Below are 243,793 nucleotides of genomic sequence, written 5' to 3' on the forward strand. Positions count from 1 at the left end.
CAACTTAATTAATAGCAGGTAATGGACTTCTTCTCCAAGAACTTATCCAAACCTTTTTTAAAGCCAGCTACACTAAGGGGCAGATTTTATAAAACTATGAGTGCGTGTACTTTTGTTTCACGCACCAGGCGCAAACAAAAGTACGCCGGATTTCAATAGATACGCGGATAGCCGCGCGAATCTGATAAAATCCGGAGTCAGTGTGCGCCAGGCTGCCCAAAATCGGCAGCCTGCGCGCGCCGAGCCGCACAGCCTGCCTCCATTCCCTCCGAGGCCACTCCGAAATCGGAACGGCCTCGGAGGGAACTTTCCTTCCAACCCCCCCCTCCCCGCACCTTCCCCTCCCTTCCCCTACCTAACCCCCCCCCCCCCCCGCCAGCCCTATCTAAACCCCCTCCCTACCTTTGTTGCACAAGTTACACCTCCCCGAGGCAGGCGTAACTTCCCTGCGCCGGGCCGGCCGCCAGCGCACCATGGTCTGGTCCGGAGGCCACGGCCATGCCCCTGGAACGCCCCCGATGACGCGCCGGCCGCGATACGTCCCCTGACACACACCCCGACATGCCCCCCCAACATGCCCACGACACGCCCCCCCCAGGAAAGTCCCGGGACTTTGTGCGCACCAGCAGCCTATGCAAGATAGGCTCGGCACGCGCAGGGGGGTTTGGGGTAGGTTTTCAGGGGTTACGCTCGTAACCTACGTGCGTAACCCTTTGAAAGTCTACCCCTAACTGCACTAACCACATCCCCTGGCAACAAATTCCAGAGTTTAATTGTGCGTTAAGTGAAAAAGATTAGTTTTAAATGTGCTACTTGCTAATTTCATGGAGTACCCCCTAGTCCTTCTATTATCCGAAAGAGTAAATAACTGATTCATTTTTACCCATTCTAGACCTCGCATGATTTTAAACACCTCTATCATATCCCCCTCAGCCGTCTCTTCTCCAAGCTGAAAAGTCCTAACCTCTCTAGTCTTTCCTCATAGGGAAGCTGTTCCATCCCCTTTATCATTTTGGTCGCCCTTCTCTGTACCTGCTCCATCACAACTATATTGTTTTTGAGATGCTGCGACCAGAATTGTACACAGTATTCAAGGTGTGGTCTCACCATGGAGCGATACAGAGGCATTATGACATTTTCTGTTTTATTCACCATTTCCTTTCTAATAATTCCCAACATTCTGTTTGCTTTTTTGACTGCCGCAGCACAGTAAACCGATGATTTCAATGTATTATCCACTATGATGCCTAGATCTCTTTCCTGGGTGGTAGCTCCTAATATGGAACCTAACATTGTGTAACTATAGCATGGGTTATTTTTCCCTATATGCATCACCTTGCACTTATCCACATTAAATTTCATCTGCCATTTGGATGCCCAATTTTCCAGTCTTACAAGGTCTTCCTGCAATTTATCACATTCCATTTGTGATTTAAACACTCTGAATAATTTTGTATCATCTGCAAATTTCATTACCTCACTTGTCTTATTCCTTTCCAGATCGTGTATAAATATATTGAAAAGCATGGGTCCCAGTACAGATCCCTGAGGCACTCCACTGCCCCAGTCCCCTCCTGTGAGTCCTAGGAACATTCTCACTTATCATTTTGTTTTCAAGCCTTGCACCCAGGTGATTACCTCAGTCTTCCAGGTCTGCAGATGGATCTTGCCCTTCCCCAGGGAGTAGCCAAGAAGCTAGACTTCTTGCCCTCCAAGCAAGCACTTCTTAGGGTTGGCCATCAGTCCTGTTTTCCTCAGACTGGTTAGCACGGCCTGGAGTTTGCTTAGATGTGTCTTCCAATCTGGGCTGTACACCATGATGTCATCCAAGTAGGTGGCTGTGTTCTCTTGATGTGGGCAGAGCAGGTGGTCAACCAAGCAATGAAATGTTGCAGGGGCACCATGGAATCCAAAAAGGAGGAAGGTGAACTAAAAAAGTCCCCCTGGCATTGAGAATGCAGTCTTATCCTTCGCCGCTGGCATGAGAAGCACCTGTCAATACCCTTTTGTAAGGTCCAGGGTAAAAATGAACTGGGCTGATCCCAGACACTCAGTTTATCCACTTGAGGCATCAGGTACACGTTGAGTTTTAAGACTTCGCTGACCTTTTTAAAGTCAATGCAGAACCTTATGCCCCTACCTGTCTTTGGCACCAGCACTATAGGCGAAGACCAATCACTGTTAGACTCCTCTATGACTCCAAGCCAGTTTACTTCAGTCTGAATGACATGACGCCTGGTCTGAGGACCCTGATAGGGTAGTTACCACATAACAACTCTGGGAGCAGTAATGATGTCATGCTGCACCTGGTGGATATGACCTGGTAGGTTTGAGAAATTGCTTTGCTCCACCAGCTGTTTTAAGTCAGCTCTCTGTGTGGTGGACAGCTATTCTCCAAAAGGAAACTGGGTTCAGACCATTTCAGGTCCGATTTCTGGACCAAATTCTTCTTCTTGCACCACTCCATACACCTGTGCAACCCACTTCTTCAGAAGGTTTATGTAGTAGATTTGAGTTTTCTTGCAATTATCAAGCTGGGCTATTTTGTAATCCACGGGCCCTGTTTGTTCCAAAACTTCATAGGGTCCTTGCCAACCGGCCTATATGCATCACCTTGCACTTATCCACATTAAATTTCATCTGCCATGTTGATGCCCAATTTTCCAGTCTCACAAGGTCTTCCTGCAATTTATCACACTCTGCTTGTGATTTAACTACTCTGAACAATTTTGTATCATCTGCAAATTTGATTATCTCATTTGTCGTATTTCTTTCCAGATCATTTATAAATATATTGAAAGTAAGGGTCCCAATAAAGATCCCTGAGGCACTCCACTGCCCATTCCTTTCCACTGAGAAAATTGTCCATTTAATCCTACTCTCTGTTTCCTGTGTTTTAGCCAGTTTGCAATCCACGAAAGGACATCACCACCTATCCCATGACTTTTTACTTTTCCTAGAAGCCTCTCATGAGGAACTTTGTCAAACACCTTCTGAAAATCCAAGTATACTACATCTAACGGTTCACCTTTATCCACATGTTTATTAACTCCTTCAAAAAAGTGAAGCAGATTTGTGAGGCAAGACTTGCCTTGGGTAAAGCCATGCTTACTTTGTTCCATTAAACCATGTCTTTCTATATGTTCTGTGATTTTGATGTTTAGAACACTTTCCACCAGTTTTCCCGGCACCGAAGTCAGGCTAACCAGTCTGTAGTTTCCCAGATCGCCCCTGGAGCCCTTTTTAAATATTGGGGTTACATTTGCTATCCTGCAGTCTTCAGGTACAATGGATGATTTTAATGATAGGTTACAAATTTTTACTAATAGGTCTGAAATTTCATTTTCTGGTTCCTTCAGAACTCTGGGGTGTATACCATCCGGTCCAGGTGATTTACTACTCTTCAGTTTGTCAATCAGGTCTACCACATCTTCTAGGTTCACCGTGATTTGATTCAGTCAATCTGAATCATTACCCATGAAAACCTTCTCCAGTATGGGTACCTCCCCAAAATCCTCTGCAGTAAACACCGAAGCAAAGAAATCATTTAAACTTTCCGTGATGGCCTTATCTTTTCTAAGAGCCCCTTTAACCCCTAGATCATCTAACGGTCCAACTGACTCCCTCACAGGCTTTCTGCTTTGGATATATTTTTAAAAGTTTTTACTGTGAGTTTTTGTCTCTTCAGCCAACTTCTTTTCAAATTCTCTCTTAGCCTGTCTTATCAATGTCTTACATTTAACTTGCCAACATTATGCAGTATCCTATTTTCTTCTGTTGGATCCTTCTTCCAATTTTTGAATGAAGATCTTTTGGCTAAAATAGCTTCTTTCACCTCCCCTTTTAACTATGCCGGTAATCGTTTTGCCTTCTTTCCACCTTTCTTAATGTGTGGAATACATCTGGACTGTGCTTCTAGAATGGTATTTTTTTAACAATGGCCATCATCTTGCACATTTTTTACTTTTGTAGCTGCTCCTTTCAGTTTTTTTCTAACAATTTTTCTCATTTTTTTTTAATTTAATATTTATTCAAATTTTTACATATCTTCAATACAAGAACAATCTTGTTTAGGAAAAAGCATATGGTAAAAATCCACAATGCTATTATTACAGTCCTCAATAATAAGGAGACAATTAACAAAACATTTAAGGAAAATAGTCTTATATCAGAATTGTACAATACAACGTACTAAATACACTTTATAGGGCTCACTAAGCAACTGGTCTCTACGGAGTTTCCACCTCCAGGTTTTCCACTTGTGTTTTATCACTTAGAAAGATTGATAATTGAGGAGGAGTGAAAAATACAAAGGACTTACCCTTGTATCCTACACAACATTTACACGGATACTTAAGTCTAAAGGTTGCCCCTATTTGGACAAACTTTGCCCTAAGTAAAAGAAATTGCCGCCTCCTCATTTGCGTTATTTTTGAAAAATCAGGGTAAACTCTTATATTTAAAGTCAAAAATACTTCTAGTCTATGTTTAAAAAATAAACGAAACTCAAATATAAAGTGTCCGTGAATGTTTTCTTTGCGCCGTGATATATTCAATACTTGGGAGCAATAACTCTCCTATGATACTATAAAAAACTTGTAATGATAGAATTTACTAACAACAAAATTTTAAAGGTAGAAGTGGAATGTTTCATAAATTTATTAAGGCATTACTGGATTGTAATGCCTTTAAGTTATTTTAATCATGAACTTTCCACCTCCAACCTTTTTTTTATATATATATATTTTTTTTTAATTTTGTTAAATTTATGAGTGCGCTGTGAAATCTCTTGGAGATTAATTGCTGTGGTTGCATGTCTAAGTTGAATTTATAATACCGACTTATATAAGAAACATTTCAAAAAAGTCCACCCAACAAGGCCTTGTTTCTGACCGAACCCCGTCTTTCTTCAGGGGATGTAAACAGACTTAGCAAATAGTCGGAATTACTTATCTGAAGAAAGACCGGGTTCGGTCAGAAACAAGGCCTTGTCGGGTGGACTTTTTTGAAATGTTTCTTATATAAGTCGGTATTATAAATTCAACTTAGACATGCAACCACAGCAATTAATCTCCAAGAGATTTCACAGCGCACTCATAAATTTAACAAAATTAAAAAAATATATATATATATAAAAAAAAGGTTGGAGGTGGAAAGTTCATGATTAAAATAACTTAAAGGCATTACAATCCAGTAATGCCTTAATAAATTTATGAAACATTCCACTTCTACCTTTAAAATTTTGTTGTTAGTAAATTCTATCATTACAAGTTTTTTTATAGTATCATAGGAGAGTTATTGCTCCCAAGTATTGAATATATCACGGCGCAAAGAAAACATTCACGGACACTTTATATTTGAGTTTAGTATATTATTGTCACTGCACAAGTGTCTTGTAAGCATACTTTGAGGTGCATAGATTTTTTGGTTTGTTAAAAAATAAACAAAGCACCCATAAGAACATAAGAACATAAGAAATTGCCATGCTGGGACAGACCAAGGGTCCATCAAGCCCAGCATCCTGTTTCCAACAGAGGCCAAAAACCAGGCCACAAGAACCTGGCAATTACCCAAACACTAAGAAGAACCCATGCTACTGATGCAATTAATAGCAGTGGCTATTCCCTAAGTATAATTGATTAATAGCCATTAATGGACTTCTCCTCCAAGAACTTATCCAAACCTTTTTTGAACCCAGCTACACTAACTGCACTAACCACATCCTCTGGCAACGAATTCCAGAGCTTTATTGTGCTTTGAGTGAAAAGGAATTTTCTCCGATTAGTCGTAAAGTTTACGGAGACTCAATATTACTGTTATTTGTATAGTTTACGGAGACTCACTGTTACTGTTCCATGTAATAAGCCCTGGTCGGGCCTGTAAGACCAGGGCAATTTGCAGTTCTATGTAAACCGGACTGATTTGTATCTTATACAGGAATTTCAGTATATAAAAATTATAAATAAATAAATAAATAAATAAATCCTTGCCCCTCCTGGCTTATTAAACAAACCAGAGTGCTCTAGAAATAATAAACCCATATACTGTCCTAGATTTAAATACTCAACAATGAAAAAACGACAGGAAGTCAACCATCTTAAGTTATTATACAGGCCTAACATGGACTGCTTCACCACATCCAGGGCATAACCAAGGCCTACCTTCCAACTAGGCTAAAGAGAACCATTGTGAAACCTACATTGAAGAAGCACAACCTGAACCTAAATGATCTGAATAACTACCTCTCAAACCTTCCCTTCCTTAGTAAAGTTATAGAAAAAGCTGTTCAATCTCTACTGTTTGATCACTTGTAGACGATAAATGCTCTTGAACCCTTTTAATTGGGTTTCAAGCCACATTACAGTGCAGGAACCAGTTAAATGAACTCCAACTTTCTTGATCAGGACAATTCAGCTGTACTCATTCTCCTGGACTTCTTAGCAGCATTTGACATGGTTGAATACAATCTCCTCCTCACCCAACTGCATGACATAGGACTGACAAGCCCAGCTATACCTGATTCTCATCTTTTCTTCAAGACTGCGCCCAAACTCTCTCCATGGGAGCAGTTTTCTCCAAACCTCAATTTCTTTCCGGCAACGTACCACAAGACTCCATCCTTTCTCCCATGATATTTAATATATACCTAGCAGCAATGTGTGAATGCATGAGAAACTGCCACATCATCCATTACTCCTACATGGATGATATTCACCTCTTGATCCCAGTTGGCAGAAATCAGGATCAAATTATCTCACACCTCAGCAGTTCTTTACAGGAAATAGCTAGCTGGGTTCATCATAACAAGCTAAATTTAACCCCCAAAAGACAAGAGATGTTATGTATCGGGAAAAAAGTTCCCAACCACCCTCTCCCAAAAGTGTCCCTTGGGGAACTATTTGCACCCTGAGCTCACAAGACAGGAGTCTATGCTTCAGTCTAGATTCCCAGCTTACCATCAAAGCCCAGGTTTATGCAGTAACTAAATCAACATTTTTTCACCTCGCTAATTCCAGTATCTCCATCCATTCCTGGACAACTTAGCTTTTATAACAGCTATTTGGGCCACTGTTATTTCTCACCTTGACTCCTGTAACTCACTATATACAGGAATCCCTAAGAATCTAGACTACCACCTGCCGCTCATAAAGAATGCTGCAACTTGTGTGATAAGATACATAAATTTGACCAAATAACCCCAGTGTTAAAAAGCTTACATTGGATACCAACACTCTATTGTACTGAATTCTAGATCATGACCCTAACCCGCAAATCTCTCAACGACCTGACTCCAAAGTACCTCAGCAGCTCTTTCACCACTCCGGTCCTTGACTCAGGTCTGCCTTGTGATCCCATCATTGAGAACTATGCGCCTCACAAACATTAAAAAGAGAACTTTCTCAGGCTCTGCCTCCAACCCCGTGGAACTCTTTTCCCTTTCATATTAGGCTTGTCTCTGACCTCCTGACTTTCAGAAAATTGGTAAAAACATGACTATTTGAAGCAGCTTCCATATCCAACCATTAATCTAAATCCCCAGTATATCCTATTACACCGATGTTCATTCTAATCTGGACCAGCTGAACACTTCTTGAATGATCATGTGCCCCAATGTCAATGTACCATACTGACACCAGTCATGATGCGACTCATTGCATCTGATTTTTTGCTTAATAAATAAAATGATGATGATAATGAGACAGTACCTGCTTTATGGAATTTATAATCTAATCATAACACACAGATAAAGCATGCAGACAAAACAGATAAGAAGCTTTGGATTAAAATCAGCACAAGTTTAACTGGGAAGAACCAAGACCAGGTGGGCTATTAGGTGGAATTAATTAAGAAAAAGGCTACTTTACTCCAGTAAAGATGCAGGAAATCAGGCCTCTGCCTTCTAAAAATCTATATACGAGAAAAGGAAATAGGATGGATGGATGTGGAGCAGGGAGGCTGGAAATATAAGTTACAATTCAACCTTTCAAAGCAGTACTATGCAAATGCACTTCAGAATCACCCAAACCAATTTTTTAAACCTAAAAAAAAATCTTAGAGGAAATGTAAAATCCACACAACAGCAAATAAATGTAAACAAACTCAAAATGAAAAGAGGACTAAATGTATGGATAGATAGCCAGTAACATTAACTTTTTTTCTAACTTGTGCTGAACAGGGAAAAAGCAGAAATTTTGGTGATTCAGCAAAATCATGTAACAACTGCCCCATCATCCATGACAAACAGGTTTGATTTGCCTATGATCGCACACAGGCGTGAAGTTTAGGAGTCCTTCCTTATCAACTCACATCTGACATGTACTCCTCACATACTTAATCCCTAATCGATGGAGGATTAAGTACAACATTTCACTAATCACGTCCGTAAATTGTTAGCAATGGGCTCTCTCCTGTGGGTTAATGCAATTTTGTGGATATACAATCCAACAAGAGCCTTGTGCTCTTCACAAAGGGCCCTGCTCGATATTCCCTCCATCTAACAGGAAGGCTCGTTGACACAAGGGAACATTCTTTCTCAATTGCCACACCATTATTCTGGAACTCAACTCGTTGCCACAAGAATTAACACTGACTAGATGCACTACGACATTTAAGATTGTTTAAAAAAAACATTCCTCTATAGGAATGTTTAGTTAAAGTGGTCTTGGATTCTTTGATGTAGCAACCCCTGCGCCTTATGTCGTGTTATGCTCTTCATCGGGTATATTTGGCTTGTTATGTTGTGTTTTAGTTTTAATATATTATTTTGTTTTAGAATGTAAACTGCCTAGGGCCATTGGTATGGGTGGTATACAAATGCAAATCATGTATTTATTTATTTGATTGTTAGAGAAACTTCCAATGGATTCAGCAAAAAAAAAAAAAAAAGCATGCAGAATGGATGATGAAGTCAGTGACACAGACTTTTGGTTATCATAGACTCAAGAACTTATCAGTCACATAAACACAAAATCCTAATTTCATCCATTAATGAAATATTGAGAACATTCACCTGGAAAGAATCTTAGACACACTGCTGGAGATAGGAATTTTTTTTTTTTTAAAAAAGCTCTCATCTAAGAATCAGCTGCTTCTGTAAAAGAAAAAAATGGTAAAGATAAGGCTTTTGAGTGTGCTTTAATTTATGGTTCAATGGTTTTTATTGCTGTTTTGCAATATAACAAATCAACAGGGCTAGAAATTTAACCAAACATCATACATGAAACAGAATTGAGGTACACTTCCACTCAGTAATCCCCAGAGTCAATCTCAGGAACAAGTACAGCATTATCACAGAAAAAATATACCCGCCCCCCCCAACTCCTTGGTCCAATCCGGCAATCGCTGTGTTGCAGATAGCGCATGGTCCCACTTATTTTGTAGCAAGATCGTTTAATATGTGACTGCGGATCCGGGGTGAAAGAGAATGAATATATGAGTCCCAAATAATCAAAAAGCGGCGTTGGCGCTGAAATGAATTATGAGCCCAGTGTTTATCCATCAGTAACAGTTGGTGTAAATGGTTTCTCCACTGCCAATATGGAGGGGATTCCGAAGATTGCCAGTGTATCAAAATAATTTTCTTCCCCACCGCAAACGCCTTACGTAAGAACAGCCGTGGTCCGTGACCGCGAAGCAAGGTTTGTGGAATCTGTCCAAACAATATCAAAATACTGGTAAAAGGGATCTTGACAGACAACAATCCCTTCAAATAACACACCAATCTAGTCCAAAACGATCGCACCTTAGTACAGGCCCAAAACATATGGTGTAAAGAGCCCTCAGCCACCCCACATCGCTTACATTTCCCAGTAGCGCCTAATTGATAATGGACAGCATGCAGTGGGGGGATAAAAGCTCTCCACAGAAATTTGAACAGCATTTCTCGGTAGTATGAATTGGAAGAAATGCTAGAAATTTGTCGAAAACAACACTGGAGACCCCGAGCTGTCACCACTTCCCCCTCCTCTCCATTCCACCGAGCAGCCAAGGTCCCCGTAATGCCCTCCACGTCATCTCGCAAAAGTTTTTTATAATATTGAGCCATGGTGGGAGCCGACCGCGCCGTCAAGGCGAGAAAGGTTTCCACTTTGGTAAAAGACTGAATCTGCCGAATCGCAGGCGGCAGCGAACGTACATAGTGCTGTACTTGTAGGTAAGGAAATATATGTCTATAAGTTAGCCCATAGCCTTCAATGATCTCCTTGTAAGACATAAGCTCTCCCTCTGCATTCAACACATGGCCAAGGTACACTATGCCCTGGGAAGCCCACTCCTGAAAGCCAAAAGTAGAAGACCCGGGGGAAAAATTGGGGTTACCACTGATGGGCATCAGATAAGCATTTTGGTGAGGAACACCCAAATGTTTAGCCATCACCCTCCACGTATGGCGAAGAGGGGATAGTAATAGCTCAACCAATGGAGGGTAAGCTACTTTAGAGGAATCCTCCTGCAGGACATAACTGAGCGCTATCGGCGCCACCAAGGCTCTATCTACCGCCAGATTAGTATATGTTGGTGTTTCCAGGAGCCAATCCCGAACAAGTCGGAGGTTGCCAGCTACATTATAAAGGCGTAAATTGGGCACCCCAATCCCACCCCGTCCCCAGCGAGTCCGTAAAGAGTGAAGGGGAATACGTGCCCTCCGGCCCCGCCACAAGAACTTACGTAAAGCGCTCTCCAACTTCCTCTGGTCGAAGGTCTTAAGAAAAATGGGTAAATTTTGAAAAATAAAAAGCCATTTAGGCAGGAGCAGCATTTTAAACAAATTCAGACGACCTAGCAGAGAAAGAGGAAGAGGGCGCCAGGTGTCCAGTTTGTCCATAGTCAATGTTAATAAATGAGAGATGTTTTTAGAGTACAATAAGGACAGCTGGGTTGGGATTATAACTCCCAAATACCGAATCTGGGAGGGTGCCCACAAAAGGGGAAAGGTTGGCCCCCAATCAGATTGAAGTGAAGCCGGAAACGACATTGCCTCAGATTTCCCCAGGTTCAATTTAAGGCCCGCAAAGGAGCCAAATTCTGAAATCAACACTAACAAGGATGCTAAGGAGCGGACAGGATCTGTCAGAAAGACCAAAATATCATCAGCGAATGCTGCATATTTAAATGTTTCTGACTGAAATCGGATTCCCTTAATAGTCGGGGCCACCCGGATAGCTGCCAACAAAGGCTCAAGCTGGAGTACAAAAAGCAAAGGAGAGAGGGGGCACCCCTGTCTAGTGCCCCTGTAGATGCAAAAAGAATCCGAAAGGGAACCATTAACTACAATGGAAGCCTTGGGATCCTGGTACAACAGATGTATCGCCTGCAGATAAAACCCAGTAATACCCACCATCTGGAGGACGTGAAAAAGATAAGACCACTCCACCCGGTCAAACGCTTTTTCCGCATCTAGACTGACCACCAGATGAGGAATGCCCTCATGCTGACCCAAAGCCATAGCTGTGAGGACCTTCCGAATATTGGTGAGGGCATAGCGTTGTCGAACAAACCCCACCTGACCCGGCCCCAACAACCCCGGAAGGAAAACAGCCAACCTGTCAGCCATAATTTTGGCCAGGAATTTTTGATCCACATTTAAGAGAGATATCGGCCGATACGACTCAGGCCGTAGGGGATCTTTTCCCGGCTTAGGTATCAAAGTGATAGTGGCACAGTTCGTATGAGGCGGGTAAGACCCTAACCTTATCAGTGCGTTAAAGGCGGAGGTCAGAGAGCTGAGTATGGAACCCTGCAGAGCTTGATAAAATTCAGTCGTGTAACCATCGGGCCCAGGGGCTTTATATCGTTTGGCCGTAGCGATGACCAAGCGAACCTCAGCTTCAGAAATGGGTTTATTCAACTCGTCTAGTTGTGCCACCGTTAATTGAGGGAGATTTACCTGACGACAAAATTTCTCAAGACAATCCCCATTAACGTCTCCATGAGAATATAAAGTAGCATAAAACTCACGAAAGGAATGTATGATCGAGGGATTATCCCGCACCAGCTGGCCAGAAGCATTATAAATGGCCGGAATATGACGGGATACTCTCTGGGATTTAACAAGATTGGCCATCATCCTACCCGGTTTATTCCCAAAACAGTACAGTTGATATTGGTAATAAGTCCACCCCTTCTTAGCTCTATCATGTAGTAACGTATTAACCTCAGCTTGGATAGCCAAGTACTCTGCTCTAGCCACTGGAGTCGGAGCAGTCTGCAAGCCCTGGCGAGCGTGCCTCAGTTGAGTAGACAAAAACACCAATTTTTTATCCAGTAGTTTCCGCCTCTGGGCCAAAAAGACTATCACCTCCCCCCTCAGTACTGCCTTGGCGGTATACCAAAACAGCACGGGGTCTCCGATATGGTCGTTATTAAAATGTACATAATCATCCCATTTGGCCCGTAAATAATCCTGAAAGACCCGGTCGCCCCCCAGGTGAGACGGGTAACGCCACCAACGCCTGCCGGACAGAGATATCGATCTACTGAGTTCCAACAGGATCGGTGCATGATCAGATACTATTATCTCATCTATATCTGCCTGCACTATAGTACTCAGCAAGTGAGAACTAGTTAAGAAGTAGTCTAAACGAGTCTGGGAGGGGTGCGCCCAACTCAGGTGTGTAAAGGTGCGTTCTCCCGGGTGTAAGAGGCGCCAGGGATCCAGTAAATGCAACGTTTTTTCAAGAAATTGGATACCTTTGCTCCGAGGCAACATCCGACCGGTCATACTGCTCCTATCCACCAGGGGATCCCGAACCGAATTAAAATCACCCCCCAGAATCAAGTTTTGGTCCACATAAGGCAATAATACTCGGTATAAACCTTGAAAGAATGATAAAGGAGGGCTATTCGGGGCATAAACATTGCAGAATATAAACTGTTTTTGATCAATTTCAGTTTCTAATATCAGGTATCTACCCTGTGGGTCTCTGATTTGTTTATGGACAAGAAGAGGCACGTTTTTACGAACTAGGACCGCCACCCCAGCAGAACGTGTTGTGGCTGACGCAAAATAAACACTACCCACCCAACTCTGTCGCAACTTCTGATGTTCATGGTCATTAAGGTGGGTCTCCTGAAGGAAGACCACATCTGCTGCCTTCTTATTTAAGACTGAGAGAACCTTTTTCCGTTTTAAGGGAGAGGTAACCCCACAAATATTCCAGGAGTAAAGTTTTAGCGTAGGGTGTGCCATAGTCAAGTTACCCCGGGGATCCTGACTATCAAAATACCAATCCTGGTCAGGTAACGATGGCCTGAGGACTCTCCCAGCCGGAGCCCCCACAACCAAAAGCCCGCTAAGCGGGGCAACATTGGAACCCGCGCTCCTGTCACAGCAGACACCGCCCACAGCAAGAGACCAAGGAGTAAACCCCACACACAACCCGCCCTCAAACTCCCACCCCACACCCCCCTACCCAACTGCTTTAATTTATAACCTGTACTCCTCTTTAAAACTTTGGACGAAAGCTGTATATACAGTATATATCTCCTGAAAATAGATAAATAAAACCAGGACATTTTTTTCAAATTTCCCCTAATATAATTCCAGGGTAGATTTAGAAATCCTCCTCTTTCTGTCACCAATTGATTTTCTTAAAAATCCCTAATCACTTCCCTCAAATTTTGGCATGTAGTCTTGCAATGTTTGGATGTATTGGAAATGTTAGCCATGTAAAAGAATTATAGTGAATGGCTAGAGCATGAATTTATCATTCTGAGAAACAATTATATTGACTGACCAGAATGAAAATGCCTACCATGACTTAGCATACTGATCAGATTGGTACATACAATGGTACTTACATTAATTGGATTAATTGCCAGTTTAACAGACTGCAATGAACAGTACTCTGTGACTTATTGCATTGCATTGAGTGCAATGAACTGGGCCGGATTTTAAGACATACGCGCGGGCATACGTTTGTGCGCGCAAGCCGGCGAGCACAAATGTATGCCCGATTTTATAACATGTGCACGCAGCCGCGCGCATGTTATAAAATCCGGGGTCGGCACACGCAAGGGGTGCACACTTGTGCACCTTGCGCGTGCCGAGCCCTAAGGGAGCCCAGATGGATTTCCCCGTTCCCTCCGAGGCCGCTCCGAAATCGGGTATGTAGCGATGTCCTTTCGTGGATTACAAACTGGCTAAAAGACAGGAAACAGAGAGTAGGATTAAATGGACAATTTTCTCAGTGGAAGGGAGTGGGCAGTGGAGTGCCTTGGGGATGGGACCTGTATTGGGACCCATACTTTTCAATATATTTATAAATGATCTGGAAAGAAATACGACAAGTGAGGTAATAAAATTTGCAGATGATACAAAATTGTTCAGAGTAGTTAAATCACAAGCAGATTGTGATAAATTGCAGGAAGACCTTCTGAGACTGGAAAATTGGGCGTCCAAATGGCAGATGAAATTTAATGTGGATAAGTGCAAGGTGATACATATAGGGAAAAATAACCCATGCTATAGATACACAATGTTAGGTTCCATATTAGGAGCTACCACCCAAGAAAGAGATCTAGGCGTCATAGTGGATAACACATTGAAATCATTGGTTCAGTGTGCTGCGGCAGTCAAAAAAGCAAACAGAATGTTGGGAATTATTAGAAAGGGAATGGTGAATAAAACAGAAAATGTCATAATGCCTCTTATCGCTCCATGGTGAGACCACACCTTGAATACTGTGTACAATTCTGGTCGCCGCATCTCAAAAAATATATAGTTGCGATGAAGAAGGTACAGAAAAGGGCAACCAAAATGATACAGGGAATGGAACAGCTCCCCTATGAGGAAAGACTAAAGAGGTTAGGACTTTTCAGCTTGGAGAAGAGACGGCTGAGGGGGGATATGATAGAGGTTTTTAAAATCATGAGAGGTCTAGAATGGGTAGATGTGAATCGGTTTTTTACTCTTTCGGATAATAGAAAGACTAGAGGGCACTCCATGAAGTTAACGTGTGGCACATTTAAAACTAATCGGAGAAAGTTCTTTTTCACTCAACGCACAATTAAACTCTGGAATTTGTTGCCAGAAGATGTGGTTAGTGCAGTTAGTATAGCTGTGTTTAAAAAAGGATTGGATAAGTTCTTGGAGGAGAAGTCCATTACCTGCTATTAAGTTGACTTAGATAATATCCACCGCTATTACTAGCAACGGTAACATGGAATAGACTTAGTTTTTGGGTACTTGCCAGGTTCTAATGGCCAGGATTGGCCACTGTTGGAAACAGGATGCTGGGCTTGATGGACCCTTGGTCTGACCCAGTATGGCATGTTCTTATGTTCTTATGTTCTTATGTTCTTAGAATTGAGCCAAAATATTTCCAACATAAATTTCATATTTTTCCTAAATAACTAAGTAAATCACATCCTAGAACAGGGACAAGCAAACTAAGCTGAAGTCCCCCTTCCATCTATTCAATTGGTTGGCTCCCTTCCCCCAAATTTGGTAAAAATTCTCATATATTATCCTGGATTCCTGGCATGGTCTTAAATTCTCTTGCCAACCAATCAGCACCAACCACACTGCCAGCAGGTATCAGATACACACACACACACTCTACTAAGGTGTTGCAGCTGCTCATGTGCTCACTCAATGAGTACCCCCTGCCCTAGCACTACCACATCATTATGTAAAATTCTTGCTTGCTGCCAGCTCTTCCCTAATGTGCAGCTGCACCCTCCCTTTCCCATTCCCACTCTCTAGCAGTCTCACTGGTTTCACAGGCAGCTGCCCCTCTCAGAGCTCAGCCCAGCCAGTTCAGACAGAAGCTTGACTAACAATGCACAGAGACTTCTTCCTGACTCATCCCTACCTTTCTGTGACTGCTGCTTATCTCCACCCCCCTCCCCCACCACTCTAGTGCATTCCCATTGACTGTGTGCTACTACAAAGTCTAATCCTTTTTATGGTTCCACAGGCTCTGCTCTGCCTATCTGCTGCAGGGGAGTGTGGTCCAGAAGCAATCCATGCTTTCGGCTTCCTCTGAAGCTTAATAAAAAAAGAGAAAAATTAAGCCCTGGCCGAGACTGCATATCTTGCTGCTATAGCTGAGACTGGAGAGAGCTACTTATCCAAAGCAGCATAGCTGCAGATGGGTGTCCTGCTCTTCCACATGGAGCCAGTGCTGCAAAGACAAATGCAAGAGTATAGGTGCTCTAGGCGAACCTTACAGCCCTGCACCCACCACTTTGATCCCACCCTCCCCACACATAATTAAAAATTATGCATTTATAACAGATTTTACATGTAAAGGGACAGAGTACAGTCTTCTGAGGTAAAAATATCACTTACAACAACTTGCATATTTGCATGTGCTGCTATTATGCCAACTAGAAAGCCCTGCAAAAAAGGCACTTGGAACTCATATAGTAGGATGGCCAATTCTGGTCCTCAAGAGACATAAACGGTCTGGTTTTCAGGATTTTCAGATTAAATATTCTTGAGGTATATTTGCATACAATGGAGGCAATGCATACAAATATATCTCATGCATATTCATTATGGATAATCTGAAAATCAGACTTGTTTGTGGCTCTTGAGAAGCAGAGTTGGTCACCCCTGCTATACATTTGTTGTGTTTGTGGCATTATGGACTCTTGGTCACTGCGGTGATGACTCCGCCCATGGGGAGGAGCCCCGTGGGGAACCACAGTGATAGGCTGAACGTCAAGGAACAGACAGGATGGATGGAGGCTTTATTGTACTGCTGTAATAGATGATGTAGACAGGTAGGCACTGAGATCCGCAAAGTGCCAATACGTTCAACAGGCCCCGGATGTAGAATCTCATCCAGATGATACGATAGGCAGTAGCCCACAGTCAGGGCAATGCCGCAGCTGGTGGGTGGAGTTGGAGCACCGGATCGTAGAGGTATTCACAGGAATGGAGGTGACTTCCTGGTGCTGGTATAGAGGGAGCGTCGGTCCGTGGTACAGGATACTAGAAGATAGGCCCTCGAGGAGCGAGTACCTGAAGTCCGATATCCTGGAAGGTAGAAGAGAGAGAAAGACCCCCGAGGAGTGGTTGTCTTAGTTAGTAGAATCCCCAAAGGGAAGTTGGAAGCGAGAGACCCCCGAGGAGCGGGTGTCTAGAGCTTCTGTGGAGCGAGGTCCTTGGAGTGAAGCAGCGTCTAAGCGTACAGCTTTGAGCGATCAGAGCAGCTTAACCGAAGTCTTTGCTAACTCGATTTGGTATCGGAAGCGGAGGCTAGATATACCCGGAGGTACTAACGTCATGCAGTGGGGACGCCCCCGAGGTTCCCGCTATGACATGTATTTGAGCGCAGGAGATGTGCACGCACGCGCCCTAGGAAGCCACGAGAGTGAGCATGGCGGACTGGGATGCCCATGCTCGTCTGGAGACGCCGAGGCCCTCAGCACTCAGCATCGGAGGCAGCCATCTTGCCCAAAGAGGAAGAGAGAGGAATAAAAGAGGTAAGGCAAAGCGGTTGCAGCTGTCTGCGACCAACGGGTGCAACAACAGTATTAAGCCTATTGTAATGTATGTTGTGAGTGGGTTTGGCTCTCAGAAAGCCATGAATAAATTGACCTACAATTACAATATGGTAAACCTCCCATTCCAAAACACCATGAACTGCCAGCGCACTCAAATAATAATAACCCTAACTATGAAAAGGCACACTGCAAATATTACACCAGGCCCTAGAACATCAATATATTTTCTACTGAGAAGAGAAAATAAACTGGACTGTGATAGATCTCTACAAATACATTACAGACTAGCAGAATACTGCACTTTGGTCACACATGCAGAACTCAACCAGGCTAAATACAGAATAAAGAGACCATAATGCATAAATAAAATATGCAGACAAAAATCTGTTACAGACACACACATGCTGACACACTCAGAGACCCACATTTGCTCATATGCATGTGCACACGTACAGACACATTCGCTCACACGCATCCTCACAGACACATATACATGTTCTCCTCACCCATGCACTCTCACACTCTGGCTCACACACACACACTGTAACATAGAGCTCAGTGACTCAGTGACATAATTAAAAATAAAAAAAGTTTTAGCTTACATTGGTGGCAGTGGTGGGGAAACCAAGCATGGCTCCCGGAGAATGGGTGGGCTGCCAGTTAATGTTTTGGGATGAGGTCTTCTTTGGCTTAGGATGGGGTGGGCTGCAAGACCTCATATTGTTTTATTTTCTGTTACTGCAGCCCAAGGATGAGGCAGTCGGCAGAGAGCAGTAGGGGCTTTTAAGGCAGCAACTGGAGGTGTGTTAGTTGCCTCCCACTTGGAGAGGCAGAACTGATGCAACTGGAGGCAGTTGAATGTTTCCTGCCACCACAGCTGAAGGAGAGCAGCAGGTACAGAACGAGAGAACCACAGAGAAAGTGAAATTAATGCAATCAAGCTGAGATTCTCGGGGGAGACTCCTGCTCTATAAGAAGAACTGCTGCGGAGACCCGGTGTTGATCGTAGCGACTCTGTAGCATGAGGCCGCCACAATCAACACCAAGTACTTGACTGGCCCACTGAGGCATGCCTGAAGCCCCAATAGGCCAATCCGCCCCTGGAAATGATAAATAGTAGTAATTTCATTTACTAGTAGTGCTACTGATCTAGCTGGAATCCGAAAGGAGAAACAAGAAACAGCTGGACCAAAAACAGCAATAATTGTAAATCACAAATGCCCTGTTTTAGTTCAGATTACCCATTCATTTCAAACAAATGCACATCCCTCATTAGCACTTTCCATTCCACTCTTCGAAATACATACAGTATATTGCTTTTGTTTGTCTCTGGCTACTTTCATATAGGGTTGCCAACCAGTGGCGGATTGCAGGAACATATTGGTCAGGGGGATTTTTTTCAAAATCTGCCCATGGGGTATCTGATGCGGCCTGCAGATCTCTCTTCTCGCAGCGGCAGGATGGGCTCTGTCGCGGTCCGCAAATCTCTCTTCAGACACAGTAGAATGAGCTCTGCCGCAGCCCACAGGTCTCACTTCCAGCGCGGCTTCATTGGCTCTGATGCAATCTTAGACCTTTCTTCGGGTTGCAACAGACCATCTCATATTCTTTGGTGAGAAGCTTTATTTAAAAAAAAACACATGATGGGAGCAAATGGCCCACTGGCTCCAGATTTTCAGGACAGGTTGATCCAGTCCTGGTTTTATCCCATTGCATGCTGGGATTTATTCAGATTTCCCTATTGCATTCGCTAAGAAAACAAGACTATAAGTACCTGCATGCAGGTGTGTAGAACCAGAACTGGATCAACCTGTCCTGAAAATCTGGAGCCAGTTGGCAACCTTATTTTCATAGCCAACAACATTTGCTCTTGCTTGAGGGTGAAACAGTCCAGGCTGGAGAACTGCTATAACTGATTGGCTTCCATTGCTTTATATATCTATGTGAAAACACAGGAAAGTTAACTAAAACAAACCTTTCTCTTTTAGTCTATCAAATTACACTGAAATAAAGTTATAACATCCTTTCCTTACTTTTAAACATTTGCAAACCCTCTGAAGGGTGACTTTCATTGCTGCTGTCAACCTTGTTGAATGAGCAAGGATGTGACTGCACAGTAACATGGTGAGCCTCCCTCCTCCTTTTGCTACTCCGGTCATTGCTGGTTGATGACATCACCTGAATTGACCAGAAACTCAGGTCACATGTCAGGAAAGAGGAGCAAATTCCTCCTTGACTCTTCCCTGCCCTCTGCAGCAGGAAAGGTAGGAGCGGGGAGAGAGAGAAAGGGGTATAAGCAAGGCATGGGTGCCCCAGTTACACAAGGTGCCCATGCACATGGTGTCAGTGCTGCTCAATAACTAGAACAGGTCTGAACCCTAATTTAAATACTATTAAATAAATGCAAATACATGAATCCAGAATTCAAGTGGAAATAAATCCGCTGCAGCTTTATTGCATAACATAAACCCTGACAATGGGTCTACACTATGTACCCGAGCTTTAGAGATATACCCATGCCAGAAATGATATTCAAATGTGATGATTCAGAAGAGCTGAAAAAAATCTCACTGAACCTGGAAGATGTACTAGGGCAAATTGACAAAGTAAAGAGTAGCAAATTACCTGGACCAGATGGTATACATCCCTGAGTGCTGAAAGAACTGAGAAATGAAATTGCGGACCTGCTATTGGAAATTTGTAAACTATCAGTATCATCATCTATGGGTCCTGAAGACTGGAGGGTTTCCAATGTTACGCCTGGCTATGCACATCCCTGCGCTTGTATCAATCTCAGTGTTATTTAAGATCAATTGATAAAAATCTTCTCCAGGTCCCAATGGTTAAAATTACCAGGCTCGAAATAACCAGAAAACGCACCTTCTCAGTGGCAGGTCCATATCTTTGGAACTCCATCCCAACCTCCATCAGAGTCATAAACAATCCTAAAGAATTCAAGAAGAAATTAAAAATCTATCTATATTCTACTGCCTTTGACACACATAACACAGAATAATACGTCCCCCTCACCTTTTTATTTAATGCGTACTCTGTTGTTTGCTATTTTTATTATTATGTTATTCTTATTTTATTTAGTCTTTTAATTTACATTTTATATATGTTTTAGCCTGTAAATCACCTAGATCTCTACCCTTTTGTATAAGCAGTATATAAAAAAAATGTTAAATAAATAAATAAATAAAGGCATGATCCAGGAAACTAGTGAGTCTGATGTCTAAGCCAGGCAAAATGATAGAAACTATCATAAAGAACAAAATTGTTGAACATATAGATAAGCATAGTTTAATGGGACGAAGCCAACATGGATTTAGCCAAGGAAGTCTTACCTCACAGATTTGCAATTTTTTTTTGAGGGCATAAACAAACATGTGGATAAAGGTGAGCCAGTTGATATAGTGTATCTGGATTTCCAGAAAGCATTTGACAAAGTCCCTCAGAAGAGACTTCTTAGGAAATTAAAAAGTCATGGGATAGGGGGCAGTGTCCTATTGTGAATTGCTAACTGGTTAAAAGATAGAAAACAGAGAGCAGGGTTAAATGGTAAATTTTCCCAATGGAAAAAGGTGAATAGTGGAGCTCCCCAGGGATCTGTTCTGGGACCACTGCTTTTTAATATATTTATAAATGACCTGGAAATGGGAACAACAAGTGAGGTGATCTAATTTGCTGATGAGACAAATTTATTCAAAGTTGTTAAATCACAAGAGAATTGTGAAAAAATGCAGGAGGACATTGTAAAACTGGGAGACTGGGCATGTGAATGGAATTTTAATGTAGACATCAGAATATAATTCTAAATCATTACTTCTGTCAGGAGGGGGAAGCCACATAGATTCACCATTAAACTCAGCCAGTAAGGCCTCCCATATGGTAAGGTCATCCTGCATCTGTACGGACACTGCTATCCGGTGGTGGTCCTTGCAAATCCCTACCATTGCCAGGATCAATAGGGGCTGAAAAGTGCGACCCATTGGTATGACCTGGCAAACAGTTGCAAGGGACCTGATAAGTCTTCAGCTGCTGTAGGTTGACCTTCTGGGCTGCTCACGTGAAACTGACCAAACCGGACAACTTGGCTTGTAGTTTTCTTGATGCCATACCTGTAGAGTCAAGCTCGATACCTGAGAAGGTAAGGCACCTGGTCGGGCCCTCAAGCTTGTATGCTGCTTCCTTGTTAGGGTGTGCAGCTATACAAAGATATACAATATCCACGGTTGATTATTCAAAGTGCAGAATTTTAGTCTAGAACTGTGTTTTCTGATTATTATGTGTGTTTAACCTTTTATTGCACAGCTTCTAATGCAGTCTTGGTTCCTGCAATAATAAAAGCACTGTTGTTTTATTTCAGTGTGTTTGTTGGCTCACCGGGACAGTTCCCCTCAGAAGTCTATTCATGGGGGGGGGGGGGGGGGGGGGGAGTTCCATCGCTAAACATGCCACACCCCTGGGTAGGGCTACATTTGGTAAGTGGAAGTTAACTTTACATCTCACTTTCTTACCCCACAATAGGGTAAAGACCATTTGCAATGCAGTTCTTACAGGAACATTTTGATTTTCAGAACACAACAGACCTCATATGCTCTCCTCTCTAGTGGACTACTATTTTTCCAACTCCAGATAGGTAAGCATGACCCAATCTCTGGCATAGGCAGCTTGCTGTGACTCTGGCATGGTGAAACATAGGAGTCAAGGCATCTGGGTCTTTTGTATGGCCCCCTGACAGCTGCTGGTCTGATATGCTCTAGGAACTCCCTGCCTCTGTGATTGCTTCTCCCATGCCCTGTTTTTCTTCTTCCAGCCCTGTAGTCTCTTTCTTTCTTCCTCCCTGTCTTATGGGGCTTCATTGCTGATTCTCCCTTTGCTGTCCTCTACCTCTGTCACCTGATTGTTCTCCTCCAATTCTCTCTTCTCTTCTCCCTCCTCTGAACTACTACTGAACTCCTCCTCACCTTTCCCCTCCTGCTTCTACCATGCCCTCTCATCCAGTTGCTTGCCCCTGCCACACATACTATGCAAACCCTAATACAAAAAAAATGACAAAAGTAGAGATAGACACTCAGCAACCAACAGACCCTCATAAGCTCACCCGAAGATAAAGACCAAACAATAGGAAGATAAACAGTCAAGGAAGCAAGAAACAGAAGACACTTCACTCAGGACTCATAACCAATCTTCTTCTCCCATCCCTAAATTCTATGCTGCACACTTAGGTCCAGTAGCACTTCTCATTTCCCTGAAAGCACAGATAAGACCATGTGCAAGCCTCTCTTTTATATATTTCTGAATGGGGAAAACAGAGCAGAAGGCAAAACTGAAAGGAGCATATGCAAAACACACTTAATCTGATTGCTTGCTCATTCTAATAGGGCACGATCATTTTTCTTCCTTAGCATAATTATCTGTATATATTCAACTTTTCATTTCACTTCAAACTGGATTACATTTAGGTAATATAGGTATTTCCCTTAAGGATTAGCACGTCCAAAATGCGCATCCAAACCCCCCCCCCCCCCCAAAAAAAAAACCAAAACTAATAGTGCTCATCGAATGCAAATGCATGTTGATGAGGCTATTAGCTATTCTCCCTCAATCCAAAAAAAATGTGCACCCAACCCGCACATTTTTACACTCAGAAATTAACACCTGCCCAGAGCAGGCGTTAATTTCTGAGCAGCCCAAAAACGTGTACAGAAAAGCAGAAAATACTGCTTTTATGTACTGCCTCTGACTTAATATCGTGGTGATATTAAGTTGGAGGAACCAAAAGAACAGAAAGTAAAAAAAAAAAAAAAAAAAGCGTGCTGGTAGGAAAAGGGATGCTCAATTAACGAGCGCCCATTTTCCTAAGCTGTGGCTGTGCACAGGTTAGGAAAACGGACACTTGTAAAGTTGAGCAGCCGTTTTCCTAACTCACTGGCAGCCGACCTCTCCTGACCGCCCGCTGCCGAGAAGGCACAAGAGGTGCACATGTGTGCCTAGCGCTTCCTTGGCAGTGCGACCCCTCATTTAAATATTTGATCAGATGCCCAGGAGAGGTGGTTGGGCATGCGTTAGGGAGCACCCGTTTTCCATGCCGCATTATTAGATCGGCCTGCATTTTTAGGAAGACTGAGTGGGCCATTTTGCTCTCTATCTGCAGTCATTTACTGTTACTATGAACATCCCTAGTCTGTAAACTCAGGGTGAGGGAAGGATAAACTAGCAGCATTTTTAACAGTTGTTATCCACTTTGTAAATTGAGAGATTAGATACGTAACTAGGCTTAGGACAATCTAGAATGACAGGGATGCTGAAGAAGGCGAGATCTCCAATTTGGTGGGGGTTAGGTGAGACTAAATTATAAAGAAAGGTAAAAGCAAAGAAAGAGTTCTAAGGACTTTCCAAAGGGAAAACATGAGATTAATGGTGCTCTAGATTCTCCAGAACAGTTCATAGTACCCCGTTTATTTATTCAAAAAATGTTGCATACCGCTTTCCTATAAAATTGTTCAAAATGGCGAACAGTCTGGCCAAAAACTGGTGTCAAACTAACAAAAAACATTAAAATAAAATATCAAAAATATCCTATAGTATGTGGAAGGATTAAAGAGAAGCACGAAATTGCTCTGCCCTACAGTGATGACAGAAGTAAATTATGAACTGAGATTGAATGAAAAAAACAGGTGAGGCCATTAGTCTGCTTGTAAATATTTGTTTTTGAATACCAGTTGAATATACTAGCTTTTTCAAATATTAATGTCAGAAACCCTTGTTGAAGTGCCACCGTAATATTGTAAATCTAGGCAGGAGTGCTTGTCCTTGCTATTCAGTGGCTGCTGTTGCTAAGCTGTTTAGCCCTTCCCCAGCTTCCTGTGGTTTCCCTTGCTGCAGACACAGAGCAGAACTGCTAACTCCTTTAGCTTCCTGTCTGTGTGTGCAGGCAAAGGACAGGAGACTTAGCCAACGGGAGGAGAGGAGGGTCTACTGGGAGGGTGTGGACATCAGGAAATTTTAGAGGGCGGGGTGACAGATGAATCTGAAAAGTTTTCAGTGTGATCAGAAAGCTGCTGAATTGTTATTTACTGAATGTGTAATGCCAGATTAGGGCTATTTTATTGTAAGTTAGAGGAAGGGGAGACTGAGGTGCTATAGGTGGGTAGCTGGGATCCTATGCACCTAGGTAGGGAAACCCGTGAAGAGGTCTGAGAAAGCCCGTCAGTAGAAAGACCAGGAGGGAGAGCTATACCCAGAAAGGGCTGGTGGTATACCCCTGAGCACCAGCACAAGTGATACAAAGTGGGGTAGCCCTCCTCTGTCTGAACCAAGCCTGCATGCCCCAGGGCTGCATCAGGGCAGTATAGAGAGCCTGAAATACCTCTCATTTTGGAGAACAGTGAGGCCTCAAACCATGATTAAGTAGACTCTCCCTATCGCACCACTGCTGTTTAAAAATGTGTACTAAATAAAAATTGTTGTAGCCTTCCTGTATGAATCTTTTGTTACATTCCTCCACCAAACCCATGGACTCAGGGGCAGGGAGGGTAGAGGAACCCAAACATGTAACAATACTACATATGTTGCCTGGACATTGGGTTTATTGTGAAGGAGAGACCTTTCGGTGAGACATGGTAAAACAAGCAACCCCGAGATTTATTGTTTACCTGAAACTTCTACCAAGGTGCTTCCGAAAATGGTTGGACAGATGAAAAATATTGGCACTTTCTGGAAAACTCCTGGTCTCCAAAGTGCAAATTTAAATAGGAGAATACAAAAAACCCAGGGGATGAGGAATACAACTCATTTTCCCTTCACCTGGTCAAATGTATGGTCCCTCAGAGGGAAAATACTGATTTAGGCCTGGATTCTCTAAGGTCACAGACCTTAGAGAATCCAGCGGTAACTCGGGGCAGGGGGGCGAAGCGGGGGACGGTCCTGCGACAGCCGGCAGCGATCACAACTCCGCGGTGCGATTGCTGCCGGCTTTTGCGCCGAATAACTACACCATGAAAGGCACGATGTGTCCGCAGCGACTGCCCCCGGTGCCGCCCCGACTCCTCCTCTTCCGGGGGCCGACTCCGCCCGGAGCTAGCTATCGCACACGAAAAGTCCCTTTTTGCGTGCGATAGCGTTAGAGAATGACCCCCCTTAGTGAACAAAGATGAGCTGACTACTTTTCATGACCCTCAACCTTGCATGCAGCAGCTATGGCACTGTATCTGTTCAAATATAGCATTTCTTTAGATATATTAGTACTGTCAAAATCCCTACCGAGTAGGAATGCTAAGTAGCATGTAACAATACATCTATTGATCTTTGTTTCCAAGAACATCAGGATGTATCACAAGATTTACTTCTCCTCAAGGGAAATGTCGATCTGCGTTTTCCCTCATGCTGCAGTGACTGCCTGTATCAACAAATCTTTACCTTCTTCTCAGCATAAGTAAACAACTGCTGGTCCTTCCCCAACTAATTTGGTAAATGTAAAGCAGTGCCCTGCAGAAAAGGGTCTTTCTATAATGATGAGATCTTCAAGAAGTCTACTTTTAACAATTATGATTTTTGAATGCCTCTGTTTAAGCTACTGATTATAAGTCATGTGACCTTTAACTTTCTGCCTCCTAATGCAACTTGCCTGTCTTGCATTTGTCATAATTTTATTATTTTATTTATATATTGCAGTTGGTTTAAACAGTTCTGTTCTGTACAGGACTGTAACTGTCTTTTTTTAATTGTAGTTCATTTTACATTTTTAATTGCAGTTCATTTTACATTTTTGTTTTGATTAATTTTAATGTTTATTTTGGTTCAGTTCATTTACCAAACCAAAATTAACATTAAAACAAACAAAATGATGCACCCCAGGGCCCCTACTGCTCGTCCCAGGGTCTCCCTGGGCCTCTCTGAAACTCCTTCATCCCCCTCAATAAGTCATGGCCAGGGCCCACTCAGCTGAGCTGAACCAAGTCGTGCCAGTGCCTCCTCAGGGCCCTGTGAGCCTCTATCCTGCACCCCCCCCCCCCCCTCACGCACACACACACACAAATGAGCTGAGGTCATGGACCTCCCTGGCTGCCATTTACCTCTTCTGTGGGGTTCTTCCAGGAACAGAGGGGTAGGAATAATTCTTAGTCATTCCTGTCCCTCTGGCTTCCCCTTAAAAATGGCACCAGCTAGCCCTCAGATCGACATCAAGTTGACATTAACAAAATGGCAGCAGCCTTGAGACTGGCACCATTTTGTTGACAGCAACTTGGTGCATGTTTCAAGGCCAGCAGGTGCCATTTTTAAAGGGATTCTGGTGGGGCTGGAGTGACAAGAGAATTGCCTCTGCCCCTTTTTTTCCTGGAAGATCCCCATGGAAAGGGTTAGGGGGTAGAGGGATATCGGAGGCTGCATTTCTTTCTTTTTTTTATTTCTCAACAAACATGCACACTATTTGCCAAAATAAATTTTGGGGGGTTTTGCACCCAGTAGGGATTTCACTCATTTGAAACAAACCGAGCAGAAAATGGCCATTTTTGGTTCACATTGCTTATTTGTTTCAAACAAATGTACATCATAAGAACATAAGAACATAAGAAATTGCCATGCTGGGTCAGACCAAGGGTCCATCAAGCCCAGCATTCTGTTTCCAACAGAGGCCAAACCAGGCCAAAAGAACCTGGCAATTACCCAAACACCAAGAAGATCCCATGCTACTGATGCAATTATTAGCAGTGGCTATTCCCTAAATAAACTTGATTAATAGCAGTTAATGGACTTCTCTTCCAAGAACTTATCCAAACCTTTTTTGAACCCAGCTACACTAACTGCACTAATCACATCCTCTGGCAACAAATTCTAGAGCTTAATTGTACGTTGAGTGAAAAATAATTTTCTCTGATTAGTTTTAAATGTGCTACTTGCTAACTTCATGGAATGCCCCCTAGTCCTTCTATTATCTGAAAGTGTAAATAACCGATTCACATCTACTCATTCAAGACCTCTCATGTTCTTAAAGACCTCTATCATATCCCCCTTCAGCTGTCTCTTCTCCAAGCTGAACAGCCCTAACCTCTTCAGCCTTTCCTCATAGGGGAGCTGTTCCATCCCCTTTATCATTTACAAACTGTACCTTCTCCATTGCAAGTATGTCTTTTTTGAGATGCGACGACTAGAATTGTGCACAGTATTCAAGATGCAGTCTCACCATGGAGCGATACAGAGGCATTATGACATTTTCCATTTTATTAACCATTCCCTTCCTAATAATTCCTAACATTCTGTTTGCTTTTTTGACTGCTGCTGCACACTGAACTGACAATTTTAAAGTATTATCCACTATGATGCCCAGATCTTTTTCCTGGGTGGTAGTTCCTAATATGGAACCTAACATCGTGTAACTACAGCAACACCTTGCAGTTGCCCATATTAAATTTCATCTGCCATTTGGATGCCCAATCTTCCAGTCTTGCAAGGGCCTCCTGTAATGTAGCACAATCCGCTTGTGATTTAACTACTCTGAATAATTTTGTATCGCCTGCAGATTTGATAACCTCACTCATCGTATTCCATTCCAGATCATTTATATATATATTGAAAAGCACAGGTCCAAGTACAGATCCCTGAGGCACTCCACTGGGATCTGTACTTTTCCACAGAGAAAATTGACCATTTAATCATACTCTGTTTCCTGTCTTTTAACCAGTTTGTAATCCACGAAAGGACATCGCCCCCTATCCCATGACTTTTTAGTTTTCTTAGAAGCCTCTCATGAGGGACTTTGTCAAACGCCTTCTGAAAATCCATATACACTACATCTACCAGTTCCCCTTTATCCACATGTTTATTAACCTCTTCAAAAAAATGGAGCAGATTTGTTAAGCAAGACTTCCCTTGGGTAAATCCATGTTGACCGTGTTCCATTAAACCATGTCTTTCTATATGCTCTACAATTTTGATCTTTAGAATAGTTTCCACTATTTTTCCCGGCACTGATGTCAGGCTCACTGGTCTATAGTTATCCGGATCACCCCTGGAGCCCTTTTTAAATATTGGGGTTACATTGGCCACCCTCCAGTCTTCAGGTACAATAGATAATTTTAATGATAGGTTACAAATTTTAACTAATATATCAGAAATTTCATTTTTGAGTTCCTTCAGTACCCTAGGGTGCATACCATCTGGTCCAGGTGATTTGCTACTCTTTAGTTTGTCAATCTGGCCTACTACATCTTCCAGGTTCACAGTGATTTGGTTTAGTTCGTCTGACTCATCACCCTTGAAAACCATCTCCAGAACTGGTATCTCCCCAACATCCTCATTAGTAAACACGGAAGCAAAGAATTCATTTAGTCTTTTTGCAATGGCCTTATCTTCCCTAAGAGCCCCTTTAATACCTCGGTCATCTAATGGTCCAACCGACTCCCTCACAGGTTTCTTGCTTCAGATATATTTTAAAAAGTTTTTATTATGAGTTTTGCCTGTATGGCCAACTTCATTTCAAATTCTCTCTTCGCCTGTCTTATCAATGTTTTACACTTAACTTGACAATGCTTATGTTTTATCCTATTTTCTTCAGATGGATCCTTCTTCTAATTTTTGAAGGAAGTTTTTTTGGCTAAAATAGCCTCTTTCACCTCACCTTTTAACCATGATGGTAATCGTTTTGCCTTCCTTCCACCTTTCTTTATGTGCGGAATACATCTGGACTGCGCCTCTATTATTGTATTTTTAAACAATGTCCATGCTTGTTGAACACTTTTACCTTTACAGCTGCACCTTTCAGTTTTTTCTAACTATTTTCCTCATTTTATCAAAATTTCCCTTTTGAAAGTTTAGTGTTAGAGCTGAAGATTTACTTATTGTCCCTCTTCCAGTTATTAGTTTAAATTTGATCATGTTATGATCACTATTGCCAAGTGGCCCCACCACCGTTACCTCTCTGATGAAATCCTGCATTTCACTAAGAATTAAATCTAAAATAGCTCCCTCTCTTGTTGGTTCCTGAACCAATTGCTCCATGAAGCAGTCATTTATTACACCCAGGAACTTTATGTCTCTAGCAAGTCCTGATGTTACATTTACCCATTCAATATTGGGGTAATTGAAATCTCCCATTATTATTGCACTGCCAATTTTGTTTGCTTCCCTGATTTCTCTTAGCATTTCATCATCTATCTGACCATTTTGTCCAGGTGGACGGTAGTATACTCCTATCACTATACTCTTACCCAACACACATGGGGTTTCTATCCATATAGATTCTACTGAGCATTTAGTCTCTTGTATGATCTTTATCCTGTTGGAATCTATACCCTCCCGGACATAAAGTGCTACACCCCCACCAAGTTGATCCTCCCTATCATTGCGATATAATTTGTACCCTGATATAGCACTGTCCTCCTTCCATCAGGCCTCTGTGATGCCAATTATGTCAATCTCATCATTTCCTGCTATACACTCTAACTCTCCCATCTTACTTCTTAGACATCTGGCACTTGCATACAGACATTTCAAAGTGTGTTTTTTGTTTATATTAATTACCTGCTTTTCAGTTGTTAGGGATAATTAGGAAATTATCTAATTTCCTAATTAACCTATCCTATCCTAATTTTCCTAAAAAAGCAGGCCTTTGCTGAATCATACGCCAGATGATCTTAAATCAACTCTATCACCAGTAACTCATTGACTCTTGCCTGCTTTCTCTCGATTCAGTCAAATGCTATATGTCCTACTTTAGCCCCAATTCCCAAGGCCCTTTGCCAATACCATGGTCTTAACCTAACCATTCTCTACCAGCCATGTATCATAGCTCGATATATATATATATATATACCCTGGTTTGTTTCAACAGTTTCATGATCCTAGTTCTGTATTCCTCTGTTTTATGTAATTGCACTATTTGAGGCACTGTTATTGTTATTATGTAAACCGTTTTGATTTGTAATCCTGTTAGAAGAAATTCGGTATATAAAACTGTTAAATAAATAAATAAATAAATAAATAAATAAATAAATCATTAGCTTCGGTGATTTTTTACATATAGGTATATGAACTATGTTTGCATTTAATGGAACCTCTCTGTTGGGATGCCCTAACTCTCCTGTTTCATTAGTATCCTTCAAGGATACATTGCTCCGAACCATGCACTGCTGAGTGACTGTCGGCTTTCCCCCTTGTTCTAGTTTAAAAGCTGCTCTATCTCCTTTTTGAAAGTTAGTGCCAGCAGCTGGGTTCCACTCTGGTTAAGGTAGAGCCCATCCTTTCGGAAAAGTCTCCCCCTTCCCCAAAGGTTTCCCCAGTTCCTTACAAAACTGAATCCCTCTTCCCTGCACCATCGTCTCATCCATGCATTGAAACTCTAGAGCTCTGCCTGCCTCTGGGGACCTGCACGTGGAACAGGAAGCGTTTCAGAGACTGCCACCCTGGAGGTTCTGGATTTCAGCTTTCTATCTAAAATCCTAAATTTGGCTTCCAGAACCTCTCTCCCACATTTTCCTATGTCATTGGTGCCCACGTGTACCATGACAGCCGGCTCCTCCCCAGCACTGTCTATAATCCTATCTAGGTGACGTGTGAGGTTTGCTACCTTCGCACCAGGCAGGCAAGTTACCAGGCGGTCCTCACATCCACCAGCCACCCTGCTATCTACATTTATAATAATTGAATCACCAACCTAACCCTTCCCTCCTGGGCAGTAGCCCTGGAAGATTCGTCCTCAGTGCGAGAGGACAATACATCACCTGGAGAGCAGGTCCTTGCTACAGGATCACTTTCTGCTATACCAGGGTGATATTCTCCAACTGGGAGACCTTTCTGATCCAAGGCAGCACTGGGGCTACCAGACTGGATTTGGGACTTGGCTGCTATGTCCCTGAATGTCTCATCAATATACCTCTCTGTCTGCCTCAGCACCTCCAAGTCTGCTATTCTAGCCTCCAGAGATCAGACTCGTTCCTTGAGCGCCAGGAGCTCTTTGCACCGAGTGTACATCATTAGTACCTAACAAACAGATGCTGCAGTATCAGAAGCGGGAGGGATAGACAGCAGAAGGAGAAGAACTGGCAGAGGAAGATACAGGCAGGAACAAAAGGTTATTAAAATCATTGAGCTTACAATAGTTATAAGAGAGACAGATTACAAGGTGATGTATTAGGTGAGGCAGTAAAAGAAATGTGTACTGCCCTCGGCTCTCAGTGTCCAGCATGAGCACCTAGACAGTCAGCTAAACCTTTTCCCCAGGTGCAGTTCTTGGTTACCAAAATATTTATTTTAATGAAAAACAATTCAACACTCACAGTAGATTTGAAGGTTCCAAGAGTAGCCACACAGATAGAATAGACTGATACAGCTGTAATAAGTTTTCTCTGCAAGCTGACAGTAGCTGTGTGTTAATAATAAATGAGGTGAAAAGATGATGCTTCTCAGAGCTCAAAAGAGGATGAAAACAAGCAGTTAGCCTACCAAGAATCTTCTTCACCTGAAAGTCTATGCAGGAAGTAAACTCAGGCATTTCTAGGGTCAAGAGATCAGTAGAAAGAGAAGAAAGGCATAGAGAGAGAGAGAGCAAACAGGAACAGACCCAATAGGAAATTAAGAGAAACAGCAACTAGCAATAACCAATCAGGGAAAATAATTCTACACCCTGCAAAGACTCTAAGCTAAGCAATATCACAAGATAACATTGGGTAGCAACATTATAAAGAAACATACATACACTGTGGAGACAGAACAAAATGTTTAGAATCAAAGTGACGTGAAATGCTTAATAGAAGAAGTATACTTGTATTCATTATATTCTTATTAAAGATGAAGTATTCGTGAGAGTCTTTGAGACAAATCTTGAAGTCTGATGGGCTATCATACTCAATAAGGCTTCAGACCCCTACAAGAACCAGTCCTTATGCATCCGTTTTCAATTCAGTAAAGAAACAGCAACCAGAATTTGCAAAATGTTTGCAATAAACCGTGCTTTGGAATTATCCTCTTCTTGGAGGAGGTCTGATTCCTGATTAGAAATTAAGATGAAGCATGATGGGGCCTGTCACAGAGGGAGGAAAATGGATGTTTAGAATTGTTATAGTATTTAAAACTGGATTTTCTTTGTAGCTACAGTATCCAAAAATATTTTTGCTTTTACACTGCCTGAGAGCCAAATCAGAAAAGAATAAAATGTGGTGCCCTTACTATGTTCCAAGCTATATTCTCCAGAGAAAGTTCTGCCCTTATCTGCCTCATTAATTATGAAAAAACATAGAGTTTATATTGTCCCGCAGTTCAAGGAAAATCTGTTCCAGACGATGCTATCAAAAATCAAATAGATGTTTTTCAAAGTCTGGGTTTTATAGCTGTATCTGGACAGACATGAGGTCTTTATTCTTCTGTCTGTTTGGCCTTGTTATTTCTGTTGGAGAAAAACCCAGTTGTGAAATCTAACACTAAGAGGCTTTCAAAACTAAGCTTGCACTATAAAAGTTTTAGCATGCCGGTTATTAAGTAATGTGCACACTAAACCTCTCTTAACATGAAATGCACTAAATTATTTTGTACACCTGCTAAAAAGCTGCCTTTTTAACAGGTATGCAAAAATAGCATGAAGGTTAATCCTAAAAGTACAGAATGTGCATGCTGCATTTTGAAATCCCCCATGCTAATCAGGCCCAGGTGTGCAAACTGTGCAATTCATCTCTGCCGCGCACACACACACACACACAACATGGACAGATCCTCACCAAATACAGAATAAGGGACCACAAATTAGAAATAGAAACGTGCAGAGGAAAATTGAATTGGAAACCTCAAGAAGCATACCTGAGAACTTTTGACTTCTGCTTATCCTGAGACTCCTATGGATTAGTGAGTGGAAAGATCCTAGTATTCTCCCCTTCTCAGTCCTTCCCCAGGAAGACCCCAGCATTCTCCCCCTTCCCCCTTCCCCTTGTCCCCTCACCCCAGGACAGACTCCAGCACGTTCCCCTCCCCAGGTTGTCCCCTAACACAGTCTTTCTTCCTCACTCAACTAGCAGACTCCAGCACTTTCCCCTCTCTAAAATGTACTCCAACACTCTCCTCCTTTCCCTCTTCCCCTAGACATAACCCAGTACTTTCACCCTTCCAACCCCACCTTCCTCTAAATGGAGCTCCCCCAGATTGACATGGATTATTGGGGGTGGCAGGACCAGATACATCCTTTCCCTTCTACTCGCAACTCCCTTTCTCTCTCTTTCTTACACACATGCTCACACTCTTTCTCCCCTCCTTTCCTAGGCCCAACCCCACCAGCATCAACCTTCCCTCCTGTTCCGTTGCAGCAGAGTGGTTCAATAAAATATTTCAAATGTTTATATTTCTTGATTTTCTGTTCTCCTTATTTTCTTCCTTTGTTTCTTTCTTGAACCCTCTTCAATTTCTTTCCTGTTTTCTTTATTCATTTCTAGCCTCTACTTCAACTTCTCCTTGGTGATAGGGGTTCAGGCGAACAGTCATGGGCTATTCTATCTCCCATACTCCTGGGACAAAAGGAAGGGGCTGGATTAGGGAGCAGACCAGTTTAAGAAATGCCATATTAGGTCAAATTAAGCATCCATGAAGCCCAGTATCCTGTTTCCAACAGTGGGTCAATCCAGGTCAGAAGTATCTGACAGGATCTCAAACAGTAGATAGATTCATGCTGCTTATACCCAGGGATAACATTCTGTCTCCAGTGTGTTATGTTATTATTCTGCCACCCTGTGTTATCTTATGATATTGCATAGCTTAGAGTCTGCAGAGTTTAGAGCTTTTTTTCTTGATTGGTTATTGTTTGAATGTTTCAGAACTTCCTATTGGATCTGTTCCTGTTTTGCTCTCTCGCTGTCTCTGAAAGTGTCTCTCTCCTCTTCCTATTGGTCACATGACCTAAGGCATGCTAGGACCTTTTACTGCCTCAGGGATTTTCAGTTGCAAAAATGCACTTGGCAAGTTAACAGCTCATCCTGAATCTTTCTCTACAAGCTCCAAAGAAGCATCGCTTTTCACTTATTCCTATTCTCCTCCTATTCCTATTCACTAGTATCTACAGCTTCAACTATAGCTGCAGTTCATCTTCCTCTGACTATTGGACCTACAGTTACTCATAACAGCTGAACCAGGCACTACTGTCTGTACGGCTATTCTTTGTCTTGCCATTCATAGTGAATGTTGAATTGTTTCATCATTCTAATACATGTTGTTTGGTATTCAAGAACTGAGTCTTCTGGTATCTGAAGCTAGGAAAAAGGTTTAACTGACTGTCTAAGCACTCAAGCTAGAGATCAAAAGCTGAGGGCAGTACAGATAATCATTGGCTTTTCCCAAGTCTACCTAGTTAATAACTTTTTATGGACTTTTCCTCCTGGAAGTTGTCCAAACCTGCTCTTCCAGCAATCAATTCCAGAGCTTAATTGTTCATTAAGTGAAAAAAGTATTTCCTCCAATTTCTTTTAAATGTGTAGCTAGTAACTTCGTGAAGGGTCCCCTAGTTGTTTTTTTTTTATTTAAACAACTGATTTGCATTTACTCATTTCATTCCTCTCATGAGTTTATAGATTCTATGATATCTCCCCTCAATAGTCTCTTCTATGCTTTTTAGCCTTTCCTCATAGGGGAGCCATTCCCTCCCCTTTATCATCTGGTTGCCTTTTTCTGTACATTTTCTAGTTCCATTATATCTTTTTTGAGATGTGGCAACCAGAATTGCACACAGTACTCTAGGATCGATCATACCATGGAGCAATATATATGTATTATGATATTCTTTGATTTATGCTCCATTCCCTTCCTAATAATTTCTGTTTGTTTTTTTGACCACCACCACCCACTGAGCCAAGGATTTCAACATATTGACTACGATGATGCTTAGATCCTTTTCCTGGGTAGTGACTCCTAAACATAGTCGCCCAGTATAATAGGCTTGGGGGAGACTAAGCCTCACTGGCAGTGCTGACCTGTGTTTCTATAGGTTGCCTGGAATAAACAACAGTAGGGTAGAGGCTGATTTAAGGAATAGAGTAGCTCTTAATTTGTCTGCTGCACTCTGGCTCTACAAATTCATCTTTCCCCTGCTGTTCCCTGCAAGATAAAAAAGGGGGGAGGGGTTGGATTAAGGACAAAAGTGGCCTTTCAGTGGTCTTGGGTGGAACCATGATGCTGGTGCTAACATTTAAAAAGATGATAGAGCAACTTTTAAATTAGACAATGAGGGAAAGCAAACAGTTGCTCAGGTGCGCATGATTCAAAGTGAGTTATCTTCAAAGGATACTGTAATAATGGGGAAGTTAAATTACCCAATAATTTAACCTTGTTTAAAAATACCATCTTGGAAGCCCAGACCAGATGTATTCCATGCATTACAAAAGGTGGAAAGAAGAATAAACAACTACCAGAATGGTTAAAAGGTGAGGTGAGAGAGGCTATTATAGTTTAAAAAAATAAATCTTTCAAAAAATAGAAAATGGTGTTGTGATGGACGAAATCCGGTAGTGGATCCTTGAGCCGACTGTGCCGAGGGAACAGTCGGGAGGCAGAACTCCCACTGGGCAGACGGAGCTTCACCTGGAAACCCGCGACTCCTCCAGAGGAGCTGTGGGAGCCCGGGTCGCGAGGACTTAGGAGTCTTCACCCTGGAAGTCCGAGGTCCCCCCAGGAGGCGCCCGTAGGGACCCGGACCGCTGGGACTTAGGAGAAGGATGACACCCAGGAGTAAAGCACGAACCGGAATCTGGACAGGCGGAGTCAAGGCCGGCAGAAAGCAAGAGAAGTCAAAGTCACAAACCGGAGTCAAGGCAGGCAGAAGACAAACTGGAGACGGAATCACGGACCGGAGTCTGGGCAGGCTGAAGACAAGCTGGAGACGGAGTCACGGACCGGAGTCTGGGCAGGCTGAAGGCAAGAGAAGTCGAAGTCACAAACCGGAGTCAAGGCAGGCAGAAGACGAGCTGGAGACGGAGTCACGGACCGGAGTCTGGGCAGGCTGAAGGCAAGAGAAGTCGAAGTCACAAACCGGAGACAGGGAGCCAGGCAGGAGTCGAGACAGGCAGGCCGAAGTCAGGGAACCAGGCAGGAATCGAGGCAGGCAAACTGGAAGCAGGAACCAGCAAGAACAAAGCAACTAGTACTGCAAGGCAGGAACCTCGTTGCAAGGCAAAGACTGAGTTCCCGGTCTCAGTTTAAATACCTTACCCGGCGTCTGACGTCATCTGGAGGCGGGTCTTGACATCCGGGGCTGCAGACAGAAAACCCCGGTCCTCGCGCGCGCGCATGGCCATCGGGGAGGGCGGAGTCTTCGGCGGCGTCTCCCTCGTGGGAACGCCGCCGCCATGCTGCCTGAGAGGCCCGAGAACCGGCGGGCCTGACCGCTGCCCCGCGACTCGGGGAGACCCCACCATAGCGGACCGCGGCGCCCTGAAGGAAGGTGAGAGTCCCGACACTGGGGCAGCGACCCGGGTCGCAACAAATGGATCCAAAAGAAAACAGGAAACAGCATAAGCACTGGCAAGTTAGAGCAAAGCATTGATAAGAAAGGCAAAGAGAGAATTTGAAAAGAAGCTTTCCATGAAAGCAAAAACTTATAATAGAAACTTTTTCAGGTATATTCAAAGCAGAAAGCCTGCAAGGGAGTCAGTTGGACCACTAAATAATAAAGGAGTAAAAAGGGCACTTAGGGAAGAGAAGGCAAACTGTTTGCTTCAGTCTTTAATAGGGATGTGAATCGTTTTAGGACGATTAAAATTATCGTCCGATAATTTTAATATCGTCTTAAACCGTTATGGAACACAATACAATAGAGATTCTAACGATTTATCGTTATAAATCGTTAGAATCGTGAGCCGGCACACTAAAACCCCCTAAAACCCACCCCCGACCCTTTAAATTAAATCCCCCACCCTCCCGAACCCCCCCCAAATGACTTAAATAACCTGCGGGTCCAGCGGCGGTCCGGAACGGGCTCCTGCTACTGAATCTTGTTGTCTTCAGCCGGCGCCATTTTCCAAAATGGCGCCGAAAAATGGCGGCGGCCATAGACGAACACGATTGGACGGCAGGAGGTCCTTCCGGACCCCCGCTGGACTTTTGGCAAGTCTTGTGGGGGTCAGGAGGCCCCCCCCAAGCTGGCCAAAAGTTCCTGGAGGTCCAGCGGGGGTCAGGGAGCGATTTCCCGCCGCGAATCGTTTTCGTACGGAAAATGGCGCCGGCAGGAGATCGACTGCAGGAGGTCGTTCAGCGAGGCGCCGGAACCCTCGCTGAATGACCTCCTGCAGTCGATCTCCTGCCGGCGCCATTTTCCGTATGAAAACGATTCGCGGCGGGAAATCGCTCCCTGACCCCCGCTGGACCTCCAGGAACTTTTGGCCAGCTTGGGGGGGGCCTCCTGACCCCCACAAGACTTGCCAAAAGTCCAGCGGGGGTCCGGAAGGACCTCCTGCCGTCCAATCGTGTTCGTCTATGGCCGCCGCCATTTTTCGGCGCCATTTTGGAAAATGGCGCCGGCTGAAGACAACAAGATTCAGTAGCAGGAGCCCATTCTGGACCACTGCCGTTCCGGACCGCCACTGGACCCGCAGGTTATTTAAGTCATTTGGGGGGGGGGTTCGGGAGGGTGGGGGATTTAATTTAAAGGGTCGGGGGTGGGTTTTAGGGGGTTTTAATGTGCCGGTTTTGCGATTTTACGTTTTTTCGATTTTTCATGATTTTTCATGATTTTTCACGATATTTTACCCCCCCAAACGGCAACAATACGATTCCCTCCCCCTCCCAGCCGAAATCGATCGTTAAGACGATCGAGGACACGATTCACATCTCTAGTCTTTAATAAGGAAGATATAAAAGAGATACTGATGCCAGAAATTATATTTAAAGGTGACGATTCAGTGGAAGTAAAACAAATCTCAGTGACCCTTGAAGATATAACAAGGCAAATTGACAAACTAAAGAATAGCAAATTACCTGGACCAGATGGTATACTTCCCAGAGTGTTGAAAGAACTGAAAAAATGAAATTACAAACATACTATTAGTAAATTGTAAATTATCTTTAAAATCATCTACAGTACATGAAGATTGGAGGGTTGCCAATGTAACACCAATTCTTTTAAAAAGGTTCCAAGGGCGAGCCAAGAAACTACAGGCCAATGAGCTTGAAGTCAGTGCTGGGCAAAATGGTAGAAACTATCAAAAAGAATAAAATTACTGAATGTATAGATAGTCATAATTTAATGAGACAAAGCCAACATGGATTTAACCAAGGGAAATCTTGCCTTATCAATCTGCTATATTTTCTTGAGTGTGTAAATAAACATTTGGATAAAAGTAAGCCAGTTGATCTAGTGTATCTGAATTTCCAGAAGTGTTTGACAAAGTCCCTCATGAGAAACTTCTGAGGAAATTAAAAAGTTCTGGGATAGGAGGCAATATCCTATTGTGGATTGGAAACTGGTTAAAAGATAGAGTAGAGCTAAATGGTCAATTTTCTCAATGGAGATAGGTAAATAGTTGAGTACTCCAAGGATCTATTATGGGACCACTGCTTTTTAACATAATTATAAATGACCTGGAAATGGGAACAAGTGAAGTGATCAAATTTGCAAATGACACAAAATTATTCAAAGTTGTTAACTCACAAAACGAAATGGGAGAAATTGCAAGAGGACCTTGCAAAATTGGGAGTCTGGGCATGCAAATGGTAGATGACATTCAATGTGGACAAGTGCAAAGTGATGCACATAGGGAAAAGCAATCTAAACTATACCTTTACAATGCAAGGTTCCACATTGGGAATCACCACACAGGAAAAGGATCTAGGCATCATCGTGGATAATATATTGAAATCCTCTGCTCAGTGTGCAGCAGCAGCCAAGAAAGCAAATAGAATGATATGAATTATTTGGAAAGAAATGGAGAATAAAACAGAGAATATCATATTGCCCTTGTATCGCTCCATGGTGAAACCTCATCTTGAGTACTGTTTGCATTTCTAGTCACTGTATATTAAAAAAGATATAGCAGAATTAGAAAAGGTACAGAGAAGGGTGCCCAAAATGATAAAAGGCATGGAATGTTTCCCTTGTAAGTAAAGTCTAAGGTGGTTAGGACTCTTCAGCTTGGAGGGTGGCTGAGGGGAGGTATGAGAGATGTCTATAAAATAATGAGTGGAAGGGAATAGGTGAATGCAAATTGGTTGTTTACTCTTTCAAAAAGTACAAAGACTAGGGGACATGCAATTAAGTTATTAAGTAGAACATTTAAAGCAAATAGAAGAAAATAATTTTTACTCAATGCTTAATTAAGCTCTGAAATTTGTTGCCAGAAGACATGGTAAAAGCTGTTAGTGTAGCTGGGTTTAAAAAGGTTTGGTCAGGTTCCTGGAAGAAACGTCCATAAACCATTATTAAGGTGGACCTAAAATCTATTTACCTTTGGGGATTCTGCAAGGTACTTTTGACTTGGATTGGCCACTGTTGGAAACAGGATATTGGACTTGATAGACTTTTGGTCTGACCCAGTATGGCAAATCTTATGTTCTTATATAGGCACCTCAGAGACCTGGTGGAATGAGGATAACCAATGGGACGCTATGATAACAGGGTACAAATTATATAAAAAGGATAGGCCAAGTCAAACTGCTGGAGGAGTAGCACTATATGTTAAGGATGGCATAGGGCAAGGAATCTCTATTGCTAGAAATTCCCTGTGTGATGGGGAAAAGTATAACTTTGGGGTTTTACTACCATCCACTTGGCCAGAATGAAGAGACAGACAATGAAATACAAACATGAATTAGGAAAGGTAACAAATTAGGTAACACAAACACAATAATGGGAGATTTCATTTATCCCAGTATTGGTTGAGTAAATGTCTCATCAGGACATGCTAGAGAGGTAAAGCTTCTAGATGCTATAAATGATTTCTTCATGGAATAGCTAGTCCTGGAAACTATTTTAAAGAACCAAGTTACTCAACATATAGATAGACAAGGTCTATGGGTTAGACTTCTTACAACTTCTTCAACCACTCCATTCCTCTTGGTACCTGGATAGCACTTCCCACCAAAATATCAGTGATGGTATTTTAAGCAGATGAGTACAACTTTTTTTCTTTTTTACTTCTTCCTTCCTCTTCAAGGACATTAATGGATGTCCCTGTCTCCTTAGAACCTCTGCAGATAAGGGGGGCCAAATTCCTCCATCAGGAAAAATTGACATATCAACAAAAAGAAGAGCAGGTCTTAAAAATTCAAAGAAAGGGAAGGAAGGGTGGATGAAAATTCCTTCAAAGAACTTCAAAAATCAAAACTGATTCTCGTTACCAGAAAAGGAAGGATGTCTTCTCCACTCTCTTTTAAACCCAGACTCTCAGAAATTGGGTTTTAGGGGGTCCTCTTTCCCAAATTAAAGAAAAATGAACAAAAGCCAGGAACTGAAACAAAACATTCCAGCCTCCTCAAAAGTTTAACTAAAAATCCACACTACTACAGGGGGCTCTGCCTTTTATAGAAGGCAGCAATCCATCCAGTTCACATGGGGAGCTGAAAACCTGACGATATACTTCCCTCCGCCTATCCTGATGGACTAATCCTCTTACTAGAGACCCAGTAGGGCTCTGCATGTGCTTTGTGGAAAATTATTTCTACTGAAGAAGTTGTTTGTCGAATAAAGCATTTTGTTAGAATACTGCCTGAGAATCAAGAATGATTTGTTTAAATCCAAGTGAAGAGAACACCCCCCTGCCTTGGTCTCTGAAGTATATCTCCCCCACCTGCGGCTGATGGAAGACCCTTCCAGCCTAGTCCCCTGATCCATGATGCCACGGGATTGGGGCTACATAAATGAAAGCAAACTACATGGTCTTGAAAGCTCATTGCAGAGATATTAAGTTAGTCCAACAAAAAGGCATCACTTACAACTTGCTGGTTGTACAAGTGGACAAACATAGCAATCACAATTCTTTGCTCATGTTTATGTCACAAATTCTGGTCTGTGTATTATTTCCTGAGCATTTCCAGTGACCAAGAGCTGGTGACGTCTCATCACAATATTTATCTATCTACATATATATATATATATATATATATATATGACATTTTCTTAATCAGCTTTTCTTCCAAATTTAAATGTCTCATGCACACAGCACATGAAATAGGCAGCTCTTTCTACTGCAATTTAAACCAACTGCTGTATCAAATGTCACCTAACACATAGCTCTCAAAGCACAATCTAGAAAGTACCCTGGGAGATCTTGCATTTATATTTAATTCTCATGAGTCCTTTGAATCTGAGGTCCTGAACTGAAGGGATCTGGCCCTGTCATGAAAAAATAGTTCTCCATATGAGGTTACTGCATTGCTAATGGAATATAAACCAAGCTCTCATTACTAAAAATGTTTTTTCTGTTACAAGATTTGCCCAGACAGATGGGGAAAAGTAGAATAGGTTTATCCATCATTGTCTTCACTGAAGATAAAAAGAGGAATTCAGTTTCCAGTTCTGCTATTCCAGCACCTTTTACTAGCATTAAAAAAATCATAACAAATGGTCTACTCCACAGCTTGCTTCTACCTCTTATTCCTTCAGTTTGCAAACCAAATTACTACCACTACTCAGCTGTTTTTCTGCTCCTGCTGTTTCATCCCTATGTTTGAGCGTGCAAGGTCAAATTTATGCAGGCAAAGCGTAATTCAACTGGGAGATGGTTGGCAGTATTCCTGTAGCACCAGGACAATATGCACGCCATAAATCAGGTGTGCACCAGTCTTATTTCAATGAGGATTACTGCTTGAAGGCTGCTGCAGAAGCTACACTAAATGAGTTAAAGCCTGTATGCTCCTTAGTGTTATGGTGGCTCAGTGAAAAGCCTTTGCAGTTGCCCAAGTTAGGCAAGAAAACATATGCACATGTCAAGAGCCATGCTGAACAGCATCAAGTTCTGAAGATGTAATCAGAATCAGTTTTGACTATGTTTGGTAAAAGCCATTAATTAAAGAGCGGATAATGAAAGTTTCTCCTTCTTATCTTTTTCTTTTATGTTGCTGTTGTTGTGGATGTGAGGTGGACTCTTGCGAAGATCACTGTTTGGTAACCCCCTTAAAAAAAAATCCCTTAACCTATAATTCATACATTTCAGCCTTTCAAGTGTAACCCTTTCTTGGCGGATGGCACATATCTTAAAGGCAAACAGAAGCAAGACAGAGCAGTCGCCTTAGCTTGAAGATATTTATTGGCACATATATTTAAACAGAGCCCAAATCTGGCCAAGTTTCGCACAGCGGCTGCATCAGGGGCTTTTTTTTTTTTTTTTTTTTTTAATCGGTATGAATCCATTTTGCTATATGCAATTTCTGATTTTTTTTATCACTAGATAGGTTTCCAGCAAGATTCAACTCCAAATATTGTGCTTTTTTCAACTCTGCTGTTCAAAAGATTTTGCACAGCAGAAAGTATCTCCACCATAGCTTATTTCTGTGGACTAAAAAGGGGGTGGGTCCTTTCTGTGGGGGTGAAGGCTAACCTTCTTGGCCTAGGCATTAGTGTTTTCCCATGTGTGTGTGTGTGTTATCATAGCTCTTTGGTGCAGGTACCTGAACAGACCAATCGTGACTCACAGGCTGGGTGTTCAATAATATTTTACTGAAACTATAATAATGCAATCAAGAAGTAGAAAAATTAAAGTCCATTTATTTCCAGGTTTGGTAGAAACTTTAGAGTACCAGAGGAGTTCTTCTCCTGTGTAAGTGTCCCTCGGCTTGGGGGTTTGGATTATTGGTTCCCTCCGTTTTGGAAAAGTGAGTATCCCAACGTGGCCAGGGTGTCCTAGCTGTGTGTAGGGTCCCTGGTTCCCACAGTACTGAGGTTCACGTCACCTGTCTTGAACTCCAGCATGTCTGTTGTCCTACATCCCAGGTAAGGGACTCCGATTAGGGGTCTCCAGATGTTCCTCTTTTCTTTGTCTCTCTAATTCAATTTTCATGGGACCTTTCAGGGGGAAAGGCCTACTCTGGAAGCAGATCTTAACTTCCAGCCCTGGCTAAAGAAGGGGGCAGAAAAATAATCCTTCCCACTAGATGGTGTAAGTTAACTTAAATCCAACACACAAATAGGAGGAATGCTGCTCTCCAATAATTATACACACACAAGGAAAGAGAGCAGAAAGGATCATACAGTCCAAGGATTGGTGGTTTTGCAAAAAGGAAATTATCTTCCTTGCTTTTAATGTGTTCAGACCCTCCGGACGCAGCTCCGAGCAAAACACGGTCCGTGTCGGGGGACCTGGTTGAAAACTATGATATATCGCATTGAACTTTTGGAATAGCCGCTTATGAAATAATAAAAGCAAGGAAGACAATTTCCTTTTTGCAAAACTACAAATCCTTGGACTGTATGATTCTTTCTGCTCTCTTTCCTTGTGTGTGGGTAAGTTAACTTAAACCAGAACTCTTGTAGTGGTCTCTGCAACTTCCTCTTGACTGGGCGAGAAAAGTATGCAGATCCCTTCTTCACTCCTAGAGAGGGGATTTCTGCCTCCTAGAAGAAGCAGACCTGGCCAGTCCCAAAAGTATCATAAAAGTAGGAAAAACAGACAAAAACTCTTCTCGGGTCTTTCTTCCCTCCAGTCTTTAGCACAAAGCACTGGCAGGGCTGTGTCTCTCATTTGCTGTGCTAGGATGGGGCCTGTGTCAGAGAGCACACAGGAATACTTCCGCCCTCTTTCAAATCAGAACACACTGCCCCTCTAACTAGGGCTAACCCTCACTCACAGGCTGCCTCTGGGGGGCAGACCTATGTAGGAATGCTGTCTCCACCTACACTGATATAAATCTTAAGGGCTAGGAGCTAGGGCCAATTAGTGGAGACCAAGGGGTCTCTACACAAGATTTCACAAACTTATTTCTGGAGATTCTAAACCTTCAAAGGTGCTGCCTTTTGATTTTCCATTCTGGTTTAAGCTCTTTTCCATGGTATATTCCCAGCCCTGCTTTTTTATTCTTTAATAATGACCAGGGTTTCATTAAAAACAACAACAACAACAACAACAACAAAACCAGCCTTCCAACACTTATAAGTTCATAGGAACATAAGATTTACCATACTGGGTCAGACCAAAGGTCCATCAGGCCCAGTATCCTGTTTCCAACAGTGGCCAAACCAGGTCACAGGTACTGGGCAGGATTTGAAAAGATCAATAGATTCCATGCTGCTTAACCCAGGGATAAGCAGTAAATTTTCTGTAGTCCACTTTAATAATGGTTTATGGGCTTTTCTTCCAGGAACTTGTCCAAACCTTTTTTTATACCCAGCTACACTAACAGCTTTTACGACATCCTCTGGAAATAAATTCCAGAATTTAATTATGTGTTGAGTAAAAAATATTTTCTATTTGTCATAAATGTATTATCTAGTAAGTTCATTGTGTGTCCCTTAGGTTTTGTGCATTTTGAAAGAGAAAACAACCAAGTCACATTTATCCATTCCACACCACTCATTATTTTATAGAACTCTGTCATATTTCCCCTCAGCCGTCTCTTCTCAAAGCTGAAGAGCCCTCATAGTCTTTAGCTATTCCTCATAAGGGAATCATTCCATCTCCTTTATGATTTTAGTCATCTTTCTCTGTACCTTTTTGAGATAAGGTGAACAGAACTGCACATAATACTCATGGTGTGAAACGAAACAGAGACATTATGATAGTCTCTGTTTTATTCTCCATTCCTTCCTAATAATTCCTTGCATTCTATTTGCTTTCTTGACCGCTGCTGCACACTGAGCAGAGGATTTCAACATATTATCCACAATGATGCCTAATGCTATGACCGTCGGCTGTGGGCAGCCGCAGCCGACCCAACCCAACTCACATCTTACTATACCTGGCCCTCTATTCCAGGGGAGCTCACGGCTCTGGCCAGCCATTGTTGCTGCACTGTTCCTGGTTCTTTTGGCTCCACAGGGCGGCTGGGGCGCCGCCGGCCCATGCTCCAACTCTGGGCGTTCCTAGGCGTGCACACGCGCTATCTTTGCTCTATTTAAAGGACCATTGGCAGGAATCCCTGGGCTGTCCCTTAATGATGACTTCATCACCTTGGAATATTTAAGCACCTCCCTTGGCCTATGCAAACTGACTTGGCAACGAGTTCCTTCACCTCATTGGTGCTTGTTTCCTGTCTCTCCGGACCCGTGGTTCCTGCCTTGGATCTCTACCAGCTGATCTGGACTCTGGCTCGGGTACTCGCTCCTCGGGGGCCTGCTTGCGCTTCCTTCGGGAAACCTAGTCTCTGGGCTTACCTGCTCCTCGGGTTAGCTCCTGTGCTCCTCACCAGAGATCCTGCCTACTCGCTTCTCCGCTCCTCGGGGTTGCCTCAGCACTGTCTCTAGAGATTCCACCTCTATGCTTCCCTGCTCCTCGGGGCAGCCTTCACCTTGATACAGCGGAGACTTTGAGTCTACACTACCCCACTCCTCAGGGCAGTCTCCACGTCATTACACCAGTGACCTTACTCTACGCTCCCGGTTCCTCGGGGCAGTTTACATCACTACACCGGAGACTTTACTCTGCGCTTCCCTGATCCTTGGGGCAGCCCCTACATCATCACCAGAGACTCTGTTGCTGTGCTGTCCTGATCCTCAGGACAGTCTCTGCCTTTCTCCTTTACAGATCCTGTCTCACGCTCCCCGCTCCTTGGGGTCTGCCCAGCGCACCTCTGCCTTGGAGCTTCCTTCTCCAGTACATCGTACCTTCAGCCCTGCCTATAGTACTGTGACTCCTTCAGACTTTGCCTCTCTGTCCTGCTCCTCAGGGCACCTCACAGTATCTCTCAGCGCAGGTACCTGCGATCACATGGAAGTGACGCAGGACGTCCTCACTCTACTGAACTACTAGTCGTGTCCCTGCTGCAGCTGACTTCGTCTCCCAATGGTGAGGACCTAAGAGTCAATCCCCTCAGGTAGTATCAACCTCCACCTCGGGCCAAGGGCAGTCCAGGGCCATTTTGGGGTGTGTAGGATGCTATTTTATAAGAAATTTACACATGCAGATTTGGCAGCTTCCTCGCATATATTTACATTTGCACTTTATCTGGTGTAAATGAGAGTAAACGTCTTTAATGTGAAATACTGATTGGGAGGTCAGTCTGGGTGAGCTGGGGGGAGCTCAGGCTGAAGATCATGAGGGTCTTGCTGACCTACAAATGGACTGGGTAGACTGGTAGACAAATTGGGAAAACTGGTAATTTCATTGACGTGCGCAAGTTGGAAAATCTGTGGAGTTGCATCCTAAATGATGATCTTCATGGACTAAAAGGCTTAAACATAACCCCCCAAAACCCACAAAGAAACCTACGCTCTAACAACGCAGGATTCTTAAACATCCCCACCTTAAGAGACGCTCATCTTTCAACTACACGAGAAAGAACATTTCCTATTGCCTCCCCCAAAATTTGGAACACCCTACCCAAAGAACTGAGGACCCAGCACATCCTGAAAACATTTAAAAAAGACCTAAAAACATTTTTATTCCGCAAACTCTATTCTAACTATCTGACACCTGATCATCCCAGCCCTCAACAGAACTCGCAAGCATAATCCTCCTCTTCATGCTCTCCTGATGTACCCTCCTTTTTCACCCCTCCCTGCTCTCTCACTTGATTCATTAAGTTCATTGAAAATGTTCTCCTCACTATTCTGTTATTCAACGACTAAGAAAAAATGTTTACTGTTCACAATACTCTACTGTTCCCAACTACCATGTTTTGTTTTGGTTTTTTTTAATAATTTTATTTTTCATTTTTTCAAAATACAGCAAGAGTTATCTTACTTCAGAAAAAGAATACAGTATAATAATATAAGAAAAAAGGGGAAATCTCCAATTTTCCAATACCAAAACCTATTATTTTAAACTTCTCAAATTATACATTGCATTCCTCCATTAAGAAATTTTTAAGTGGGGGACAGAAAACTTAGGGAAGTTCAGAGACTAAACAAAAAGAAACATGCATGTAACAAGCATTAACGTAATTAGGTTCCCATATATTACTTGGTTCCGAATTTAGGCTTATTTTAGGAGGGAACTATTACCCTCCTAGCGTTGAGAAAGGATTTTAACTGTTCAGGATATTGAAAGGCGTAGACATCTTTCGCTGATTTAACTAGACATTTGCATGGGTATTTTAAAACAAAGGAGAAACCCATTTCTATTACTTGTGGTCTCATTACCAGAAACTCACGTCTCCTATTCTGTGTAACTGGTGCATAATCTGGAAACACCCGTATTGGTGCCCCACGAAATTGAGTCTGGATATTTCTAAAATAACGTTTCATTATCTCATTGAGATCTTTTTCAACAACAAAAGAAACCATTAATGTAGCTGTTTCATAATACTCCATTGTTGAGTCCTCCAAAAATCTTGTTAAATTTCCTTCATTAACATCAACATTAACATTTTGCAAGAAATTTCTGTTTCTATTTGTAACAGGCAGGTAATATAATTTATTAACTAGCGGAATTTCTCCTTCTTGAAATTTTAAATTTTCAACAAAAAATTTTTTTAACGTAATAAATGGAAGTTCACCAACAATTTTTGGAAAGTTCAAGAACCTCAGGTTTAAATGTCTAGAGAAATTTTCCATAGATTCCAACCTCCTAGAAATAGTAGTAATATCCTTGATTATCTTCACGTTACATTCCTGGTTTTTCTTTAACTCAGTCTCCATAACTACGAGTAAGATAGCTGGATAAGTCTTAAAAGTGTTACTTCTCCATCTCAGTTATATTTATCCAGTTTTTCCATTGATCTAGGCTCAAGAATTGGAGATCAAAGGAAGCAGATAGGACACTATTTTTTGGTATCACATACAGTTGCAAACCGATTAAGAGCTTTCATTAGCAGGTGCAGTCTGCAGTTTCTAACAAGAACAAGAAAATGAATGAATGGAGTTGTTAACATAGCAAGGCAGTGAAGGTATGGAGCAAACTGTCACTGATAATTGGTCTGTGCGACGCTTCTCCCAATATGACTGTTCTCAAGAAAGTGTTACGTTTGGTGGTCCGCAGGGCAGGCTTTTGGACTGCCGCTCTTACCTCCAGCCCTGGTCCCATCGCAACTCCTTTCCCTGCTGGGGGATGCCCCCGGATAAACATGCAGTGAGCCGCCATGCTTTGACACTCTCTTCAGCCACTCCCGCTGATCTGAATGAGCAGAAGGCCCCCGCACTTGTTGCCATTGTCCCCCTGGGGTTCCCTAAGCCACGTGTGCACCTGACTGCACTCCTCTTAAAGCGTCCGTGGTAGGAAAACTTTGATGGCACTGGATGATAACATCACTGGTATGGGCCTATAAAAGGCTACTGCAGACTCCTCTCTTTGCCTCGGCAATAGATTGATTACCTCCAGTAGAGTGATATTGCCTCAGCGTGTTCGAGGTCTTCGTTCCTGATTTCCTGGTTTTTGTCATGGCAGATTCTGGTCTTCCTTCTCAAGTCCTTTGTCTTCGTCTTGTGGTTAGTCCTGGGTTCTCCATCTTCATCCTATGGTCAGTCTTCAGTTCCTCGTCTTCTAGCTACCAGTCTTCAGTGTCTTCTCCTGCCCGTTTGTGCTGTTCCTTGCCTCCCTACCAGCCTATCCATCCCGTCTTCCCTCAGACAAATCTCTGGCTTTGACTTCAGCTTGACTCTCGACTCTGATTGAACTCCGCCTGCCACTGTCCACTGCCTGACTCTGACCACCTAGAATGCCACCTGCCTTGATCGCTGCCTGGCTCTGAGTCTGTCTGTATTTAGCCTGCCCCAAACTTTGGCCTGTGACTCAACTACTTCCAAGAATCTTCACCTCATCAATAGAGGCCCATGCCTAAGTTCTGTCAGCCCTGGCATCCGAGGGCTCAACCTAAAGGGAACGAGGGCTGGCATAGGTGAAGCTCCAGTTTGGGCCTCTGCCACAACCAGCTTTGCCAGCCGACAGTGGGGACCTGCAAAGCTCCTCCCTGCAGGTTGCACCAACCCCACCATGGTCCAAGGGTCCATGCCTACAACAGAAAGCCTGGGAATTTCAGAAGAACTGTTTCAAGAATTTCAAATATACTGCAATCATGTAAAAGTTACATTTCTAATTTATTTTTAGAGTTTGCTATTACTCCCTCCTGAAGCTTTTAAAGCACTACCTAACCCAGTATACGTTAAATCAAGTTTTCTTTTAAATGGTTCATATTTAATATGTTTGCATTTAAGGCAGTAGCTTAACTGAGTCCTCATTTACTTCCACGCATAAATTCCCCTTTCATTTGTTAATGTCCTTTTTCACGATAGGAGCCATAATCAGTAAAGATTGATTTATTAGTTCATTGTCTGTGGGCTCTCATTGATTTTTGTTAGGTCCCTTTCATCTGGTTACAGGATGCTAGATTTCTGCATGCTTGGATAATTGAGTTTGAACTCCTAATGACATTGCTGAACATAACAAAAATGTAATTATACCTTGTGTAGCATGTAAGCTAAACAGGGGGAAACATGAGAGACATATAGACTCTTGACTATCCCAAGCACATTTTTTCTCTTTCTTACTTCCCTCTTTAATAAAAATCACAGGTTATTGGCAAGTTTTATAGTATCTTCTTACTTAATAGTACAAAAGGATTATCAGCTTGGTACAGGGACCATACTTTTTCCAGCTATCTGAATTGTGGATACCTGAGGATGCTGCAACCCACCAGAGCTTCAGCTACTGCCATCCCATGCTCCTCTGATAGCGGACCAGGTACTGGGGAAATAGTAGTTTGTCTTGACCAAGGACAATAAATACACTCTGACACACTAGAACTTTGGCTTTTGTCACCTTGTACTCTTTTGACCAGTGGGCCAGAAAATGCATGCTGTAGGACGAAATCAATTTGACTTGTCAACAAGACATTCCAGCTTCTTCAGGTCAGCACCATTTCTTCTTTGCTATGGCTCCACTAAGCTTCCTGACCCCTCTGCACACATCCAAAACTCGGCTTAAATGTGTTGTTTCTCTCTGTGTAACATCACCAAAATATGTCCCTTCCTTAATGAACACAACACCCAAACCAATATCCACAATCTCATCACCTCTTGTCTAGCTAACTACAACCTATTCCTCACATGTCTCCCATTGAGCTATCTCCACTTCAGTCTATTCCAAATTTACGTGAATGGCTTACCTTCCTCCAGTGTCATTATGACCATGTAAGCCCTTTTCTCAAGTTACTACATTGGCTCTCCATCTACTTCTGCATACAGTTTTGGTTTTTCTTATTCACCTATAAGTTCATTCACTCTGCAATTCTTCATTACTTCTCCTATCTCCCTCTACACCCTTCCTTGTAGCCTCCATTCGTTGGAAATACTGCTCTTATCTATGCTTTGTCCTTCATCACCAACTCTTCGACTCAGTTCTTTCCAATTTGTTGCACCATATGTCTGGAATGCCTTTCTCTAGCCATAGTCATGTCTTGACTAAAAACCTATCTTTTTTAGGTTGCTTTTACATCTTAGACCCTGGATGTCCCGGTCTCAGTCTTGTTGATTTTAACCATATTTATTGTAATAAACACATTTTCTAAAGTTTCTTATTTTGTCTAAAGTTTGTTGTTTCTTGTTTCTTGACTTAAATGTAAACTTCCAAAAAGTTTAAAATTTGATCATAACCGCTCAAATCACCCTTCAAAGAACAATTACAATAAGTTTTTCAGTTGATGACAATATTTGCTACCTAGCCTTGCCACCCGGAAAACCATCTGCTATTAGTTTGTCTTAAAATTGTTCATACATTTCTAGTCAGTACTTTTACAGAGGTGCTACCAGAAAGTTCTTCATGTTTGTTGGACAGGATGTTTAAAATGAGTTTTTACCATGGCTTAGAATGACTGGCAGACTAAGCCTTCTTCAAAGAACTGCCACCTCTCTCTTTCTCTTCCCAGATACTTGCAACTGCATTGACACACAGCTAAAGGAATGAGAAGAGAGAAGAAAAAAGATGAAGAAAAATAACTCCCATTCTATCTTTCCCAAATCCCACTCTTAAGGACTGATTCACTAAGCTTTTTATCCATAGACATTAGGGCCAATTTCCTAAAGATTGCTAACCTCTAGAGTGCTTATTACATTTGTTTAAAGTTTGGTGAATAGTCCCATAGAATGATTAAAAAAAAAACCCTTAGCGAATCAGATCCTTACTCTATAACACAAAAATTAGGTAGACAAATAAAATGAAACCCTTAGCTGGAGGGAGTCACTCTTGCGTTTCTCTGTCTAAAAGTCACAAAGGAATATGTTGCATAGAGAGGATATATTTTGCAAGCATTCACAGGGCACAGATCTGGCTCATTTGCTCACAACCCCAATTTATAGTCTGGCGGTTCACTTCTTACCACCTCACTCTGGCAAGTTGAATAGAACCAAGGCAACCAAAATCAGATGGAAAATGACAAAGTTGAACCATGTACGTGTCAATTGATCCAAAATCTGTATTAATCAATCCAAGATTTGAGACATGCCACAGCATATTCTCCTACACTGAGAAGAAAATGTCAACTTGATCAGAGCATTGACTCTCTTGTTTTATCTGACTGCCTCAGATTATGGCCGTCCATTCAGGGGTATGCTCAGCTCATTAGAGAAGCACACCAGGCTCCTTCTTTCATTGTTCTTGTCTCATAAAAGAACACTGAGCAATACTGACTCCTGCAAAATGCTGCTGGTTGCTTCTCAGTAATAACAAAAAATGATTATGGAATGGTAAAAAAAAACTTATATAGTTTCCTTTCTTGTATAACAAGTTGTATAGCTCTTCTAAATCGGCTTCTAAGCATTTCCTTCTAGAAGGAACACAGTTTAAGGGTTAGGCACTGGCAGACCTTTATATTATGGAGTGCTAAACAGGAAACTTGGCTACTGTCATTAATTAAGCAATAAGGTCTGATGGCAGTTCATCAGTGATGTAAAAGTACTGGAGGATTTAAGAATTTGGAGATAAAAGTTGAGAAAGAAAAGGCATTAGCTAAATAAATACACAATAAATAAATAAACAAATAAATATTGCCTTTTCAGGTCTTTAGCTCACATTAAAAAAATTTTTTAGAAGTCTAAACTGCCATTATAAACTTTGGATCCGATACTAAGTGCCACTTAGCCAGTTACGTTTGGATTTAGCTAACTAATGGGCCGATGCAGTAAAGTGCGCTCAGGGTGAGTGCAATGTTAGATTCCGTTTGACCGCGCATTTTCGACACGCTATTTTTACACCTTATACAATAAGGGGTAATAGCATGTGGAAAACGCGTGGCCAACCCCCCCCAAAAAAAAACTAATAGCGCCCACAACATGCAAATGCACGTTGATGGGCCTATTAGTCATTCCCGCGCGATACAGAAAGTAAAATGTGCAGCGAAGCCGCACATTTTACTTTCAGAAATTAATGCCTGCCAAAGCCAGGAGTTAATTTCGGCCGGCACCGGGAAAGTGTACAGAAAAGCAGAAAAAAAACTGCTTTTCTGTACACCCTCCAACTTAATATCAAGCGATATTAAGTCGGAGGTCCTGAAAATAAAAATAAATTTAAAAAAAAAAAATTAAAAATCTGCCTGCGGCCCGTGGGTTGGAAGACGGACACTCAATTTAGCCGGTGTCTGTTTTCCAAACCCGAAGCTGTCAGCGGGTTCGAGAACCGACGCCGGTAAAATTGAGCATCGGCTGTCAAACCTGCTGACAGCCGCCTCTCCTGTCAAAAAGGAAGCACTAGGGACGCGCTAGTGTCCCTAGTGCCTCCTTTTACCGCGGGCCCTTGTTTGCATACAGGCCGATACTGAATCGCGCGCCCAGGACACTGGCCTGTGCACGCGTTGGGAGAGCGGGCGCTCACTGACTCTCCCGTGACTTTTACTGTATCGGCCTGTAAGTGGTGTAATTGGAATATCTGGTCATAGTCAGCGACTGACATTTAGCTAGCTAACTTTTTATCCAGCTAAAATGTTAGCCAGCTAAGTGAAGGGCTGAACAGAGAATTTCCAGGGGAGGGACACTTGTCCAGCTAATGGGTAAATGTCGATATTGAGCATTATCCAACTTATACCTAGATGTACTAAGCCGCAATGTTTTTTCCACTATCACAGGGGGTGTTGCCTCGATAGTGGGCCCCTCCACCAAAACAAATCACGGCAGTATCGCCACATTTTTTTGTCTGATGGCGAAATGCCATTGTTCCTTTACATGTGATGTTGGCCCCCAAAGCACAGGGCCATTTTCGCTTTAAAGGACCATGCTAACCTAAAAGAATACCCCTAAAAATGTAGATCTGTATGCGGGAGATCCACCATGACCCTTCTGCTCTCCCTGAAGTCATCTCTCGAGGTGGCCTCGACACCCAAAGTAAAAGACAGATGCGTGTAATCATGTGATGATGGGTCCCTCATCCTCTCAATCTCCAAGTAGGCTGCTTCCGCCCCCCCCCCCCCCCCATGCCCCAACTCAGCAATAAATAGTTATACTCCCTCCCCATCCCCCAAATTCATAAAAAGTCCTTGTTGGTCTATAATGTAATCTCATGATGCCTGATTTCTCCCCCGAACCATCCAAGTATTCCAAAGGCATTGGTTTCTAGTGGGGGTCCTTTCCCACCCCATACTTCCAACCTCACCTTCTGCATCCCCATACCTCAAAACCAAGAAATCCCTCCAAAGAAAGGGCCCAGAATGTCCCCTAACTCAGCTGGGTTAATTTATTGACATCATATAGCCTATTCATGAGCTGCTTTGCATGGATTTGCAATATTCATGTATGCAAATCCCATACAAAACAACTTTTGTAATAGGCTATATAGGGGAGGGAATCTGGGTGGGGCTATGCAAAATGTTGCATATATTGCACAACATCACCACGATAGGGCTGTATCACACAATATACACTGTTTAATGTGAATTATAACCTTACAGCGGCTTGATACATCTCACTGTTAGATACGTTTAGGGCTTCTATTTGGCGCTCCTAAAGTTAGTAGATAAACTTATCTGGCTAACTATAAGATAGCTGAGTATATTCAGCAGAGTGGCTGTGCCATTGAATGTCTGGACCTAATTAGCCAGATAGTGGCTCAATATTAGCCCCTCATTTTTTCATTTTTGTCATATAATTATTATTATTATCATTTGTATACAGATGTATACAGCTTTCTACAAAGACATATAATGGACAATCCCTCTTCTTTTGAGCTAACAATCTAGTCAAAACTGGCAGACAAGATATACATCAAAGAACAAATATGAGGCTTTGAGTTAGGGTAACAGAGGCATTACTGAAAAGAATAAAGTAGATGGTTATAGCTGGGGATCAAACTGAGGATCAAACATGATTTTGGAACTATAAGTATTTAAAGAGGAGCTTGGATTATGCATGTTTTTATTGATCCATCTATTCTCAATTAGGGCTGGATTTTATAAATTAGCGCGAGCGCGTACTTTTGTTCGCGCACCAGGCGTGAACAAGAGTACACGGGGTTTTAATGGATACGCGCGTAGCCGCGTGTATCCATTAAAATCCGGGGTCGGCGCGCGCAAGGCTGCCCAAAATCGGCACCCCCCCCCCCGGCCCTATCTAAACCCCCCCCCCTACTTTTGTCGGCAAAGTTACGCCTGCTTCCAGCAGGCGTAACTTTCCGCGCGCCGGCCGGCTGCCCCGCTCCATGTTCCGGTCCCGGTCCCGGGGGCTGGAACTGTGGAGTGAACGCACTTGTAGGCAAGTATAAGAATTCTGAATTTTGAGCAGAAGAGAATGTGGGGAAGGACAGTGTAATAATTTGAGAAGAGGGCTTACGTGATCATAATGATGTGATCTGTAGTCATTAGTTATGCTGCTGTAATAGCAAGATCTTTCAGCAGCAGACCTGCAAGGAGCAGGTTGCAGAAGGCCAAACGGTTGGCGCTAAAAGAATGGATGAGAGTTTTCATGGTAAGATCAGAGAGGAATTTATTGTAGAGACAGCAACAGCACTTTCTTAGCAGTGTTGTGGATGCCTGCAGAGAAGGAACAAGAAGAGTCAAAGAGGACAGCAAGATTATGGGCTGAGGGGGCCAGGAGGATAGAGATGTGAATTGCAGCAATTGAAAAAGCACAAAGGAGGGAGAAGGCTTTGGGGAGAAAAAATAAGAAGTTATCTTTTGGCCATATTGAGTTTCAGGTGACAGTGGAACATCCAAGCAGCAACATCATGCAGGCAGGCTGAGATTTACGAATGGTGAGAGTTCTGCTACAGAGCTGCGAAAGGGAGCTGGAGATCAGCAGGTTAAGGAAGAAATATTTGTTTTACTTTTTATTATTTCATTTTAAACACTGTAAACAAGCATAGCTTGTCAAGAAAAGAATACATAATATTATACCCATCACAAAAATTAAAAGAAAGAAATAAAGGGAACAGACACAAGAAAAAGTACATATTTTGTACTGTACTCACAATGAGACAAATAAAGGGGGAATCTGATGGAAAGGTGGGCGAAGCCAATAGGAAAAAGAAAAAGGTCATTTGAAGAGAGATACAGCCTTTCCACACAGTAGGAGCTGTGTAGTCAAATCATCTCATACAAGTGATAGGGGACCCAGTACTGCTGGATTTCTTAGAATCAAAGCGAATCTCAATTGTGAGGGCGCAGAGTAAACAAATTTAGCATTAGACACAACAAGCAAATATTTGCGGGGAAAACTTAGCACAAAAGTTGCCCCCAGATCTAATACTTCTTGGCGCATTGCTAGAAACTTTTCCCTTTAGTCCTAGATGGCCCTACATAGGTCTGGATAAATCTAGATCTTATAACTCTCATGAAAAAGACCTGCAAACTCATTTTAATGAAGCTTTTGACTGATGATTTTATTGGTGTATAACAACTATGACATGAGACAAAATGCTATATACCAAGTATGTGCAGATTTTCTGACATTTATCTAGCTTACCCTCACCCCGTGAACATTATTTCTGTTGAAAGAGGCCTGCCTCCTCTACATTTATTCCTTGGAAATATTTAAATGCCTCTGTCATATCTCCCCTTTCCTTCCTGTCCTCTGGATTTAAAAGAGGGCTTGGATGTCCATCAGTTCTGACCTTCTCATAATTGCCTAACAAGTATCTCTGCGTGGAAATACAGGGGAACGTAGAAAGGAGAAACCCTCATCAATAGAGAAGCACAGTGGAAAAAAATGTCTTCCTGACCCAAAATATTGGGCACAGCATAACTACCTGCAACAGTATTTTCCCAACAATCAAATCACAACTATGGATCTCTTTGTCCTCCAAACTCTTGTCCAATGTTCTTCTAAACTTATACATCTCTCTGAGACACTATTTTCCAACTTTGCTCATTAATTATACCCTGCTGGTGCCTTCTCATCAGCGAGGTCCTCAGCCATTCCCAAACGTTATCTCTAAACCTCATCTTCCCTAAATTGGAAAATCAGCCTTGCAGGGGGTACCACAATCAAATGCTTTAGTAAAATCCAAATAAATTACATCATTCATATCTTCCATGCCTAGCTTGTTGCTAGCGTTCTTGAAACACTCAGTAATGTTATCGCTGCGTGGTTCACAGCTATCCTGATTTCTTGCCTCAATGTAATTCTTTATACTGTATACGCTGCCAGTTTCGTTGGCCCGCATTGTTCATCTTGTATAAATGTTCATTTGGAGAAATAAACGTGTCAGTTTATTCTATGGTTGTGCTATCGTTTATCTTAATGCTCTGCTTCAGCATTTGAAGGTCTCAGCCATTTGCCCCTTCTAGAAAACTAAAGCATGCAATGCCAAATGTTTGCTGAAAATTTGTTTTGCTTCCAATCATTATCATCATGTTTCATATGTAGCCAGCACAATAAAAGAAGTGCAGTCACTGGGAGAAAAAAAGCCCATTTTTAATTTCATAAAACAGCTTGGGTGTAGGGTTCCAAATAGCACAGTTTGCGCTGTTTACACCAGAAACTTGTCAGTATAAGAAGGTTTGATGGTGATGGAGGGATTTAGCTCTTCCCATTCCATAAGTTGTAATTTGTCTCAGTGATTACATTGGAACCTATGTGACATTAGTATTAATGCTTGCATTTAATTCACATTACCATCTGTTAAATGCATTAATGCAGGTGTTACCAAATACCTGTATATAGCGCAGATTATTTGCATGCATATTAGTGCTATCATGCAGTAATGAAATTTGCATGCAGATGGACCAATTACTTAAGACATTTATGCTATTAGGCTCCTTAGGTATTAAGGTCAGATAGTATATTGAGCATTATCACTTAAGCAGGTTATTGTGGGCCACAACACGGGAAACTTAAGGAGAAGCACTGGAGCCCCCCTCCATCCTGTCCCCCCAGAACAGACACAGCCCATCACAGTCTCCTTAGCCCCCCCTCACTGCCTATAACAGATGAGGCTTTTCATACTTTGGTGTTTGGGGGAATCTGGCTCCCTCCTGCTGACAAAGATACCAGGAAGCCCTTCGTCCTTGTAAGTAACGTCTGGGGTGTCATGTGTGTGACTAGGGGGGGGGAGGAGGGACAGGAAAGTCATGGACTACAAAGGCCTGTGAGACTGCTGGAGTGGAAGGGCCAAGACCACCTTCTTCTGGAGAGGCCATGTCTCTTCAGGAGGCATGAAGAGGCGGAGGTTTGTCTGCACTCCTGGCCCTTTCTCTTTGAGAGGGTTCGTGTGGGGAAACCTGCAATGCAGAGTTACCCTGGCCATGCGCTCTTTAACACGGCCATGGTAATGCAGACCATGCTCTGCATAGCATTAGTTTTTTTTTACATGGGGCATTAAAATCTGATTTAATGCTGGCATTAAAACAGGCAGGTTGCTTGCTGTGTCACATCGGTTTTAGTACTGAGTAGTACATAGACCCCGTCGTCTAAACAAATGATATGTTTTATCAGGGCTGCGTGGCAGCCAGTAGTTAATTGTGACTAACAGTATAACAGGAAAACAAAGTAAAAGGACCACTTTCTCCCTTTCCTGAAACTACAGTAGCACCAGATATGGAGAGTCATACCAATAGTATGTGGATAAAAGGAAAATCAGATGAATATAAAATGCTATGTCTTTTTTTATACCAGACTCTGAATTGAAATGTATCAGCTTCGTGACGTAAACTGTGTTATCATTGTCATTGGAAGTATGGCGGCAAAAGGGCCGAGAAGACAGATAAAAGACTTGGAGGGAGGAGGGAGCTGGTGTTGGGGTATAAAAGGGATGACATGTGTGCAGATACCTAAGTTGGATGAATCCCTACTGGGCAGACTGGATTGGCCATTTTGGGTCCTTATCCGCTGTCGGTACCTAAGTTACTACTGTATGCATGCACAGTGAGCACTGCTACAACTTCTTCCAATTCACTGTGCCCCAAAAGGACAATTTCCTAAGGCATAAGTGCAGGTAAATAGAGATCCAGCTGGGGAAAACTGCCCTCTCTCAATCTGGCTGAAAGCACGTGCGGGGTTCTACATTTAGGGGAGGCGTTGGCGGGGAGTGTTTTGGGCATTTTCAAATCTGCGCACGCCGTTTTCCTTTAACATCCTAAGCCACTCAAAAAGCCGGTGCCAAAGTCTACAGGCACTTCGTACCTGTGGGAATTTTCAAAGTGAACGTGTGCTTGTGCACTCTGTTTGATATCTGGCACAAAGTCTGCAGGTAAAAAGCGCTTGAAGCACAGAGCTGGACAATTGGTCCCCAGCAAGAACTTTGGGGCACTGCTGCCTACGCTGTCACTGTTACAGAGAACAGTTCTGGGTGTAAACTCTCAAAATGAATAATATTCTCCCAGTTCCAGGCTCCCCTTCTTCTCTAACCCTTCCCCCCCCCCCCCCACAACAGCTCAGCATTTCCTTGGAGAGGTCTCCCTCCCCTGAAGCTCAGGGGGAATCCAATCTCCTGGTCTTGTTTAGATTTCAAGTCCTGTCACTTCATTATCAGCGGCTAAAGTCAGAGAGTAATTCATTGAGATGTGAACAGGAAGCCAATGTCATGTCTCACTTGGAGTCTGGGTGGTCTAAGGCCCATTCCTAGATTCCTTTTCACCTAAATACTTAAAGGTTGGTAATACAGTGATTTGTGTGAGGAAAGGAAGACAAGGCACGAGGAGAGGGTGAGAGGTGATGCTGCATACCAGCCTCATTCCAATGGCTAATAGGCTCCATTATTTATTGCTCTAAGGCTCAGACAGTAAAACCAAGATCTGTGCAGGACTTGATTTTATTACTCAAACAATAGTGACCATGGCCAACAGAAAGAATTATACACTGTTAAAGAAATACTAATATTTTTTTTATGTTTCTATGTTTCTATGAATGAATCTACTTCTGTTTTATGGAATATGTCACAGGAGCACACAAACTGTCTACACTGTCCTTACTATTTCACTGCAGATTTGCACGTCCCACTGAACGCAGCTGAAGATTTAGACTGAGAATTCAAATACCCAGTGTGCACTCATTCCAAATATTACATTAGAGTTAGTTTGCACTGACTTCATGAATTCTATTCGCATGAGACTACAGAGGAAGTACCTTTCCCAAATGTCACTCGTTGGAACCCTGGGCCTTCATATCTCTGCTAGAGCCATCTTTCAATCAACATCAACACTAAAAGTCATTAGATGAAAGATATGATTGTATAAGATGTAGCCCATTGGGTCACATGGAGGGTGCACCTATGTTTTAAAGCCCAGTTTAGTGACTCTGAATATTCTGAGCATGCTTTAGGAGGAGATGTAAGCTTAGTGTAAATTCACTGTGTGCCTAGAGAGAAGCATGTGAAGCAGTGCATGTGTGCAGAGGAGAGCTGTGATATACACAGAAACTTCCAGAATCATGGCAGTAGAAGAAATGCCTGGCTCCTGTTGAGGCTGAGGGCTTCTGGGAGGGAGTTGAATTCCCCATCTGTAAGAGATGTCCAGCCTGGTGAGGACATGGAACACTGTGTAACAAGGGGATCCTAACATATACAGAGGGCTATTGCAAGGGATGGGCAAGCAGGGCAATTGCCCTGGGCACCAAGTCATGGAGAGGGGCTGCAATGCTGCCCCTTTGAGTCAGGTCTGTGAATCTGCAAGCACGTGAGTTCAAAAGGGAAGCGACGCGTCGAAGACAACCCTCACTCTGATAGCCGTTTTGTCCAGTGACTTACTCTGCATATACCCAAGGAATTTGTTTCCCATTGTAAATTCTTATATGAGCGGGAAGAACCCCGGAGCCAAGAGAGAGGAGAGGGATCCAACATGTCTTTAAAAAATTGGCAGAAATAGGTAGCATGCCTTTGGAATCCTTGTACTATATCTAAGAGAAGATACTTGGTGATGTATTCAGTAATTCCAGGGATCTCCAAAGTGAACGTGAAGCACTCAGTCCTAATGCTCAGATTTGCAAGAAATGTGTACACTCAAATGTGCCTGTGGGAGCAGCTTTTAAATAACTTTTCCTATAAATACATCAGACCAGTTTTGGAACCACAGGTTTGGAGCTGTCTGCCATCATTCCAGGTTCTGACCAGAATGAATTGCGCTGCCATGGAGAGGAGTGGCCAGTCTTAACTTTGAGTGCTTTGCCCGGCAGGTTCGGTGTGCCATCTGATCAACCACAGACTAAAAGAACCCTAAGATTTTCGAGACTTTCCTCCTAATCACTGACTGCGCACACAACGAGGAGGATCATGTTTCTCCTGGGATCCAGACTTTGCAGGCTGCATTGTTGCCAACACAAACTCAGTGGATTAAGAAAGCAGAGGGTCTTCCCCCCTCTTGTTACAGCTGATGTTATGTCTCTGTGGATCTCCTCTGGGACCCTCCTGCAAAAGGCAGTCCTGATTTAGACATGCTGACGTTCAGCTCCGACTTAAATACATCGCTGTGTTTGTAAAAATAAATAGAGTGGCAAAAGGTGAAGGATGAAAATGTCCAGAATTAAAGCTGTTGCCGATCTGCAGTGTTGCCAGGCCTAATGCAGGCCTGCATGAAGTTTTGGTTCTTTCCCATTCCAAGGTATTTTGGTGTTTACTGCCCTGCACCAGTTCTGTATTTATGAGATTTAGGGCCTCGCTCAATTTGTCTTTTCTTAACATTTGACTGAGAACATTCTTGGTAAAAGATGGAACATCAAATGTCTATAAATAAATAAATACTTTTCTCCTATTCTGTATCTATATGGAAAAAGTTTAGTGAATCAGGCTCTAATCCAGTGTTAGTTTTCTTGTCTTTTTTTTCTAAACTATTTCCTTTATTGTTTTTTGAGGAAACAAGGGTCAACAAGCTAGTAGTAGGTGATACCTCTTTATTGGACAAACTCAATATACCTGTGATCAGTGAAGAAACAGTGCAGTGATGCTGGATTTAAAAAGTACAGAATCAGCTGAACAGGAAGTTGTCTGCATATGCCATTACAGCACAGTGAAGGGGGGGGGGGGGGGAGCGGTGGAGCACAGAAAGTGACAGAGGTGACCATTACAGTAAAAACTTTACAGTTCAAAGAGCTGTATCTGATAATGGATGGGAGAGCCAATATATGGAGCCCAAATATCAAAAACCCTACCTGGTTTATCCTAATCCTTTAATTCCTACGTCATTTTTTCTATACTCACAATGTCCCATACCTTTTGTGCCCATTCTAGTTTGTAGGTAGAGGGAGTTAATCTCCAGTATCTGGCTAGCACACTTCTAACTGCTAGTAACCAACTTTGGATTGAACAACAACCTCTCCTAGAAGAAATTCCCTGGAAAACACCTCTTAATGGAAACCCAGAGATAGTAAGAGGTATATCCTGATTTACAATCCTGGAAATGCAATGTTGTTTATTTTTTTCAGGACACTTAAATTAAAGGACACTTCCACCATAAATGAAGGAAAGAATCAAGCAAACCACAATCCCTCTGACGTAAAGGAGAAATGGAAGGATCACAAGGCCCCAGCTTCTCCGATGCCACCATCACAGTCCCGAACCTGACACACTGCACCTAAGATGCCCGTGCGCACTCCAGCACAAATATTAAAGGCCCTCTGGAGGGAAAAAAGGAAGCGGCTCTCCTCAATGACATAGGTGTGGCAGGGTATTTAAATCCTCACTGCGCCTCCAGCCAATGCCTCAGCAATGGGTCTCTTGCAGTGCTTCTGCTGCAGTACGTGTTACATTATGTTCCTGTTCCAGCCTTGCCTCAACCAGCTTTGCCTCATCCAGCCTCGCCTCATCCAGTCTTGTCCAGCCTTGCCCTCTCCTGCCCTTGCTCAGCCTCTGTTGTGCTGTGTTGTACCTGTCTTCGGAATCTGGTCCAGCCTTCTCTTGTCCCTCAGTATCTCACCTTGCCTTATCTTGTCTATCTTGTGCTGTCTTGTTCCTCTGTGTCTTCTTTGACTTGGCCTAATTCTCCTATTCTGACCTCTGCTTTGGACTTTGATCAATCCCTTGATTGCCGCTTGGACCTGACCATGCCTCGAACATGACTACACATATCTGCTAACTGCCCCAACTCTTGGCCCATCTTTGGACTCTCTTGCGGATCACCCTCAGGACCCTGCTGGCCCCTGGAACCCAAGAGCTCAAGCTGCGGGAATGGGGCTGGTTTTGCAAAGCAACAGCCTGTCCAGATCAGTGAGCATCCATTAGCTGTCAGCATGGGCCCAGTGGGCTCACTCACTAGGCAGCATCAAATGCACCACAGCACAAGAGCTCACAACCCTTACAGTTTGTGAGGCCCTGAGCTCAGCTGACCCATTCCAAGCCAAGACCATTGCCAGATTGGCCCTCCAGGTACAGCAGTAGTAAGACCAGTTGGATTTCTTGACTAGTCTACTCCAAGGATTAACCCAGCAGCAGTTTAATCATGTGACCAGATTACTTCAAGGCCTTGCTCAGCGACTGGATGCCATACAGGCAACAACTACCAGCTTTTGTACCAGCTCCAGTGAATCCTCCACCTGTGGCTGCTCGGACCTTGGAGTCCACGTTGCATCTTCTGCCACCTCCCAGGTATGGTGGCGACCCCCAGGGATGTAGAGGGTTCCTAAATGTATGTAAGATGCACTTTGAACTTCAGGCGGCTTGTTTCCCATCAGATCATGTCAAGGTGACATATATACTCTCCTTATTGGAAGGCTCTGCCCTTGCTTGGGCCTCTCCATTTTGGGAATGAGATGATGCAATCCTTGAGAGTCTTGACAACTTTGTATCACAGTTTCACCTGATTTTTTACAAACCTAGTAATGTCTCATCCGCAGCCAAGGAGTTGCTATGTCTTTGCCAAGGAACTCGTACCGTGGGTGAGTATGCAGTAGAATTTCGCACCCTATCCTCTGAGCTAGGCTAGCACGAGGACAGTCAAATAGCCATTTTCATGCCAGGATTAGCTGGGAGAATAAAGGATGAGCTGGCCAGCAGAGATCTCCCACCTTCTCTAGAAGCACTCATTGCCTTAGCTATCTGAGTGGATTTAAGATTTCAAGAACAAGCTTGGGAGGAAAAGGCTTCCCACTGGCCTAGCCACCTGGCTTCTAAGTTTCAGCAATCCATGGAGCCTACCTTGTACGCCTTGAGAGCTGTTGCCTCTGAAGAACCCATGTAGCTGGGTAGGACCGAACTTTCAGATGAGGAAAAACAGAGGTGAAGACAGCACAGCCTCAGCCTCTGCTTTTACTGTGCAGGGGCATTTTGATAGTCACTGCCCTGGGAAGTCAGAAAAATTTCTGAATGAGGGCCTGATTGGGAAGGCAGTCTTGATCCCCCCAGTCCTTTCTCTGCAGCTGGCAGTACCTGTAAGCCTCACCTTCGGGGAGACTACTATTCGAACTAAAGCATTTCTAGACTCGGGAGTAAGGAGCAATTTTATCTAGGAGCCAATGCTGCGTTAATATGGCTGGCCCACTACCACCTTGACCACAACTTGTACCATCTCTTCAGTCTTGAGCATCATCACCTTGCCTATCACAATGCAGATCAGTCTTCATCTGAAAAGTATCAAGTTCTATGTACTTCCCAGAGAGTTCAATCCTGTAATTCTCAGAATGCCCTAGCTCCGACTCCATCAACCTTCTATAGATTGGGGCACCTGATAAATTACCCACTCTGGCCCTTCCTGTCAGCACTATTCTGTCCAGAACCTGCCTCCAATCTTACTGGTTCAGATAATCTTGCCTAGTCCGCAGGACCTGTCGCCCCAATACACCACTGTTACCAATATACGCAACAAGCAACAACATAGGACCAGGCCGCCTCTTAGCTCTGGTGACTATCTGGATTCCTTACAATCTATCATCTTGAAGGTACAAGCCACTGCCAATAGGGTAGGGGCTGCCCTCGCTCAATGTGAAGACTCATGGACTCATATGCCATGTCTTCATCTTTTCAAAGGATTTCCTCCATTAGAAGAGCATTAATAGGTTGATGCTCTTTCAGAGTTTTTCCAAAACCAAAGAATTCTCAGAACCCTCTTTGGAACTCATGCTAACCTCCCAGTTCCACAGATGGGAAAAGTATTCCATCAATGTTCTTCCTAGAAGTTGAAAACAAGAGGCCTGGGGAGAGGCGATAGAATGGGGGTAATGTTACGTTGGCCAGTCAACCGGCAGCACTCAGCACCACCAAGTCCCTGGCTTCTCCATCACCACTGTCCTTGTCTAAGGAATCTGGCCCTGCCTTGTCTTGTCCGTCTTGCCTTGTCCTGTCCCTCAGTATCTCACCTTGCCTTATCTTGTCTGTCTTGTCCTGGCTTGTTCCTCTGTGTCTTCTCCGTCTTGGCCTGATTCTCTGGTTCAGACCTCTGCTTTGGACTTTGACCAATCCCTTGCTTGCCACCTGGACCTGACCTCGCCTCAAACCTGACTATGCCTGTCTACAGCCTGCTCCAACTCTTGGCCCGTCTATGGTCTCTATTGCATGTCACCCTCGGATCCATCTAAGTCCTCCTGGCCCCTGAAAACCCAAAGGCTCAACCTGCGGGGAACAGGGCTGGTTTAGGCAAAGCTCCAGCATGACCCAGACCAGCATGCTTCTGCCAGCTGTTGGTGTAGACCTAGTGGGCTCGCTCACTAGGCAGTATCAACTGCGCCATAGCACAAGGGCTCACAAGCCTTACATATATGGTATAATATAGGTCCTTAATAGGATCTGTATCTGAGTGCTAACAAGATCTAAGGAGATAGAACAGTTAAAAGTATATTTCCAAATGACAGCCCAAAAATTATCCATATCTTGATGATGCAAAACTTCCTCCCACTATTTAATATAGGTACAAACAGTACTCAGCATTTCTATTTCAATAATACTATTCAGATAGGAGATTAATCCCTGAAGCTTTCCTTTTCCGTACAGCACTTTCTCAAAGCCCAAATGCATATGTAAAAAATATGGTATTCTCTCTGAAACAACCTAAAAATGCCTATTCTCCTAATGTAAACCGTTATGATGGCAAAACCGAATATACGGTATACAAAACATGTTAAAATAAAGAAATAAGTTGGAAATATTGGAAAAATGGAACTTGCTGCCCCAGTTCTAGCTGCACATCATCTCTCATTAAAAACTTTCTATTATCAAAAAAGTGGGCAAATGTTAGTGACTTCATATTAACCCCAAGAGAACCTTCAGACTTTTTTCTCATGTCTCTCTAGTGAACTGCTGAGCAGAAAAAGGGGTAAACAGAAAATAAGAGAAAGAAACATTCCTAAGTGTATACAGTCTCCTCCACATTTTAATTACTAACAGGTAGATTTTAGAAGCATTGCTCACTTAAAAATGGCCCCATGCATGCATATGTGGGCTGCCCGTGAGCAACACGAATTTTAAGAAGCTGCAAAGTACACGCGTACATAGCTGTGCACATGTGAAGAACAAGGGGGTGGAAAAGGGGCAGGGCATGGGCATTCCTGGGTGGGGGGCCAAGAGTTACGCACATAATTTTAGAAAAACCGATCATGGTGCGCATCAGTGTGTTATCTGTGTAACTTTACTGCTAGTTATGATGAGGAGCAAGTCTGGAGATCTCAAGTTTTAGGGATTTTCAAGACTGCTGAACTACCATATATACTCAGGGGAGGGAGGGGGAGGGAGGGGGAGGGAGAGAGGGAGGAAGAGACAGAGAATATTACACTTTATATATCTACCACTGTAAGAGGGGCACTTTTAACTCAGGGTGGGTTTGAATCATAAGAACCTTAGCCAAACCTTTTTTAAACCCAGTTACACTAACTGCTGTAACCACATCCTCTGGCAGTGAATTCCAGAGCTTAATTATGAAAGTAGTGTCCCAGCCCCCACCCCCCTTTCCACCCTTCCACCACCCCTGACCCACCTCCTGCACCCCCATATCTAAAAACAGATCCCGCATCGGGGCCAGGTGCATTACTTTTTTTCGTTTTCAGGGGGGTTGTGGCCCAGGACCTTTTTTTTTTTTTTTTTTTACAATTGGGGGGGGGTGTCCATTGCTATCACTTGGAGGGTGGGGGGAGGGAATCATCATTGTCACTTGGGGGTTGAAGGGAGGGCGAGGGGCCACCACTGTCACTTGACAGAGTGAGGGGTGGGGGATATGGCATTGGGGGGTTCTCTGTCACTTGGGGGGTGAGGGATATGGCATTGGGAGGATATGACACAGGGGGGCAGGGGCCACATTTTATGTTTTAGCTTTGGGGAGGGTGCAAAAGAGGGCCAGGGCCATCACTCACGATTCTTTTTTTAAATTTACATTTTGGGGGAATCAGGGTTGCCTCAATTGATGGCCCAGGTTGAAATGGAGATCAACACTGTCCCCCACTCAACCTCCCAATTTGCTGCGATTATTATTTTTTCCTGCTGCTTTAAATGTGCGGCGGAAGTCTCGGGTCCCATGTTAGGGTGCTGGGCCTCCCTCCTCACATATAATGCATTTAAAATAGGTGTTATTTTATTGCGCTTGACCACCTTCTCAGTTGGATGCGATAAAATATTTACATCAAATTGATTAGTAGTGAACTTATTTGCATGCATTTGCATTATTCATGCTTAAAAATCACAAGCAAAGAAGTTCATTTCAATAAGGGACTGTATCTGGGGGGGGGGAGATGCAAAAAATTGCATACATCGCACAATATATACGATATAACGTGCGTTAGAGCTCTAATGTGGCTTGATGCATCACTCCCATAATGTTCAATACAAAAACACAAAACTTTAGCAAAATGTTTGTACTCATCATTTAACAAAGGAATCAGTTTATAACCCTCACATAACACAGGATCCTTTCCTTTCTTAGGAATTATTGAGACTGAAGCATCATAAAAGGAAGCAGGTAGCTTACCCTGTAATAAAACATCATTAAGAATTTTCACCAAAACTGGGGCAAAACAATCAACCATAGCCTTACACAAGTCTGCAGGTGTACTATCTGTTCCCACCACCTTATTATTCCTTAGACTCGTTATAGCCTTTCCTATTTCCAGTAAGGAAAAAGGCCTACTGACCAAGGTTGCGCTGCCTCATCCAGTTTTTAGCAGCTTCAACACCCCTAATCAATTAAAAATAAAATCCTGATTCACCTGAAAGCTGAGGCGTTCAGATTATTATAAAACTCAGGAAAACAGTGAGCCATTTGACTAGAAACAGTAGTTTCTTTCATCTGTCCAAAACAAATTTTATTAATCCTTCTAGAAATCCTAATTCGCTTCAATTGCCACAACAGTAACTTGGGAGATTTATTCGCATGTTCAAAAAATGTCTTTTTGTCAACCTTAAATAATAGGCTGTGCGGGAGCATTCAAGTGCATTAAGCTGCCCCCTTAACCGTATCGACTGTTGCAGAAAGCGTGCCCTCAGACACGCATATGCTTCTCCTCAAGCAACTACAATTGAGCCTTTCAGGGAGGCAATTTTTTTCCTGGCTGTGCTTCTTAAAAGCCGAGGTTAGAGATATGATCTGCCCCCTAAGAATGACTTTAGCAACATCTCACACAGTAAACACATGGATTCCCTTACTATGATTAAACTGCATATTTTCTTCCCAAGCCTCAATACAAAATCCTGATCAGGCAAAAGATGTCTATTCAAGGTCCAGCATCAGGAGGGATATTCTTCATAAAACCTGAACATGACTGAAGATAAGAAAGGGACCAATATCACAAACTTTTAAGGAGCTTAATACTGTATATCAGATGAAATGAACCAGAAAACAATGTGTGAATAATTGTATTTATTTATTTCAACCCAGGCATCATAAAGCCCCAAATTCTTGTAAGAAAAACTTCAACACCCCGAGAATCAGGTTTATTCCCAAGCCTATTTTTGGTCCAAGCCACTGGGGAAAGTACACAATTAAAATCCCCTCCTGGACAAATAGGACCACTGACATGCAGTTTCAAAACCTGAAAAAAGGAGTGGAAAAACTCAGGTAGACCTGAGTTTGGAGCATAAACATTAGGTATGGTAATATGAGCAAATATCCATGGAGTTCCCCTATGACCACAGCATATCTACTATGTTCATCAAGAACTTGCTTCTTAACAACAAAAGGGCAATGCTTTGCAATTGAGATTGCCACTCCAATTTTATAAGAAGCAAAACAAGAAGAGAAAACTTGATTCACCCAGCCTTTTTGCAATTTTTGATATACAGAATCAAAAAGGTGAGTTTCTTGCAAAAAAAACCTATTGATGCCCCTGCTTTCCACAAATTAGTTAGCAATCGTTTCCTTTTAATCCCCTGTATATTCCAAGAAATCAACTTCAATGCCATGTCATGAGAGAAAAAAAGAGAACTGACAGTCCAAAATGACTGTCCCAGAATATACAATACCATTGCCAAGCTCTCCCCACCATTAAACCCTCCCTCCCCATCCCTACCATCCCAAGCAGCCAAAAAAGCTAGCAAACACCTGGGAATCATGGGAGGAAAACCTGCCCTCTCCCCTTGTTTTCCCAGAATAACAAAACGTCTATGCACAGCAACCATGAGGAAAAAAACAAATACACATACAAAAAAAAAAAAAGTTGGCAGGAAAAAACATTCTCATGGCCAAATCTCAAAATCGTCTTTTTCAAACTTTAATCAAGGAGACGTAAAAACTCAAATCTCCTTGATTAAAGTTTGAAAAAGACGCTCTTTGGCATCCTCCTGCTTGTTGTTTGCCTACGGTTTCACTGGATCGCCTACCCTGCTGTTTTTTGGGTCCAAATCTCAAAATCGGCATAAAAACACAACAGAACCATCAAGAGATCCAATAGTAGACTTAAAAGAGAGAAAAGACCTTGCAAAGAAAAATAAAATGGTATTACACACCATCTGCCCAAAACTATCAAGTATCTCCAAGAAGTTCATCTCTTGTCCTACAGTATCCTGAGATGTCATACTCAATGCTTATGCCCACTGGAGACTTTCAACTCTTAGAGTAACCACTCACCATTCCAACCCTCAGGAGGAGCAGGGTCTCTGTGTCCCACCCATTCTGCTATTAAATTCTTCTACCACATCCAAGCATTCCTCAGTTTCTGTCACGATATGATCTCCATCATACTCAAAAATTAAAGCAAAGGGGAACCCCCCAATCTGTATTTTACAGCCTTATCTCACAGGAAGTTAGTAAGAGGTCGGTACCCTTTCTGTTCTGCAGAGTGGATGGAGCAAGATCAGCAAAAAGTTTGATATCTCTCCTTTAAAACTGAGATGCCCGCCTTTACCACGTGCAGCATTCATCTGCGACTGCTTGTCTTCAAAGTTATGGAAAATATACTACTATGGTTCAATTTTTAGTAGCCTTGGAATCCAGATTCCTAGCAGCTCTATGCGCTCTGTCAAGTTTTATCTCCTTCCTTTCATTTTCTGGTACGTACAGGTGAAAAAGATCTTTAATAATTTGAAAGGCAATCTCAGCTACAGGCTCCAGTACTCCCAGGATTCATACATTATTCTGCCACTATCTATTCAACAAATCCTCTTTCTCTTTAATTAGCTTATTTTCCAGCTCAAGGGCCTTGATCTTATTTTGAAACACTACTTTTGAATCAATTTGTTTCCCTATATTTATTTTATTTTGAATCACCCTAATATCCAGGGATTTCACTTCAGATTTTAACTCAGTCACAGCCTTATTCATGTCCTGCTGCAGCATTTTAATTAGTAAATGGAAGAAATGGCGAGACATTTTAATTTCTGCCACTAATTCCAACATAACAGACTTGGTTACTGGCTTATCGGAAGTTGGGCGTACCATACTGGATGCCCCAGTCCCAATTGCATCCACCATACTGCCACCGAAGTCTTGGTTCTTTGGAGGGTTTCTACTAAATTTTGCCAGCATTTCAGAGTAATGTGGTTTAGTCCCCATAAAAGGCCTCTCCAGAGCCAGATGCTACTCAAAATATATCTGCTTTGACAGCCACTGCAATGAAAAGGTCCCGGGGTACATACAGTCCACACACAGCATTATTGCAGGAACAGCCTTGTCCTCACATAACAACAAAAATAAAACAGCAGTAGTTCGGCAAAGACTCACAATGATCCTCTTTCACATACCAGTACTATTTCTTAACATTTCTATAGCGCTATTTGACATACTCAGCATTGTACAAAGACACATAAGAGGCAGTCCCTGCTCAACAGAATTTACAATCTAATCAAGACAAATATACAGGTCAAAAGACTTGGGAAGCTTCTTATAGTAAGACAGTGGTTAAAATTAGTTAGTTAATGAGGCTGAAGGTGGACAATTAGGTTTAAGATTTAAAAGCAGCCATGAAAAGGTAGGTTTATAGATGGGATTTAACATGAGAGGAGCATGATGTACCAGCTCAGGAAGTCAATTCCAATGACATGGTGCAGCCAGGTGGAAAGTATGGAGTCAGGAATTGGTAGTAGAGGAGAAGGGCATAGATAAGAGTGACTTTTCTGATGAACAGAGTACATGAGGAGGGGGTATAGAGAGAGATAAGAAAGGAGAGGTAGTGAGGAGCAACACGTGAAGGCACAGTTGTAAGTGAGTAAGAGGAGTTTGAACTGTAAGCGGGAACAGATAGGGAGAAAATGCAGTGACTTCAGAAGAGGGGTTACAGTATATGGATGTATATGGATGTTACAGTATATGGATGTAGCAATAGCTTAAGGAGGAGGATGTAGCAATAGCTTAAGGAGGAGGAGATGAGAGAGTGACTAAGCATAGTGGGGTGGATTTTCAAACACTACGCACGCAGTTACTTTTGTTCGCGTCCACCGGCGCGAACAAAAGTACACCAGATTTTATAAGATACGCGTGTAGCCGCGCGTATCTTATAAAATCCGGGGTCGGCGCACGCAAGGGTGGCACATTTGTGCAACCTGCGCGCGCCGAGCCCAGCGCGGCCTGCCTGTTTCCCTCCAAGGCCGCTCCGATTTCGGAGCGGCCTCGGAGGAACTTTTTCTTCGCCCTCCCCCCCACCTTCCCCTCCCTTCCCCTACCTAACCCACCCCCACGGCCCTATCTAAACCCCCCCCCTTACCTTTGTCGGCAAAGTTACGCCTGCTGAAAGCAGGCGTAACTTTGCGCGTGTCACCGGCAGCCCCGCTCCGTCCTCCGGTCCCGGGGGCTTGGTCCAGAGGCCTCGACCACGCCCCCGGGCCGGCACCACGCCCCCGGGCCCGCCCCCGAAACGCCATGGCACGCCCCCGAAATGACACGTCGTTTCGGGAACGCCCCGGACATGCCCCCTCCCTCCCCGTTTTGAAAGCCCCGGGACTTACGCGCGTCCCAGGGCTTTACGCGCGCCGGCGGCCTATGCAAAATAGGCGCGCCGGCGTGCAGGGGTTTTAAAATCCGCCCCAGTGTGTTCAGAAAGGAAAGGACGGATTTTGGTAATGTTATAGGGAAAGAAATAGTACCCTGGATCACCTGTAGACTGATCCAGGATACTCTTTCTCTGATGTCAGCTGCAGCCTCGATTTTCCACACTGCCATCCACACCATGTCTGCAGCCTTGATTGCCCACAGTGCTGCGCACACTGCGTCTGCACTCAACCCTGCTTGGGCCTAGCCGCACTGCCGCTTCCTTGGCTTAGGAGCAGGGAAATTGTGTGTTCACCAGGTGACAATGCATATTGCACTGCCAGACAAAAAAAAATGCCGCATCTTCCCAAATTGCTGCCAGGAACCCCCTTGAAGCTGACTCCTGCAGCCCTGGAGTGAGCATGAACACCCTGCTCCAGATCTCACTGTGAAACGGCACAGGCCGTCAGAGCCAGTCTCTTCTTCCAAAAGACAACCACCACAGAAGTAACTGAAAGTCCTTCCAGCCAGCATATTATAGCATGTAAAAGATGGAAAAAGAAAAAGATCACCAAAAAAACTCCTCCTATACCGTCTTCAAATAACAAATAAAGAGCTATAGGGGAAGGAGCTCAGAGATTAGGCAGCCATTACTCCCTGTGGCTCAACAGCACCGCCTCCCTTCTCTCCCCTTGACAAGGCTGTATTTTGACAGAAGCTAGAAAGCTGCACAGAATAGAAATCCTATAATGACATGGAGTTAAGCCAGTAATAATGCACGTGGAAAAAAAATGACTAAGACAGGGAGCATTACAAAAAAACGCTTCTTCTGGTCTCAAGGGTTAGACCATTCCTACAGATAAATTTCTGTGTTGATGAAGTGCTTGTAGTTCACAAAAACATTTAAACCCATTTTTTATAGGTTGAGGAGAATTTCCAACACTACTAAATCCTCATTCTAATACAAGAACAGACCAGTTTTTCCAGCTGGAGGCTGAAAGCATGGAGGATGGGCCAGCTCCAGCACTGAGGGAGAAATTCTGTTAGCATAAAGATTATCAGCCCCTTGAGATCAAAGTGACCATGCACTGAAAGTCTCTTTTGCCTCAAGAGGTGTTCTGAAACAAAGAAATCTTTTGATAGACTTGGGGCCCCCCCCGAGCTGCAGTCCGCACAGAGGCCTGTGAACTTCTGTTCTTTGCCCTAATTGTCCCTTGGAATGTCCTTCTTTGATGATAGAGTGGAAGAAGTCTGATGGGTTTGCCAAGCACAACATATAGACTGCACAGGGGCTGCTGGTTTGCAGATGGCTGTGGACAGAGTTTCTATTATCGAGCAGTTTACAGTTCTCCTTCTTGGCATTTAATGGCAAAAAGAAAGTGTATCAAAGTCATCATCCTGTCTGAAAGCTCACAGTGTTTTTTGCTGGATATTTTGGTGCCTAAGATGTTGGAGGCTCCCACAGAATTCAGAGTGGTTCCTGCCAGATCTTGGCGAGCTAACTACACACTGGCTTTACTCAAAATAACAAAATGACCTTGGGAGACAGGTATTGAAAAATAATATGCAATTCAGTTACAGATGAGCTTAGGGTCAATGAGGTAAATTTTCAAAAGCTAGTTGGGTTTATGCATGCAAAAACCATATTACTGCTAAACAATGCAAACAAACTAGATTTGTAATATTAAAACATTTTGCACATTAAACCATTATATAAGTTTATACACGCAAAAAAGAGATGTAGTGGGGAATTTAGGGGGTATGAATTACAGATCATACAGATTTTCTACGCATTCTACACATAGACATCACCATGCTTATGGGCATAAATTTGCACAAAGTATTTGTGCACGTAATTTTCAAAGCCATTTATGTGACTCCTCATAAAATTGCACAGGGTTTGTGTGCCAAACCCAATTTCACACATACTTGTATGCGCACAAAAGACAGGCATTCTCAGAGGCAGAGTTGAGGCATCTTTCGGATTTATGCACTTACTTTTAATTTTAAAAAGTATGCATGTAAATTAACCTGCACAAGTTACACTACAAGGAACAAGTGTAACTATGTGTGGATTTGTTTGTGCAGGTTATTTGAGATCATTTTCAAAGTGAACTTATGGGCATAAGTAGCACTTTATCCAGCCACACAAGGCCGGACAACTTTAGACCTGCTCTGAAGCAGGTGGAAACATAGCACAGGTACATCATGTAGTACAGTAAAGCTTTTGTACCCTGCGATACTTTTGAGAGAGAGAGAGAGAGAGAGAGCCTCTGGGGAGGGCCTCACTATGTGCACCTATTTATGTCTCTATAGGAGGGCCCCCTAATAGGTCGAGGTGAGCTGTTGGTGGTGGTTTAGGGTTTAGGGGCCAGTTTTACATGCAGAGTAAGACATACAAACTGCATTTGGAGTGAGGCTTGATGGTACCCTGTTATAGAGTCCATCAAGCTAGGGCGAGAGAACATTGTAGAAATATCATCTTTGTAAGACTTTCCTCACTCCAAATGACATTATGTCTCACTCTGTAAGTAAAACTGACCCCTAAACCCTCAACCACCACCAACACCTCACCTTGAGCTATTAGCTGGCCTTCCTATAGTCATATAAATAGTTGAATACTGTAAAGGTCTCCCCAGAGGCTCTCTCTCTCTCTTCTCTCTCTCACTCTCTCAGCACAGAAATGGCCAAAATTCAATTCACAAAATTTATTACAAATTGGGGCAGATTTTCAAAGCCTAAACGCGTAAATCCGCCATGGGGGGTTACGCACGCCGGGCCTATTTTCAAAAGGCCCAGTGGCGTGCGTGCATAAAGCCTCGGGATGTGCGTATGTCCCGGGGCTGAAAAAAGGGGCAGGGCGGGGGCAGGGAGGTCCGGGGCGGGGCCGGAGCTTCCAGGCACAGCGACCATTTTCCGTTGTGCCTGGGATTGCGGGCCGGCCATCAGCCGACGCGCGCAACCTATGCCTGCCTGGAGGCAGGCATAACTTGTAAAATAAAGGTAGGTAGGGGGGTATTTAGGTAGGGCTGGGGGGGTGGGTTAGATAGGGGAAGGAAGAGAAAGGGGGGGGGGCCGAAGGAAAGTTCCCTCCGAGGACGCTCCAATTTCGGAGCAGCCTTAGAGGGAACGAGGAAAGCCATCGGGGCTCCCCTAGGGCTCGGCGCACACCTTTTGCGCACCGACCCCGGATTTTATAACATATGCGCGGCTGCGCGCACATGATATAAAATTGGGCGCAGATTTGTGCGTGCCGGGTTGCGCACACAAATCTACGCCCGCGCGTAGCTATTAAAATCCGGTCCATTGTGTTACAGCCATTTCAGGTGTATCGCACATGCCCATTTTCATTAATCCCGCCCAAACCCCTCCCTAATCCTGCCCCTTCCAAAAATTTGCATTTGCGCCATGTGATAGTACAGTTATCACATGCGTTATCGTGTGCGTTAATGCCATAACACATTTTGATGAATGACCCTGCTAGTCGGATATACCTGATATTTGGTTAGGTTAACCGGATATCTCAGCCCATCTCTGGAATGCCCATGAAATGCCTCTTTCTTATCTGGTTAAATTATAGCCAGATAATTATATTGTGGCTCCCAGCCGCGGCAGGCTATGACCGGTCCCCCCTACCTCCTCCGTTGCTGATCGCCGCCACCATCCGATGCGGTGCGCCCTGCTCCGGGCAGGCTGACCGTGGCCTCCCACATGGCAGCAAATGCCTTCCTCTTCCGACCGGCGGGGCTCTCCCTAGGTGCATGGGGGTGGGAGACTCCGCCCTTTAAAGAGGCCGCAGTGGGAAACCTCGGCTCAGCCCCAATGGATGACGTCACTCCAGAGGGGTATTTAAACCCCACAGCAGTCTCCAGCTCTTTGCCTTTGCAACAGGTTATCTCCTCGGAGTGCGAGTTGCTGGTCCAGACGTCTCTTGTTCCTGTTCCTGCTTCTGATCCTGGTTCCATTCCTGCTCCTTCTCCAGTCCTTGGGATCTTGAGTCCTGTCCTGGCGTTCCAGTTCCTGCTTTCCTGCCTGTGCCTCTGTTCCTGACCCCGGTCTCCTCCTCGTCCTCCAGTTCCCGTGATTCCTTCCTCAGCTTGATCTCCTGGTTTGACCTTGGCTTGTCTTCTCATCTCTGCCTGTCTGCTGCCCGTCTCGACCCTTGGCCTGGTACCTCGTCCTTGCTTGTCAGCTGCCTGCCCCGGATCCTCAGATTGGACTTCGTTCTGCACCTTCGCTGCCTGCCCTGACCCGGACCTCTGGCCTTGTCTTCATCCTCAGCTTCTCCGTCCTCGGCGAGTCACCCGCATCTAAGTCCTGCCGGCCCCAGCACCCAAGGGCCCAACCTGTGGGGAATGAGGGCTGGTATAGATGAAGCTCCTGCCGGGTTGTCCTCACCAGCTCCACCTGCCGGCGGCGAGATCCATTGGGGGCAATCCCTCAGTGGTCGTATCATCACTCGTCCCGGTCCAAGGGTCCACAATCATAACAAATTAGTTATCTGGTTATAATTTAGAGGATAAGTGACTGAATATGCCACATTAGTCATTTAGACAAATAACTTGTGAGTTATCCATCTAAATGGCTTTTGAATATCCACCCCAAGTTATTTTTAAAACTATAAAATTCTCCAAGTGGAGTATTTGAATTTATGTCTGAACTATATTTGCAAGCACTCAGACTTTAAGCACAAATGATTATTTCTGCAGTGCTGTGACACTATTAAAATTAATTGTGCAGATCTCTAAAAACTTGAAAAGTATTTGAGATATCTCCAAAAAAAGAAAAATCAAGAAACAAATGTATTTCTTCTTGCAATCTCCCATAAATAAAGAGCAAGTATATTCAAAGAAAGACATTATATAAATTTAACTGTGGTAGTACATAAGCATTTTAACTATTTCATACTTCCTAATTAATTAAACATTATCTGAAAAATCTTTTTCAGTGTTACAAGGTCTGCAATCAACCACAAACACCTGGAATAAAAATATAATAAGTGCCAGTGAATTTCCTTCCCACCTGCCCCGCTACCTCTAACTATGCCAGCCGGCCCTTCTTTATCACCATCTTTATATCAAAAGACTGAGACTATGGATCAAGAGTGAAGGCCATAGCTTAGGTGTAACCCTCTTCTCCTTTTCTGGTCTAGAATCAATGACGACCCCCCCCCCCCCCCACACACACACACACACACAATTATTATAACTCTTGTGTGGTGGAAGAGGAAGAGTCATTAACGGCCTCTCTTTCCTCAGGGGGAGGTGGCGGGACAGCGAGAATCTGTAAACAAGATGGCCCTATCCCCTATTATTAGACTAATCAGATAACAAAGGGGCGAGTCAGGAGAGGAGTGGCAAAGAAAACAATTGGAAAATAAGCCAGGCACAAATGAGGCCTGTCAAAAAGAAATAAAAGGAACGAAGCAGAAGAGAAAGCTGATATATGTAAGTGAGTAATGCATTCAGTTCAGTCTCATAATATAGTCTTAACTCTGTCCTTGTTGCATTAAAAAAATGTGGGTCCATAAAATAAATAACCTTCAACATAAAACAAAGGGCAATCCTGTTTACAATGTCCAGTTGAAGACAGTTTCTTCAATTTTACCCAAGCTATTTTTGGATAGTCACCTTATATTTTTTATACAAATTTGTAATCGGATGAGTTAAAGAAATGATCCACTCGAAATTTCTATTCATGTCTTAATACAGGTACAGTAATACCAATTCTAATATTAGTCTGGCTGTAATAGTCCCACATACCTTGCTGGCATGTCGCTATAATTTAACAAATACGTCTTATTCATATCCCGCATAAAAAAAACCATTTACCAGCCCAGTGTTGAAAAGTTGCAACTGAATTGGCTCTGGAAAGCTAGATTTCATTACTGGGGTGCCTGACGCCTATCTCCCCATCTGCCAAGTATCTCTAGGTGTATCTTACTTAATTCTGAGCGTGAATCTAAGTGCACCAGACCACCAGGGAAATGCCACATTTCCCTGCTACAGAACTGGGGACTAAGTCTGGGGTCCAACCTTCGATAGTCCCCTGGAGCGAGACCCTACAGGATGTGTCCCCTCTTGTGGTCTCCTCCATTCTTGAAATCCCCCCCACCCCCCCTCTCACAGGGTGACAATTGGGGTCAGAAATCAAGACACAGGGCAGTTAACATGGGGATCCTAGGAGCTGCAACAGATTCAGCTGTCCAGAGCAATGCACACTTAATGAAAAATAAAAGAAGAAAACTGCCAAAAGGCACTAGTGGGACAAAACTTCCTGGAGAATTGAAATTCAGCGGAAATAACCAGTTTCAGCTGAAAAGTCAACCAGACAATAGCATGACAAGACTTCTAGATGGAGCTCTAAGTCAAAATACTAACACCTTACTGAGTTCTAAATCAAATACTAACAGCCTACCAGTTAATTGTACGATTACTTAACTTTATATAACCAGAGAAAAATACAGATAATACAACAAAACCCTTACGATGGGATAAAAATGTCAAAAATCAGTTCAAAACAGTGAGGGAAGTGCAGAACCAGGTGGAAAGTAGAAATATAAGAATAATAAACGCTCACATGTTATCTGCGAAGTCCGCTACTGTTCCCAGCCACTGCACTATTTGTGGAGGGGCCCTAGTGCATCTGTGGCCAGGCTGAGATTTTTCCCCAGCCTGAGGGTAAGGCAAGAACCACACTCAAGAGCGATGGTAAGGCTTTATTTGCTGCAAACAGCATAGGCATATATACATGTAGAGGCAATGGAGGTTGTTTGAGGTCTGTTACTTAGCACAGTGGTTAAATTGAGAAACAATACAATGGTGGAATACGGAGATCTCATGGTTATTGGGGACCATCCAAAGTATATGTGCCTAGAGTCAGAAGTGCTGACCTCATGACCCAAGCTCTTCACAAAGTTCCTAGCAAAAAAGAAACCCAGATTGCCACCTACCTCAGACCCTTGCCTAGCCCTGGACCTACGCCATTCTCCAAAAGAATCTCAGCTAAGTCCCCTGGAATCCTAAGGCTCAACCTGCGGGGAAAGAAGCTGGTATAGGTGTAGCCCTACATCAGTCGTTTGCCAGCGGACCTCCGCCAGCTGTCCGTGAGGACCTACGGGATATGCCCCATAGGCTGCGTCAACCTCAACACAGCAGCAAGGGTCCAAACCTGTTACAGCAGAAGTAGAGATACCAGAGTAAATCTATGTGTGGCCATATGCATATATGCCGCCATGCACAGATGTTTGAAAATTATCCTTCCTGGCTTGAATCCTACAGTAACATTTTATGAAGATTGAATATTTCTACTTTGAATGCAAGTATCATGACAAAAATTTATTGTAGGTCTCAAAATGTCAATGACCTCAGTCATTGACATTTTGAGACCTACAATAAATTTTTGTCATGATACTTGCACTCAAAGTAGAAATATTCATCTTCATAAAATGTTACTGTAGGATTCAAGCCAGGAAGGATAATTTTCAAACATCTGTGCATGGCGGGCATATATGCATATATATATGCATGGCGGCATGGCGGCATATATGCATATATGCCTATATATATAAGAAAAAAAAATCATCGTGATGTGAGAGACACCCATAGCAAGCGCCTGCGTAGTTTGCTCTGACCTTTATTAAGCCATTCACTTAAGATATACCATTTAAGCATGCTATGATTGCCCTTGTTTTTTCAACCCAATATACGGAACTGCATATCCGTCAATACTAAAAGTTGGGTGTTCGAAATGCTAAATTGGCTTGGCTTCCGCTGCCCCTCAACGTTGGATGTTAGTTGACAATGAAACTGCAGTGAGATCATAAGGTCTTGGTCAGCCTGCTAGGAGGACTCGGCGCTGTGCTTTTCTTGACCCCCTCATTTTAAAATTGTACATATTTCAGCAACCTTCTAACTGTTATTTGCCATTTGCTGAAAGACATCTTGTCTTCAGTCAATAATGTTTTGACTTCATTAGGCAAGGCAGAGTGAGCTGGAGGTGCTGCTGTACAAACAGCGGAGCAAAAGATTCATCCGGAACAGAGAGGAAAAATTCACTTACGCTGCACTCACTTACTCCTTTCATGTACGGATGGGATGTGAAGGAACCTTTCCAGGAGTCATTTCAAAATGCAAAGAACCAAAGATGGAAAGATTTTTCATGTGAAAGCTATCTGAAATATATATTTATATGGATTTTCTCCTCGTAAGTTTTTCTTTTTGTACCCCTTACTAATTTGTTTATAATTTTGTCTTAAACCTTAAATAAACTGTATACAGTTTGCTTTTCATCATACACGATAATGCGGCTCTTCTTACTAGCATCTGAAAGAAAAGATGTATTTCTTTGATAAATTTCTGCTATTATTGGCCCTGGAATGCCTGAATACAGAGTATGATAGCAAGCGTCTGACTCACGGATGTATATATCTGTGATTGTTTCTCTCTTTTTTGCTGTCTTCATTAGGCCATTTTCTTCTTTCCAGTCTTCCTTTGTCTCTCTAGATATCTTTCTGTCTCTCTCTTCCCATTTTCTCTTGCCCTACACTCTTGTCTTTCTCAGTTTAACTTTTTCTCAATTCTTTTCCCATCTTCTTATTTTTCTCATTTTCCTTTCCATGTGTAGGATCCCTTTGGGTTCCCCACTAAGATTAATGTCCTTAGCACAAGTACAGTTATGCCCCCCCCCCCCCCATCGTGGGAGCCTAAGAGTGGAATAGAGATCCCTAGTAACAGAGAGAAACAGCCTGCAGGCTGCAGTTCAAAGCAGGAGCTCTCATCCTGGAAATAAAGAAATGTTTAGTTCCACAGGATAAACAAGGTGAGAACCCTTTCATTTTAAATAGAGGACTTCAGTACTCAATTTACAGAGATTTTTCTGGAATCAAGGCCAAAGGAAGGATATTAAGCTCCCTGTTTTGCATATATGCCCCTTCCCCAAATTACCTTTCAAGCCCAGATGCCACCTCCCTCCTTGAGATTTTGATAATCAAACCCCAAGAAGCATGATGACTCCATCACCATCCATCCAGGACTATTCTGTAAAACATATAATTGAACATAGGGAGGTCAATATTCAGTAAGCTGGTGAATGAACAAGTTTTCCAGCTATAGATAGCTGGATAACTTGTCCCAAATATTCAGTGGGATAAACTTCCCCAATTAAAGTTATTTGGCTATCTATGGCCAGATAATTTTAAACCTAACTGAATAATTTTTTTTAATATTGCTGGTTAGGATAACATTTTCCGGCCTCATGTTGCCAGCTAATTTTCGCCTTAACGGTTTTATTCAAAAGAATATAGCCTATAAAGATCTCCTAATGTTAACGTGGGCCTTACCTAACACCACATTGAATCTGTATTATTTGCATGGCATTATTGTTGTCCATTCGGTAACCATAACGCACATTGCAAAAGAATCAATTAGCTGAAAAATGTATGTTCATCAGCTCATTAGATTTTTTATGCCCCCCATCAGCATCCCCCTTCCACCTCCTGATGCCCCCCCCCCCAAATTAAGTAAACAACATTGATGCCCCCCCCCCAGTTCCCCCCCACTCAAAATATGACCTAGTCAGTGCAACCCTCCAAATATCCCCCCAACTCCCCGAAAGTCATAGTTTCATTGTCATGATGGTCCCTTGAATCCCCAAACTCCTCCCAACTCTCACAAACAGTCACAGCCTAGGTGTTACTGTAGTCCCCATGGACCTCCCCAACCCCAAAAGCAGATGCAGCTCCCCTGAAAATTGCACAAGCCTTTCTCAACTCACAACTCACCATCAAACACCCCCAAACCGTGCTTTAAATTTCAGGTTAGAGTGTTCTGCAGGACAATTTTGATGTTGGCACCATGATGAAAGGGGTTGAAAACTGATCCCCTTTTACTGGCTTACCTGGAAACTTACAATTTCTAGTCACCCTGAGATTTTAATTGATTAGGCAGGTGCCAAGGGGGCAAGAGGTAGTGAGGGTGGGGGTGGTATGACACAAAGTTTCTCCTCTTTCATATACCACTACTCTAACACCTCGCCTGTCCACTCTCACACATACATGCTCATTTTCATACAATTACTCACTCACATTCTCCCACATTCACATTTATGTCCACTCACACACACTCCCCTCCTCCACACATGCCCCTTGTACATACACTCTCTACCCTCACTCTACATACCCCATACCTACTCACCATATACCCTCTTCCCCCCCCCCCCCCCCCCCACACACACAGCCATACCTACTCACATACACTCCCTACCCCCAACACACCCATAATTGGTCATACATTCCTTCCACATCCATATTCACTCACATACTCTCTCTCACCCTCCCCCCATACACCACCAAACCCACTCACGTACACTCCACTCCACCCCACCCCACCCCATTCATTCTCTCTCCCCCATCAGAATCTGCCAGCATCAGCAATCTCCTTCTTAGGGCTTCCACTGCCAATGGAAATCCTCCTCAGGACCAGCTTTAGGCCAAACCGGCGCTCTGAATGACAATTGAAATTGGTGCCTCCCTCTCTCCCCCTACCTTGGAAAAACATACTGGCTCACTTGCCACCACTGTCTGCAGGCTCTTCAGGAGATCTCTTCTCCCTTCCCCCACTGAAGAAAAAAGAGCCCTTATCGCAAAAACCCCTGGCCTGAGAAATTAAAAAAACTGCTTCTTTTTTGGTGTAATCTTAGCCACATCTGGAAACATCCTAACTTTGCCAGTCAGAAAGGCATATCCCTACATTTGAACATTAAACATAGTAGCCAATCTCTGTCCCAATCCAGCACCAAATTCAACCACCAAAGTAAGAGGGATTTGCCAGATTTGTTTCTGGTTTGTCCAGAATCGAAGGTTAAATCCAAAGTATCAAAGGACGATAAGGTAGAACTCTGCAACTCCTCACCCTGTTCCTTTTTCTTAAAAGGTGACAGACCCCGGATACTGGGGGAAACTGACTGGAGCAACATTTTCAAAATTTTTATCAAGCATCTCCTAAACATGATAACCGCCAAGTTCGAAGGCTGTTTTGGAAAATGAATCAGATGCAGGTTTTCTGTGCTTCACCACATTTTCCAATTTCTAACCTATATCTTAGTATGCAAACAAAATAAATGAAGCTTGAACTCATTGGGTTTTCTGCATCTTGAGCTCAAGAGAATCCAAATATTTTTTTAACATTGCAAATACCAATCTCATGGCTTTGGGTTTTGCTAACTATTCCAGAAAAGCATTAATGTGACTGGACAGAGATTTACCAATATCTGCCATGGCTTCTCAAATTGTCAAAGTTAAACGGTTTAAGGCATTCCAGAATTGTTATGGCCACTTTTTTCTATGGGCAATCGAGGCGGTTGCCCTCGTCTCCCTGCATAACAGGGGACTTACCACAATATCTTTAAAAAAATGCTGATGTAAATGCAATATCTGTCGAGTTTTGTCAATAACTGACAAGTTCATAAGGATGGAAAAAATAAAAGGGGGCCCATCAAGAAAAAACTGCCCAGGGCACCATAAGTGGTTACAGCAGCCCTGAGAGTTAACCTAGAAAATTCTTGAAAGAAGCAGCCATTAGAGACAAACCCAAAGTAGAATGTAGCAGAACTCCCATCACAGACACATCCCATTACTCCTGTCTCAAAGGAGAAAAATCTTCTGGCTTCCCCTAAACTCTCCAAACCAACCCGTAGTGTTGCCGGCTAGTTAGGAACCTGCACTGCTGTCATCCCCTCCTATTGCTCCAGCTGCCACAATCTTATCAGTAGGTGCCAGAGCCAAGGGAGCACCAAGCATGCTTTCCACTGTCAGAGCAGGAGGAGGAAACCGGAGTCTCTGCAGATATAAAGGCTGTTTCCAGGGGCATTCCTGTCCCTACCGATAACCTCCAAGGCACATCTCTGGAGGCAGGAGCCAGGAGAGGCCTCCGGATCACAAACTGATCTGTCAACCTGATGTCAATGGGAGACCTGGGCACAGATGACAAGATCCAGGACCTCCCCTTTTGTTTAATCAGTGGTAAGCAGTTTATTGAGTTTGGAAAAGGGTAGAACAGGAGCCTGAAATAAAGGACATCAAGTGCCCTCTGCCATCTTGGCATCACTAATGAAAAAAGGAAAATCACAACATAACTGCATTTTATGATTCCTGCCCGCGGAGTTTCCCCCACGAGCAGGCCTCTCACCTCCGTCCTGTGCTGCTTCCTTGATGTGGCCGGGAGGAAGCCGTTGTGGGCCACGCCGCCTGACCTCTCCCTTGTCCCGCGGCAGGGAGCAGCTGGAACCGCCACTCCTCCGCGGCTCGAAGCGACGCCGTTTCCCTTCTTCAGCGGCCAGGAGGCCTCTGCTGCTGCCCACACTCCCGCAGCCGGACCGACGCGTTGGGGCCTTCACTCACAGCAGGGAGCTGCGAGTTAGCCTGCTTTCAGCGGCTGGGAGCCACCAACACCTGCCCCGACCTTGCTAGTGGTCTGGGGCTGCCCCTGGGCTCTCCCTTGTGGCAGAGGACACTGCTGATAGTCTCTCCTGCTTCTGCCTGCCTCTCTAGGTACGTGGCTATGCCTCCTTACCAGATTTAAAGGGCCAAACAGCCGAATATGCCCTAGGCCCCACCTGATGACTGTTTCCTGTCTTAGCCCTATAAAGGGCTTCTCCAGCACTTCTGCCTTGCCTTGCATCGGAGTTCACTGCTCCTGGAAGTCTTGTCTTCCAGCGCTCCATCAGGTCTTCATTCCTTGTTCTTCGTTGGAGCTCCATGTCCTGCGTCTTCGTTTGGTTCCTGATTTCTTCGTGGTTTCCTGATGTTCCATGTCTTCATGTTCCGAGGGTTCCTAGTCAGGCTTCCTGATGTTTCACTTCCTGATGTTCCAGACTTCCTGATGTTCCACTTCCTGATATTCTGAAGTTCTGTTCCTCCTTCACTTGTTCTGAGCCCTCTTGACCCTCCAGCTCCTTTGGTTCTCCAGATGACACCTTGTTGGGGGTAAAATCATCTCGTCAGTTCCTGTCCTCGTCATTGGAGTCTCGTCTCAGCTGGATTCCCTTTCTGTGCTTGTCCCGCTCTCCGCGTGGTCTGTGACCAGCCTCTCCAGGTTGTGTAGGGCACGCAAGTAGGACAGGGTGGTCCGTGACCAGTCCATTGGGTCTGCCCATGTCAGTGGGCTATGTAGGGACACCTGAGAGACAGTGCTAATGTCTGAACCTTAAAAGCTCCTCATCTTGTCCAGAGTCTTCCAAGCTCCTCATCTCATCCAGAGTCTTCTATGTCACAAGGCCTTCATCTGCCCTCGTCCTCAGTCCGGGCCTGCTGCTTCTTGCCGATACCCAGCAGCAGGTCCGAAAGTGCTGGGAACGGTCGGAGGACTGTTCAATAACCAACATTGCGTTGTTGGCCTTCCAGAAGCATGCAGGTCTGGTAGAGGGTCAGACCTTCAGTGTTCACCCATGCTTGGACACGCTTCGCCTACCTCGGTGCTGCTCTGGAATCTTCTGGGGTCGTGCCGAGGCCCAAGGGCACACAATCCCCTCAAGATGGGACCAATCTCCTAGCATTCCCAGAACACTGCAAAGCATAGAAGGAGGTAGCACATGGGTTCATCTTCCCCTGAAAGCATTGTTCTAAGCCCTAGGGCATTTTTTCCTGTAAAAAAAGAATGATTTTATAGACCCTATGGTAGCTAGTAGGTTGAGCTGTAAGTTATAGAACTATCACTCTTTGTAAATCCAATGGTCTCACTTTAACAAACTGACTTTTATCACCAAAAGCCTGTTTTAGAGCAACTTCATGGGATACTTATTCACCTTCAGGCAGTATACATCTTCTCACTGTTATGCAGGACCAGAGTTCAATGTGTTTTGCATACTGTTCTGGGATCTAGGACTGCTTTACTTCAGCTTACTCATCCCTTGTTTACTCTGCAATTTCATGGCCCTGCTCCCAGAAGCACCACAATATGAGAATTACCTGCTTCTTGGCCAGAGGAGGTCCAACTCCCAGGATCCTGTAGATGCCCAAAACAGATTGAATTTGATGGTTGTGAGAGGAAGGGAGACAGGACTCACCAATGTGGCACATTAAGGCCGGGATTCTCCATTCTCGCAGAGAATAGTGAATGCCGGTGGTAACGGGGGGCAGGGGGACGAAGGGGGGGGGGGGGGAGCCTGCGAAAGCCGGCAGCGATTGCACCACCGCCGGTGTTATCGCTGCTGGTTTTCGCACCCCAATAGTGCCACTGTGAAAGGTGGTGCTATTGGGCGCGCTACTGGCAGCGATAACGTGTCTTACCTTATCGCCGCCAGCGAAGATAGTGCCGCATCCGCCCTCCTTGCCGCCCCTACTCTGCCCCCGGCAAGCTATCGCACGCGAAAAGGGACTTTTCGCGTGCGATAGCCTTGGAAAATAACCCCCCTAAGTGTGTTTGATTGATGGAGGCAAATCTGCAAGCCATTTAACTTTTTATAAAATGTTACTCTCCAAGTCTCCAATTTTAAGAACGAATTTTACAAGGAATACAATGGAGCAGTATGAAACTGGGGGGAAAATGTTGCAATTCTCAAGAAAGATAGGGAATAGGCCTATTTTTTTTTTTCAAACACTGCTTTAATTTACTTGCTTGTACCCAGGATTCAATTAAAGCTGAATTTCCAAATTCCTTGTGTGACCCTGAACAAGAGACAGTCAGCTACAAAGGCAGTATTTGCTTAACAAGCTGTAGCTCTTTGTCCTGTAGTGAAATACAGAGTCAATAAAGATGAGAGCACTTCATCTGGAGGAGCTTTCAGAGAGTAAGAAGCAGAAAGATGTATTGTGGCCCCAGGCTGGGCTCAGGCATGGTTTGTTTAAGTGCAGTACCTGGCCTCAAGGGCTATGAAGCAGATAAGGCTCTTTCTTCTGTGCCTGGTACACACACAGTGACTGAAATGTTTGGTCAGGACTCTCCCAGGCCCCTGACCTTTTGCCTGCGCAGCTGGTAATGACACCAGGGGTTTATTTCACTATAGAAATTGGGGATGCAAAGTGCCTGCCCCCCTTGTAGCAGCAATAACCAAACAAAATTGGCCAAATAAACCCTCCATTCAGAACAGCAGGAGCTGACAAGAGGAGCAACTGAACAGCACCAAGGAAATACGGGACCAGGAAATGGCATGACAGCTGCTGCTTTATTCCTGTCATCAGAAGAGTGTTAATGGTTGATTCTCTGTGCTAATTCTACAGTTCTGTATGAAAGAAAACGGCAGGTACTGCTTGCAAACTAGTAAATCAGGAAATCAAACAACAGCATGTTTCACAAAGGGGACATTTAGAAGTAAAATAAGAGTAACGGACTGCTAAAGGGGAAATGAAGAGGTTGATTCTTATCCTTATTAGGAAATTGGAGGACAGTCCTGGTTTTGTAACACGCACTCCAAAACTTTCTGGGACGCACCATAGCAGAAACTCAAGCATTGATGAAATTGCAATAGCACATCTGAAAGCATTTTGAAATTTGCGCATGCATAACCAACTGCATTTATGGTGAGAGCAACAAAGTTGTCCTCAGCTGGCATATCTATCTGATCCTAATTCAGGAAGTCCATAAAGACGCATATGAAAAAAATGGAGCATATTGTATAATAAGATCAATATTTATTTATTTATTTATTTATTTATTTATTTTAAAAACCATCTAGGCGGATTTAAAAGTTTTTATATACCTCTAATAAAGTTAGTAACAATCCAGTTAAACCACCTGCCCTTTACCTGGGCAATCTTCAAATAATTCCCTCAAATCAAGTACAGGACTTAGATTATATAGCTGGATGAGAACCTAACAATGAAAATGCACATCAATAAATTAATCAAGACAGGTTATGCCAAGTTGCGTATACTACATCGACTGAAACCAGTATTACCTTTTGTCAGACTTTGTACGGTATTGTAAATACTAATCTCTCAAACCTTAGACTACTGTAACTCTTACTACTAGGACTCCCAGCATACTTTCTTAGTATGTGACAACGGTAACTGTGCCATTGGCCAGCCCCTGTCACATGATAGGAGCACTGGGTGGCCTGCGCCATTTTTAAAGATGGTGCTGGCCGTCCATTGCTCCTACCATGTGACAGGGGCCGGCCAATGGCACGGGATACTCTGTCACATACTAAGGGCAAAGGGCCATCGGCGCCATTTTCTTTACTGGCAGTCGACGGCCCGAGAGCGAGGAGAATGCTTCCGGGACCCCCACTGGACCACCAGGTACTTAACAATTTTTTTTTGGGGGTTTGAGGGGTCTGGAGGGTGGGGGGATACTAAAGAACTAATTTTAAAGGGTCGGGCTGTGTTTTTGGGTTATCGGCTCAGCACAGCCGATAAAAAAAACAAAACAACAATTGGACCGCGGGAAAAATAATTTCCCGATAATCCACGAATCCGAAACCGGAACCGATTCCGGTTCCGATTCACATCTCTAGCTACCAGTACAAGCCAGAATCTACTATAAAGTATTAATGATTATAATCAACATCATTCATTCCAATAACGCTGGCTTGTTAGGAATGACTCTACAAACATACAATCCGCAATAAACATTAAGATCATAAAATAAATTAATTATTCCCACATTACGGAATATGCATCTGACACAAATAAAAAATTGAGTATTTTCCATAGCAGGTCCAAAGCTCTAGAGCTCAATGCCTGAGATGCTATGAATTTTACCAGACAGAAAGAGATTTAAATGTGAGCTAAAAACATGGCTATTCAAAAATCTTTATAATCTAACTTAAAAGCATTGGAATATACAGAGCAAGAAAGACTAAAAGAACAAAATATAATAATTGAATCATGAAGAATAAACTAAACAAGAGAATTTAAGATTCTCAAACAACAATCTAACTAAGATGTGAAAAACTATCATCTCATTTTATTTTGCCTTAAGTACTAGAGCAATTATTAATGCAAAATAGATAATTTTACTTGTTAAATATTAATACCTGTCTACGAATACCTCCCCTATAACCAATTACTGTTTGTTTGTTGAATCACTATTATAAATGTCACTTTGTAAACCATTGTGATCTATACATGGAACGACAGTATATAAAATGTCTAAATAAATAAAAATAAATAATAAAAATCTGATTCTATTGTAGTGCACCTATTAATAAATAATATGTAGATAAACTGTCTGATAATGATTAATTTTAATGTTATTACTGCTCCTCTGTATTTTGTTTCCCAGTTTTGTATGTGTTCATATGATTACTGTTTTTACTACTTTTGTTATACCATTTTATTTATTTTTATTTATTTGCATTGATTATTTTGCTATTATTTGATTAGGCTTCTTATCGCTTTGATTACCAATATCAGAAAAGCAATTAAGAAAGTCAACTAAACTAAACTAATTCAAGAAAGCCTAGGATAAACACAGAGGATTCCTATTGCAAAGAAATGAGGACAAAGACAGATATCAAGTGGGTTTATGGCACTATACAGGATTGAAATGTGGCAGAGTAGATGGGCCTTACGGCCCTTATCTTTTGTCATATTCTCTGTTCTTTCTTTCAATATTTTCAATAACGTGACTTGTATCAGAGCAGATAAAACTTGACTCATAATTTTGGGGGGACCCAGAGTCCCAGCAAAAAGTTCTTTGTTCCTTCCCACCATCTCATAGTGGTCAGGTTGGAAATGAAGGCACTTACATACTGACAGAAGTGAGGATCCCTACTGTAAATGCAACAGAATGGGATCAACTAATAGAAAGTGATGCTAACTATCCCCTTGCCCTTTTCCTCTCATCAGCTGCCTTCTGCCCTGCTCCTATCTGAACAGTCATGTTCTTTCCTCAGCTCCTTTTCAGCCTTGCAATCTCCCCTCTTCGTGAGAGTTGTGATTCCTTCCCTTCCCAACAATTTCATGCTCAGCCTCATTCTTCTTAGTTGCTAGCTACAACATCAGTTGGGAAGCAGCAGCGGTGACTTTATTTATGTATATGTCTGGGTTGCCTTTTTAGTGATAGCTCAAGGTAAAGTACATGTTAAAAATATTTTACAGGCAAAAATACGAATAACAATAAAATTAACCATAAAGACAAATAACAATAAAGTTGGCAATTACACATAAAACCAAATAGAGCAAAGAGGATGGTCAAAATGATTCCAATCCATTGAAAATGTTTCTAAACCTTCACATGGTTTAATGGTAGCTTAGAAGTAAGTAGCAATTTGAACAATATAATTGTAATCCATTACACACGGTCCCCCAACACGGAACCATGTTTCAAGTGACAGTGTCGGGAGGGTCATCGATCTAAATATATAAAGAAATAAACAAATGTTACTAAAAATAGTGGACAAAAAGCATCAAAACACGGTTCCGTGGGGGGATCGCGTGTAATGGATTACAATTATATTGTTTAAATTGCTACTTACTTCTAAGCTAAACCATGTCAAAATATATACAGAGTTCTTGTAATGAACAATAAATCACTTGGAATAGAGCTGGACTTCAAGAAAGATACTTTGTTGAATTGCAAATGAGTCGCATGGATGATACCTTCATTAAAAAGGGGATACAGTCGAACCACAGTTCAGAAGGAATGGTCAAAGTGAAAAAGTTCACAAGAGAGAAAGAACAAAAATGGAGAAAGACAAAGAATTGAGAATGAAAGGCAGAAAGTTAAATACTGAAGGAGGTAGAAACTGATTACAAAAAATGACACCGAGATGAGAGAAAGCAAAGAAGAAATTGGGTGATAAGATATTTGGAGGGGGAGACACAGAATTGAAAACACATACACTTACCTACCTACCTGCCTACCTACCAATCTGGAGATGTGACATTCACATGATTGAGGGGATTCGGATTTAAAGACAGACACATAGGAAGCAATAGGAAAAGCATGCAGAGACATGGCTTCTTGAATGTTTTCCAACATAGATGTGCAGAAGGGGTATATATGGTGGTGGGGAGGGGGGGAGAGTTGTGGTGGATATGTGATTCAGAAATGTGTGGAGTGTGGATATTTGTGGGGAATGTAGGTAGGGGTCTACAGGGTGACTGGAGTTGTTGGGGGATGTGTGTATGCATGGATGGGTAAGGTCAGTTTTCTTATGTGGTTGGTAGAGTGTATGAGTTGTGAATTTGTGTGGGAGCATGTGGGTGTAGGAATGTGTTGGTTGGTATGGTTTGGAGAGTGTGTGTAGCAGTGTGTGGGAGTGTGTGTGCTGTGAGTTTGTGTGTTGAGTTTGTAGGTGTATGGTATTTGTGTGTGCAGTGGGTATGTAGGAATGTGTGAGTGTGTAGAGTGGGGTACAGGTGGGGAGTTGGGGTGTCTGTGTGGTATGTGTACGAAAATGTGTGGCTGTGTCTATGCATAAGAACATAAAAACATACGGGCCGATACAGTAAAAAACGAGGGAGAGTGGGCGAGCCACCCGCTCTCCCAGAGTGCACACAGGACACTCTTCCTGTGTGCGCGATACAGTAAATCAATTTATTTAAATTAGGCCCGGGCCAGTAAAAAGAGGCACTAGAGACTCTAGCGCGTCCCTAGTGCCATCTTTTCGGACAGGAGTGGCGGCTGTCAGCGGGTTTTGACAGCCGACGCTCAATTTTGCCAGGGTCGGTTCTCGAGCCCGCTTACAGCCACGGGTCGGAAACCGGACACTGGCAAAATTGAGTGTCCAGTTTTCAACCCGCGAGCCGCAGGCCTATTTCAAATTTTTTTTTTTTTTACTTTTTTAAACTTTCGGGACCTCCGACTTAATATCACCATGATATTAAGTCGGCAGGGTGCACAGAAAAGCAGTTTTTACTGCTTTTCTGTGCACTTTCCCGGAGCCTGGAGAAATTAGCGCCTACCTTTGTCAATTTGCCAATTTGCCAATTTGTCAATTTGCCAATGTATATAGATGTCAATAATATAACCTATGTATACGTCAATAATCTCTCGACCCCTGTACATTACTCCTTTTGTACCTGTAATATTACTCCTTTTGTACCTGTTTTTCACCCACCCACCCTCCCCCCCCCGCCCCCTCCCCTGTCTCGACCACCCCTACCCTCTTTCCACAAGTTTGCTAGTTTGCTCTGTTTCTGAGCTATGTTTAAACACTGTTCTTTGTAAAGGCTCTGCCTACATATCTTTGTTTGTAAGTTATCTGTAACAGGCACGATGTGCAAACGGTTGCCGGTATATAAATTAAATAATAAAATAAAATATAATAAATAATAAAAGTAAAATGTGCGGCTTGGCTGCACATTTACTTACTGAATCGCGCGGGGAATAACCTAATAGGGCCATCAACATGTATTTGCATGTTGCGGGCGTTATTAGGTTTGGGGGTTGGACGCAATTTTGGACATGCTATTACCATAATACTGAATAAGGGGTTAAAGCTAGCGCGTCAAAAACGCACATCCAAATGCCGGCTAATAGTGCGCTCCATTGGAGTGCACTGTACTGTATCGGCCTGATAAGAAATTGCCATGCTGGGTCAGGCCAAGGGTCCATCAAGCCAGAATCCAGTTTCTAACAGTGGCTAATCCAGGCTACAAGTTCCTGGCAAGTACCCAAAAACCAAGTATGTCCCATGCTACTGATGCTAGTATTAGCAAGTGGCTATTTTCTAAGTCAACTTGATTAATAGCAGGTAATGGACTTCTCCAATAACTTATCCAAACCTACACTAACTGCACTAACCACATTCCCTGGCAACAAATTCCAGAGTTTAATTGTGCATTGAGTGAAAAAGAATTTTCTCCGATTAGTTTTAAATGTGCTAAATGCTAACTTCATGCAGTGCCCCTAGTCCTTCTATTATCCAAAAGAGTAAATAACCAATTCACATTTACCCATTCTAGACCTCTCATGATTTTAAAGACTTCTATCCTCAGCCATCTCTTCTCCAAGATGAACAGCTCTATCCTCTTTAGTCTTTCCTCATAGGGGAGCAGTTCCTTCCCCTTTATCATTTTGGTCATCCTTTTCTGTACATTCTCCATCACAACTGTATCTTTCTTGAGATGTGGTGACCAGAAATATATACAGTATTCAAGGTGTGGTCTCACCATGGAGCGATACAGAGGCATTATGACATCCCCCGTATTATTCACCATTCCCTTCCTAATAATTGCTAATATTTTGTTGGCTTTTTTGACTGCCACAGCACACTGAGCTGACGATTTCAAAGTATTATCCACAATGACGCCTAGATCTCTTTCCTGGGCAGTAGCTCCTAATACAGAAACTAACATTGTGTAACTACAGCATGGGTTATTTTTCCCTATATGCATCACCTTGTATTTATCCACATTAAATTTCATCTGCCATTTGGATGCCCAATTTTCCAATCTCTCAAGGTCCTCCTGCAATTTATCACAATCCCCTTGTGATTTAACTACTCTAAATAATTTTTGTATCATCTGCAAATCTGATTATGTTCACTTGTCGTAGTCCTTTCCAGATCATTTATAAATTATATTGAAAAGCACCGGTCCAAGTACAGATCCTTGAGGCACTCCACTGTATACTCTTTTCCACTGAAAAAAATTGTCCGTTTAATTCTAGTCTCTGTTTCCTGTCTTTTAACCAGTTTGTAATCCATGAAAGGACATCACCACCTATCCCATAAGTATAAGTAAGGGGAACATGCATGGTGTATATGTGCAGGATGGGTGTATAATTTTGAATGAGGTTGTGAGTATGTGTTTGGTGGGTGTGGGGGTTATATGTGGGTATGTGTCTGATGGGAATGTGTAAGTTCGTGTGGTTTAAGATGTATGAAGTATGAGGTGTGAATGGGGGATTTGGATGTGTGTATGGGTGACAGGATGAATGGGGTGTATGGAGAGCTGGGTGAGTGTGATTAAACAAATCACATTCCTATTACCCTCTCAAATAATACAGAAACAAGGAGACAACTCCATGAAACTACACCATCAACAGATTTGAAACAAATAATAGCACTTTTCACAAAGCACAATCAAGCTGTGGAATCTGTTGCCAAAGGATGTGGTCAAGGTGTATGTTTGTAAAGGGCAGAAATGCTTTGCAGGAGCAAAAAAAAGGACACCTATCATTCTTCTATGCTCGGTTTCTGTGATTTTCTTTTCTATGGAGTCTCTATTCTCTCCTTATGCTTTCTACTCTTCCCCTCTCTATCTCTCTTCTCTCCATCTGCTCCATTATTCTTATTCTTCAGAATCTGAATGTGTGCCAAACAGCTAAAGAGCCAAAGACGAAGAAGCAGCCCGTGCTGCTAGGCCCGATCCTTCGATTCTTCAGAAGCAGGGAGGGTGAATGAGGGGATTGTGGTTAGGGTGACCAACTACCTGATTTTAGACTGGATAGTCCGGTTTTCCCCTCAGTTGTACAGTGACCGGTTACACTGTGTAACCGGACACTGTAAAATCTGGTCCAGGCAGGTAGCAGAATTAGAAAATGGTGGCCAGGTTAGGGACCAATCAGATTACATTTTCCTTCTGGCTGCTGCACCAATTGGCTGGCAGGAAATAAAAAAAAGCTTCTTTACATGCTGAGGCTCACAGCCTATAGGGCATGAGGTTCAGAAAGGGCTGGTCCCCTTTAAGACTTTGGAGAATTTCTCATGGGGGTCCAAGAGTGGATTCTTGAGATATCCTGGAGATCCAAGAAAGAGGTCTCAAGGAAGAGGAAAGTTAAGCTCATGCTCCTGTTCTGTCTGAGAGGTATTTCTTCAGAGTTGGAGAAAGAGGATTAGGGAGGACTGCCTTGCAGGGAGAAGATTCCTCGGAGCTGCTGTTTACAGGGAAGCATCAGCCAGGTGTTTCTAAAGAGTATCAACAGGATTTCTCAGTGTCTGCTGAGAAGGAGTCTGCATAAGAATATTATAAATGCCACGCTGGGTCAGACCAAGGTCCATCAAGCCCAGCATCTTGTCTCCAAAAATGGCCAGTCCGGGTCTAACATACCCAGCAGATCCCAAAAAGGAGATTTATTTCTTGTTACTCACTCTCAAGGATAGCAATAGCTTTCTTTAATCTACCTAGCTAATAACGTTTATGGATTTTTCCTCCAGGAACTTGTTCAAACCTATTTTAAACCCTACTATGCTAGTCACCTTGACCACATCCTTTGGCAACAGATTCCACAGCTTGATTGTGCATTGAGTGAAAAAGTGCTATTATTTGTTTCAAATCTGTTGATTGTTAGTTTCATGGAGTGTCTCCTTGTTTCTGTATTATTTGAGAGAGTAATAAGAATGTGATTTGTTTAAATAATGTGTGTTTATAAAGGGCAGAAATACTTTGCAGGAGCAAAAAAGGGACACCTATCATTCTTTCTATGCTCGGTTTCTGTGATTTTCTTTTCTATGGAGTCTCTATTCTCCCCTTGTGCTTTCTACTCTTCCCCTCTCTATCTCTCTTTCTCTCCATCTGCTCCATTATTCTTATTCTTCAGAATCTGAATGGTGCCGACAGCTAAAGAGCTGAGACGAAGAAGCAGCCTGCGCTGCTAGGCCCGATCCTTCGATTCTTCAGAAGCAGGGAGGATGAATGAGGGGGATTGTGGTTAGGGTGACCAACTACCTGATTTTAGACCGGATAGTCCGGTTTTCCCCCTCAGTTGTACAGTGACCGGTTACACTGTGTAACCCGGACCACTGTAAAATCTGGTTCCAGGCAGGTAGCAGAAATTAGAAAATGGTGGCCAGGTTAGGGACCAATCAGATTACATTTTCCTTCTGGCTGCTGCACCAATTGGCTGGGCAGGAAATAAAAAAAAAAGCTTCTGTACATGCTGAGGCTCACAGCCTATAGGGCATGAAGGTTCAGAAAGGGCTGGGTCCACTGGGTCCATGCCCCACCTACCTCAACCAATTAGAGAGCTGCTCACCTTGTCAATCAATGAATGATTGACAAGGTGAGCTTTTATCCTCCCCCTGCCTGCAACTTCTTACAAGGGATGTTACATCCCCTGCAAGCAAGTTAAAAAAATAGCAGTTTACGCTTTTACCCTTTTTGCTGGTGCTGTTGCTTATGGTAAGTCTCATCCTTCCCTGATTCTTGCCATGGCAGCTGTGCTGTGTCCCTGAGTGCACACCGTGCAGCATGGAAATGGCTGCCTTAGTTTTGCCATGCTGCACGTGGGACTCGGTAGGACCCTACTGCCCGCCATCATCACATGGGGATCTGCTGCTGCCCAGCCCAGGCTCTCAGCACCCCTGGCTTCAAACGAGGCCGGACTTGCAACCATCAGGCAGGGACCACAGTTATGGAAAATGGATGGATGGGAGGACCAGGATTGCTGGTGTCTGGGGACCAAAGCAGGAGCAATGAGTAGGGGGGGGGGTATTAGAGAGAGCAAGAGGAATGAGGTGAAGATAAAACAGGGAAAAGTAGACGGGAGACTGACGAGAAGAAGGGGAAAGACAAGACAGAGAGAGAATGGGGGACTAAAATGGGGGGCAAGTACTACAACATCCCATTTATTCCAGAAAAAATTCCCCATCTCAAGCAACACACGCACACACATCCCTTGAGTAACTGATGCCCCTCTCTCCCCAGGCTTCATCTTATAGGCACACACTCTAGAGCAATTCCAACCCCTCCCAATCTGCAAAGGTCATCCCTCCCCAGCCTGTTGGTCTGCATACACGTGTGTGAGTGTGAGTCTCAGTAAATACGTGTGTGAGAATTCCCTAATTAATAACGTGCCTGAGAGCAGAGGTCTCCAGACTTTATCCTCAAGACATGCAATTCAGTCATGATTTTAGGATTTCCACAATAAATAGGCATGAAGCCTATTGCATACAATGGCAGCAGTACATACACATTTCATGCATATTCATTGTGGCATTCCTAAAAATCTGACTGGATCGAGGCCCTTGATGACTGAGCTTGGAGAGAGACCCCTGTTTTAAAGTGTGTGTTTGTGTATGAGAGAGAGAGATAAGTCCATGCACACGTTTTTACTTTTCTTGATTTTATTGTATGCAAAATTATGCAAATGAGGGGAGGGGAGGGCCCTGCCCCCTTGGTCCCTTGAGTGTCCAGTCCTGGTCCTGTGGAAAAGTTGGCAACCCTAATTGCAGTAGCACTGTGGGGGTGAGCAGCATTAAGGAAATCATGCACTGGTCACCTGCGGTGAGTGAGGGGATTGTGGGTGAGAAGGTGTGGGGGGGTGGGGGGTGACAAGACTTCTGGGCAGTAGAGGCGCTGGGAGGGGGGAAAAGGCTGCTGAGGAGTGGGGGGTCTGGGTGAAGAGAGGGAGCTGTGGAATAACACTTCTGAGGAGTGGGATTGCTGGGATGGGAGAGGGGTCTGGAGAGCAAGACTGCTGGGGAGGGGGGGTATCTGGAAGGGGAGAGGGGGGCTGGGGAGTAAGACTCCTGGGAGTGAGGTGTCTGAAAGAGGAGAGGGCAGCAAAACTGCTGGGGCTTTGGGGATCTGAAAGGGGAGAGGGGTTTGGGACAAGAGTGCCAGGGAGTGGGGGGAAGGGGAGCAAGACTGTGTGGGAGAGAGAGAGAGCATGTGTGTGGGAGACTGACCCCACTTCCTCTCTGCCTGCTAATCCATGACAATTTTAGGACTTCTAGAAATCAAAAGTTCTAGATAATGGATTAACAGGGGATTTTTAAAATCCTTATTAGTTTTAATTATTGGGTATTATTTGTGTTATTGGAAATATTTTATTGATGTTTGGAAAATTTGTATGTGTGTTTTTAATTTTTTTGATGCTGTTCTATTCATTAATTTCAATTATTCTTTTTATTGGTATGGTTTTACTAATTTTATTGTTTCTGAGGAATGGTAATGTTTCTGGTTTCTCTTGTTGCAGTTCATATAGAATTTGGCTTCTGAGGTTCCTGTTCAGTTTTTGTTTGTACATTTCTATTTATATTTTATCGGTCTCTTTATTCTGCTATTTGAGGGTCTATTGTGTTTTGTATGTATGACTGAAGTGAGATATTCCAATAGTGTTGGTATTTTGTATTTAGGGATCTAGAGCAGCTTGGCTTGCGTTCTGTTTTCCTATAGGGGATGTAATATTTGCAGTGTTAACTTTCATAAGTAGACGTTATTGCTGTTTGAATGCTGGCAGTTAGTGTTGTTTTTGACTATAGAAAGTTTATGCACTGTAATTCTGTTTTCTTGTGGCTCTCTGAGGGTTATGCCCATGCCCAAGACGCATAATAGTAGGCCTAATACCATATGAGTTCCAAGGACCTCTTGCTTTTTTGCAGGGTTTTCTGGTTGGTACCAGGGCATGTAAATATAATATACATATTGTAAGTGATATTTTTACCTCAGTAGACTGTGTTTTGAACGTCCTTTTTCCTGTAAAATGTTATTATAAATGCATACATTTTAATTGTGTGTGATGGGGTGGAGGGCACCTAATCCCCTTGCACTGGCCATGAGCATTGCTGTACAAACATTAACAAAGTCTCCCCAACTTATTGTATCATGGATTGTGTAATGGGTGAGGGCCAGTTTTTCACTTGGCCATAGGCACCACATTGCCTGGCTTTGGTTCTGAGAAAGGCCTCCCAACTCTTGTCTACCTAGTTTTGAGTATATACAATTTAAAGAATGTGAGTTTGAGGTTCAGTCCATGGCCAAAGTTAAGGTGATTTAGCTCTTAAGTTTCTTTGCATGTGAAACAAAGAGCCTGGAGGTCTGAGAAGTTCTGAATCAGATCACAACCTATGTCTGCACATGAGAGAAATGTGAGGTTTATAATGTGAAAAAGTTATATACTAAATGGTGTTTGTGCTACATGTTGTTAATATCTAGCATATAATTTTCCATTCTGTATTTTGAAAGCATTTGTCCATTATATGGAATATTCAAATGCAGGGGAGGTTGTAATGGGGTGCCCACTTTTTTGCCCTTAAAAGGTATTCCTGCCCTTCATGTATTTGGAGGCTACAGCTGGTCTGAATGCCCTCAGTGTCATGGATGTGGGCCCTTTGGCTCTGTCATGGTTGATGCAGCCTAGCAGGCGGACCTACTAGGCCCACGTTGACAGTAGGTGGACTCGCTCTTACTAGGACTGGAGTTGGGGCTTCACCTATACCAGCCCTGTTTCCTGCAGGTTGAGTCCTTGGGGTCCAGGGGTCGGCAGGGCTCAGGCGAGAGACCTGTAAGGAAGGTTCAAATTAAGTTGAATCTCAAACACAGGTCAGGGCTGGTGATGACCAAACAGTATCCAAGGGCGAGGCAAGTAGCGAGCAAGCAGTATCTGGGTCCAGGCCAAATTCGGAGCAGGCGACGAACAGGTAGGTCGAGGTTCAAGCTAGGGTCAGGGCAGTCAGTAGTCCAGATGAGTAGTCAATATCCATAGCAGAAGTCAGAACCAGGAGTCAAGCAGAGATGGACAGACAAGACAAGACAAGGCACAGGGGACCAAGACATAGGAAGGACAGACAGGGCAGGGTAACAATGAGGCAAGGAAACAAGGCACTCGGGAAGCAAGGTTGCAGGAGGACCTGTTGAATGTGCTGCTTACTAACTTTATGGGGCATCCCCTAGTCTTTGTATTTTTTTAAAGAGTAAATAACCGATTTACATTTATCCATTCTATTCCACTCATAATTTTATAGACCTCTGTCGTATGTCCCCTCAGTCATCTCTTCTTCAAGCTGAACAGCCCTAACCTCTTTGTCTCAGGAACTCCTTCCATCCTGGTGACCCCTTTTTCTTTTCTCTGGGCCTTCTCTGTGAAGAGATAGCTCCACACTCTTAACAGGTCCTGAGAGCTGGGAGGAGTGCACTGAGAGGTGCTAGAGGAGAAGCAATCTACCTGGGAAAGTTCACCAGAATCAGAGATTTTCAGCTACAATGAGCCTGAGACTCCAGAGGGAAAGGAAGAGAAAGGAACCTTGAAGGAAAAGATTATAGCTACCAAACAAGTACTGGGAGAGCCCAGGGTGCAAGGGCTGACATACTTTTGCCCTCCCCATGACCATTTCCCATTTCTCTTCCCTTATCTTCTCATATGTTTCCCCACCCCCCACCCCCACACACCCTGACTTACCCTCTTACTATTTTCTATGGAGTTTAAGGGATTTGTGAAATTTGTAGATAGGAGGACTCTAAACCTGTTAAATAAATAAATATTGTTTCTTTTTCATCCTTTTTACCCACCTGGACTTTCAGTTTATTTTATTTATTTTTTTTTTTGGGGGGGGGAGACAGAGATCTCCTTCTCACCCGGTGTACTTGTAGCTGCCATGCTATTCATTTATTGTTCCAATGGTACAATCCAGTCGGGCATCCTTTGATATGTATCAGCCCTATCTGCCGTTTCACCTGAGTGAACATTTTAATAAAGGACTCCAACTTTTAGCATTTTTGTGAACCTTTGATACTGTGACCCTTGATAGTGCTGCTTTTTCTTGGCTGAATGTCTCTGTCTGTCATTGCGCTATTTCAGCAGGAAGGGCTCTAACAACTCTGCATGTGGTTTGCTCCCATATAAAGCTTCCCTGCAGTTTATTGATTTGGTCCCCAGTTGTGCCTCTCATCTCTGTGTTAAAAGAACTGGCCAAGGCATAGATTTTCTGTGCATGTAAAAGATCCTTTAATTCCACAGCCTTAGAAAGAATTAAACTTCTATTCTGCAGCAACACTGGCCTGTCTCACCTTCTGGACAACCTCAGATGATCTGGCAGCCTTTCCTTTCCGCTTTCGAGTACTAAAGGCGGACTGTTTGTGATTGAGGAAGAAATTACTAGTCATGATTCTTACAGAAAAATTAATTCCAGAATTTGTAAATGCTTTTGGCAACCTACACTGCCAAGGAGTTTAGAGGAAACACTTACCAACAGGGGCTAAAGGGCCTTTACATATGCAGCACGTCTCTTAATCTTTGGGCTCTCCATAGCTTAGAGATATTGAAACCAGAAGAAGCATTCCTACAATGATTTGCAATAAGAGCAAGACATGTTGGTATTCTTTGAACTTAAAGAAAATTATCAGCTCTCATTCTGATAATATCTGCCTGCAAATCTAGGGAGGCTCGGTTTAACAATATTTAGACAATTGAAAAAAAGGTAAGCAAAAGTAGTCCTGTTAACATGACTGAGCGTAATTTGATTTTATGGTTGAGATGATTTATTTTGCTATTGTTGAGTTGGCCCCCAACAGGGTTAGGAAGCATTCTATGATATAGTAAGATGGAAGAGTCAGAGAGATCCAAGTATATATTTTTTTCCATATAGTGTGGCTCTAGTACTTCTTTCAAACACATTCAATGGAGATTGCATTCTCATGATGTAGGAGGTCAAATCACCCAATTTGAGCTGTCCGTTATACTCTTGCAATTTTAAAGGTGGACTAGAGACTATGCAAGAGTATAACTGACAGTGAATTGAATGATAATGAGTGTATAATGAAGCATTTGCAGCAGGCGTTCCAAGTCATGGAATGCATTAGCTGCCTCATTTACATTTGCCTGAGCCCAATTATCCCCTTTTGGATATACAAAGTAATTCAGATGATATTGATCTCCTATAGAAAAAGACAAAAAACTGCACTTAGCATGCCCAGTCCAAGATAATATGATCTATGGAAGAAGAAGCTGAAAACGCTTGCCCAGACTTCTATCACCATACCATCTAATTTGCATATTCTCTGAAACATATATTTACCCCAGCTCCATTGGATTCAATAGGGAAAACATCAGCACTTACACAGATGCAAAACAATGCTTACTATTATCACAAAACAAACTGCCAATACCTTAGCAAGCTGCAGTGCATGAAGATCTGCTGGCCTGTAAGGCCAACGTATGTCTGTGTCTAAAGATCACCACATTTTTGCCATCTGTTGCTTTCTGTGTTGTCATTAAGACATCCCCACTGTCATTGTTTTTCCTCTCAACCTTGTGCATTCCTGCTGTTGCTCTGTTTTTGAGAACAGCAGGAGGAGGAGGTGCCATGGATGTAGGACAAGGACCCTCAATTCTGTTCCATCCAGAATCACAGAGATCATTTGGCACGGGGTACACGATGTTGCAGCAATTTACTTCCTTTCTGTTGGATAGGTCTCAGTGGGCTCTAGTTGATGACTATATGTCCTCTGCATTGCAAGAAATCTGTCATGTAGAGTTTAACAAGGCCATTTTTCAAAATGGCGTCGTTTGCTCTTTGCTTCTTCCATGTGACAGGGGCTGCCCAATGGCACCGGGATCATGGGCAGGACATGGGCATTCTGAGATTTTAACCTGAAATCTGCGCACGTTCACCATATCAAATTGTGCACACTCGTACATGTGGCCAGGCAGTTTTATTCCATGCGTACATATACGTGTGTATGTACACATGTATGTTATAAAATGGACGTGTCTCTGGATGCGAACTGACATACGTGCTCATGTGCGCCTGCGCGCAAGTATTAAAGTTACCGTCATTATGCACAAAGTACCAGGGCCCCTTTCCTAAAAAAAACCCCAGGTACATCAGTTTATGCGCGGTTATGGCATTTCCGCACAGTATCACAAAAATTTGGATTTACAATGAAATTTCAGCGATCTTTCCTTCGTTTTCCGGGTCCCCTGAAATGAAACAAAATAGATAGCTTTGTTGCAATTGTGCATTTTGTTAAAAATGACTGCCTATCCCTAATAGGCATGGATAAGAGGATTGCCAGAGTAGAAGTTTGAATGGAAGAGGAGATGGGAAGGGCTGAGCAAGGGGGTTGAATGAGGGGGTGGGAACAGGTGAGGGAGGGTGAAAGACTAATGGGAGAGTGGGTCAGTGAGAAGGAGGGGGAGAGGAAAAAAGGAAGAAAAGAGAGTGTAAGTGGGAAGAAGAGGGGGCAAATGGGAGATTGCAAGTGGGGAAGAGTGTGCCCATCTATACACATCACCTCCCATACAAACACACACAAGCACACACACAACCCCTTCCCAATGCACACATACCTACACACACTCACACATATATCCCCCCACACTCCCATCTGCAACACACCTATACACACACACACACATATAGAGGGGAGCAGGAGAGTTGTTCCTCCCCCACACCCAACTCACCCCACCAACACTCAATCCACCTACTACCCTCTTGACACTTACCCTCTACACGCACACACCTCCCACCCATACACACACAGAGGAAGGAGAGAAGAGGGAGGAGGAGAAAGTGTAACATGCAAGGGGGAAAGAGTGCATGCATATACATGCACACACATACACACACACACAGTCACTCCCTGGCACACATGACCATCCCTCAAATATCCTCCACATCACTCACATCAAACCCACAATACATACACACCCCTCACCCCCATCACACACACAGAGGAGGAGAGGGGATGAGTGTGAGGGGGAGAGAGTCAAAGTTGAGAGTACAAGGAGAGAAAAGTGTTCGCACTTACACACATACATACACACTCCAAATCACTCCCTCCAACCTGCATCCCCTCAGACACACTCACACTTATCCACATCACTCTCACCCCCCATACCAACCCCATAACACCACCAACCCTATAACATGTACCACCGACAGACACACACACACACATACACACACACACACACACATTGGTTAAGGAGGATAGATTGTATTGTGTATTGTGGAAAGGTGCATACAGACATACCTGCAACACACACAACTCACTCTCACATCCCTACAGCATGTATACCACCACTCCAGGATGGAGAGAAAGGGGGTAGAAAGTGGAAAGTACAAGGGGAAGGGGGAGAAGTGGGGAGTGCAAGGCAGAAAATTAGCACACACACATACACATACACCGAACACACACCCCTCTAACACATGGGGGAGGAGAGAGAAAGGGAGGAAGAAGAGAGATGGAGAGATAACTCCCAACACATATACCCTGATGCATACACCCCAAACTCACCCTTCAGCATACCTCTCACTCACCTGCAGACACCACTCACACCATCCTCAGCACACCTGGGGAGTGGGGAAGGAGAGGAATAGAGAGAGAAAGTGGAGAGTGAAGGTAGCAAAGAGTGCGCACATACACGTCACTCATCAAGTACTACCTACATACCCCACCTATGCCACCACCACCACATGCACACACTCCACCCTCTACCACATACATCCCCTCACCCTCCTACCTCCTGTAAGTCTTCTGATCTACACTCTTCCATGTTTTCCCCACTGAGACACACACACACACACACACACACACACCTCTAACCCCCGTTCCTTCACCTCAACAAAGCAAAAAGAAGACATCTTCTATAATGCATACATCCAGGACATGGAGTCAGCAAACATATTCTTTGATGTTTACATGCAATTCTCACCTTCTCTTTTTTGGGGGTTCCCTTAAGGTCCATGTACACTTAAGGGAAAGCAGGTGGGGTGGGGTTGAGAATTCTATAGCTCCTTTCATTACATCATCAAGCCACGCATTGTTGCGGTTCTGGCCGCGAGCACCGCGGCCAGGCCCTTACCTCCAGGCTCCCGGACCTGCTCCCGCTTCCAGAGGCCTGGGTTGCGGCCTGTTTGGCGGCGTCCCCACTGGGGCTGCGCCGCTGCGAGGTCTCCCTTGGACGCCCGGCTCCTAGGTGCACGCGCACGCCACTTGGGCGCTTTTCTAGGCCGTTTCCCGCCAGTGGTGACTCCGCCCAACTCCTGACATCAGACGCCGCGGCCTTCATAAGCCGGCCGCGGCCATCCAGTCTTTGCCTTGCAATGGGTTAGCCTCCCAGTTTCCTGTTGCACTGTGCCCCGGAGTGACTCGCTTTGCTTCGTTGCTCCGTTTCTGCTACAGTACCTGCCTGGTTCCTGCCTGCCTGCTACAGTCCCTGCTTAGTTCCTGCCTGGTTCCAGTACCCGAATCCTGCTACAGTTCCTGCCTGGTTCCAGTACCCGAATCCTGCTACAGTTCCTGCCTGGTTCCAGAACCCGAGCCCAGTTACAGTATTGCTACTGTCCTAGTCTGGTTCCAGTTACCTGTCCTAATCCACAACCCGCCTAAGTCCCAGCGGCCGGGCCCCTATGGGCTCCTCCCGGGGGAGTACGAGCTTCCAGGGTGAAGAGCATCTACGTCCTGCCTGAACATCTGCCTCCTGGCCTGCTATTCATTAGAGACATTGACCACCTTTCCCAGTTTCCAGCAGGTCGGCCCAAGGGTCCACTAAACGGAGACTCCCATAACACGTATGTCAGTATATGATGTCAGTCACCCCACCAAGTCATTCCGTGTATTTTCCACTTAGGCACGAAGATAAAGTCCCGAGCTGAGAGCCCTCTAGCAGGGGTGAAACCTCTAGTTTCTACTATCCTTATTTTAGTTTTAAGACTGCAGTTCAATATGAAATGTTAATATTTTATGTGAACTGCTCTGAGCACAATTGTTATAGCAGCAGACATCAAATAGTTTTGTCAGCCTCTGAAATAACATTTATTTTTTTCTAAGATAAACAAACTCTTATTTTTTGTTACAATTGGTGGCCTTTGTGGTGTGCATGTGCATAAATGATGGGTGTGAGTGCCTGTGTACAGGGTCAGGCCAGAAAGTGATCATGAGAAAGAGGTGTGAATGGAAGATGGGCTGAATACATATAGATAGCAACTTGTGTAGTAGGTAGGATCTGGCAAAATAAGTTTTCAATAGATGGTGGCCAACTCTGATCCTCAAGAGCCACAAACAGGCCTGCTTTTCAGGATATGCATAATCAATATGCATGAGGTATATTTGCATACAATAGAGGCAGTTGTCAGAGTTGATGGATTTGAACCCACAGTCCTGGGGATTCTAAACCATGGACCTACACAGGCTCTAATTTCTTCATGTACCTAATACACATGGCTCAAATAACGGAAAACAAATAAAAAAAATGTAAGCTATCCATTGGCTGTGTCTGACTCTTTTACTCTTTCTCCATCCCTAGGGAGGTAATTGTAGTGAAAAAACAGGAAAGAAAACAAGGGGGGTGAAAACAGATGGGGCAGGTGGAGGGAACTTCTACAGCAAAAGGAGTGCCTCACTGTGCCCATGCAAGTCTGTCAGCCATGGAGATTCTAGATCATGGAGCTGCCGCGGAGCTATGGAGGCTTCCAGCTCTATTTTAAGCACAGTTTTCCACATTATATTGTAACTCTCTCAGTGGCTCTCTTTCAGTCACTGGCTCTTTTCCTTCCCTGCCTATGTATCAATCCTTTCTTCGTCTCTCCTTTTCTAACTGCTCCCTCTTCCCTCCCCCTGGTTTTATGTATTTTCCTCCTTTCTGTTACATTGTAAATCGACATGATGTTCCCACGAATGTCGGTATATTAAAAGCCAATAAATAAATAAATAGACCCTTAGGAGGTGGGAACAGAGCCCACTAAGGAGGTGGGCTTTGTCTCCTGTGTGTTCTGAAAATCTTTATTTGGACCCTTCCCTATGGATCAGGGATGCAGGCACGTGAACAGATTCTTTGGTTTCTAGGATAGGATAGCTCAGGAATGTGCTGCCTGTCTTCACTACAGTTGGCCGGCTCAGTGGCCTGGCACAGGGGGGGATATAGTGCAGTCCACCCCCAGAAAGTCAACTGAAATTCAGAGTAGGTCAATAGTAGCCAAAAGTTGTTAATGCGCAATGACATTTTTGTTGCCTTTCAGCTGGGCTGGCGGCCTAATCAGTTCCTGTGGATACTTGTCCCTATCACTAAGCACCATCACAGTTGGCATTAATTGACACCCTAGTCAGCAATCTCGAGAATTCCCTCGACATGGAAACCCAACTGTCCTTTCACCCCCTGCAGGTGGTTCATGGTTGAAGTATATTATTAGACAGAAGGGAGCAGGAGAGAAATTTGTGCTGTATGTACAAATTTGTTCTAATGATAAACTGAGAATTTCAATTTCCACTGCTATCAATCTTGACAACTTTCACTAGCACTAAATAAATCATTCACACTAATCCCCCCCCCGCAAAACCCCCCCACAGATACATTATTTCAAAGTAAACATCTAAAATGTACTGTAAAATGCACAACTTACTGTACAAGTGGAATTATAAAGTCACACAAGATGGGTGAGTCCTGCTCAGAATTCCTGAGCTGTGTAAGTGGGCAGCCTGTCTGCAGGTACCTGGCCCACTGCACTTTGTTTTCATGCTGTAATAAAGGTAGCTGGGCTGGGTTGTGGGATATTTGTCTCTTCTGCATAATATTTTGTACTCCCCTGGATTTCTCAGAATAGGAGCCTATGTGACTTTTGAAGCACAGGGCCCAAGGAGCTTTAACTCATTTGCACTTAATATACAACAATAAAATCATTACACTTCAGTAAATGAAAGTTACATATAGCAGAGAGCAAAAGGGTCAAGTATTTCTTTTTCTCATAGAGGCACCTTAAACAGAAAAAAGCCGTATCTACAATTAATAATGAAATAAAATATGAACATCCAGTTTTCTTCTACAGAAACTTTAAAACTTCTATAATGTATGCTTATTAATCCTAAAAATGAAAGTAAATTCACAAACTCCTGTTCTAATGTCCACACATTCCTTCTCATCTGCTGTCAGCAAAGATAGATTTTGCTCCTCTGGTTCTCTGGTATTTAATAATTCCCATGACATTTTGCAGAAAAATCAATGGTCTCCAATCTGAGTTTATGCCTGGATTAGTCATGACAGGTTCTGTAAAACACAGGCAATAACACATACCAACAAACGGTCAGATCACTGATGTCAGGTCCTACATAACTCAACTTCTAAAGAGAAAGCCATCACGATTAAGTAAATTCAGCAGTTAGCAGGTAAAAGTAAATTCTTGCTTTGCATCAGAGAGTGGGTTGGACTCACTCTTGGAGGTTTCGGCCCCCAGGAGGTGAATAGCGGCAAAATATTAGTTTTTCCCAAACATCTACTGTTGGAAAAGGGGATATGTGAATGCTGTTTGGTGCACTTTCAAACACTTCAAAGGTTATTTGCAAAATGTCATGGGAATTTTGGACGGGTCCAAATAACTTTTGAAGTGTTTGAAAGTGCACCAAACAGCATTCACATATCCTCTTTTCCAACAGTAGATGTTTGGGAAAAACTAATACTTTGCCGCTATTCACCTCCTGGGGGCGGAATCCTCCAAAAGTGAGTCCAACCCACTCTCTGATGCAAAGCAAGAATTTACTTTTACCTGCTAACTGCTGAATTTACTTAATCGTGGTGGCTTTCTCTTTAGAAGCTGAGTTATGTAGGACCTGACATCAGTGATCTGACCGTTTGTTGGTATGTGTTATTGCCTGTGTTTTACAGAACCTGTCATGACTAATCCAGGCATAAACTCAGATTGGAGACCATTGATTTTTGTGCAAATTGTCATGAGAATTATTAAATACCAGAGAACCAGAGGAGCAAAATCTATCTTTGCTGACAGCAGATGAGAAGGAATGTGTGGACATTAGAACAGGAGTTTGTGAATTTACTTTCATTTTTAGGATTAATAAGCATACATTATAGAAGTTTTAAAGTTTCTGTAGAAGGAAACTGGATGTTCATATTTTATTTCATTATTAATTGTAGATACGGCTTTTTTCTGTTTAAGGTGCCTCTATGAGAAAAAGAAATACTTGACCCTTTTGCTCTCTGCTGTATGTAACTTTCATTTACTGAAGTGTAATGATTTTATTGTTGTATATTAAGTGCAAATGAGTTAAAGCTCCTTGGGCCCTGTGCTTCAAAAGTCACATAGGCTTCTATTCTGAGAAATCCAGGGGAGTACAAAATATTATGCAGAAGAGACAAATATCCCACAACCCAGCCCAGCTACCTTTATTACAGCATGAAAACAAAGTGCAGTGGGCCAGGTACCTGCAGACAGGCTGCCCACTTACACAGCTCAGGAATTCTGAGCAGGACTCACCCATCTTGTGTGACTTTATAATTCCACTTGTACAGTAAGTTGTGCATTTTACAGTACATTTTAGATGTTTACTTTGAAATAATGTATCTGTGGGGGGGGTTTGCGGGGGGGGGGGGATTAGTGTGAATGATTTATTTAGTGCTAGTGAAAGTTGTCAAGATTGATAGCAGTGGAAATTGAAATTCTCAGTTTATCATTAGAACAAATTTGTACATACAGCACAAATTTCTCTCCTGCTCCCTTCTGTCTAATAATATACTTCAACCATGAACCACCTGCGGGGGGTGAAAGGACAGTTGGGTTTCCATGTCGAGGGAATTCTCGAGATTGCTGACTAGGGTGTCAATTAATGCCAACTGTGATGGTGCTTAGTGATAGGGACAAGTATCCACAGGAACTGATTAGGCCGCCAGCCCAGCTGAAAGGCAACAAAAATGTCATTGCGCATTAACAACTTTTGGCTACTATTGACCTACTCTGAATTTCAGTTGACTTTCTGGGGGTGGACTGCACTATATCCCCCCCTGTGCCAGGCCACTGAGCCGGCCAACTGTAGTGAAGACAGGCAGCACATTCCTGAGCTATCCTATCCTAGAAACCAAAGAATCTGTTCACGTGCCTGCATCCCTGATGCATATTCCAATCCACTCGTGTGTCCCCTTGCAAAGGTGGCAGCCACTGCATGATTTGCAGGTTAACAATTCACGAAGGACGGAAGAGGAAGAAAAGATGGAAACATTTTTTTCTCTGGCAGAGTAAAATGCACTGGAACAAGGAAACTGGTTAGAAAGGGCAAGATGGAGAGCTACTCATTTTGGACCAAATTACAGGGTGTACCCTTCTTGAGAAGGCACGGTTTCCAAACCTGACATTATTTTCCTCCGTCAGTCCACTCAGGCATCTTGCCCGAACGGTGGAAATTTCTGTAGCTTTGTGCCAAGCTACTGAGCTATCTAACCCTCTGCTGGTTCGCTCTTTTTTTCCGAATCAGAATTTGAATCCTTTCATAAAGTCCTGGGATATAGGAACACCCCCTGCAGAGTGCCAAGGTGCCAGCACGAGCTGTAAAGCTGTTTCTCACTAGCTCTTCCTCACGCTCACAACCGCTGGCATATGGAAAGGAAGGGGGGCACTCCACATACCTCAGCTAGAATTTCCTATTTTATTTTCTAAAGAGCACTTCAGAGTGAGGAAGGAGATAAAACTGCTGCCTGTGTTTTTTGAACATCCCAGAGAGCTTATAAAAAAAAAACCCAAAAAAACACTGCAGAATTAAGAAGAATTATTTTTAAACAATAAAAAACAAATACATTTGAAATAAAACCTTAAACTTTTATTTTGGCAGTTGGAAAAATCAGGATAAGGAAATGAAATTACAGAGAGCACCAGCCCTTGTTAAAGTCTAGTCTGAGTATCTGATTTCTCAGTAGCTCTTTTGTGCAAGAGGTTGCATGAAGTTTGGGGTTTCTGGCTTAATGCCCTTCTCACTTCACTTTTTTTTTTTTTTTCATTTTATAATTTTTTTCTTCCGCCAGCATTCCCTGGGTTTAACAAGAACCAGATGTGAGGCAAGAGCTGGGGGGGGGGGGGGGATACTGAGGACACACAGGGTAGGAGGGAGTGTGAACTGGACATGAGAATCTTGCAGAAAAATGGAGAGGATGCACGGCACAAAAAACTGGATACGTGCATGCACGCTTAAAGATAATAATAATAATTAAAAAAAAAAACAAAACAGATTATGTGATTTAAGTAAGAAGAGAAAAGAAAGAAGTCGCCATTTTTTAGAGTAATACCAGGGCCAAAAGTGCTAAAAAATAAAGCATAAAAGAAAATGGAAAAAAAAAAAACCTAGCAGTGAGTGGCAAGTAAAGCAGGTTTTAAACATAATCAAGTTTCCAAAGGCATTTGCGCAGTGGGACAGGAAGAGCAGTGAGCAGCACTGCTTGGAAAGAGTTGGGAGCGTTATCGGTGCTGTCACCTCCTTTTTCCTCTCCCCTTCTGCTTGCTCTACAGGACGGACTTTTTTTCAACAAGCCCTGCATCTCCTGCTCGCTCTCGCTGAGTTCCTTTAGTGGGAGTTTTTAGCTGGGAGTAGGCTGTCCGAGAGGTTTAAGAAAGGGGGAAGGAACAACGAGAGAGAGAGAGAGAGAGGGACTGAAGACGGGAGCTGCCCGAGCAGACTTTGAAAGGGTGAATGAGGCAGCGAGAAGACAAAAGCGATAAAATTAACTTAAAAAAAAAAAAGAACAACTTTTGCCATCAGCGCTGAGGATACAGACGGATTGAACTGTACAAAGTGCACGTTACTGGAAGGGACGCAGAGCTTGGGAAGAAGTTACTAAACGTTTTAAGAATTTTTGCCAGCTTAAATTTTTTTTTTTTTAATATATATATCTATGTATCTAGTTTTATTGCTGAAGGAGACTCTAGCTTAGGGGAGACTCCTGTGCTTGAAGGATGCCTGAGTGAGGGAGCGCTGCTCTCTCCGAGGGAGGAATGGAGAAAGAGTGAAGGAGGGAGCCAGCAGGCTCGGGGAAGCTGAGCCACGGGTGCCTTGGATACTTTCTGGCTTCTCCCTCTCTCTCTCCGAAGCGTTTGGACTCCCTGCTTTGAGGTTCCCGCCTCTCTCCAGCGCCCTCACCTGCCATGGCCGCTGTCGGGTCCTGCGGTGCCTTCCTTGGATTTGTTTGCTGCTGCCTGGGGGCTGTGAGTTACCCCCAGAGGTACAGTCTGTATACCGGAGGGGCGGCACCTCAGAGCCAGGTGCAGACGGCCCAGGGGGTGTCCCAGACGCAGAGCGGGCTCAGGGCCGCCAGCCGGCACAGGTAAGCTCCCCCCCCCCCCCCCCCGGGCCTATCCGGAGGTGCAAGTTAGCGACAGGTTTGGATTTCAGGAGTAACACTTGGGGATGGTGGGAATATACTGTGGGTATTCCATGGTACTGAAAAGGATAGGTCTAAATATTCTGACGACCTAGAAAGGATAATAGGCACCGGTATCGGTGTCCTGGCGGGCAGCAGAGAGAACAAGTGCAGAATACATTTTCGGATGACATAAATGAGATCCATAAATATTATGAATTATGTGTATTTGCTGAATCTTGATATAATAATAACCATATGGTATTGTTAATAGTACAGACAGGATGGCTAAAATATGCTCCACTAAAGAAAAAAACACTGAGCCATTTATATAGCAGTGCACTGATCTTCTGTATCAAACTTCAGTCTCGTCCCCATGCTGTGGTATGTTTTGGTTTTTTTTAATTATTATTTTTAATGGGTGTTCTTACGTCTTGCTGTGCATATACAAGTGCAGCTACCTGAAGCTGTAGATTACTGTGGAAATCTTCAGGCAGGTCCATGGAGAGTCACAAAGTTGCCTGTGGATGCCCACACAGGAGCCTGCCAAGCAGAGAAAGCAGAGCCACCGGCGGGTGATGTGGTCACCCCTGCATGAGAGCAGATACAGGAGGAGCATTGGGGCATCCCCAGGAATGCTAGAGAACGTGCACTCATCACACGTCCCTGCTCTGGTGCCGCTTCACAAGGCACTGAACTGTCCTGCAGGTCCTCTCGGAGGGTCTGGCAGCCTGACCTGCCGATCCCAGCGCAGAGCTGGGAAACTTGGAGACCCACATCTGATCTCCAGCATTCACTAGTGCCTTATTCAGTAAAGATGGATTCCATAGGTAGGGACTAGGAAAACCTTTTTTTTTTTTTTTTTTTTTATCAGGTCTGTCATTTTCATTTGCTCCTCTGTACTCTGTGAGCTGTTTGGGGAAAGCAGCTTGCCACTCTGAGATTTCCTTTCTACAGAGCTGTCTCCACAATGACAGCATTATGTAAATAGGAGTAAGTTGCACCCATGCACACTGTAGGAAAACAAACTGGTATCTTAGGAGTTTATCTGCCACATGTATTGTATTTATCTAGTGAGCTCTGTCACCCTGAATGTCCTCATGTGGGGGGTATTGCTTCAAGACTCCTTTTCTAGTCTTCAATTCAATTATTTAATTACATGGAACCAAAAAGCTTGCTATAGTGAGTGAGTTTCCAGTGACTGTTAGCAATCAAAGGGCATTTTTGGATTATTGTAAAGAAACCCACAGAAATTTCATTCATTTCTTGAATCACAATTTGATTATCGGTAGAAAAGAAATTCGGTAAGAAATTAAAGACATGGTTGATGATGAATGATACCGAGGTATGGAAAGAGCACAATTTGTAATTTGTCTGAAGTACTGGCTTACTTTCTTTTATGATCTGAATGTGTTGTAGATCGATGTATTTATGACTGTACACAGCTTTGAGTGATTTATTTTAAATCAGGAAAGCGGATTATAAATTTCATTGAATAAATATGTAACAGAATATGATACACAGTTATGCTACACCAAGCATCTTAGCAATGCCACAAGGTCTCTGGACAGCAACTAGAGGTACCAGGTATCTGGTTATTAGAACACAGGTGAAGCCAGCCGCTTGATAAGAAAGATTTCCTAATGCTATGTGAATGTTTTCCCTGTAAGATTAAAGTCCCTCATAGTAAGCATGGTAAATGATGACAGACAAAGACCAGAGAGGCCCATCTAGTCTGCTCAGCAGTGCTTTTATGCACATTTTCCCAAAGTAGATCGCATTCCCACATGGAACGCAACCCTTCAGTTCCGGTAGGGATTCTAAGAGGGGTCTGCTCTTTCAGTGAGTCACAGCGGAGCACATCCAAAATTTTACTTTGCCAGATGTGGATGGCTTGCTCCTGACTGTCAAAATCATTGGTGAAGGAGAACCAGTTACAATTTTTGAAAACAAACATCGCCACCCCCTATCCTTGCCCCAATGTATTGTCATTGACATGCTTGATAGCCATTATATAAAATCCATTGTTTTAGTAACTATGCAAGAAACTAATAAGAATCATTAAACAGAGTCTGGTAAAATGGTAATAATCATCCAGCACTCACTAAAAGATCCCCAGCAGGGGGAACCTCCACCCATCATGCCGTGGCAATTCTATTCAATCTCATAGCTCAACGTTTTGCTGCAAAATCAGCTTGCTTCGTAATCTAATGAATCAGATTTCTTTTTGAAAACATAAATTAGTATATATATATATACATATATATATATGTGCGTGCTTGCGTGCCTGTGTGTGTATGAAAACTAAATTCAATGATTTTTCTTGGACCATGATTGAAGTTGCGCGTTTCCTGATTTTTTATTTTTTGGATGGGTACATGTGACCTTTACATGTTTGTGCTATTTGAGTCCATATCACAAAAGCTGCAAAAGCAACGTCATAATAAAACACATACCAACCATTTTTTTCTTATCAAATATAAAAGAAGGGTTTGGAGGGTGCGGGGTTCCTATTGATTTCTCTGTTTGATAGACAATGTCTCCGCCACTAACCCTTTTCTGCTGCTTATTGTCAGTCTTTGTCGATTCCTGCCCTGACTCTCAGGGAGAGGTGAAAGCAACAAGTACTTCTTTTGTGAGGTTATTGATTGCTGTATGAATGGTGGAGGCTGCCTGCGTCCCGGCTCCATGTTAACGCTGTCCGAGAGTAACTCCCTTGGCTCTACAAACAGCATACACTGAACCAGAGGCAGCTGAGGAGTGAAAGAGTGATATTTCACTCCGGAGAGGAGACTGTGCTCCTGGGAAGAGGAGGAGGTTCTCTCACACAAATTATAATACACCTGTAGAGTTGATTTTGGCAGGCAGGAGTTGAACCTCAGTAGACTGCAGTCCTCTTGCACAGGCAGAATAAGAATCTGTTCCAGGGAAGTACTTCTTAGTTGATTAGATCTGGGGAACAGATTAGATGTAGAGAATGTAAACCCTCTCTGCCTGCAGGAAAGACCAGAATTTTAGTAGCTTAGAATCCCAAAGAATGGGTTTGTAGAACTTTATTGAACTAAAGTTTTAATTCTTAGGGCCTAAAGAATTTCTATCAGGCACAAATGGGGAAAATCTCATTATTAAATTGACTCTTCACCTAACTCTGGTCACAAATCTATGAAGCGAGAGGGAATGAAAAGAAAAACTCTGGTACATCAATGGGAATGCAAAAAAAGGCTATTTTAAAGAGACAAATGAGCAAATATAGGTAAAATAATATTCAGCAGGGGTGCTGAGCAGAAAAATTACTTGGATAGCACTACCTGGATATTCAGCGGCATTTATCTGGATAAATCTGCAGCTAACTATTCCTGGATAAAATTAACCATATAAAGCTATCCAGGTATTTTTCCACATAGTAGTTAGCTATTTATATCTCTATAGGAGGCCCACCTAGTAACTCTAGGTGAGGTTTAGGTAGTAGTGTAGGGGTTAGGGGCCACTTTTAAATACAGAGTGAGGCGTATGAACAGAACAGTACACGCTTGTGAAGATTTGATGTCATTCAGAGTGAGGCAACTCACACAAAGATGAGATTTGTACAATGTGCTCTGAACCTGGCTTGATGTTTCCCAGGTAGGGAGTCCATATATATATAAATAAGATCTATATTCTGAGGCATTTAGTCAGATAACTCACAAATTATCCAGCTAAATCCTGACTTGAGCTAACCTCTCTCTTTCTATATATATTGTCATTTACTTGCTTGATAGCCATTATATAAAATTTATTGTTTTGGTAACTATGTAAGAAACTAATAAGAATCATTAAATAGAGTCTGATAAAATGGTAACAATCATCCAGCACTCACTCAAAGATCCCCAGCAGGGGGAATCTCCACCCATCATGCCGAGATATATATAGATGAGATCTATATTCTGAGGCATTTAGTCAGATAACTCACAAATTATCCAGCTAAATCCTGACTTCAGCAGATCCTTTGTGGCCCTTAATCCCTCTGAGCAGATTCTTTGTTGCCCCAATCCCCATCCTCATCCCCACCCCCCATATCCTTCTCTCTGAAGTCTTTACTTATGATTCCAGAGGGACCTCCCCATCTTCACTGGCATGGGGGAGGCCAGAGCTAGTATTGGTATTCACTGCTTACCAGTGCTTCAGTTTGTGTGCAGTTCTGATGTGGCAGTCAGGTGGTGCTATTCAGCAGTGGGTAGCAGTGCAGGAAAGCTGAAAAGGCTTTTGCATCCCTCCTGCCAGTCAAGACAAGAATCATCCAGAATCGTAAGCAGTAATTCTGGAGGGGTAGTGTTGGGGAGAGTGAGTCTGAGGTCACAGATGATTTGTTTTGGAGAAAAAAATGGGGGGGGGGGGGTTCCTGGAACCCAGATGATCTGCTTAGAGTGAATTTTCAAAGAGCCACTCAGCAGCAACCTAGCCAGTTAGATTGTAGCCAGCTAAATTGACTTTAGAATACATTTTCAGTCACAATCTAACTGGTTATATTGAAGCTGAAAATTAGCCTATTTATTAAATAGCAAGCAAAAAATAGCCAAATATCTTGCCCTCAATGGCTCTCTGAAAATTGACCCCCTTGATGACTACAATAATATGGAATATGATTGAAGTAAACAGGTATGCCCAATCTTACCTTGTAATGCTGGGTTCCCATATCCTTCTCCAGCTCCACTTGAAGGCTGTGCTCATGCTCATTGCTAATAGCTTTGGTTGCTGCTTGCAGTCTCTTGTTTGACATGTGGATGGTTCTTTATAGCATTCTACTTAATTTCCTTCCAGGCCCATCCTTTCCTTCCCTGTAGCTTACACCTCAGGGATCTTATAAACAGTCCAGTGCTTTCTCTTTATTTCTGTGCCCTTCAGATAGGATTCTTTGCAAGTGATGATATCCTTTGTTGGACCAAGAAAAATATTTTGTCCTGGAAAGTTATTGCATGATAGCTTTCTGGACCTGACATCTGATTAAGAGACTGTTGAGGCTCCAAAGCAAATCTCTCAAATCTCTGGGATAGAGTGATTTTGGCTTACATTATGAAACTAAGACTGCATTATGACAAAGCTTCTTGTAGGTGCCTACATTTCTGCACTGTCACTCTCTGTAATGCCATTATTGGAAATAGTAGAGCAGTGCCCTAATAATGATCATTTGGATTTGCATACTGCCTTTCACCAACACTAGATCCCAACATGCTTTACAGCGTCATACTTCAAAACACACATGCAGTCATCTGTGAAGCAGACAACCTGGCAGCAAATTCTTGACACCTATTCTGCATGAACTCTTTCAAAGGGAAAGCAAAGAAGGACTATGATTATTATCAAATTAAATGTGGGTAAATTAATCCACAGGGAAATAGGTCACACAGATAGAAACCTCATTTTTCCCTGTCCTAATCCTGCATCTGGGGTGGCTTACGTTTTAGGTGACTAAATATAAGTGCCTAGTAGAAATAGACACCTAAATTAGGTGCTCAGCAGTAGTCAGTTTTTAAAAGTGCCAATTTAGATGCCTAACGCCTAAATCCATATTCAAATGCATTTAGCCGGATAACTAAGAAGTTATTTGGCTACATGAATATTTGGCCTCTTATCTGGATAAATTCTAGCCAGATAACTATTTGTCTGACTAGAATTTGGCCAGATAAGAGAGGGGCATTCCACAAGTGGTCCAGAGGCATTCCAGGGAGTAGCTGCGTTAGCTGGATAAGATACCCGGGTAACTCCAATATTTAAACTTTTCCAGCCAGTTATATTCAGTGGCTCGGCTGTACCAATGAACAAAAAACATTAATTTGCTGGATAAGTTTATCTAGCTAACTAGCAGAGCCACACAGTGGCTGAATATGGACCTCACAGAGCCTTTGAAAAACTGATGACTTAGGGATAAAAATAACAATTTTTTGCCGAAAAGAAAGTTTGAAGGATTAGGTCTGTATCCTATTAGAACACAAATTCTACAATTAATGTGGCCCTTTCTGGAAGTAAATACAGAATTCTTGCCAAGTAAGATAAAGCACTGTCAGAAATATTTTCTAACACATTATCCTTTTGACAAGTTCTACTATCCCCTTCTTGCAATACACTTTTTTTTTTGCTTAATATTGTGAACATAGAAAAGTTTAGTCTAAGGTGACAGAGAACTCTCCAACTATGGCAAACCTTCCACCCCATAGCAGGAAAAGAAACTTAATGCAGAGGATGAATATAACTTTGGAAAATGTATCAGACTTAAGTTCTGCCTTTCATTTTCTACATTCTCTGCAAGGTGCTGTAAAAAAAACATTGAAGTAAACATTCAGCAGAGCAGTGAGCAGGAAAATTATCCAGCTAATAACTTTTACCCAGATATTCTGTGGCACTTATCCGGAGAAGTCTGCTGCTGAATATACCCAAATAAAAGTTTTGTCTGGGAAACTCCAAAAGTTACCTGAACATATTTACTTCGCTTTATTTTCAGATTTGATATTCCACCACTCAAATATCTTGAGGCAGATTACCATAAAATGGTATGTAATACAAATACACAGGAGTTATAGAACACAGCAAATAATAAATATACTGTAATACAATAGCAGAAAAAAACAATCTGCCTAAAATGCTTGCTTAAGTAACCAAGACTTTAGTTATTTCTTGAAAACTGAGTACATAGTTGCCAACCTCATGCCTAACAGCACAGTGTTCCACAGATGAGTACGAAGTAAGAGAAAGCAGAACCCCAGGTGGATCTGTGTTTAATCTCAGAAGGGGAAGGAACCTGCAGAAGTCCTTGGTGAGAGGATTAAGAAGACAGCCAGGCACATAATACCTAAAAAGACTAGAAAGACAGTCCAGACTTTCAGGGTGCAAACATTTAGGGGCCGATGCAGTAAAATGCGCACTCAAAACGGGTGCTAGTATTGAGCGCCCGTTCTCTTAACAAGCGCGCAGCCGCACGCAACTGCACGGAAACTATTTTATTGCATCGGCCCCTGAAAGAGGTCGCTGTAATAAAACCCGTGCTAAAATTGGAGTTACATTTTAGCACGGGTTTTACTTATTGCACACGTTAAAAATGCAGTAAGCTAATGGAATACAAATCAAACCAGAGTATAAAAAAGCGGAGCGCACTGTTAACCCGCATTTGGACGCGCGTTTTCAATGCGCTAGCTTTACCCCTTATTCAATAAGGGGTAATAGCGCGCCGAAAACGTGTGTCCAACCCCCCCCGAAACTAATAGCGCCTGCATCATGCAAATGCATGTTGATGGCCCTATTAGTTATACCCGCGTGATTCAGAAAATAAAATGTGCAGCCAAGCCCCACATTTTACTTTCAGAAATTAGCACCTACCCAAAGGTAGGCGTTAATTTCTCTCGGCACTGGGAAAATGCACAGAAAAGCAGTAAAAACTGCTTTTTCTGTGCACCCTCCAACTTAATATCATGGTGATATTAAGTCGGAGGTCCCAAAAGTTAAAACAAAATTTGAAATCAGCCTGCGGCTTGTGGGTTGAAAACCAGACACTCAATTATGCCGGCGTTCAGTTTCTGAACCCTTGGCTGTCAGCGGGTTTGAGAACCAGCGCCGGCAAAATTGAGCGTCGGCTGTCAAACCCTCTGCCAGCCGCTGCTCCTGTCAAAAAAGAGGCGCTAGGGATGTGCTAGTGTTCCTAATGCCTCTTTTTTACCGTGGGCCCTAATTTAAATAAATTAATTTACTGAATCGCGCGCACAGGAGAGCGGGCTCTCCCATGATTTTTACTGTATCGGCCTGTAAATGAAAAAAGAAAAATGCCTTAAAATGAGAGTTAACCTGAAAAATCCTCACTAATGCAAAAAAAAAGCTTTAAAACAGGAGTAAAGAAGTAAATGCTTGAAGTTGGAAGGTGTTTGACCAAAATGTCCTTGCATGCAAGATTGGCATTGGGCATCCTAACCTGGGAACAATCTTGCATGCAAGACCATTTGGGCAAGGCTTGACAAGTGAAATCAAAAGATAAGCTCTCTAGGGAGGGCACCTTCAGCTGAACAGTATGCACTTTGGTTCTGTGCATCCCTAATGGCTGTAGTTGCCTGTTCCAGAAGCTTGCCCTTTGATTTCACTTGGCACGCCTTGCCAGATGGCTTTGTATGTGAGTGTGCCCAAGTTGGGATGCCCAGTGCCAGTCTTGCAGGCAAGGCCATTTTGGTCACACTCCTTCCAACTTCAAGCACTCCTTTCTCCCTGTGTCTTGTTAACTCCTTGGACTGAGGCGGAGTAAAAGTTAACTCACATTTCTGGTGGCCATGATATTCTGTTGCTGTGCCCATGTGGTAGTGACTAGCTGCGTCTACCCTCTTGGCACAGAAATAGAATGACTTGGTCACCAGAAATGTGAGTTTACTCCATCTCAGCCCAAAGTTTTCAAATGTAAGCTCTCTGTGGCGGGCACCTTCAGCTGAATAGTATGCAGTTTAGTGTTGTGCATCCTGATTTTGGCATACTGTTCAGCTGTAGGTGCCAACCCCAGAGAGCTTACACATTATTCAGCTGTAGGTTCCAGTTCAAGAGAACTTATATTGGAAACGTAGGCCCTTTCTAGGTTTGAAGAATTACACTGAGCACAATACTAGACAACATTGGTCACCAGAATTGTGAGTTTACTCCACCTTAGACCCAGGAGTTAAATTTCCAATGTAAGCTCTCTGAGGTAGGCACCATTTACAGACTTTCTTTGTTTTACTGACCAGTAGGACTGAATGCACATAGTGCTAAAGTGTGTACTGTACTACTGTTCAGCTGTTGGTGTCTACCCAGACAGTCTGTGCTTTGTTCATGTAGTTGTAAGTGCCTTCCCAGAGAGCTTATGCCTTGATTTTACTGTCACTCCTTGCCAAAATGGCCTTCAATCCAAGAATTTGCTCTCTGGAGTGGGCATTTACAGCTAGCTGAACAAAGTGTAAGTTTCCTAGGATGGGCATCTACAGTTAAATAGTATATCAAAGTTGGGATGCATAGCGTTGCTGTACTCTTCAAGATGTAGGTGCCCATCTTGAGAGCTTACACTGGAAATTAAACTCTTGGGTCCAAGGTGGAATAAACTCACATTTCTGGTGATCAAATTTATTCTGTTGCTGTGTCCACAGTCTAATAGAAGCAGCTAGACATCACAAGACTGGGCACAGCAATAGTCTACCATGGCCACCGGAAATGTGAGTTAAGTTTTACCCCCTGCTCTGACCTGGGAGTTAAATTTCCAGCATTAAGAAAATGTGCTTTAAGCTGTTTGCCCTTTAATGCATAGTTGGGGAATAGCTAATGCCTTCTTTTACATAGGATTTGCATGAACCCGTGCTAATTTTAATGCTGATTTTTACTCCTGGTTTAATGCAAATTTTTTAAGAATTAAAACTGCACGCTCAAACAGGAGTAAAAAGCTATGCTAACATTAGCATGCCTTATTACGTGAGTTCCATAGGCAATAACAAGAATCTTAAACTGGCTCCTAAATGCAATTGACATGCAATGAAGCTCCTCCAGAACTGGGTTATGTGCCCTTGCTTTGGCTCCTGTAAGAACCCTAGCTGCCGTGTTCTGGAGGAACTGCAGATGATGCATCTGGAGTGAGGAGCTGCAGTAATCTGCTTTAGAAATGACCATAGGTAGAATGGTCTAGAATTTACCTTAGACAAATAAGCTTCAAGCTGTCTAATCCTCTATATACAAAGGAAAGAAGACTAGACCATGGAAGAAACTTGAGGCACCAATGATAGCTTGGAGTCTAATTTAACCCCCAAACATTAAATCATCTGCAGAGGAATCAAAATTGTGCTTGCAATAGAGGGAAACACTGACAACACCCAATCATTAGGGGAAATCCAAAACTGTTTAGCTTTTTTAGGATTCATCTTCAACATATGTTGATTTAAAAGATGGGATGATTTCTATAAAGAATCAATATCTTTAACCCACAATTAAAAAAACAATTTTATATATGATTAGTGAATATATTCGTGATATACATATATTTGATGTGGTTGATTGGGTTTAAAATAGAAGAGTGCTATCCAAATTATATAAGGCATATAATAAAAATCATTCTTCAGATATGTTTTGTGCCGCTAATAATATACTTTAGTTACTACCAGTTGCAGAACTGTTTTTTTTTAACCTGTTTCACTAAGGCAATGTGAATCATTTAAAATCATAAAGGTTTGGGGGGGGGGGGGGGTTTGTAATTACATTGTTCATTAGGACACCTGTTAGAAATCCATAGTCAACTCCATTTTTTCGTTATCTGCCAAGCTGCCATGCCTTGAAGGCATAGATTCAATTTTGTCACTGCTAGGCCACGGTCCTTACCATTACTAACATATAATTTGCATGTTATCCACAAAAATATGATACAGCATAACAAAATTATGAATCACGTCTACCAAGGGGGCTATATACACATTTAAAAAGATCAGAGAGAATATTGACTCTTGAGGTACTCCACATGAAACCAATGCAGAACTCTCTTGGATGGTTTGTAGAGGAACTAAGTCGAGCTGAGATGTAATCCCTCTTTGCCTTTTTGACTGCCTCCCAATAGGTGGAGGTCATCATTTTATAAGCTCCCTGGTCTACAGAGTATCTTGATTTCCACCATTCGTGCTCCATATGGCACTACTGGTGCTTAAGAAAATTCAGACCCTCTTACAACCATGAAGAAGTATGATACTCCTAAATTTATGAGTGTAAATAGGGGCAAGAAAATTGTAGGCTGAGGCCAATAAATTTGCCTCTCATCATCAACAGAAATATGAAAAATGACTAATATTGGCTTGGGTGAGTTTCTCCATGTTCTTAAATACAATATTCGAAAAATCCTTTCAATTACCTTGCTACAAGTAAATTTGATAAAATAATGATCCAATAATAATCAAATAATAAACATAACAATAAAATCCAAATACCGAACAGCGTAAAACCCAATATCCAGAAACTCATATCATTGCTCACTAAGGAGTGACTCCCTTGTACTCTGCCCTTTGGTGTGACCTGCTCAAATGGGAGCCAGCGGAAAAGGCTTTGCGGCCCAGACGTAACATCACAAGTAGACCTGTGCCTTTCTCGGTCCGCTGATCAGGGGGCTCAAGGTAGCTGACAAGTGGGGCAGGGGAGGAAACAGCAACCTTGGGGAGTCCTGACTGGAGTTGCAAAAGCCCTCCTGGGCTTACTGAACGCCTTTGAATATCTACTTTACTATCTTTCTTAAAGATACTAGTTTCCTCAAAACCCTTCTCATTTTCAGAAATGTTTACTACCAAATCCTTAAAAAGTAGCTCTTGTGCTGCTAGCCAAGATTCCAAGCCTTGAGTTTCTGATCAGGAGGCCTGCAGAACTTCCTTTAACCGATCTTCCATCTGAGAAATAGCAAGTCAAAGAGTTTGCATAGTAATTTCTTCAGATTGAGGGCAGCCTTCTCCCAACAGATTCATTTACCCAAGCAAGACAAGGATGATACTTGAGGTTTATCCAAAATAGGAAGAATACTTGGTATTAACTGATCAGGTCCTCACTGGTTGGTTACCACTTCCTTTAAAACAGCAGCCTTCTTCTCTATAATATTCAGGGCTCACTTCTCTACTGCTGTTTCCATTGATTCTGCCCACGAGATCACATAACAAGCAAGATCTGTGACAGCATGATAGGCAGGCAAAATGGTGACATTGAGCATTTGTCAACATCTATGTTTTCATGAAATCTTCACCAGTGCTTGCTTGGTTGAATGACAGCATCTGACACCTGTCTGGATATAATCAAATTAACCAGCAAAGTTGAGAGTTGATGATGGAAAGAAAGGACGAGCATAGGAAGGAAGGATAAAAGAGCTTGGAAAGGAAGGGAGGAAGGGAGAAATAATACAGTGCAATTAGTTTCAAGGAGAAGAAAGGTCCAGGGAAGGAGAAACAATTGCCATTTTGAATGATGCAGGGAACATCCCCTAACAAAGCGACAAACTGAAAGAAAATAAAAGGCAGACGATTAGACATGTGGTTAACTATAAAGAAAAAGTAAATAGGATTTCTTGAAATGATGGGTATTTTGATATGGTAAATCGTCTAAGATATCGTGATCAGAGAGAGTAGAACAAGCTGAACAAAGTAAAGCAGGGAAAAGAAAAACACCACCACCATAATGATCTTGACTTTGATCATTTAATCAAAGGTGGAAGAAAAGGAGAAAAGAACATCCATCAGCCAGTGGTTGAAGGCTTACAGGTTAGTGGCATGAGTGGAAAAACTGTCAGTGATTCTTCTCTGAGGCTAGGAAGATGGAATGAGTGTGGCTTTGTTTAGCAGTGTTCAATTCACAAAATGAATGATATTAACAGTGAATGAAGGAAATCTTCTTGATAACATGACTTTTTTCCACTTTCTCTCTCCTGGAGTGGAGGAGGCTAGAGTTCAGCCAGGGCTGAGGACATGAGAGCTGGCAGGAATTACTTGTGTAGATATTGGCTATCAACGCAGGAAGTGAGAGAGATAACTGAGTGTACTGAGAGCCAAGCCAGTATCCAAAATAAAAATGTGTTTGACCTTACCACATCTCCTCCAGGTCATGCATGCAACAGTTTAACAATTCTAATTTCCAAAATGAGGTTGTATAAGCCGGTCACATACGGTAGTTTTACTGTAAAGATTGTATTAATTACTTTTAGGCATACATGACCTCTAGATAGAGTAGTTTGTACAGCTAAAATCTCTGCTTCACCTTAGAACTTATTTATATAGTTCTAGTTATTTATTTATTTATTTACTTTTAACTTTTATATACCGACATTCTTGCATCGAATGCAAATCATGCCGGTTTACAATGAAACTGTTACGGCTGTGGCTGCTGTGCTACCGCCTCACCACCAGGGGTCCCTCTAGTGCTGGCTTTCCTGACAGGCCCAGTCCATCTCCTATGTCCACTCTATGCTCTGGGTGTGCCCTTATAACCCTGCCTGACAGTTGCCTCGGCATCGAGCTCTCCTGGGCTCCCTGCTCTAGCCTGCCTTGCGTGGCCTTCGGGCCTATCCTTGCCTTGCGTGGCCTTCGGGCCTATCCTTGCCTTGCGTGGCCTTCGGGCCTTTCGGCCTTCTTCCTTGATTTCCATACCTGGCCTACGGGCCTCCTGGGTGTGTGTGGCCTACGGCCTTCTGACCTGCCTTGCTCCACTTATGGTGTGTGGCCTACGGGCCTTCTGTGTGTGTGTGGCCTACGGGCCTTCTGACCTGCCTTGCTCCGCTTATGGTGTGTGGCCTACGGGCCTTCTGTGTGTGTGTGGCCTATGGGCCTTCTGACCTGCCTTGCCCCGTCTATGGTGTGTGGCCTACGGGCCTTCTGTGTGTGTGTGGCCTACGGGCCTTCTGACCTGCCTTGCCCCGCTATTGGTGTGTGGCCTACGGGCCTTCCGTGTGTGTGTGTGTGGCCTACGGGCCTTCTGACCTGCCTTGCCCCGTCTATGGTGTGTGGCCTACGGGCCTCCTGTGTGTGTGTGGCCTATGGGCCTTCTGACCTGCCTTGCCCCGCTATTGGTGTGTGGCCTACGGGCCTTCCGTGTGTGTGTGTGTGGCCTACGGGCCTTCTGACCTGCCTTGCCCCGTCTATGGTGTGTGGCCTACGGGCCTCCTGTGTGTGTGTGGCCTACGGGCCTTCTGACCTGCCTTGCCCTGCTTATGGTGTGTGGCCTACGGGCCTCCTGTGTGTGTGTGGCCTACGGGCCTTCTGACCTGCCTTGCCCCGCTTATGGTGTGTGGCCTACGGGCCTTTTGTGTGTGTGTGGTCCACGGGCCTTCTGACCTGCCTTGCCCCGCTATTGGTGTGTGGCCTACGGGCCTTCCGTGTGTGTGTGTGTGGCCTACGGGCCTTCTGACCTGCCTTGCCCCGTCTATGGTGTGTGGCCTACGGGCCTTCTGTGTGTGTGTGGCCTACGGGCCTTCTGACCTGCCTTGCCCCGCTATTGGTGTGTGGCCTACGGGCCTTCCGTGTGTGTGTGTGTGTGGCCTACGGGCCTTCTGACCTGCCTTGCCCTGCTTACTGTGCCCTGACCCAGCCTGTACTTAGACACTGCTACTTGCCGCCTGCCCTGACCCAGCCTGTACTTAGACACTGCCACTTGCCGCCTGCCCTGACCCAGCCTGTACTTAGACACTGCCACTTGCCGCCTGCCCTGACGCAGCCTGAACCCAGACTCTGATACTTGCTGCCTGCCCTGACCCAGCCTGGTACCTGACACTGTTTCTAGCTTCCTGTCTCTCTCCACCTGGAGCCACCCTGCTGGGTGGTGTTCACGACTCCTGACCGGAGCCCAAGCGTAACAGTATGCCGAAGCCATCACATTTTCCAGGGGAAGAGATAGGTCTGTGTCCTGCCGGTGAGTCAACTTTTCACTAATTCAAGATGCCTCCTTCTTTAAAGTTTTATACCTGCCATTCCTGTCAGACTTTGAATTATCCAAGCTATCAGAACTGTCTAGCCTGTGAACTTGTTGGTCAGGAACACTGGTCATGCAATAACTGCAACAAGAAAAATGTCTCTGTCTATCAGGAGTGTTTGAACTGTCTGGCTCCTAAACCAGGGTGGTGGAAATGCTCCTGTCTCCCGTGTTTGTTACCACCAGGCAAACCCTGCCCCCGTTGTTCTGCTCTAGGACCAGCTGTGCAATTAGAAAAAGCTATCACCTCTCCTAACCAGTATTCTGTTTCTGGCTCAACTAAAACAGACATTTTTGCTGGCAGTTTGTGGGTAGAAAAACCCAGGACTTACCTGGCCAAGAAGGCTTCTGTGAGACCAGTGCTAGAGCCTCGGGAACAGGTTTCTCTACAACGGAGAGAGCTGATTAACTCTAGCAGGGCTCAGCTTCCCACAGCTGCCAAGTGGACACTAACGAGCACCTTCCCTAGACATCCTAGAACTGCCTGTGCCTTCTCTAAACTGCTCCTCCAGAAACAAAATCAGGAGCATCAGACTTTGGCTCGAGGTATCAAGCCCACGGCAGTACAATCTGTGTCTTCCATGCACACTACCTCTAACCATGCTACTCTGCCATCTGAACCTGCTGCACTACCCCGAGAAGAGCCTGAGTCTGCTGAACCGGCCCTGCTGCTGTCCTCGGAGGGGTCCGCACCAGCCCTGCTGACAGACTTTCTAACTCAGCCATCTGAGCCTGCTGAACCGGCCCTGCTGTCATCCCCGGAGGGGTCCGAACCGGCCCTGCTGCCGCCCCTGGAGGGGTCCGAACCGGTCCTACTGACAGACTTTCTAACTGAGCCTGCTGAACCGGCCCTGCTGCCGTCCTCGGAGGGGTCCGCACCAGCCCTGCTGACAGACTTTCTAACTCGGCCATCTGAGCCTGCTGAACCGGCCCTGCTGCCGCCCCTGGAGGGGTCCGAACCGGCCCTGCTGCCGCCCCTGGAGGGGTCCGAACCGGTCCTGCTGACGCCCCCGGAGGGGTCCAAACCGGTCCTGCCAACTGACTTTGTTACTCAACTATCTGAGCCTGCTGTACCGGCCCAGCTGCCGCCCCTGGAGGGGTCCGAACCGGTCCTACTAACAGACTTTCTAACTGAGCCTGCTGAACCGGCCCTGCTGCCGTCCTCGGAGGGGTCCGAACCGGCCCTGCTGCCGTCCTCGGAGGGGTCCGAACCGGTCCTACTGACAGACTTCCTGAGTCAGCCATCGGAGTCTGCTGAACTGGTCCTGCTGCCACCCCTGGAGGGGTCCATACCGGTCCTGCTGCCGCCCTTAGAGGGGTTCATACCGGCCCTGCTGCCGCCCTTGGAGGGGTCTGAACCGGCCCTGCTGCCACCCCTGGAGGGGTCCATACCGGTCCTGCTGACTCCCCCGGAGGGGTCCGAACCGGTCCTGCCAACTGACTTTGTTACTCAACTATCTGAGCCTACTGTACCGGCCCAGCTGCCGCCCCTGGAGGGGTCTGTACCGGTCTTGATGCCGACCTTGGAAGGGTCCGGACCGGTCCTACTATCGCCTCAAGAAGGGTTACGGACTATTTCTCTGCCCCAGGTGGGGTTTGTGTTCCCCTTGTCACCCCAGGAGGGGTTATGGAAATCTGCACCGCCTCTGCTACCCCAGGAGGGGTCTAACCCTGCCGCCTTGTCCCAGGAGGGGTTATGGACTATTTTTCTGCCCCAGGTTGGGGTTGTGTCTGCCTTATCACCCCAGGTGGGGTTATGGACTGCCTTATTGCCTCGGGAAGGAGTTGAACCTGCCGCATCACCCCCGGAGTGGTCTCCCGTTATTCTTGATTACCTCCTGCACAGATGGGATCCAGGAGGAGGGGGAGGCCTTGAGGGGGGGGTACTGTTACGGCTGTGGCTGCTGTGCTACCGCCTCACCACCAGGGGTCCCTCTAGTGCTGGCTTTCCTGACAGGCCCAGTCCATCTCCTATGTCTACTCTATGCTCTGGGGGTGCCCTTATAACCCTGCCTGACAGTTGCCTCGGCGCTTCGGCATCGAGCTCTCCTGGGCTCCCTGCTCTAGCCTGCCTTGTGTGGCCTTCGGGCCTATCCTTGCCTTGCGCGGCCTTCGGGCCTATCCTTGCCTTGCCTTGCGCGGCCTTCGGGCCTATCCTTGCCTTGCCTTGCCTTGCGCGGCCTTCGGGCCTATCCTTGCCTTGCCTTGCGCGGCCTTCGGGCCTATCCTTGCCTTGCCTTGCCTTGCGCGGCCTTCGGGCCTTTCCTTGCCTTGCCTTGCGCGGCCTTCGGGCCTTTCCTTGCCTTGCCTTGCGCGGCCTTTGGGCCTTCTTCCTTGATTTCCATACCTGGCCTACGGGCCTCCTGGGTGTGTGTGGCCTACGGCCTTCTGACCTGCCTTGCTCCACTTATGGTGTGTGGCCTACGGGCCTTCTGTGTGTGTGTGGCCTACGGGCCTTCTGACCTGCCTTGCCCCGTCTATGGTGTGTGGCCTACGGGCCTTCTGTGTGTGTGTGTGTGGCCTACGGGCCTTCTGACCTGCCTTGCCCCGTCTATGGTGTGTGGCCTACGGGCCTTCCGTGTGTGTGTGTGTGGCCTACGGGCCTTCTGACCTGCCTTGCCCCGTCTATGGTGTGTGGCCTACGGGCCTCCTGTGTGTGTGTGGCCTACGGGCCTTCTGACCTGCCTTGCCCCGCTTATGGTGTGTGGCCTACGGGCCTTTTGTGTGTGTGTGGTCCACGGGCCTTCTGACCTGCCTTGCCCCGCTATTGGTGTGTGGCCTACGGGCCTTCCGTGTGTGTGTGTGTGGCCTACGGGCCTTCTGACCTGCCTTGCCCCGTCTATGGTGTGTGGCCTACGGGCCTTCTGTGTGTGTGTGGCCTACGGGCCTTCTGACCTGCCTTGCCCCGCTATTGGTGTGTGGCCTACGGGCCTTCCGTGTGTGTGTGTGTGTGTGGCCTACGGGCCTTCTGACCTGCCTTGCCCTGCTTACTGTGCCCTGACCCAGCCTGTACTTAGACACTGCTACTTGCCGCCTGCCCTGACCCAGCCTGTACTTAGACACTGCCACTTGCCGCCTGCCCATACCCAGCCTGTACTTAGACACTGCCACTTGCTGCCTGCCCTGACCCAGCCTGGTACCTGACACTGTTTCTAGCTTCCTGTCTCTCTCCACCTGGAGCTACCCTGCTGGATGGTGTTCACGACTCCTGACCGGAGCCCAAGCGTAACAGAAACAGAATAAGCAGGAAATATGATTCCTTAGTCTAATACAATGAACATCTGTAACGAAACAATTGTTAACAAGGCAAAAAGCTAAACAACTTTAATAAAGGTTAATTAACAAAGGAAACATAAATAAAGAATTTTTAAAAGAAGCACAAAGGTTTGCACGAAGGGGTGCACAAAGGTAAAGGTAACGCTTCAAAAGGATGAACTCTGACCCAGCAGCAGAGGTAAACCTGACTATTGATAACCTAAAGCATTGGGCTATTAGCAAATAAAAGGGAATGGACAGGAGCAAGTCTTCATACTAAATCTCACCCACTGGGCAAAAAGTACTTCTTCTGATCTCTTTAGATAATTGCCCATAACAAACTGGAAGTTAATTGGCTCCTGTCTATCAGGGACTAAAGTTTCTGATTTTAACATCTGTGAGAATCTGGAAGCATTCATAATTCCAACTCACATAAGAAAAATGAGATTTCAGGTCTCAGAATTTAACAAGCTGGGAGTTTATAAAACAGCAGCTCTGTTTTGCTTAATTATGTGTAACCATCTGATAACCTTAACAAGCTTAACAAGCTGATCCTTATTTTAACCCCCCCCCTCCTGTTGCCAAAGGAGGGGGGGGTCTACTGCTTGATCAGGGGGGGGGTCTACTGCTTGATCAGAACTCAAATCAAAAGCTGAGAGTCAATAATTTTATTGCAAACTGACCTCGCTATTAAGGACAACAGGATGGTGTAAAAGTGATTATATGGCTGCCCTGGGAGATAGAAAGTTTTGGCACTGGACAGCTATCGTGACTTAATTCTGACCTTTTTTCCACCATGTATGTGTTAGATTAATGTGGGCACAGCTGTTTGGATAAAACTAGTACAATGCTCCTTCCCTTATTCCCAAAGTTGACCTGATCTGATGAAAGTTGGCCCTGTATGATACTGATCTGCACCCCTACTTGACTCAAATCAACACATTTCAGTTTAGGTGGATGAATTATAGATGTATAGGGAATTGTCAGAAGGCACAGAAGCCACAAGCAATATCTCTCTCTACAAGCTCCATTTCCCTGTTGTCAAATAAAACAAACATTTGGCACTTAAAGAGGGGCAATGTTCGGATTCTCCACTTAGGTTGCAGGTTTACAGGTACAGGCTTGCAAGCTCATTTTGAAAAGGAAATTCCCTGTGGAGTTTCTGTTTGAAAAATTGACCAGCAAGGTCTGGGAGTACAAATGTGTTCACAGACTGTGCACACTGCTATTTGTGCAGGTTGGGTCTGTGTTAGAAAAGCACTCCCAGGAATTAAAAACAAAAAACTTTTTTTTTGCATGTACGTACTTTCACTTCCCCAACCTTATCCCTGTTTCACAGCCCACCTACTTGTACCCACACCGAGGGTGGACAATTTTCAAAAAGCCTATTTTACGCAGGTAAAACACTTTGAAAATCGCCCTCATGGTCTATACCTTGTCACAGCAATAAAGACTGCGCCATGCAGGTGAGAGTCTGAAGCAGACAACTGAGTCGGAACCACAACACAATGAATTGCATGAGAACAAGAGCAACACATAGCAGTGGCGTAGCCAGAATTGATTTTTTGGGTGGGCACAAGGTTAACATGGGTGGGCTGTAGGCATGCAGGTCTACTAGTTGTTTTTTTACTGATAAATAATGCCAAATTATGCAGCATAGCATTCACATCTACGCCTAAGTATGAGGTTTACTTAATGATACAAACATAATTCACGGTGATTTGTGGTACTTTAGCCTTCTTATTATTACGATTTTATACACGGCTCCTACCTGTCCATAAATTTTGAGAGAGCGGTTGTGTTGCTTATATTTAAATTGCTAACATCTCAAAATATAGATATATATTTTTACCTTTGTTGTCTGATCTTTGTATTTTTCTAATCAGTTGGTCCTGGTCTCTTTTTCCCATTTTTTCCCTTATAGGTCATTTCCTAATTCCTTTTCAGTGTCTTTCTTCTATTACTGTCTTCTTCCCTTCCACACACACACACACACACACACACTTTCTCTCACAGACTCCCTCTCACACACTCAAGCTCTCGCTCTCATATGCTCTCCCCCCCCCCCCCAAGCTCACATTCAAGTTCTCACTTTCTCACCCCTCCCCAGGCTTATATTCTTATGCACACACAGACGCACATCCAGGCACCCATTCTCACCCACACACATAAACCCAGACTCCCAGTCTCACCCACACATATTCAAGCTCCCATTCTCATCCATACATATACACATTTAAGGTACTATTCTCACCCACACATACACACATTCAAGCACCCATTCTTATCCACATATTCAAGCTTCCATTCTCACCCACCCACACAAACCCAGGCTCTCATTCTCACCCATATATACACACATTCAAGCTCCCATTCTCACCCACCCACAAACCCAGGCTCCCATTCTCAACCACACATACACACATTCGAGCTCCCATTCACCCACATATTCAAGCTTCCATTCTCACCCACATACACACCCAGGCTCCAGTTTTCACCCACACACACTCCCATTCTCATCCACACATATACATTCAAGCACGTGCACAGCTTCCGCTTTCTCCCCCAGAGCAGGAAGATCAGCTGCCTCTCCTGCTGCCACCGGACTCCTGCTATCTTCGGGCGTCCGAACTTCCTGTCGGGGGGGGGGGGGGGGAGCGGAAGCGCAGCGCACAACGTCCGCTTCCTCCCTCCCCCCCCCAAGCAGGAAGATCGGCGGACCATAAGGCCAGACGCCCAAAGATAGCAGGAGGCCGGTGGCAGCAGGAGAGGCAGCTGATCTTCCTGCATTGGGGGGAGGAAGCGGAAGCTGCCCGCGGCGCTTCCGCTCCCCACCCCCAAACAGGAAGTTCGGCAGGCCGTTTGGTCCGAAGATAGCAGAACGGGTGGCAGCAGGAGAGGCAGCTGATCTTCCTGCTTTGGGGGGAGGAAGCGGAAGCTGCCCGCGGCGCTTCCGCTCCCCCCCCTCAACAGGAAGACTGGTTGGCCATACGGCCGCAGCAGCGCTTCCCCATGTGTGCCGTGATGGCGCGCGAGGCGTGGGTTCTCTTGTTCGCTGTCGCGGGGATGGGATCCCGCGACAGCCTTGCAGTTCCGGTGCCAGTTGGGTGGGCCTGGGTCTAAGTTGGGTGGGCACCTGCCCACCCAGGCCCACCCGTGGCTACGCCACTGACACATAGGTATCAGGCTAAGAATGTGACCTGGAGCACCAATGCATAGGGTCATAGCTGAGGCTGAAAATGAAAGTGCAGTCGGCTGGCCAGAGCCCGGATTCAGAAGCTTTTTATAGAGTTATCACCAATACAGTTCAATCTGTTTGCCCATATAGGATTCGCAAGGAGTGACATTTTTTTTTGCTACACTACTTAATATCCTAGGCCAACCACATGACTTTCATGGCAGACCTTCACACTGAAGGAAGTTCACATTTGAACTAATGTACCCCGACACCACTGGCATTTAGGGATGTCCAGGAAGGGAGACACTCAAGCCTCAGGGTTTAGGGATTTGCATGGATGGTTGCAGGGACAGCTTCTGATGGGTTTAGAAACAGCTTGATAGTTTCAGTTTGGACAAGACATTGTCTTGTCCAAACTGGGAGACCTCACATGTCTGGTGTGATAATCGAGGGAAGATGTACAGAAAAGTGAAACAGAAGCCTTATAAAAAAAGAAAAGCAAATGGATCCAAATATCCTATCCTAAATACAGTTTCTTGCCACAGTTCTTGGGAATAAGTGAAAGATGATAACTGCATTTAATTCTGCAAGGGCAGCTCATGGCAGTCCCCTGCCTCCCCCCAGGAATGGCACAGGTCAAATCATCGAGAGGGCCCAGGGAGGTCCCCTTGGAGTCTGGCCCGGTGATTTGAAATGCTGAAGGAGTGGGAAAGCAGGGGTCAGAGCTCCCAGAGGAGTAGCGAATAGAGTGACAGTGATAATATTTTTAGAAAGCTGCCAACCCTGCCACACTCCCAGGAACCCTACCACTTGCCCCATATGCTTCCTCAGCAGTTGCCTCTGGAGAAGCAGGAGATGGGTGAGTGATGGGAGTCTGTGTATGGAAGACTCTTTCCAGGTCAGTACAAGGGTATTAAGCACTCTAGGTGTGCTTTACAGTCTTGTGCCCCTTCCTTCCCAGCCCTCACCACACACAATTAAAACGTGAACATTTATAATAATAGATTTTACATGAAAAGGTACAAATATCACACCCTTTATATTAATTTATATGCACTGCTGTGGTGCCAACCAGAAAACCCTGCAAAAAGACACTTGGAACCCATATGGTATAGAGCCTAGTATGAAGTGACTTCGATGTGGGCTTAGCTCTTACAAAGCCATGAGTAAACTGAATTACAATTACAGTATAGTAAACTCCCATACCAAAACTGCCAGCACTCAAACACCAGGTCCTAAAACCTCCTGTTATATAAACAGAGCAAGCCAGAATGCTATAGATCCCTACATAGATACAACATCCAGCAGAATATCTCACCTTGGTCATGCTTGCAGAATACAGACAGACCCTTACCAAATACAGAAATAAGTGATCATAAAGTATAAATAAAATGTGCAGTCGAATCCTGAATTGGAAACCTCAAGAAGTCAACTCTGTATGCAGTGCAACAATGGAAAAACAGAAACACCATTATTCCTCATAAAACAACAATACAATCAAGATATATAACACAAAATTAATCTAATAGAAAGAATAAATATTTCAAAACAGCTGATGAACAGGTCATCATTCAATAATTAAACTAAAAAATGTTTTAAAATGTTCTGAAAAACCAATAAAATATTTCAAAACAGCAAGCACATCAAATAATAATAAAAACGAATAGATTCCGCTCTCCATACCTGAGATCTTTTGATTTCCAGTCAATGTCAAATTGTCATTGGTTGGGGGAGAGGGCCACACAAACTTTATTCTCTCCTGCACACACACGCACTTGCCGGCCAAGTCAAGGGATAGGCTTTTTGTGGTGGTTGGTCCAATTGCATGGAACAGTTTATAAAAGGAGGTTTGTTTTTAAACTTTTAAGAAGAAATTGAAAACCTATCTTTTCAATCAAACTTTTTGAATAGGCTGGGCTGTATTTTGAGTCAGATGGTAGATTTTTTATGTTTTATGCTTTTTTATTTTATGTTTCAGAGTTTTATGTTTTTAAATTCTCTGTTTTTGTTTTAACTGATATGTTTTATGCATTTGAACAATGTTCATCTTATAATTCTGTTAGCTGCAGATGTTTTTTTGTGAGCCATGTAGAACAATGGATAATACGGCATATAAACATTTTAATAAATAAATACATAAATAAATACACAGGAGAAAAATTATTCACCATTTCCTTCCTAATAATTCATAACATTCTGTTTCCTTTTTTGACCTCTGCAGCCCACTGAGCCAATGATTTCAATGTATTGTCCACTATGATGCCTACATCTTTTCCTGGGTGGTAACTCCAAACATAAAACATAACTTCGTATAATTACAGCATGGGTTATTTTTCCCTATATGCATCACTTAGCACTTGTTCACATTACATTTCATCAGCCACTTGGACACCAATCTTCCAGTCTTGCAAGATCCTCTTGAAATGTATCACTATCCAATTGTGATTTAATTACTCTGAATAATTTTGGTCATCTGCAAATTTGATCACCTCACTCATTGTTCCCCTTTCTAAATCATTTATAAATATATTTAAAAGCACTGGTCTAAGTACAAACCCTGAGGCACTCCACTGTTTACCTCTCTTCACTGAGAAAACTGATCATTTAATCCTACTCTCTGTTTCCTGTGTTTTAACCAGTTTGCAATCCACAAAAGCACATTGCCTCCTATCCCTTGACTGTTTAGTTTTCTTAGAAGCCTTTCTTGAGGACTTTGTTAAATGCCTTCTGAAAATCTAAATATAATACATCCAAATGTTCACCTTTATCCATGTTTATTAACCCCTTCAAAAAATATAGCAGATTTGTGAGGCAAGACTTCCCTTGGGTAAATTCATGCTGGTTGTGACCCATTAAACAATGTCTACCTATATGTGCTGTGATTTTGTTCTTTAGAATAGTTTCGTACATTGAGAGATCAGCATAGAGAAAGTGCTACTCTTGCACATTCCCAAAGATAACAAATGCCAATCACTAAAAAGGAATTTTTTTTTTTTTTACCTTTGCTATCTGCTCTTAGTTTTCTAATCGGTTGGTCACAGGGGTTTTTTTCCCATCTTCCCTTTCTTGTTGTTTTGCCAATTCCTTTTATAGGGTTTTTTTTTCCTATTTCTTTTTGCTCTGTCTGTTTTCTTTCCTCAAACACACAGTCAGGTTCTCCTTCTCACATGTTTTCTCTCTCTCTCTCTCTCACACACACACACAGACTCTCATTCTCACATGCTGTCTCTTTCACAGACACAGGCTCTCACACTCACCTGCTGTCTCACGCACCCACAGCTCTCACTCTCACATGTTCTATCTCATACATACATACATACATACACACTGTCTCTCTCTTCCACATGCTGTCTCACTCTCTCACACACAGGCTCTCTCACTCTCACATGCTGTCTTGCTCAAGCACAGGCTTGCACTGTAACATGCTGTCTCTCACACACAGAGGCTCTCACAAGCTGTCTCTTCACTAATTCAGGTCCTCACTCCCACACACAGTCTCTCAACTCACTCTCAGAATCCCTCAACTCATCTCATACACACACACACATTCTATAGGCCCTCAGCCTCTCTCTCGCCTCTGGGCCTCCTCTTTGTGAGTTGCTGTGGAATGGGCTCTGTGGTGGCCTTGATCTTCTCGGGCCACCCGTGACGTGAGATGCACAGTGGCCCTGCTACCGGGCCTCCTCCTCTTCTCAGGCCACCGTGACGAGGGATTTGCGGCGGCTCATAAACACTGCGCTTCTTATGCATGTGGCCGATGATCCTCCTCCTTCCTGCCTATGCAACTCCAGCAAAGTTTTTCTTCCGGGGCTGCGCAGGCAGGAAGGAGGAGGAGCACCTGCAGATTTGAATGTGACCTTTTTCTTCGGGCCGTGGTGAGATGAGCTCTACCACGGCCACGCCGATCTTCCTGCTGTGCATTCGGCACACAGTATAGCAGTAGTTCCCTGATCAGCTGCTGGTGAGATGAGGTCCACCGGCCTCCATGTCGGCCATCAGAGCCCCCCTATGGCGCTGAACCTGGGGTCATTGGCCCTCCCTGCCCCCCTCTCTTGGTGCACCACTGCTTGTGCGCCCTAATGGTTGGCACCCTAGGGCCAGGGCTAGTTTGCCTAGTGCTTCCGCCGGCCTTGGCTGTAATGGATATCCCTGGCAGGAGGTTTTATAGCAGAGCTCCTCAAAAGGCTCTAGGGGCAGTCTAAGTTGGAAGTTAGAGAGCAAGGTTGGAGTTTATCCTGAGTTATATTTTGGGTCTACCTGGAGCCTCAGAAACCCTCTGAGACTATTCCTGTGCAGGTCAAAGCATCCACTGCTGTGCTTTCCACATGAGGTACAGAGTGGTGGTCTGGGACTATTTTGGATTTTCACCTTTACTTGGTAGGAGCCCTGCTGAAGGCCTGGGCCTTTTCGAGAATCAAGAACTGGGGAACCCTGAGTTGAAGATGCCCAGGTTTAGGGAAGACCTGCCCCTGAAGTGGTGGTGACCCGTTGCAGAGGAACTCCGGTGTTATTTGTTCTGGGGACAGAAGACATTGTTTTCCAAGACCGGGGAGGAAGTGATTTTCTGCCCCTCTTCCTACCCAGCAATGGACCTGCAGCTCCATTCAGGATCCCTTCCACCCAGGATCCACAACCAGAACAGAGGACATCTAACTGTGAGTAGGGAAATCATCTTTGATAAGAAAGGACACCCAATCAGAGTCTTCACACACCCTGGGGAGACAGACACATTAACTCTCTGGGCCAAGACAGATTTTTGATGCTACCTGGGAGGGGTTTCCACCCACAAAATGGGCCCTAACCAAAGGAGGTCGCTACTCTGCTTAACCCAGGAGGGTGGTTGGATTCCCGGCCTTACCAAGGACTCTTGCACAGAAAGAGGACACAGGATTGTAAACTAAAGAGAGAGAGAAGAGAACTGTCGAGCTGGAAAAAGTCATACTTATTTGTGCCACCAAACCAAGCTGTGTACACTAAGTATTATTTTGGACACTAACTTGGTGGTCCCTGTGTATTCTTTGGCACTCCCCTCTCAGCATCCAGCACGCAGAAGAAAATTCACCGACCACAGGGAATTCAGTCTGAGAAGTTAGCCAACCCACACTGGGACGTGAGAGGACTCTTTTCTACCCCTAGTCAAAGAATCCACACCCGGGGAAGTGAGGGAGATTGAAGAGCTGGTCAGGGTCCCTGCCCCAAAGAGTTACAAATTAGTTTATCGCCTCTCCCATGCTAAGGTTGTACACAGGGATGGGGGTTACACGCAGATTAGCAGGCAATCATCTCTTTCTGCTTCTGTGGCAGGGAACAGTTAAAGGGCAGTTTTGCCCATGCTTTCAGCATCATTGCTCAGAAGCGGGAGTCAGAGGCCAGTAGCAGTGTTAAGGAGCTGAGGCTTTGATTAGAAAGTTAGTGGAAAGTTCAGGTAGGTGTTTATATTCTTTTGTATTGTTGGACTGTGGTGTCTCACCCAGGGGGCGGCTCTATTATGAGGCAAGGTGAGGCAGTCGCTTCAGGCGGCAAGATTTTGAAGCAGCAAAAATTGCCTTTCAAAACTTTCCATCCATGGCCACCTCATCCCACCTTCAGGCTCATCAACGTGCAACTCTGCCGAGAAGCCCGCAGGGTCCTCAGTCCCTGCGGGAAGCACAATAAAGCTCTGTAATTTGTTGCCAGAGGATGTGGTTAATGCAGTTAGTGTAGCTGGGTTCAAAAAAGGTTTGGATAAGTTCTTGGAGGAGAAGTCCATTAACTGCTATTAATCAATTTTACTTAGGGAATAGCCACTGCTATTAATTGCATCAGTAGCATGGGATCTTCTTAGTGTTTGGGAAATTGCCAGGTTCTTGTGGCCTGTTTTTGGCCTCTGTTGGAAACAGGATGCTGGGCTTGATGGACCCTTGGTCTGACCCAGCATGGTAATTTCTTATGTTCTTATGTTCTTAAAGAAAGAGCGGCCGCGTATTAAGACAGGCGGGAGGATCATGGGGTTTGTGTTGGTCATTGTGGCCCTGTGTCCATGGAGCTGCTATGACCAATACCAGGCCCTGCACAATCTTTTAGCACAGAGCGGGAGCCTCACTGGAGGCTCTGCACTCACTCTGCTGTCTTTGGGGTTTTTTTTACCGGCACGGCAGTGATGGCTGCAGTAACATCAGCACCGGCTTCATGCGCCTGTTACCGTTGCCGCTAATCTGCTCAGCCATCTTTTCCAGGAGAAGTTTATTCAACCTGCTATTAGTCAGGTTGACTTAGGGAATAGCCCCTGCTTATTACCAGCCTTAGTAGCATGGGATCTATTTAATGTTTGGGTACTTGATAGGTGCTTATATCCTGGATTGGCCACTGCAGGACTGATGTTGGACTTAATGGACCCTCGGTCTGACCCAGTATGGCAACTTCTTATGTTCTTATGTTCGTGGCTTGTTCTGCATAGGACGTGTATTGGTGTTTTAGGGCCTGATGTAATATTTTCAGTGTTGCTTTTCATGTGTAGGGTTGATATTGTTTGAACTCTGGAAGCTAGTGCTGTTTTGGTATGGGAGGTTTACTGTACTGTAATTTGTAATTCAGTTTATTCATAGCTATCTGAGGGCCAAGCTCACTTCTAACACACTTTACAATAGGCCTAATACCAAATGGGTTGCAAGTATCTTGCTTTTTTGCAGGAGTTTTCCTGGAATATCTCTAGCACTCTATCTGCCACTTCGCTGGGAATCCTGATGCTTGCATCCCTCCTTCCCCAGCATTTGAAATCACCAAGGGGCCGATGCAATAATTTTTGCGGAAAGCAAGCACTGACTTTTCAGCACCCACTTTCTTAACGTACACATGGGGGCGCCATGCAATAGGCAAATTAGGGGGTCGCGCTAGCAAGGAGGCGCTAGGGTCGAATCGGCCCTCAAGAGGGCTAGACTCCAAGTGGTATAACCCCTCCCCTTGCTCCCTCTGTGATTTGACCTGCACCATGCCTGGGGGGGGGGGGGGGGGGGGTTATTTCGTCACCTCAGGCAGCAGATTACCTTGAGCCTCCCTAATCTCACCTTTGCCTTGTTATCCTTTGTTGTCCTTTCTGAGTGAGTGTCCTTTGTGGGCTTGTGTTTGTCTCCTGTCTGAAAATTACCCTCCTCAATCTGGCTAAAAGTATGTGGGGATTCCTTAGAACATTTACTTTAAACTGGATTGAGAAGAGGCATTTCCAGGGGTGTATCTAGGACAGAGTTGGAAAACAACATGCACTGAATGAATTTTCCAGCAAAAATCTGCCTGCAGAGAAAGCAATTGCAAAGTCCACAGTTTCAGTGTATCCATGGGGAATTTTCTAAGTGAAACAATGAGGTCAACATTCAGACGGGCTTTTTTCCAGCTAAGTTCAAGATTTAGTCTGGACAAACTGCAAGTTTCAAACTTGCCGCCTCTCTGAAGGCTTCCAAGCTAGCCAGATAAGTTGGAGTTCCAGGGGCAGAGTTAATTTAGACAGATAACTTATCTAGCTAGGTCTGGTCATGCGGCAGATCAGTTCTAAAGTTAGCCAGATATATTTATCTTGCCAACTAGGACTTTATCTGGCTAAATTCAGTGTAGCGCCTAATTAGCAATCCTCTGCTTTCCTGAATATCTGTGACAATTTATCTGGCTGACTGGAGCAGCATAAATTGTCCGCCGCACTGCTGAATATTGACTTCTATGTTGGTAGTTTCCCTTTGAAAATTAGGTAACAGGTCCACGGATAAAAAGTACCTATGAACTTTGCACGTGACAGGCTGTTTGAAAATTGCCCCTAATTGTCCTTGTGTTTGAACAGCAGAAGAGAAGGTGCGAGAGCGTTGCAGGAATGCTGCATGCAAGTGAGCTCTTGTGCTGCATCTTTTCCATTGGTCCTTTAAAAGGAATCACATCCTCCAAGGACTCTAACTTTAAAAGCAGTTTTCCCAGACTCCCATTCCCCTACCCTGTACCTTCCCCAATCCAAGCAAAAAACAAGTTTCTGCAGCCTTGAGCCAGGGTTAATTAGCCATAGGAAGGTGCTGTGTGAGCCCAGTGATCTCAGGAATAATGCAAGGTCACATTCCAAGCCTACTAATTCTCAGTTCCTTAGGGCAATAGGAGAGAGGTGAAAGGGTCAGCAGGCATGCTGGACACACATGAAAAGATTATAAATATACTGCACACGTAGGCAATGTAGTAATACATAGAAAAAGGTTGAATTAGCAAACGTTTGTAACCTGGGGGGATCTTTATAGGTTTGGATATCCTTTGTTATACCAACACGAAAAATATTGAGATACAGGAGCTTTTAGGACCTTTTCCACATCTTTCTTGAAATTTGTGAGTAGTAATATTATGTGAATACCTTAACCTCCGATAAAACTGTCATTTTCAACCAGGGTTTATTTATTTATTTATTTATTTAAAATTTTTATATACCGGCATTCATGTTGCAAACACATCATGCCGGTTTACATATAACAGGGGTGTACAGTAAACAATTCAATAACCTATTTGTGTAGAAGGAAGCAGTTACAAATAACAAGGTAATAGAACTGGGAGGAGAGAAGAAAAGAAAGAGAATAACATTAGGTATAGGTATTTACATTAGTAATAACATTTTTACATGTGGAAGTGGTAGAATCTGGCTGAATAGAATTAATCGGTGTCCGGGAAAGCTTTTTTAAACAGCCAGGTCTTAAGTCTCTTCCTGAAGGTTGGGAGGCTGGGCTCCTGTCTAAGGTCCGGTGGGATGGAGTTCCATAGAAGGGGGCCGGCTGTTGAAAAGGCCCGATCTCTCAAGGTAATGTGTTTGGTAGTTTTGGCTGGGGGCACTTGAAGAGATCCTCTGAGTGTGTCTCTTGTTGGTCTGGAGGAGTTATAAATTTGGAATGGGACTTGTAAGTCGAGTGGGGTGTGTTGATGGATGGTTTTGTATATTATGGAAAGAGATTTGTAGAGGATTCTAAAGTGAACAGGCAACCAGTGGAGATCTTTTAGGATTGGAGATATATGGTCCCTCCTCCTGGAGTTTGTCAGTAATCTTGCCGCAGCGTTTTGTAACATCTGGAGGGGTCTAGTATAGGAGGAAGGTAGGCCCAGAAGGATAGAGTTACAGTAATCGATCTTAGAAAAAATGATAGCTTGTAGAATGGTTCTGAAGTCCTGAGTGTGGAAGAGTGGTCTAATTCTTTTCAGAACTTGGAGTTTGTGGAAACAGTCCTTGGTGGTTCTGTTGATGTAAGCTTTAAGGTTCATCCGGTTATCAATTAATACTCCTAGATCTCTCACCTGTGTAGTAGTTGGGATAGTTGGAGGATTAGAGATGGCATTATTATCTGGGGAGATGAGAAGCAGTTCTGTTTTAGAGGAGTTTAAAACTAGGTTTAGGTTAGCCAGGAGATGTTTAATTTCGAAGAGACAGTTTTCCCAGTGAACCAATGTTTTTGTGTAAGATTCTTTAATGGGTATCACGATCTGGATGTCGTCGGCGTAGAGGAAATGTTTGAGGTTAAGGTTGGAGAGGAGTTGGCAGATAGGTAAAAGATAAATGTTAAAGAGTGTAGGTGACAGTGAGGAGCCCTGGGGGACACCTATGGATGCGTCCATTCGTGAAGATTCTTTGTTCTGTATCTTAACCTTGAAGCCTCTGTTGGAGAGAAAAGATTTAAACCATGAGAGAGCTGTGCCTGAGATACCTATAGAAGCCAGAATGGAAGTGAGAATGGAATGATTGACCGTATCAAAGGCGGCTGATAGGTCCAGTAGAATTAAGAGGAAGGATTGGCCTTTGTCAAGGCCCATTAATATGAAGTCAGACATGGAGATGAGGAGGGATTCTGTGTTCAGTGACTTGCGAAATCCGTATTGTGATTGGAATAGGATTTTGTTTTCTTCTATGTATTCGGAGAGTTGAGTATTGACAACTTTTTCTAGAATCTTGGCTATGAATGGGAGATTGGCGATAGGACGGAAGTTGTTGGGGTCTTTAGGATCCAAGTTGGGTTTCTTGAGTAGAGGTTTGATGGAGGCCAATTTGAGGTCGTCAGGATATAGTCCTTGGGAGAGTGAGCAGTTTATGATGTCCGACAAGGTTTTAGCGATGGAGTCAGGGATGGCCAGGAGCAGTTTGGTGGGGATAGTATCCAAAGGATGGGAGGAAGGTTTCATTCTTCTTATAAGAGTTTGTATCTCTAAGATAGAGATGGGTTCAAGTGTTTCCAGACCATTGTTGTTGAGGGATGATTGTTGAAGAGACTGGTAAAGAGCAGGGTCGGTGGGATTAGAAGGCAGATGAGTTAGAAGGCTGTTGACTTTGTTGTGAAAATGAAGAGCAAGTTCTTCAGCTTTGGGTTGTGCTAGGTCGTTGGGAATCTCCTGTGGGATGATTTGGGTGAGATTGGAGACATAGGCGAAGAGGGCTTTTGCGTCGAAGATTAAGTGGTGAATCTTGGATGCATAGTAGTCCCTTTTGGATTTAGAGGTAGTTGACTTGTATTGATGGAGGGTGGCTTTGTAGATGGATCGTGTATTGGTGCTTGGGGATTTGCGCCAGTCGCTCTCTTTCTGTCTTAGATTTTGTTTTAGCTTTCTTAGTTCTTCCGTGAACCATGGTTGTCTTTTGGAGGCGTTTGGGAGTGATTTTTTGGTTGCTAGCGGACATAGCTTGTCGGCTATGGAATCTGTGATGGCTTTCCAAGAGCGGAGAGCTGTGTTCGGGTTTGAGAGATCAATGGATGGAAGTTGAGAGGCTAGGTGGGAGCTGAGGTCTTCTGTAGAGCAGGATCTTCTGTATGGGAAAGATGGTGAGGGCCCTTTGGAGGTGGAGGGTTTGTTCAATGAGAATGCGGTTGAGATAAGTGAGTGATCAGACCAAGGGACCTTCTTGCTTTTGAGGCGTGAAGAATGTTTGATGCCTGGGTTAATAAAGATAAGATCCAGCGTGTGGCCTGCTTTGTGTGTGGGTTTGGTAACTAGTTGTTTGAAACCCAGGGCTGAGAGGGCAGAGAGAAAGGATTCACAGCTGGATGATGGGGTAGGATTGTCCACATGCAGATTAAAATCTCCTAGGATAATTGCTGGAGCGTCCAGTTTGATGAGGGTTGTGATTTCCTCTACTAAGGGGGAGGGGTCTGTCTCAAGGAGGCCCGGAGGGGCGTAGACGAGTAGGATTTGTAGTTGTTCCGAGGTGAAGAGACCCATTTCTAGTTTAGAGTCTGAGTTGTATGGGTGCTGGATGAACCCGAGGTCTTTTTTTGATGCAAATAGGAGTCCTCCTCCTCTTTTTTTCAGTCGGGGGATGGAGAAGATGTCGTAGTTTGATGTGGGAAGTTGGTTTATAATTGCTGTGTCCGTGGGTTTGAGCCATGTTTCTGTTATAGCACATATATCTGGTTTGGTATCAAGGAGATAGTCGTTGAGGATTAGAGATTTCTTGGACAGAGATTGTGCATTGAATAGTGAAAGTGAGAATACAGTGAGGCCTAAGAGTTGGGTGATGGGTGTTATCAAAATTGGGGTGAATGATTTAAGGTTTCGGTGTAGCGCCTGTCGTTTGTGTTGTAGTATGAATGATCTGTTCGGTTTTCCTATTGCTGACAGGCTGTGTTGTAAAATAGGTATTGGGAAGGTGGGGAACATTTTAGCGTGTAGTGCTTGTGTTGTAGTGGTGCTGCGTTAGTGCTGTTGATGGACCGAGGGGCGAAGGCAGTCTTTGTGAGTCTTTTGTTTTAATGTAGAGTGCTGAGAGGTAGTTGTTTTGCTGTTGCTTGAGTGTTGTTTGCTCAGGATGGTTGCTTGTTCCGGATGGTTGCTTGCTGAATGCTTGCAGGATGGTTGCTTGCTGAATGCTTGCAGGATGGTTGCTTGCTGAATGCTTGCAGGATGGTTGCTTGCTGAATGCTTGCAGGATGTTTGTTTGTTTGCTGAGCACTTGTTGAATGCTTGCAGGATGGATGCTTGTTGAGAGCTTGCTGAGATGACACTGGCTGGGTGCAGTATGGTGCTTGTTGGGAGAGAGCTGGAAGAACGTGAAGCAGGATGGATGCTGGCTTACTTATGAGGGTTCGCATTGGTTTCAATATAACCAATTAGGTTACTTGCTGTTAGGAGGATAATGGATGAACCAGCTATTATCATAGTCATGTGAGATGTTGGTGGAAACCATCAAACATTTAGAGGAAGGATCCCTCACTATGGGAAGGGACTTTTTGTTTAGCCTGGTGTTGCTTGGGCTGGTCGTCCGGGGGTTTCACTGTTCATTCCGAGGAAGCCGTGCGGTGGTACTGCTTAGAGATGTCCGAGGGTGCAGGGAGCCACATCTATGTCCTTCTGGGCTGTCTGCAGGGGCTGCTCGAAGGGGCGCTCAAAGGGGCAGGCCCCTTTGTCGCGCTCCTTCGGCGCGTGACGCTAGGCGCGTGACGCTTGACCAGGTTAGATTTTTATAGATGACTCTTTTTTGTGTCGCTCAAAAGTGATGTCATCAATATGGGTCTTAGCATCCAGCACAGAGATTTAAAAGCGGAGTCGTTAGAAGCAGGGCAGTCTTCCAGCTGGGGGAGGGGTCAACAGCCACGAGGTGGAGGAGGAGGAGGGGGTCCAATGGAGGGCTGGGTGCAGGAAACAGCTCAATCCAAGCCCTGGATCCTGGCTTGCAGAGCAGAGAAGAAAGAAAGGCAAGTACCTGTACGGAGATTTAAAAGCACATTCGTTAGAAGCAGGGCAGTCTTCCAGCTGGGGGAGGGGTCAACAGCCACGAGGTGGAGGAGGAGGAAAGGGGGTCCAATGGAGGGCTGGGTGCAGGAAACAGCTCAATCCAAGCCCTGGATCCTGGCTTGCAGAGCAGAGAAGAAAAGAAAGGCAAGTACCTGTACGGAGATTTAAAAGCACATTCGTTAGAAGCAGGGCAGTCTTCCAGCTGGGGGAGGGGTCAACAGCCACGAGGTGGAGGAGGAGGAGGGGGTCCAATGGAGGGCTGGGTGCAGGAAACAGCTGCATGCTGGGTTATGTGGAACCTGTCAGTGGTATGTGATAAGACAGTCCCTGCCACGTGAGAGAGAGTGGCCTGGCTTGTGAGAGGCAACCACCTGCTCCCCATCCTACAAAGCACCAACCATAAGTGGGAGATCCATATGTTGCCACAAGGTGCCATGTACTGACCTGGACAAATAAAATGGAAACATGCGGTGTCCTGCTGCCACATGGGAGAGAGGAGCCAGAGGCTACCACTACTAGCACAAAAGCGGTAGGTGAGGCAGATGGCCACAGAACTAAAGAAGAAGTGACAGGTTCTGCAAAGGTCACTGCCTATCCCTATGGCTGTCTCCTTCCTATTGTGTGAGTTTCCTTATTAGAAATTAATCTGCAAAGGGGCAGGAGGAAGAGAGGGGGTAGCTGCAGAAATAGGCAGCATGGTTTCTTCAATATCTCCTGCAGTGTCTGCATCCTCTGCTTTGTTTTACAGCTGGATCTCTCTCCTAAGTCTTGCTGCTCTCGTATTTGTGGTTGCTGTTCTGCTGCTGCTGCTCTCCAGTTTCCACAGGAGAGACAGAAACATTAAGAAGATGAAAGGCAGAACAGTAAGAAGAGCAAAGAGTAGAAATAGGTACTGGGAATTAGAGAGAGCAAAGATAAATAGCATGGGACTAAGAGGTGGGTAGAAGATGTGGAGGGAAGAGGTACAGAGAAAGGGAGACAGAAATCTGTGATGGGGAAGAGTCAAAGAGAGGGAGCTGGAGGGATAGAAGTTGTGGGGAGGAAAAGTCAGGGGAAAGGGAGGGCTTGGGATGTGTAGGAGAAGAGTGAGGAAGACTGAGAGCCAACAAGGAAGAGATGGAAGAGGTCAATGGAGGTTGAGAAAGAGAAATGGAAGGAAGGGAAATGGAGGAGCCAAAGGGGTGAGAGATAAGAGAAAGAGAACAAAGAGGGAGATGAATAAAATGTAATGAAGGGAGAGAAACAGATGGAGAAAAAAGATGGAAAGTTTAAAGAAAGATATCTGAGAAACGAGTAAGGGAGATTTAGATGAATAAAAGAGGAGACAAGCATAGAAGAAAAAATGAAAAGGAAAGCCAGAAAACCAAGATAGAAGACAAACAAGATAAAGCAGAGAAAAGACTGGGAAAGAAAGGGATATGTGGATTGAATAACTAAGGTGTGAAGAAAAAATTATTAAGTATATTGGTATCTGCAATTATGAATTTTTGGGAGCCGGGGTATGCAAGGCATCTCAAAGTCATGGAATAGGTGGCGATGTCCTTTTGTGGATTGCAAACTGGCTAAAAGACAGGAAACAGAGAGTAGGATTAAATGAACAATTTTCTCAGTGGAAGGGAGTGGCCAGTGGAGTGCCTCAGGGATCTGTATTGGGACCCTTACTTTTCAATATATTTATAAATGATCTGGAAAGAAATACGACGAGTGAGATAATCAAATTTGCAGATGACACAAAATTGTTCAGAGTAGTTAAATCACAAGCAGATTGTGATAAATTGCAGGAAGACCTTGTGAGACTGGAAAATTGGGCATCCAAATGGCAGATGAAATTTAATGTGGATAAGTGCAAGGTGATGCATATAGGGAAAAATAACCCATGCTATAGTTACACAATGTTAGGTTCCATATTAGGTGCTACAACCCAAGAAAGGGATCTAGGCGTCATAGTGGATAACACATTGAAATCATCGGTTCAGTGTGCTGCAGCAGTCAAAAAAGCAAACAGAATGTTGGGAATTATTAGAAAGGGCATGGTGAATAAAACAGAAAATATCATAATGCCTCTGTATCGCTCCATGGTGAGACTGCACCTTGAATACTGTGTACAATTCTGGTCGCCGCATCTCAAAAAAGGTATAATTGCGATAGAGAAGGTTCAGAGAAGGGCTACCAAAATGATAAGGGGAATGGAACAGCTCCCCTATAAGGAAAGACTAAAGAGGTTAGGACTTTTCAGCTTGGAGAAGAGACGGCTGAGGGGGGATATGATAGAGATGTTTAAAATCTCTATCATATACCTACAGTACCTGAATGTAATACCTACAGTACCTGAATGTAAACCGGTGTGATATCTCAATTGAGATGAATGTCGGTATATAAAAATAATAAATAAATAAATAATAATAAATAAAATCATGAGAGGTCTAGAACGGGTAGATGTGAATCGGTTATTTACTCTTTCAGATAATAGAAAGACTAGGGGGCACTCCATGAATTAGCATGTGGCACATTTAAAACTAATCGGAGAAAGTTCTTTTTCACTCAATGCACAATTAAACTCTGGAATTTGTTGCCAGAGGATGTGGTTAGAGCAGTTAGTATAGCTGTGTTTAAAAAAGGATTGGATAAGTTCTTGGAGGAGAAGTCCATTACCTGCTATTAAGTTCACTTAGAGAATAGTCACTGCCATTAGCAATGGTAACATGGCATAGATTAGTTTTTGGGTACTTGCCAGGTTCTTATGCCTGGATTGGCCCACTGTTGGAAACAGGATGCTGGGCTTGATAGACCCTTGGTCTGACCCAGTATGGCATGTTCTAATAACCAGACAACCTGAATCTCCTCCATTGCAGCTTAAGTCCCCTTGGCCCTCACCAAAAACCTGCTGAAACAATCAAGCTTTAATCCTTTTTCGAAACTACAGGTATTTCAGCTCCACTCGAACCTCCAGTGGAATAGTGTTCCATAGATTAGGGCGAAAACATTCATAAGCACTTTTCCTAGTGTAGAGATCCTCCCAGATCTCTTCTAGAACCAGATTTCTACTAGAAGGAATGATCCATTTACTGAATGGGAGGAAACAGAATAGCTAGTGTGGGACTGTAGTTCCCCCATGTGAGAGATGGGGAATGGTGTGCTCTTAGTCTATATAAATCCTAGCCACGATTTTAAGGTGTGGAATCTTTAGTTGACCCTTCCAGGGACAGCATGTGCTTTTCCCTGGTTTTGTTTATTGTTCAGGAGGAAGGCCTCTGGGGTCTTTGGATTGAGACCTGGGTTCAGAAAGGAGTCAGAGAGCTTTCTGAAACAGCGCAGGCCATGTCTGAACACCTGTTAATGTTTTATGTTTCAGAGATAGGAGTTTTCCCACCCGCCTCATCTCATCTTTTTGGTTTTCCTTTTGAAACATTTATTTTTTTCAGCATGTCTGAGTACCAACCCAGAGGCTCAATGTATGTAAAACAAAGGAGTGGTGTTTCTCAGTCCAAGGACATGGGTGAACTGTCAGGAGTGATCCTGAATAAAGGAGTGAAGGGGAGGAAAGGAGTTGTCTGGACCCAGTAGTAGGTTCACTATCGTCTCAAGGAGATTCAAGAAGGAGTATAAAGGTGCTTATGAAGTATCATGAGTGAAAAGAAGGAAGAAGAGTTTCAGGAGAGGTAGGAGTGATTGGGAATTTTCTGTATGGACTTAGACTAAGTCAAGCAAAAAGGAACTGCCCCTAACAATTGGGAGGGCACTTAACAACTGCCCTAACATTGATTGGAGAGGAAGAGAAATTAGACTTATCAACTGGAATTTTGTTGAACCATTCCAATAAATGTTTTAAAAAGAAAGAAGGTCAAAAATCCACTTAAAGACTTTACCTTGTGCCATCATATACTGAAACAGCTAAAGCTGTAAAGAATTTTTATCAGTAAAATCAGTTGGAAACCATCAAATGCTGGAAGCATTATTTATATATACTGACATTCAATCTGAGATATCACATCAGTTTACAGTCAGGTACTGTGGGTATTTCTCTATCCCCAGAGGGCTTACAATCTAAGTTTTGTACCTGAGGCAATGGAGGGTAAAGTGACTTGCCCAAGGTCACAAGGAGCAACAGCAGGACTCAAACCCTGGTCTCCTGGTTTATAGCCCACTGCTTTAATCACGAGGCTATTCCTCCTCCCCAAGTGCATTAATATTGCTGCTGTGATTACTAGTACTGTTTACAATTGACTTTAATATTGAGATTGTCTAAATGCAATAGACAGGGCCTAGAAGAGAATTCTTCACCCCACTCAGGGAATCCTGGAAATTAACTTTAAAGCAACAGCATAGGAAGTTTAGATATCAGAGACTGTGTCTGAGGTGTGGTTCCTGGGGCCTTTATCCGGGACTAGCAGCCCAGGGGTTATACTAATGCCAACAAGTTTTACCTTGTGACCACCAACAATGCCTCTTGTAATGATTTCAGGGCCCTACATGGCACATAATGTTGTAATATCCCTACCAAGTTCCCTGGAATTCCTCTGACAAAGGCACCTAAAAATTATCATAAATATCTTGAACTGAACCCTTAGCTCCACTGGGAGACAATGCAAAGACGGAGGATAGCACTACTGCTCCTAAATCTTATTTGTGTGCAAATTTTACTATTAAAAGAAGGAGAGATTGTGGCACAATATATTGAATGGCAATTGAACTGGAGTTTTTGGTCTTCTAACTTTCACCTCTGAGGACGTGTGGTACTGCAAGGGAAAGTGAATACCAGAGCTGGGGCAGAAAATGCAAATCGTTTGTGCACAAGAGATGTACATTTAGAAATGACTGAGTTTTTCAGACCGCAGACTGTCTGGGGTGCTTGTCAGGAGGTAAATCCTACTTCAGGGGAGGAGAGCAGAGTAAATTTCTCATAAAAGCTCAAAGTTTCAAAGCCCAGCACGCGCAAAAACCAGGGGATATGCGCGTGACCAGGCTGAGGGCATGCCAAGCGCATTTTAAAAACGCTGGCCATTTGCATATCTCCCGGTCTGTATAGGGATCTGTAGCAAGAGGGTTTGTTTTGTTTCCCCCGAAGTGCCAGGCTCCTTGAAAGGGGTGGGCCAGGGGGCAGGGTCTGGGCAAGGTCTGGGCAGGGGCCATTAGGCCCGGCGCGCGGAACTTATTACTGCTCAAAGGAGCAGGTAAGTTAGAAAATTTTAAAAAATAGGTTAGTTAGGGTAGGTTTAAGGGTCGGGGAGGAGAGGGGAAAAGGGAGGAAGAATAGGAAGGGGGAGCGGAAAGTTCCTTCCCAGTCCGCTCCAATTAAGGAGCGGACTGGGAGGGAACTGGGGTAGGCCCGATCATGTCGCCGCACGTTTTTTTACTAAAATCCTCCCCCCTTGCACGCGCAAGATGCGGGCGCTGATATTAAAATTGGGTGCACATGTGTGCGCGGTAATCATATTTTATAACATGTGCATGGTGGCGCACGCATATTATAAAATCACTTCGTCCATCTGCGTGCACCGGGAACCACACGCACATGGATGCATGAGCGGGCCTTTGAAAATCTACTCCAAAGTGTCCTGCTGTATTCCAGGTATAACTACATAGGCAGCTGTAACCCTCCTTTCAACCAGGACTACTGTCTGTACCGCCACATGCAGAGGCGTTTACTTTTCTTTTATTTAATTTAGATCCTACCTATGCCAAAGCCCTAGGTCACGGCGTACAATAAAACAAACACAGCATCATCATTTCTCTGTAACCGGGCAAGACTGGATTGTAGACAAGAGGTTAGACATCTCAAGACAGGGAAACGGCACAGGCTGCCCTCTTACTTATCCTCCACAAAAAATACATATGGTGAAGCCTCGGAGCTAAAATCTAGTACTGATTTATCAAATGGCTTGGTATGCTAGTGAATATTTATGTATATTAGGTGGATGGCACAGTTAATGCATATTTAACCATTTTTCATGAAAAACTTTTTCCACCTTGCACTTGGAAATGTATGTAACAGGAGTGGCTAAGCCGGCCCTCAAGAGCCACAAATAGGCCTAGTTTTCAGGATATCCATGATGAATATGCATGAGATAAATTTTCATGCACTGCCCCAATTGTATGCAGACTAGTTCGTGCATAGTCACTGTGAATATCCTGAAAACCAGACCTGCTTGTAGCTCTTGCTTATGCTGTTCTTGGTTACTTCTTATCAAATTGTTTTCATTATGTACCTTTGAGATATTTGCAGACCTTCAAAAGGAATTTTAGACTGTAGCCTCCAGGCCTGAGTTTACATGGGATCACGCAGTTTAAAGTCCGACAAGGACTTTGTTTGTAGGAATTTGCTTGCTTGCCTTTTTTTTAGTGAACTAAAGAGGTGACCTATGATAGTGATGTTATCTGGAGGGCAAGAGTTCATCAGGTCTTCAATTCTGCGGTCTATTTCTTCATGGTGCACCTACGTTTTTTTTCTCACGCACAATTAAAGATGACATCTTAACATGTTGAATTTCACAGTATGCATTATTCTCTTTAACTGAGGCCCGCACAGGTTTAAAGATGGCATCTTGGTATGGTGAGAGACACAATGAAAGAACAAAGAAAATCTTATTTTTCTATAGTGCTGACCGTGTTTGCACTGCTGCTGTACTGGCCGATGCAGTTTGTTCTTAGGAAAGATAATATAAGAGTTAAGAAATGAATGATTAACTTAAGTCAGCAGGGTGAAAGATGATTCCCTGCTCCTCATCTCCTGCCTGGTGTGTGGAAAGGGTGCCAGAGCACGCCTGGGGCTTTGTAGTGTGCAATTGGTAAAGCTACACATGAGAGGAAAGAATAGTAACCAGCAGAACTGAGGCAAAAGACCATTGAAACAGGTTATGACGGTGGATGCATCAGGGCTGGAGTGCAGCCCAGAAGCGGCAATCAGGTACTGCCAGGAGATGGGAGGTCTGTAGGATACTAGTGCAATTAACTTTTATTTCTTTAAAAGATTTATATCCTGCCTTATTCATCATTCAAGGCAGTGGTCAACCAGAACACACATAATAATGCCTCAATTAACAAACATTAGGACGACTCAAGTAAAAATAAAAACTGAATTCAGGCAAATTACATGCCTGCAATAACATATTTCCTTCAAAGGGATGCTCAAGAGGACAGGTGAAGGAGCCAAGCAAGCTATTCATCTGTTGTTCACCTGTTTGAAATAAATGCCTGTCTAACTAGCAAAGCCTTCAGTCGTTAACAAAAAGACTGGGTGCAAGTGAGCAAACGCAGGTTTTCTGGTAGGAAAGTCCAAAGAAAGGCGCCCGCCACTGAAAATGCCTTTTCACAGGTTTCTGTCAAATGGGCCAGCCATGGGGAAGGGATTTCAGGAAGCCCTAGATGTGCTGACCTTAGAGCAGAATGGCACAAACCCAGGGTGAAACATTATTATTTAATATCTTATGATTCATCATTGCAGTCCTGTATTTGACTCTCCATAGAACTGGGAGTCAATGGATTGACTACAACATGAGGGTAATATGTTTGTTAGTATTAATCAAAATGCATGCAGCAGAATTCTGGGCAAGCTGAATGCCCCAAGAGTGTTTACAGGAGCTCCGATGTAAACAGAGTCACATTAGTCCAAGGTTGTCAGTACAAGCTCTTGGAGCACGTTTCGAGTCACTAGGGGGTCAACAGTGGTCTCAACTGACACAGTATTCATAGTTTAAAGATGATTCCCTCTACCATGGATTTTATTTGCATGAGGTATGGATAGATTAGATTTAATAGTAAAGGAATAATACCAAAACTATTCTCTCTCGCATACAGTCACTGTTTAGAATAAAGAGAGTCCCAATATAATCTTGTATACTAGTGGTTTTTTAATTGATTATACAAAATTTCAAAAATCACTTTTATACACATTTACATACCTAATACATTCTCTAGATTCAAGCCACATTCCTAAATTCTTTATTTGCCTTGCAACTGGGACGGTGCAACCATCAAACAGAAAAACTGATGGTGTTTCATTGGATGGAAAATGGCTAAGAATAATTACCTCCATTTTATCTACATTTAACACTAGATCACTATGGAGAAGGCATTCTTTAATGACTGCTAAATGGATGAAAACAAAAGCTAGAGTATGTGCCCAAGTGGCAGCTTTCGGAATGAAAAATTGTAGGTCATCTGCATAGATATGGTCCCCTAGACCTAGCCCTACAAGTATCCAAAACAATGGGGTCCATAATTATAGTCAATAATACTCCTGATAAGGTGAAACTTCGAGGGATACTCTACACCACAATGAAGCCTCTGGACCAATTATCACTTGTTGATACCTGTCAGTGAGATTAATATGAAAAGCAATTAAGCATTGTATCCATAATTATGTCATCAATCAACCTACATAGTAAAATTTGCTGGTTCAGAGAATGCACGTCAGTAGAAAAAGAGCTTTTGACAATTAATCAGAAACAACTTAAAGATGGGAAGTTAGAGGATTTGGTGTATTGCAAAGAGAAGTGAATGCCAGAGTTGGGAGAGAAAATATAAAAAGCAGAGAGGTGAAAATCAGAAGAGAAGACCAAGGCAGCAATGAGCAATAGAGCTTAAATTAATTGGGCAAAATAGAAAGTAAGGGGTTCAGAAATGAGATTTAGAAAGGAGTTTGACTTTGAAATGAAGTGGATGGGGAGTCAGAGTAGAGACTGAAGGAACAGAGAAACAAAGAGAATAGCATAGGCACCATGATATCTCCTCAGCCCCTTTTTCATCCAGTTTCCCAAAGTAATAAAACATTGACTAAATAACAGTTGCACTGGAATATAAAGCATAGTCACAGCTTTATTTAGAGAAAAATTGCAAAATGCCAGTATGTTCCTGGGCCAAACCTGATCAAAATAACCCATCTTCTTCTGGCCCACCACATGATGAGCTTAGCCTTATTCTTCAAACCTGCCCCCTTAGCCAGCTTGCACCCACTACATGGCCTCCTGGGGGGAGGATGGGGTGTCAAACTCCCAGACAAGCTAGCGACAAAGTAACTTTCTGCTGCTGCATCTCCCAGACCTGAAAGTGGAGGTGGTGGGGGACCCCTCCCTGCACCAACCTGGGTCGCAGCCCCACTGGGCACTACCCACCTGCCTTCCCATCTGCCACGCAATTCGCTGTTGGCTCAGGCAGTCCCCAATGTAGACAATACCTCCCCTCCCTGTCCATCTGCCCCATTTGTCTCTACATTACTGAAGGAGGAGGAAAGAGGCAAGCTATCTGCTCACCCTCTCTTTTAAAGGCTCACTGGGCTTTGTCCCTGGCAATCAAACCCCTGATGAGAATGCTTGCCACTTATTGAGCTGATGGAAAAAAAAGGTAGGTGTGTGTGCAGAGTGGGTGGGGAAAGTCAAATGGTAGACCAGATGGAAAACAATTCTTAGCTTGTTCTATTTGTGTATTTCCTGTAAACCTGATGTAGATAGAATCATTTTAACTGTATTTCTAACTATTAATACCCAGCTTTAAGCATGTAAATGGATAGACTTGCAATCAAATAAACTTTATTTATAAAGTGGGAGCTGGCAACATATTACCAGTGCCTCCTCAGCACTATGGCCTGGGGTCTTTTCTATCTGGAGAGTGGATGATTCTCACTACAGGATTCTGAATGGAGTGAGGGCAGTGGAGGAGGGGATGTGAGAAACGGACAACAGCAAGAAGGTTTTTTTAGAGTAGCTGAGGTGGGACACGGAGGTTGATCATAACACTATGCACGCAAATCCCGCTTCTACAGAGTTAATTGGGGGATTTTAAGGGGGGGATATGCCAACATTATTCCCAGTTTTATCAGTTCATCCCCAGTTTGCCCAGTTAAGAGAGAGATCCTCCAGCCCTCCCCTGGTTTGATTGCCTTCACTCCCCCCAGTTAGCCCAGATCCTTAAAATCCCACAGATCTGCCTAGTTTTCTTTACATTTTAACTTACATGGCATCCATTGCAGAAGTAAAGTTACGTGGCAGGGGGCACATCAGTTTTTACGCGCACATCTTTAGTTCATGCCCTCAAATGCCTATGCCCCGCCCAGACCATGCCACACTCCGCCCCTTTTTGAAACCTTTCGAGACGTGTGTGCTGCAGGAGCCCAACTCAGCATGCGCAAGCCGACTTCTTCTCGTATCCCCTAATTAATGCGCACGTCGAGCTTTTAAAATTCATCTCATATTATGTACACTAGTATGAACAGTCAGTTCTGGAGGCTTTCAGGAAAAATGGACAAGGCTTAATAGATAGACTCCACCTGAATAACATCATGCAGTTGTTTATTTTATTCTGCAAAAATCTTCCAAAGTATATAATATAGTTACAGTGAAAACATTGTCAACCTTGTGAGAAATCTACTACTTATTTTAGGTATGGTTTCTGTTAATGGGGGTATGCAAGGGAATACCTCCCTTTCTTTCAAAATCACTGAAGCAAAGAAGGCGTAGAGGTCAAGAGGTCATCCCAGTGATAATGGAAGAATACGTATTCAGAAAACTTACACAGTAGTTAAAACAAGCCATATAATTAAAACAATGTATAAGAATTGGTGCAGAATCCAAAAAGAGACAATTATAAATTATAGCAAATTCTATCTAAACAAAAACAAATTAATTAGGCTTATACTCTTTTTGAAAGGTAGCCAGGGTTGCACATCTCCTACATTTCCTGGGCACAGCAGCCCAGACACGGGGTTGAAAAATGAAGAAAATTCTACCGGTTATTCGCCATAATGTGGCATCCCAGGTAGACTTTACACATTTAGCAAAGCTTTTTTCCAACACGTCATGCTTTGCAGTTTGTTGCATTTTCAAATCCCTCTCTTTTAAAATGCATTTGTCTAAACTCTGCGGCCTCACTGTCGGTCTGAGCAGGTTGCTTCTTCGAACCCTAGATCACATTAACACCAGGATCCCTTCCTGCTCAAGGGCTGTGCGAAGACAAACATCCTAATAATTAAATGAAATACAATTGATTAGTGTTAACGAGCTTCTCAGTTAGCAATACTCATTTAAATCAACTTTAATTGTTGGGAAATGCAAGCATGTACTTCTTCCACTTTTTTTTTTTTTAAATAATTTTATGGTAACATGTTACAACAACACAAGAGTATGTTTGCAAACTGGTAGGCATCAGTAACCTGCCGAACAAAGATACACAACACTTTAAACAGCCATACAGGAATATGAATATGAATCTCCATATAGTACAATAAAAGCTTCTCAGCTTTATTACCAGAACACGTTTTTGTTATTGTTTGCAGACCCCTCCCAACCACCCCCCTTCCCCCTGTGTTATTAGGGATTGCCAATGTTCCTTAAAACTGAAGCCGGGAATAGTGCTTTGTGGGCATACACCTCCATATGCGGTCTGACAGCATTTTAATTACAACATTGAACTCAATGCATTCATTTAATATAACTACATATAAAAAGGATACTTTAATTCCTCAAAATAATGTAATATCATGTCAACTTAATTCTCCTCCTCTTTGAATAAGAACAAGTTATTAACACAACACATTCAATAATGTCTCTATCACCAAAATTCAATATATTTACCCTATGTATACCAAACATCTCTGAAACTATGCTTATTGCCCACAGAAGCTGTAAATCTGTCAGTTTCTAACACTTCCAGCAATTTCTCTTGCCTCATAATTAAGTCAGGAACCTCTTCTTCCACCCATTTGATCAGCACTTTTTAATTGGTTACACCTATAGGGGTGGATTTTCAAAGGGTTACATGCATACATTACGCGCGTAACCCCGAAAACCCGCTCCTGCGTGCCTCGAGCCTATTTTGCATAGGCTTGGCGATGCACGCAAGCCCCGGGACGCGCGTATGTCCCGGGGCTTGAAAAAAGGGGCATGGTGTGGGCAGAGCGAGGGCGTGGCCAGAGGCCTTTGAAGGCCTGCTAGGCCGGGGAATCACACGCCGGCACTTGGCCGGCAGGCGCAACTTAAATAATAAATGTAGGGGGGGATTTAGGTAGGGCTGGGGGGGGGGGGTTAGATAGGGGAAGGGAGGGGAAGGTGAGGGGGGAGCAAAAGGAAAGTTCCCTCCGAGGCCGCTCCGATTTCGGAATGGCCTCGGAGGGAATGGGGAAAGCCATTGGGGCTCCCCTAGGGCTCAGCGCGTGCAAGGTGCACAAGTGTGCACCCCCTTGCACACTTGTGCACCTTGCGTAGATTTCTGTGCGCCGGGTTGCGCGCACAAATCTTCGCCCGTGCATAGGTTAGAAAATCTGGCCCATAGTCATTAATAAAAATTGCCTAAGGAACTTGCTCAGCCTATGATTTGATAAATTGCCAAATAAATATTGACTGCTATTAGGATAGAATGCAATACATCACTGCTATGCAGCTTGTTCTGCATCTCCTGCCACAAGTTTTGTATCGTCTCTTAAAACTAAATTCATAAGAAATATTGAACCCTGTGGCATTTTGCCCTACAAGCATGTATCTGATGACCATAAAACCATACTCTGGCTAACATGTGGAGATATTAAAGATCTATGAATAAGCCTTAATTGTACTTTCTTGTAATATAATGAAGATTTTATAAGCAGAAAACTGGAATGAAACAATTCTTGCCTATTTTCTCTTCCCAGCTCATTTGACCTCTTGTCCACCAACCAAATAAATAGACCTCCAGAACTCTCTCGAATTAAAATATATAACCCCTGTTAGGGGCATATACAATGAAAAGAGTCCTAATGCTGGGTTTTTGTGGTCCTGGCACCAGCTCTGTGGGTTCAGTGTTATCTCCACCTAGCTTGATGGACTCTCTACCTGGGTAACATCAAGCTAGGTTGAGAGAGCATTGTACAAATCTCATCTTTCCGAAGGACATCAAATCTTCACAAGAGTGTACTGTTCTGTTCGTACGTCTCACTCTGCATGTCAAAGTGGCCCCTAACCCCTACACTACTACCTAAACCTCGCCTCAAGTTATGTCCAAGGATTCATAAATGGATCTTAAGAGATGACGCAAGCCCTCTTCCATGTTTAGTATTGGTTGAGGCATGCCCAAATCTTCTGCCGAAGTCGGTAGAAGAGTTTTTACTTGTTGCAGACAATCATAAAGGTATTGTACTATATAAAATTGGTGTTGTCCTATATGGGCTGCAAGCATGGAGGATTGAAAAACCTTCTTTGCAAAATCATCAATACACCTATGATCTTTACCAGGTGGAGTATTGGAATGGGATCTTGTTTTCTTTGCCCTCTGTAATACAGATTCCACCACTAGGGACTGGTGCAGAGTGGCATAAAAGGGTGATTGTTTCATTTTATATTTTAAATCAATTTTCCGAGATACTGGGATGATATTGTGCGGGGTTTCCCAGGATTTTTCTAAGACACTGTACAACACCTTATGAGATGGTAAACTAGTTGGTTCACTGGGTAAGTCAAATATCTTTAAAAGATCCAATGTGTCTGATCTGGGATCCGGTGTTTTCTGGATTTCCAGATGAAGAGACGTACCTGCTTTCTGAGAAAGCAGGTACGGCTCTTCATCTGGAAATCCAGAAAACACCGGATCCCAGATCAGACACATTGGATACTAAGTGGGCCTGCTATAGAGATATAAATAGCTAACTACTAGAAGGGCTTTACAGCTAGGCTAAGGGAATATAAATCTCTTGCTGGATAGTGAAACTTAAAATTCACTTTTTCCACTATATAACCATCAGACTTTCCTCATACATAAATCCTCTATCTTCTCTTTGGCCTTTCCATGGAAAACCAGTAACATCAAATTCACAATCCTGGGATACAGTAATCACTTACACAATGACCTTTTGTTCAAATTTATCACAACTTTTATACTTCTGGGCTACTAGCAGTCAATCAGCAATAAGATGTACAAGATTCCACAGCAGGCATAACAACAAAACAAAAAACACTTTTCCTTTTGCAGTGCATTAGGATCAGTAGCTCTTCCCCTAAGAAATCATATGCGTTCTCCATCCCTCAAACACATAATCTCATCAGTATTCTTCAGCAGAGGACATTTCCAGAGAAGGACAAAGGATATCCCATATGTAGTTAATGTCATGCCGCCTCCCAGGTGCCACTAGGCAACAGCCTAGGAGTATTCCTTTGGCACACCAACATCCATTGTAATGAGAGTCTCTGCTGGATTGGAATAACCAGCAAGTCTATATGGATATGCCCAGATTATTTGGCAGGACCTGACCCACTAGACTCCAAACTCTTAGAATCTCTCACTCCCACTCAGAAGTTAAGCTTATATTTAAACAGGATTCACTCCCCTTAAAGGTCATCTCTTCACACATTTACTTAAAGGAACAGACAAGCAATGCCATGACCATCCTTCCAATATAACCAGTGGTAGAAGATTAAGAAAGAAATTTGTGGAAAAGTCTAAAGACACAACCACTAGTGGCATAGGGACCAGAAGTTAGGACCTGAGCCACATTAGTAATCAAATCATTCTATTTTCGTACTTTGATTTCCTGTCACAGTGTAGATGACATTGCGGCCTGTTTGCATATAAACATAGAATTCTTTGTTATCTGAGCCAAGTTTCTTTTCCAAATTTGAAAATGTCTCTTTTATTCCATTCTTGATTTGCTAAATCTACAGTTTTGTATATGATTTTTTAATTTCAAATTGTTTAAATTATTATTTTACAATCCTGGTTGGAATTACAAGTTGCCCCAAAATATTAAAAAAAAAAAAAAAATAGCCCATATCTGTAATTTTAAATCATGTTCTTACTTTCTTCCATGTTTTTACTATCATATACAATAGCAGGATTTTCTTTCTTTAGCATCCTTGGATTTTTTTTCCCATGCAGAATTGTGTTTAGTAATCCTGGCAGCTGTTCAAAGTACTGTAATAGAATCTTTTGTTTCCATATATCAAATCCACAATCAAACTCTGCTGACTTGCAGACTATATAAACATTTAGAAGTCCCAATTCTTCAGTTCAAGGTAATTGTAATTTTTATTCTGGATTTCTTTTTATATTTTCCCCAATTAATCTGGATATCATATGATCACATCTTTGTAATATCGTCCTTATTTAAACTAAATGGCAATGACAGTAGGAGATATAAAACTCTTGGTAATACTATCCTTTTCATTAAATTTACTCAGTTTGATATAGAAAGTGGCAAGCATGGCCATGAGTCAACATCTAACTGGATCTATGAATTTTGCTTAGGCTCATTGTCAGCCTCAGTCTGAAATATTTATTTATTGATATTGACCCACATTGGCAGAAAATTCTTTTCCCATTGATCTCAGGGAGGGTAATTTTCAAATGCAGTGGCAGAGGTAAAACTGTGCTTTAGCTGCAGAAACTACCAACAAAACAGAGGTTTTTAATATCCAATGCAGATATAAATACACACCAATAAGTAGCACTTGAAAATAGTTGTTTGTTTTTTGATATCTCTACTGTACCATAATTATACAAAATGTGTGCTTCTTATGCTAGGACCTTCATACTACCCGTGCATAGGTTACTTAATAATATTTTACCTTCTTGCACATATGGGTCCTATTTAATCATTGGAGCTCAGTTGTCCAATTTTTCTATTTTTTTGGGAGGGGGGGGGTTAGAATATTTGCCTTTAAAATGATGGAGAAATGAATAGTAAAAAAAACTTTCCTATCTTCCTGCAATTATACAGGGAAGTTTTTTACTATTCATTTTTCCACCATTTTATAGGCAAATGTTCTAAAACCCCCACAAAAAAAATAAAATTGGACAATTGTGGCAATGGGCAAGAAGGTGAAAAATTATTAAATAACCTATGCATGGGTGTTATGGAGGTCCTGACATAAGAAGCACAAATTGAGTAGAATTGTGGTACAGTAGAGATATCAAAAAAGCAAAAAAAAACTATTTTCAAGTGCTACTTATTGATCTGTAAAAGAAACTGCCAGTCTAATATATGAATAAGCTTACTCGTATGCGTCACACATGCACGAGAGTTTTCCCAGACCAAATGGAAAAATGCCTGGGGGCAGGGTAGAGGAGGGGTTGGTGCTTATACTTATCCTTTGGTACTTTCAAAAGTCTGCGCTGAAAGTTTCAAGAGAATCTTCTATGCACATAATAGCAAGTGTGATGGTAAATTTTACCGAATAATTTTAAGAGCTGATGTACGCGCATTAATCCACCTTGAAAATCAATGTAATTTATGTGCATTCTTGCCAGCTTTCCCATGCAAGCTGTCTGAAAATTATCTTCCCTAGTTGCTAAAGGAAAGTAACTAGGAATTACCTAGTTCATACAGACCTCTCTCTTTGTGAAATTTGGATGTCAAAAACATTGGCAAAAGTGGTAGCAAAGAGACTTCAGGAATTTTGGCCTGCTCTGAATCATTTGGATCAGGCTGGATGTACTAAGCAGAGAGAAGTGCAGTCCATAACATGAGAAGGCTCATAGCTGCTGTAAGTCTGCTTGGAAAATTATCCAACCAAAACTACCATGCACAAGACAACCCATTTGGTGCGCACAAATTATTATCCTGAAAACGTACGCTCATATTGCCGGATTTTTTAAAGTATGAGCATAAGTCATATTGCTGGATTTTTTAAAGTATGAGCATAAGTCCAGTTCCTGCCCTCACTCACCTGCTCTTCTTCTACTTCTACTCAGTTTAGATAAGCTAATAAACATGACATACTTGAGTAAGTTTACCGGCATATTAGACAACTAATTTTATAAAAGATCGTTTCTGCTTGCAAAACAGTGTTTTATGTGCAGAGGTCCCTTTGAAAGTTATTCCATTGAAACATCAATGGAATAACTTCTTCCAGGAATGTACGCAAACAGTGAACAATTGGTTGAATTGCATGTGCTGTCTTTGAGCATTGGGGAAACCTCACTAATGTGGGTAGGAAGAAAATCATTACCATAGTTGATCAGCAAGAACCATTAAAAATTGTTTCTAAGACAAGAAATCTTGGTATCATTTTAGATTCACAACTTATGATGAAGCCCCCCATCTTAAACTAGTGATTTAAAAAAAGCATTTTTCAAATTGAAGTTGTTGACACCTTTAAAAAAGTTACTACCCCTAAATCATTTTTTATCCCTGCTCCAGACTCTAATATTTGGACAGTTAGACTTCTGCAATAGCTTGTATATTGGTTTGCCACAAAATAGTCTACATGCATTGCAGCTTGTACAAAATGTGGCTGCACGATTATTAGCAGTATCAGAGCACATTCTGCCTGAACTGATGACCTTCACTGGTTACCAATCAAATGGCGGCTATAGTTTAAATTGTTAGTTGTGGCACACAAGCTGCTCTACTCTAATGCTTCCTACTATTTAGTGAATAAGTTGGTGTCATATGGGCCAAAGAGAGCCTTGCATTCGGTAGATAAACACCTTTTAATTATTCCTTCCCCACATGTTTTTAAGGTGCAGTTAATGCGGACTTGAGCTTTTTCTTGTGCTGTCCCTACTCTTTGGAACAGACTTCCTGGGGAATTGCGCGATGAACAAGATTTGAAGGCATTTCGAAAAAAACAAAAGCATTTTGTTTTACAGAAGCTTTTACATAATCAATTTTAGCCTGCTTGTTTTATCCTGTTAATATTTGTGTGCATCGTTTGTAAGTTGTTTTATGATGCCTTATGACTACTTCTAACTGCAATCCACTTTGAACATACTTTAGGTTTTGCAGAATATAAGCCTGAATAAATAAAAATAAATAATAAAAAAAACTGACAAAGTAATCAATGCAGAATTGGAGGAATCCTGGAATAAAGCGTGATTAAATAAATATTTGAAGTAAGGGATGTAACATTTTCTCTTAAAGTAGCATGTAATATTCTGCCTAATATCCTTCTGATCTCAGAGCCTTAGACAGAGACAGCCCCTGGATAATCCTCCTCAGTTAATGAGGTGTTTAGTACATCTTTTTGCTTATTAGTTAAACTGGGGTAGTCATAAATCTGCAAAACGTTTCTCAAAGTTGGTATTGTTAAATTATTTCTCTGGCTGAAAAAATTTCTAAAAATGCTATTAATTTGTGTCAAAAGAATAACCTTTTCACCTTGATTATTTTTAACTGTGGGAATAAATGTTTGTCTTCTGAATTGCTCCATTAATCTAGGAAGCAGTTTACCAGATTTATTCCCTTGCAAAAAGAATCAATGTTTATTCGTTTTAGCTGAGTACGCAGCTCTGTCATGCAAGTTGTGGTCAGTGCTACCCTAGCTGTCTCCAATACATGTCTGCTTTTTGTTTGTTTGAAGAGCTCTTTAATCTTTATATATGATCTTTCAGCTTTAGTTAAAAAAAACCTTTGTAGCTTTAAAATTTGAACTGCCATTTTTCTCTTCTTTTGTATGATGGTAAGCAATTATTACTCCCCTCACGACTGTCTTTGAGGCTTCCAAAAAAGGCTTTACAAGTTGTAAAATAGCCTCATCATTATATGACCATGTATTAAACTTACAGCTACATGAATCTAATTCAAACCACATGAAAACATGATCAGATACTGAAGCCACTTCTATTTTTGTTTTTTAAACTCCTGTAAATCTTCTTAAATATTAAGCAATATTTTATTTGGCAATTAGATCTCTGGGCAAGCAAATAAAATGAGAAATATTTTTCATCCCAGTTTAAATATCTCCATTTCTCTGATAAACATAATTGCTTAAACAGATAATGGAGTTTCCTCTTTCTGTCTTTTCAACTCTCACTAGATGAAGAAAATTTATCAACTAAAAGGATCCATGGGGTCCTTAAAGTTTCTTTCTATTAGTATGCAATTATAATCTGGAGAAGTAATTTTGCTGAAAAATTGAAATCGCATTGAAAATTTCCTGAGAAAATACATCTAGACCAAATACTGTAAATATAAGACAGCTTAACCTTACCAGTGTGTGCTGTGGTGAACATGAGAAACTTTCCAGCAAGAGAGGTTCAAGGAGGTGAGTAGATGGTGATGAATGGGAGATTCCTTCCCTCCAAAAGGATGGCTTTGTAGAATGGTATAAATGGTGCTTCCACGAGCACTGTGGGGAGTTCAAGACAGTCTGGAGTTGAGAACAGCATGTAGAGAGTGGAATGTTGTGTTGAAGAAGCTGGGAAGCAGGAAGACGCAGCAAGGAGCTGTTGTCCTAAATTGGGTTTCCTGGAGTATCTCTGTGGAGGATAAGGATCCCTCTATAGTAAGACAAGATTGAACCAGGAACTTCTATGGTCCTTCTATGGTCTTGGAGCAGCTCATTGAGGTGTGAGTACTTGGATATATTTCAAGAGAGCTCTGTCTTCTTATCTGTTCCCCATTGGATTGACCAATAGAATACAGTGGGAGGAGGAGTAGAGTTCTATTTTATTTATTTATGTATATAAATTATAGTCCACTCCCTCATGGGACATACTGTTCAAAGTAGATTACAACATCATTAAAACAATCTCACAACATTAAATAATCATTTTAAAATAATAAAATCATAAACCTGTGCAGGTGAAAGTGATTTTGAAGATTTTACAAAACAATTTTTTTTTGGGCTGTGGATATGTATGGACTTTTTGTACCTGCTGAAACATTGCTAATTGTGTTAAGTATATTCCTCTTTGAAGCACAATATTGGAGTGGACTATTTTGGGGGGTTTTTTTAATACCCTCTCAGTGGCCTTGCAGAAGTTCCTGCTCTCTTCCTACAGAATTCCCGAAATCTTTTTCCCCACTCTGGTTGAGAGGTCTTGTGGTGTCCAGAGCTGGAAAGGTAGCCCCCTCTCTGAAGTGGCTGGATTACACATATATGTTGCGCTGGAGGTGGACCCTTGGTCTGGTGCAGGATTGGTAAGGTCCTCTGGTTGGACCCAGAGAGCGCCTGCCACCAGGAGGCGGAGCACAGGAGGAGACAGAGGCTAGCTGGAGCTTTGCCAATAGCAATCCAAGGTTTCCGCAGGTTGAGCCCTTGGATACCCGGGCTGCATGGTCTTAGGTGGGCCTCGCAGGGTCTCCTAGAGAGGAAGCGCAGGGGAGTGTCCACCATGAACAAGGGCGCGCGGTTGACATCCAAGCAAGAATGTCCAGAGTTCTCAGGAGACCAGAATAGAGAGTCCAAGTGGATAGCGAGGATCAAGGCCAGAGTATCAGTCCAGAATGGTCAGCCAAAGCAGGGGTCAGTACCTGTAGTCAGTCTGGGAGTAGTCAGGTCAGACAAAGGTCACGTTCCTGGCAGCAATCAGGAGTAGTCAGTGGACAGGCAGAGGTCGGTTCCAGGCAGCAGTCAGACGAGGAGCAAGCAAAGATCAGTATCATGAGATTAGTCCAAAGGGTACTACCAGGAATGGAGAGACGAAGGAACAGGAGACACTGGAACAGGAGACGCTGGAACAAGAGACACTGGAACAGGCAAACTAGAGACACCGGAGTGTACGATCTGATTGCAAAGGCAAGGAAGTGGTGTCTGACCACTTCCTTATATCCTGCTGTCAATCAGGGCACGCTGCAGAGCTGGGAGCTGCCCTTGGTCCTTTAAGAGGCCGGGTGGTCCGCGCGTGCGCGCCTAGGGGCTGGGCCGATGCCATGGAGGACGCGAGCCCCACCTTGAGGCCTGGATGGGAGACTGAGAGCGGGGGAGCCGGGGACACAGTGAACTGGCTGTGGCTGAGGAGGAGGAGAGATTGGAGCTTGTGGACGGGAGAGCAAGGTGAGCAGGGCCAGCCGCGGAGCGGACGCGGCCGGGATGCGCAACATATACATTACACAACTGATCGCTATAAGGAACTTCATTCTCTTCTTATAGTAGTTATTTTGAGCACAGCAGTAGGGAAAACTCAGACTCACCCCAAGCCATTGGATCCATGTAGAAAAACCACATTGGTATGTCGCCTTTCAAGGGGGTTAATTTCCAAATAATTTTATGTGTATAAACCCACTTTTGTGTGAATTAAATGGCTATACAAGTTTGTGAGTAACCCAGTTACATGCATTAGAGATGTGAATCGTTTTCCATATCGTCTTAACGATAGAAATCGTGTGGCAGGGCAAGAAAATCGTGTTAGGCACGATTTTTTAGTTAAAAAATCGTTAAAAATTGTTTTTTCCGATTAGTGCGCACTAACGGGAGTTAGTGCGCACTAACTGGGAGTTAGTGCGCACTAACTGAAAATGATACAATTTGACACTTTTCAGGTCAGTTAAGGTCAGTTTAGGAATGAATATGTATTCCTATTGGCTGCCCTCTATTTATTCATGTTACCAAGCTTCCCACTGACAGTATATGGGGGATGGGAAATGGAAACAGTTGGTAGCTTGACAAAACAAGTAATGTGATCAGTTAATGTGACTAGAACTTGTGCCCTAACCCTGATACCAGGGGTATTGTGATCTTCCTGCACACAGTGCCCTATCCCTATTAATACCAGGAGTGTTGTGATCTTCCTGCACACAGTGCCCTAACCCTGGCACCAGGGGTGTTGTGATCTTCCTGCACACAGTGCCCTATCCATATTAATACCAGGAGTGTTGTGATCTTCCTGCACACAGTGCCCTAACCCTGGCACCAGGGGTGTTGTGATCTTCCTGCACACAGTGCCCTATCCCTATTAATACCAGGAGTGTTGTGATCTTCCTGCACACAGTGCCCTAACCCTGGCACCAGGGGTGTTGTGATCTTCCTGCACACAGTGCCCTATCCCTATTACTACCAGGAGTTTTGTGATCTTCCTGCACACAGTGCCCTAACCCTGGCACCAGGGGTGTTGTGATCTTCCTGCACACAGTGCCCTATCCCTATTAATACCAGGAGTGTTGTGATCTTCCTGCACACAGTGCCCTATCCCTATTACCAGGGGTGTTGTGATCTTCCTGCACACAGTGCCCTATTCCTGATACCGGGGGTGTTGGGATCTTCTTGCACACATCCCGGTATCAGGGATAGGGCACTGCATGCAGGAAGATCACAACACTCCTGGCATCAGGAATAGGGCACTGTGTGCAGGAAGATCACAACACCCCTGGTATTAGGGATAGGGCACTGCGTGCAGGAAGATCACAACACTCCGATAACAACACTCCGATCACAACACTCCGATAACAGATTCAATTTCAAAAGCGCTCACCCATTGGAATAACTGCCTTCTATCAATCACTAATCTTCTCAACAGCTTAAACTTGGTTCTCAACGCCTCCAAGACAGAGCTACTCCACATCTCCTCAAATGAAAACAATATCTCCCCTCCATCACCACACATCTCTCATATTACCTGTAAACAGGTCAGAGACCTTGGGGTAATACTAGACAATCGACTAAGCCTGAAGAAAATGGTCAACACAACCGCCAAAGACTGTTTCTACAGGCTACAGAGTCTAAAACGACTTAAACCTCTGTTATTCTTCCATGACTTCAGGACAGTCCTCCAAGCGCTACTGTTCGCTAAAATAGACTACTGCAGTGCCCTCTTCCTAGGCCTCCCCAAATCCACTACCAAACCACTGCAGATGATACAAAACGCGGCAGCAAGATTGCTGACCAGTACCAGCCGCGGCGATCACATCTCTCCCATCCTCAGGAACCTACATTGGTTACCAGTTAATTTCAGGATTCTATACAAATCAATCACCGTAATCCACAAAACCATACATCAACATCTTCAACTCGACCTGGAAATCCCCTTCACACCCTACTCCTCTAACAGACCAACTAGAGATATTCTCAAAGGCACTCTGAAATTTCCACCCACCAAAGCCTCACGCCTCTCTTCGACCAAAGACAGAGCTTTTTCGATAGCTGGCCCATCTATCTGGAATAGCATCCCATCAAATCTCAGATTGGAGCCTTGCCTTTTAACTTTAGCAAAAGCCTTAAAACATGGCTCTTTCACCAAGCCTTCGCCGATCCACCAGATATTCTCTAATTGCCCTTCACTCTTACCCGGTCTGGCATTGACACTCACGAATGGACTCTGACTCTCCCAGGTTAAAACACCTCTAAGCTTGTAACCGTACGCTTATGGTATCACTGGTTTATCTCCGGCCTTACCTTCCTTCCAGCTTGCTTGCAAGCTTCCAAGTTCTCTCTCCCTGTTGATTGTAACTTTGACTTATTCCTACCTATTGTTTATCTTCGCTCACTTGAATTTGTTACTCCTTTTTTTATACCCTTGTTAAATGTAAACCGATCCGATATGGTTATTCACTATGAAGGTCGGTATAAAAAACTGTTAAATAAATAAATAAATAAATAAATTAATAGGGATAGGGCACTGCATGCAGGAAGATCACAACACCCCTGGTTTCAGGGATAGGGCACTGTGTGCAGGAAGATCACAATACCCCGGAGGAGTGAGGGTCAGGCAGCTCACCCCTGTCTGTGAAGCCAGCCTCTCACTAGTAATGCAGAGAGGGAGCTGTCTCAGACTTCACCATCCTCCCCCCCCCCCCCCCTCACCCACACACCATTCACTAGCTGGGACATGGGGAAAGTCAGGAGTGAGGGTCAGGCAGCTCCCCCCTGTCTGTGAAGCCAGCCTCTCACTAGTAATGCAGGGAGGGAGCTGTCTCAGACTTCACCATCCTCGCCCCCCCCCCCTCACCCAACACACCATTCACTAGCTGAGACATGGGGAAGTCAGGAGTGAGGGTCAGGCAGCTCCCCCCCTGTCTGTGAAGCCAGCCTCTCACTAGTAATGCAGGGAGGGAGCTGTCTCAGACTTCACCATCCTCCCCCCCCCCCCCTCACCCACACACCATTCACTAGCTGGGACATGGGGGAAGTCAGGAGTGAGGGTCAGGCAGCTGCCCCCTGTCTGTGAAGCCAGCCTCTCACTAGTAATGCAGGGAGGGAGCTGTCTCAGACTTCACCATCCTCCCCCCCCCCCTCTCACCCACACACCATTCACTAGCTGGGACATGGGGGAAGTCAGGAGTGAGGGTCAGGCAGCTCCCCCCTGTCTGTGAAGCCAGCCTCTCACTAGTAATGCAGGGAGGGAGCTGTCTCAGACTTCACCATCCTCTCCCCCTCCCCTCACCCACACACCATTCACTAGCTGGGACATGGGGGAAGTCAGGAGTGAGGGTCAGGCAGCTCCCCCCTGTCTGTGAAGCCAGCCTCTCACTAGTAATGCAGGGAGGGAGCTGTCTCAGACTTCACCATCCTCCCCCCCTCACCCACACACCATTCACTAGCTGGGACATGGGGGAAGTCAGGAGTGAGGGTCAGGCAGCTCCCCCCTGTCTGTGAAGCCAGCCTCTCACTAGTAATGCAGGGAGAGAGCTGTCTCAGACTGGTATCAGGGATAGGGCACTGAGTGCAGGAAGATCACAACACCCCTGGTATCAGGAATAGGGCACAGGTTCTAGTCATATTGACTGATCACATTACTTTTTTTGTCAACTACCAACAGTTTTCATTTCCCATCCCCCCAACCATCACTTCAGTTGGAACCTTGGTAACATCAATAGATAAGAGGGCAGCCAGCCAATAGGAATACATATTCATTCCTAACTGACCTTTACTGACCTGGATAGTGTCAATAATTTGTATCATTTTCTGTTAGTGTTCCTGAGTTTCCATTTCCATTTCCCATCCCCCCAACCATCACCTCAGTGGGAACCTGGTTAACATCAATAAATAAGAGGGCAGCCAGCCAATAGGAACACATATTCATTCCTAACTGACCTTTACTGACCTGGAAAGTGTCAATTTGTATCATTTTCAGTTAGTGCGCACTAACTCGCGCACTAACTCCCGTTAGTGCGCACTAACACGATTTAACGATTTTTAACGATAAATCGTTAGAATTTCTATTGTATCGTGTTCTATAACGATTTAAGACGATATTACAATTATCGGACGATAATTTTAATCGTTAAAAAACGATTCACATCCCTAACATGCATGTACTTTTACATCAACTGAGCGGAGGCCTTTCTGGGGGTGGAGTTGGAGCAGAGACAGCTTTTCAATTTTAAAAAGCATGAACATAAGTGTGCACACCTACATTTTGTCCTCCCAAGAGGAGGTATAACTTTACATGAGTGAACCAGAATATTTACAAGAGAACTTATATGCTTAAGTTCACTGTGAAAATATTCAGTAAGGTCTGCATGTACAATTTACACACAAACTTGAAAATTATCCTCTAAGCAATGCAAACACTGGGCCGTGGGGTACAACTCTGAAAAGGTGGGTAAGGGAAGGAGCAGTAGGAGTTGGGTTCTATATGAGAATGCGTATGCCTGTCTACCCAAACTGGACAGATTGTTTCTGGGCAGACTGGATGGGCCATATTGGTCTTTATTTGGAATCATTTACTATGTAGCTCATATTCAAAAGATTTGTCTAACTAATTTGGGGTGTTAGTGGAACAAATCAGGAGGGATAGAGGTTAAAAATTTCCTCCCTCCCCACTGCTGAACAAGTCGGTGTTGTTTGGGCAAACCATTGCCTGCATAAAATGTACCCCCACACGGAGAGGCAGAGTTGGAAGAGTTCCAGGACGTGGTTTACACTTTAGCTGAATGGTGCTGACTATCAGCACTCTCCAGCTAACGTTAGCTGTGTGAGTCTGGTCATGTCAGATGCCTGTCCTAAGCTAGATGGGTAACTTTGCCCAGGTGTATTCAGCAGCAGATAAGAGCCATTGAATATCCAGATAAAGGTACTTGGGTAATTCTCCTGCTCACCAGTCCGCTGAGTATCTGTACATTTGTTACTATATTACTATTTTCTGTCTCTTGGATGGGGAATGAATACCATCAATATGTAATGAAAACACATTCAGAGAACTCCAATCACCCACCCATTGAGTTTACAATGGGGTGGAACATTTTCAAAGTGTTTTATATGCGTTAAATGGGTAAAAAGCATTTTACTTGCATTAATTGTCTGTTGAAGAACTGCCATCCCTCAATGCGATCCAAAGTCCCCTCATTGAAGAATGCGGGAGCTTTTAGCCATAATGAAAGAAGACGTTCTTGGGGGAGGGAAGTAATCCATTCAGATTGCATTTTGAACTCCATGCAAGTCATTTTCCATGGAGAAGGAAGCTGCAGAAAAAGCAGGTGCAAATGTCTGCAGATGCATCGCACCCCTGGCAAAATTTCAGAGTGAAACTACCCTTGCACGTTTGGCTTTGAAAAGAGGTTCAAAGTTTTGTGGGTTCAAAGTTCCAACGGACTTTCTCCAAATTTGCACCCCAAAATTCCTAATTCTTATTTACAGGGATAGCCCTCGGCCTAACCAGCCCCTAGCAGGAACCAGTGAGACAGAAGCATATAAATAAACTACTCCACATTCTGTATCTGTGGAGATGATATCCATGATATCCATGATATCCATCCCTAATCACTTTATCTATAATACATAAACTAAAATTACTTCCCAGCAACAGTGCTGCAAAGAGTGAACCAGCTACATAACACTGCATTGATATGCCCCTAAAGTTTAAACTGTAAAAGATTATCAACTAAAATGCTTAGGAGTCTATTTTCAAAAGCCTCCAAGTGCATGGCTTTATCGGCTAGATTTTAGCCAGCTAAGTTGAGGAGAATTTTCAGATACAAGTGACAGGTTGGAGGTGGTCCAAAGAAGGGTGACCAAAATGGTGTGTGGTCTGTATCAGAAGACATATGAGGAGAGGCTGAAGGATCTGAATATGTATACCCTGGAAGAGAGGAGGTGCAGGGGAGATAGGATGCAGACCTTCAGATACCTAAAATGATTAAATGATGCATGAACTTTGAACCTTTTCCATTGGAATAAAAACAATAGAATTAGGGGTTAAGAAATGAAACTCCAGGGGTGATGACTGAGAACCAACGTCAGAAAATATTTCTTCATGGAGACGGTGGAGGATGTCTAGAATGCCCTTCAGGAGGAGCTGGTGAAGACAAAAACAGTCAAAGAATTCAAAGGAGCATGGGATAAACATTGTGGATCTCTAAAGGCTAGAGTAGGAAATGAGTAAAGCATGCAGGGGGTAACTTGCTGGTTTGGCGGTTATTACCCTTAGCAGAAGGCATGGAGATTACTACACTTAACCCATATGCCTTGATGCTTTTAAAGCAACTGCAATATTACTCCCCGCTTAGAAGGCAGGGAGGAAAAGAGGAATTGGATTCAGATGACAACCGAGGGCCCCGACTTCTACAATCTGGTAAACTGATACGCAGACAGAAGGTAATAAGAATAGGACTGCTTGTATGGCCAAGTCCTAAAGGAAATGAAGAAAGTGTACATGCGGCAGAAGGCATGGAGATTACTAACCTTAACAAATAAGCCTAATGCTCTTAATGCAACTACAACATTGCTCCACGCTTCGACATGAGGGGGAAAAGGGGAATTAAATTCAGACAACAACCAAGAGGACCCCAACTTCTAAGATCTGGGATACGGATATTTAGACATAAGGGGAAAAGCATAGGACTGCTTCTGTGAGCAGGTTCATAAGCAAAGCTCGTCAATCAGCCCTGTGTGAATTTTCAAGAAAGCTCATCACCCAGTAAAAAATGTTGCTAGCTGCAATTTTATGGGTTATCATAAGGCTTAGGGATAACTGCATGGAGTAGCAGTTACTATCCTTAAGAAGCTTGCTGGGCAGACTGGATGGACCATTTGGTTATTTTCTGCCATCATAGAATGGGCCCATAATTTATATAGATTGATGGTATTGTCTTATTTCACAGATTGTATATGAAAAGAGTCCTCTAGTCAATGTACAAGTAATTCAGCACAATAACATTCTAAATTTCTAAATTTACTCCCAGTTGGCAGTCCACTTGGCAATATAACTAAAGTGTAAAATCTATTTTAAGGACCTTCATAGACAAAAAACACAGGGTAATATGTATCCAGAGGTATCTCATTTACCCATAGTGCATGATTTTATTTATAGGCCCCCAAATACAATTTTTGTCTTTTTTTTTTTTTGCAGCATTTAAAATCAAAAAGGTTCTTCATTTTTAGTTACCCTTAATAACCCACCACAGCACTATGTTTCAAGAAACAATTCTTTGCATCAGGGGGATCCTCTTCTCACTGCCTTGCAAAAAAAGACAAAAAATATATTTGGGACCTTTGATTTAAATCATGTATATGGGAAAATGAGATACCTCTAGGTATGTAATACCCTGTACATCTTTATATGAAGTTCCTTAAAATTGATTTTCCACTTTACTTGTTTCACAGATCCCACATACACAGTTCAGAGGTGATTACAGTCAGCAATGCCAAACTTGCATAGTTTTGGACAGTCGTAAATCTGTAGAGAGTTCAAGTGAATATAGCTGAGAAAACAGTTAAGAATTGTGGTCTTGTGAAAAGCATGAAGAAGTCCTCTCTGAAGGAGGGTGAAAAAGTCTGCACTCAGAACAGAAATTTAGATCCAAAGGAGCAACTTCACAGTAGAGCATTGGAAATTTGTCATGATATTCTGTAGGGCAGCTCAGACATAAGGAAATAGATTTTAAAATGCCTAGTCAGGTAAAAATGGGTAGGATGGCTGAATCCACCTAAGTGGGGTTTTCAGCCAGCTGGAAACATGGGTTCTTGTAGCTGCAATAAAAAATAGAGCCATCCCTGGTGGTGTAACTTGGACAAGGGAGGAAAAAACCTACAGGTGTGCATTAAAACTTTCAGAAACTCAGGCACATACTTTGCCTGCTCATTACAGATGGTGTAAGTGTTTACAAAATCCTATATTCAAACACAATGTGTGCGGGCACCTTGTGCTTGCATATCAGCTGGATTTAGGAAGGCTAAAAAGCTGGCACATAGAGTGCCCAATTGAACATTTACCTCAGAGTTATTTAATATAACCAGAAGTCACTGATCTCTGTAAAAAAAAAAAAAAAAAATTAACTTCTTTGGTCATGATATCGCAAAGCAGCATATAAATTAAAGATTTCAGTTAATTCTTGTCACTACTGCTGTAATGGTGATTAGCATAGTTTTGTAAAGAGCAATATCGGGGATGTGGGAATAAGAGGCGTAGTTATCTGTGCACCTTGATTACATTTTTAAACACGTTCAGCAGGTTATTCCCTCCCTTAATAATTCCAGGTGGTACTGAGGAGGTTTCTGCACTGGCTGCTACTTATCTGTGTGGCTGTGGTGACAGGAAAAACAGTGGTCACTCTGGCCATTATACAGTGACTTGTTTAATGATCAGAGTGACCACATTTATTATAGCTTGTTATCGTGTTAGTACTCAACCGTGAAACAGCCAGAGCAAGTGCTCATGCTGCAACTGTTGACCTTGTGCCCTCAGCATCAATTACCACCCAAATCGACCTGCTCCTATTGCCAATAAAGCCAAATCCTTTATGCTCTGATTGTGATCACCACTAGAAATACCTTATTGTCAGAATCTCAATGGCTTACACACTTTATCGGAATACTATAGTGCTCTTACATTCTTGCGGTCATTGGAAAACAAAATATCTAGGGATATGATTTTGCTTCAATAAGTGTGGACTACATTTTTAGTGCATGCTAAGTTTTTTAGCGTGCACTCAAGAAATTAGCATGAATGCACAAAAAAACAGATTTTAGTACGCACTAAAAAAATGTAAATGCAACAACAGAAAATGAAACAAAAAAAAAAACAATAAAACAAAAATCCACCAAACAAAACTACAACCACAACATTTTGGCTGCACAGCCCTGAAAGTACATTGCCATTATAACAACCGTCCCCTCATAGTCATCACCACAAAAGGTCCCACACTGTCACTGGTATTACCACACTTATTCAATCACAAGCTTAACGACAGCACCACAACGATTCTATTACACCCTCACGTGGACATGGCTGTCCTTGCATGTGCCATCGATGGACCTAAACCTTTGGCTGCTGTAGGTTGTGTTTCCTTTGCAGGTAGTGAGATGAATCCAGGGTCCACCTGCAGAATTTAAGTTTTAAACTTAAAGTTTAGAGTAATTCATTGCGGGCTGAATTTGCAAAAGGCTTTAAGCACATAAAACTTGTTTTTATGCGCAAAAATAGGCTATTGAAAATTGCCCAGGGGAATGGTTGTGCACATAAAAATGCACCCAAAAGCAATTTTTGCTCATATGTTTATGTGAACTGGAAAGAAGCATTCTGGTAGGCGGAGTTGGGGGCAAGGAAACCATTTACGTGCATCCCTAGCAGATGTAAATGTGGGTGTGCTTGTGGCTCTGGGTTGCACATACACCCCCATGAATTTTCGAAGCCAATTTATGCACGAAATACCACTTTGAAAATTTCTGCTAACGTCTAAATGTACTTTCTACATGCATACTTTAGTCCTAAAATGGCTGTTATAAAATTTCCCTCTAGATTAGAGGGATTATTCTTGGAGTTGAGTCCAGTATCCTGAAATCTTGTAGGGTTAGGAAGATGCATTATGCATTCCTAGAGACTGCAGCCCACTAGCAGATGAATCTTTTGTTTTGTGGGCTCTTTTTAATTTATTCAAACTCATTCTTTGATTCATATATAATCCGCTGTGGTGGAGCCCTCTCAGTGTGTCCTGCAGTGACTGCAGCCAGCAGTTATTGAGACAGAAGTTGGAAATTAAAAAAAGAGTCTAGCCCAGTCTAAACCTGTGGATTAGCTTTCCTGTTAGCATGCCAAAGCATGCTGGAGACTCCAAGCCAAATCAGGCAGATTGTCAGTCTGCATGGAATTAATAAACTATATATATATATCTGAATGATGTAATAGCATTGCCATGCTGGTCCACTTAACTCTACAGAAATAAAAGTCTTTGCAAGATCCAATACAGGTCCTCATTCCCCTTGTCAAGGAGCTCATCGGGCTGCTTTATGTTGATCATTCTCACATCATATCAAGCCAGCATCTCCCTGCCTTCATCTACAATGTCTGTATAAGCTAGTGATTCACAGTTTTAAATCTTGGTATACAAATTTTAGCCATTCATCCTTCCAATATGAATAAAATGAGAACAAATTGTAACTGTCTGCAAACTGTGTTTGCAGTGGAAACTACATATAGGCACCATTGAATAGAAAAATATTCTTCATGACATGGCCCACTGGCGGGGATCAGGGGGAAAGGCAAAATATTTTTAAATCCGCTCATGCCGCACATATATTTGGTGCTACCAAGGATTTTTTTTCTTTATTCAGAACTATGGGAGAAAGGGGCCACTCCATCTGCTACAATTTTACATTTTTGAGCTGCGGGAGGAGGACCACTTAGGTCCTGCTACAGTTTTGGGGGATGGGAGATTGGGGGAGGGCTGGGCTAAGACTCTGCAGGCCTGCAAGTTGTTTTTTTTAACTCACCTGGCCACTTTTCGGCCTGCATTATTTCTGGCCAGCGTTAGCTGGGTAAGTTTAAGCGCAGAGCACTGAATATTGATGCCCCTGCCCCCCCCCCTCTCACCTTGCCTTTTTAAAAAAAATCTTCCTAAGTTTTAATATGGTGATAATGACTACCTGGCCAAAAGTGAGCTGTTTGGTAGGTCAGGATGTTTAAAAACCTGGGTTTCTCCAGCTAAGTTCCAAACTTAAGCCTAGATTCATCAATTTGCTTTAAATTTCGCAAGAATAGTGCCCGCGATAAAAAAAAATATGGGTGGTGTTAGGGTAATTTTTGAGATGCCGCAACACGTGCTATTTTAGTTCTTTGTGTAGGTATTTTACAGCAATGCATATACAATTTATTGCATCTGTTATTTTGGGCTTTTCCTGAAGGGTATAAGGCTTGCATATTAGTCAACTATTTATTAGAGATGTGAATTGGAACTGGAATCGGTTCGGTTCCGGTTCCGATTCAAATCGTGCATTTTTTTTCGTCCGGCCCGATCGGTTTTTTTTTTATCAGCTGCGCCCGATCCGATAAACAAAAAACCCACCCCGACCCTTTAAAACCGCTCCCTTAGCCTCCACCACCCTCCCGACCCCCCCCCCCCCCCAAAACGTTTTAAAATTACCTGGTGGTCCCTCCCCCACCCAAAACAGCACCTGTAATATCAGGCATATCACCAGGAAAAAAAGGCACAGTTATTTCCAGCATTAAAACATACAATAACATACATTGCACTATCACACACAACACTAAACACCCATCATTTTCATAAATTCCTCCCCTTTGGCTAAATTTAAAAAATGTGCATATGCATCTCACAATGCAAAAAATATCACATGTCTTATGGCATTATCATGGGCAACATCACCCACGATAACACCCTAAAGCATTTTGATAAATGACCTGGTATGCCAGGAAACCCTTTTGAATATTGACCTCTGTGATGTTATGCCAGGACTCCATCGCATTTTCATTTCTATTTCTATTTCTTTTTACATTCTGCCAAATAAAAACCTGGTTAGCCCAAGGTGGCCTTATAACAATCAAAGAAGCGCAGAGTATTACACATAAATGTTTTTTTATATTTTCCATCTGTGCAGTTCTGTCTGTATTCTTTATATATTTTCTTCTGTGCCTTTTGTTTTCCTCATTAAACCCTTCTATTCCATTCCTGTAGAGTTACAGTGGATCCTCCTTATTGTTGCTCAGCTGTTCTGCTATATTAATTTCTTGGCACTTCTTCCCCATTTTCTGCCCACAAAAAATGAATCTCAGCTGCTCAGTTCAATGCCTCAGTTAAGACAATAGTGTTAAATGCTGGCGGGGAGTCCACTCTTTACCCTGCATGCTTTGCAAGGTGAAAAGTACACTGGGCAAAGCGGTGGAAAGCAGGCGCAAGGATTTCAAAATGAAATCCCCACACTTTCTTCTCCACCTGCCCGGGTCCTGCTCTGGCTCCTTCCCCCTCTCCTCAAGGGGAAAGTATACATGCTACGGACAACGTGCACACTTTTACCCACAGAAGGCTGGTACGCAATCTATGAGCAACGTGCACACGTTTACCCACAGAAGGCTGGTACGCATGCTACAGGCTGCGTGCACACGTTTACCCACAGAAGGCTGGTACGCATGCTACAGGCTGTGGGCACACGTTTACCCACAGAAGGCTGGTACGCATGCTACGGACAACGTGCACACTTTTACCCACAGAAGGCTGGTACGCATGCTACAGGCTGCGTGCACACGTTTACCCACAGAAGGCTGGTACGCATGCTACGGACAACGTGCACACTTTTACCCACAGAAGGCTGGTACGCATGCTACAGGCTGCGGGCACACGTTTACCCACAGAAGGCTGGTACGCATGCTACGGACAACGTGCACACTTTTACCCACAGAAGGCTGGTACGCATGCTACAGGCTGCGTGCACACGTTTACCCACAGAAGGCTGGTACGCATGCTACGGACAACGTGCACACGTTTACCCACAGAAGGCTGGTACGCATGCTACAGGCTGCGTGCACACGTTTACCCACAGAAGGCTGGTACGCATGCTACGGACAACGTGCACACTTTTACCCACAGAAGGCTGGTACGCATGCTACAGGCTGCGTGCACACTTTTACCCACAGAAGGCTGGTACGCATGCTACGGACAACGTGCACACTTTTACCCACAGAAGGCTGGTACGCATGCTACATGCTGCGTGCACACTTTTACCCACAGAAGGCTGGTACGCATGCTACAGGCTGCGTGCACACTTTTACCCACAGAAGGCTGGTATGCATGCTACGGACAACGTGCACACTTTTACCCACAGAAGGCTGGTACGCATGCTACAGGCTGCCTGCACACTTTTACCCACAGAAGGCTGGTACGCATGCTACGGACAACGTGCACACTTTTACCCACAGAAGGCTGGTACGCATGCTACAGACTGCGTGCACACTTTTACCCACAGAAGGCTGGTATGCATGCTACAGACTGCGTGCACACTTTTACCCACAGAAGGCTGGTACGCATGCTACGGACAATGTGCACACTTTTACCCACAGAAGGCTGATGTGCGTGCTAAGGGCTACATGCACACTTTTACCCACAGAAGGCTGGTATGCATGCTACAGACTGCGTGCACACCTTTACCCACAGAAGGCTGGTACGCATGCTACGGACAACGTACACACTTTTACCCACAGAAGGCTGATGTGCGTGCTAAGGGCTACATGCACACTTTTACCCACAGAAGGCTGGTTCGCATGCTACAGACTGCGTGCACACTTTTACCCTCAGAAGGCTGGTATGCATGCTACAGACTGCGTGCACACTTTTACCCACAGAAGGCTGGTACGCATGCTACAGACTGCGTGCACACTTTTACCCACAGAAGGCTGGTATGCGTGCTACGGGCTGCGTGCACACTTTTACGCACAGAAGGCTGATGTGCGTGCTAAGGGCTACATGCACACTTTTACCCACAGAAGGCTGGTACGCATGCTACAGACTGCGTGCACACTTTTACCCACAGAAGGCTGGTACGCATGCTACGGACAACGTGCACACTTTTACCCACAGAAGGCTGATGTGTGTGCTAAGGGCTACATGCACACTTTTACCCACAGAAGGCTGGTACGCATGCTACAGACTGCGTGCACACTTTTACCCACAGAAGGCTGGTACGCATGCTACAGACTGCGTGCACACTTTTACCCACAGAAGGCTGGTACGCATGCTACGGGCTGCGTGCACACTTTTACCCACAGAAGGCTGGTACGCATGCTACAGACTGCGTGCACACTTTTACCCACAGAAGGCTGGTATGCATGCTACAGACTGCGTGCACACTTTTACCCACAGAAGGCTGGTATGCGTGCTACGGGCTGCGTGCACACTTTTACGCACAGAAGGCTAGTATGCAACTATGCATGCTGGGCTGTGTGCACACTTTTGCCCACAGAAGGCTGGTATGCATGCTACATGCTGCATGCTGGAGCAGAGCTAATGCGCATTGTGTAATTAAACCAGACTGAGCCACGGCAACGCGTGGCCAGGTACAGCTAGTTTATAAATATGGAGAGATAGCATATCTTCAATTTTCAGGGACCTGTATTGGCTTCTAGCATCCTTTCGTGTAACTTTAGGTTCTGATTTTATCTTTCAAAGCAAATCATGATCTTGGCCCTTGCTACATGAGGGTTCGACTATTTTCTTACAGTCCTTGTTGATCTATCACATCATAATCAGAAGCATTTCTTCATAAGAACTAAGAACATAAGAAATTGCCATGCTGGGTCAGACCAAGGGTCCATCAAGCCCAGCATCCTCTTTCCAACAGAGGCCAAAACCAGGCCACAAGAACCTGGCAATTACCCAAACACTAAGACGATCCCTTTAGAAAACTTTGTCTAGTACCTGGTATATTGACAATTTGCCATTTATTCAAAACTTGGCTTTTTAATCAGGCGTTTAGCTGATTCTATTCATGTATTGCTGAATACTCATTGGTAGGCAGTTTTTAGTTGATTTTATTTATTGGGGGGCACTGGGAAACACTCCGCTCCTGGCTGACCCCGGCTCTGCCTCACAGCATCGGCCCTTGTTCATCCTGGGCTTCAGCTGCACTGGAAAGTGCAGGAAGAAGATGAATTAAGTGGCAAAGAAAAGAGGCCAGGGGGGTTCCAAAGCCCAAGTCCTCCTTGCCGGTGGCCCAATGGGATAGTCCTACCGGCCCTGGGATGGAGGGGAGAGAGACTGGAAAATATCTCCATCCCCGGAGGTGACATCAGAGGGGGGAGGGGCGAGTCCTGACTCTGCCTCTCAGTTACGGCCCTCGGTGGTCCTGGGCGTCTGTTGCATCAGAGAGGACTAGAAGGAGGTAGAGGAGCAAAGAAAGAAGGCCCAGGAGGTCCATAAGCTTAAATTCCTGAGAGTTAACCTTAATACCTTTATATTTCATCAACAACCTTAACTTATTTGCCAAGGGCTCAAGCGTTAAAACGAAAAGTAAGAGAGATAATAGGCACCATTGTCTGGTCCCACATGCTAAACTGAAGGGCTTTTTGATTTTGACTCTAGCATGAGAAGAGTTATACAGCAGTGTTATCCAGTATATTATTTCACCATTTATACCAAATTTCCCCATATACAAACATGTAGACATACTGTTCATCACTTGTGTTGCAGTTAGTCTAAATGCACTGTAGTTGCGACGTAAGTGATGACTATAATTACAGTAATTCCAGTTCTGGTCAGTGTAAGTTTAGAGCAGACATTCCTTTAGTGCGTCCTGTATAGGGTACCTCTTACTGCATAAGAGGGTTACTTTTGCCAAGAGGATCTGAAGCTGAGCAGTTCTGTAGGCCTAGGATGCAGCCGTAACACTCTCAGCAAGACAGAGTCACAAAGTGCAGCTAAGACCGAGGTTAGTGCCTCTGAGGTGGGCTCCATCCTGTTCTCGGCATTGGGTCTCGGCCGCTGTACTTGCTCTATATCTGGGAAGAGATGTGGGCGAGAAAACATAGAAAGGACCGGAGGCCCAACTGAAGTCCTCTGTTTCCTTGAACCTCATTTAGGGCACTTCTTTAGCAATGGGCGATCCTAAGAAGATGTGCTAGATGGTGAGTGAGGGTTAGAAGGAAGAGAGGGAGGAGAGGTGAAGGGTGGGATGTAGGATAGGATCCAGTGTGAAGCCGGAGGGGAGAAGTAAGAGAGCAGCAGCAAACGAGATGCTACGTCTAACAGCATTACAAATAGTAACCAAAATTTCAGAGAAAGGCCAGCTGTCGGTTTTAGTTTTGGGAAAATGTGTAAAAACTGTGTGCCCAACCCTGCCAAGTGCTAGATCGCAGCCAGTGTCACTGCTCAGTTTGCTCACAGAAAAAGGTTTTCCTATCACCCCCTCTGATCCTCTCCATTACTCTCATGCTCCTGTGTCAGGGACTAATAACATGTTCTTTTGCTTCTGAACAGAATAAAAAAAAAAGCCCCCCCATTTCTTTCTCAATGGCCACAGGCTATGTGCTTCTTGACACACCACTTTCCTTGCTCTCTAACCACAGTGCCTAATGGCCAGCACCACCATCAGCTGGCACAAACTTATTAAAAGGTGAAAACAAGCTGTAAGTGGAGCCTGGGAAGTTTCTGGGCCCCGGTTAGGGAGTCACTGTAGCAGACTGTGAATGGACCCTCTTATAGACCAGGCTTGGGCTCCTGGAAAGGGCTTTCAGGCCGTCCTCTCTGTCTGTCTGCCTGTCTTCCCCATGCCCTCTCAGCTTCCCGTGAAAGGTTTCCCTTGCACCTTAAGGTTAAGAAATCCGCTCCCTCGGGAAACGGCCCCGTTCATTACACTTTGTTCTGGAGTCCTCTTTTGAATTTTGTGTGTGTCTGAAGACACTCCTTCCCTCCACCTCCCACCCCCACATTTACTCCTCTGCTTGGCCTCCTGTAAGTTGATTCTTTAAAATATCAAACGGGATCTGTTTAGCCTAGAGTAGGACAATATATCTGGAATACACCCACCTAAAACATTTCCCCCTAAATGCTGGTAAACATATGCCTGCTCCATTAACAAAAATGCTGTGTGGCGCACTGGTGCAGACAGACATGGAGACAATTTATATGGGAAAAATAAGAGCTAGGGAAGCACGAAAAGTCCCACCAGTTTTAAAAACAGAGGGAGAGAGGGGGCAGAGACACGCATGAACTCTTCACAATACTCCAACTCCTTCTATACAGAAGAACAGGAGAAGGGAGAACTCGGTGTGGTGCAGGCAGCGGGCTTGGTTTGTTACCTCGACTGCTGCATGTGGTGGCCAGAGCTCCTCCACTGCCGCTGCTCTCAACACTCAGAACGAGTCCTATCCAGTGCTCAGTGCACGCTCTCCCCGTCTCACTCAGCGTGGGGATAAGACAGAAGCTGGAAGGATTCAAAGGAGGAAGGTCAGAAGGGGAAAACGAGGAGGTGCTGTGTGCACTGTGCATGCCAAACAAAGAAGGGCCTGGCTATCCATGCCTTGCAAGCTGCAGTGCCCATTACTTATCACACTCTGGGGCTCATACTGTAGCTAGGAAGATAAGGCATGCATGATTGCTCACGTATTCTCAGAAAAAGGAGCTCCTGTGTGTTTAAGAGCCACAGCTGGTGACTCTTCTTCCTGTGAGGTGCTGAGAGCAGTGCATCAGGCAGTGGTGGGTTTCTGTGGTACACCTGATCAGCTCTGAAGGCACACTGGTTGGGAAACAGTGGCTAAAATGGAGGAGGTATCAAAAACATTAGTCACCATCATCTGCTCAGGCACAAAATAAAAATCAGAAAAAAGATTTGCTTTATTTGAACTTCCCAGGGAACTATGTACAAATATGTTTTGGTTTTTTTTACTGGCACTGTTAATTTGCAAAAAAAGAAAAATGGATTGTGTGATATCTTCTGTTATGTAAGCTGTGGATGGTGCTTCACCAGAATGAATAACCATGCACAATAAATATTTAAGCTTACAAGCTGGTTTTTTTTTTTTAAAGGCCCTGACACATTTGTAAAGCTCTAAAAAGCAAAACTTGGACCAGCAAAAGAAATTGTGCAGAATTCTATTTTTTTCCCTCACATTCCTCCCCTGTACAGAATAATAACCGCAGCTAGCACCTGCGAGCAAAGTAAAGTTCCTCAGTGTCTCCCTCAGACCAATACCTGGCTTTAATCTATCCCTCCTCCCCCGGGGCCATGAGGGCTACCTCAGCAGCTCCCTCAGTTTCAAGCACAGCAGTCAGAACTCAGAATCAAATCCAGCTTAAGTCTCCCATGAGCGAGACCCAACCATTCAGGCTTTTCACGTTCCTTCCTGCAGCCAAGTCGTGGCAGGAGAGAGGAGAAAAAAAATGATCAGGTTGTAAGCAGTTTGTGCCTCAAGAAGTAAAAAAGAAACCTATATTTGTTTTAACTCCAATTTTGACTAAAACATTTTGGAAATAATATATATTTATTTCCAAGATTATACTGAGTACGAATGAATTCAGTGACACTTTTAACTTGGGACACTTGAAATGCTTCCGGCAGGACTGTATGGCCGGCCTGTAGAGCTGTTTGCCCTTGGGAGCAGAAAGTACAGTGTTTGTCAAACAGCGATGTTTACTGTAATTTTGGAGCCTGGTGCATGCTGAGAAAGCAATGATGCTTTCCCAGGCAATGCTTTAAGCCTTTGTTGAGCCTATCCAGACACCAAGTGTATGCTCTCACAGCACGTCCTTGATGGGGGCAGGCCTAATACGGCATTCATGAGTCAGCGGACATGAGGCCGTCCAGGAGAACAATTGCACATGGCTGCCCAGTGCTACATTTCAGAAATGCTTACAGGAAAGTATGACTGCCTAGCTGAGTTTTGGGTCGGCTTGACTGAAGTGCTGCCTTAAACTCTGCTCGCTGAGGGATCTCCGCCGAGCCCAGCAAACGGTGTTTTAGTGAAAACCTTGCAGGGTGTGGAGGCGCTGTCTAACACCATAGGAATTCCAGCTGTGCTAACTTTTAGGATGATGAGCAAACATGAGGTTTGAAAGGATCTGCTAAAAACGTCTGCAGCATTTCTCTTGTAATAATATATATCTCATATTACAATGGCTTTGTTGTCTGACTTGCCATAGTAATTCTGGCAGCGTGCGCTGTATAATCAGCACCCAAAAATGTCACTTTTCATTGTAACTTTGCTTTTGTTTATGTCACATTTTACCTTTTTTTAGTGTGGTTGCTTCATTGTTAGCAAGATGGGAAGCAGACACTCTGCATGTCTGTAATTTAGGGCTCCTGAAAAGTGTCTCATGTCTGCACTAGAAACTGAGGTCTCCCATTTATCCACACAGCAGTTGCAGCACGTTCAGCAGCAAGCTTCCCACACACTGCCCGGTTCACTGTACCTGATACTCATTCAAGAGGCAATACCTGGGGGCTAACTAGCTCTACGGTGGTCTGTGTACATTTATAAAGCAGGTCTAAGGCCATCAAAAAAATTAAGCAACCTGATTGGTCCACAAGACCTGCTCTTCACTCGGCATAATTCGAAAATTAGGCCTCATCACATCACCAAGATCTATGCACCCCTATGTCCAAATAATGAATTTTGCCCTGACTGGGTAGATAAATGTTTACAGCCATTAGGATTACTGTGATATTCGCTTTTCCAGTATCTGAAGGCATCAATCAACCCTATTTGGAGAATTTTAATCTACAAAGATGAAAGAGCAAGAATTGACTCTTATGCTGGCTACGCCAAACCTCTGAGTACCAGAAGAGGTCATTCACTCTGTCCGATCAAGCAAGATAAAAAGACGAGACCTCCAGCACGATTTCTTGATATTTTCAAAAGCCTTTGGAAGCTATACATAAGCATCATTTGAGTCATGTTTTAAATGCTCATTGAGAAATTTTGCACTTTTTGGAGACTCTGAGATTACATTAGGTTATTCCAGATAAGAATCTGACCTTCCTGAAGACAGTTAATTGGAAACACTGGTCTCTCATACTTTTTGAGATTTAACATCCAGAAATACTTTCGCAACTGCCAACTGAAACTAGGTCACATAAGGGAATCTGAGCTGAAATTACTTTATTTAACTCTAATTATAGTGATTTATTTGTATGCAACACTAAGAGTACACGTAGCTCTGTACACGATGCAGTTCTGTTCACCCTGTTTCAAAAAAGACATAGCGGAACTAGAAAAGGTGCAGAGGAGGGTGACAAACATGAGATAGAACGGCTCCCCTGTTATGAGAGGATACACAGGTTCGGGCTCTTCAGCTTGGAAAAGAGACAGCTGAAAGGGGACATGATAGAAGTTTATAAAAACATGACTGGGAAGGAACAGATAAATAAAGATTGGTTATTTACCCTTTCAACTACTACTAAAACAAGGGGACAATCCATGAAGATTTAAAATAAATCGTAAAAAGAGCTTTTTTCACTTGGCACACAATCAAGCTATAGAATCTGTTGCCAGAGGATGTAGTCAAGGCAACTGGCGTAACAGGGTGTAAAAGGCGTTCATAGTACATTAATAGCCAGGTAGACTAGGAAAAGTGATTGCTATCCCTGGGAATGAGTAACAGGAATTAGAACTACTTTATGGGATCTGCCAGGTACTCGCAACCCGGACTGGCCACTGCTGGAGACAGGATGCTGGGCTGGATGGACCTTGGTCTGACCCAGCATAGCATTTCTTATGTTTTTGTGTACTCTGCTGTAGCAGATAGATGAGTACAGGGGTTATATTAAAGTAGAATAACAATAGTGTCATACCAGCATATTTTGTGTGAGGATATTCCTTTCCCAGTTCATTCTATGGTGCGCAGCACTGCATTTTTTTTTTTTTTACAGTTAATTCCATGTACTAATTCCTGTCTGCGAATTGGTCAAGTGAGCATGTGGTATTGTAGGATCAGATGCTTCCTATTTTATACACCCTATTGGGAAAATTGATGGTCGTAAGGGGAAACTGAATCATTAAGAAAAGGAAATGTTTGACCTAGCCGAATGTTATTATTACTTCCTTTCTGTTCATAACATGAAACAAAAGCAATTAATTTATGAAAGTAAAATGAATATTCTGTTTACTACAGCGGTCTTTATTAATGCGATGACGAACCATTGAAGTGACTAGAATGTTGAGCATAGACTAATAAGACTGTAGAATGCCTGAATGGGAATGTTAGATCATGCTCATGAGGCCTATTGTTCAGATTAGCAGTGCTGTACTAGAATTATTTGGGTATTTAATACTCTTTTCCATTGCTTCTGCTTACAAAGACCATGATGTGAGCCTCTGATGTAAAGTGCGTTTCTCTTACCTATGATAACCCACTGATGAGATTTTTCTGCTCTCAGGAACTGGTGTGCCTACGTGGTGACTCGGAGTATCAGCTGTGTGGTGGAGGATGGTGTGGAGGCCTATGTCAAACCCGATTATCAGTCCTGTTCCTGGGGTCAGATCCAGTGTCCAAGAGTTGTCACGTGAGTACTGTGATGCAAGCGGGAGAAAGGATGAGCGGGAGAGAAGCAGAGACTGAGACTGAAAGTGGAAAGAAAGCAGAAGGAAGCAATGTCTGTGTGTATAGTCCTGTGAGTATACAGGGGGAAAGGAAAGGCAGTAGCATTAGGGAGCTAACTTAGGCAGCAAAAATGCAAAAATGTGCCTAAGTTACACCAATTTTCAAAGTGGACTTATGAGTCTACTTTGAAAACTATCCCAGCAAATCTACCCCCGCGTCCACTTGTGTGTGAGGAAAACTTTCAGGGAAATGTGTGCACATACTTTTGAAAACGAACAATTATGAACGTAAATCCAAGTCACTCCCTAACACCACTTGCGGAAACCCCTCCACTCAGTCTAGATAAACATCAGCATGAACAGGCAGTATGTGCATAAGTTTACCTGCATACCAGGCGGGCAGTTTTGTAAAAGGGCATTTTTTGCAGGTAAAACATTGTTTTACCTAAAGAAATGCCTCTGAAAATTGCCCTGTAAACAATCATTAAGACTCTACCAGTAAGAAGTAGAAAGAAATTGTTTTGATTTCTCTTTCCCTTGCATAGCTTCTCTCTTCCCATTCCTTTCCGCCTGGCTCTCATCAGGGAGCCATTGCTGTCATCCTCACATTGGGATCCCATTTGGATGAAAAGTGCTATGCATCTCCTAGCTATTAATGTTATTACTACTGTATTATCAGTAATATCTATTATGATTTTATATTAGACTAGTGAAATTGAATACACCTCACATTTTGTGCACATCTGGTTTAGCAGATTGCAAAGGTTATAGTTTTGTCATGGCAGATTTAAAGTGAATCTGCAATAGTCAATCAAAAATGTCAAAAAATATACAGCTCATAGAAGCAGCTCTGACAAATCAGATTTGTGTGGGACAACTGCTTTTTTTTTTTTATAAACATTTATAAAGCGCTTGAATAAAGAAGCATTGAAAAGAGCAGTCATTTTTTTTTTATTTTTAATTGGAGTTTTATTAGAAAGTCACCTAAAAATAGAAATAATGTTCCGGCCAACAGACTTGTTCCTAGCAACATAAATCTTTAAAACAAAATAGTCTCTTAGAATAAATAAATAAATCATAGAAGATTAGACACTATGATAAAATCAAGGGAAAAATATCATTCCATTAGCTCTGTAAGCGCCTGCAGTCTTGGGAATGACCTAAGAACATAAGAACATGCCATACTGGGTCAGGCCAAGGGTCCATCAAGCCCAGCATCCTGTTTCCAACAGTGGCCAATCCAGGCCATAAGAACCTGGCAAGTACCCAAAATCTAAGTCTATTCCATGTTACTGTTGCTAGTAAAGCAGTGGTTATTTTCTAAGTCAACTTAATAGCAGGTAATGGACTTCTCCTCCAAGAACTTATCCAATCCTTTATTAAACACAGCTATACTAACTGCACTAACCACATCCTCTGGCAACAAATTCCAGAGTTTAATTGTGCGTTGAGTGAAGAAGAACTTTCTCCGATTAGTTTTAAATGTGCCACATGCTAACTTAATGGAGTGCCCCCTAGTCTTTCTATTATCTGAAAGAGTAAATAACTGATTCACATCTACCCATTCTAGACCTCTCATGATTTTAAACACCTCTATTATATCCCCCCTCAGCCGTCTCTTCTCCAAGCTGAAAAGTCCTAACCTCTTTAGTATTTCCTCATAGGGGAGCTGTTCCATTCCCCTTATCATTTTGGTTGCCCTTCTCTGTACCTTCTCCTTTGCAACTATATCTTTTTTGAGATGCGGTGACCAGAATTATACACAGTATTCAAGATGCAGTCTCACCATGGAGCGATTCAGAGGCATTATGACATTTTCCGTTTTATTCACCATTCCCTTTCTAATAATTCCCAACAATCTGTTTGCTTTTTTGACTGCCGCAGCACACTGAACCAACGATTTCAATGTGTTATCCACTGTGACGACTAGGGGCCTCATTTTCCAATATCGCATTGGTAACGCATTAGGGGGCGTTACCAATGCAAATGAGGCTTCTTTCGTGCAGTGGGGAAACATCGCGTGCGGCGATGTTTTCGCCATTCGCGAAAACATTAGCACCACACACACACACACACACACACACACACACACACACACACACACAATGTTTTCCCAGTGTGCGATGATTCTTTCAGTGTTTCATCGCAGTGCACAATATTTGCCTATGCCTAGACAGGTATTTTAATCCCTATGGGAGGGCCACCTACTAACTCGGGATGGGGATTAGGTATCAGCGTCGGGGGTTGGGGGCCACTTTCGCATTCCACATGAGACCTACAGAAAGAACAGTGGTCTCTAGTGAAGATTTGCTGGCCGTCGGAGTGAGGAAACTCACTCCAAGAGGAGATTTGGGCTACATTCTCTCCACCTAGCTTGTTGTTGCCCAGGTAGAGTGTCCATCAAGCTAGGTGGAGAGAATGTTGCCCAAATCTCCTCTTGGAGTGAGTTTCCTCACTCCGACGGCCAGCAAATCTTCACTAGAGACCACTGTTCTTTCCGTAGGTCTCATGTGGAATGCGAAAGTGGCCCCCAACCCCCGACGCTCATACCTAATCCCCACCCCGAGTTAGTAGGTGGCCCTCCCATAGGGATTAAAATACCTGTCTAGGGCATAGGCACTATAGTAAGGTTCTCTCTCTCTCTCCCTCCCTCCCTCTCCCCGAGCCTGAAACAGGCTATCTGGAACTATTGTGGACCGTGATAACCCTTTACTGGTCTGTAACGCAAATTTGAGGGTTGTAGTTATTAGCTGCGCTAATACTGCGGCTGTTTCGCCGCACACGATAAACTGGTTCCTGCTTTACATATACTCCACCCCCTGAATACCAAATTACTAATTCACACGCAGTAAACTGCTTGGAAAATGAGGCCCTTAGCTGGGTAGCTTGTGAGTTATCCAACTAAATTGCTTTAAATATGGATCTCTTAGGGCTCAGTATTCAGATGGTTTGTCCAGGTAAGTCAGGGACCTAGCTGAACAAAGAGTGGGTTTAAATTTCTCACCACTCTGCTAGTCTCCAATTTATTTGACTAACTGTTTAGCTGGATAAAGTTTAGTTAAGATAAGTTGGATGTGTATTCAGAGTTAGTCAGATAACTTAGGCAGCTAACTCTGGTTGTGCCAGAGAGAAGTTCTATAGTTAACTAAGTAAGTTTATCCAGCTGACTAGGCCTTTGTTCAGCTATTTTCAACAAATTGCCTAATCGGCAGCATTTTGCTGAATATTTGTGACAATATATCCAGCTTTTAGCCAAATAGTCTACTCACCATGCTGCTGAAAATTAGCCTCCAGCTGTCAGCAAACTAGATTTTCCATTTTTTATTCTCCCAAAGGTTATTCAGGATCCTGTGGCTTAGAAGTAGAGTATAGGCTGCACGCCCTCCATGAGGAAAGTTACTTTGGGCTATGTCTGCATACGTACCGGCCGATACAATAAAGACGTGCGGAAAACAGGCGCCCAGTGAGGAGCGCCCGCTTTTCTAACTCTCACCCAGTCACCTCTCCTGGGCGCGCCATACAATATTTACATGAGGAATCACGCTAAAAAGGAGGCACTAGGGACAATTGCGTGCCCCTCGTGCCCCCTTGGCAGCAGATGCCCAGGAGAGGTGGCTGTCAGCGGGTTAGGAAAACGGACGCTCGTTAATCGAGCATCCCTTTCCCTAACCTGACCACCGGCACACTTTTATTTTTAACCTTTTGGTTCCTCCGACTTAATATCACCACGATATTAAGTCGGATGATGAACAGAAAAGCAGTATTTTCTTCTTTCTGAACACTGTTTTTGGCTGCTCAGAAATTAATGCCTGCTCTGCTCAGCCATGGGTTAGGAAAATGGACGTTCGTAGAACTGAGTGTCGCAATTGTCCCTAGCACCCTCTTTTTTTAGCGCTAGCCCTCATTTAAATATTGTATCGCGTGCAAAGAAGAGGTGGCTGGGCACGCGTTAGGACAGCAAGCGCTCCACACTGGGCGCCTGTTTTCCGCACGTCTTTATTGTATCGGCCGGTACGTATGCAGACATAGCCCAAAGTAGCTTTCCTTATGGAGGGAGTGCAGCCTATATTCTACTTCTAAGGAGAATTAAAAAAAAAAAAAAAAAGGAAAATCCAGTTTGCATCCCCCCGAAACTGAGTGCACTATTTAACACATGGTTGGAAGTGTGTTTTTGACGCGCTAAACCCCTTATGGTATAAGGGGTTGTGGACGTGCATCCAAAATGCGCGTCCAACCGCGCATTAAACAGTGTGCTCAGCTGAGCGCATTTATTGTATTGGCCTGATACATAGTTACTGCAAACTGCTTTCTGCAGAAAAGGAAAGAAAAAAAAAGACCAGGTCTCACTATGCTCACTATCTCTCACTGCTGACATCATCATGGCTTAAAGGGACAAACCCCTTTCTGAATGCCTACTGATTAACAATTAAAGGTTATTATTCAATATGGGTAGATATTAAGTCTGGAGGAGGTTAAGGATCACATCCATACAGATTTAAGAGTGATACTTAAGCAGGATATAGTAAAAAACAGGACTGCCCTGTTTAAAACAGGATCCCTAACCACTCTAGGCAGAGCACAGCATCACCCATACTTATTAATAGCTGCACTACACTGTCTGCTAGCTCCTATGTGTAAGTGAACCAGTGAATCTCCCCTGGCCCAACCAGTACTGACATGAGACAGATCTGAAAAAGTCTCAGCGTGGAATTACGGATATTTGGAGAATGAGGCTAAAAAGCAAAGTGTGGTGGCAAAAGGCAGTAAATAACTGTAAACAGCAATTGTAAAGAAAAGTTGAAAACCACTTTGCAGTGACACACCTCAGCTTAGAATATGCTTCTGCCTCAGCCCCTTCTATTTCTGGTAGACATTGCAAGAGTATATGCCAATGCACCTTCATAATGTCCCTACAGAAATAGCAACCCCTCCCCCACCCCCCAACCCTGCAAAACTTAGTTCTTGTTATCTTTCTCCCCTGGTTAACAGTGGGCAGGTAGCAAGCAGGGCTAATTATTCTGGCAAATGGTGTGTGAGAAAGTCTCCTTGAATCACTATTGGGGTTATTCAAGGCAAGCTAGTTTGTGTGCCTCAACGAGAGATATCAGGTACATGGGAAGCCAAAACTGCATGCAACCATCTGGCCATAAGGCCAAAATTGATCAATAACAGACATGTGACAGCCTTAGGTACTGGGGTGTCAGCCATAGGAGGAGGCATAAATGGGATGCCAGTGCTGCTGCTACCTCCATTCCACCATCATCACCAGGAACGCCGGTATATAAAAGTTAAAAATAAATAAATAAAATAAAAATATGTACCCGGTCTAGCTGTGTTGGATTTACTCAATTATGAGAGTCACATGTCTATATCAGTGGCTCTCAAACAAGTTCTTGGGATATACCTAGCCAGTCGGGTTTTCAGGATATCCACAGTAAATACGCACAATGTAGATTTGCTTACAGCAGAGGCAATGCATGCAAATCTTACCTCATGCATGTTCATCATGGATATCCGGAAAAATCAGACTGACTGGGTGCATCCCAAGGACTGGGTTGAAAACCACCAGTCTCAATAGTAGTTAGTTACTGTAGTTAAAATAAGAAACAGTGGCACTGAATAATTTACCCTGGGTGAAAAACTAATTTGTTTAATATCCAGCTTCTCAACTAGGTATCAAAATTCTGACAAAGCATGTCAAAATTTGCCTGCTTCAAGCTCAATCTCAGGTTATTCGCACACCTCTAATTGTAAACACATACCGCTTGGTCAATACTTGAAAAGCTAATCAACATTTGAGTTGCCTGATGTGAGACACTTGGAGAAGAAGATTGTGTCTGGTAACATGCAATCACCTTCCAGATGCTAAGAAGACTGATGTGAGCAGAATTCCATGTCAGCAAAATATAACTCTTCCCCCTCTAATCTTAAGAATTAATATTGGAAACCCAGCCTACAACACGTATAGACAAGCACACACACAAGCACACTGCAAACACATGCTACACATCATCAACACATAGGCATAATATAAAAACAAGGATGTAAACCCAGAAAGGGCAATAATGAAAGCCCTTTCCATGGATAAAATGTTGTTTTATCCTTTGGAAATGGGCTTTTTGATTATTGCTCACCGTCTACCCAGGTAAAAATACCACATATGTCAGCAGTGCAGGTATCTTTACCAGGCATTCCCTGGGTGCTAGTATGTCAGGAGAGGCATTTAAGTGGATACTTTTCAATAATCAACACTACCTTGAAAAGGTTTCTGCACAAAAAGCAATCATAAATTTGCGTGGATACCTTTTGTGAGGCATTAAGCCAAGCAAAACTACCCGTGCAGTTTTGCTTTAATTATTTTGGCAAACGTCCACAGAGGTAAAATTACCCATTGGGGTTGTCTAAATCACAGCTAGTTTGGTTATCTATCAAATATTGCACATAGGTAAAACACAACTTGCATAAAAATTTAGCCCCACAAACGCATGTAATATAAAGGATATTTTAAACTCAACAGGACATTCACCCTAAGAGTTCTGCAATTTCAATCATAGATTCACAAAACCTCCTCCCTCCCTTTTATTGTTTTCAATTTTGATTTTGCCCTTTTTTCTTTTTTTTACTTTATAAAATTTTTAATCCACTTATATTTAAAAAGAAACACATATCTTCCCTATGTTCACCATGAAACCTCATTTCATTTAAAAATGCCACATTGCAGATGATCATTTGTCATATATAATCCCACTTCAAGCGCTGACTGCTGTTATCCATATGACCATTATATCCTTTCATCACATGCAGAAGATATTATTCTTAGTGTTCAAAGTTGAAAACTCATTGGGGCCAATACAATACTGTTTGCTGCGGCTTGCGCATGGCTTAATACGCAATTGGACGTGCATTTTGGACATGCATTCATAACCCCAGATGCAATACGGGGATTAGTGCATCCTCAACGCGTGTCCAACTGCTGCATAGCTAATAGCGCTCATCACATGTAAATACCATGTAGATAAGACTATTAGCTAATACCCGCGATGTAAAAACTTTCCCGCGGGGTCAATGCACCCATTGCAACGTGGCAAATTTTATGCCAGTCAAGGGCTGGCGTTAAGGTATGCCATGCTCAAGGGCTCATTGGTAAAAACAAAAAATCCTGCTTTCTGTGATTCCTCCTATTAGTATCGTCGCCATACTAAGTAGGAGGAACCCCAGAAAGCAGATTCTGGTAAAAAAAAAGTCTTGGGTAAAAAAATATAATAATTCCGGTCGCCCAATGTAAACGTACAAGATACAGGGTCCAGGCCGTGTATCTTGTGCGTGTATATTGTGCCGGTAGTGGGAGAAAATGGCTGCTCATATTGAGCGTCCATTTTCCCAACCCACACTAACAGCCACCTATCCTGTGCGCCTGATGCCGAGGAGGCACTAGGGACGCACAATTTTCCCTAGCGGCTCCCTTTTAGCGTGACTCCTCATTTAAATATTGCACCATGTGCCCAGGAGAGGTGGCTGGGCACGCATTAGGAAAAAGGCGCTCAATGTTGAGTGCCTGTTTTCTGCGCACATGTATTGCATCGGCCCCATTATGATGAACTTATCTATGTTGAAGTCAGCATTATCTTCTTGGCAAGACAGCATTCAAGCATTAGCTGTTTCATCACCCATGTAGGCACTATATCGATTCACCACATCTGATGCTGACAGCTGACAGTGTTTTGCCAATACGGCTGCTTCAGGATATGTTTTCTTCATGAACATAATGGTGGCATTTGTGGGACTAATTTATTATGTTAGCTTCCGTCTCTTACATATTTTGGTTTACATATACAAAAGAAAAAGAACCATTCGCATCTTTTGTATTCTGTAATTCCAGGGGCTATTGCATTGCAAGACTTCTTTGAATAACACAGACATGATTAAGGCAAGGTCAGCTCATTTTACCAATTTGCAGTGATATTATTCAGCAGTAACTCCATCTTGAACCCTTACACAGCCAAAACTGATGATGTAATTTTTGGATAGATTATTTTTCTCTAACAGAAATGGCCTAAGGAGCAGGAACAGATGTCTTGGGACAGTGGCTGCTGCTGCTACTGTGGCGCCCCCTGCTGATAGAAAAGCATCACTGAGAGCATTAGTCCTAAAGGAGATTTCCCCGCCAGGCCTCGTCCTGTGAAGGAACTTGAGTCTCCTCCAAGGCATGATGTCTGGGAAGGGGAGTTTAGAAAGTGGGAGAACAGTAGGAAAAAAATTGAAGCAGGATTGAAGGCCACCAAAAATGCTCAAGCATCATCCTAAAACACAATAAAATAATCCTCAGATTCGGTTGCAAACCATCTAAAACTCAATCCCTTGAGCAGCAGGCCTTACCTCTTATCAAATCAGTTTGCTCTCCTCTTCTCGGTGCATTGCTCCCAGTAATTTCTCTACAGTTAGACTGCTAATGCTTTCTATACAGAGGGCAACTTTCAAAGCCATTTAAAAATGTCCTGCCCAGTGAATGCATAAATTTATATCCATGTATAGATTATGTATGCAAATTTATGCACACAATGAGCAAAGTGTTCCAGGGACGGAGTCAGGGCAGGGTCAGGATGTAAGCGCATGCTTTTTTCTTACAAAAAGAAGGTTTGTAGGTTCCGCTGGGGAAGTGCCTGCACAAACGGCAGGAACAAGACTATGTGGGTCCTTTTTCTGATTCAGTTTTTGAAAAGGAACCTTCTTTCTTTGGAAATCCACATAAAATCTGTGGGTAAAATATAGCCTTGGCATTACCCTTCCCCATGAGCGGAAGATACAGAGATCCCCCCAATTAAAACCACATCCAAGCACACATTGATATTTTGCTTCGGGGTGGTACTGTAATGAGGCAGGGTTAGGCGGCTGCCTTAGATGACAAAAGTGACCCCAAAACACCCCTGTACCAGCCACCTCACTGCCTGCTGCTTCAGTGGTCCTCCAGTGGTTGACATCATTGCACTGTGAGGACCTGTTTTGTTCGGTCATGGCTCACTCATGTGGCAGGAGAGCTTAGGCCTCCAGAGTTTGATGGCACGGTCCTTTCCTGTTCTGCTCTGCTTGCAGGCATGTTTAATTGAGCCCCGTTGGGGGATCTTGTTTGAGGTTAGCTTATTCTACTTTATGCTCCACAGAGTGGCAGGAGTCAGACTCTGGAGAGAGAGAGAGAGAGAGAGCACACCAGCCGGGGCCGTGGGAGGTGGGGGAGCATGGGTGAAAGCAGCAAACGGCGCTTGGAAGGTCTTTCTTTGGCAGCAGCTCTGTGTGGATGAGTTTCCGCCTCTCTGGCCAAATGCGGATTAAAAGCGTTCAACAGACATAGACATTGTTTAAAAATACAATCCTAGAGTCACAGTCCATATGTATTCCACACATTAAGAAAGGTGGAAGGAAGGCAAAACAATTACCATCATGGTTAAAAGGTAAGGTGAAAGAGGCTATTTTAGCCAAAAAAGCATCCTTCAAAAATTGGAAGAAGGATCCATCTGAAGAAAACAGGATAAAACATAATCATTTGTTGAGGAGATACTAGTTAATGGAGATGGTTTTCAGGGGTGATGAGTCAGACAAACTGAACAAAATCACTGTGAACCTGGAAGATGTAGTAGGCCAGATTGACAAACTAAAGAATAGCAAATCACCTGGACCGGATGGTATGCATCCTAGGGTACTGAAGGAACTAAAAAATGAAATTTCTGATTTATTAGTTGAAATTTGTAACCTATCATTAAAATCATCCATTGTACCTGAAGACTGGAGGGTGGCCAATGTAACCCCAATATTTAAAAAGGGCTCCAGGGGCGATTCAGGTAACTATAGACCGGTGAGCCTGACTTCAGTGCCAGGAAAAATAGTGGAAACTATTCCCAAGATCAAAATTGTAGAGCATATAGAAAGACATGGTTTAATGGAACACAGTCAACATGGATTTACCCAAGGGAAGTCTTGCCTAACAAATCTGCTTCATTTTTTTGAAGGTGTTAATAAACATGTGGATAAAGGTGAACCGGTAGATGTAGTATATTTGGATTTTCAGAAGGCATTTGACAAAGTCCCTCATGAGAGGCTTCTACGAAAACTAAAAAGTCATGGGATAGGAGGCGATGTCCTTTCATGGATTTCAAACTGGTTAAAAGACAGGAAACAGAGAGTAGGATTAAATGGTCAATTTTCTCAGTGGAAAAGGGTAAACAGTGGTGTGCCCCAGGGATCTGTACTTGGACCGGTGCTTTTCAATATATATATAAATGATTTGGAAAGGAATACGACGAGTGAGGTTATCAAATTTGCGGATGATACAAAATTATTCAGAGTAGTTAAATCACAAGCGGATTGTGATACATAACAGAAGGACCTTGCAAGACTGGAAGATTGGGCATCCAAATGGCAGATGAAATTTAATGCGGACAAGTTGCAAGGTGTTGCATATAGGGTAAAATAACCCTTGCTGTAGTTACACAATGTTAGGTTCCATATTAGGAGCTACCACCCAGGAAAAAGATCTAGGCATCATAGTGGATAATACTTTAAAATCGTCAGCTCAGTGTGCTGCAGCAATCAAAAAAGCAAACAGAATGGGAAGGGAATGGTTAATAAAACAGAAAATGTCATAATGCCTCTATTTCTCTCCATGGTGAGACCGCACCTTGAATACTGTGTACAATTCTGGTCACCGCATCTCAAAAAAGATATAGTTGCAATGGAGAAAGTACAGAGAAGGGCAACCAAAAAAATAAAGCGGATGTAACAGCTCCCCTATGAGCAAAGGCTGAAGAGGTTAGGGCTGTTCAGCTTGGAGAAGAGACAGCTGAGGGGGGATATGATAGAGGTCTTTAAGATCATGAGAGGTCTTGAACGAGTAGATGTGAATCGGTTATTCCTTCGAATAATAGAAGATCTAGGGGGCATTCCATGAAGTTAGCAAGTAGCACATTTAAGACTAATCGGAGAAAATACTTTTTCACTCAACGCACAATAAAGCTCTGGAATTTGTTGCCAGAGGATGTGGTTAGTGCAGTTAGTTTAGCTAGGTTCAAAAAAGGTTTGGATAAGTTCTTGGAGGAGAAGTCCATTAACGGCTATTAATCAAGTTTACTTAGGGAATGACCTCTGCTATTACTGGCATCAGTAGCATGGGATCTTCTTAGTGTTTGGGTAATATGGGCACACGTGACCACACTCGCTCGCTCCATACCTTCGTCTCTTAATAAACACCAACAGACCTTTCTTGGGTGAAAATAGGCCGCAGCTTTATTAACATACAGGCCCGAGCCAATCATTAACATTATACAAAACAACCTGGTTTCAGCATCCAACCCCCGACCCTCCGCCTCTCTCCGGCAGGACGGTCCACAACCAGCCATCCGGCTCGGTGATCCGGCCTCACACACCGGGTTCGGACTCCCGCCACCTGCCTGCAAGGAGCCGAAACCTGTGTGGACTCCCGCCACCAACCTGCAAGGGGCCTGGCCCAGAGTCTCCCGCCGCCTTGCCAGCAAGGAGCCACCATCGCTGACAACAGCCCCCCCCAGTTGTCAACCTCCGTCAACTCCAGCTGAAACCCCCCCTTTGCCAACAATAACAAACATTATGGCTCGGGCCAACCGCCCGCCCCCGCTGCGACAGCCGAAACATTACACAAACGTGTGAACTTATCGGGAGGGAGGGAGGGAACGCAAAGCCCTGCCTCTCTCTGCTTCTTCGCCGCACGAATCCCCCTCAGTGGCCGCGCTCCCGCAGATCCCCCAAACCCTGCCTCCCACGTGACCCCCCGAGCCAACCAGGGCCTATCGTTGCCCTAGCAACGTTTCCCGGTGGCCAATCACCCTTCTCCCACTGGCGTCTCTTCCCCCCCCCCCCCTTTTGTGACCGCCCCTCGACCCCTATCCTTGCTGCGCCCCTGTCCACCCCTCCCCCCTTCCCTAGCTCGCAACTGGCCCGGACCCATATTACCGTGCTCGACCGGATACTGGCTCCGGTCGAGCTTCCATAATTGCCAGGTTCTTGTGGCCTGGTTTGGCCTCTGTTGGAAACAGGATTCTGGGCTTGATGGACCCTTGGTCTGACCCAGCATGGCAATTTCTTATGTTCTTATGTGTCTGCTGTTTTGAAATATATTCTTGGTGTTGGGGAAATTTTTTAAAATGTTTACAGGAGTTACTACCATAAGAAGCTTACTGGGCAGACTAGATGGACTATTTGGTCTTTTTCTGCCGTCATTACTATGTTACTATGGGGTAGATTTTAAAAGATGCGCGCGCATCCATGTGTGCGCGGTTCCTGGCGCAGGCACATGGACGCACTGATTAAGGAGCGGAGTGGGAGGGAAATTCCCTACCCCCCTACCTAAACTCCCTCCTTCTTCCCTTCTCCTCCCCACACCCCAAACCCCGAGTTTTATGTGCATAAGCCCTGGGTTTTATGCGCACCTGCATTTTAAAATCCGGCCTTTAGTTACTATTAAATTGTCACCATAATGTTGGAAACAAAAAATAAGGAAAATGTGATAAAAAATAAGAAGAGCAATCCCCTCTAATCTGCCTATCCTTTTTTTTTTTTTTATTTTCAACTTACTTCAGAGCCGGTGCTGAAGTAAGTTGTGAGTCATCGGGACAGCGTAGAATGGCGCTGTCCTATTCCATCTAGCCACACCCCTCCCCACCCAGACTCCGGCCCCCAGCCTGCTCCTTTGAAGAGGCCCAGCACTTGTGTGCGACTGCGTACCAGGGTTTACGTGCATGGCCGAGCCCCTTTGAAAATGTGTGCGGCGTGCGCAAGGCCCGGCCACATGCATAAACCCCGGGTTTTATGCGCACCTGCATTTTAAAATCCGGCCTTTATTTACTATTAAATTGCCACCATAATGTTGGAAACAAAAAATAAGGAAAATGTGATAAGAAATAAGAAGAGCAAGTCCCCTCTCATCTGCCACGTCTTCTTTCCATTGCAATAAAACAGACTCTGCTTGGTCTCTTCTAATCTCTGCCCCCTCCGAACCCCGAAGGATCCTCTGGACTTGAGACATGCTTTCTTGCATTCCAATATAGTTTGGGGGGATTTTTTTGTCTCCATTGTTTACATTGGAAGGCAATGGCATGGGTTTGTTACCCTTTCTGTGAAGAATTACTTTTTCATATTATTCCTGAATCTACCACCCTCCAGTCTGCTATCGTGATCCTTTCTTCTAAACAAATAAATAAATAAATGCTTGCCTGGTGCGGCAATAATCAAGGGCATTTCCATGGGTAAAAGAGTAATTTGCCCACAGTAATGAGGATTTTCATTATTGCCCATCCCCGATGCGAACAAAATTATCTGCAAATAATTTTGTCCACATAGTTAAAAAGCATTCCTGGAGGCAGGGAGAGGGCAGACTGTGCACAATTGTGGAGTTATCTTTTATTTGGTAAATTGCTGTCATAAATTGTAAGTTACTTTACTAAACTAATTGAATTAGCTATGTGAATGACTTTCAATTGATGTAACTAGTGCTTTAGTTAGTTAGCTATTGATTGAGACCCTGACATATTTGTGTTAAAGGTCATGAAACATTTTTTGTGAGGGGGTGGAGTCAATAAAGTACTGATAAGAATTAAAATCTACTTCCAGGCTCAATCCTCTGCAGGTAATTATTAAAGGGCAACACCAAAAGCAAAAGTACTTATGACATGTACATTTTCTTTCATTATTGTGGCAAATTCCATTGGTTAAAATAATCCATGAGTTTTGCCAGACCATGGATAGTCTGTTTATCTTCCTCTAGTGTATTATTTATTAACACAGGTACTCGTGACCATTCGTCCGGGCAGGCACACTCTTTTGCTCCCCTTACCCCACACAAATTAGACACAACAACTGTATGGCATAACAATAAGGCCGCAGTTTATTAAAACCTAACCCGAGCCACTTTAACAATATTCCAAAATTAACTCCCTCCACCTCCACCACCTGCCGCGAACCATTCTTCACTTACCATCGCGGCCCAATGGTAAGCAGCTTGGAGCCCCCCCCCCCCTTCACCTACCTCGCCACGCCGTCAGTGAGGGTAAGCTTGCGGCCTGAGCATCGGCCCCCCCCCTTGCTCTTTAGGCCTTCTCGTGCAGCAGCCCCAAAACTGCACGAGCATTACCCCCCCTGCAGCGTGCCCTTTCCCCTTCCAAATAATACACACTCACATATGGCTCGGGTTTCCGCCGACTGCGACAAACCAGAATGAACAAAGAAGCCCCGAACCCCTAATGGGCGGGAGGGAGGGAAGCAAAATCGCCTCTGCCTGCTTCGCTGCCGGATCCCTCACTGGCTGCTCCCCCCACCCAGCCCTACGCTATCCATCTTGTGCCCCAATGGCAGCGCAGCCGTTCAAAATGCTGCACTGCCATTGGCCCCTTCTTCCTCGCTCCCTCTCTCCCCCCCCCTCCACCCCGAACCCCCTCCCCCTCGCTTCCGTTGTCCCTACCTCGGCCCGATCCCGCGTTACCTTCGGCGAACGCGGGACCAGCCCGGTTCGCCTCCATTAACACAGGTACTCGTGACCATTCGTCCGGGCAGGCACACTCTTTTGCTCCCCTTACCCCACACAAATTAGACACAACAACTGTATGGCATAACAATAAGGCCGCAGTTTATTAAAACCTAACCCGAGCCACTTTAACAATATTCCAAAATTAACTCCCTCCACCTCCACCACCTGCCGCGAACCATTCTTCACTTACCATCGCGGCCCAATGGTAAGCAGCTTGGAGCCCCCCCCCCCCCTTCACCTACCCCGCCACGCCGTCAGCGAGGGTAAGCTTGCGGCCTGAGCATCGGCCCCCCCCTTGCTCTTTAGGCCTTCTCGTGCACCAGCCCCAAAACTGCACGAGCATTACCCCCCCTGCAGCGTGCCCTTTCCCCTTCCAAATAATACACACTCACAAATGGCTCGGGTTTCCGCCACCAAACTTACCGCGGACGGAACCGGCTCCGCGCACGTGGCCGACTGGCGAACCGACCGGGACCTCGCCGGGGGGGCGAGCACGCAGGGCTGCCGACGGTTTGCCATCCGCTTTGGACTTGGTCCGCCGCATATCGACTGTGGTTCAACCGAGGCCCTGTTTGGGTCGCAGAGCGGGGGATTCGGCAAGGAGCAAGCAAAATCGCCTCTGCCTGCTTCGCTGCCGGATCCCTCACTGGCTGCTCCCCCCACCCAGCCCTACGCTATCCGTCTTGTGCCCCAATGGCAGCGCAGCCGTTTCAAAATGCTGCACTGCCATTGGCCCCTTCTTCCTCGCTCCCTCTCTCCCCCCCCTCCACCCCAAACCCCCTCCCCCTCGCTTCCGTTGTCCCTACCTTGGCCCGATCCCGCGTTACCTTCGGCGAACGCGGGACCAGCCCGGTTCGCCTCCATTTAAACCTCTGAGGTGCATATTAGATTGTCTTTTCATAGCTCCCATTGACTTCTTCTCCTCTGGGCAGAGCTTCCCAACCTGTCCTTGTGACTCCCCACAAACATATATGGGATCTCCCTGAAATTGTCATAGATAAAGAGAATTGTCAAAGAGAAGGAGTTTGCTCCCAAACTTTCTCATCTCTCACATACACACACTCTCTAAAACACTCACATGCTCATTTGCACATACACATGTTCACTCGCTCTCATTCTTCTCATTCTCCCACATACTCTCGCTCTCTCATACACTCATTAGGGATATGAAGGCCAAAGACTTTTTATTTTGGTTCATTTCAGTTTGTTTGAGTGGGGATTTTCATTTCTTTTTGTTTTGTTCTCTTTATTTTGTTTTTTCATTTTTGGAAATTTGTGTGCACAGTGCATAGTTGCATGCACAAAAAAGCACTTTGGAGGTAAATGTAACATACTATCATAGCAATTTTAAAAAGCCATTTACGCACATAGAGGTAGATTTTAAAAGAAGCGCATGTGGCGTACATGTGCGTGTGCCACCCGGCGCGTGCAAGGGGGGGCACAATTGTGCACCTTGTGCACGCGAGCCGCACTGCCTTCCCCCGTTCCCTACCCCCCACCCCACCTTCCCTTCCCCTACCTCCCCTGCCCTTTCCCCACTACCTTTTCCTTTGCTTTTTTTTATCTCCAAACTTACTTCAGCCATGGGGCTGAAGTAAGATGCGCGCGCCGCCCAACTGCCGGCACGCAATCCCCGGCACAGCAGCAAATGTGGCCGCTATGCCAGGAGCCTGACCCCGCCCCCGCCCTGCCCCTCCCCTTTTTACAAGCCCCTGGACTTACACGCGTCGCCGGGCCTTTTTAAAATAGGCCTGGCGTGCGTAACCCTTTTAAAATCTACCCCATAAAGTGCACTTACATGTGAATATCCTATGGAGAATTCAATGGCATATATTGTAGCAATTTTCAAAAGCCCACTTAAACAGGTAAAGTGCATTTAATCGTGTAAAACCTAATTTTAAGCATGTAAATGCTTTTTTAAATCAGGCCCATAGTGTATGCACATTAGAAGTTGTGCACATAAATTGCCAATTTTTGTGTGGGCAGCTTACACACTGCATGCATAAACTTTCAAAATGAAAACTGCGCACACAAACTTTAAAAAGGTGTTTGTTGTTTTTAGACACACAGTTGATTCGGTGTATTGCATGTGAAACAAACCAAAAATATCCTTTTTAGTTCTGAAAAATGCATTTGTTTTAAATGAATGTAATTCTTTAACTCTCAAATGTACGCACACACACACACTCCATTCTCTCTCTCACACATGCAATCTCTCTTTAACCCACCTACATACTCAACTCTCTCTTTTTCACTCACATACATGCTCAAATTCTCTCTCTCTCTCTCACACACACACACAGTTTCTTTAACATACTCATTCCCCCCCCCCCCCAAGCAGCAGTAGCCTCAGCATCCTCCTTCAGACCCTTGTGGCTGATGGGACTCCTCCTCTTTCTTCCAGCTGCTTGAGCTAATGGCTGCTACTGCTTCTTCTTGGGCCATGCTGCCAGATCCTCCTTCTTTCAGCTGTACTAGTAGACACAACAATTGTGGTTTCCTCCTTCCCACCCATGTGAGCCCACGTGACAGATCTTCCTCTTCCAGGGCCACGTCAGTCTCTTCCTCCGGTGTTTACCAGGAGGCCCAGTCATTTATCTGGGATCCTGGAGACTCTAGGTCAAATCCAGAGCGTTTCCAAGGTCTGCCCATAAACCAGCTGGGTTTTCAAGGTAGCTACAATTTATTTATTTATTTAAAATACTTATATACCCCGGTTTACAATAAGAACATACATAAGGAATGTGTAGGAAACACGGCGTGGTCTGTGGACCTCTAGCCTGAGTTGGCGTTGACGCTACCTGAGAGGGAAAACCCCCACAGGTCCCCAATGTCAGAAGGTGAGGCCGGAGGAAGACAGGGGCCAGTGGGAGCCTCGCCAATACCAGCCCTCATTCCCCGCAGGTTGAGCCCTTGGGTGGGCCCCTGAGAAGTGGTATTGGTGCTGGGGTCCGAAGCTGGAGCAGGAACGAGATAGGAGACAGGCGGCTGGCTGGCAAGGCAAGACAAGGCAGGCTGAGTTCAGGTGCCAGCAGCAGGGAGAGGAGGAGGACGCCTGCCTAGAGTCCGAAGGCAGATGGCAGGCAGGCCAGGGATGGCCAAAAGCCACGATCCCGCAGAAGGGTTGATAGGTGAAGTGAAGTGAAGTCCCACAGAAGATCCCGCAGAAGATCCCGCAGAAGATCCCGCAGAAGGGTTGATAGGTGAAGTGAAGTGCCTGGCGTCTGTTTGCGTTACACTGTGAACCGATGTGATATCCTGGATGAATGTCGGTATATAAAAATTTTAAATAAATAAATAAATAAATAAATAAGTCCAGTCCAAGATTCAGAGGCAGGCGGCAGACGAGCAGAGTGAAGTCCAGTCCAAGATTCAGAGGTGAAAGGTGGTGCTATTGGGCGCGCTACTGGCGGCGATAAGGGTTCTTACCTTTTCGCCGTCAGCAAAGTTTCTGTGGCGTCTGCCCCGACGCCACCCTGATTCCTCCTCTTCTGGTGCCGATGCTGCCCCAACTCCACTCCTATCTAGCTATCACAAGCGAAAAGGGACTCTTTGCATGCAAAAAGTCCCTTTTCGCGTGTGATAGGGATAGAAAATGACCCCCTAAATTAGATAAACATGCAGAGAAGGACTAAACTTGAAATCAATCAGCAACAGGCCTAAGCAAGGTAAAAATACAAAACAATAGGTTGTAGCAGTAGGTTCAAGGCACTCAATAAATACAAAACCTGTTCATAAACAATAGGTTGTTGAATGAGTCACCAATAAATAGGCATATTTATCACATGCATATTCATTTTGGCTAGCCTGAAAACCCATTTGGCTGTGAGAGTCACCAGGGCAGATTTGGGAAGCCTTTCTCTAGGGTAATATATAGCTAGGTTCCTAAGTCTTACTTCACAGGCCTTATGGTACAGACACTGCAGCATTTTGGTAGGGGTTGATCATTCAGTAAAGGAGGCTGCTTGGCTCATCTCCACGCTAGCACCTGGCAGGAAAGAGAGAATTGTCCCGTCAGAGGGACAGAGTGTCTATGAAAACATTCCTGTGCAGCTGGATTTGTGAACATCAATGGGAAGAATAGCGCTCATGACACAGCTTGAACTGCAGGCCAGTGCTGCCGCCTAGTGGCAGTTTCTCATAACTGCCTTGCATGAGAGAAGCAGTAGTGGACTGGGTTAATTGAGAACTGAAGTTTGAAACCACTGCAGATTTTAAGAAGAGTCTGATGTATTAATGCATTTTTCCCATTCTGTGTGTATGGGGGAAAAGCTAGGTAGTTCAGGCACAAAGTTAAAAAAAAAAAAAAAAAATGTCTGTACATGTTCTCTAGATTCAGCCAGTGTTGAGCATGTTTTAGGGGGGGTTTTGGTAAATTTTTGTGAAAACTGCTAATATTGACCAGTTTTTTTAAGATCCCACTTTTTAGGTATGTTTATAAAGTTCACAAGTTATTTTTCTCTTGATAGATGGCCAAAAAAAAAATCCTTCCTGTGGTACTATAGAGCACAGTTTCATCCAAAGATCCATGAGCCAGAAACTCTCATTATCCGGAAAAATCGTTCTATTAGGGCAAGACGTTCTTCTCCTTCTTGGGAAATTGCTGCTGCTACTTGTCCTCAGCCCTAGGATGAAAGGAAGCCTTTATTTATTTATTTATTTATTCATTTAAAATATTTAGTAAATCACTTTACAGATTTCAATAAATCGCCCAAAGCAATAGTATTATTGAGAAAGAAAGCTTCCGCTTTGCTTCCCCTCCCTGAATTCCTTAGAGGGAGCTCGCAGAGTCTGCAGCTGTTCCCACTTCTTCTGAGGTCTCTAGAAACACAGATTGCTTACGCCCTACTTGCCTTTATCTACGAAGTTTTCTGGCAGTTCTGCAGCACAGCAACACTACTGCTATCGATGGCTGATATCATGTGGTGTGGTTTTGATCCTGAACAAAGCTACATCTCAAGAGGGACAAAGTCAGGATGGAGGCGGCCCAGAGAAGAGTGACCAGAATGGTGTGGGGTCTGTATGAGAAAACCTATGAGGAGAGGCTGAAGGATGTGAATATGTAGGCCCTGGAAGAGAGGAGGTGCAGGGGAGATAGGATGCAGACCTTCAGAGATACCTGAAAGGTTTTAATGACGCACATTCGACAAAACTTTTCCGTTGGAAAGAAATCAGTAGAACTAGAGGTCATGAAATGAAAGTCCAGGGGAGGACGACTCAGAACCAAAATCAGGAAATATCTCTTCACGGAGAGGGTGGTGGATGTCTGGTGAAGATGAAAACAGTGACGAATTCAAAGGGGCATGGGATAAACACTGTGGATCCCTAAAGGTTAGAGCAGTGGTCCCCAACCCTGTTCTGGGGGCCAACCAGCCAGTCGGGTTTTCAGGCTATCCACAATAAATATGCATGAGAGAAAATTTGCATGCACTGCCTTCATAACATGTAAATTTTCTCTCATGCATATTCATTGTGGATAGCCTGAAAACCCGAATGGCTGGTGGGTCCCCAGGACAGGGTTGGGGACCACTGGGCTGGAGGATGGAAATGAAGAAAACAATGCATGGGACTAACTTGCTGGTGTGGTGGTTTCTGCCCGTAACCAATAAGCCTTCATACTCTTGATGCAACTCCAGCATTGCTCTCTGCTTCAACGGCAAGGCATAACGAGGGCCCTGAGTTTTACGGTCTGGGAAACTGATAAGCATGGGGGTAACCTGCATGGTGCAGCAGATACCACCATAAGCTTACTGGGTAGACTGGATGGACCATTTGGTCCTTTTTTTGCCATCATTTTTATGTTTCTGTATCCTAGTGCTATAAGACGTATCAGTCTCCTGTGATACCATTGACAACACAATATTAATAATTAGGTGACTTATGGAATTTGGCATTACAGGAGTGGTGTTTCAATGGTTTACCTCTTACTTATCTAATCAAACACAACAAATATACCTAGGTAACAATATTTCCAATTGGATTGAGGTTGAATCCGGTGTTCCTCAAGGTTTCGAACTGTCTGCTATGTTCTTTAATGTATACTTGGCACCTCTTTACAAGTTATTGACAGGTTTAGGTCTGAATTTCTGAATTTATGCTGATAATATACAGTTTTTCATTCCTGTATACAATTCTTTATCCTTCACATTTAAGCAGTTAGAAATATACCTGACTACCATTCAGAAATGGTTATTTAATAACAGGCTGTCACCCAACATTTCAAAAACTGAAATTATATCGCTGTCTAGAAAACCCAATGCAGAAACCTTTCCTCAATTTACATTTTGAGAAGAGAAAATAATGTTTTTCTATTATGTTTGTGACCTTGGAGTACTACTGGACTCCCAGCTCTCTATGAGAATCCACATAAGATATGTATTTAAATGATTATTTCAAACTTTGTACATTTTGAAGATTAAAGCCCCTTCTTGAACCAGAAAACTTCTAAGCTATATTACAAACTTTAATCTTCTCAGGAACACCTAACATAGAAACATAGAAGTGATGGCAGGAGAAGACCAAACGGCCTATCCAGTCTGCCCAGCAAGCCATGCACTTTTTTTTTCCTCATACTTATCTGTTACTCTTGGCCCCCATTAGCAACTCCCTGGTTCCAGTTTCCCTCCACCCCTGCCATCGATGTAGAGAGCAGCGCAGGAGCTGCATCCAAGCGAAGCATCCAGCTGAATTGATCAGGGGTAGCAACTGCTGCAATAAGCAAGTTACTCCCACGCTTATTTGTTTACCCAGCCTGTGCCATTCAGTCCTTGTTAGTTGTCTGAATATAATTCCTCTTTTCTTTATTCCCCCTGCCGTTGAAGCAGTGTGTTGCGCTGGATATGTATTCCCAGTGAAGTATCCGGCTTAATTGATTCAGGGTAGTAACCGCCGTAACAAGCAAGCTACTCCCATAATTATTTGTTTGCCCAGACTATGTAATTCATTCCTTGTTGGTTGTTGCCTGAATATAAATCCTCTTTTCCTCTTCCCCCTCCTGCCGTTGAAGCAGAGAGCTATGCTGGATATGCATTGAAAAGTGACTATTGCAATTCCTTACTTTTGTGGCTTCAAGCCCTGCGGGTAGGAAGAAGATGGCGGCAGTGAGAATTTCTGATATGTTCACTGGGCTCCCAGCCCCCTCAAGCAGGAAAAAACAGCAACAGTGGCAGTGAAAATTTAGAATGTGAATTGGGAGCTCCCAGCTCCATGAGCAGGAAATCAGAGGCAGCAGCAGCACAGGTTTATGACGTACCCACGGGGGACACCCAGGCCCCATGGGAAGAAGATGACAGTGGCAGCAGCTGAAATTATGACATGCCGACAAGAATTCCAACCCCGCAGGCAGAAAGACAACCTCGGGCCAGTGCTGGAGTATGACATGCCCACAGGGTTCCCACACACTGCAGACAGAAAAAAAAGAAGAGACCCAGTGGGTGGAGTGTAAAGGAAGGGAAGAGAAAGTGGGAGTGTGAGAGAGAGGAAATGACATGGGCGAGAAGAGGAGGGTGTAAGTGAGAGAGGGAATGTAATTAAAGGGGGTGAATGAGAAGGGAGGGGTGAGAGGGGTGAGAGGGAAAAGGGGGAGGAGGTAAGTGAGTGTGTGAGAGGAGAGATAAAGAAAGCAAAGGGGGCTGAGAAGGAAGGAAAGAGAAGAGGTGAGTGAGAAGAAAAGGGAGCAAGAGGGATTGGGTGAATGTGCATGTGTGTGTGAGAGCATGTGAGTGTGTGAGCATGCATGAGAGCATGTGAGAATGTGTGCATGAGTGTGAGTAAGCTTGTGTATGTGACAGCGTGTGGCAAGTGTGTGTGTGTGTGTGCGTGTGAGAATGAACATATGTATGTTAAAAAGTATGTGTATATGAGAGAGAGTGGACAAAGTTTGTGTGTAGCCCTGCATTCCCCCACTACTCCAGACCAACTTCAGAGTGACTGGAAAACAAAAGTTCTCTGGTATGAAAAGCTGGAAATTGTTTTATCCTTATTAGTTTTAATTATTATTGGATGTTATTTGATGTGTCTGGTATTTTTACATATTTTATTTGTTTTTGGGAACTTTGAACATTTTTATATGAATTTCATTTTAGAATGTTATTCTGTTGGTAAGTTGTCTTTCCTAATGTTATTGTTTTATGAGGAATGGTGATGTTTCTATTTTTCCATTGTTGCACTGCATACAGAGACTGGCTATTAGCAATTTTCAGTTCAGTGTTTACACATTTCTATTTATACTTTATGGTCACTTTATTCTGTATTTAGTGAGGGTCTGTCTGCATTCTGGTGTGTAAGGGAAGTGAGGCATTCTGCTATTGTATAGCTTCTATGAGGTTGATCTATAACAGCCTGTCTTGTTCTATTTTTTTTATAGGGGGTGTATGGGTATTTTAGAGCCTGGTGTAATATTTGAAATGCTGCATTTTCATGGGTAGAATTTTTACTGTTTGAGTGCTGCCAGTTAGTGCAGTTTTGATATTGGAGGTTTAATATATTGTAATTGTAGTTCAGTTTATTCATGGCATTTTAAAGGGCTAAGCTCAAACCCAATGCACTTTACAATAGGCTTAATAAGATACGGGCTCCAAATGTCTTTTTTGCAGGGTTTCCTCATTGGCATCACAGCATTGCATGTAAATATTGTTGTAAGATATATTTTTACATCAGAAGAATGTATTTTGAATGTCCTTTTTCATGTAAAATCTGTTATTCATGCATAATTTTAATTGTATGTGGTGAGGGCTGGGGGAATGGGGGAGCGCAAGGGTGTAAGGTTTGCTGGGCACTTAATACCCTTGCACTGGCCCTGAAAGAGAGTGCTATGCACAGACCCTCAGCCTTCACCCATCTCCCACGTCCCCAGAGTGCAAATACTGGGGAAGGGTGGCAAGCAGATGGCAGGATTCCGAGGAGCGTGGCAGGATTGTCCGCTACTTTAAAATATCACTGACACTCTTATCTACCACACCTCTAGAAATTCTGACCCTTGTCTGCCCACTTCCCCAGCATTTCAAATCATCGAAAGGGACATCACCTCCTTGCTATCTCAGTGATTAGACCTGTGCTATGCCATGCCTTAGGGGAGGCAGGGCAGCATCTCTTCCCTTGCGTCAGGTAGCAGATTGCCTTGAGCCACCCCTGTGTCTGTGTGAGAGCCTGTGTGCTTGTGTGTTTGTGTGCCAGTGAGAGCCCATGTGTCACATATAGGCTCTGATAGGCATGCACACACACACACACATAATGTATCTGTGAGGGAGAGGGAGCTTGTGCATGTTAGAGACCGGGAGTGTGTGAGAGAATGAATGTGTTATTGTGCATGTGTATGAGAGAGAAGATACAATTTGTTCAGCCCTACTTCCCCCAATCCACGACAATCTCAGGGTGACTGGAAATTAGAAGATCACAGATATGGAGAGCAGAAGATTTTTTAAATCCTTATTAGTATTCATTATTGGGTGTAATTTGATGATTCTACTCTTTCAAAATATTTTGGGGGTAATAGAACATTTTTTAATTATTGGATTTTTATTCATCAGATGTTTTGAAATATTTTATTGGTGTTCTGTTTTTTCGTTGTTGCTCTGCATATAGAGGCTGGCTTGATATGGTTTCTAGTTCAGTTCTTCTCAGGACATTTCTGTTCATACTTTCTGATCTCTTTATTCTTTATTTGGTGAGGATCTGTCTGTGTTCTGTTTATGTGACTGAGGTGAGGTATTTAGTTGAGGTATTTTGCTGGCATGTAATTTCTGTTTAGGGATGTATAGCAGCCTAGTTTCCTAATAAGGGTTTTATTGGTGTTCTAGGGCCTGGTGTAATATGTTCAGTGCTGTCTTTTCATAGAAAAGATTGTTAGGGTTGTTTTGGTATGGGAGGTTTACTATAATGTAATGGTAATTCTGTTTGTTCATGGCTTTCTGAAAGCCAAGCTCACAAGCAATACGCATTAGGGATGTGAATCGTTTTTGAACGATTAAAATTATCATCAGATAATTTTAAAATCGTCCAAAATCGTTAGAGTGCACAATACAATACAAAAGCCCCCGATTTATCGTCAGGGGCATTTGTATTGTATCGCTAAATAGGGGGCGGGAAAACCGGCACACCAAAAAACCCTAAAACCCACCCCGAACCTTTAAAACAAATCCCCCACCCTCCCGAACCCCCCCAAAATGTTTTAAATTACCTGGGGTCCAGTGGGGGGGTCCCGACGCGATCTCCCTCTCTCTGGCCACGACTGCGTTGAGAGAAATGGCGCCAGTGGCCCTTTGCCCTTCTCATGTGACAGGGCAAAGGTAGCGTCGGCGCCATTTTGGTTCCTGGTTCCCGACGTCACGCGACCAGGAGATCGCCCCCGGACCCCCAGGTACTTTTGGCCAGCTTGGGGGGGCCTCCTGACCACCACAAGACTTGCCAAAAGTCCAGCGGGGGTCCGGGAGCGACCTCCTGCAAGCGGGCCGTATTGCCAATCTTCAAAATGGCGCCGGCGCTCTCCTGGACGCGTGACATCGGGAACCAGGAACCAAAATGGCGCCGGCGCTACCTTTGCCCTGTCACATGATAAGGGCAAAGGGCCACCGGCGCCATTTCTCTCAACGCAGTCGTGGCCAGAGAGAGGGAGATTGCGTCAGGACCCCCCCCACTGGACCCCAGGTAATTTAAAACATTTTGGGGGGGGGGGTTCGGGAGGGTGGGGGATTTGTTTTAAAGGTTTGGGGTGGGTTTTAAGGTTTTTTGGTGTGCCGGTTTTCCCGCCCTCCCCCGATTTACGATTTTTAACGATTTTTTAAAAATAAAAAACACGACAATAAGATTTCCCTCCCCCCCAGCTATAATCGATCGTTAAGATGATCGATCACACGATTCACACCCCTAATACGCATTATAAAAAGTAATTCCATAGGAGTTCCAAATGTCTCTTTTGCAGAGTTTTCTGGTTCGCACCAAAGGAGTGCATGCAGATATAATATGCAAGATGTAAGTGTTATTTTTGCCTCAGCAGATTATACTTTTGAATGTTCTTTTTCATGTAAAAATTTATTATAAATGCATAATTTGTGTGTGTCTGTAAAGGATGTGGGAGTGTGTGGGGGTGGCGTGTGTGCAAGGCTGTAAGGTTTGTCTAGGGTACCTCATACCCATACCTATCCATGTGTTCTGGGCTAGGGGTGGGGGTGTCAGTTTTTAAAAATATAGATTGCAGGACGGAGCTGGGCTTTATCTGATGGGCCTGGCGCAGTGAGGCCGCTGCATATACACATATATATATGCCAGGGATGTGAATCGTTTTAGGACGATTAAAATTATCGTCCGATAATTTTAATATCGTCTTAAACCGTTATGGAACACAATACAATAGAGATTCTAACGATTTATCGTTATAAATCGTTAGAATCGTGAGCCGGCACACTAAAACCCCCTAAAACCCACCCCCGACCCTTTAAATTAAATCCCCCACCCTCCCGAACCCCCCCCAAATGAGTTAAATAACCTGCGGGTCCAGCGGCGGTCCGGAACGGCAGCGGTCCGGAACGGGCTCCTGCTCCTCAATCTTGTTGTCTTCAGCCGGCGCCATTTTCCAAAATGGCGGTGAAAAATGGCGGCGGCCATAGACGAACACGATTGGACGGCAGGAGGTCCTTCCGGACCCCCGCTGGACTTTTGGCAAGTCTCGTGGGGGTCAGGAGGCCCCCCACAAGCTGGCCAAAAGTTCCTGGAGGTCCAGCGGGGGTCAGGGAGCGATTTCCCACCGCGAATCGTTTTCGTACGGAAAATGGCGCCGGCAGGAGATCGACTGCAGGAGGTTGTTCAGCGAGGCGCCGGAACCCTCGCTGAACGACCTCCTGCAGTCGATCTCCTGCCGGCGCCATTTTCCGTACGAAAACGATTCGCGGCGGGAAATCGCTCCCTGACCCCCGCTGGACCTCCAGGAACTTTGGCCAGCTTGTGGGGGGCCTCCTGACCCCCACGAGACTTGCCAAAAGTCCAGCGGGGGTCCGGAAGGACCTCCTGCCGTCCAATCGTGTTCGTCTATGGCCGCCGCCATTTTTCGCCGCCATTTTGGAAAATGGCGCCGGCTGAAGACAACAAGATTGAGGAGCAGGAGCCCGTTCCGGACCGCTGCCGTTCCGGACCGCCGCTGGACCCGCAGGTTATTTAAGTCATTTGGGGGGGGTTCGGGAGGGTGGGGGATTTAATTTAAAGGGTCGGGGGTGGGTTTTAGGGGGTTTTAATGTGCCGGTTTTGCGATTTTTCGATTTTTCGATTTTTCACGATTTTTCACGATATTTTACCCCCCCAAACGGCAACAATACGATTCCCTCCCCCTCCCAGCCGAAATCGATCGTTAAGACGATCGAGGACACGATTCACATCCCTAATATATGCACTTAGCTGGATAAGTCTACCCGGCTAAGTTTAAACCTGCTCCATGGGGGCGACTAAACTTACATGTATACTTATACAGCTAACTCTGAATAGCAGTGGTTACCCATATAAGTTAGATGGCTAACTCGCTCTTCCCTGGATCCGCCCAGTACACGCCGACATTTTCTGCGTGTAACTTTTAGCCGTATAAGAGACTTGTACGGCTAGGCGGCAGCTGCTGAACGTGGGCACATATTCAGAGGCCACTACTTAGCCACTTAAGTCCCGCTTATCGAGCCAAATAGCGCTGAATGCACTTTGAATATTGGGCCCAAGATGTTTTTTTTATTATAAACCTCCACGATCATAGGAGTATGCAGTATAGAAAAGAATTTTAAAAAAACAATAAAATAAATGGGGGCTTTATTTATTTATTTGATCGATCTTATATTTTGTATTTCTCTTATAATTTGTCCCGTGCAGATTCCAGTGAGTGACAGGAGAGTCCTTCCCCCAAAGGGGGTTTGTCAGTTTTCTGGGTATAAACTAGTGACTGAGTCATAGAAGAAATCATGAGGAATTAAGAGCTGGTGCTAGTTCTCGAAGAGCTCTGACTGAATTGCGAAGGAGTTATCTCAGAAAACTCAGGGAAGACAGTAAATGGGGTCGTGCTGTGCTCTGTGTTCTAAGGATCTGCCGGACAGAGCAATTTTCTCTTTAGTTAGGGCAACAGATCATCCAGGAGGATTTGGATCCCTATCCTCTGAGGAACTCATCTGAGTGTCTGGGGAAATGTGCAGCCCAAAAAAGGTTTTGTGTAAAGGGGAAGACGTTTCTCTGCCAGTTCATCAGGACCTGAAGAAGAAAAAGTGCCCGATGAAAATATGATAATAAGATCAATCATTTTTTTAATTGTATGCAAGTAACTGGAGAATATTGCAATATTGATTTTTTTGGGGGGGACTGTTTTCTTTTTGTTTTTTAGAATGTTGCTGATTTTACTGTCTCTGCAAATTTTGATTTTGGACTTTAAACTATTTTCTAGTGTTGGAACACAAAACCTGGTGTTTTTCTTTTTTTACTGGTGATCCCCTGGGCCTTACAGGTCAATCCTGCTCCTCAAAGCATGAATCCAACCTGGTTCAAGCTGCTTCACAGAGTGGGCTAGCTCTCTACAAGTGGGGATTGCAAATCTCTTCCCAGACCTGCCCCATTATGGTGCACATCGAAAGGGATGCTCGAACAAATGAAACACACCACATACTCCTTACTCCAAAATCAGCCGCTGTAAATAGGACACACATTAATGGGGAGTCTGAGAAGTCCCTAGATAAGGAAGGTGTTCTACAAGATAGGAATATCAAAAAGACGTGGACAAGTAAACAAGCAGATGCCATTTACTCAGCAGCAGCAATGGTGCCGGGAGCTCAGGTAAAACTAGGCCAGCAGTAATATTATCATCGGTAGTGCTGGTGCTTGACGTTATGATCCTCATCTTCACTGCAGTATTACTGTACTGTGAGTGAGCATCGTCCCTATCAAATATAAGCTCAGATGAGGACAGGAATCTGAATAAGTTCTCTAAAAAGTGAACTGCCTCAGAATCAGTGCACCACCCTACATTTAAAATGACCTCGTTGACTAACATTTTTTTTCTTGGCTAACACCATCCTCCGTGAAGTTCTCTTTGGTTGGATGTGTGCAAACAAATTGGAGGCCCTTGCCAAATGCAAAGGCTGGAAATTCAAAGTGAGCCATTCCTGTGAGCAAGAGGAACTAAATAGATGCTCAGTCTGTAGCACTGTCTACATTTAGCGATCAACTGGGAAAGCATTGAAGCACTCCCCATGAGTGATCCAAAGAAAATCTCTTTTCAATATATAAAAAGAGAAATGTTGTTCTTATATGTTGAAGTCTCCGTGGACAAGTACAGGTAAGCTAGGTTCCCCAAAGATGGTTCATGCTGCCACATTTTTCAGAAGATGAGGTTCAATGGAATCAGACTGTTCTACGTATAATAAAATCTGAACAAAATGTTCTACATGTTGCCCCCCTCCTGCCCCTCTAGTAGTGACACCAGCGTGATGACAGAATGGAAATCGTGCCATAAAGATGGAAAAAATAACAGTGGTCTCCAAAATAATACAGCAGTAATACTCAACATATCAGTGTCCAGATGTTAATTTATTTAAAACGTGTGGGCATTCAGTATCTTTATGGAGACCTCAAAGGGTTAAAATTTCAATTATGGCAAACTGAAATGTTTCCATTAATAATAATAATAATTTTTAAGCCACATTTTAATTTTCTCAGTGCCTATGAATTTAAAGCCACCAGTTTACCAAAATGTTCTGACCCCCATATCACTAGCGAGGCACCATCAAGTAAAACATTGCTGAACTGAAGCTTCTGTATTTCAAGGAACCATTATGTGGCCTTGCCACCACCTAAATGACATGGGTGTCCCGTAGCTAGGAACACTTTCCTTTGCTTGCACCCCTCCTAGAATAGGAATGCCCTCTAACTCCCTGTATGATTGTACATCACACCCAAAAGCATTTGAGTACACAAACTGACACACATTTTCTTCACAGATGGCAACTCCTCATCAGAGGAGGAGGAGGAAGAGGAGGGAGAAAAGAGGAAAGATAGCAGTGAGGGCCTGGCCCTTCCTGCAGCCCATGCTAATACCACCACTGGGGAGGATCAGGCTGCTCCACTGCCATCCCCTCCACCACCAGGGGACCTAGCGGTGACAGTCTACCCCCTCCACTCCCAACTAGTAGGCCCCAAGTCTGAAAACCCAGACATCCTTCTCCCCATCCTGGTGAAGCCCCCTCCCCTTTTTGCGCCAGGATCTAGGGATGCTGGGACTCAGACAGGCCAGCCCTTTCTGGCTGAGGGAGGCCTGGATCCCCTTCTACCCCTTCCCCCATCATCTGCTGCCTTGCTAGTGGCTCCTGAACATTTATTTTATTTATTTCTTTTTATATACCGACATTCAAACATGTGTATCACATCGGTTTACATGAGAACTTGAGTGATAATGTGACAGCGGTCATATTATCTTTACATTGTAACACAGCTCATTGTCTGAAGCAACTGCTGCAGGTGATGAGCCAGTGTTTCAGCAGGCTTTTGGTGAAAGTATGCAGATGATGGTGGAGGAGATGAGAGGCATCCGAGCTTACCTCAGGAGACTGCTCTGTATGGTAGGCTGCCTTACTGATATTCAAGAGCACCACACAGACTTCTAAGCCTGCAGCATCTGGCCTGCCTAGGTCCCTCAGCCTTTTTATTTACTGTATATAGTTTGAACCTTTTATTTATTTTCAAAAAAATTGTGAATAGTTTTATAATTTAATATATTATTATTATTATAAAAAGTGTTACATTTTCTAGTTATTGTACTTTGGGAGTGTGTCTCCATTATTTAATACATCAATAGTTTATTTTGTACAACAGTAAAGTCCCTTTAGGGATATCCTTTAGCCATAATGCTCAGTATCACACATAGTCCTTGTTATGCTTGTCGGTCGCAGATGGCTGCAACTGCGAGTACTCACTGCCTGCACCGCGTTCCTGCCCTCCCCGGGTCTGCTTGCAGCACGGGCCTGCCTGTTAGGGGTGTGCATTCGGATTGACCGCATTAGTAAAACGCAACTCATATTTTTTTTTTACTTAAAAAATTGATTCGACATAAACGATCGGATTTCCCACATATCGAACATAGATATGTTCGATATGTGGGAAATCGCGATTGTTGAGCCAAAATAAAAATATAAACCCCCTCACCCTCCTTAATCCCCCCCCCGACTTACCACAACTCCCTGGTGATGGAGCGAGGAGTGAGGACGCCATTTCTGCAATCCTTGGCGAGAAGCATGTGACGTCGGCGGCACGTCGAGTGACGCCGGCGTCACGTGATTCCCGGCGAGTTCGCGCCGGACGGCTCGTTCGGCCCAAAAAGAACTTTTGGCCAGCTTGAGGGGGTCAGGAGGCCCCCCCAAGCTGGCCAAAAGTTCTTTTTGGGCCGAACGAGCCGTCCGGCGCGAACTTGCCGGGAATCACGTGACGTCGGCGTCACGTGATTCCCGGCTCGTTCGCGCCGGACGGCTCGTTCGGCCCAAAAAGAACTTTTGGCCAGCTTGGGGGGGTCAGGAGGCCCCCCCAAGCTGGCCAAAAGTTCTTTTTGGGCCGAACGAGCCGTCCGGCGCGAACGAGCCGGGAATCACGTGACGCCGCGTCACTCGACGTGCCACCGACGTCACATGCTTCTCGCCAAGGATTGCAGAAATGACGTCCTCACTCCTCGCTCGATCACCAGGGAGTTGTGGTAAGTCTGGGGGGGGGATTAAGGAGGGTGAGGGGGTTTAAATTTTTTTTTTGCACATATGTACATATACCCAACTCATTGGATTTTTTTTATGTCCATATTGGCCGCAAGTGGGACCCCCTTTCGGACATAAAAAATATGAACATAAAATTTTGCTCTGCACATCCCTACTGCCTGTATCGCTGTGCTCCTCGGGTCTCCTCGCAGTGACATGGATGCCACTGCTTCCTGCATCGATGTCGGGCCTTCCTAGGCATGTGCACGCATCATAGGCCCCGCCTTTGAAGCCTCTTCAGCGGGAACCTCGGGGGCGTCCCTGGTTGATGATGTCATCGGACTACTGTACTTAAGCTCCACCTTCGCTCCCAGCTAGCAGACTTGGCAACAAGTCCTGTACAAGTCTTCAACTCCTGCTTCGTGTTCCTGAGACGACAACGCTACCTGCCATGCCCTTGGACCCTGTCTGGCACCCGCTCCTCGGGGGTCAGTGTGCGCTCTTTCGGAAACTTGCTCTCCTGACCTACCCCGCTCCTCAGGCTGGCACTGCACCTCTTGGATGCTACTCTGCTGCCGGCTTCTACTATCTGGGTCTCCCTTGGAACACTGCGGCAACCTGTGAGTTCCTCGACTAGCCTTCCCTACTCTTCGGGGTTGTACCTGTGTTCTACAAGACTGGCCGCACTCTCCCGCTCCTCGGGTCGTGCTCATCATTCAAGAGACTACCTTGAGCTTTCCCGCTCCACAGGGCTTGCCTCAGGGTATTGGACTACTGTAAGCTGCCCCACTCCTCGGACTTGCCTTTCTACTAGTCAATCCAACACATTTAGGGAATCCCAAGAAATATAACCATGAATTTTCAGTATCTGTCTCAATTCAAAAATCTTAATATCCTTTATTATACATCTCACATAAACATGTTATTAAATTACATTTTATAACAATTAATTCCATGTTTTACATTGTAATACACACATATTTCTAATGATAACACCATATTCAACAGTACATTTATATCAAACACTGTATTCCTTACCACACATACACAGTATTAAATAGTATTAAATAAGTCCGGTCCAGACCAGATCAATTATACAACTCCAACCCTAACCCCCTAATATCACACATTCACATGCATACACCATTCATTCATCTTAAAACCATATACCCCATAAAATATCCTAATACCCTTAATATCTACATCCAATGATATACTATAATACTTCAAAATCACAATTGAACATTTAGTTAGTCAGTCTCTTGCCGAGATATATCAATCCCCCTGGTTCTTTTCAATCATTATTTTAACATCAAACACCTCCACCTTAAGTTCTTTTCAATAATTATTTTAGCGCCAGTCACTCCAACAAGGCATCTCGTTTCACCCCTATTTGGGCTTCCTCAGGGGATTCTTTCTGTCTTTCACAATTTCACTCGTACATCGTTCTTAATGACGTAGATATCTAAAAAAATATATACACTTTTAATGTGTAATGGAGTAATCACGATCCCCTTAAGATTACTCCAACATTATTATGTACTATTCACAACCCTTACCATATCCACCCTTTTTCTAATGTTGGGCACCCCTCGTCCGGACCAAACTAAATGCTGATACATCTACAAAGGCCCGGTCCATCGCCATGTGCTTGTCCTAAAACCTCTGCCTCTTGCATGCGCGAGTTGGCACCCACACGCACACGTGCACGGGTAGCCGATTTTGTAACGTTATAAAATCGGCGCATCCATGTGTGCACACCGGGAACTGGGTGAACATGGACGCCCATGTGAGGGCCTAATAATTCGCCTTCTCAGGCCTGATTTTCAAAAGCGTTTACATGCGTAAAACTGGATTTACAAGTGTAAATGCATTTTACCTGTGTAAGTGGGCTTTTGAAAATTGCTACAATATATATATCATTGAATTATCCATAGGATTTACCCATGTAAGTGCACTTTATTAGGTACATTTTCAAAGGAATTACACATATAAATGTAACATCATAATTTTAAAAGCCATTTATCTGTGGTAGTGCACCTATCATGGGTAAATTCTATGGACAATTCATTGGCATGTATTGTAGCAGTATTCAAAAGCCCACTTACACGGGTAAAGTGCATTTACATGTGTAAAACCCAATTTTAAGCATGAAAATGATTTTGAAAATCAGGCTTTATGCGCCTAAATGGCTTTTGAAAATTCCTACAATAGTATGTTACGTTTACGCACATGACTCTTTTGAAAATTCACCTGATTGGGCCTTATTTACTAAGCTTTTTTTCCATAGACATAGAATTGGGAAAAAGCGTTAGTGAATGAGGCCCTTAGACTGTGAGCCCTCTGGAGATAAGGAAAAACCTATAGTACCTGAATGTAATCTGCTTTGAACTGCTGACTAGTCATGAAAGTTAGAATATAAATCAGAAATTAAATTAAAAATTTAATCTAGAAAGCAACATGGCATGGCTGAGGATAGCGTGGTGACTCATAGGGAAGAAAGGAATAGAGGAAGCAACTTAGAGATAGATGGGTATTGTAGCATTAAGACAGCTACTGTAAAGCTTCTATAAAATTTGTTTTGCACTGTAATTTTGATTTGAAATTTAGGAACAAGGGAGCACATCATGAGGTATGTGAATTCTAGATTTAGGAAGTAGTGAATGTGAAGGATATGTTGATTTACTTTTGCATAATATATTTTACTTTTTATATACGTTTTATTAGGCCTCGCCTCTAACTTTGAAGGGCGCGGGAAATAAATAAGTTTTAAATAAATAAGGATAACAAACACAATAAGCTGACGACACAAAATAAGCACCAGGCTGACATCCAACACCAAAACTATAGGTAAGAGATCAGATGAGATAAGAGATGAAAAAGAAGAAGTGGAGGAGTATATGGTCTGAAAGACAAGGAGAAGCTTGAATTTGCTGCAGAAAGAAATGCACAAGTGGTGGAGGAACTCTTCAGTAAACTTATTCCAAACATTTTAGTACAATTTTGTAAAACTGAAGAACAGATTTCTGCTTTTGGTCATTCCTTGAAAATCTTTTATGTTCTGTCTGCAGATATCGCAGTTTCATGAGGCCCCGTTACAAGGTGGCATATAAAAGTGTGACAGATATGGAATGGAGGTGCTGCCAAGGTTACTCAGGCGATGACTGCATGGAGGGGCCAGCTGGGGGTCAACCACAGCAGGGAACACAGATTACCACAACAAGGCCTCGGCCTAAACCTTCTAGACCAAACCTGTCTGGTTCTATTGCTGGAAATTCATTGAGCGGGCTGGGAGGAGAAGGTAAGTCATGGTCTACAAGAGTTTAGAGCATCAAGTAGTGAACTAGAATTTCAAATTGCAGAAAGGATATGTTTAAAAATGTTTAAAGACCAAATTAAAATGTTCTGTTTCCACAGAGTTTGCTTAAAATTGTTCTTTGATAGCCTATGTCAAATAAATTGGTGGTCTCAATTCATTTCCTAGTGAAAAATATTCTGTCACATATAAAAGACAGTATCATAATTAATACTAATTGGCATCCTTGGTGGTAGTCTCAGCAATGATGCTAAGGACTGAATGGGTCTGGAAAGTCAGTTTCTCACACATGGGGGTAGATTTTGAAAGGGTTATGGTCCGGGGGCGGTCCCGAGTCCTCCGGCACAGCAGCCGTGCCGGAGGTTCGTGTGCCGGCCGTAGAATAAGGTAGGGGGGGATTTAGGTAGGGTTGGGAGGTGGGTTAGATAGGGGAAGGGAGGGAAAGGTGGAGGAGAGTGAAAAAAAAGTTCCCTCCAAGACCGCTCCGATTTCAGAGCGGCCTTGGAGGGAACGGAGAAAGCCTTCGGGATTCCCCTTGGGCTCGGCGTGCGCAAGGTGCACAAGTGTGCACCCCCTTGCGCGCGCCGACCCTGGATTTTATAACATGCGCGCGGCAGCGCGCACATGTTATAAAATCGGGTGTACATTTGTGAGCGCCGGGTAGCATGCACAAATGTACCCTGCACGCGTAGGATTTAAAATCGGCCCCATACAGTTTATAATAAGAATAAAGTTCACAAATAAATAAAATATTACATACAAAACCTATTACATATTAAACTGCATCCTTCCCTCTGACACCCAATATTATATTTATTTATTTATTTATTTATCGGGTTTTACATACCGTCGTTCATAAAACCTCAGATCCATTTATCAGACCAACAAGTCCAATATCACATTTGATTTCCCTTATAAATACCTAAATAAAATATATTTCTCCAACCTCCTTAGCCCAGACACTCTGAAACCCCCAGCTTCCAAATTACAATAGCTACCTTCAAAACACCCCTTCTCCTATTCTCCCATTTATCAAATGAAATGCTTCACAGTATAACCAGGTTTTTACCTGCTTATGAAAGCCAGAGTAATCATCTGGTAACTTAATTTCCTTGGGAAGACCATTCCAAAGTTTTGGAGCCACCAAAGTGACAGTTCTAATACATATTTTTTAATTTGACCTTCTGTTCATTATCTCTTAGCCCTATTATATTTCTCCACAGGCCAAGGGGACTCTGAGAAGGTTAAACAGCTAGAAGAAAAGGTCCAGAGTCTGACTAAGGAGCTCCATGACCTCCAATCAACTTTGCAGGGCATGAATGAGAAATTCCGAGTACAGATTCAAGAAATTGTGGATACAAACTTGAATGGCAAACAGCCAGCAGATGCAGCTTCTCATCCAGAAATGAAGGAAACCCTCAATGATATCCAGAAACGTCTGGTGCAGCTGGACAATCGGATCTCAAGTCACGATGAGGAACTAGGAAACCTCAACAACATCTATGGGCAAACAACTCCCACGTCTGATATCAATAATCAAAAGTTGATAGACCTAAAAGAAGACATCATAAGAGAAGTGGAGAGAAGATTGCAGCAATCCTGCTCCTCCTGTCTCTCAGGAATAGAGGGGTTCAGAAAGCAGCAAGATGAAGACAGGGACAGGATGCGTGGGATTGAAAAACTGATCAGCTCTGTGGATCAACGAAATCGTGAAGCTGTGGAAAATATTCAGAAACATGTTACAGGACTAACTACACACATGCCAACAGACTGTTGCGCTCAGGTTGATGATCTTAGGAAAAAAGTAGGTGAAGTAGAGAGGAAGGTCATTTCAATGTCCAGTTCCTACATTGACTTGAATGGGCGCTTGGAGAATGAACTGGGTGGGAAGCACAAAGATGATGCTCCTCAAGTTGACCAGGCTGTTAACAGTCGACTGGAAAATATTGAGGGCAGGATGAACACAACCCAGAGGAGTTTAGAGGAGCATTACTACCATTACAGTGAAGAACTGAGGAACTACATTCAGGATGAAATCAACAAAATGAAAAATGAAATTGGTGATCGTATGAATGGAAATGAAGAAAAGATCAATATACTATTGTCAGAGTTTGGCAACAGCTCAGGATTTGAGGACTCTGTTGGCCAGACCCTCTCCAACCTTGCTCTGGACTTTAGCCTCTTGCACAGTACTGTTAGGCAGAATGAGGAAGGTCTAAACCAAGTCGTCTTGGACATGAAAGATCTCAAGAATCAGGTGAAGGTGGCAGTAAATGGTTGCTTGGAGACTTTTACTGACTTGAAAAGAAGGGTTGGTGATAATGAGGGAAAAATTCAGAATATTTATTCTATAATTGATCAGCTGAGTGTTTCAGGGGATTCCCTGAGAGATATTGTTAACACCTTGGAAGATGATATGACCAACTTGAGGCCCCTTGTTGAGGTGAATGGAGAAACTTTGGTCAAACTAACCTCTGATATAACTGATCTGGAAGACCGTCTGACATCTTCTATCAGCAATGGAATACACACTGTTGACTCCACCAACAAGGACATGGTTTTACACCATAACAGGACAAGTGTGAAATTAGGGCAGCTGGAAAATGATCTGAAAACACTCACAAACATGATACAGTTTGATTACAAGAGCTGCGGCCAGGTTTGCTCCAATCTCCAGGAAGAGGTAGGCAAGCTCAAGGAGGATGTTGAAGAATGTAAAAGCACATGCCAGCTCCTGCAGAAGAAAGCAGAGGAGGGTAAAGACCATATAGATTTTAACAAGGCTTTAGATGGATTTAGTGTGTTTGGAGGTAGTTCTAGCATTGATCTGAAATCCATGCAAGGAGAACTGTCTGAGGTCATTGTGACCTTCAGCTCCCTGAATGATACCATCAAGGATCTGCAAGAGACAGTGGGGAAGCACCAAACAGACATTCATGACTTGGGGAACACTAAAGACAAAATTATTTCAGAGATCAATAAGATTCAGCAGGAAGTAACAGAGCACATTGGAGAAAGTGAAGACAAGTTTGACTCTGTTGCTAAGGAAATTGAAAGGTTTGGAAGCACCATGCTGGTAGAGACAAGGGACTGCAGACATTCTACTGGAGGGCTGGAGGAAAGGGTATCCAAGTTGGAAAATATTTGTGACAAACTGGACACTGTGTCAGGGAGTCTGAAGAAGATCAAGGAGGGACTGAACAAACATGTTTCCAGCCTTTGGAACTGTGTCCATGAGGTGAACAACACTGTGAAGACACACAGTGCCTGGTTTGATAAACTCCAGAACAATCAGTTGAATGGAATTAATAAGAGACTAAATATACTCAACAGCTCTGTTCTTATCCTGTCATCTGAGTTCCAGAACTTCACACTGCAGGATTTTATGGGTAGGAAAGAGGCCCTCACTCCTGATACTGTTGCAGTGCCTGTCACTTTTATGCCAGTAAGAAACTGAGTGATATCCAGGGGTAGGCAACTTCCAGTATCTGTGGGCACCAAACTGCTTGGCTTTTCAGGATTCCCCAAATGAATATGTATGAGATAAATTTGCATGAATGCTGCTTGAATTATATGCAAATCCATTTCATGCACATTCATTAGAGATATCCTGAAAACCTGAGCGAATTGGTGTCTGTAGGAACTGGAGGTTACCTACCTCTGGTGATAGCTCTGTGTTATAAAAGTAAACATCTTACTCTGGTGGCTAAAAGACAAGGAAATACTGCAAAACTAAGCATGTCTGTGAGATGTCTTTTTTATTGAAGAGGCATCACTTACAGCTCCTATTAATGTGTTAAACAACACTTACAACTATCACAATTGTAGATGCTTTCAAATCTTACGGTTTTTACATTAAAATATATAGCCTAACAAATATGCCACTTTAAAAAGCAGAATGGACTTAATGTTTTTTGACTATGTGAGGCACTGTACAGAAAAGAGAGGACATCTGAACCAGTGTAACTTCTTGATTGCTTGAGCACCCCATGGTGATTTAGAAATCAAATTCCAGGTACTTTGATAGCCTGGCACGATAGGGGACAATAGTGTATAATAATTTTACTCCAGTGATATATTGCAAAGCAAAATATAGACATTAGTAGCTCACTTTCTAACTACCAGATACACTGTCAGACAAAACTGGACCTTACCAGATTTCATAGCAAATATGCTGTATCATAGCCCTCCAGTAGCATAGTGATTAGCATTTTGCTAATCACTATGCTACTGGAGGGCTATGATACACTATGCTACTAGGACCTAGCTTTACTGTAGATTCAAGATCCTGGATCTTGGGCTAACTGAGTCTTAAAATTTATACCCCAGTTGCTATAATGGGGACACACCAAGGTCCTTATTCAAAAGCATCTAGCCAGCTAATTCAGAAGTTACCTGGCTAAGGGGCGGATTTTAAGAGCCCTGCTCGCGTAAATCCGCCCGGATTTACGCGAGCAGGGCTTGCGCGCCGGTGCGCCTATTTTACATAGGCCTGCCGGCGCGCGCAGAGCCCCGGGACTCGCGTAAGTCCCGGGGTTTTCCGAGGGGGGCGTGTCGGGGGCGTGTCGGGGGCGGGGCCGAGCGGCGCGCCGTTTTCGGGGTGGGATGCGGCGTTTCGGGGGCGTGCCCGGGGGCGTGGTTTCAGCCCGGGGCGGTCCGGGGGCGTGGCCGCGCCCTCCGGAACTGCCCCTCGGTTGCGTCTAGGCGCGCCAGCAGGCCGCTGGCGCGCGGGGATTTACTTCTCCCTCTGGGAGGCGTAAATCCCCCAACAAAGGTAGGGGGGGTTTAGACAGGGCCGGGGGGATGGGTTAGGTAGAGGAAGGGAGGGGAAGGTGAGGGGAGGGCGTTAGCGAATTCCCTCCGAGGCCGCTCCGATTTTGGAGCGGCCTTGGAGGGAACGGAGGTAGGCTGCGCGGCTCGGCGCGCGCCGGCTACACAAAATCGGTAGCCTTGCGCGCGCCGATCCAGGATTTTAGCGGCTACGCGCATATCTACTAAAATCCAACTTACTTTTGTTTGCGCCCTTTTTGAAAATCTACCCCTAAGTGAATAGTTAGACACATATCTAGATAAATTCTAGGCGGCTAATAAGTTAAGCAGCTAGGATTTAGCTGGATAAGTTGGGAGCATTCTGGGGGCATAACTGGGAGGAACTGAGTTAGCTGGCCACTATTCAGAGTTAGCCAGATAATTTAGCTGGCTAAGTCTGGTCAGGCTGAAGAGCTGTCCTAAAGTTAGCCAGCCATAGTTATCCGACTAACTTTAAGATAGCCTGCTATATTCAATAATGCAGCTACACTAGTGCATATGCCTCCAAAGTTAGCTGGATACGTTTAACCAGCTATCCAGTCTGAATATGAACCTCCTAGTGACTAAAAACCAACCCAGTTGGTTCTGCTAGTTCTGGAGTGAGCTGCATGCTGATATCTGAGTCACCAGATATCAAGGTAGTGCCCGATTTAAATGTGACCAAAAAAGTAGCAGGTAAGAAAAGAGAGGAGGGAAAAGACTTGAAGCTGTGTGCCCGAGCAAAGTTACAGCAGTCTTCTCTTAATCTGGTATCTATGTGTGCAGCCTTTACATGTGTTAAATCTAGAATTAAAAGATTAAGCAGGGTAAATTATTATTTACATTATTTCTTTTTTTTATTTTTGTTTTACCCATTTCTATTGATAAATATTGTGATACTTTCTTTTTAGGACCACCTGGTCTCCCGGGACCTCCTGGCGCTCCTGGAAAGCAAGGTAACCCTGGACCACAAGGTCCCCCTGGCAAAGATGGACCCCCTGGTATACAAGGACCAGTTGGACCTCCAGGTAGGCTGCCCAGAATGCTTGGTTTTCTGTATCAGGATTCATTCACTGTTAAAAATATGATCCATTAGAATATAAAATTATGGAAAACAGGGGCACAGGAACCAGGGGAATGGAAGAACCCCACAGGGTCATTTCAACCCATTCTATATTGCCTTACCAACCAGAAATTTTATTCAGATTATTCTCTACATGTCTTAGCAGTCAGAGGACCCATAACATTCCATAAGACATTATAGAGGTGTTCTCACCTGGACAAAAGAATCCTGTTTCTTCTTGAACCTTAACAAGGTGTTAGATCTTGTTTGTGAGCTTTTTTTTCAATAGTACTGTGTCTGTCACTGGTGGAGTGTTCCGAGTTACTTTGTACAAGTAGTAACTGACAGTGAATGGTTGACTGAGTACTTTTCTAATAAAATTTTTAAATTTCATGATTCTATTGATTTGGTCGATCAATCCTCCCTGCCTATTCAGCCTGTTATTACTGCCTCTCTGGACCCTTTTGGAATACTTTCCATAATGCTTCTGAAGAAGACATAAATGAATTGTTTACTTCATTGAAATCTTTGGGTTATGGGCTAGACCCTTGTGCTTTCAGGATAATCTGGAGCCTAAAAAACTGTTTGTAAGTCCTTTAATGACAGTTGTTAATACTTTGCTTACTGCTGGTTTATTTCCAGCTGATTTAAACAAAGCTTTCATTTGTCCAGTTTTATGAAAAACAATGTTTTGTCTACAGGATTCCGCAAACTATCAACCCTTTTCCAATCTGTCATCAGTGGGGAAATTTATTGAGAAGCATGTCTTGTTATAACTCCAAAACGTTTTAGATGAGTGAGAAATAATCCCAAGAAAAACTTCTTAACAGGCAGAATCTGATTGGGATCAGTGGAGATGCCTTGTCTTAGTTCAAGTCATTTTGACCCAACATTCTCAGCAGTTTAAGTTGTTCGGTAAACTATCTGAGCCACATTGGAGGTGAGTGAGCAGCTCATGGAGTCTTCCTATGACCCACTGGATGTAACAGTATTCCCCTTCCAAAGTCTTCTGGGCTCGGGTTTCCTGGAGAGTCTCCGGTGGAACTTGCGTATTAGCTGGGGGGTTTGGAGGTTGGAGGCTGGCTCCCAAGAATTCTTCTCTGGTCCATAGTTCTTCCATGAGATCAGATACTATAACTGATGTTGGATCTGTCAGGAATCCATAATCTCCTGGACTTTGAATTGGGTGTCCTCTTCTGTAGAGACTTCGGTGACCTTGAGAGGCGGTTGGCCCAGACAAGAGTGAATTACAGGTTTTAAATGGGGAATAGACCCACGAACCACGGAACAAATTTTAATGAAGGCATTTTCGACAACAGATTTTTAATGCTGAGCCAAACCAGACTTCCCAGGTGAAGATGAGAAGCTGGGCAACGTTGACTGCTTGTTTTTTAAACTGCTCTGCTGCTTGCTCTAGGAGGTGTGTCTTCTGCCAAAGTTCCTGGAGTTTGTGCCCCATCAAGTTAGCTTCCGGGCAAGGACTAAAATCAAAATGTATATGGGGATGATATCTGAATACTATATAAAAGGGCAATGAGCCAGTGGAACTATTCACATGCTTTTTATAGAAGAATTTGACCCATAGGAGATGGGAAGCACAGTTATCCTGCCATTGGTTCACATAGGCTCGTAGAAAGGTTTTGAGAATCTTTACTCGCTCAGTTTGTCCATTATTATAGAGTAGGGATGTGAATCGGGCTTCGGACGATTGAAAATATCGGACGATATTTTCAAAATCGTCCGGTGCCATTGGTCAGCCCCTGTCACATGGTAGGAGCACAAGATGGCGTGGGCCATCCAGTGCTCCTACCATGTGACAGGGTCCGGCCAATGGCACGGATACCCTGTCACATGGTAAGGGCAAAGGGCCATCGGCGCCATTTTGATTAGTGGCAGCCGACGGCCCGGGAGCGGGAGATCGCTCCAGGGACCCCCACTGGAACACCAGGTACCTGTAAAAAGTTTTTTGGGGGGGTCGGGAGGGTGGGGGAAGCTAAGGTATTAGTTTTAAAGGGTCGGGGTGAGTTTTTTGTTTATCGGCTCGGGCGCAGCCGATAAACAAAACCCCAATCGGGCCCAATGAAAAAAAACCACATGTGAATCGGAACCGGAATCCGAACTGATTCCGGTTCCGATTCACATCTCTATTATGGAGTGGTAAGCTAAAATGAAATCTAACTTAATTCCAAACTTCCGGCACAAGCCTTTCCATAAGCAGGCCATAAACTGCACTCCTCCTTCTGAATGTGAAGAGGGAGTCCTTGAAAGTGGAAGATATGCTGGTCAAAGAGTTTAGCCAGTTCTGGTGCTGACAGGAGGCCCGGAAGAGGCGTGAAATGCACCATCTTAAAAAATAGAAACTTAGAAACATAGAAATGACGGCAGAAGAAGACCAAATGGTCCATCCAGTCTGCCCAGCAAACTTTCACACTTTTTTTTCCCATAGTTTTCTGTTACTCTTGTCCCTTTAAATAACTTTTTGGTTCTATTTCCCTTCCACCCCCGCCATCGTAGATAGCAGTGCTAGAGCTGCATCTGAGTGAAGTATCCAGCTAATTGTTTTGGGGTAGTAACTGCTGTAATAAGCCAGCTACTCCCACGCATGTTTATCCAGCCTGTGAATTCAGCCTTTGTTGGTTGTTTGAATATAAATCCTCCTTTCATTCCCCCTGCCGTTGTAGCAGTGAGCTGCGCTGAATATGTATTCTAAGTGAAGTATCAGGCTTGATTTGGAGTAGTAACCGCCGTAACAAGCAAGCTACACCCATGCTTATTTGTTTTACCCAGACTATGTAATTCAGTCCTTGTTGGTAGATGTCTGAATATAAAACATCTTTTCTTCATTCTCTCTGCCATTGAAGCAGAGAGTTATGCTGGATATGCATTGAAACTAAAGTATCAGGCATTTTTGGTTTGGGGTAGTAACCGCCATAACAAGCAAGCTTCTCCCCTGCTTTTATGTGCATGCAAATCCTTTTTTCCACATTTCCTCTTGCCGTTGAAGCATAGAGCAATGCTGGAGTCGCATTAACCGTGTGTATGTTTATTGAATAAGGATATTCATCTCCAGATAGTAGCCATCATTCCCGCAAGCCTCCCCCATGCCTCTTCTCTTCATTCACATCCTCTAGACTTTATTGATCCACGGTATTTATCCCACGCCCCTTTGAAATCCTTCACAGTTTTGGTCTTCTCCACTTCCTCCGGAAGGGCATTCCAGGCATCCACCACCCTCTCCGTGAAGAAATACTTCCTGACATTGGTTCTGAGTCTTCCTCCCTGGAGTTTTAAATCGTGACACCTGGTTCTGCTGATTTTTTTGCAATGGAAAAGGTTTGTCGTTGTCTTTGGATCATTAAAACCTTTCAAGTATCTGAAAGTCTGTATCATATCGCCTCTGCTCCTCCTTTCCTCCAGAGTGTACATATTTAGATTCTTCAATCTCTCCTCATAAGTCATTTGATGAAGACCTTCCACCTTTTTGGTTGCCCTTCTCTGGACCACCTCCATCCTGTCTCTGTCCTTTCGGAGATATGGTCTCCAGAACTGAACACAGTACTCAAGGTGAGGCCTCACCAAGGACCTGTACAAGGGGATCATCACTTCCCTTTTCTTACTCAATATTCCTCTCTCTATGCAGCCCAGCATTCTTCTGGCTTTAGGTATCGCCTTGTCACATTGTTTCGCCGACTTCAGATCATTAGACACTATCACCCCAAGGTCTCTCTCCTGCCCCGTGCACATCAGCCCTTCTCCCCCCATCGAATACAGTTCATTCAGATTCCCACACCCCATAAGCATGACTCTGCACTTCTTGGCATTGAATCTCAGCTGCCATATCTTCGACAACTCTTCTAGTTTCCTTAAATCCCGTCTCATTCTCTCCACTCCTTCCAGTGTGTTCATTCTGTTGCAGATCTTAGTGTCATCCGCAAAAAGACAAACCTTACTTTCTATCCTGTCCGCAATGTCACTCACAAAGATATTGAACAGGACCAGTCCCAACACTGACCCTTGCAGCACTCCACACAACCCTGCTCTCTCTTCAGAGTAAGTTCCATTTACCATCACGCATTGTCTTCTGTCCGTCAACCAGTTTGCAATCAGGCCACCACCTTGGCACTCACTCCTAAGCTTCTTATTTTATTCACCAGTCTCCTGTGCAGAACCTTATCAAAAGCTTTGCTGAAGTCCAAGTAGATGACATTGAGTGCTCTTCCTTGATCCAATTCCTTGGTTACCCAGTCAAAAAGGTCTATCAGATTTGTCTGACAGGATCTTCCCCTGGTGAATCCATGCTGCCTCTGGTCCAGCAATTCTTCAAACTGTAGATAGTTCACTATTCCTTCTTTTAACAGCGACTCCATTACTTTTCCCACTACTGAGGTGAAAATAATCGGTCTGTAGTTACCAGCCTCTTCTCTGTTTCCACTCTTGTGAAGCGGGATCACCACCACTCTTCTCCTATCACTCAGCACCACTCCCGTTTCTAGGGATCTATTGAATAGGTCACACAGTGGACCCGCCAGCACATCTCTGAGCACCCTCAGTATCGTAGGATGAACCTCATCAGGCCCCATGGCTTTGTCCACTTTCAGTTTCCCCAGCTCTTCCCATACATTCTCTACTGTAAATGGAGTTACATCTATTCCATTCCCCTCTATTTTCTTGTTAACTAGCGACGGTCCTTCTCCAGGGTCTTCTTTAGTGAACACAGAACTGAAGTAGTCATTTAATATTTCTGCCATTTCTTTGTCTCTCTCCACACATTGATCCTTTTCACCTTTCAATTTCACTATACAACTTTGAACTTTTCTCCTTTCACTGATGTATCTGAAAAATGTTTTGTTACCTCTCTTTACCTCTTTGGTAATCCTTTCTTCCACTTGACTTTTTGCCATTTTGTTTACTTTCTTTGTCTCCCTCAGTTCTACCAGATATTCTTCTTTGTGCTCCTCCCTTTGGGATCCTTTATATTTCTTGAACGCTGCTCTTTTAGCCTTTATTTTGTCAGCCACCTCCTTGGAGAACCAGATAGGTTTCATTTTTCTTTTGCTTTTCTTTACTTTTCTAACATATAGATTAGTTGCCTTGGTAATTGCTCCTTTTAGTTTGGTCCACTGTTGTTCCACATCTCTCTCGTTCTCCTAGCCTACTAGTTCTTCCTCCAGGTACTTCCCCATTTCATCAAAGTCTGTGTTTTTGAACTGCAAACCTTGGGTCCGTGTGCTTCTTTTCCGTATCCTTTTTGTGATATTAAACCATACTGTTTGATGATCACTGGTGCTGAGGTGGGTGCCCACCTGGACATCAGAGACATTATCTCCATTAATGAGCGCTAAATCGAGTATAGCTCCCTCTCTTGTGGGTTCCATTACCATTTGTTTGGACAAAGCTCCTTGCAGAACATCCACTATTTCTCTACTGTTGTTAGATTCTGCAGATGGGATTCTCCAGTCTACATCCAGCAAATTAAAGTCTCCAACAATCACCACTTCTCCCTTCTTTCCCATCTTTTGGATGTCTTCAACCAGATCTCTGTCAAGCTCTTCCTTTTGGTTTGGAGGCCTGTAAACCACTCCAATAAAAAATGGATGCCCCGTCTTTTTTTAGGTTGACCATAGTGCTTCTTCATTGCCCCATCTTCCTTGCAGCTCAGATGCTTGGATATTGTTTCTGATATAAAGAGCCACTCCTCCCCCTTTCCTATCCTCTCTGTCCTTCCTTAACAAGTTATACCCCGGTATTGCCGTATCCCAATAGTGAGATTCCGTGAACCACGTCTCCGTGACAGCAACAATGTCCAAGTCCATCTCCACCATTAGGGCTGAGATTTTATTGCCCAAACTACGAGGATTTGTGCTCATAGCTTTCCAACTTTCCTCATTCAGGTTACTGCTGTTCCTGGACTCTTTTTGTGACTTTACTTGAGTTTTGTTATTCACTTCTCCCTTTCTCTTTGCATTTGTGCAAGGGAAAAGATTAGTGCCTTTGATGACAGATTCCTCCAGCACAATGAGCTTTTTCCTTTGGTTACTGATCTGGAATTCCTGTATGCATTGGGTTTCTTCTTTCTTTTCAGATAACCAATCTTTTTCTCAAGAACTTCTTCAGTATTTAATACAGAGAAGACTTTTTGTACTTGTTGCACTTGATACAGTGTGTATCTCTGCATCAGAGGTTCAGTTCTACCACAGCCATCTGTAATCTTGTTGTTTATTGAGTTTATTGAGTTCCTTAATGCCCTATGTGAATGGGGGGAGGGGGGGGGGTAGACTCGTGGTTTGCACAGCTGTCAAGAACGGGTGACTGTGGGTCACAGGTCTTATTCTGCCTGAGCCCACTGTAAATCTCTTTATCCTTGACTTTTGGTTTTTCTGTGGTAATGGGGAATTAATTCCTGATTATTGTAAAAAGGATGAGCCTTTCTTCATTGAAGCTAATTGAGCTTTAACTTCAGCCAACACCTTTTTCAAGGAAGAGAGTTCTGAACAAATGGGGCAAGCCTTAAGTTTCCAGATGATTTCCCTCAGAATAAAGGCTCCACAATAGTTACATTGGATAGTCTTCATTTTGCTAATTTGATGGTTAAAACCTAAGGAAATACCAATTTACTAATGTATCTTGTTGCCAATTATGAATTTAGGAAGTCTATATCAGAAAAACAACCCAGGGGTGGGTGGGTAGGGGGATAGGCAGTCAATGCTTTTGGGTTTTACCCAAAGCAGTAAATGCTTTGGGTAAAACATAAAAACTGATTTGCTTACCATGCAGAATTTCTGTGTCTATGATAAGGGGTAAGGTGGCTCTCTTAGCATGTGCTGGCAAAGTTTCTCCATATACGGACAAGATTGAGAACAGAGTATCAAAAGGGACAGTAACCGGTAATGATGGACCAAAGCCTTATGGTTGAAGCTACTGCCAGCACCAGTATCCAAGAAGGCAAGATTTTCATGAGAATGTCCCCAAAGAGAGGGTACTGGTTACAAGGTGTTGTGGAGAGGTACAGGGATGACCTCTCCACAGCCAGGGTCTCTCCCACCAGGCCTAAGTCCTTGAGTTTTCCAGCTTATTAGGGCAGAGACTTGCAAAGTGCCCAGATGCGACATAATACAAGCACAGGTTGAGATTGCGGTGCCTTTGCTTCTCCTCCACAGACAATTTAAAGTGGTCAACCTGCATGGCCTCTACTGGTGCCAATCCCAGCTCAGGAGGTGAAGGGGAAGACACTGGACTCTGGAAATTCATGTCAAAATGGATGAGACGGGGGACTGAGCCCCTTTCCTGGGCCTGTTCTTGGAACCGTAGGTCTAGCTGAATGGTTAGACTGATTAGGCCCTCCAATGTCTCTGGCAGATCCCTAGCAGCCAGCTCATCTTTTATGTGCTCTGAGAGCTCTTGCCTAAAAATTGCAGTTAGACTGTCACTTTTGCACTGAAGATAAGAGGCCAGGGTGCGGAGGAACACAGTGTACTCCTCCACAGATTGAGAACATTGTCTGATCTGCAGGAGTTCTGATGCTTTGGAAGCCATGCAATCAGGTTTGTCGAAGATCGCTGGAATTCTTTCAGAAGCAGTTCAAGTTTCCCAAGAGTGGAGTCTTCTCTTTCGCAGAAAACATGAGGCCCATGCCAGGGCTGAGCCACTTAGTAAGGATAGAATATAAATCACCTTGACTTGATCAATGGGTTACAAAGGTGCCTGTAAGGTCTAACTATAACTGACATTGATTTAGGAAGTCTCTGCATTTACTGGATCTCCATCATACCTTGGTGGCAGAGGCAAGTGAAGGATGGGAGTAGTAGGCCATATCATGGGTGCTGGAGTGGAAGCCAGATCAGTCTGGACAGCCATACTTTGGAGGAACCCGGCAATGGTATTCAGCTGATCCTGCTGATGCTAAAGCCGATGCGCTAACCCAGCAATTGCAGAGGTCTGAGGCAAGTCCGCTGAGCTTATGGTCTTCCCAATCTGTGAATGGTGACATAGGAACTGCAACATAATTGACACAGCTTAGTATGTGAATCTATGAGGCTTACACCTGCAGCTGGCAAACATGCCCTGTAGCAGGAAAGACTGGAGCTTCACCTATATCAGCCACCTCACCTGCAGGTTGAACTCTTGGATTCTGGCGGCTGCAGGTCTTAGGCAGGTCCCTAGGGCAGTAGTTAGAGTAAGAGTCCAGTGGCACGCCAAGGTCAGGGCAGGGTAGCAGGCTAATAGAGTCAGAGACAGGCCAAGGTCGGAGAAGGTGGCAGACAAGTGTGGTTAAGTCCAGATAAGAGGTCAGATCCTGGCAGCAGGCAATTGTGTTCAAGTCCAGTCAAGAGAGCAGGTCTGGGCAGCAGGCAATCATAGTCAGGTACAGGATCTGGAAGGCCAAGGGAAGGCCAGGCCAAGGGCAGACGAGGATACATGGATGACACTGGATGAGCTGGGGAGTACAAGGCAAGACTGGGCAGGAAGTTTGGATGAGGACAAGGCTGGACAAGGCAAGGCTGGAGAGGCAAGGCAGGATGAAGAATCAGGAACATAAGAACATAAGAAGTTGCCATACTGGATCAGACTAAGGGTCCATCAAAGGAACCAGGAACTTAAGGAAACATGTACCTCTAAGGCAGAAGATCCATTGCTGAGGTGAGGTAATGCTGCAAAGCCCTTGGTAAAATAGGTCGATCAGCCTGACTAGATTGGAGGGCTCTGCTCAGCTCTTCCCACTGCAAGGCCTACATAATGCATGCTTATGCATCCATGCTTAAGGGAAGGCAGTGGGAACGGTAGCTGGAGGCATCTCAGGCCACGTTGGCTGATGTTCGGGGAAGAGAGCTGTGAGCTGACCATGGGATGGGTCCAGCCACACTGGGGGTAAGTGAGGTGGCTCACGGGGCCTTCCTATGAGCCGTCAAATGTAACACAACTATCCTGACCTTGTTGACTGACTGCATCTTTGCAATAGAAGGACACATGTCTGCAAATAAACTTAACCTAAAAAAGACCAAGGTCCTTCTTGTTCTAACTGAGATACATCCATGCCACTAAAGGGAACAGTTGTTTCCTTTTCAAACCGAAGTCCTGGATCTCAGAGTTTTGTTGGATTTCTCATTGTCCCTTAAGCCCCAGATTCAGGCAATAATGAAAGCTGCCTTCTTTAAATTACACTTAGACAAGCAACTGATATCTGTTACCAAAATCTGATTTTAGGGCAATAGAATAGGCTTTGGTACATAGTCCACTTGATTATTTCAAATCTGTATACCATGGTCTTCTGAAATACCAGCATGCAGCATTGCAATTGATTCAGAATGCAGCTGCGCGGCTGATCATAGGTTCCAATCAAATGGATCACATCACATCAAGTCATTGGCTGCCTATAATGTATATGGTACAGTTTAAGATACTAGTTTTGATCTTTAAAACACTCCAGGAGGATGTACCATTCTATTTAAAGAATATATTGCATCCTTATGTTCCTACCCAATCTCTGCATGCTGCAAGTCAGTTGCTCTTAGATGTGTCATCTTTTAAGTATTTTTGCAAGTGGATATTTTCAGTCACTAGTCCTGTACTCTGGAACACTTTACCTTTGGAAATTCAGGAACAGCCTGATGAGTATTCCTTTTATTTACACAGGTGTTTCCATCTAAAACTAAAGTATTATCTCCTTTTTGAAATGACTAGTGTTTGATCTTTTGATCGGCATTGTTGTGGTATAGACTATATTTTTTAAAGAATATGCTTTTTTTGTGTGTGATATTTTTATTGTATTTATTTTGTACATTTGTTTCATGATTAATTATGTGCATTCTACCATTGTAATCCACCTTGAACAGGTTTAATATATACGAGCATAATAGAAGCTTTTCAAATAAATAAATAAAATTTCCTACTACCTCAGCTTTCAGAAGGACCTCCTTATCCATTCCTTGTTGTTTCAGATTTCATTTAACCCATACAGTCCTAGGGTCTATTCCATTCAAGAGGCCCCTACCACATTCCCATAACTTTTAAAGACTGTAAGATTTTTTTGCAGTCATTAATACAATTCACTACACTCTCATCTATTAATATTGACTGCTGAAAATATTTTATAGAATTTTTAATTTTAGCAGATAAATCTGCGTGTGTTGTGCAGAGATGCTTCATATTTATGTCCTCAGATGACTTATTATGTTTTCCTTCTTCTTTCTTCCAGGACTCAGAGGAGAACAAGGTATATCTATTTCCTATTTCTTCTTGTTTTGAGCTCCCAACGCTCATTGCATCATCCATACTATTGAAATGCTAGAGAGGGAGAAGATTAAGGAATCTCTGTCCTTTCAGAAACTTGCAGTAATATGAAATACATTAAATCACTAAGGGCCAGATGTACTAAATTAATTTTCCTATTTTGGGTCTGATTTGCTAAGGCTTTATTCCTATGTTGTACTTATGAGAAAAATGCCCATTATATCAGGACCTAATTTGGTTATGCACACTATTTTTCATTACAGGTTCTGGTAGGCTTTCATGGCTTAAAATAGCACCTACATGAATCTGTTGCCACTTGGCAACAGGGATCATACCACGATCAAATTTGACTTAATAACTGGAGGGAGAGCATTATGAAAAACTACTGCTCTAGCTTTTAACTTTCAAAAGGGAGACTGATAAAATGAAAAAATAGAAAGAAACTAAAAGTGCAACTGCAAAGGTTAAGAATCTACATCAGGCATAGACATTGTTTAAAAATAACATCTTGAAAGCCCAGACCAGACATAGTCCATGCATTAAAAAAAGGCAGCAGGAAAGCCAAAAGACTGGTTAAAACATAGAACAGAGAAACATGATGATAGAAAAAGGCCACAAGGCCTATCTAGACTGCCCATCTGCCCCAACTAAATTAGTTTTACAATTCCCATCCCTCCTTCAGAGATCCTTTGTATTTATCCCATGCTTTTTTTTAACTCAGATGCTGTTTTTGTCTCTACAAACTCCACTGGAAGGCCATTCCATGAATCCATTACTCTCTCTCTAAAGAAATATTTCCTAAGAATATTCCTGAGTCTACTCTCTTTCACCCTCATCCCATGACCCCTCGTTCTAGAGCCTCCTTTCTATTGAAAGAAGCTTGCCTCCTGTGCATGGAAACCTTTGAAATATTTAAATGACGAGCTGGAAATATTGTGAAAGGGGAAGGTATTAAAGTAAAACTTTAAAAGGTGAGGTGAAAGAGGTTATTATAACCTAAAGAACTTCTTTCAAAAATTGTAAAGATGATCCAACTGAAGAAAACAGGAAAAAGCATAAGCATTGGCAAGTTAGATGCAAACCATTGATAAGGTGGGCAAAAAGAGAATTTGAAAAGAAGTTGGCCATAGAGGCAAAACCTCAAAATAAAACTTTTTCAAATACATCCGAAACAAGAAGCCTACGAGAAAGTCAGCTGGGTCAATAGATGATTGAGGGGTAAAAGGGATATTTAGGGAAACAAGGCCATAGCAGAAAAACTAAATTAATTCTTTGCTTCAGGGGGGATATTGCGGAGACATCTGTGCTGGAAACAGATGTAATAGGGCAGATTGACAAACTAAAGTGTAGTAAATTATCTGGAACAGATGGTGTACACCCCAGAGTTCTGAAAGTATTAAAAATATTGCAGATCTATTACTAGTAATTTATAACCTATCATTAAAATCGTCTATTGTACTTAAAGATTGAAGGGTGGCCAATGATTCACTGATTTTTAAAAAGGGCTCCAGGGGTGGTGATTCAGGAAAATATAGACCAGTGAGCCTGACTTGAGTGCCAGGAAAAACTGTAGAAACTATTTTAAAAAACCTATAGTACTAACAAACTCTTAGAACATATAGAAAGACATAGTTTAATGGTACACAGCAACATGGATTTAGCCAAGTGAAGTCTTGCCTCACCAATCTGCTCCATTTTTTTTTGAAGGGGTTATGTTCAAACTTTTTTATTTATTAAATATAAACAAATAAAGATACATAAAAAATGTTAAGTATACCTGGCACTGAGTTGTCTCTGCACACTACTAGGAACATACAGCAGATTTATTGAAAACAAGTCCTTCTAAACTACCCACACCATTCCCCTTTACTCTATAAACCTTATTTCAAGTCAGTCAGTGATGAGTGGCAATATCTGCCTAAGAGAACCATGCACATGTAACAGTCAATTATTTAATTGGAAATGTCATTTAATACTAAGCTCCTAGCTTTGACCTAGGTTTATCATTTTGCTATAAATTTCACAAGAATAGTGCCTGTGATAAAAAAAAAAAGGGGTGTGGGTAGGGTACCACCACAGTTTGCATTGCCCGGATAGGCTTTGTACCATGTTTTGGGGAAGGAGGGAGGGAGAGAGAGAGAGAGAGAGACTCTTTATAAGGCTTGCATATAAGTAAGCTATTTATACCACTGTAGGAGGGGCAACTAGGCAACTAGTAACTCAGGATGAGGTTTAGGTGGTGATCTAGTATTTGGGGGGGCAGATTTTTATCCACAGTCAGAGGTACAAACAGCACAGTACACATCAGTGAAGATTTGATGTGATTTAGAGAGAGGAAAGTTACAGAAAGATGAGATTTGTACAATGTACTCTCGGCCCAGCTTGATAGCAGCTAGGTAGAGAGTGCATCAAACTAGGTCCAGAGTACATTGTACAAATCTCATCTTTGTTGTAACTTTCCTCATTCCAAATCACATCAAATTTTCACTAATGTGTACTGTGCTGTTTGTACCTCTGATTGTGCATGTAAAACTGCCCCCCAGAAACATGGTAAGGGCAAAGGGCCATCAGCACCATTTTGATTAGTGGCAGCCGACGGCCCAAGAGGGGGAGAATCGCTCCCGGGACTCCCGCTGGACCACCAGGGACTGTTTGGCAAGTTTTGGGGGGGGGGTCGGGAGGGTAGGAGATTGTAAATTGTAATTAATTAAATCTGAAGGGTTGGGGTGGGTTTGGGTTTGTTTGTTTTTTTATGTGCCCTTTCTCCCCCTCCCAAAAAATAAAACCCGATAAGAAAACCACATGAAATTTGTGGGGTTTTCCTATCATGTTTCGGGGACCCCCGAACCCGCGACGAAATAGGAAATATCATCTATTTCCTATTTTGTCGCAAACGAATGCGCATCCCTATTACTCTACAGTGAGACCGCATCTGGAGTACTGTTTACAATTCTGATCCCACATCTAAAAAAAGATATAGCTGACCTGAAAAAGGTACAGAGAAGGGTGAACAAAATGATAAAGGGGATGGAATGGATCCCCTTTCAGGAAAGGATAAAGAAGTTCAGTTTGGAGAAAAAATGGTTGAGGGAGGATAGGATATAAGTCTATAACATAATGAGTGGAGTAGAAATGATAAATGTGAATCTTTTGTTACTCTTTCAAAAAATACAAAGACTTGAGGACACTACATGAAGTTAGGCTAAGTCATCCAGCTAACCCTGAATATCAGGTAACTTAGCTTTCTAACTCAACTCTCCCCATTTACACCCCAGGAGAACCCCCAACTTATCCGGCTAAATTCTAGCCTTCTAACTTACTGTATTATCCAACTAGAACTTAGCCAGATATGTGCCCAAATGTTCATTTAGCTAGCTAATTTATGAGTTATCCAGCTAAATGCTTTTGAATATGGACCTCTTCTTGTCCTTGAGAAATCTCATATCCAAGTAAAGCACAGTCCTCATTTAATGTTCTCATAATTCAAATAAACAGTTTAAAATGTATTCTACTGTAGTTGAAAACAATTAATTTTGCCTTTTAAATCCACTCTCTAAACACATTAGGTAAGGAAGTTAAGAATATAATAAGAACTGCCTTGCTGGGGTCAGACCAAGGTCTATTGAACCCTACATTCTGTGTCCAACAGTGGCCATGCCGAGTCACAAGCATCTCACTCCAAGGGATAAGCACTGGCTTTCCCAAATCTACTAGCTGTACTGACTAGGATAAGAGTTGGCCAGAAATGTTAGTGTCAGGTACTAAAGCTATCCACGTGGTCTATGCTTATCCAGTCTATCAATCTTAATTTTAACATATATCTGTCTTCTTGGCTTTCAGGTCCAGAAGGTGAAGCAGCAACAGTGCCTCAAGTATCAATTCTCCGCTGCACTGACCCATCCTCAGAGTGAAGCTGGAACCATTGCCTTCGATAAAAGTGCTGGTGAATGATGGTAATTACTATGACCCTATAACAGGTGAGCAAAGTTAATCTCCATCAGTCACTGCTTTTTCCACATAGCTTTGTTATTTTATAGGCCGGGGACAAAAGATCCCAAGATCATCTCTTGATGAAAAGAATCTCAGGCGACGCCACCTAGGAGAGGATATCATTGTAGTAAACTTAGCCATACTCAGATCCTATTTATGTATTGCAGTAGTTAACGTTTCCTATCGTGGCACTTGATGGAGGCAATAATGGAATAAAATTGGCTAGAGTTTGGCAGATGTATTTTGCCTTCATTTATATCACCACAATAATTACCCAATCGTAGGTAGTGAAATACAACTGATAACTTATTTTAACCAGTCTAACCATCTATATAAGAAGGCACAAGAGAAGGGGTACGTTCCTTTCACAGTCAGTGCTCTTAGCACTACTCCCTTCAGGGAATCCTACTAGGAGGATCTGGAATTTCATTTTTTGAAAATACAGAATTATTGCAGTGCGCTATAATGCCAAAGAAAAGTGTTTATGTATATGAGAAGCACAATGCAATTCGATAAATTCACTCTGTGTTGGCATTGGGATTTTCTGATGTGCTGTATATATTCATCCTTCAGGTATTTTCACTGCACCTGTTGATGGCCGTTACTTCATCAGTGCCATCCTGACAGGGCACAAGGATGAGAAAATAGAGGCAGTGCTCTCAAAGTCTAACTATGGCATTGCTCGTATTGATTCTGCGGGCTATCAACCTGAAGGCCTGGAAAACAAACCAGTGGCTGACAACAAACCCACTTCTGGCTCTCTGGGTGTCTTTAATATCATCCTGCCTTTGAAAAGGCGGCGATACCATCTGCATAGACCTTGTGATGGGCAAGCTGGCACACTCGGATGAACCCCTTACGGTCTTCAGTGGAATTCTACTCTATGAAGGGGAAGAGGAGTAAAAGATGCAAACAGACTCGAGTGTCTCTGACTGTCTATTTAATTTGATTATTCTCTTTGCCTGCTGGGGGTTGTTCAGAGCGATTCCATGGAATAAAGCTACAGTGTGCAGTTAGCCCTAGGGTGGGTGGGGCATGGATTTCATGCAAACCCAAAAGGCCACCAGCCTCCCCCTGCTGCCAAGCTACCTCCAGCGTTATACATTCTTATGATCTATCCAGAGCTGTGAAGATTTTCCATATTGTTTATGGATAACAATTTTCTGCTAATCACTTGCAGTCAGAAGACCACCCCTTCCTTCCATGCTAAACACTGTGCAGAAAATAAGCATAGCAAACACTGATGGTATTTGACTAGTGTGTAAGTGAAAGGTGATCTGGAGCTCTGCAGTATCACTGACATACAGTAGATGTGGCAGACAGTAAATTATTCCATCAGAAAGGCCGATGGATTCATTGACTCTTTGGAAGTGCATTAAAAATACCAAAGGTAGTTTTATCTGAGAAACTGAAGGGTGTTGGCAATAAAGTATGTTGGGTGTTGTAGCCAAATAAAAATGTAGATACATTGAGAATAGATGAACTGTGACTGGCTCAGGACCTACTGCCATACCTCTGAATTCTCCATGCACTAAATGTGAGATTGCTACCCCCATATTATAAACAAGCAAGGAAGAATATACAGCAATACAAATAGAAGAGAAGAAGCTGAACATGATGGGTGAGAGTAAGAAGGGAGAGGGAAGGGAGGGAGTAGTGCCCCCTGTATATTTAAAACCATATTGAATACGGAGATTAATTTTCCCTCATTGATGATGTGTGAAGTTCTGGTACAGCTATTCATATCTTTTTTTCCCACAACCATCTTGAAAAATTAACTCTCTGTTCTCGTGGAAAATTTTGGGGGTGGAGGGAGGGGCATTGCAGTGAAGTATACCAAAAGAAGCCCATATTTGCAAAAATTCTTGTGTTTCTGCCAAAGATTATAGTCCAGTTTTGGGTTCCTAACTTCTATCCTAATCTATTCTGGTCCTTGCAGGATTGCTTTG

General features: G+C 43.7%; 1 protein-coding gene across 1 annotated transcript; it reads left to right on the forward strand.

Annotated features, from left to right (window-relative positions):
* Window positions 1-110,899: 110,899 nt before the first annotated feature.
* Window positions 110,900-243,314, forward strand: EMILIN1 (elastin microfibril interfacer 1). Its single transcript, XM_029596299.1, is given in 11 exon segments — window positions 110,900-111,800; window positions 187,065-187,190; window positions 221,532-221,761; window positions 223,000-225,165; window positions 227,476-227,592; window positions 237,820-237,837; window positions 241,695-241,732; window positions 241,734-241,787; window positions 241,789-241,831; window positions 242,418-242,635; window positions 242,637-243,314. Coding segments are annotated over 11 exon segments (3,300 nt in total). The 5' UTR covers window positions 110,900-111,621; the 3' UTR covers window positions 242,748-243,314.
* The last annotated feature ends 479 nt before the right edge of the window (window positions 243,315-243,793 follow it).

Source organism: Rhinatrema bivittatum, chromosome 3 (assembly GCF_901001135.1).
Source record: "Rhinatrema bivittatum chromosome 3, aRhiBiv1.1, whole genome shotgun sequence".
NCBI classification, from domain to species: Eukaryota; Metazoa; Chordata; class Amphibia; order Gymnophiona; family Rhinatrematidae; genus Rhinatrema; species Rhinatrema bivittatum.